This window comes from Liolophura sinensis, chromosome 6 (genome assembly GCF_032854445.1).
Source record: "Liolophura sinensis isolate JHLJ2023 chromosome 6, CUHK_Ljap_v2, whole genome shotgun sequence".
Lineage (NCBI taxonomy): Eukaryota > Metazoa > Mollusca > Polyplacophora > Chitonida > Chitonidae > Liolophura > Liolophura sinensis.
The window spans coordinates 66,027,518-66,269,929 of NC_088300.1; the positions used below are offsets into that span (position 1 = coordinate 66,027,518).

Genomic DNA, 242,412 nt, shown 5'->3' on the forward strand with positions numbered 1-242,412 from the left:
AACTTAAGGTACACTGTTCTTGCAGATTAGATCAGTGATGTGCGATCCAACCTTTAGGCATGTATTATACTTGCCTGGGTATTCCGGTGTGCGAGAAGTGTACACAGTACTGCGTTTACACTGAAAAAAAACATAGCTGTACCATACTGTGAAGTGTTGAAGTATTTTAAAAGTATTGTATAACAATAGCACTTTTCTAAAGGCAGAAGTCTTGCAATCAAGTGATTTTTTCTTCAATTACAAAATGGCTAACCAAAGATTTTTTTAATGTAATAATTATTTATTAATTACACTACATGCATGTATACGGTATGGGATTTGTTTTCAGGTTTGTTTAACTCAACATTGTTTATTTTGCAAAACTTAACTTGAGCCATTCCAAGTTGATGAGAACTTTTCATAGCTTTGTTTTAACTCCCCTACACGCAGAACTATAAGGTGAAGACCATTTGTACAAGGATATCGGATTAGATCCATGTTCATAAGGGTTTATAACATAATGTAATAGTGATGTTGGTCCCGAAAAGTTGGTCAACGAAAACATATTGCAACAGATGCCTTACAAAACATGGCGCTAAATTCCGCAAAGAATGAAAGCTGGCACAGTGTCATACTGTGTATGGAATGCCACGTTTCTGTCTCGAGAGTATAAGCCAACCAATCCAACATAACATTATGTCCACGATTTGTGTATCATTACGTATGTACACAAAAAATCTTATCGACCCAAGAAAACTGAAATTGATGAAGTTAACGTCAAGTTGAAGGAGAGTGGATGACACGTCTGTATAGAGCTCACCCATGTTTTTTAGCAGATGATGTACAATGACCTAGGAGTATGCAGCATTTTGAGGGTTCATCTCTACATGAACCTGTCTAGGATTCCAACCGCAAATCTCTCTCGAATCACGATCTGTCGTCCGATGATGAAATAATGACTTTATGTTAGAGGTTCCCTCTCTATCCCTGCTATAGTTTAGGACTTATTTTAAACCGTTTTCTTGTCTTTTCCCTGACACCAGAGTTTATTGTGATGGATAGTCATATATTGGGCAAGTGTGAATTTATATAAAACCGTCCACAGTTTTTACCTCGCGATGTAATGTATTACCTGTTTACAGCCGACGTAAAATAAATAAAATAAAGAACAAAAACACTTCCCCGTGATGATTTTATTGCAGTTACAGGCGATACCGATCTGGATGAAGAGAGAAAATAATTTTCTTTAGGATATTGTGTACTGTCACTGTATAATGCCTAAGTTTTCTTGAAATAAAAGTCTCAACCTTTGGCTGTTTCTCGCCTGTTTTGTTTATGTTTTTTTTTTGTTAAATAGAGACGAAAAGGTCACCAATTAATTTAAGAGACAGTTTTCCGCTTTCACAATATATATGACCTAGTGGAGGTATATTTTTCCCCTGCGGAGGCTTACGTTTCCTGCAAACTCATCAAATTAAATTTTCAGCGTAACAATTTATTTTAGCTTGGATCGCTGTTGCGAAATATCCAACCTACACTGTAGGTTTTTGGACGTGGAATAGACAAATTTTGCACACATAGACAGGAAGCATCGCAAACCAGAACATCGGTGTCTACAGAAGGGTTGCATCAAATCAAGATATGTTTTGAACAAGAATACTGTTTACCGTTTTTGTGTTATGACTGGTAGTAGAGGTAAAATAATGCGAGCAAAAACAATGCCATAATATATGAGCTTGTGTTATAACCGGTTATAAAGTCACAATAATGCGAGAAAAAGTTAGGATATGGATATATATATGGTATAATGTATGAGTTTGTTATGATTTGCATGTCAACATAATGTATAGGGGCTCTACTATGACCGGATGTCCAATCACAGTAATGCGAGCATAAAGCTGCCGCTTATGTTGTTATCAGAATGTCAACATAATGTATGTGAGTTGTCTTATGATCTGCATGTCAACATAATGTATAGGAGCTTGTGTTATGATAGGTTGTAGAGTCACTGTAATGCGAGGATAATGCTGGAGCTCGTGTTATTATGGGAATGTCAACAGAATGTATATGAACTTGTGTCGCTTGATCGGCATGTCAACATAACGGCGTATCTAGGAGCTTGTGTCATGTTCGGTTGTAGAGTCGCAGTAATGCGAGCATAATGTTGGCGCTTGTGTTATGATCGGCATATCGACATGGTGTATATAGGAGCTTGTTATGACCGGTTACATAGTCTCTGTAATGGGGGTGTAATGTTGAACCTTGTGCTAAGAACAGTTGTTCAGTCACACTAGTGGGAGCAAATTGTTGGAGCTTGTGTTACCATCGCTCATGCTGGCTTCCTCTCCGGCCGTACGTCGGTAGGTCTGCCAGCAGCCTGCGGATGGTGGTGTGTTTCCTTCGGGCTCTGCCCGGTTTCCTCCCACCATAATGCTGCCGCCACCGTCGTATAAGTGAAATATTCTTGAGTATGGCGTAAAACATCAATCAAAAATGTGTTACCATCGGCACATCGACATAATGTATAGGAGTGGTTGTGGAGTCACAAGAATGCCAGCAAATAAAGAGGGGCTGGCTGGATATACGTGTATGTGTATGGCATAATGTAGGAGGTAAATCGTAAAGCCTCTGTTCTGACGGGATGCCATGAGGACTGTGTCAATCCCAGGACTAGCTGATAAGGCGGCATCAGAGACAAAGCGCCCGCCGGACCGATGAAACCCGAGTACGTACCAGAGGTAGATGTCTATCAGACTTGTTGAGCACGGATCGTGCAGTGCCACTTAACCTATGACCCCGCTATTGACATTCTAGCTTCAGTTTTAATAAGTTGGGGGCCTAATCAAAAAAAAAAAAAAGAAAAAAAAAATATCAGATCCTTTCCAGAAATCTCGGTATATGGCTTTGTTGTTAGGCAAGAAAAAATATCACAACTGATATTGTTAAAATCAATCGTGTGAAAACACAGGCATTGCTTGTTGCTTGGTCACTAAAGCAAACTAATACGTTGAAATATTCATTTGAATTGAAAGTTATTTATTTATTATTTGATTGGTGTTTTACGCCGTACTCGCCGTACTCAAGAATATTTCACTTAAACTGAAGCTATGGTGGGTGGGAAACCTACGACCATGCGCAGGTTGCTGGCAGACCTTCTCACCTACGGCCGGAGAGGAATCCAGCATGAGCTGGACTTGAACTCACAGCGACCGCATTGGTGTGAGACTCCTGGGTCATTACGCTGCGCTAGCGCGCTAACCAACTGAGCCACGGAGGCCCCTTGAATTGAAAGATGGAATTATGGGACAATGTACTGGTAGACTGTGATTTGAAATCATCTCCGATCGTTTCACATGCAGAGCTTTTTGTTTATTTATTTATTTATTTATTTATTTATATATATATATATATATATATATATATATATATATATATATATATATATATATATATATATATATATATATATATATATATATATATATATTTATTTATTTATTTACGCAACACTTAATAAGTTTTTACGTACACGATGTGGATCAGTTTTGGGTTTTTAGGTTCCTAGCGAAAACCGCCGACCTTTGGCAAGTGACATTAAGATTAAGATTATGTTAATGACTACAAATCAGAAGGATAAGTTGAACGTGTCACAAATTTGGTACAACACAAGAATATAATGTACATAAGGCCTAAAACTGATCGACATCGTGTAAGTGAAAACTTATTAAGTGTTGAGTAAATAAGTAAAGAAACAAATAAAAAGCTCTGCATATGAAACGATCGGAGATTTTACAGGTCACTACATATGGCTTGTGAAACCCATGTAATTAAAATTCAGATATTTGGCTGATTGGCTGAAATATTTGGAGCGATTGTCATCTGAAGAATATATATATATATATATATATATATATATATATATATATATATATATATTCTTCAGATGACAATCGCTTCGCCTTTATATGCGTAGCTTGCTTCCACGGACCTGTGTCATCCGGTATTTTTTTCTTTGAAAAAAAAATACTGTATATGGCGTATTGAATATACACATCCTTCAAACAAGCAGAAAGCTATAACGATGATGCGTATGCAAAGTAAATAAACTGATTAATACAGATTTTCATTAAGCTTTTTGAAATTTGGGAATTTGCAGTGCTGTATTCATTACTGAATCGTCCATTTAGTACGGAGTTTAATATCTCATATCTCGATCACATACAGTTGTTGTTGAGCACTCGTAAAAGTGATTAAAATTTCCATGTGGTTAAATCTCAATGAAACAAGCAAAAATGCATGGTCTCCAAACAAACCCGTTTCCAAGGATATTAATGGTTCATCTAATAGTATATATGGGTTTCATCCCACCATAATGTTGGTCGACGTCGTATAAAAGTGAAGTTTTCTTGAGTTCGGCGTAAAATACCAATCAGATGAATAAATAATACCATATATATATAAGATCCTATATTGGCGTCTATACAATAAAGATCCGGAACATAATTACACATCCAGAAAGTTTGGCATTTCAAACTCCGTCCACATATCTGCATACATGTGTGTTAATTTGCTGTATATGCATTACAAGGAAATTATAGCTCCTGTAACTGTACTTGTATTGCGGTTGTATCTTTGACCTTGATCGTCGTTCACGCATGTGACTACAAACATGTGCTATAGTGCTCGAAAATTTTGAGGTTAATCTCATTGACCGTAAATACTGTGCTGAAATTTCCTTTGTATGGTGTGACAGGAAGTCTAGAAATCGTTGTCTTCAGTTCTTTTTTTACCCTCTTTTGTGACAAGAAAGGTCTTTGTCATCACCGCTGGAGTGGATTTCACATGCAGAGACTAAGTTAAAAAGAGAAGATAAACATTTTCATTCTTTTGCCCGGGAAATCAAACCGACATAGAGAATCGGGAGGAGATCGCATTTCCCGTCAGGAGGTATCACCGTATCACATCACGACTATTGACCTTGATGTTATCGCACCGTACATACGCCCATGTCTCTGTTGGGCATTGGGATGGTTAAAAATAGATTACACATATATGTTAAATTATATACATAGATTGAAAGTTACATGCATAATGCACAAAGTCGTCGACAAAAGTTGTACATCTACATATATACATCTCGATTCCAGTTGAGTGAGTGAGTGAGTGGGGTTTAACGTCGTACTTTTTCAGTCATATGACGACGAAGGGGTCCTTATGATGTATGTAATGTGCCTCAAAGTTGCATGACGGATATCCACCGCTTTCTTATGTAGTCCTGCTTCACTGAGATGACTACCGAAGGCAAGTTAGCTGCCCCGCCGGAGCCATTCTACTGATACGGGTCAACCAGTCGTTGCACTATTCCCTTCATGCTGAACGCCAAGCGAGGAAGAGAACGTCCTCTTTTAAAGTCTTAGGTGTGACCCTACCTTGACCATGGATCTAACCCCGCCCCCCCCCCCCCCCCGGAGCGGATGCTCTACCAACTGAACTATATGGCATGAAATATGATGTACTTATTTATAAATATACTCTCAAAAAATAATTTGTTAAATTTAACAGAAAATCTGTTGTGATGCTAGAATGTATTCCGTTATCGCAGCAAATTATTCTGTTAAATACCACACACATATTCTATTAATTCAACATAACGATTATCTTAGACTAACAGGATATTATGTTGAATATGACACAATATGACACAATATTGTGTTATAATAACAGCATACATTCTAACATCACTCAGATTTTCTGTTACATTTAACATATTAAGTTTTTGAGTATACAGTTGCGACAGTCACGAGAAAGCCTGAATAACCATGAACAATTTTTAAATCCTGAATTGTCATGAAAAAGTCATGATTCTTGAAAATGTATAATAAAAGTCATGAGTCTGCCTGCAACCTACGGATGGTCGTGGGTTTCCCCCACGCTCTGCCCAGTTTCGTCTTAACATAATGCTGGCCGCCGTCATACAAGTGGCATATTCTTGAGTACAGCGTAAAACATCAATCAAATAAATAAATAAATGAAAGTCATGAAGAAGTCATATTTTTTTCTGATATCTACATGTATTCGTGTGTACTGTATTAAGAATTAGAGTGACGTATCATATCCCCGCCCTTTTTTCTGTCTTACGAAGGAATATTTGCTCTACACAGCACTTTCGTTTTATGTATCACATTTTAGTCGATTAAATATTTTAAAATTATAATTAGGTACATGTTCTTATAACTGTCTGAAGGTCCTTTTTTACCTTACCAATACTTATTCTGTTTGTAAAAAATACATTATTGAAAAGTCTAATAAATATATAATGTGCACGTACAGAATTCGTGTTTTGATCGGGCAACTAGAAGGGGAGGTGGATTTTAACATTCGAAACTTTTTCTCAGGTTGTATCATGTTGTGTGATTAAGTCATAAAGATTGGCCTGATTCGGTCATGAAAAGTCATGAAAAAAGTCATAAATTTTTGATTTGAAATATCTGTGGCAACCCTGAAGATAGTGTCAAGCCATCATTGCTTCGCTCTCGGTGGCCCAGCGGTTTAAAGCGTTGTTCTATCACCATCACAGCCGGACCCTGACCAATTAGCTCGGGAGGGGCGCAGGATCAAATCCAGCCCTGGCTGCATGGTTCGGATACGGTATTCAGTCAGGAGGTTTGTGTGATAGAGGTTGTGGTTGTTTACTCCGGGCATTCCCGTATCGTCCGCGCCCATAAACATGATCGTGATGAATGAATAAATAAATAAATAAATAAATAACCTCAAGTATTTTGATTTATTTCGATATATATAAGCGATTCATTCCAAGTTTTTTGCTTGAGATGAAAAACGCGCACTGTTGTATGCATTATCTAATATGTTAACATTGATAAGGGAATTACCCATTGATTGCTGTTTTATATCTGGAAAAAATACACCGAGTTTACTTATGCAACAAATGGTTAAAGGAACAAATTGTCTTTTAGAGTTTACATCAATAGAAGAATAGGTAAGCAACCATGCGTGCAAATTATTTCTTTTTATGGTGAAATAACATCATGTAACCGAAATGTTTTTGTACCTATTCTAATCGTTACAAACAGCCATGTTGTCTGTGAATAGCGTCTTGATTGCCTTAGTGGAAAGTCCGCTTTCTTTTTACCAGGCCATAGAGCCTAATCATTTAAAATCCTATTAAATCAGTTGTGGATAATCGAATAGTGCAAGCTTGGCGCCAGACGTCTTATATTGGCCAATCTCTGGCTGGGGATTTTGAGCTGGGATAAGTAAATGTAAGAATAGATGGTCGAGGCTCTCCACACGTCTACAGAATAAACTGTCTGGGGCTTGACCCGGGACAACCCCCTCCCCCCCCCCCCCCCCCCTCAGTATACGAGGACGCTGGGGGTGAAGCGATCAGAACGGAGTTGTAAGGAAGCCTGTGTTGTGCTTACAACGTCTTGACTGCTGACCCGCGTATAATGACTACGACTGTAATAAACTTTACGTTGTAGATCAGCCAGCTTTTCAACAGAGTGCAGAGGCTTTTGTCGCAGCTCATCCACCTTGTCCAAACGTCGCACCATAACCTGTAACCAAACAAAACAACCAGGGTTTATGAGACGAAAAGGAACACGAACCATCCAACACCGTCGGCTTCGCTCCAGTAAACAGATCAGCACGTATATATATGGTTCTTTTGACGCAATGTTTAAATATTGAACTAACGAGCAATATCAGGTGTAATTTGGTGCATCGGTTTTAAAACCCAATAGTTCATCCACTCGAGGACAAATGGAACATATCTGGTTCCATTTGTCCTTCACGCCGTATCATCGCCATGTTCCATTGGCCTCTGCTGTTCCTTGACCAAGCTACCATTTTATGACATCTTCAGATAAAGGCGTTTTATGTAGAAATTCTACTTAAGTTTTGAAGAGAAATTCATAGGACTCCTTTTGCTACTACTACAAAAACAGTTTTACAGGTTACCATCCTTATTCAATATCGTGGTAAAAAAAACAACCAATTTAGTTTGGACTCAACTTATGGTGGATGAGTAAGTTTGGACATTTAACTACAAAACTTTTAGTCCATCACCATACATGAAGCAGTCGGAACAGTCAGGCAAACTGCAGAAATAAGCTAGGTCTAAGTTTATTTATTTATTTATTTGTTTTATGTCCTACTCAAGAATATTTCACTTATACGGCGGTGGCCAGCATTATGGTCGAAGGAAGCCGGGCAGAGCCCGGGCGAAACCCACGTCCATCCGCAGGTCTGAGTTACATACCTATTTACCTACATGTTGTTAAGCCTATCTGCGTATATAAAAAAAAAAAAAAAAAAAACAAAAAAAAAAAACAAACAAAAAAAAAACATAAAAAAGTTGTGCAAACTGCAGATTGACCCCAAATGTAGTTCGATTTTGTTTAGTGTGATAGATTTATATTACCACAAATGTTTAATATCTCGCTGTACCGGTAAAATGGTCATAACCGACAGTCGCGCAAACTGCAGAAATAACCCAAATGTAATTTGATTTCGTTTTGTGTGATAGATTTAACTGTTTAATATATCGCTGTAACGGTGAAATGGTCAAAACCGAGGGTCGCACAGTGTAGAAATAACCCAAATGTAATTTGATATCGTTGAGTCATACAGACAGTTAGTAAAGATGCTTAATCGGTTGGCTTGCATAAAATAATTAAAACAGTGGAGCACATTGGATAAATGACTCAGCTGTTGTTTTACGCAATATGTATATGACAAGCTGCAAACGTTGAGACCATGTATCTGTGTACATGAAACCATGAAAAAGCCTACAAACTATAGTAATGACATAAGCGTGGTTTGATTTCAGATAAGCAATGGTGAAGCTCGTTTGTCATTGGGAGTGGTAACGGATACGGCTTTTTGATCAATATTTGATACTTAGCTTTACGTCCAGAGTGTAGAACAGGTCAAACCTCGATAAGACCACGTTCTATATGAAACTACAATGACGTCATGTTTATCTGATCAAACAATTCGCAATTGACTTTTAAACTGAGAAATGGGATACCCGAAAATCTCAAATGCATCCACCGTTAAACTGTGTCTCAGTGGACAGAGGAAGTACAGAGAGACCAATATCACTTATTAGTGACGAAGCATCAGAATGACAATATGTTAGACAATAACGGCATCAGTTATCGGTACTTTGTCCGTTTTATGATTTATGCAGCTCTTTACAATAGCCCTTTTGACGTGCGTGCTGAGCGGTCCGGTCATGTGGACTCACTGCGAACCTAAAGATTCCTCATGAAATATTATCCTAGGAATTCATAGAAAATTTGTCAATTTGCATGGAGCACTTTCGGAGTAGTTTTGACTGATATTAATAGTAAAGATAGCCCTTCACGGCTTGTGCTTCTTTTTTCCCCCTTGTCGCTGCCTGATAAAATCGGTTTTATATATCAGGGCCTGTCACTTTGTTGGTTTTTTTTATCAGTGTAATTTACAGTGACCAATATGAACAACCGTCAAATGTTTAAATGCTCCCAGTTAACGTCTCATGGATCATGATTGGCGGTATTACGGTGGCCTGTTCGAGCCATTTTGAGGATGTTGTGCTGACAGGTTTTAGAGACGAGACAATTCGTACACCGCTGACTTCTAAACGATTGCAGTTGTTCCGACTCTGTAAGACACATCGTCATTATGAGCTTCTATTCATGTCTAAAAGGTGTCAACTAGAGTAACAAATAGCTCTTTGAAACACGACAAACTAATCGTGCGGCTGCCTGAAGATAGGCGAAGCTTTATGAGACCTGTGTTCCAGACAACCGTGACACCAATGGTTTCTATTAAAGATGAAACTGGACACCAATCCAGTTTCTGGGTCCAAACTTTTCTCGACGCCAATCGTTTGTGTTGAATGTGAACATTAACACCAGTCGCTTAGGTCTCACAGATAAATTTGTACACTAATGAATTAAATCAAAAATCATTCATCCAATGTTAGATCGAAATATTATTAAATTAAAATTGATCTGAACACTAACAATACAAGTCAGTCTTACCATGCTCATTATCACAAATTTAAATCCCATCATATTGGACATTATTTCCGTTTTCGCAGAATTACTGAGCGTCTCAAGGTAAAGTAATTTGAGTGGACATTCCTGTATTTATGCTCTTGGAAATGACACAATGTACATTCAATTATTCATCATTATTATTTCTGGTAGGAGAATTGTTTAGCGTTCGTGCTTCGAACAAATGTCGGGAAGACACAACAAGCGCGTGTAATTAAACAGATTGAATTACTGAATCATCATATACGAACACCCTCTTTGTCACTTCGTGAAAGCTGATTTTTACCTGAATTTTAACTAAAAGCCAGAGCAGAAAGGCATTAAATTCACACCCACCCCTCTTCGTATAATGTTCTATTGTGTTCATCACGAACGTACCAGAGAGACAAACATATCATTGATTCATACCCTTATGTAATATGTAAATCCAATAGAAATATTGCATGTAAGGCTAATATATGTTGCTTACTATAGCATGCATTAGTCATAGGACGTATTAATCAACTACTAGACCTCCGCGCTTTCCAAGAGTTCATGGCTAACAGGAAATGAGAGAATGGCCTCGAAGAGATTATTTGAATTCGGATATTTAAATAGGATGATCATTTATAAAATTCATACTTCGCACATAAATATAACACAGTTTGATCATATCGTTCCTGTATTTAGAGAATCTCAAGTAGAGACACTTATGTTTTTCTTCATATATCTTATCGTATTGCAATATAGTAAGAACATCAAATATTTTTTGTTGCAAGTGTTCATCGAATAAAAGGCATGCATACAAACACATGCCTCGCCCTCACGTTATCTGTTTCTCACAGTTCGGCGGGTTGTAACATCCAACCACATTCACAAGTTCGGCGGTTTGTGAGGGCTCCATATTAATGATGTACCACAGTTCGGGAATAGGCGAAGTGTAACGAAATACGTCTCGCAGCGATGTTACTTCCCATGTCATAACTGCGCATTTTGAACACATTACAATGATATCTACCCAAAGTTTTATTTTAAATAAGCTCCTAAGATTAAAACAAAAAAGTTGCCCTGTTAAATTAAAAAAAAAAATAAATGAAAATTATGTCCCTTATTAGCACTAACTATAGTCGGCCTGTCGATGTTTTTTTCGACATTTTTGGTCGAATAAAATTTCTCTGTCTGGTATTAGGTTTGACCATTCGTTCGCTCTGTTCGATTTTTCATTTTATCTCAATTTGTAATTTAAAAAAAAGCTCTGTATGTAATTTTGGTGATGTCAAGCTACAGACTCCCGCGTCATTTCGGTAAAAGGACCCATTTCCGAAAGCATCCTTCGGGGCACATCCTGTGAGGCAGTATTATCTCCGGTCGACTTCACATTAAAGAAAGGTTAAAAACTTATTTCACCAGAGGAAATGATATTGCAAAAAAAAGTCCTTGGAAAGAACAGGCGATAAAAAACATGGAATGAGTTGAAAGTGCATTACCTGAACCCAGTATAACTGAGTTAAATGGTGTCAGTTTCAAGGTATTTTCCGTTTTGATTAAATTGCAATGTGGTCAATTTTAAGATTTTTTTTTTCCTTTCCTTTTCGTGTGCGTCATTTTGTAAAAGTCACGAAACTCGCCACAGTAAAGTTTGGTCCTGTCCCCGGTTGAAAGCTGTTTGCACAGTGGGGACAGCTCGATGTTGTTATCTGGGAATGGTGCCCGTACGGAGAATTCTATATATTCTATACGGTTAGTTGTGGGGCTGGTACTGATAATGGCCCTGGCAAGCATGGCATCTCACTCTAGCCAGTTTAGAATGATTAGCGAGTACACATTCGAACCTGATAGCATTTTATTTACCACCTCAGTTTACAAACATTGATTACATTGATTGAGTTCATGTATTATTGATTTTATTTAATGTGTGTTTCTCCAAAGCAAATTGACATTACATAAACATTGATAGTCCATTAACATCTGCCATTCATACAGTCTGCATCCACGCTAACAGTTATCCTCCATTTCTGTTAGCAAAATCATATTATTACGTTGAGAAAATTATTTTCGTTAATACGCATAGATGAATTTATTTTAATAAATCACAAAGTGAGAAAGAAAGTTTTAGTAACTTGATGTGCTTAAGATAGACCAGCACCGTTACGTTGCTATCATTCTGAGATAAAAATTAATTTTTCGTTTATTTCTTACTACGTAAGGCTTGGTGCGATCGACGCTAGTTACCACTAAAACAAAGGCATTGCCCAATGTTGCCTCCTCATACCATACAATACTCTCACTCTCCTCATACCATACAGTCGTCTCACCTTCCTCCCCACACCATACAATCTTCCCCCTTTCTCCCCAGACCATACAATTCTCTCACTCTCCTCCTCACACCTTTCAATCCTCTCACTCTCCTCCCCATACTATAGTCATCTCACCTTCCTCCCCACACCATACAATCTCCCCCCAACTTTCTCCCTAGACCATACGATCCTCTTACTCTCTTCTCCACACCATACAATCCTCTCTCTCTCTTCCCCACACCATACAATCCTCTCTCTCTCCTCCCCACACCATACAATCCTCTCTCTCTCCTCCCCACACCATACAATCTTCTCCCTCCCCTCTCCAATCCATACAATCCCCTCAATCTCCTCCCCATACCACAATCCTCTCACTCTCCTCTCCAAACCATACAATCCCCTCAATCTCCTCCCCATACCACAATCCTCTCACTCTCCTCTCCAAACCATACAATCCCCTCAATCTCCTTCCCATACCACAATCTCCTCCCTCCCCTCTCCAATCCATACAATCCCCTCAATCTCCTTCCCATACCACAATCCTCTCGCTCTCCTCTCCAAACCATACAATCCCCTCAATCTCTTCCCCATACCACAATCCTCTCACTCTCCTCTCCAAACCATACAATCCCCTCAATCTCCTCCCCATACCACAATCCTCTCACCTTTCTCCCCATACCATACAATTCTCTCAACTAACTCCCCATATCACACAATTGTCTCACCTTCCTCCACATACAACACAATCCTCTCACCTTCATCGCCATACCATACAATCCTGTCACCTACCTTCCCGTATCGCACAATCCTCTCAGCTTCCTCCCAATACCATGGAATCCTCTGATTCCCCTGTACATATCATGCAATCCTGTCACTCTCCTCCCCATACCATGCAATCCTGTCACTCTCCTCCCCATACCATGCAATCATGTCACTCTCCTCCCCATACCATGCAATCCTGTCACTCTCCTCCCCATACCATGCAATCATGTCACTCTCCTCCCTATACCATACAACCCTGTCACTCTTCTCCCCATACCATACAATCCTGTCACTCTCCTCCACATATCATGCAATCCTGTCACTCTTCTACCCACACCATGCAATCCTATCACTCTCCTCCCCAAACCATGCAATCCTATCACTCTTCTACCCATACAATGCAATCCTGTCACTCTTCTCTATATACCATGCAGCCCTATCACCCTTCTGCCCATACCATATAATCCTGTCAACCTTCTCCCTATACCATGCAATCATGTCACTCTCCTCCCCATACCATGCAATCCTGTCACCCTTCTCCTCATACCATACAATCATGTCACTCTTCACTCGATACCATGCAATCATGTAACTCTTATCCCCATACAATGCAATCCTGTCACCCTTCTCCCCATGCCATACAATCCTGTCACTCTTCTCCCGATACCATGCAACCCTGTCGCTCTTCTCCCTATACCATGCAATCCTGTCACTCTTCTCCCCATACCATACAATCCTGTCACCCTTCTCATCATACCATACAATCCTGTCACTCTTGTTCCCATACCATGCAATCCTGTCACTCTCCTCCTCAAACCATACAATCCTGTCACTCTTCTCCCCATACCATACAATCCTGTCACTCTTCTCCCCATACCATACAACCCTGTCGCTCTTCTCCCTATACCATGCAATCCTGTCACTCTTCTCCCCATACCATGCAATCCTGTCACTCTCCTCCCCAAACCATACAATCCTGTCACTGCTCTCCCCATACCATACAATCCTGTCACTCTCCTCCCCATACCATGCAATCCTGTCACCCTTCTCCTATACCATGTAATCCCGTCACTCTTCTCCCCATACCATACAATCCTGTCACTCTCCTCCCCATACCATACAATCCTGTCAGTGTCCTCCCCATACCATACAATCCTGTCACTCTCCTCCCTAAACCATGCAATCCTATCACTCTTCTCCTATACCATGCAATCCTGTCACTCTTATTCCCATACCATACAATCCTGTCACTCTCCTCCCTATACCATGCAATCCTGTCACCCTTCTCCCCATACCATACAACCCTATCGCTCTTTTCCCCATACCATACAATCCTGTCACTCTTCTCTCCATACCATACAATCCTGTCACTGTCCTCCCCACACCATGCAATCCTGTCACTCTTCTCCCTATACCATGCAATCCTATCACTCTTCTACCCATACCATGCAATCATGTAACTCTTCTCCCTATACCACGCAATCCTGTCACCCTTCTCCCCATACCATACAGTCCTGTCACTCGTCTCCCCATACCATGCAATCCTTTCACTCTTCTCCTATACCATGCAATCCTGTCACTCTCCCCCCCTTCCATGCAATCTTGTCACTCTTTTCCCCATACCATACAATCTTCCTCCTCAACTATACAACCCTCCCACCTTCCTCTCAATACGATACAATCTTCTCATCTTCCTCCCCACACTATACAATCCTCTCACCTTCCTCTCAATATCATACAATCATCTCACCTTCCTCCCCATACTATACAACCCTCTCACCTTCCTCTCAATACCATACAATCATCTCACCTTCCTCCCCATACTATACAATCCTCTCACCTTCCTCTCAGTACCATAACAATCCTCTTACTTTCCTCGCCCATACCATACAATTCTCTCACCTTCCTCCCCACACTATACAACCATCTCACCTTCCTCCCCACACTATACAATCCTCTCACCTTCCTCTCAATATCATACAATCATCTCACCTTCCTCCCCATACTATACAACCCTCTCACCTTCCTCTCAATACCATACAATCATCTCACCTTCCTCCCCATACTATACAACCCTCTCACCTTCCTCTCAGTACCATAACAATCCTCTTACTTTCCTCGCCCATACCATACAATTCTCTCACCTTCCTCCCCACACTATACAACCATCTCACCTTCCTCTCAACACCATACAATCCTCTCACTTTCCTCACCCATACCATACAATCCTCTCACCTTCCTTCCCACACTATACAATCCTCGCACCTTCGTTCCTCTACTATACAATCCTCTCACCTTCCTCCCTCTACTATACAATGTTCTCACCTTCCTTCCTCTACTATATAATCCTCTCACCTTCCTCCCCATACTATACAACCCTCTTACAATCCTCCCACTTTCCTCACCTCTACCATTCTTTCCAGACCATTCAGACTCAACCTCCTCTTCACACCATACAGCCTCACCCTTCTCTCCCGACCATACAGCCTCAACCTCCTCTTTAGACCATACAGCTTCAACCACCTCTCCAGACCATAAAGCCTCACCCTTCTCTCCAGACCATACAGCCTCAACCTCCTCTCAGACCATACAGCCTCACCCTTCTCTCCCGACCATACAGCCTCAACCTCCTCTCCAGACCATACAGCCCCAACCTCCTCTCCAGACCATACAGCCTCAACCTCCTCTCCAGACCATGCAGCATCCTGCATCCTCACCAGAACATTTTACCTCATCCTTCTCTTCTGACCATACAGCCTCACCCTCTCTCCAGACGATACTGCCTCGCCTTTCTCTCCAGACCATACAGCCTCAACCTCCTCTCCAGACCATGCAGCATCCTCCATCCTCTCCAGAACATTTCACTTCATCCTTCTCTTCTGACCATACAGCCTCACCCTCTCTCCAGACGATACAGCCTCGCCCTCTTCTCCAGACCATACAGCCTCGCCCTCTTCTCCAGACCATGCAGCATCCTCCATCCTCACCAGAACATTTCACCTCATCCTTCTCTTCTGACCATACAGTCTCACCCTCTTTCCAGACGATACTACCTCGCCTTTCTCTCCAGACCATGCAGCCTCAACCTCCTCTCCAGACCATACAGCCCTCCATCCTCACCAGAACATTTCACCTCATCCTTATCTTCTGACCATATATCCTCACCCCTTTCTCTCCAGAACATGCAGCCTCATCCTCCTCTCCAGACGATACTGCCTCGCCTTTCTCTCCAGACCATACAGCCTCAACCTCCTCTCCAGACCATACAACCTCAACCTCCTTTCAAGACCATACAGCCCTCCATCCTCACCAGAACATTTCACCTCATCCTTATCTTCTGGCCATATCGCCTCACCCTTCTCTTCAGACCATACAGCCTAGCTTTTCTCCCACCTTCTCTACTATACAATGTTCTCACCTTCCTTCCTCTACTATACAATCCTCTCACCTTCCTCCCCACACTATACAACCCTCTTACAATCCTCTCACTTTCCTCACCCCTACCATACAATCCTCTAACCTTCCACATCGCCTCAACCTTCTTTCCAGACCATGCAGCCTCAACCTCCTCTTCACACCATACAGCCTCTTCTCTCCCGATTATACAGCCTCAACCTCCTCTCTAGACCATACAGCTTCAACCACCTCTCCAGACCATAAAGCCTCACCCTTCTCTCCAGACCATACAGCCTCGCCCTCTTCTCCAGACCATGCTGCATCCTCCATTCTCACCAGAACATTTCACCTCATCCTTCTCTTCTGACCATACAGCCTCACCCTCTCTCCAGACGATACTGCCTCGCCTTTCTCTCCAGACCATACAGCCTCAACCTCCTTTGAAGACCATACAGCCCTCCATCCTCACCAGAACATTTCACTTCATCCTTCTCTTCTGACCATATAGCCTCACCCTTCTCTTCAGACGATACAACTTAGCCTTTCTCTCCAAACCATACAGCCTCGCCCTCTTCTCCAGACCGTGCAGCCTCATCCTCCTCTCCAGACGATAATGCCTCGCCTTTTCTCCAGACCATGCAGCCTCATCCTCCTCTCTAGACGATACTGCCTCGCCTTTCTCTCCATACCAAACAGCCTCAACCTCCTCTCCAGACCATACCACCTCAACCTCCTTTCAAGACCATACAGCCCTCCATCCTCACCAGAACATTTCATCTCATCCTTATCTTCTGACCATATAGCCTCACCCTTCTCTTCAGACGATACAGCCTAGCCTTTCTCTCCAAACCATACAGCCTCGCCCTCTTCTCCAGACCATGCAGCATATTCCTCCTCTCCAGACCATGCAGCCTCATCCTCCTTAACAAACGATACTGCCTCGCACTCCTCTCCAGACCATGCAGCATATTCCTCTTCTCCAGACCTTGCAGCCTCATCCTCTTTTCCAGACCATACAGCCTCACCGTTCTGTTCTGACCTTACAGAATCGCCCTCCTCACCAGACCATACAGCCTCATCCTTTTCTCCAGGCCATAGGGCATCGCCCTCTTTTCTAGACGATACAGCTTTGCCCTTCTCAGCAGATGACGCTGCCCCACCCTTCTCCTCTGACCATACTCTGTATTGGGAAAAAAGAATAGCACCTATATATAGTTGACGTGCAGTTCGGTATGTATTTTTATGAATACATGCCGTACCCTCGCTGACTCAGTGACCTAAAGCGTTGTTATCACCGCAGCTGAAGGAGTGTGTGACCAGCGAGACCGCAGGCTCGATACCACCTCTCGCTCATTGGTTTGTGGTTTTTAGTCAGTAAGCTTATTAGGTACCTGGAGAAGTGAGGTAGTTTACTCCTGGAACTCCGTTTCTCACCAGTAAGGCTTTTAGCACCAATCAAACAAATAAAAAACTTGAATATTTGGGTAGTTTTCAAGACATGTGCGGGTGCGTTAGCGTAAGTATGATACTTCGCCCAAGATCATTAGCATTGGCATTTAGTTCTTGTTGTCCGCGAAATATTGTACAAAAGCAAATGAAAACACTTTTGGCATCCGTTGTTCACCTTACTTTTTCTTCTTTTTATGATTTTTTTTTCTTCTGGTATTTTCTGTGAGAGATTACTTTGGTATCTTACACTCTGTAACTCACACGGCGAGGAGAACGAGTTCTGCGTGTCGTTCTTAATAGTGAGATGAAATGACAGTTTAATAACTGTGAAGTAGACAAGCTCTAATAAAATTTTAATCAGGCAATGTCGTTGTAACAGGCTTTTGAGAACAGGTGAAACGTCGGCAGTAATATCACCATTTATCAGCACGTGTCTCTGATATTACGCCGAGCGTCAGTCACACCACTATAGCACCGACCAAAAGACATTTTACACCGAATTATTAAGTGATTACAACAATTAAAAGATTATCAAGTATAAATCTGGACATGGTTAAATCGTGGGTGATTAAGAGATTAACTGTCAGCTTTATCCATTCTCTTAAAAATGATAGCAGGAGACTTTTACTCTGAAGAGCCCGGTATCGCAGTCGCTAAACGCAAAACAATAGGTAATATGGAGCATTCATTCCTTTCTATTGTTAATTTTTGACAAGTGTGAACAAGGAAAAAACAGTATAGCTTGACAGGTGTGAAATAAAACAGCGCCAACTATTGACAGGTGTTTGTTTCTAATTAGTCCCGGTGAAGTGAGAGTTTTGAATATATGGAGAGGGATATAAATAAGCTGTGAAGTGGAACATAATCTCGGCTGGATGTCGCTTGCCAGAGACAAAGGACACTCAGCAAATTATCTTCATATAGGAGATGATATTGACGCTATAACAGTTTCAGCTTAAAGCGTCCCTGTCAGCTTTCCCGCAAGTGGTATTGTCCACCCGATGTGGTTAAATGCGAGTAGTTGAACACGGCCAGTTGTGCACACCTCACGCGTCTGCCACCTTATTGGAAAAGGTCAAAGAAAAAATGAAACTTTTCGGTTTGCCATATGCTGGAAATAAAGCCGACCATATCCTCGCAGGAATAAGACGTACACGTTGGCGTGAAATGAATCATTTGTTTATATCGATCTTTTGAAAACTTTCTAACGTTGTATGTCTTCAATGAAATCTAGCGCTTGCATATACACTGTAACAAATGGCATCTTCATTTATATTTACGTCAATTGCTTACTAATGTAAGAAGTTCCAGGTTGTTCTAAATTTCAGTATTAGGTATTGCTCTTCTTGTATATAACACTGATGTAGTGCTAAAAATTGGCTGGGTTTTGAACAAGCGACTTCAAAATAAGACACCACATTGCCAGAGCAATAACTGTCAGTCGAAACTCGGAGAGGTTTCGATTCAGGTTTCAGCACTAGAATATGTGCTATATCGAGAAAGTGTAATCCTAATAGCGATAATACTGTTACTTATTAAAAAAAGTCCACTTTCTAAATCACATCTACCAGTCTGATATGCTCAGCTTGACGTGAGATTTACCTTTGAGAACAAGGCAAATTTCATGAAATGTTAAACGTCCGTGAAAAATCGTACAATACCCACTTTTGGTGAATATATATGTTTTTTATGTACTTTTCCATTGAAGCAATCTTTATTGCAGATTTAATGTTCCCGTGTTTATGGGCTATAGACCTTAGGTCGATTCCACAGACACAATTCTGACTTACATCAAAATTTAAAACCTTTGCCACAAATCTTAGTATTTGGTAATGGAACTTGAATTTTTGACACATTTGTCTTAAAGTACCATTGATGAGGTGGTCAAACTTTTCATTTACAAGGCTCCAAAATGAATTCTAAAATTGTATTTCACGTTTTGACCTGAATCAAAATTAGCTTAGTGGGATAGGCCCCTGAGACCTATATAGTTCTAGTTACAGAAACACCAATAAAGGTGACCTTGTTTGAAACTAAAAATAGAAAACAATCTTTGCAATGATCAGTGATCAGGAATACATACAAGTAGCTTCATCAATTTTCGCAGATCTTGCTATAACGGTTGGACAACTTATATTGAGCTTGGATCCCATTTTAGGCCTATTACAAATTGGCCGAAGTCTTAGGTGAGACAGATGTGTATGGGTAAGCAAAGATTATTATTTTGTGGCACTTTTTGTCTGAAACCTGTTAAGAATAATTAAATTAACGTTAACAGTTTAACTCAGATCTTATAGGATTTAAATTTTAACACAGCACAGTAATGTCAGAACTTGAAATCTGTAAAGAGTCTTGGCAAAATGCTGAAAAATGACTTAAAATGTGCGAATAACGCTGCGTATTCTTCTGTATACTTCCTCTCTTTCATTAGCCTTTATACATCCCTCCTATTTTACAGTATCGCGATAGACACATATACTTATCCAGTGAGCGAATTGAGTCGCTTTATAATTAGTAACACTGGTAATAGCGTTCATTAGAGATGGGATTTTAAAGTTCATACTAGGGCTTTGTTGTTCAGGGCCCTGTTGTTCGAAAGTGTATTAGCCAATACTGGCATTAAGTCATATTTTATATTTAAATTTTCCCCCAATCTTTGCAGTTCTCCAAAGTCAAAGTATGTCATCAGCAGTTTTAGTTCATATTTAATATAATGTTACACTAGGCTATTTTTTAGGCTATGTGCAAAATAGAAGACTTGGCTTAAAGTCAAATCTGATATTAAATCTTACACCAGTTTTGAACATTGGTTGAAACAATTCCCAGTGGTTTAAAATTTGAGCCTGGTGTTAATTTTAGTCTCATTTGTTTTGTTTTAAAGAATAACGCTGAATAGTAGCAGAATTAAAATCTAGCTACTTCAACCAATCTGATTTTATAACCAGTCTGATTTTATAACCAGTTTGATTTTATAACCAGTCTGATTTTATAACCAGTCTGATTTTATAACTACATTTCTTTAAACCGTTATGGAAATTTTGATTGGATTAGGAACAGGGAAGCAAGGTTTGATAACTCGTACGAGTATATGCTATGAATTATTAAGTCAAGAACGGCTGGTTTCGGTAGCTGTACTAAGACACAGAACAGTTTATATAAACATGCATGTAAAGTGCTTGGAAGAGCACGCCCTAACTTTGAAAAACTTTGTTACCTTTATCTTTCAGCGTTTGTATATATGGCCATTATCAAATCTAAATGCATTAACAACTTATATTCACAAAAACAGAACACAGGCCTAATAGTGCTTGTATTGACGGTTGGTCTATAGGTTATACCCAAATTTATCCGCCATCAAAATATTAAATGTTTTCATGTAATTTTAGTATATAAATCAACTGACTATACACTTTTTATATAACAACAAAATTTCTAATACATCTGAAAGAATTTTAACCAATTAAATTTTAGGTGTAGGCCTAGAAGCTATTTATGGGCTCAAAGTTATTTCAGAAGAGTGACGGAGTTCTATATTTAAATGATAGTGATAATTTTCCCCGCGGAACAACGGGGATACCAAATAAGCAGAGAATAACCAAATATTTCCTACCTAATTCCAAGTCACTGAATTGGAAATTAGTCCGTAAAAATTAAATCACTGACGAAGAAAAAATCCACCATCAATTTGACAAGTTCTTTGAATGATTGAGCAAATTATTCACAGTTTCTTTTTAACTTCAGCAAAATTAATGAAACCGGAGAGGGGAATTGTAAGGTTGGTTCGGCAAAGATCCGGATCGCTTGTCGAAAAGATGAAGGCTTGATTCGGAGATAGTATTGTCCGAAATTATTTCTAAATTCAGTCCGTTTTAAGAGGCGTTCCGCGCAGATCGATTCCGGTTGGATCAAGTCTGGCACGCTGAGGACAGTAAAACCCTCTGCTGAGGAGAGCTGCTGGGGTTGCTGTAAAAACTACGACTGAAAACCGTTGCTGACACGGACTGATGATATTAACCGGCTTGTTAAGGGTTCCTGCAGACATAACCGTCCACCTCCCACTGTCCTACATGACAGCCATGGAGACTGGTATAAATAGGGTGATGCCCGTGAGATCTGACACCTGTGCAGTGCTTAGAAAGCTTAGTGCTTTCGTCATCCACAATTACTGCCAGTTTACACAACGCGCCATGACCTACTTCTCAGAAACAAGTAATCCGGCAATGCAATTCACAATCGTATTTAATTAATTACGACATTTTGTTTATAAGTATAGGTCTTCTGATATTATGTCCTAAAACATTGGTATTCTCTAACTATTTTTTATGATAGTCTGTTATTTTTTAAATTTTTGTAAGTATTATGACTGGTGATAATATCAGAACATATACACCTAGACTTGTGACTTTCCAAGAATTTCCTATGGTCGTCTGATTCTACATGCAAGCATTTTGACAAAAAACGGCGGGAAAACTGTAGTTTGATTTTAGCATGGATTTATATCCGTGTTTTGTCGTTCACGACTGTTGACTGATTCATTCTGACGTTATGCCCTGCAAATCATACTACTTTTGCCGGTTAGACCTTAATTTTTAAAAGTTGCTGCAGAAACTATGCATTTTTAATTAAACTAAATTTATAAGGTCTGGAAATACGTGGAAATTAGCTGCGTGTGTAGGCCTACAGTGTGGACAACCATTTTTCATCAGATATATGTATCGAAATTCAGACTTGGTACCAAAAAGATTCAGTGTAAATTATCTGCTTTGCATATGGGTATTCCCGTCAGCTACAACTGTGCGCAGAGTCTTGTCTGTAGAAATATATATCGTGTATATGTGCGAAGTACATTGTTTTTCTATTTTAGAAAACATCATACCACCACTTGTGATTTGCTCGCCGAAGCCTCCAACGTTGTCATTGCATGGATGTACATATAAAGATCGCTTTATATAGACCAGCATGGAATTAAAAATAAAAAAGACCTAGCTTAAATAACTGCCTAACTTCACACAAAGTTGTATATATGTATAGTCCGCGGAAAGACTGAGCTAGTAGCAATATTTATCCTGTAAGTTCAACTGTTGAGGTATATACCTCGCATTGCTTGACATTTTTAACAGGAAAATAACAGCAGGCTACCAAATCTTGGCGCCAAAATGTTACCCCGAAGTCAGCTGTCTCAAGGCATCTACCATAGAAAAAAGCAGTAATGTGTATATATATTCATGTTCACTTGTTAATGTGCACATAGAAGGACAAATAACTTGAAAAGCAGTAATAACGTAACATTACTCACAAAAGAATTACGCTGTGTTTACTGGCCCATATAGGTATATACAAACATTAAGAGGACATTTAAATTAAATAAAAGGTAAAATAAAATTACATATATTACAGAGGTGGAAAGACAAATTAACTAAGACAGTAATATAACGTTCACACCTGTAAAAAGTTATTCTGGTCACATCAGTCACACTATATACACATCTATAAGCATTCGGGGAAAGATAGCCCGCTCAAATTATCTTTAGATTATATCTACTATAAGTTGAATGGTATTATTTAATTCCAAATCAGCTTTCTCATTGTCTAAAAGTACAATTACTTAATCAATATATAGGCTCTGTACACAACAAGCAGCGCCACCCATGCCGTTTTGAATAAAAGCAATTTCCCGTTGATTTCGATTAAATATGTCTTGTGACACGGTTTTCGTTTTACCGATCTGTGAAGTGTGTATATGAGCCATATGAGCATATAAACAACGCTTGGAAGATAAATTTCTCAAATATAATTGTTCACTATACACTTATAAATTTTGAAACCGTATTACTTAGTGCCCTTTATGGTTGAATTGAGAAATCAGAAAAAAATAATAAGCTGTATATTTTGAATTGTATTTCACTTTTTTTTCATTTTTCTCTTTAAATAGTTGAACTTTTATTGAAAATCTAGACGTTTTCTTTCCAAATATAATTAGATATTATTGTGTAAGATGTAAAGAAGATGAGAGGCGTGTTTATTTGTTAACGTCTATATTAAAAAATTGGTAAAACTTGCATCGCGACAATATATAAGCAGTACGCGGCGCTACATGTGGCGGTTTTGCGAAACGTTCCTTGAAGACCACCGTTATGGCATGCGACTCTGTACGTCGTGCGCATGACACCCGCACAGAAGTAATGGTCTCCGTGTAGTGAAAACTTCTTCAATATGAATGGTGATCAAGAACACAATCATATAAATAAATACAGTTTTGTCTCCTCTTGGATTACTTTATACACATAATTATTATTATTAAAAATAATGCAATAAGTCAGTTTATGGTCATAATTATATGTGTATTGTGTTAAAGACACTCAATGGTATCCTAAACCCAAAAGACACTTTACCCAAAGTGAAGCAGCTGATTTTATTTTGAGCTCATTTTGAAATACCTGACGTATACATTTATGAATTTTATCTATGGCGCTCTAATTGTTGTTGTTTTTTTAACAGATAATGGAATCTGACAGCAACTTGCGTTTCTCGAAGAACTGGGAGTTTTGTCCCTTATTCTCAAAAATGCGCTTTCTTAAAGATGAAAAATTTGGGCAAATTTAGCCAATCAGTTCATATATGTATTCTAAATCTTACATCTACCAACAATATAAAAATATGGATTTCTTATATCATGTAATAAAAATATTTTTTTTCGTCCAAATTTAATCAACATAACTTTATCACAGATATATGTGGCCGAATTAAATGAATTCGCTTAACAAACACTCCATGGATATGTCGACGACATTTATTTACATCGTCTGTGTATCATTCTTTGATAAAGTGGTACATTCTCACGGTTTAGACTTCGACGAAATAGTTTGAATACCGGCACTGCTCTGCATGCACAGCACGGCACAAATGGCCGTCACGGTTCGCCATTATGATGATGTTTACCCCGGCCATAATCGTCGCTTCCAGCCATGTAATATTCTCTCTGCCGGAGAAAAGCATATTCTCTGCTAATTATGCACCGCCGCTGTTTAATAAGACCATTATCGTGTTTTTAACGGATGATGAGGAAAAAACTTGATATAGAGGTAAAGCCCTGTCCAAATTCCCAAACCAAGACTGGCACAAGGATGGGAAAAAGAGGTGAAGTTTGATTTGCATCAAACAAACGAAGCCAATTTGTGAGGTAATGTACAATACGTCAGCGTAATTGGAGGCGGATCTGTCATCGGGGACGCCGGGAACACAGCCTCTGTTCCTAGACCGCCCCAGCCACGAATCTCCATTCTTGTAATCTGTCTTCACCAGCGGAAACGACCAAATTCCGAATCGGAAGAAGGTTCGAATATGATAGTCCGTCCTCCACTCTCGGAACCATGGTGATCGGTTTCACATTACGAATTTGTCACTATTTTTTTCCCTCGCCCTGGTTGAATTCGCAATTTACGACCATGTCGGTGAGAGGGAAACAAGGAAAGGTCTGGTGCAAGACGAACAATATCGCCGAGTCTGTAATGAGAAAAAGTTCCATTACTACACATTATTAATTACGACATTTATTGAAGTTTTTTTCCCCGTCTCGATTCTCTAATAGAAAGCGATAGATAACTAAGAGTGGCAGCATGGTGTCCAATTCGCTCGGAAATGAGGAGGGCATTTAAGTACCTTCGTGATTTCCTCTCCCGCTGTGATCATACAGAATTAATTTATCATTTATCTCACATATTTCGGATACATTTTCATCACAGCCTCGGTAAGAAGGGATGTATGGTTTGGAATTACTGGTAAATGTGACCCTATTTACGAAAAGGTCGGCCCTTCATTTCTTTACTGATTAGATTCCGCCGTGAGTTCCGGAGGAGGTGTGGAAAACTGACAAATGTGCAGACGATAGAGCACGTGCTAGCACGTGACTACGTTCCAATCGCGTGAACTTTGACCGTCCGACTCGTGGTCATGTGATGACAGATCTGATCCAAGCGAAGGTGTTACACAGTATACAAAGAGACCAGCGATCCACGGCTATAAACGGATAAAGCGGCGAACGCCAATAACGAGGTCTACAACCGTGGGATAATGGTGCAGAATTCCTCGCAATGCATGTATTATTGTGAAGCGCAAGACTTTGATACATTTATCATCATCATCATATTGATAATACGTAGCAATTTTTAAGTCTCAAATATAACTTTAAAATGTCACGGCTAAGCATACATGTATGTATTTAGATGGTTTGAATTTTTAGTAGAATGTGCTATGTCATAATTGTCTAGTTGCATCTAAACAGTCTTTTGTCCCGAACTGGAATGAGGCTGCAAGTCACAGATATAACTTTAAAAAAAATGGTTTGGCCCGGTGTCAGTATCATGTGACTGGGTGGAGTGTCATGTCTGGTCCGTGTGATATTTCAGTTGAGGCAACACTTTGACGGCATGGACTATGCCACAAGAAAACACAGTATATGAACACATATCTAATGACTCCTCGTGGTCATATGACTGATAAATTAGGTACGACTTAAAACGCCAAGCATAGATACATACATATATACATACAAGCATACAGGCATACAAACACTACTGAGTTATAATACTAAGGTAGTAAACTTAAGACAGAATCCAACCAGGGGCTCGAAAAAAAAAATAAAGAAAAACAGAAGTGGAGCCATTGCATATATAGGCCCAATCAATATTCAATTCTTTCAACAAACGAAATAAGAAACAAACTGAAAGATATAAAAATGCAGCATAGAAGAAAAAGTTTATTTCTCCATTCCAGAAAATCGGTTCCTTTGTCATGGACTTCAGGAGGAAGGAAGACACATTAGAAGAACTCTCATGGTCTGATATACAAACATGGTTGAGAAGGTGGCAGTATTTGTGGAACGGCGTATGGTCTCTGCTTGTTGACTCCGTGGTAAATAATGTATTCAATCATAAATTTACAAAAACACTTACACAAGTGTAGAAATGAAGTGAACACGATGAATGCATTTGAATATTATTACTGAAATTTCATTTTGCACTCCATACCTGCAAACATGTATTATATTTATTTATTTATTTATTTATTGTCAGATATTTATGACCGTGGTCAAAAGTTATTCACTAAAACAACAAGGGAAAGGTTAAACACTGAGAAATCTCGATATTTTTCACCGAGTTCCTGGCCAAAGCCATGAGCTCGATTCGAACTCATAGACGCATTGGTCAACGATGACGTACAAGTTAAAATAAATGTATAATCTCACCATACAGATACATCTCACTGACATTACCCCTCCGCACAGGCTAGATTCTAACCCTTGATGTAGCTCACTGGCGAAAAATACGTTGTTTAATTTAGTGGATGTTAAATCAATGAACTTTTGGAAGGACAACCCACAATAGCACGACATCTGGTGTCAGTTTCATGAAGCATACTTAGCATTAAGTAGCTCTGAACTCAGTGCACTTTATATCTCTGCAACATACATCGTAATGGTAATTTAGGTCTTACTTAGCTAAGTGAACTTCGTGAAACGAACCTCTAGGTTTGAACTCACACCTGTACGGCGGCCATTCTTGCACGGTGAATATGCACCATTTATTAGAATTCGTTTATCTCCTTTAACTTATGCACATTAATTCCATCACATTTCAGCTGACAGCAAATCATTTTTATACCTTGTCTGTAACCGAAGATTTTAATATCATTTCGATTTAAGTTCTTTATTTGTAATTCTGATCAGACTATTTGTTTACATCCGCTCTAGGCTAATCCGTTGGCCACAGTTTTATTATTGCGTCCAGATGTACTTTTATTACATCTATCCATAAGGACAAACTTCCAGTATTTGTCTATGTAGGTATTTTTTGTAGTTTCTCGTAGTTTCTTTGAGCTCTTAAATATGTAAGCCACGCTGCGGATAGTAATTTGCTGCTGCTTAAGCATTTAAATGAGCAGTTAGAATAAATACCAAGCTGATGTAAATTGACAGGAGACCGTACATCACCGGTGACCATTTGCCAGCTATTACACTTGTCCTTGCTCTGGTTTTGCTCTTTATGTTGTCTTTATATCTCTTTATATATTACATTACACATGTATTCCTCAATTTGTATACCTACACTTATAAGGAAATCAAACTGTATTGTATTGTATTTATTTTTTATTGGTGTTTTAAGATGCAGCAGCATTATAATGTCTTAATTTACGTACCGATATAGATTTTTATTTAGTTTCTTTATTTACATGTATTCGATTGGGAATGGAGGTTACTTCATCCAGCTGTTTCACAATGGTTGGTGAAAAATATATATGGTCGTGTTCACGCGGAAGAGACTCAAATACAGAATCGACCGTCCAACCTTCCTTGAATCGAAAATTGCAACATCGTCAAACTTAACCTAAGTGATCAATGGTGAGGTCAGAAAACCCATACTTAATTGCTGGATAGTACATTTGACTGTTGGATTTCCATACTGCTATAACAAAGGATATTTAAAGGATGTGGAAAACGTGTTGAAACTACAAAAGAAGTCCACCTAAAATACAGTCTTGTCGCTTGTCTGATTACTCTGCCGTTAAAGTCTAATTCCAAAGTGTTAAGCTTCCGTCTATATCTCCGTTGTTGTCTATTATTTCATTTATTTTATTTCTTCACTATCTGTTTATTTTACTTTGCTGCATCGTGTAAACGTGCTACTGTTTTTCTGTTCATACACCAACAAAGCTTTCATCTATATCGGGAGTACCCTTTAGGTTGGGACTATTTCCAAGTTTTTTTCTCTGAAAGTTGTAGATTTCCACCTTTTTCAAATAGAACGTCAAACAATCAATCAATCTATATTAATAGATTGCCTGGAGCGGAGTAGTTCTTTGTTGAATCTTCAGATTAACCCCACAATGACGTCAAGTCGTTTTATAGATGGATGAAAACGGTGTAAACCATCCAACTTTAGCCACTCACTTGGGCACTGTCCCACGTGGTTTACAGACCTACAGTTACCAAAGTCTTACGCAGGAGTATCAGAGACCATAGGCCTGTTTCACAAAGCGAACGTAACGTTACGTGCACTTAACTTCCATGGCGTTGTAAGTAATACGTCGCCATGGAAGTTACGAGGACGTAGCGCTACGTGAGCTTTGTGAAACGGGCCCCAGACCCTGGGATCACCAAGCGATCGTTCAAACCCTTATAAAATTGTCCTTTCTTATGTAATAAACTCAAAATATTGCTTGGCAACGTAAGTTCTGGGTAAGTTATTGTACAACAAATTTCAGCGAAAATAACGGAAAGGAACATACCAAATTTAATGATTGGAGTTTTGACTTAAGTCTAAGAATTCTTTGCTACTGGGCTCAGGAGAATGTAGAAATTTCCTGTCCAAGGCCGGAACCCGTATCTCTTTCGCCTGCGTGAGCCTTACCACTAAACCATGCCCCCATCCCTTACTAATTTAGGGCCATTGTACTTCATGTATTAAACCACACATTCAATCAGATCACTACAACCAATCTAACATCATGTACATGGTTCGGAAGCGTTGTACGCCGGAACAGTAAAATAATGCTGCGTAGGTTGTAAAACACCAGTTAAATACCTTCAGCAAGCAAACACCGTACATGGTAAAGGTTAAATATGAATTAATGTTGCAAATGTTGTAAAACAGCGGTCAAATATATTTTACGAAGAAATTCTCACAAATAATTTAAACAAATTTTTAACATGAACGTGTCTTTCTGTTTGTATTTTCAAATATTTATAAATGTATTTGTATTTATAAATGAGTCTTTCATTCCTCTAGGATTGTTATATAGCAATATTGAAGTCACATTCGAGATGTGTATTTTATTAAATGGAAAAAGACCAGTCCAAAACGCCAGTTTGTCTCGCCTTACCAAGCGTTCATAAGACAGGTTGGTTACAAACAGGGCGACATTACCGAATTCTGATTGGCCCACAACCACTTGTTATCATACGGCTTCATGCCTTCAGGATCATGTGCGGGAAAGTTAATCAGTCAATCAATCATAATATTCCTTCGTGACGTACAGTGCATGCATGGTTATGTATTGGAACTTTTCAACAGCTTTACTGCCAAACTTCCCACTGAATGTTGATAAGGCGACCAAGTATAATGTTCGGTGAGACTATCGTGGAGGAAAGTTCAAAAGAAACTATATAATCTCGAACAAACATCTTGTCGCAAAAACAGACGGGACTTTCTTGAACAAGTGACCACTGTACACAGAAGTTACACACATTAACCGTACTCGAGAATATTTGAGTGGGAAAAACTGGAAAACTCAGAGCTGAAACATCCACTGGCATTTGATGCAGAGATTTTCACCTAGTTAGCGAACTCAATATCCTCTGCATGCTATACTGGAGGACAGCAACTGGTCTCAAATACGTTTAGTAAGACAAATTAAACGGCCATATAAGCGGTATCAAGTGCATAACATTATCTCCATTCCGAGACTAGAGGGTGACTGTTATACGACATTCGGGCAGTAAACGATAATTTTTCCAAATAACATACCACTACATCAAAAAGTCAAACGTAACTGATGCCTCAGTATTGTAATGAGAACAGTGCCTTTCTCAATCTGCCCGTGGCCACCCATTTTAAACAAAATTTCTTCCAAGTATTTCAAACGGGGTTTCTGAGTGAGAAATTCTTCCCGCCAAATCAGCCCAGGACTGTGCCTTTAAAGTAAAAGACTTGTGTAGATCATCACTGTGATATTAGCACAAATGCGTAAAACTAACGATGTATCACAAAAAAAAAGCAAAACGGGTGGAATGTTGAAACAACTGTCTTCATGTGCATCAGAAGATATCTCAAATTTCGACCATCTTTTTTACGATCTCTGGATACATTTTAGCAGAACGGAAGCTCATTCCAAAATATCTTGGCTTTACACAGTCACATTGATTTTCTATATTCTTTCTGGAGTTCCAAGAGCAAACCCTACCGAGTGACACACGGAATATACGACTTTAAACAGTAGTACATGTTATGGTAAACATACCATCATTTAAACACAGGACAATCAAGCTCGTCTTGTCCAAATCTGGGACATCCACGAGGTGGAAAACTCTAACAATCAGAAAAACAAGTCAAAGAAGTCGGAATGGTCTAGTTCGTGTGTTTTATGTACACGTACATCATGGAAGCTCCATGTTGGAGACAAACGTGGAACTATACTTTGCCGTAAACTGACAGATGACGGCATCTTTATATTTTCTTTGAGGTAATAGCTAGGACAAATAATACACAAAGCCATTTTTATTCTCTTACAAAACCAACTGTACAATGCATTTACACACCCTATCCTGTTGATTCGCTTTAAATAAAATACAGAACAATATTCACCGCCTTCATAAACAACCCAGAAAAACCCTGGATACCAATTTTTCGTTATACTTTTTCATTATAATACACAAACTAACCTCTGTTATTTGAAACCGTTTGAAAATGATTATTTGACAACTGAGCAGAGACAGGAGTACCTGTCGACAACAGGCCACTTCAGCTGTCTGAGATCAGCTTAAATCACCATTCACACATATCTCCAGCCAATCAAAATAACGATTGTCAACACATAAACAACAACTGAAATTCCCAAAAAAAAGTTACACACTCTCACACACGCACAAGACGGCAGATTTGAATCCAGCAGAAAATAAGTCATCGTACGACCCGCTGTATGACGTCACCAGTCGTGTCTATGACGTCATTAGTGTGGTCGGGTACCTCTAGAATCCAACTATGTGCCAAGACAGTTTGTTGAGTGATAACATTCACATCACCAGTCCCTGAATCGCAATATGCCCACACGTTGTACATCAAGTTTACAGTTTCTCGTTAATAATATATCCCAATATGGAGATTAAATGGGCGACAACAGTTTCTCCCCTTGTCGGCCTTTCACAAAGGTATCATACCATAACTGTCAACTGTATTCTGTCTTCGGATACAACTCCTTGTAAAACCAGAGTCTTCAACCATTAACATGGGCGATGCTAAATACACACCCTTCCCAATGGTAAGGGGACCCGGACGATTTTTGTTTTCATCTTGCCCGTTGGGATAGTTTATTTTCGTCCTTTTAACCCAACCTTTGGCCGACAGGAGTTTTCAACTGAGCACTGAGGTAAGTCAATGGTCTTACTTTGTCGTCTCTTTTCGGCGCTAGGAAGCGTGTCCCCGACAGTTCAGTGACATGCTCTGCCCGGCTTACAGAACAATGATTCTTCCATGGGTACCTGGAATGCACTATGCCTTTGCGGAACACCTGGTTCCGTTGCGAAGACAAGTCATTACTGATCGGCAGAGCGGGCACACAGTCTCACACACACGTCCGCGTGGTTCCGCTGTCAACAGTTCAGATCGCTGGATCACAGGACAAACTTTCCACGCTGTCAGGGGACGTACAACGTGTTCCCCTAGCTAACCATTCCATATATGACTAGGATATGGACGCAAACAGAAAGACAGACAGGGTAAATACAGCTGGATTATATACAGCTTCTCGTTATCCACACAGCCCGGATGTGCAGGCGGCGGTGAGGGAGGTGGTGATGTCTACAATGGACAGCCGCAGTCCCAACCTGAACACTGTCCGTGCAGCCCCGCAGGCCGTCCGTTCGCTGTCCAGACGCCGTCCACAATGGCGGGCCTCTGAAATCTTCAGAACAGAAGAAGTGGGAATTGGATTCCCCTAATAAACCACTATAGTTTGGACTGGACAAGTGGTAGTGATGTAGTTACACTACATGTTTGGTTTGCCTGGTTTTTGTGAAGTCAGAATTCCTCCAAACTGAGGTGAAAAAGACGGCTCGGTTAGCCGGCATGAATGTCTTGTATATGTTGGGACATGCCATCCATGCTGCCGTGAAGAGGAGGGCTTTGTGCCGTCATACCGTGGTGACCCATGCCTGCAGTCCCGTGGCCCATCATCATATGATGGGGATGGCCCGGTATTAACATGGTTTGTGAATGAACGGGTGGCCGAAGCTGGGACATCTGAGAGTAAGAACTGCTAACAGGCGGAGACCCGTACATATCTGGACCGTGCATTCCCATCCCAAGCATGTCGTAGCCTCGCTGTGTGGCGTCGGCCATGTGTGAATAGCCAGCCTTCATAGGATCGTACATGTCAGGACCGTGCATGCCTGGGGCACCTGTCAACCGCAAACAAACAACAATTATGTCAATTTGGATTATTTATTTACTTAGCTGATTGATGGTTTTAAGTTAGTTACGAATATTTCACTTCTCATATAGTTTTATGATTGGAGGAAACCCAAAGAAAACAAGAAAACAACAACATCTGGTCAGGCTCTATGTGACCGATTACTGACTACGTCACTTTGATGATGAACTAAATATATCCATAATGTAAGGAACGATTCTGCTTTGGATTTCTGGACGTCACATAGAGTTGTCCTGTATATGATGTTTTACTTCGCCTAGGTTATTCAACTAGGAGTGTATTTAAATCCAAACGTATATATCTATGTTGCCGACATAGAGTTTTTGATTTATAAACAGACAAAAAAATTCTACAAAAGGTTACTTTAGGCACAACAGCATTTAGGGAACTTTTGAATATTTCGGCTCTGTAGAGCATCCAGCTGGGGGTAATATACAGGTCTATCGATACACAAACAGTAGTTAACTCTGTGCTTCATTCCGGGAGGGGTTTTGCTTCGATTTTAAACCGTGCAAGAGGCATTGTTCAGGGCTTGACCCTTAAGAAGTCGATTTATCTCTGCGCAGAACGCGAGTTTCAATCTCTATAGAAACGGCTTTTCTGAAATCAGAATTTGATGAGACGCCATTCAGTCCTTGCTTCGACAGCATAATGCTTTAGTTCGATCCAGGCGCCTGAAAGCTTATAAATAACACATCAGTATGCGTAGAGGCGCAAACAAAAAAGCTTTCTGGCCACAAAGTTGGAACGATGGATTATCTCCTCTTGAGTTTGCTGTGACTTACCAGGGGGCCGCATGTGCATCTGCTGATTGTCAGTCATATAGGCCATTCCGGTTCCGTCCGGGCTGTAACCACCATGACCTGGACCTGAACAAAGACAAACATTACACATTTATCATTTACACCCTGAGCTGCTAACTCTTTGTTCAAAGACGCGTCATGTATGGTTTAATTTTTACGCATAACAACCCAAGATCAGGATAAAAACTATATGGCAGTACTCGCCCAGAACACGAAGTGATCGTACAATACCCCATTCGTTCTATGTTACCTGCTGCCTGCATCATTTGTTAAACTAATTCATGTATGTGCATTTACATAACCTTACACCGTTACGGTATTTTCGGTTTAAAACTGTATAAAACATATAAATGCCATCAGTGGTAAATGGTCCCATTCATTCATCCTGACAGATATTAAAAATTTATCTAAACTGCCCCCCCAAAAAAAACAAAACAAACAAAAAAGGAAAAAGAAAAAAAAAACAACAGCTGTACAAAATTCTTTCTGACCTATGGTGATATTTATTTGTCTGGGTTTTCATGATGTCAAGTCAGTAAATCAAGTTGTCACACACAGGCGGTGACCCAGAAAACAACAGTCATGAACGATCAGATCATGACGAGCTTTCGACACGAAACCGCTAAATTTGAAAAGGTAACTACCGCATACCACATGACTAGTTTACAGAAAGTCATAACTAATTATCACAGTGAACATCAGCCGACAAAACATGATCGCGAGAACAAACTAGTGGTGCTCGTGGATGACAAGTCATAGGGTTAGGTGAAGTACAACGGAGTTATCGGATCTGTATACCATAGATTTAGAGGTATTTGTAAATAACTAAGAGTTGTAACTGGAAGATTAAGAAATTTAATGTCAACTGAACGTGTGTCTTAAATCCAGCGGATGACATTATATTTTGCGTGGAGGCACGTTCTGTATAGATTCCTGACATCGTCAGCCCGGTTCTAACGCTTAAAATGACCAAACTTCATTGTTTTGATCACAGAAAAGACAGGTGGCAGACTCACTTGAGATAAAATATTTTGATGAATTGCAAATTCGGAGCGGTTTAATGTAGGGGTATGAAGGGAGGTCACACAGAAATCCCGTTACACGATTATTTTGCATTATCAGATATCTGAAGCAAATTACTGAAGGGTTATTTCATTTATTTATGGGAACATCAAATAAATTCCAACTATTTGTCAAGAAATATAAACATTACTATTTACTTCTGGAAATGTATGCAAATAAGTTCACAGAATATTCGTTTAGCAATGATAAATAAATATACTTGCCTGCACGATTTGATTGGTCAATCATAGGTTGAACTATCCTTCGTCTTGCATTAATGAACCTGAAAAGACACAAAACAGACCCAGTCGATTAAAATTTATACTAATTCAAAGCTGTACACATTTTCCGATAGCACCGCTATTTGGATAAGAGCTATGACATGGTGTAAGCACTTCGAAAAGAAAGGAAGATGTCAAAGAAACGAGAGATAATTTAAGTAAATGAATTGTTTTCATCTGGCTCCCTACACCTGCAATACAATTCACCTAAATCATGGCCATAGTGGTGGGCTGATCAATTTTTCTTCATTAAGACCAAGCTATGACACTTGGTCAGATCTCATCGATGGTAAGACCGTTCCTTCCGCCCTCATCAAACCGACACATTGATGAAGTCTAGATAGTTAAATCCATGTAGAGAGAGGCAATCACAGGGACGCAGTCTAACAGACATTTGGGGCCATGCCATCGAGCATGAATTTTCTATCTCGGATTTCCCAGGCAAGGGCATTCTTTAATCTTCAAGAGGTCACACATCTGCGGCGAGCAAGCAATGAGAGTGGGACTTATGACTTGGCGAATGAGCTCCCCAGAACTCTTTCATTGCGGCTCGATGGATTCTTAAATTTGACCGTCTCTAGTGGAAGGAATTGGAGACGGTCGGCTATCTTACAGCCCAAAGCCGCAACACCAAGTATCTAGACAAGACTATTTAGGCTTACTTCATTATTTAGCGTTTATTTAGAACCAAGGACCTCTAGTCTCTCCAGTCGACTCTTCAATTATCACCAGTCTTTAACTACTCATAACTAAGACATCAGTCCTGAGAACAATCCACCAAGCTACAACTCCCCCCCCCCCCCCCAATGAGTACCAGACTAATATTTGCCTTGTCATCGTTCAGAGAGAAACAGAGAGAGAGAGGGAGAATAGCTTTACCAAGGTGTCAATCCAATGATTAACTTCATTAAAACAATACAGTGGAAGGGGACGTCTTGCACAACTTCCAGTTTTCACTGAAAACACGACTCGTCTCGGATACCAGATAGCGGAACGTCATGCAGCGATCAACCCTCTGAGGTGACACAAGCTTTCAGTTTTCAATTACATCCCTCCACGAAGCGTTAAACCTCTTCTACAGACCAGTTGTCGATTACACAAGACGCCGCGCTTATGCGCCAAAACCATTCCTGAGAGACATCTTCAAGATAAACTGTCAGTCACATTTCAGTCCCAGTGATTTCACTGACCGTCTGTGAAAACGATAACCTAGATGACGGTTTGAACACGAAAGCCAGAAAAATCTACATCTACTTCAAAAAAAAAAGATTTCCCTAAAGATGGAATTTTGAATTTGTACAATCTATACTACATCTAAAATATTTTGGTGTAAAATTTAACCCTCCTTCTTCTCAACATAAACGCTGTTAAGTACCCAGATCGCAACAAAATACTTCAACGTCCCACAAAAAAAGATTTGCTGTTATAGATTTATGATACATCTATAAATAAGTACAGTAAAAAAACATTAGCGGCACACTTGTAGTATACCACTTATGTACTCTTTTATTAAGATTGCCAGGCAAACTATCCCATGCACTATCGGATTTTTGCCTTCAACAAGAAGTTTCAAAAACAAAGACCGACAAAGTAAAAACACCACGTCTCTCGAACATTCTGTTCCTAAATAATAAACTGTGTGCACACCGACTGTAGACAAAGACTGAGAGGTAGAAAAAAAAATAAAAACAAGAGTGAAAGACGGTTTCTAGTCGACTTGTCAGTTTAATTGTGGCAAAGCAGCACGGAAGGTTCCAAGGAATCCGATGCTGGGAAAGTTTGGCGAGTTATATTTGTCGGAGGTTTAGCGTTACATTTCAGTAACAAGACGAGATGTCAGAGAGTCTAGTGGGGATGATTAATTGTTGGGTACAGGGGTTTGGCGCCAGGCTGGTCTTGGGCCAGCCAGCTGCTCGCTCGGGTTGGTGCAACAACTGTTGGGCTCTCATTAACGGGCTAACCCCTCGACCCAAGACGTTGCGATCTGGGGCCCTCTTACTCTTACTAAGAGCCAGATAACTACCCAGGAACAAGATCTAGAAAACAGTCCAGAAATTAGAATAGGCTTTTTTCGGTGATTAATGCCCTGTGTTGAGTGAAAGAGATCCCTAGCTCGAAGGCCTACCCACCCAGACCATTCCATCTTGCAAATTACATCTTCATCTCACATTAGACGACATTACAAGATTAAGTTACAAGTTGATGATGTTGGAGAGTTTACCTTGAAGTTTCAGTAACAAGTTCATATCGCACCTCTTGGTCAAACTCGCTGTGTTTTAAACTCGTAACCACCATCGCCAGTCCTTCCAAAAGGAATGTGGCCCAACGCACATGGGCACTCATCAAAGTAAGGATCACTAAGGGGAAAGTTTTTGTGCACTAATTCTCCATCTAGTCCGACCATGATATACGATCCATTACGCCAGGAATTGTTCTACATTGTTATAGTAATCATCCCCAAATTGCTTTTATATACAGCCCTGTAAGCTAATCACTGTTGTAGCCTGCTTTCCAGGAACAGAATGCTTGTAATGAAGCTAATTCCAGACAAACAGCCAGTAATTAGACCATAAACATTAACACAGCCTTGTGGTTTGTTCATCTACCGTTCTAATGAACAGACAAAAACGATCGTCGACTGTATAATAAGCTGTGTGCTTCTAAAGAAACGGTTTCACAGCCACGAGACTAAGTTTTCCATAACCGTAACGCTGACAATGTTTATAACCAAAATTTACATGAAATACTGTTGTCTGTTTTTTTTTTACTTTGATTTCACAGCATGGAGCACATCTGTATTTCGATTCCAAAAATTTAGAGTAATAACAGCACACTGCATGTTAATAGAAGCTTTACATCATGAATCCCCGACCTCATGTCACTTGTCCTGTCTAGGTTTTACATATTTCAAACGCATCCACACTTCCGTGGTAACGTAAGTTCGACTGTAATTAATGGCTAGGTTCAACAAAAAAACAGCTTAAGACACACGTACGCTGTGGTATTTTTTCCTCAATCCTCCGATCGAATCGGCCAGACTAATGATCACAATACGTGGCAATAAAGAGCAACATTTAGGTGAATAATCCAAATGAAGGGGAAGCTAACTTTGTGCAGATGGCGAGGGGAACCCTCTATAGAATAGCGCCTGAGGGCACGGGCTTGGGGAGGGCAATTGTCAGCCAGGGAAAGGCCCTCCTCGCTGATGACATTAGGTTTTGTTTTAATGTTGGTAATGATGTTATGGAAGACCCTCACTTTTGCGCGGAGCCATTCTCTCCAATTATCCGGCCGATGCTATTTGGCACAGAATCCGATCAATAGCTACACGATTAGTGATGCAGAATTGGGGACGAATCCAGACTGGCAGGCTCCAGCGAACATAACAAATGGACAAAAGATACAATAAACAACATTTTTATTGACCATTATTGACCAATGATTTCAATTTTCTCCCCTTATTGTTTTCTGCCCTGACCTATCTTGGCTGATGGGGCATCTCCGTACTGGCTTCGATCCCATCGATATGGGAATCGCCACGATATTGCCAGTCCTACCATGGAGTTTTTCCTCCCAACTTCCCACACTAACGCCAATAATGATTGCCTTACAACCAAGCCGGTTTTACTAGCCATCGGTTGCTAAACGAGCACAGGTTTTATGTAGTTATGGTTGTACTTGCATAGATACACAGGTATCTCCCAATCCACGGGGTAATTATTCGTATGTGCAAGAGGTTTGTGTTTATTTAAGTGCGTTGTTCCAACCGCTCTGGAAATCCTGTGATCTCGGCCGGAAAACTGGTCAGATCAACTACTGAACGATCGAGGTCAAAGGCTGGAATCAGTGAGGAGTGAAGTCAGGAGTTTGACGATACCTGGTTAAGCCTCAATACACAATCATTATCCGATCATCCGTCAATTTACTTCACTCCGATCTTTTTAACATTTTCCTCCACGCTCTTCGCCCCGAGCTCCCACCAAGTTTTCGCGTCTATTCCTGGCTGTGGTTCTAATGAACTGAAGCCAGTGGCAAAGCATCCACTTTGTAGGAATTACGATGATTCAGTGTTCGGTAAATACACAACAATTTACCCATTAGCCTGACTTGGTTTAACGCGTGAAACCGGTAGAAGCCTAACAGGAGAGCTCGTCGGGGATCTTTATCTCTCTGTGTCTTCTTTACCGACAAACGCTGACATTCAGGAACAAAAACACGGCATAGCTCTGACGTGAACAAAGCAACTTCTGGCAATCAATCAGGATTTTCCGAAGTGCAACCACTCTCATTAGAAAGCGGGTACTAATCCTAAATATATGGTCACGCTCTCCTCGTCTCGGCGACCTTCCTTGGACTTCAGCGCTGCGCAAGCTCACGGTATAATTTAATCCTTTTCTTTGTTTAAATTATTGTTTATTTGGTGTGATGCAGGCGAGCAGCGTTATCCACCGCCGGCAAGAGCAGGGACAGGTGAATCGGGCATTCCAGTAATCTCTGAGGAGTTCGAGATTGTGGGAAAAGTGTTCATGTATGTAATTGGACTTTAGCGCAGGCCTGCATGGGCGCCAACACGTGTTTGATGCCAACTGCCATGAAAAATTCATCTATCGCCGACGGAAGGTCTCCTTTCGCAACGGATGTACCATGAAAGTTTCATAATGCCCAAAAAGGCAAAGCTGCCTGCTCGTTAACAGCGCTCAAGCCCATTAAACAAGATGAACGGATTACTGAATTTCGTTAAGTAACAACGCACTTGCACTTATCTAATAGATTCAACAATTGTTAATGTATAATCCAGCTTGCGGGCAGAAGCAGACTACTGGCCACAGAGGAGGTTGATGGATGAAGGAAAGAGGCTTGGTTATGAATAGGATAGCGACCCTGGGGGTAATTGCTGTTAATATTCTACGTTCTCCACCAGTGGTGCTCCAGTGGACAGGAAATGGGGTCGCATCTTATCATTAGACTAAGATAGGCCTGTCGAGCTCTTTCCATGCCCTGAGGTAACCATCGCAGAAGATGCTTCCTGTCTGAAAACCAGTATTTCGCCATGGATCCATAATTCATCCTCATCCAAAACAGTCACAAAAAAACTCCCCTCAATATTCCCTCATAACTCTACGCAGACTACTATTTCTGTCTACAGATAAAAGTTTCAGGTGGAAAAATATTGGGATGCTTCATAAATTTTAGATTGTCTCTTGAGTCATTCCTGTTCAGACAACGGCCCTAAGTTGTCTTGGATCAAAAATTCAGATCAAATTCCATCTACTTCCGCTAGGCAAACTTTTAGAGTAACAAAAAATATGACTTTTGTTTATCGATAAGCATTCCTTTTAAGACTGTCGCAAAAAAATTATTCACAAAGTCCAAATAATTTTCCCGCCAATTTATTTTTGAATGGTTTGCCAACCAATCAATCATTAAAACGTAAATATCGGATACCATTCATCAATTCATCCACTAGAAATAAGTTGCTTTTTTCACTGCCATTTTAGAGGCAAACTAAATATATGCAGTATTCCAAGTAAATGCGTCGATCGAAACGAAAATGCCTAATATCACTGATCTGAAACTTCGACTTGGGTAAATACAATAAAGATGGAGTCGGAATCTTGCCAACTGCTTCGTTTACACACTTATCCCCTGCTTGAGTCCCATCAGTGTTGGTCAACAATGCTGCCGCAACTCAATGCAACATTGCAACCTAAAGACCCCCGTCTCCCAAAGGCACTCCATCCGACTGACTGAGATCCGATAATCCTGACAGCCTAAGTATTTACCAGTGCTTTTTATCCCCTCTAAACATATCCTTATAACCATTCTTCCTCAAGCTTCTGTCATTTGTCGAGTCTCTCTAGGCTATGAGAGTCCCCAAGTGTGTGTTTTGTACATTAGTGTCATCAAAACCCCAAGCTAATAGTTTTCAACAAATTCAACCAAGTAGAACTGGGGATGGCTCTGATTATGTAGTCCAGCCAGCTCTCCTTTCTCGCTCCCCGGGCCTTAATGGCCCACACAGTTGGGGTACTGATGATTAATGGCAGATATAGGGAGCTCTGCGGGGGATAAGGGTGGCGCATTTGGAGCGACCTAGACGCTGCCCTAGGGGCAGTTTTATTTTGCTATCTACCAAACTGGCCCCCTTCCCCCTTATCTACGATGGGAGGACAACCAAGTGACAGATAATGACCAAAACTGCTACTTTCTGCAGACATACCATATATCACAAGGCCCAATGTTTTGCCATGAGTCCCCCAAGCATCAGATGTACATATCCCAAAGGTCAATGAATATGACCTCTGGCTCGGGACACTCACAAGAACGTGGCGAGAAAATAAAGGAACTGTCGCGATATGCTGAGACTAGTCTCCAGGCAATAGTTTAGTAAAGCACACTCGATAGCCGGTGTATGATACTCTCAACAAGTCTACCGTTCTGCTTCACTGAATGCCCCCCCCCCCCCCTCCCCCGGGTCAACTGGCCGCATGAAGAATCTATCTGAGGAATCTACCCTACATGCCATTCGTCTTGATGCGGACAACTTACAAAGTCGCCTAATCCAATAACGCCAGATTATCATACATAAGTCGCATGCTCTGTCGGCATCTGTCGTTAAAGGAAGATTACCTCCCTTTACACCTTCTTTGGCAGGCAGCACTGAGTTATGAGAAAGTGGATAACGGTAGTTCTCGCTAAAAATGTTAATTCTGTAGTGCAATTGTGTATTTCGTCAAATATTTTTCACAAATTTTTCGAACGATTTTAAAAAATTAACAGCATATTCGACTTTCGAGAGCAGTCGACCACAATCACGTATAATATGTTCACTGACCTCGGCTATACAGTTTTTGTTCATGACACCGTCAGCTGTTTCATGCTACATTTGAACGGAATATATTAGACTAGGGGTGTGCTTGTTTCAGACTGTTGCCTCTTAAAGGGCTCCAGTTTTGAATAATGCTGTGAGATACGGAGTCATAAATGATTCAATAGCTAGTATCAGTGGTAGACAAGGGAAATGCCTAACCGGGTGACAGCCGACTGGATGTTCGTGCTTAACACTGGTCGTATGAATATTTTCTCCCCTGATTGACAGTTAGGAGGCAAAAATCAACTACAACTTACACAGCTGAATGGATAATTCATTCTCTCTCAGTGGAAGCACTCCTCTGGAGAGAGATGCGGACAATGGAATGTGACATGCTCTGGTATCGAGTTCGGCCCCAATGGGACTCGTGCTGGCAACTAGTTGTGTATCCAACATCTTACCAGGACACTAATTCCCATATATCACACGGCTGCTCTAATCGCTGAACACAGGGATTACCAAGTCGAAGATAAAAAAAAAATAAATAAATATATATATATATATATATATATATATATATATATATATATATATATATATAGAATAGAATAGAATAGAATAGTAAAATAAAAAACACAACAAAAGTATCGTCCTAGACAGCTAGGGTTTTCTACAAGTCGGCTCTCGGCTTATTTAAACAAAGATAGCTTTGATTGACATTGTCAAGATTGATCTTTACAGTCAAATTTGTCACATTGCGATAGACCATTGAATGTTGGAAGTAAACACGATACCACTCAGGTGTAACTTTGTCCGTATTTTATTGGGTAAACTGCGATGCCTCGGCAATGCAATACATATACAAATGCAGACAACTTGGGCGAAAGTAAAATGCAGTCATGCTTTCATTAATCCACTTCATTTCTCAATAGAATGCGAAGGTTTGCTTTCATTATAAGCTGCTAAGCTTGTCGTAACCTGTGCCTGTAACACAACGGAAGACAGGTTCTGAGAGCTGTCATCGAGGCTTGCTTGAATAAACCTGAATTTCTATCAGGAGGCATAGCAGTCATAAAAGCCCTGAGCGGTTTAGTTGTGTTAATTGGTGATTTCCACGACGTTTCTTTACGACCAGCCCTGCCCAAGTGGTGTGGTCAGGGAGGGAATTTTGCGACCCAGTTTGTGAATGGCAACAATGTGGTACAAAGGTTATAAAGCTATCCTGGTAGACTCGAGATGATAAAACTGCCATAACCTGCCAAGTACTGATTTACAAGCCATCTTCAAATCTCCACAAATATTCAGTTCAGCGATGCCACGAGATTCGGACCCTTCCGAGGACACCTGATTTCAAGCAGCATGGCCTCTCAAGTTTCCCGAACAAATTCTCGCTATCCTTCTCCATTTTTACGACATAAACCAAGGGCTCTCCAGATAGGATAAAGGTGGGCATGCGGAGAGCTGACGCGTCCTCAACAAGGTATTTGTCAGATTTAACGTGCCATAAACTATCCGCAGAGCATGACTTACGGGAGTCAAAAATCGTACATATTAAAACGGTTATGCTAATACTAACTTTTACCGTGGGCTATTAACATTTTACGGTTTTAAAAATATCCGGGGTCCAAACGTTTGTGTAATCAGGTCTTGTGAGAGCAAGGGCTAGAAAAAAAGCTAACTATGTTATTCTCGCGAAAACCGCCATAGTCATGAAACATTAAAATTCCTTGGCGTTAAGTGAGGGCGATTTTTACCTGCTAAGTGTCGACACTAGAGATCTGTTAGCACGCCGATAGTCCGCCAGGTGAGCGGTCATGAATGGCAGCAGTATTTCTAGCGGAGACAAGAGTCATCCCATAAGCGAATCACGAACAGGTATATTTTGACATCCACCTCTTGAAGTTTCTGGAATGCCCCAAACCCTATGCTGTGTTGAAGGACTTCAGCTTGTTAATTACATAGATTATCAAATATAGATAAATCAGGAGTGGAGAAAAAGATCTGAGGAGAAAAACAAGACAAACAAACACATTATAGTCCGAGCTGACAGGTAACACCGTGTTTGTCTACGAAGGAAAAAAAGATCCTCATCACGAATCAGGACTAGTTGAATGTCACGTTTGGCCCCGAGGTGAATGGGGAGTAAAGGTCACGGAATCCCGATGGACAGGATTCAAAGGAATCTCATTCATCTCGCAGTGTTCACCAGTTCGCTCTTCTCTGGCTGAAATGGAGCCTGGGTAAAGTTGGTGAACGTCATGGAATTTAAAAACCAACTACAAAAACTAAAAATTAAATAAAAAGAAAAAAACCACCCCTTTTCGACAATCACAGCTCAAGGAAACCTCTTGCACAACTGCCCATAAGTCGATCTACCATCAGTGTTATAAAGGTATCTAGAATACTTTCCCCGTATGACGAAACCCCAGAGAGAAATTCACCGTACGACGTCTCTCGGCTCCATATGGTTAAAACGTGCAGTTAGCAATTAGTACTGGGTTGATTTCTCGCGCTCCTAACTTACAAGAATTAGCTATGATTTATAATCTTGTTACCGACTCACGGCAAGAATTATTTCGAAGTCAAGTCCTGAGATCTTTGACATGTTCGTAAGCACGTAACTCCAGAGTAAAAAAGTAGAGCGATATTTTCTTTGAAACCATGTAAGCTTGTCATTGGAATGAAAACGAGGCATTAATGTGAAGTTGTGAAGACACCACTGGAGTCCAGGACTTGACGAAGTTGCTGGAGCGCAACATACCGTAGAAAGAAACGTTTCACTCTTCAAACTAAGAAGGATAACGCAAAAGTGAATGTTATCACCCGGAGGGGTGTAATAAAGCGGAAGTTTGGTATTCAGACACCTGAAGTTCCAATAAACCTTTCACTCGCCGAGGACGACGAGATGCAGTCTTTACTTCCCGCAAATGCTATATAATCTGACAAGTCACGAGTGTTGAAGTCTTGATTCTTGTTATACAGTAAAGCAGCTAGACCGTCAAGATGTGTTTTTTCTCGCTGGCATCCATCACCCGAAACATGCCCCTCAAGATGTGGTTCATGTACACATGGAAGTCTCGACTCCAAGAGGTCAGCGCGCCGCTCAACATAGCTGGCTAATAAATTACCAGCTCTGGCAGGTTCTCTTCATTTAGTTACCATGGCAATGCAAATTAAAATTCTGATAAGGGATTGAAAACAACATTAAAATGTAATTTGAGATGAGTGCTGATAAGGTTGGGGAAATTATCAGGCCCAAAGAAGCTATAATCAATTTTGAAGCTATTTCCAGGGGTAGACGGTGTACTGTCGCTTCCGCCTAACAATACCATCAGGCCCCAACCCTTCCGACTTCGGGGTCAGAGGTGATTACCCATTACAGTGCCATAAAAAAACCTATAGGCGATTATCTACTAGAGTTTCACCGGCTGTAGCTCGTCAAAACAGCCTAATGGTGGGGAAATCTAGCACCACTTTACCAGCATACTGTCATCTGCTGCACTTCTTGTGTTGAGGGCTCCGCTATAACTTTGTCTTTTACCCCATGATAATCTGTAACACGTATACTAACAAGTACCACAAACGTGTTACATACACTTTTTTTATTTCTCGTATAGTTTAACCACGGGAGTGTTTCCTTGTGCATGCACTCTTCCGTTATGTGCCCTTTTCAGAGCACCGGTTCTCACAACATGGGTGTGTTTGTGAGGCAGATTCAGTGCCCCGACTGGGCCCCGGTTTTCCCGCAACGGGACAGGCGGCAAAGTAGCTGCTACTAGAAGCGAAACTCTACCACAATGATACACTGTGTATCATTAAAACTCCATTAACCGCTTGAATCTGGCAACATGCTGGCCCCTACAAGTTATTTCAACGGACCATTCCCACACGCTATTTAGCCGTGGCATCTGAAAACACAGATTTCCCAGAAAGCTTCCCCTTCCCTACTATTACTGCAATTTTTGATCAACAAAAGAGGATTTAGCCGTCTCACTCGGCCATCATCCGGTGTTTAATCATCCTGGATACAGAACTATTTGTATCCATGTACAACATACAATACGTTAGACAGTTGGCTATTCCAAACTGTTTACCGTTGGTAGAATTAGTGGCATATAAAGAGCCGTCAAGCCGGCTCCTGGCCTTAGCGTCTGGGGGCAGCTGTGTTCAGTATGAACTTCCTTATCGTGCACGCGAGTTAACCTGGATACAGCCACGTGCTTACAGCAAAGCCATAGTCATCACATCCTCATCCAAACGGTCTGGTGGTCATACTCAAGCTCTACCCAACGTAAACGCACTTTGCTTTTTTGCTTGTACATACACAATGTCTCAAGAACAACACGAGGACGGATCAGGGGTGCTGTCCTGTTTAGGCTTGGAACAAAATAGCCTCTTAAAAAGTAAGGGATATCATACAGCCATAATTGAACCTTAAAATTTACGTGGAAATGTTCGGCTACGTCGTACAGCCGTCGTAATTTCCTATTCTAATTTTCTCCTTTTTTTGAAATAGGACTTGCATGCCGAAGAGAGAAAAGGCCATCGTGCATCAGACGAGATAGACCGCCGCATCGCGGCCAACTCCTTATTTCGCTTCCTCTTGGCCCTGCCTATTGGCAGCAATTTCCCTTCATTTCAGGAAATTACTTTACTCCATGTTCCTAATCACTGAACAACTAATGAAATTCTGACCCCATCCACCAAGAATTAATAATTTTATATAAAGGATGGAAGCGTCCGTTACTACCCTACAGTTAAACACAGAAGAAGTTTCCTGGGGCTCGGAATCAACTACCGTATTTGAATTAAACCATATTATAACGTGCTCTCCTGGCGTAAAATGGCCAAAAAAGCGCATGGCGTTTGTGCATAAACACACATGGACGGTTACCCATGAGAAATGGCCGTGGGCATCTAAGCATATAGAAGTGCCTACAAGGTCTGCTGGCCCTGGCAGTGGTAATGGCTCAAAAGGAAATTAAATTTGCTCAATTACGCCGGGTTGGATTCGCGTACGAAGAGGCCATCCCCCTCGATTGCTGAAATTTTCTTAAGTTAATCAGATTGGAATTACGTTTAACTCTTTCTTTAAGGGCGGTAATACGTGAGAAACCTTGACCATGTGCACAAACCTATGTCCGGAAGAAAGCTGACTTACAACAAACAAAAAAAAAGAAAGAAAGAAAGAAAAGAAACAAAGACTGTGGACTTCTCTGGTTTACAACCACCCCCTACCCCTCCCCAATGTCGTAACCCAGAAGGATAGTGGCCAAATTAAATTCATGATACCTTCCGCATTGAGGTATAAGGCCATGAGGTATGGAGTTGTAAACCCTGATCAAATCGCTACACATGAGCAAGTAAGAAAATAGGCTTAAAATGGGAGATTAGCCCCGAGGATCGACAAACAAACACAGAGAGGAAGACACACGGACATAGAAAAGAGGCAACAGTCTCCCGGATCAACAGGGCAAAAAATAGAGAGAAAAAATATCAGACTGCAGCTTCCAGAGCCCCTGAGGCAAGAGGAAATTCGAGCTCAAAAGCTCTGGCATCCTTGGCCCCGCTGATTATTACGGAAAATTAATAAATACAAATCTCCCAAGCAAGAGTAAGCCTATTAGATACACCTCATTCAAATCCAGGGAACTGCTAAATCTGGTTTGGTTCTAATTAACCTGTACCTTTTGAGCTAGATAGCCCACACAAAGGCATCAGATAGCTTGTGAAAATGTCATTATGCCTGAACACTTTCTATTTCAATGAAAAGGGAAATGGCTATGATAAAGCCCCGGTATTATGTGCAATCTGCAGCGGCGGCGGTTAATACCTCTCTTAGCCAAGGGTAGAAAACTGCCATTCTTTTTTGTCTGATTTACACCGTCCAAGCAAACGGAGCCCACCGAGGGAAGCCATTGGAAGGGGTGTGGACTGGTTGTCGTCAGACAGACAGACTCCGTAGAAATACCGCAACAGCCTTTTTTCTCGGACCGATTTAAGACTGTAAGACCAATTTGGACACAGCAACACTTAGGATACAAATAGGAATCCCAAACGTCGACACAGTGTTAAGTGGAAGCTACTTGTACCACAAAAGAGCTACCTTAAGAGAATTCTATCGCTCGAAATGTCAGTGTTTTCAAAGTAAGCGAACTGACCATAAGAGTGCATAAACAAAATGTCATTATATAAGTTCTGTCGGAATGAAATGTAAGCCTTTCCTCGCGGCCCATACAAGAAGCATTAAGACATCCCTCTAGGTTACATACTGAGAGATAGTACAGTGCTACTACAGACATACTTTCTGAGCCTATTACGCCTGATGACGGAGATTGTAACCGGTATAATAGCAGTCTGCCACGATAAATCAGGTTATATCGGGCCATCTTTCATCTCTTTGTAGTGCTATCGTATATCAGTAGATGGCAAAGCTGTCCCCTGTTGTACACCTGTAGTGTTGAACTCAACACCTGGGTTGAGCACATCTCATACAGTTAAGACTTTACAGAGAAAACCAGGACAAAGGTTGTCCAAGGGGTCTGATAGAAGTTTTGCGTGCTTCAAGGTACTCAATCCATCGGCCTGCCTGACAAGTTACTTCTACATTGGTTTGTAACTAGCCCCCAAATTATAGCCTGCTCCAGCTGCGGATAATCAGCTGTACGACTCTGATGTATTGATTGTGCGCAAAGAAACAAAGTGCAAAATACACACTAATCTCGAAAGTATATAAACAGCTTGGGACATTCAATAGACATCCCCGTCTGGAGCAGAAATTAATCACATTCCAACTCCTCAGTGATTAAAAGTGATCAACACGCGACGTCTACGTTCACCACTTCCAAAACAAACAGAGAGCAGTAACACGGAACACATTTCACTGACTCGGCTGATTTGTAGATTGACACAGACACCTTGTTTTTCCTGAATCATCAACACGAGCTTGATAATCAGGAACCCAAGCCTGATTAATGCTGGGCATAAATTATTATTCTGGATTTTGAAAGCAGATCTAAAAAATACACTGGTCATGTTTGCGTCGGCGTTTTCATATATTTTGAGCAACGTCAGGTAATGTTCCTATAACTGGCGATTTCGTGATTCTTTCATTCTCGTTAATTTGTTTTTAATAAACCAAAACCATTGAATGCTCCGTTTATGTGCCCGCGGTAAATGACACATTACTGAGTGAAAGGTCTCTGTTGTACGAATAAGGGTAACCGTGTCCACGGAGTTACACTCCCCAGCAATGTATTTCACGTGGACACGACAATTACAAAACATGTAAGTGCCCTCACAAGTTCTGCCTCGAGAGATAAGGCTTCGAAGCGGTTTGATTCCGCTTGATGGGCTATTACTTTATTTCATGATCGGTAAGCAAGTCGTCATTATGGTTCTCTATCTAAGCTTCTGCTATTATCTTGTTTTGCTTGGATAGGAAGTCGGCAGGAGAGAAACCATGAAAGGGAAGCGAGCCTCCCAGATTACACGAACACAACGGCTCAGACAAGCGATCATTATGAAGACATTAAATTCAATAGAGCACATAGCATGTCTAGGCTTACTTTAACAGCCTTTTGATCTTGCACAGTCAACAGTACATCATTTTAATGTAAGTGGTCTCGGGTTTTATCAAATGGGCAAGATGAGCTTCTCGATTTTCAGAAAGTGGTACTTTCCTCTCGCGCGCGACACGCTGCGGGCTGAATCTAAGCTTGTGACACGTCAAGGTTTTCATAATTGCCCTTTCATGTATCCAGGACTTATCATACAATATCAATGTTAAGTACAAACACATTCACATCGTACAGGCCACTTTTTTTAATGGGCCGGGATACTTTATCGAGGACATGAGCTGAAGATTAATATACAAGAAGCTGATCAGAAATTCAGGGCAACGACCAGTATGACAAGAAATCAGTAGAGCTTGAACAAAGTCATCAGTTCTTCGGTATTAAAAGTTCATTCACAAGTGTAAACATGTCATTGAGGCTAATCTTTCTCTACACATCATCAATATCATCCTGACACCAACCAACGCTCTACCAAGAATACATCAACAGTGCATCAAAGGCAGTTGTCTTTTTTTTTTCATGTCGCGTCTTAACTTTGATGATGTCCTGTTTTGCTGTAACAATAGATTTATTGAAATGACATGATGTGTATTCAGTTTAATCACCTACCGTGAAGAACCTGTTTTATAACATGTATGCAGGATTGATGGGCAGGTGGGATGACTATGGCCTGTACTGTGACATGTAAAACCACAGCCCCCAGCTCAGCCTGATAATGTGCTACCTGCACTCAGAGCCGCTGACCTTAATTATTGACAGCCCACCTTAACTTCATACAGGTAAACCATTCATTGCCAGACAGCTTCTGTCAATAAAAATACCATAAACGAACAGATCAAGACTAAAAGTAGTCAGGCGGAATAGCGAGACCCCCCCCACCCGCCCATCTCACACCCCAACCACCACCACCTTCTACGATGATTTATAGAATCAAGAGACTAACCAGTCGTCCTCCCTTTCTTACTTTGTTGTCCCCTCATAACTGTCAAAATGGCACACAATGCACCGTAGATTACATAACGTCCTAACCACTACCGGACAAGCCAGTAGAGGACACTAGACAGGCGCTCATATCGTCCGCGAGTAAATCATTCACAAGCATATCACGTTCAGCTACGCTGACAAGCAAACCTTTGAAACGTCACCACACATTCACACAACTGGTAACAGCTATATCACTAACAGAAGGGACAGCACTGGCGATGGGGTGGATAAGAACAAAACAAAATGAGCTGAAACGTACATCATTTGAGATTTTTTTTCCCACAAAAACCAAGCTTGCCCGGAAAGGTGAGAATGTAAACCACTGTTTTATCGTGTTTCCATGCCAGTAGCCTCTGCTTTACACCCAAACCTCACGGTTCACGAGACGGGACCATCTCCACGGCCCAGCTCAAAGGACGTCGCATGGTCGAAGACACCCAAGGAGCGCCATTATAACAGCACACTGGCTATCTATACACCAAAAACTCGGGAGAGGCTGGGACTTATGGTTTTCGGAAATATTCTAGAATATTAGCCATTAGCCTGTCCACTGCAGTAAGATAGGATGAAATCAATCGTAAAATTGTAATTATCAGTCCCAGTGTCCATAAACACCGACCCATGATGATATGGTGAAACAGCCATTGTTTAGATCACTGGCTTCTGCACCAAGTCATTTTCAGCTAAATCTCATTAGAGCCTACAGCATTGTGGAGAGCTGACTCAACGCACAAAGACCCCACCACAAGCCTGGCTCCCACGAGACACTGTGGCCAGCTTTACTCCAATAACTACCAGGTTCCGTAAGAAAATCAAGAAATCTCCCGACTCTCCGCCAAAGCCCTTTTTTGTTGCCACCCGCTTATGAAAAGCTCCCGTTTATACAGCCAGCCATAATCTTCTGCATCTCGGGAGCCACATTAGCGCAGAGAAACACAACGCTCTGAGGAGGATCTTAATAGGGTCGGTCCAGTACTTGGTTAGCACTGCTCCGACTCTAAACGAGAGCCTTTAACAAAGCACAAATTGAGCTTAATGTTCCCATTCGGATCCGCCATACTGCCTGGTTTAGCCTAGGCTGAGACTGGGTGAAGGGGATGCAATTTCCTAAAGTTAGTCCAATAGAATCTGCTGACAATTATTCTGGATATAATTAAGTAATTCCAATTGCACCCCCTGAATACGGTGAGTCTGGAGATACCCGGTTACTTCGTCGTCTCCTTGGCTAATGAAAGATAATGATGATGATGAAGATAATGGTGATCAGGAGGTCATTATTGGATCTTATTGATTTGGTATTGGTCACTACCATGGTCATCTGGTTGGTGCACAACTCTATCTCAGCTCTCCATCCTAGGTTCCAGTGGAGTAAGTGAACCTTTTCAGCAGTGTCAGAATGTGATCAACCGTAGCGGCTGGAGCAAGAATCAAGCTAGGAGTCATCAGAGACCAGGAAACACACAGCCCACTCTAATCCAGTTTTCATACAAAATAGATTTGTTACTCAGTCATTTGAGGAGGGAGAGTCATCCTCGCTGGCACTCCTGGTGGCCAATGGCGAAGGTCAGGCCAGGACAAAGCTGGCTAGCTCCTGGTGCATTAGCGAACAAATTTCTGCTGAAAACCCCAAATCAGGTGAGAGGAGAGCTACCAAAATCAGCAGAAGTGATCGTTTAAAGAAACAATGACCAGGGGCCGTTTTGAAGTCATTTTACAGATTGCAATCAGGGAAATTTGTGAAAGAGGAATCCTTTGAAAGTAGCAGAACTCGATCACTTCAAATATGCAACGCAGTGTTTGTCGATACGAAGAGCGTTTTGAGTATTGTGCAATAGGTATGAAATACCCTAAGGTTAACCAATCAACATGGCAAGGGTTCAAAATTCTGTTGGTGTAACATGGCCGCCCGTCTCCGATGCGGCCCAGACAGAGACACACCATCAGAACACATGCCAACTACCTTCAGCCATGCAAAAGAAACATTAACCCTCCTTCAAATACTTGCCACGAGGCGGCAATTTTCTTTCTGATCTGAAAACAGTATCTACTGGCAAGAAACCCACCAGCTTAACAGGTCGTGCCTGCCAGAGATTATCTGATTCCAAGAAAGCCCATCAGTTTTCCATAATTGTCTCCTTGTTCTTACCCGGAGTTTATATCCATTTGTTCCCAATCCATGCCATGGTTTTCCAACCATGCAGGCATTAATAAACAAGTGGCCTCAGCCGCAATGTCCTTCTGTGCAAATGGCCGCAGCGAGGAAAGAAAATTCTTTGGTGAATGGCAAAGTTCACACAAATACAACCGGGAAGAAATTGTATGAAGGAGGGCTTCATCCTGATGTTCGCATGCATTAGGCACGGTGAAAACAGCAAAGACAATAGCCATGAGTTAGAGTCTGACTCATTTGAAAGCAGCCGTCGTCATTGATTATTGTTTTCTAGAGGACAATCAATAGAGCCTGCCAATGTACGCGGGAACATCAATATAAGCTGAGAGATAGGCGACCACACATGAACAGCTTTTGCTATGTACTTGACTTCAGCCATTGACACAGTGTTAACAAGTCAGATTCATTGATTAGCCAAGGGTGTCCGGGCCAGAGAAGGTGAGGAGGAGCAGACTGTAGGATATACCTGCGGCTATTGTCTCACCCAATAACCAGTCAAAACTCACGTCCTCCAACAGTATTCCAAACCTTACATTACCAACTGATATATTAAAGAACTAACAAACGTCCATCACAGCAAACAAAATTATACCTTGTCCACATAAAATCCCCAGAATGGGATAAGAAGTGTTGATGACTTTTTTAGGAACTGCTTTCTGCAGACTCTCTCTCGAGTCTGGGTAGTATTGAGGTCACTTTTACTTTCTGGTTCAAACGTTCCAAATAATGTTAAATGTCACACTACACTTCAAAATTGTTTTGACTCTTATGCAAATTCACCACGTGTTTATGGCAATAACATTGTGTTAGAGGTTATTGAACGCATCAACTATCTAAACTGTTAACGAATTATTACATATGTACTGAAGATATTCAATTTGAGGTAAATGCAAATGTTAAGTATTAACTGCAACAACTTCTATGCATGGATATATGATATAGAGCTCTAATGAATAAATTAATTACAGTATATTTTAATCTTTCATCGAAGAACACAACAATATGAAGCCTTTCCTGATCAAAGGTGACAGCTGAACTTAATATCCAAATCTAACGAAGAGAGAATAATCTATGCGAGCCCGTACACTAATGTATCCACTCTGTTAAGAGCCATATACATATTTCTTGATATGCACATATACTTTGCATTTGTCTGAAACACATGTGACCGGTTTTGTGCGGAATTTAAATGTGGTAATAAGATAGCTCTGGGTTATCAGACGTCTGTATGCTAAATATGCCAGAGGTCAAACTGGGAGGAGCCAGTGTTTATAGTAAATGGTTGAACCCCCAGACACCTAATTGTTCTAACAACACAGTACTCAAGCCTTGTTTACCCTAGGGCTCAGTTTCGGTCACTTCAGCCAAGTGTTTGTTTAATATTGACCAGCAAATGGGAGTATGGGATTCTAATAAGTGACCCTAGGGTCGGACTAATTTGGTTTATAGTGTGGTGGAAAATTCTCCGCCAACCCACCACATTTAAATAGAAGTGATTCACCCTACATACTTCCTTACCTCTTTGAGGGTTTGTGTTGAACATTTTTTTTCTTTTTTTGATAGTTAATCCTGCTGTTACTGACCAGGAGTAACCATTTCACTGGTTTATGAATGTCTCTTATGACACCTAGACTTAAAATAAATTTTCACTCAAGCAACTTTCTTAATGAATAAATAATTACCAACAACACAGAAGAATAGCCAATGCCTTAAGATTTAAGGTCTGTGGTTGTTAAACAAACATTTCAACGAAAGCCTGGGTTTTGAGACAGTTCTTCACAGTGCATACATTGAAAGACTAGTCAGTGTCCCAGGATAAAAATGGTAACGGAGCTTACTACACAAAATGAATTGCAGACCTTTACATACAGGAAACACTGCTGTTCATGAGGATTATTGGCTTTGGTTCCTCCTAGAGCACGCGTTCACTGTCCTAAGTAATAATATGACATTTAACAGTACTTCTGGACATCTCCTCACATGCTGACCTTTATTTTCAGCGCTCAGATGTTTTAACCACCTCACTGATTACCTATCTGCTTCATGTACCTCAACTGACATGTCGAATTCGGCTTATTAATGCAATAACCAACTAATGTACAACCTGACCATGACGTCTAATCGAGACATCTGGCCCAATGACAAGAAGAGACAGAAGGTAAACCCCGATCACAGCTGTCCAAGCTTCCCTCTAGCCACTGTGTATTTACTTTCCTACTATGTTACACACTTAGCTAGCTGGCTTCTGGTCAGTCTGTCCATCTTAGGAACATCAAGGCCAGAATTCACAGTCTATATCCTAGGTTGTTATTTCTCCTGGCTATTTTCTTGGACCATGTTTAACATGATATTAAATATTGATTGATGGTGATTTGGGGAGACTATTGGAGGCCAGAGATGACCGGTGGTCAGCCTGGGTTTGTATGTAGGCCACTCTCCTCACCCATGCTTCATCAATCTCTCACTAAGACAGACGTGATTTACACATCATTTACACGAACAACGACAGGTATATCACGTTAACATGTGTCACTTCCAGCATCTATGAAATCCACCAACCATCACAAGAACACATACATGTCACAGCGTTTCCCATAATAAGGACTGTCAAACGTATTTATCTTCACTCTGAGATATTCTCAATTATCGCCACTGATGCACATGTAAGTGGCAAGCCAAATCATCATTCAAAAATGTAAACATTCAAAAATTATACCCCCAAAAAGTTAAGATCTCCAATTGAGAAATTTAACTCTTATATTTTGGACTGATTTGAAAGACACAGAGAACTACCTGCTGAAATGCCATAAAATTTAATTCTCAAAATGTAACTTAATTTACTAATGAACTATACAGATTTGTTATTTCTTCAATATAAAGTTCTAAATGTACTAAGAATTGCATACCACCTCAAACACACTAATACATGTACCTTTGTCTCAAGTGGTTTTACTGTGCATCACCTATGCCAGAGAGCTTACAATCGGTGATATGGGTAAAATCCGTTTTTTCAACTTCTGCGACAAATATTGAAGATATTTATCAGAACTGATCAGTGTTTTGTTGCCTTCATGTTAACAAAGATAAATAGGTGAGCACCTGAGAGATTCACAGAGAAAATGAGAGAGCACTGTGCGAAGAGATTGATGGGCTAACCTTGATTAAGTGCTGAGATAATCCGACAACAGTTTCATCCCTGCCACTTTCTATTGTCAGTTTGACAGGTGGGAGGGGGTGCTCCAGTAATAACCCTCTTATCGTCACAAGCTCCTCACCATGATTCAATAGCCTCATACAAAGCACTGAATCCTCAAAACTCACACACTAAATATCATCGTATCAAATGCTTCTGTCCAAACCAAATGAAATTGAAATCTCCAATAAACAACTGGCTAAGGAGTGGAAATACTGTTAAATTGTTTTAAGCTTTTTTTTCCAGTGATTTTATTAGTTCATTTATATTTAGTATTTCTTTAGTATAATTTGTTATTATTATTACTTTTTTTTCTTAACACCTGGCTCTACAGTAGGGCACTTGAAGCTTTAACAGTTTACAGACCACACTACTGTGTGTGTATATCTGCCACCAGGGGACACTGGGCCTATCAGCAGGCACAAGTACTCAACAGACAAACCAAATGTTTTTACCCTCCCAAACAAGAAAAATGCTTTTGCAGAAGGACATTGCCAGCGATAACCCCTGACTGTGCAGTGTTTAGAAACTCTGATTAAACTCCAGGTCTGCTGCTCTGGGGAGTAGAGGGCTGCAATAACAGCCCCGTGCACAACCAGGCTATACCATGTCACACATCCGCTCTGTTTTTACAACGGATAACCAAATTCCATAACAAAGATAATACTGCTTCAGTCTCTCCTAAAACCTGTGGGGAGCCCCGATTAGAGTCAGGATGCTTCTGCCTTTTTCAATATTTTGATAACTCTTGTGCAACAAATATGCTGAGAGAAAGTGGAGATGGTAAAATAGGTTCCCTGGTGAATACATGTAGATGTATACGTGTACATGTATTTATGTTCCAGTAAATTCTAGTTGGCTTCAACTTTTCTCACAATCTCTCTGCAAAAAGTTTCTTTCTATGGATCTGGACCAATGGACCAATTCTTCATAGCTACTTTGACGTGGAAAAGATCCTGCAAAATGTATTGCTGACCTGATCACTTCTATTCCTACAGAAACTGGTAGATATTTCAATATTTTCATAGCAACAAATAAACTGAAAGAAAGTGAAGATGGCAAAAATGGCTCCCTGGTGAATACTTCTAGGTGTATATGTATGTTCTAGTGAATTCTTGTTTACATCAATTTTCTCCCACTGTAGACAATGTCTCCTGCAAAAAGTTTCAATGCATGGCCCAAGGCAGATTTTTCATAGGTATTTTGCCTGGGAAAAGATCCAGCTTCGTGTATTGCTAACCTGATCACTGTCCATTCCAACAGAAGCCGGCGGGTCACAAATTGAATACATGCTGGGCCTTTTTAGTTCCCTAATCGAAGCTAAAATGTCACAAAGATGGCCTGAAGAATCCTTCATGTGAGGGGAGGCATGAAGATCTTGTTAGCCCGAATATGATTCATTTAGATAGAGGCCGGGACTCTCTGTCTGAAATGAGCAATTAGTACTTTATTGCAGCCATCAAAGGTGGCTTGGCTCTCGCCTGGGTTAATATGAAATAATAGAGATAATGTATTTACTAGTTTACTACAAGCCTGTCCTACAGCCATTTCCTGGCCCTGTGTCAGATTCAGACAGCACCCTATGGATCAAGTTACTGGCAGAGGCGACTAAATTAGATCAACCAGCTACCCAGCCAGGGAAATTTGTTATGAAATCTGAGAGCAAGGGTTAGGAACCCAGTCCCAAACCTAGGCCATTACCATCTGTCCCAGAACTTTTTGTCCTCCTGTATTATCTGTCTTATCTGAGGAGTAGGGCCAATACAACACATCCATGCTTTCATGGTTGGTTCCGCTGATGCCAGGACGTCTCCATCAGTGTGAACAACACTATAGTAAGTGGCCACTGACTTATGCATTCACAGCATTGCAGCTGACAGTTCTTCATTGTCATTGCATTTACTCCTACAACAGAGGTTACCCTTTGGCAGCTGTATTAGTAGACATCAACGTTAAGGGTTACCAATAACATTAATCCTTCAACATCATCACTTTAACCATGCTAAATGCTAAAGTCCAGCAGATTCACCATTTCTACATTGACAGCTATATTTGTGAGTTTATATATGTCAGCAATAATTACCAGCATAATGACATCTCCTAAAACATAGGTGAAGACAGCAATCCTTCAATGACATCACGTTTGTTTTTATGTGATTCGTGACAGTACAGTATCCTAAACTTTACATGCTGTGAGAGATGTTTAAGCTTCTATTTTCCTACTTACTAGAAAGTATTATTTTCTGTGTACTTATTCATGTCAATTATTTTATTTTATTTATTTTGCCTGTTTGGGCAAAATGTGCATAGTGATAGATGATAGCTTTAACAGTGCTTACATGAGAGATCAGCAAATTCTCACCAGTTCTACTGGCCCGCTTAACTTGCTCCTAATTTCATAATTTGCTCATCTGCCCGAGTTTCCCACTGAATTGTTCTGCTCTCAGCACACTTGTCAAATTTTATTTCACTCCTGTAAAACCATTAAATCCACATTCGGAGGGTAAGTTTGATTGGATGTTGGTTTGTGAATTACTGACAAGTGAGGAGGAACAAAAGAGCTGTCAGCAGCGAATCTTTCTGAGCTGCAGAGAGTGGAGCTGTTCACACAAGGGTCCCTGACATCAAACATCATGCTGACATCTGCACAAAACTTCACAATGGTCAGTCCAAATGCAGAATATAATTGCATATTTGGGCTTAATCGCCTTTTTTATCTTTCCAATTTAAGCGAAAATGATTTTAAACAAAACGATTATAAATAGCACTGCTTTACAACATTTCTTTATTTTTTCTGTGTTAAACAGCTTTAACAAATTTTATTTAAACAGATCTACATTAGTTAAAACTATGTACATTTATCCCCCTGCACAGGATTCCTATAAGCAAACACCACCATATGTCTATTGGAAGTTTTTTGTTAAGTCAGGCAATGGTTATGTCCCTACCTGCATTCCAACAGGTCAAGTGCTATTCTCTATCTATTAGTGCTTTTCTGTCTACTTGAGCTTACAAAGTTTCCATTTCCTGTTACTTAATCTGCTTTTCAGGACAACTAAAAGAGATTAACACACAGATAAAAAGATGAATCTTCAGTAAATCTGTTCCATGAAAAAGGACAATCTAAGGAACGATCAAATAGCCTTTCCCTCCGAATCTGCAGCCTGTCTACCCATGGCCACTAAGAGAGTAGCCTTAGGGAAGGACTCATCCCTTTTGCCTGCCAATCACTTTCCCCTTTTGTAATGAACCCTTAACAGTTTCAGTCCCTTAAATCAGTTATATAATTTAGCCCCTGGCAGTTGGCTCAGTTCAGGGCTTTAAGTCCAGTTAACCAAATAAGCTATTGCTCAACACCTCAATGCTTTCCATTATTAGGCCCTTAGCTTCTTTGGCCAGTCCAATTGTCTGAAGACAAAGTACCAGAAACAACTGATTACAGCGGGGTATTCCCAGGTTAAAAAGTCTGAGGAAGACAATAGGATTTGGGATTCATCTGCTGATTACAAACCTAAACACCTCCCTAACACCTGTGGTGGTCAACAGACCTTTTCCACTTTCCAACATCCATCATTTCAACTCTCGGACTATATACCAAACTTTACCTATAGTAAAGGTATGACCAGCCAGAAAAAATAAAATGTAATAATGCAAAATGTAACAGTCCTTATGATTTGTGAAGAATGTATACCGTTTATGGCCAGAACTGAAATACATGTAGTTTATCTTGCATACATAGAAATTCCAACGTATTCACAGTTACCTACAAAATGAATTTACATCACACTTCTTGGGGACAGATTTATCAATTTATTTATTTATTTATTTGATTGGTGTTTTACGCTGTACTAAAGAATATTTCACTTACACGACGGTGGCCAGCATTATGGTGGGAGGAAACCAGGCAGAGACCGGGGGAAACCCATGACCATCCGCAGGTTGCTGGAAGACCTTCCCACGTACGGCCGGAGAGGAAGCCAGCATGAGCTGGACTTGAACTCACAGCGACCGCATTGGTGAGAGACTCCTGGGTCATTACGCTGCGCTAGCCGACTCAGCCACGGAGGCCCCCAGATTTATTAACTCAAATGAAATAACAGCCTGTAGTTCAGTTACAACTATATGCTGATCCATATTGCAATTTTAAAATATCCATGGTCTCATGTAAAAAAGAATATTTACATATTTAAATGACTTGCTCTTAACTTTTGGGGGTCAAAAAGGTCACAGGCTGGGGGAGGGGTATTGTGGGCGGTGACGGGGTGGGGGGGGGGAGCTAATGCCACAATCCTAAGCACTAATCAGACAGCAATCCCCTAGTCTTTTGTCCCAGAGAGTTGAAAAGACATAGCCTGAGGGAAGACCCCTTCCCTTTTGCCTGTCAATCATTTCCCCTGTTTGTAATGAATCTGTAACAGTAACAGTCCCTTAAATCAGTTATATAATACACCCTCAGGGCCAGCGCTTAGTTCAGGGCTTTAGTACATTTAAGCAAGCAAACTTATACTCTGGCAGATAAAGACTTCCTTTAGCTTCTCAGATGGGAATTATTTGTGGGAGCAAAAGAAATTACAAAATGCAACCCCATAACTGCTAATCAGTCTTCGTGTCAGCTTAATTGTTGTCTGGAGGAGACATATTTCTGTGGCCTCACTGTCAACGCTGGTTATGATAATAAGTTTGTGGGACATTGTGTTCTAAATCTAAACCCAATGGTGGAATCAGGGGGCAGAGAAAGTCAACGTCTTGCAGAATTGTTCAACTTTATTTGATTTATTTATTTATTTGATTGGTGTTTTTATGATTGGTGGTTTTATACTAAACAATATTTCACTTATACAACGGCAGCCAGCATTATAGTGGGAGGAAATCGAGCTCGGGGAAAACCCACCACCATCCACAGGTTGCTGTCAGACCTTCCCACTTACAGCCGGAGAGGAAGCCAGCATGAGCTGGACTTTGAATTCACAGTGACTGCATTGGTGAAAGGCTCCTGGGTCATTACATGTTCAACTTTAAGCTTGGTTTTAATGCCACAAACTAAGAAATGAGTGAACTACGTGTAAAAGGTCGCCAAAGCCATCTGACAACCACAAACAGACATTGTTTGCACTCTGATATTTTCTGTTCAGAACAATCTGGAACAACCAGCAATATTCTAATCAGCATGATTAGGGAATAAAGAGAGCAGTGCCCCATATATGCAAAACACAAGTCACATAAATATGGTTCTATGCGACGAACAAAACCATTCCTTTACTTGTGTATCAGACTACATGTAGACAGTATGGGGAAATCCTTTCACGAGATAATGCTGCACAAAAAGAAAAGATATCTTTTAGGATTATATAGTAGTATAGAGTGTTGAGAAGACTTGCAAACACAGCAACTGGAATACAGACTACAATCACGAGGTAAGAAAGAACCATTACGGCATTAAAGCTGTCCACATACAGGGATTAGTGAAGGTTATGCACCTAAAATGCTGTCTTTACAGATGTGTCCTGATGACCAAATGCTGTGTCCCTGGACATCTGCTGATAGCTAACAGAAGGGTTTTCACCCCGCTTAAGCGTGGGACAGTCATCTCACAGGACTGCTGCCAGTCACACCTTAAGACAAGGGTCATAATGACCACTTAACAATGAGATGTCAGCTCCACTAAGACAGTCCTTCCACCAAAATGGTGGCATTTCTCCTGCTGGCCTCTCATCCTGCAAGCTCAGTGATATATCAACATCAGCTCAGTGCCTCTAAATTGACCCCCGGAGACAGGGAGGTGTAAGGCTCTACAGCCATTTGCCACCATCCTCAGCAACATGTCTGTCTGGACCATCAGTGCTTATAGGAACAATTGGGCCCAAGTACCTCTTAACACTTCACTCCAGCAGCCAACAGCAGACAGGAAGCAGGCTCAGAAGACAATAAAACAATAAATAAATCAACCATTGAAGGTGGGCCCAGTTGATGGTTGCTTGTGTCATTTTGTGTGACAACTCTAACCCAGTTCCCCCCATCTTGCCAACTATTTAACTAGCAGTTAAAGTTCGCCTACATATTATCTCTACATCAACAAGCAGGCTATTTCAAGCAGTACACAAGCTTAATCTATCTTTAAACACCTGTCAACAAGTATACAGGCAAGTATCTAGATGTTAACACACCAATGAAACGTTTCAATCATTTGTCTTAAAAGAGATACCCAACTTTTGTTTCAAGAGATATTTTTTCATTCTAATTCCACAGTGGAAAAAGTTGCCAGAAATTACTGTGTCCAACGCACGCTCATGGAAACCATATATATATATACTGAATGGGCTTCAAGTCAAACTTCAGTATATCAAAAAAGACAAGACAAACTTGAGTATGTCTTTGTGCCAGCAAATGCACAAGTATCTTATGTTTATAACAGTGAGATATTTGCGAAAATGAAAACTGAATGTTCATGAAAAATAAAGCACATATGTAAAATGCATCAGTGATGAAAACACAGAATTCAACAAGTAAACAAACTTTTTGAGGTCACTGGTATTTCAAAGAGAAGTTGTGATTGTGTAATGTAGATAATCAAATGTAGCTATCCATGACCCTGGCAAAATGATGTGAACAACTGGAAAGATGGAAACAAAACATCAAAAGTACATACCAATTATTAACTTGTAAAATTGTAAGTCCCGTTTCTTGTGCTAACTGTTTCTTTTGTTCTTCGGTGGGGTATGGATGCTGAAAATAGAAAAAAGAAAAAGTTTGTACCTACCAGTTATTAACTTGTAATATAGTTAGTCCTGTCTCCTGAGCTAACTGTTTCTTTTGTTCTTCTGAAGGATAGGGATGCTGAAATAATAAAACACTGAGTGACAATGTCCAAAGCAGAGAGAGACAGAGATACAAAAATATCAACCCTCTGGCAAAACTGTTCAGAACATCTAACTCAAGTTTTACCTTGTATGCATATTTTTTCATCAAGATGAGATTTTGTTTTGGTCAAATCAACTATTTGTTCTGCAAGCAGGTCCCATATTTCTAGTCAGGTGTTGACCCGCAATGTACATGTACTGTACATATATATGTACTACACAGTATATATACAATTAATCCCCTCCCAAACAAAAAAACAAAACAAAACAAAACAAAAACAAACAAACGAACAAAAAGGCATAGCATCACCAAGTATTTCAATCACAGTACGATACACACAATAATGCTTCTGTTTACCAGAAGTGTAATATATTTCAAGGTAATCAAACAAAAATTTAAATTAACTCAATTCTTATTTGGTCACAGGAAAAAAAAAAACCCAGCCAAATGCCACAGACGGCTAAAAATTCTCCAATGGTAATTCTGTAGAGTGGGTAAAACAATCAATAAATAAGCCAATCAAATTGCCAGGTTCGGCTACCGTAGGAAAACTTCAGAAAACTCATTTAAAGCATTTCCGTAAGGAACATTATGAAAAGAGAACGGAAAAAATCTCATTTCTATTAGATGCTATTTGGAAGATTGCTACTTTGCTACCATCACAAAAGATTTCCCCTCAAAGACGATTGGGTGCTGGATACATATCTTAAAGGGATTTATACAATTTAGGAAGCTGCCAATGAAATCAAATTTACAGGATGTTCTGTTGGTACGAGAGGATGATTGAATGAGAGCCAATGGCTTAATCCACGAGACAAAAATTCACAGCCAAAGAAAACCTGAGCAACCCAACATAGAAAGACGTTCAAAGGCCATTCCTCAGAAACTGGAATCTGTGGACGATTTCAATGGTATCGCTAGAAGCGATGTCCGCAGTAAATCATTCAGAGATGAAATTATGCAAATGGTTTGTCAAAATTCCACATGCATTTAATAGAATGAAGCGTTGTGGCAGCATATAAACAGAAAAGAAGAGCGGTGAAGTGTGTAGAGGCAGGAGGCAAGGGAGCGGGAGCTTACTGGGGCTGTGACGGGGACAGGGCTGTAATCAGTGAGGACCAGCCATTTTTGGTTGGCCAAGCAGACCTGGGCAGATGAGATGGTGTGCTCTGACAATGACCTCATTTTCTCCAGCCAACTAAGTGGTAAACTCTGCTGGAATGGTGCTTCCTTCTGCAGCCCACCAGCCAGAAAACAAGGGCCTAGGGTGACTGGCGGGTGCTTCTCTCCTTGTGCTTTAGCTTCTCTCCTTGTGCTAGCAGGGTAAATAGTAAGGCTAATAAACAGAAACTAATTTGCTCTTCATCTCAGTGACTGTCTAGTGACACAATGGCCTCGTGTTAATGCCCACTTCCCCAGCAGGTTGCAAGAGTTACCAAGATTAGACAAATTAATAATAAATAATCCAAATGACAAAAAAAGTTCCACAGCAAAAACTTTGCTCTGCATGGACAAATACTTTGGCATCATGGTCGTAACAAATAGCATCCAGGCAAAAGTCCTAAGTTAACCCATCTCTACCAGCCACTAGGCTTAGAGTACATACAGTTTTGATTTCAAACTTTTTTACGTGCCCATTTCATATCATTTGATTTATTACAGAAATTGATCTTCTAAAATTGGGGAATTCATCAAGAGAAATATTACTGGAGACATCAATTTCTCAGCCTAAAAAAAAAAAAAAGACAAGGTACTCTGTACTTTAGAGGAGCACAAATTTTCTGATTTTTGCTACATTTCATCAAATGTTGTTTTATCTCTACTATTGTTTTTCATGCTTACGTTTCAAAATTTAAAGCTGTGTTTATCTACTCAGAAACAAGTAAACAAAATCAACAGATTAACATTGGTCTAGTGTGCTAGTTCATACACACTGCATGTAATTCAACATCAACATCAGATTTAGGAAATCTGTGCAACACACAATACCAGAAAACGTGTATAATGCTCAGAGGGGAACAGCTCCAGACAACGGGGCTCAAATGTCCCCTCTGAATAGGTTTTTGGTTATAGCAACTTTAAATTTTCTTCATTTATTATCAATCAAACAAAATGACAGGGGCTAAATGAACTATGTGAAAAGTTGTTCTTCCAAAGATGGGTGTCTATTTAAATGAAAATTACTTCATTCCTCAATGAAAATGAGCCCAGAGAAGATGAAGGTGTAATAAAAGTGAAGAAAGCTGTGAAAGGGATGTTGGTGGAGAGGTAGGTGAAGGGGGTGTTGTGAAGACTATCTGTGATGCTGTCACCTCCTGAGATTGATGGAGGACAGAGAGGGGACGAGCTCTGGCTCTCTATGAGGAAGTAATCAGCCTGGACCGACCCTGTACCACAGCCCCAGAAGCCTTACCAAGCTATAATAGATAAATTAATTGCTAAATGAGAGGGGTTTGCCATGACAGGTTACCAGTTGGCGTGGTTATTTCTGTACAAGAACTAAGCAGGACTTGAAGAACACTCCAGATGAAGAGAGAGAAGTTTCTGGAGATAGAGAGGGGAAGGGGGAAAAAAAAATACAACTACCTCGAATGAACTAGAGAGAGAGTTTGTGATAGAATCCGTGAAGACCCTCATCTAAAAGAAGGGCAAAAACGGATGAGTTGTCTGCTGAGAAAACTTGTAATCACAAGGCTCATCAAGCCCCTTGACAGCTGAAAAATTGCAAGAGATACCACATATAAGACATCTGTTGGATTATAATAGGCACCACAGCGTAGATTCAGCCGACTGGCACAGCTCAAATGATGATGTATTGGCCATACTTTGCCATCTTCAAACAGGGCCGGAGCGAAAAACTAGCTCCATACATGAGCTGCCCACAGAGAAGAAACCCTTCTGCAGAGAAAATTACTCCAATAAAGACGTCCCAAGACGAAATGATTTTTTCTTGTTTTATCTTGGTTCAGGTAATATTGATGATACATCACCTTAATGGCTAATTGACTGTTGGACAGGTGAGTTAAGCATGGTTGGTCAAATTAACTCAGGTGAGTTCATCTACAGCAGGCAAGATAGGGGCATCCTTCTGCTACAACTACCTGCTGTCATTAGGACAGCTCAGCCATGTACACATCTTTAATTATGATAAAAGGTGGTTTTGAATGGGTGTTTTATCATAAAAAACATGCTAAATTAGCAGTCTAATCAATAAAAAGTTCATACAGCTGGAACAGCAGTTTGAGATCAAACAGCAATGACATAACAAGCAGATGAATTATAAGCACTATTAACACCTGTTTCCTTGTCCACATTGAACTTGGCTACATGTATGCATGGTCTTTGTCTTTTGTCTAAGCTGCAGTCAAGAAGTTTTGTATCTATATGCATGTCTGACCACCTCAGTTTTACAATAATTCAGAAACTGTCCATGGGTGTTAGGGCTAAAGGAATGTCGATTGACTGTCCAGCTGTGAAAGGTCTAATCTCAAAAGTAACACAGCAGTTTAGGAGAGGACATAACAAATCACCGATTTGCATTCTGTCACTCGGCTTTTCAAGTCAGAAAAACAGATTTAATTGAAGGGAACACACCTTATTGTCCAGTATGGTTAAGTCTCTCGCCTTGGTGACCAAGCCACTTGTTTAAGTGGACATAAAATTCAGATAACAAAATAACAGAACAAACCAGCAAGTCAAATAAAGCCATCAGAATGTACTGTCACGGACTGAGCCTTTCAAACCCCATAGAGCAGCCACTGCCATTAGCTTCTTCGCACACGCCACGTTTTCTTCAGCCAGGTTCTTTTAATAGACTCTGGACACCTGGCCATTGAATGGCGAGTCACATCAACAACCATGCTGTCAATTTATGTCTCTATACCTAAGAGCACAAGCCACTTTACTACGTCACTAAGGTTACTTTGGTTAGAATGGCATTATATGTACTTGTTTCATTCTGATCAATTTGCATGACAACAACCAGACTTTGCACACATCCAGTTCCATGTCAAATGCTCACAAGTTCAATCCCAGATTCAAACAACCGCATGCCAAATCAGTGCTATAATCCCCCCCCCACCTCCTTGAAAATCTATTTTAATAGCTTAATTTTAATACAAAACTCATCACATCCAATGAAACAGGAGACTTTATTGGGCCTATACTGATATGCAGTCACAAAACCAAGCATTCTAATTGGGCTCATACAGAATACAAACCAAAAGATAAATAATTTGTGATGATGAAAAATCTCTGTCCGAGCAGTCATGTAAGACCCACTTTAGAACCTCCTGTTATTAGTTGAAAGCCATGAGTGAAGTGTCTTCACCAGGGCAGAATACACTGGCTCCTGGAAAGCTTTCACTAACTGCTTCTCTCAGCCATTACCTATTCTCTGTGGGCACAGTCGCCAGTGTTTTTAGAGGGCAACAAAATGTGAATTTCCCAGCAAAACACTTCAGAGGAAAGCAAACTAGCCGACCACGTCTCATCTGGATCACGGAGGCAGTGATTTGAAATTCTGGTCCCTTTTTCAGGGAGATTTGGTGAGCTATCTGGGAACCCCAAACCACTCAACGATCTTTGTGTCTGGTTCAGTGTCTGCTGAAGACACAAACCACCGCATCACATCAACAAATCACGGAGGAACAAAAAAAAAAAAGTGAGCCACCAAGATCAGCCTCAAATTGCGTTAATGACACCTACATTGGCTTATACTTTCACAGTCTCTGAACACTATTATCAAAATTCCCTACTGTAGCTGTAACAAGTGCCTTGCTACTTCTTTTTGTTTTTAAAAGTGCTATCAATAAGGGAGTAGTGGCCAAAATAAATTAGATCATATGCTTCTAGAATTCGAACAGAGCGTACTGTATATGCCTAAAGATTTGTGTGAACGCCTAAGTTCTTGGAGGCTAGCGTACAGGCGAGATTTAAACCAGACAGTCCTGTCAAAATCAAAAGTAAATCTCCACAGCGAACCATGTGCTCAACATTCTCCACCATGTGTTAGTTTTCGGACCCTCTACGCTACAGCAAAAGCTCCTGTGCCACCACCTGCAGCCATGGAGAATGCTTGCCATGATAAATGTCTTTGTGATATTTGAGTGTTTTGTCACGCAGTTTTTGTCACGGTGAAAATCTCTTTTTAGTTACTATACTGCTTCTGCTTTTATAATGCACAAGATCACCCTAACATCACTCCTAATTGTCTGCTTTCAACTCCCCACCAATGTTACAGTATCACCAAGGTCGCAGTTCCTTTATACTGAAATAAACACCACAAAGGCTGATGCGAAATAAATGTATTAACTTCATTCCTCAAGCGGGAGAGCTGAAATAATTACTTTAATCTAGACTGTTTTGGGGCAATTTATATGTAGGCCTACATCTAGTTGTATACTGGGCAGTTCTATATAACTTCAAAGGAAAGAATCTCTGTACATGTCGGCCTATGTATTCTGTAAGATGGGTCAGAAGTTGGGGTCACATGACAACCCTTAATGGACGCCCAATGTTACAGCACTGGGGAAAAGGTCACATTTTGCCACTTCACTAGCGACTAGTAAGGCCTAGTTGTACAAAATGACACCACGGAAGCTCTGCAGAAATATTCAGACTATCTGGGAAGCTGAAAATTACACAAATCCAATGGATACAAGATCGCTGACAGCGATTCAAAAATAGACATTTTCCTATGCAATAACGCTGTGAGGACCATTTATTTCACCCATGCTGTTTGTTACTCACGTGGTCTCTAGATTCCGATTCGTCTTACAGAATACATGTATACATGTAGGCCTTTTCTTCGCCCTCTTTTACTCAATCAACTTCACATTTTCCAGGTGTATTACTGCATGGTGTCCCAAAATAGTGAAGTGTTGAGCATTTGAAAAAAAAAATGTGTTCTGCGGTACTGCGTACTTGGAAATTCGGAAGAAACGTCCTCCCTCTCTTGGAAAGTTGGGAGTACCATACTCTCTATGACAAAAAAACTTATCTGTAGCACTGTCTGTAGACTTGTTACAAGACATTTCAGATGTTACCTTAAAGTCAGACAATAAAGCTCAGAAGCAGCTTTGATCCAAGCAGCCCTAGTGAAAGATGCAGGGGAGGCGTTTACAGGAGCTAACAATTGGGTTTTTCGTCAGTTCGGATTGGACTGGGATTTCTCAGCAGGTCCTTTACTCCTTGTCTCTAATTGCAGCAATTTGTCTCTTCCTGGCCTTACAGGCCAGCGATATCTTACTTAATCACATTCTCATGTTCTCCTCTATCTAACAACCCGTTTCTAAGGTGGCTGCGCAATTTGATTACTCTAAGTTTGCCCGGAGACAAATATTTTTTGTATCTGTAACACAAGGGATGCTCTTTTTGGTCAGATTTGGACAGGCACTATGTTAATCGACCTCAAGAAGTTTGCCCATTACGCCAGGTACCTTCCAAAACACCAATTAAACGGCTCGACTTAATGGCTTTTATTAGATCTGTCAACTAATTCACAGATGAATTGCCCTAAATAAATACGGGTTATTTTTACAAGTCAATGCTGTGCATTCCGGCTGTTTCAAAGGGCTCCGCTTTGCTAGTGTTCAGAGACGGTGCTAAATAAACATGGCTGCCGGCAGGGCCTGTGTTACTGCCTCGTGCTTCTCCCCCCTTTCAGGGCGACGAGCAAACACAGGCTGAAAAGGCCGTTCAGCAATCTAGCACCTGCACCAGTTGTCACAGATAATGGGCGAGCTTTACTGTATCAACATTATGTGGGGGTCTATGTTATTGTTACCTGCTCCTCTATCCCACCCCTTTATTCTTCACTTAGCACATTAGCGGCCATAATCCAGTCAATTGGCGGAAAATATTGACACTATTGCCTATCAGTGGACAAATTATTTACATACGCCCAACACAAATTAGGTTTGCATTTGTGCAACTTTCTAAGACAGTATTTGAATAGGCTGCTCACCAAAGACTCGCCACATACCACCCTGGCTGCCTTTTCACTGCTTAGTGCCTTAGAGCTGAAGGGTCTCACAGTCAGCAGTGACTTCTGCCATGACCACACATTGACTACTTAAGTGTCATTCATACGTATTCACACATTTATCTAGACAATAGATAAAAATGTCAGTAAAAATATTAAGTAAAGGATGTGACTGCTTTTATTTTATAGTAACACCTCACTCATGAGTATTACATTGTTGTTTTTTTTACTTCCACATGTTCAGTGGGGTTTCTTTTTTTAAATGTCATAATATCTCTTGATGTATATTTGGATACAAATGCTGGACATTCTAAAGTGCTGATATCATAAATAAATTTTTTAAGCTTCCCAACATTTCTTGATAAGAAAAAAAATTCATAAGTATTACACTGTTGTTTTCTTTACTTCCAGATGTTCAGTGGGGTTTCTTTTTTCAAATGTTGTGATATCTGTTGATGTATATTTGGACACAAATGCTGGACATTCTGCTGGTATCAAAGCTTTTAAGCTTTCCAACATTTCTTGAAAACGAAAAAAAAAATCTTTTTACATTATGTTTAGTCTATCATTCAACTTATTTGTTTGATTGGTGTTTTATGCCATACTAATTATGGTGGTGGGGGTGAGGGGGTGGGAATCAGTCACAGATTCATTCATAGAAGGGCCTTGTTTCTTTTTTTCTTGTTTAAGAGATTCCCCTGAAAATCTCCCTATAGCACCTTTGGGTATGAGAATCTTAAGATAAGCCATCAGGAGCACGAAAAGCAATAAATCATCCGACTTATACTTGACACTTTTAAAAAAAGCAAAATCCAGTGAGGAAGCCTATGAAGCCCAATCAGAAGAGTTCTTGGTGACATTTACTCAATCTGCAGGAAAGAACACTGCTGAAAGCCAGCAGCTGATTAAAAAGCTTTTCCAAATCACTTCTTCCAATCAAACTGCCAGGGCACCTGTAAGGTATCTGTTGATTCAATGTGCAATGAGCGACACTGTTACCCACGCAACGCCCCATCACAACAAGAGATGACAATGTGGGTAGCCCAACTGAGAACAGGTGATGAAGGCTCAGTGACTTAAGACACAAGAACTTTCAAACCTAGTGGAGTTTTTTTATAGTTCAGATTTCACCAAACCTTTCAAAAAAAAAAAGGATAGAAAAAGCTTTGTTTCAAAAAAGCTCCATTTTAAAACCTATTCATTGTCTGTATTTTGGGCTGGGACTGTCCTCATAATTTGTTAGCCTGGTCAACCTGGAGGTCTTCCTATCTCTTAGCTCAGTGTTTCCTCACCATCCTTATCTTGAATTCCACTTGGTCAAACTCTAATACCCTTCCCTGCTTTATCCTTTACCCCGATTACCATTTGTCTCCTATACATGAGACTTTAGGAGCTTCTCAGCAATTAAGCTGGCATTTGAGTTCATGGAAAGGCGGCGCACGTTAATACAGCCAGCAAATATTCCGTTTGTTTGTAAGCCTAGCTCTGTAACCAAATAGCAGACAGCCTCTAGGTCCAGCAGCCCACTGATTTAATTTTCCCTTCCCAGTGATAATGGCCTTAATTTCTTCCCCCAAACCTTGCATTTTGCAAATTGCCCTGAAATGGCAATTCAGCCAGATAAAGAAGAGAAGAAAAAAAAAATCAGACAGTGGATAAAGCGGCACATTACATTTGCCTAATCCAAGTTCTATTTTATTCTATTAGGAAAAGCTACCACTCCAATTTTATGCTTATCCAAGACTTCCCATCCCTGCACAGCAAACACAAAACCAATTTGGTAAGCCTCTAGTTCTCTCTTCCTCACACAAAATTAAATCTTCCTTTGCTCACCTTCTGGATTCAATTTCCTTTAGTATTTTCTTCTGTTTGTATTATAAAACATAATTACCTCACTTGGGGAAACTAAATGTCTTAGTTTTTCCTCAAACCTGTGAAAAATTGATGAGCATATTATCTGGCGCAAAGAGAGTGAGAGAGAGATATCACAGCTGTCTTGAACTGAAGGGAGATATGACAAAATGTGTCAGTGGTCACACCTCTGTGCCACCAGGCAAAGCCAGTGTACTGTTACTGCTTCATCAGTGTGAAGTATGAATATCCAAGGTTCAGCTCCAAACAATACTTAACAAAATGCAGTCGTCATTGCACATTTTTGCTATCAACGCCAGCATCCATTTTCAGAAGAAAATGATGATATCCATTGACAATTTTTGGTAATAAATCTTGTATAGTGTTCAAATGTTCCCATGGACACCTGACTTTAAAATCAAAACAATGTCCATAGAAAACGAAGAAAATTTTCAAAATATTTACAAAAATCATAAAAACACCAAAGAGGTTTGGCAAACAATATTACATTCCTTTCTCCAGCACTGATTTTCGTTGCTAATATCCGTTCCAGTTTTTGACAACTGTAATTTCGATGACAGGCCTAATGAAGAAATCTTCAGATTTTTACAGGTTTCCCGGTCTAGGGACCAAATTAGGATGTACACGTAGATTAGAACTGTGAATGGAAGATTGGATTAATAATTCCTCTGACAAGGGTTCTGATGAGGTGTCTATGTCACAGGTTGTTCAGGGTATGCAATGAGACACCCCAGTTTCTATCTGTCACCAGAGCAGCACTAGTAGGGTTTCACCTCCCTGATGTTTTACCTTAATTTGTGTCTTTTTTTGTTTTAGTCTGAGTGCAGTTTGCCCCTTACCTTTTTCACTTTTCCTTACACTCCTCCACATTTTTGGCCCCTCTTGGACTGTGCTAGGGGCTCCAAAATCGATAGTTCTACAGCAATGTCTGGTGCCCCAAGGGATGGCCTCACCCAGGGAGCACTGTCTCAATTAGAATAACCCTAATGCAGTAAGGGAACAAAGGGGAGTTTAAAAAGGGCTATTGTGGGAAGGGGAAAAGGGGCGATTGGGTCTCCAGGAGATACGGGTATCAGTATGACTTGGCCTGATGTCTTCCTATGTTAAAACTATCCCGGAGAACAGCGGGTAAACCAGGTTAACCTTTGCTGCCCTGGGAAATAGGTAATCGAGATTTGAGGGCTATGAATAGCCAGCCAAATGTGTCGCATATGGGAGGGTAAAATTCAATGAGAGTTTGTCGGGCCACCTGGGGATTTTTGCGGGCAAACTGTCAAAAGCATGCTTCAGCTAGAGTTTTTCCCATCACTAGGGTCATCACAGAATGCAAATTGTTTTAGCAATCATGGCTTTTGGAAGATTATGTATTGAGGCAAGCTCTGAGGCATAGGTGAGAAAAAGCCGGCAGACTTGGTGAAATCAGTCTGGACTAAATTCCCACAGCAGCCTCAGATACTCTAACAATTTGACGCTGATGCAGTCATGGTTGGAGGCCATGCTGACATGCTTTCGCTAAAAGTGACAGAAAATGCCAGCTCAGTTTTAATAAAAGCTTTCAAGAATCCACTGATCTGGGGAGGATAAGAGTCCATGCATGCTCATCCCTCCCTCTCCCTGTTCCTCCACCATTCTCTCCCCACTACTTCAATTACAACCATAGTAAAACACACCCAAAATAGTAAAGTTATAGTTCCATAAGGTAGGGTTACATGTATCTCTGAGCCAGTGAAAACAATAAGGTTAAAATTATCAATTCATGTACATATATTATACATGATAGAGTTATCGATATATATATATATATTTGTAAATAATGTGATTTTCAAGCTTTTTGCATGTTAATATTGTATTTCTCTAAGAAAATCCTTGGCACATTACTCCGTCTACATTAATACAGTTAATATAATGTCAATTTGCATTCCGTGATGATCCAATCATTGACGTCCAAAATTTGAATTTTCTATGCAAGAAGGATGAGGAACCAAATTAAACAGTGTTGGGAACCTCAAACCAATAAGTACATATCAGCTTGGAGCCTTGCTGAGTGTCTGCTCAAAAACTGCTGAAATTAAAATTCAGGTATGAAGCCCAGCAAGTAATCTTCTGTTAAACCATCGAGACAAAAATGGACTGTCAGTGATACAGATGTAAGTGTAGAAAATTAAGAAGCTGATAAAATGGTTACGATGCTAGCTTTAGGATTACAAGGGAACAGGCTTGGAGGGCTTTGTAAGATCCTGATTTGATGAATCGAGCCAAACTGTTCGCTTGTCAAGGTGTCCAGGCTTCTTGACAAGAAGTCCCAAAGAGATGGCTCAGCCTTGAAGATCAGAATGTAGGGAATGCTGGAAGATCAGCTCTGACTGACTGTGGTGTATAAAACTGAACCAATGCTGAAGTATTAGCCTGGTAAAAACCCTCCTCAGATAATACAGGAGTTTACCAGGCAAGATTGGCCTCTATCAGTGAAACTGTCAGAGACTTGTCTGTCAGAGTCAATCCAGCATTTACACACTACAGCTTCCAAATCTGGCAGACCAATAGCAGCGCAGAGATAAGCTAGACAACTGCCTCTCCCCACAGCAGGCTGAAATTTCAGCCTGTCATTCATATAGAACTATCTCATTAGCAGCTACCACAACAAGACTTTCCTCCCAAACATCATTTTTCATTTTCTCCCCTCATTTTTTCCCAAAACCCAACACTATTTTTGTCGCAGCTTCAAAGCTACACTAGTAATTGCACGTCTTGTTGAGCTGTTTTTTCATGCAAGTATCAACTTGCAGCAGTAAGATACACTTTGCTATGGCTTCCTTATTCCAAACCTTAACAATGTTTATCACGTCCACTTTGTGGTTAGTTTTTACCATCCCGAAAGTCTAGCACATAAACTCTTCCAGCTATTGTTATTTCAAAAATGCTACATTTCACCACAAGATAAAAACTAAATTTTACACTGAGCACTTTGTGATAAGATTGGAATTTGTGTTTCATTATTTTTTTTTTACATGTCATTTAAAACATTTTGTGAAAATTCACCGAAAAAAATTTACTGAAGGGCAAATGAAAACACTTTATTTCCACAAATACTATGATCTGTTTAAGAGTCATTAGGAGGTACTTTTACTGCTTACTTTCACTAGAATTACTACCCCCTTAACGTAAATATAATTTATGGAAAAGTACAATGTTCTGCTACCTGACTTTTGACATTTTTATATGCCACAAATTTTGGCCCCCACAAAAACATACATGACGATCTGTACACCAGCACCCAGAATTGGGCAGAGTCATTTACCCAAAAATGGATTCGGCTCAAATCAAGGTTGGCATTCAGCAGTGTCCTCCACAGATAAATTGGCAATATCAGATATTCACAGAGCGAGATTTGAGGCTGAGCCCTTCTTGACAGAATATGTAATCCGGCGATATCTGACAGGGATGGAACTGTCCCTCACAACTATACATGCTCGAGAGGGGATACAAGGGCGAAGTGAAAATTAATGGCCCCCCTTCTATGAGTCATGGGCAATAAGGGGCAGAGATTCAATAACTACCCTTTGAAATATCCCCATCTTGTCAAAGAGAAACTCTCATTTGCATATGAGAGATTGGACTCATCTCACAGAACCTTATGCATTCCTTTGCCATGGCAACTAAGACTTTTTGCACCAAAATTTTAAAAATATTGGATCTACGGACATGGCTTGTGGCTGAGATTGGGACCGTCCTCAGGGAATCTGGCAAGTTCCGCCAACTTAAGCTTCTCCTGGATAGACAAAAATGATATGGAAATGTTTAGATAGTTTTTTCCCCAGCCATCTGGATCCATTGAGAGTTGGGTATTGTGAACACCAATCCAACCCCTGACATCTCAATATGCCAGAGCTTTGATAGCGTAGCTATGCTGTCTTTTACTACCTCCTCTCATTTGACTCTTGGTTTTTTTTTAATTTTTCTTTTTTTGTACATTACACGATAACACACCAATATTCTTCTCCACAAAAAAAAGAGCGGGAAAACCATCACTAAAATCTATCCCAGCATAGTTGTTTTTCTAAAGGAGGAGGAGCGAACATATCCCCCAACGGGCTGATAATGGCTGCAGTAAAAGGCCAAAAATTTATTCAAACAGTGGCGATGAATCTCCAATTAGCAATAACTAACACTATTTCAAAATGTTCCAGAAAAAAAAAAATAACTGTGTTTGAGAATGTATATCTTCTAGATATACAACATCAAAAATTGTATTACCATTATCTATAATCTCTCTGTTATGCAGCAGCCAGTTGTGCTATCCATGCAAAGAAAATAAAAATATAAGAAAAGCTGAAAATAAAATTCTTCGTAATTACAAACATCCTGTTATACAATTTACCCTAAACGAATAAAAATCTAGTTCATATTAAAATATATTGAAAGAAAACAGTTGAAGTCAAACTCACTGTTAAATGTTGAAAAAGCCATGCTCTCATTATGTTGGTGGCTACTTTTGGAAAAATGCCCCGTTTTTTCTGTCGTTTTGGATTTCGTTCATCTGTATCTTCATCTGCTGTGCCTTCCCCAGAACCTACACTATTGTCCAAGCCATCGCCTGAAAAACATTAAAAAACATTGACAAATGGTTTGTGTACATAACAACAACAACAAAGCTGACAATCAATACACCTGTGCAGAAAACAAAAGACTCACCCTCACAACAAAAAATTCTCCAATAAAAATCACCTGAGATCTCCATGATATCATATCATATACCATATCAATAAATTTTTCCATACAATCTTGCACTTTTAATAATAATCCGGATTAATGTGCACAAATTAAGCAGATAATGAGAGAGAGCTGAAGGGTGTAAGTGATATTCAGTCCTGACACCTCTTGTACAGACAAAGCCCTTTGTGGCAGACAATAGCTCAGTGTTGCAGACCTGTAGTTCATAATTAGTCATTATCAGGTAGAGAGGAGGGGACGGGCATGTTAATCCCTGGTCACCCTAACAGACAAGGGTCGTGGTCCAATAACAGGATCAGGTTAAGGGGATCATGCAGAGACATGACAGTATCACTCCCTTCCTCTACCTGCGATTAGCTGGTTAATTAATAAGTACCTGTTAAATAGCTTACCTCGCCAATAAGCTTTAGAGGGTTAATTTTTAAAGGTCATAGAGTGTAGTCTGTGATTATGTAAAATTTTAGTGAGAATAGCTTACCAAATTTACAATGTACAGGTATCCAAAATGCAAATAATGTTTGGTGTTTGACAGTTTTCTTGATATAATTACAATTCATGATTCACTAATAAATGAGTTATCAACCATAGGCTACACATAGTTGTTGTGTGGTATATCACAAACTAGCTTCTAAATATCACTCAACAGAAGTGATCAAAATTTATAATTGATTGTGTTATTATTTTTCGATGGCTTGTGAGATGAATTGTTAGAGTTGCCAAGAGATGTGCAGGAAGTATATTCTGTACAACAGAGTCCAATGTAGCTCTGTGTGTCTGAAGATAGTAAATCAGACAATATTGGGATAGAGTGGAAATTAGAGAACAATGGCTCTGACAAGGGAAGATGTGAAAAGTCATCACATTAGACAGACAGACGAACAGACAGGCAGCGACAAGCTGTCAATGAGAACAGCTGAGGGGCATGATTTAGGGAGAGTCAGACACAAGATGACAGCCATACAGGTAGTCTCAATAAATCTCTATGGTATGGTGTCAGCTATGACAGTAGGGGTAGCCCTCATGCATGTTCCCTGTTCCCTCATGTCCTATCCATCACAAAACCCCTGCTCATGTCTGACAGACTTAACCTCAGAGCTTGGCCGCAGTTATCTCCCCTTCCAAGCTACAAGAACACTCTTTCAGACTGGTATACAGAACATCACAAATGCATGATCTGCTTATAACATGGGTGTACATTGTAGGCATGTTTTCTTCCCCTCTACCCTTCAGTCCTTTATCCTCTTCCTGCCTACTTGCTAGATGAAGTTTTAATTTTGTGGCAAGTCTGTGCAGTTGTTTTGATAAATGTGGCAGGAGCTGACAGCGCAGCACTGGTCCCAAAACCAGCGAGTTTTCTTCCATAGTTTATAGCTGGTAATTACAGTTCTACTGCTGAGTTTACTTATCAGGGATGGCAAGTATTTCTACAGAATCTGTTGTTTATGTGAAAACTGTAGCCCAAGCCAAATGATCGAGGGAGGGCAGAGAGAGAGAGAGAGAGAGAGACTGACACTAGGGTGTATGGAAAGCTATGACACCACCCCCACACACCACCCCCACACTCCACCACATAGGCCACATGCACATTAATATTTCCCCCATGTTTTTCTCTGCGGCTATAAGATTTGGTTACTCAGCCAAAGGAAACATCAGTTTTAATTGCTGACTGCTGCTCGTCATGCTTTAATAGACTGCAACAAACAAGACAGTGGTGTTTTCGCTGGCCCAGGTAGTCGTGTTCATGATCGGGCCCTAAACCGCCTTTCGTAAAGCCCTCGAACTGCCCCGGGCAAGACAAAAAATGGAGGTCACATGGATTGTGATGTTCCATTTGATAACTGTCTATACCTTAGGCACTCTTATGAACGGGCAAACAGAGGGGTTACTCGCTCGACTGGTTTTCAATGAAAAATGGTGGCCTGCGAATTAATAGGAATCCACTCCAATTGCCCAGAGCTTGAAAAGGGCCATACCATCAAAGTTAACAAAAAAATATATATAAAAAGGATTGTGAATCACAACTAATAGCGTAGCAATTTTTTTTTTACCTGCTTCTTTTCCTCATTACCTTCTGTTTGTATCGTTAGTGTCTAATGCATACCATTAAATAAATAACATTTAATAACGAGTGGCATCATTTTTCCCTTACTGATAATGAAATCATGAACACGGCAGGCAGTTAACTGATTCTCTTGGAGGAAATAATTATCTACCATTTAGCAGGTTAATTGGCTCTACACAAAATGTAGCTACATCTGGAGGAAATAATATGTGCCGATTTTCCTATTACTGACAACTCGATGTCCACTGACTATAACGTGATGGGCCTACTACTGGTTTCATCAAGCAGAAATGCCCTTGTGAACATTTTCAGGTTAAAATGTTTTATATGTTACATCAAGCGATGTTGCCCATGACAAGGGTCTCAGTTTTAACATCAAAAATGATCTCTAAAATTAAGAAAGAAAACACACACACACACACAAAAACAACAAAAATACAAAGAAAAGGTTTGCAGCTGGGTCAATTGTGTCAGCAACAATGATTGCTAATTAAATTTCAAATCACTACAGGGGATTGTGAACTGGTTTTGATGTGAAATAACACCAAAAAGTAATTTCAGTCACCACAGGTACATGCAGTTTACTTATATTCATGGGCACTGCATGATGTAGACGTACTCGTACTGTGAAGTTACAGATAAATATTTTTCTTGTGGTTAATCATGTCAAGACATTTTTGTGTGAATTCTATATAAGAGTCTAAAGATTTGCAAAATACATATGTACTACATGGCAGTATAGGTAACAAAAAATAGCAACACCAACAACAACAAAAAAATAAAAAAAAAATAAAAGTACTTTGTCTGCCTAGAACCTTTCAAAATTTCAATCAAATCAATCTACAGGGATCAAACATATACCTGCATATGGAAGTGCCTCCTAACACTTAGCACTTACAACTCATTCCCATTGAGAGTTTCTGTTGGTACAAGATTAACACACTTTGATGGCTTGAATATGGCCTATGCCAGTTCTTCACCCTGGAGAGTTGTAGGGGGGTGGCAGCTGTTTTGTCTGGGTACATTGTAAATAGCATTTTAATTTACTGTTTCCATTCAGCTGACCCTTGTGAATCACAGGTAGTTCAAATTACTTCAGAGTTACTCAGGCTGCAATAACTAAGATCCCATCGCCAGTTAATGTCCCCTCCCACAAAAAATACCCCGAAAATTAATTTTTCTATGTCAAAGGGCATGTGTAAATTCTGCACTACACAATCTGTGATTTATTATGCGACGGAAAGGCTATGTATACAAGTCTAGTCAGGGGGCCTCTATTCAGGCGTATAGTAGCCTCTTTATAAGACAGGTAGATATACCATGCAGCTTCTGTCATTAGGCAAAAAACCTGAAGCGTGAAGCAATCCCCAGGGGGTGGAGAAAACCCCTGCGCTGTCTTCAGGGGGAGAGAAAATAAGCAATGTTAGGCTGAGGTTCTTTTCAAAGGCTCTGTTTTTTCTGTGTAGGGACAAACTATTTCTTTGTGGTCATTGGCCCAGACCAGTAACATTCTACCCAGGCAGTCATGTGTTAACATTAAGCTACTATTCCCGCTATCTACAGTATTCAATGGATACCCAGTTTCATTCATCTACCCACAATAGATTTCCTATCTTCTCCAATAAATATATGCTTGTGTATATGGGTTAAGTTATACTCTAGAGCTAGAGGAACAACATGGGAGTGCTTGGCCTTCAATAGCACACAGCGCTATCCCTACATATACACAGACCTGATGTAATCCACTCCTTAATCCTACCTGGGACTAACACATTTTTTTTAGGAGGATCTGTTTGATGTTTAATTACATGAAGGTACATTTACTCAGCATTGGTGTATGCAACCAAGTGCATGGTTTGATACATGCATGTACATATACTTATACTTGTAATATCAGAGTTCTCTATAAAAATTAAGTGGGGTGGGGGGATTGTGAAAGTTTAAATCTGGTGTAAACATACTACTAGTTAAATCATACATCTTGATTATATATGTTTCTATTTCAGAATTTTATGCACCATTTCATAGTATACTTAAACAGAAATATGGACACAAATGTCCTAATAACACACTTTGACTGGTCACTTTCCTATGTGGGAATTTAAGTCAGAAATATTATGGAAAATATGTCCCATTACAAGCCTTAAAATTATAGTGGCCAGAACCCATGGTGATATTTACCATGATGAAAGTCAATTAGAAATTTGACAACAAGAAAATTTATTCTTTACATCGAAAGAGTTTGAGCAATCAAATCTTTATCAGGTATCACAGCAGCTTAGGATACTTCCTTGTTTATATGTACTAACATGCTCCAACTCTGTAGTTACCATTGTACAACCAGGAAGTCGCTGCGCCTTACAACATATAATTCACCCACAGATTATTACTGCTGACACATGATAAAGATCAGCATTATCTTCATTGTTTATGCAAGTCGATGTTTAAGAATAAATAGACATCAAGCCAAAGATTATGGTGGAGGTGATGAAGGTCTCCTGTTTTATAAAAATAAAAAAAAGCAATTTTTACAGATAAATTTTACAAACATCTAAACCCAAATGATAAATTCTAATAAACAATAAGGTACATATAATAATAACCCTTAAAACTTTTTTAAAAAATTTTAAAATTGCAAATTTTTGCTGAAGACAGGATTAAAACAATTTTTAACATGAAAAAAATTAACAAATGAACAGAATACCTATTTTGCCACATGTTCTTTTCATCAAGTCTGTTATCCTTCAAAATTGACTAAACAGCTATTTTAAAGCACTATGTATTTTGAAATCTAAGACAAGCCAGATTTATTAATGTTGAACACAAGAATAACTACCTGTATGTCAGACAACGCTAATGTTGTCTGTATTCAGGGGCACAAGTAAATGTAGAGAGGCTGTATGGATAAGACATGCGTATGTATTACTATTCATAATTCACACTAATGGCTGCTCTATGACTTATGATATCAACAAGCCTTCTCTTGTAATCCAATCATTTGAATACAACAACTTTACCTCATGCTTAAAGCTGAAGAAAAGTTCCTTTGATCTTCTAACGAACATGATAAAGAGTTTTTACCCTTGCAGGTATGTCATATTTAATGTAGCAGAGCAAAGGTTGACATAATAGACAGGGCAAACTAAATGCAGATGTCCACTGTAATATACTCTACTTTCTAATAATAGGCCAGTTAATGATTCTTTTTTACGAATGACAAGGGTTTTTATCAGAACAAAATTTAACGATGGTAAAGCGTTTTTAAATTCATTAATTTCCAGTAAATAAGAAAGTTACTTGATTAGAAATTAACTTCTCTCAAAACTATTTCAAAAAAAAAAAATTTTTTTTTTCTCCAGTGACTATTGCTATCGTGATCTAAGATCATATCAACACATAAATCTCAAAGACATATTTCACAAAATAATCACTCAAAATTTTCTATTTCTTATATCATATAACTATAAAAACAATATTGCAACATAATGGAGCATTTCTCTAAATGAACCTTGATATTTAATGTATGTCTTGGAGAGAAAATTAAGGCATACTGCAGCAAATCAATACCAGATGTAAATAAAGATCATTTCTTCCACTGTATTGGACTTAGAAAAAGGCAGTTACATAAAGAGTAGACATTACATGGATTTATTCTGTATATTGTTGTACGACTGATGTAGATCTAACCCACAGAAGGCACAGCTTAATTAAAGATTTTAACAGAAATGAACAAGCGATAGGATATACAGATGAAAGAGCTTGTTTTCCAGCCTCGGTACCACTTATGGCTTCTATACAATTATACTGTCATGCACTTTCTACATCACTGCCATTTTCCAACCAAAATATATATAAGAAGCCGTAACAAAAGCGATCAGCGTTAAGCATTTAACAAAAGTAACAATTCAGTTTATGCTGCGTCCGGGTTAGTGGTTAGAGAGACAACTACAATGTTTCCATTCATGACCAACTCCACAGCTTGGATGATGGTTTTGTTTTCTGCTCAGTCTGGATTGTCCACTGAGATAGCATTGTTGTGAGAGAGAGGGAGAGAGAGTAGACATCTGCAGCCTTAAGTCTGCCCCACAACTGATAAGATCTGAACTGGACTGCCATTACAGGCCTATAATGAGGGTATTAAACCAGAGCAAAGGCTAATAATGCTTGTTCCCTGTACTCTGACCCCTCACAATGTGCCCTAGCCCCTCTAGCCCCCTCCCCACCACCCCACAACCTCACCTTAAACATCTGTCTGAAGGTGTAGTGCCCCAACCCCCATCTAAAATCAAACTCAACATGTACACCCTTTTTGCCAACTTTTTGTCATTCAGAGAACAGTTTCTCTTGAGGTAATAATCGAGTGTTTAAACTAGCTAAATACAGCCTTGTGTCATACCAGACAGGGTTGTCTGAAAGGCTACAGAATACAGCAGCAAGGTTGAGACAAAAAGAGGATAATATGGCCGGAACAATTTCTCCCTTGGCAATTAGAAGCTGGTGGAGAGGGACCTTAACATTGTTCTGGAGCAGTTTTCTGGACATGCGAGGCCTTCCTGGTAATAAGATATCTGCCTGTTCACAAGATTTATTCTTCAAAACAGCTGACAGAAGATAATGCACACCAGGGTTTTCCACAGTATAATGTTACAGAATTCTTATGAGTTTTCCAGTCCAGCTGAGGGTCCCCATTTCCAAGAGTCCTTCACCTTGTTCCCAATCTTTAAGGAATCTTGGGAGAAAGGGAGGAGGGTGTGCTGGGCACAGCTTAGTGGGGTCACATTTGCCCCCCCAACGCTCTGCCACAATCCACCTGGCTGTGCATTCTAGCTCCCAAGGAAAAACCAGGGAGCTGTCGACTCCAATTGGGCAATTCATTTATCACTAAGTCCAGCCATAGCCCTTCTCGGAGGCCTGCCCAACTGCTAGTCTAACCTCCTCTCCAGTACGGTCAGCACAATTAAACAAGGCTAGGCCATCGCTAAGACACCCTGCTGTTACTAAATCTTTTTTAACCCACTCACAACCTTTTTTTCTTCTTTCTCCCCTTCTTCTCCCTGGCCACCACCATGAGAGCAAAGATGAGAAAATTAAAAAAAAGTAGATCTGAAAAGATTTTGCCAAGCAGCCAAGCTTGAATTGAAAATTGAATTTGCTGGGGTAAAGATGTTATCTGTGTGTCTCCTCAGTGTGCTTCCCTCCTGGGTCTTTACCCTGTATACTTGTAGGGGGAATCCCACAAAGACAAGTCCCTGCCCTGGCCTAACATACACCCACTTACATACACAACGTCTTAGGACGCTTTATAACTAAAACGGCCACAACAAGTTTAACAAGTTCTGGCTACTTTAGAAAGAAAAAAAAATACCCACATTATGTGATGAGTTTGAGTCATATCTGTTTTAAAAAAAACATACCCATTTTAGCGCGATAATATACCACTAATTCTTGTAAATGGATTAAATTAGGCGGGGCAATCAGTCGTGAAACTTTGAGATAACAGAAAATATGAAATCTCAAGATTGAGTGCAGCAGAAACAAGATCGTGAGCTGTGACAATTGGTTGGTATTAAAGACTGGGCCTCCAAGCAAAATGCAGTAAAAATCATATAATTTGAAAAATTTGCGAATTGGTCTGGAGCGGAAAGCCCTCCATATCCTCTTAGCTGACAGAACCATCTGTGGGCTGAAACCACATGAAAACAGCCTGGTCCACTCGGAAACCTGTCATTGTTCAGGGCCAATTCCCTGGGCAGGCCTGTTGTGACAGGCCAGTGGACCCAGCCACACTTCATGTGCTAAGATAGTAAACGCCACAAATTCTCTGCACACAAACACAATGGGGATGAGCAGGGGACAACAACAGGGGCCCATTGTCCTGCCACAGGATGAGTTTAACTACAGAGGGAGAATTCGGCTCTTCACTCGTAATTACCTTCCCCTGAGAAATCCTTGTCGCCCTGACACAGACTGCGAGCCACGCTCTCACAGCTAGAAACTACATCATCTGCACTCCTATGTAGCTCACATTTCAATGTTTCCTCTCACAGTAACTTGGTTTTCTACGACTTAGCTGGCTTCACAGTTATACATACAAAAGCTTGATAATTTTTGCCAACATCAAAACAGATTATTTCACACTAAACTAAAGTGGTAAAGTTTTTTGGGTATGAAAAGGGATTATTTTTTTTTTTCTTGCCCCAAAAGTTTCATCTGCTTTGTTCCACCAACAAGCCAACAGCTTGAGTAATCAGGGAAATCTAAAACTCATAAAACAAGTCTGAAGGATTTTTATCTGCTCATTTCAGAGAGAAATGTTTTATCAGAGATTCCCAAATGGACAGAAATATGTGTCATATCCACGGATAATTTAAAATTTGGAATAATTCTTCTATTAAGGTGCAGAAATTTACAATTCTGGATTTCCTAGCATCAATTTACCCTCAGTCAGCAAAATCCCACGAAGTAAGTTACAATTGGCAATAAAACAGAAATTCTGATTGTATCAGAACATTGGAGACGCTTTCAAAATTTGAATTTCAAATCAGGAAGAAGAATTGTTATTTGTACAATGGGAAGTGACAGTCAGCATGAGTATTGCAGCATAATCAAACTTGCTCGGCTATTGCTTGGCCAACAGAGTGTACTTACCAAACACAAGTGTGTGCAGCCCAGAAAACATCACCAGTACTCCAGTTCACAAAGGAGAAGGATTTAAGATGTGATCTGACTTACGATAACTAATGTAATACAAAAAATATTTTTTACTGTGAAAATTTTGAAGTAAATATTAAACTTAAACTCTAAATCAAAACACTGGCTTCATTGACGTGCTGTGGAAAAATCACAGATTGGAATATAAATTAACACATACAGTAATGTTCCTCTGGACAGGCATGAACTGCGCTGTTTCTCCTTTAATAGGTAAGCTTTATGAAATATATAAAATAAACTCATGTGTTTGTAGTGCAATGTGAAGTACCTAAGATAAAACCCAAGGGCTGCCCAGCAGCTATCAAACATTACAAATGTACCGACCTAAAGCAGTCTATGTACACTGTACAATCTGAACACTCTATTTTTAGGGTTCTTTGCTCCATAAATACATTCCTTCTTGAAAATATAATATGCAAACCACTGAAATAAAATATATGAATATATTATATTAAAGTTGGTGAACTGTCAGCACTCTTCTTTTTTTTGTAAAAAATATAACTAAAATTACATGTAGATGTATGGAGATGCAAACATAATCTGCCAAGGAAAGTATATATATATATATATATATATATATATATATATATATATATATATATCTATATATATGTGTGTGTGTAGGAATATATATATATATATATATATATATATATATATATATATATATATATAGGTAATGTTATACAATAGGTAATAGGTATGTATATACCTATATATATATATATGTACATGGTAATAAAGAACTAGTTAGCTCAAGTTAGCTTCCTTGTGGGAATACTTGAGTATAGGAGAATGAACCCAAGACTCAGGGTTAAAGTGCATTTTGCAATGAACAAAATGTAGGCTAGATGTAAGCAGGTCAAAATTAATCTAAATCGATAATGATAAAGTTATAAAGTTGTACACATACAATAGACTGTAAATCAATCAAGCTGTAAAATCATGTTACATTTCGCTGTGTATATTGTTACTGAAAATATGCTGACAAGAAGAGATGGATGTTTTAACGTCGAGCTCCTGTAAAAGATAAACTATTATTGTCAGTAAGGATAGCTAGTTAGTCAAGATTAGCCGTCATACAGAAAAAATGGTAGTGGGGTAAAAAGTGTGCGAGCAACCAGATGATGTATTTAGAAGTCTCCTAAACAGCAAGTTTGTAGAACCAGTGACGAATGATAGATGTCTTCATACATCAACCTAGCCTGGCTGGGGTAAAGTAATAAATGACATATCATATTGGATTTGAAAGGAAAACCTAGGTGTGATTAAAGGCAGCAACATGTTGACTAGCCAGTTTCTTCATCTCATTTGACCTGCATAATTTACTATGACATGTTCAATGAAAAAGAAAAAGAGGGGGAGACAGAGAGAGAGGGTGAGGGGTGTACGGGTTAACTTGCAAACAATACATCACTCATCTCAAATAGATCCCTGAACCTTTTTGATATCCTGACTTATAACAGTCTGGTGGAGTAACCTACAGGCATGTACATGTATAAGTACACCTCACTCTCACTTAGCTTTGGCCTAGGGTTGGCTTAATATACAACATTGCTTTCTGATATACCATGGATCGCAGACTGGATCATGCCACGCCCACTTACCAGGTTTATTAAATCTGGCCCCTGCCCCCTCCCCCTTGGGCTTTACACTCCTGGCAGCAGGGTTTTATCTGTCATCGGCGGTTAGATCTGTCATATAGCGGCCCATCAAGGACTCATCAGACTGTCTTCTCTATGACAGATATACCAGGCTGTCTACAGCTCCTGTCCTACACCCCTAATAACATCCATCATACCAACACAACGCTACAAATTCCACCCAACTTCTTGCACATCGGCTGCTTGTCAACCTGTCACATTTCTTCATTGGGGTCTTTCTTTTGTCACTACGTTTACGATTTGTTACAAACCTGCCAATTTTCATTTTTGAGCCAATACGTTTTTCCTCTGCTGATTTATCTAATTTTGATCGCAAATTAAATTTTCTCGATGCTTGCGCTGCGAGGAGATGAGACTAAAGTCACCTTTGTTGTGTCGACGTTTTTACAACTCCTGGTATCGGTGGACAGGTCAAGGATGTGGTGGAATTGTCTTTAATGTCGGCAGAGCGGTTTGTTTTCAGCAAATTGAAAACGTCCAGCGGAGAAGATGTATTAAATGCGGCTGAATGGAAGAGATAGGAATAATACAAATTGAATCTCCCCACATCCTTAATGAACCACAACAAACGACCTCTACTTTATTAAGTGATCTAAAGTGTTTTCACCTTTTTACTTTATTAGAGCGTCTCTGGAGAGCACGTAGGTCACCGTTAGTGTCAGGCATGATGGACAGCTGATCAACTCAACACTCACCCCACAATCTTTCAAATTTTCTTCATTTGCATAGTTGTCCTATCTCTAGTGAGCGCTGGCTAACTGCTTCTGGGAGAACAATAACTTTGAAAGCTCTGGTCAGAAAACAGACTTCACAGCTGTGGGTGGGTGCATGAGTGTGCCAGTGTATGATTGATAGATCATTAAACCCTGAGGCAAAGTAACACTTATAAAATTTGATTGTGCAGACAAAAGTTGATATCCATATTATCATGCACGAACCTTCAACCTCCCAGTCTCCTATCTTATCTTTGATAAAATAATAGGGATTAAGTCTCAAAATAGATGAGAATTACCAAAAAAACAGAGTATATATGTACATCTACTAAGCAGGTACACATTATAATGAAAATATTTAAATGCCTCTGCTGCTTTGTATTATACATTTAACATGTAATCTATGTAGTCTAAAAATCTGATTTTTTTATTTTTTTATTTTAAATTTTGGAAAAATATACAATTTCTGAGAAGAACCTATATATACCCTTGTGATAAAATAATCAACATGCATGCTCAGAACAGTTCAAATGTACATGAAAATATCAGAAGAATGTTGAAAACAAAACGTACCTTTATTGAGTCTGACTATGAACAGGCAGTAATGAACTGAAGTGTGATGTAGGAAATCTATCAATCCAATGCTTTCTACAGCTTATCACGAACAAGTTTTTTTCCTTCTTAAACTTACTCAAAAGCATGCAACTGTTCACCTATGTCTGATAAAAGAAGAAAGAAATTCTACATGTACAGTCTAAACAGAAAGATTTCAGGAAGACTGAGCTATGCTAGCTTGTGTTATGACATACTGACTGATACAGCAGCCTGCTGATTAAAGGCACATGTAGGTAGTAGGGTTGAACTGGCAGTAGACTACACCCCTGGGCTGTTTCTAGGTTTATCTCTTATGACATTGTGATGACAGGTTACTAAAACAGGGTCACAGGAGCACCCAAAGGCATTATACTACAGTACAGATCACAGCAGTTTTTCACATAAACAACAAACAGAAAAAAAAAAATCTTGACTGTATACTCATAAAAACAGATATGTCTTTTAACATTTTTTGAAACTGTATCACCCTCTTATCGAGTGGTATCAACTTTTTCAATTTTTCAAGAAAAAAAAAACAAACAGTGTTGCATTAGTGTTTAACAGGTTTTTTTTCATCATACCATTGCAAAAACAAACACTGGCTCTTTTTTTATTTCCTGTTTTCAGTGTAATACTTAGTGGTATTTTAAGATTATTCAGGAAATTAAAACGATAATATTAACAAGGGGGGGGCTTACTTTTTGGCCAACCAACCACTTTAAGTGAATTCATTTTTGTCTGCAAAGTCCTCCAGCTTTGTATGCAGCCATAAATATCAGTTCACCCAGAGCCTATCGAGTTTACCAGGAAATGCCGATGCTTTGAGGTCAGAGGTCAACCCAGCTGTCTGAAGCTATCAACACAAACTGGCTTACTCAGCTTGGTTTCCATTATGTAATTACCTCCTGAACAATATGTTTTAAAAAAAACTGTGTTAAATTTACAGATTTCCTGTACGATCTGATAAAAGCCGCTTATTTAATACACTGTAAATGTACAACTTTTTTTTTTGGTGTTATTTGAATGTCACTAGTGCTAAGTAACTAAGTGAGGTTATCAATTTAGATTTCAAGCTCAGGCATATTTGTCAGAAACTAGTACATGGTTAATATTCCCAAACAATGAAAGACACTTCAATGACCCAAAAACGTGTTGGTGAATAGTCACCATCTTGGTAAAAAGTTAAGTGAATTATTTAAGAACAGCTGCTGGTCTCACAGAGTTGAAAAAAAGTCTACATGTAAAGTTTGCAGAAAGCAGTGCACTATGTTACTTCATACTTCAAGCCTAAAATTTAGTCAGGCAAAATGTATGTGGTTCAAGCTTTGTTTTGCTGGTGGTGAAATTATTTAATTCATGAGAAACCTACATTTTTCAGCTGAATCCATATTTACATTCAACATTATGAATCATATTTAATGGATTTGGGTTATCCATCTGCCAGTTGCTATAAGCTAATTATCACAATGTTAAAACTGTGCAGGCCTCAGCCTGGTTACATAACATATTTAAGATAATACATAGCCTAGAGGCTTGAGTTTGCTCCCTTGAAATAGAAAATTGCTTTAACCCTGAGTGAAGTGGGAGAGCTAACTTCACAGCTCTGACCAAATGGATCAAATCAGCCATGAAATATTACAATTAAATAATAGAGCGCAATAAATTTACCCATTTATCCCATATTCATGCAATAATGTTCAAGTTTTGACCTTAACTTTAGTATTTCTCCCACACAATGCACAATTCATACACAGGCTGGTTTACTTCCCTCCGAAACCTGACCAGCATCATGTGCATGAAAAATTCATGAGTATGGTTTTAAACACCAATAAAATAAATAAATAAATAAATAAATAAATAAATAAAAGCAATTATTTTAAGTGTAAGATAAAGGTATATCTTGTTTATACATTGTCCGGTATTACTTCCATCTCTAGTAGAATTGTCTACTTTTCATTTTCTTAAACTGCTTTTTTCTTTTTGTTTTCTTTTCAGTTCATCCAAAGCCAACCTTAAGAGGTGGGAGTAAGTGAAAAGATGCCAGGAGTGATCTATAAACAATAAACTGTGGCTTGTTAAAAGGCTTGTCAAGAAGGGGATCTAACAATCATGGAAAATAAACATTATCCACCAGAGAGCTAAAATCTGGGGGAAATTAATTACTTTCAGTCCACATTTTATGTCTGATCGCTTCCAGTAAATCCCAGTTTAGTGTCGCTTCATTAAAGCTGTAGTAAAACTGGCTATTGATGGAAAGCACAGGAGAGAAGAAGCCTACATCTCCAATCCCCTCAGTCAGAGACCTGAATGGTCGGCTAGGCCAGGACGAGGGAGGGAGCCCCACGCAGCACGCACACTACCAATGGGGTAATGGACCCAGGGAAATCCTCCCAACTGTCTGTCACCTCCAGAAGAAGAGGCAAGGGAGGTGGGGATTAACAGAGGGCTTTTACACCACCTCCAAGGCAAGGAGCACAGGAGCTCAGGAACACGGACTCATCTCAGTGGTGACCAGTTAACAGTAAATAGTTGTAAACACCTTTCGGATACATTTTGGCAATAGCCAGTATCATGGGTAAATCCGAGCAGACAAATAAACAAGGCAGTCTGAGGTTTGAGGCCTAGAACCATTGCCAGCTGTCATCACACATGGGTAGCATTCCGCAATAATTCTGACTGCTGCTACTAAAAACAACCACTGTAGCGCTGTTATTTTATCATTAAATACAGAGGGCAGCGAAAATTCCCACTAAATGGCAAAATAAGTGATTGGGTGACGGGCCTTTATTTTTTCAGGTGTGCACCACCATACAGTAAAGCCCCAGAACTAAGTGCTACATAAATTTCTCAGTTTCTATAGCAAACAGGCACACAGTCGACCTACTAGTTTCCATACTTAGCCCTGTGTGTTTTGCATTACCCTTATCAGTCTAAATGAAACCATACACTGGGGTCAGGCAACTGAAACAGTATGGAGTCTTCTGAAGAACTTTTTTTTCCCCCTTCCCTCTGTGATCTCGTTTAACACTGATATTTTCACTGGTACCTCCGAACACAAAACCTGCAGTAACGGGGCCCATCCCATGCTCTGCACGGCTTACTGTGTTGTCTACACACATATGGCCATGTTTATTTGGCATAACGTAAAGCCCGAGTTAACAGAAAAAAGGGCTGAAAAGCCCATGTAGCATAAGGTAGCTCTCTTTAAATAAACATCTCAGAGGGCTATCTGCCCAGGGAGATGGTGAGGCAGTCTGCTGGATCAGGGGGATAGAGGAAGAGATGGTAGTATCTTATGACTACTACCGTCATCTGTTCAAGCACAGCATCAGATACAGTATCTTCTCAGTCATGGCCTGCCCCTTTCTATTTTGGAGCGTCTCTCGGCACATATTTCTGACAGTTTCTGCCATTGAGATAGCCCCAGCTTGCTCGGAACAATGCCAGCAAAACATGGCAAAGCGGCCAACCAACCAACCATCATGAGTCTACAGGGAGAAACAGGGAGTGGTAGGTAAATCCTACTGGGGGGAAAAATTCAACAAAAGTTTTGATTACTGCAAGGATAACAACAGGGAAAACATTGACAACTTGCAATAATTAATAGTAGGCTATGCCTAATGAGCAAATGATGAAGGTAATTAGTCACTGCTAGACATGGTTGATTGAAGGAACAATGGTTGATATAGGTTTTCTTACTAGGTTCATTACACTGATCAAAGGCAGCTCTGGCAAACAAGCTGGCAGTAACCCTAGCCCGAACCTAGTGGCAGCAAACCTATGTCAGAAGACACAAGAATCGCGTTCAGCTGTTTTCAACTTATATTACTCATCCATTATTATCTCTGCCTCTCCTCTCACTATGGGTCTGCTTTTTCTACCAACGGGATAAGGTTTCTTCTCTGGAATTTACTTAGTCCTCCACTTCTGTGTACTTTTTAAGCCAGGGAGCAAAAAATAAATATTGCCATTTCTTTTTACTGCCTATGTTTGTTATTTTTTTTTCTGTCTGCGTTTTTTACTGTTTTTTATTCTTATTTTTTTTACCTATGGCCTCATTTTGTCAGCACCATGAAAAAGATCTTTCCTCTTGACTTTCATTGTATTAAATTATGTAGAGTACCATTTCTCTTTGATTTTTTTTCCCCACAGTATAGTGGCACTTACATGTATTGTAGGTGCCTGATATGGTAACCATTGATGCAAACCATTGATTACAAGAACACCATTTCATCAGAGTTTACAATTACAGTAAACGATATTACAGCAGCTGAACAGAAAATCCAGAGCAAAACTAGAAAGAAAGCCTTGTAGACACAGGGTAAGGTATTGTTAAATGACATGGTGTATCTGTGATTTCACAACACTAAGGATGGTAATATGGGCCACAGTCTACTGGGAGAGTTTCCTAATTTTCTACAGGATGCCTGTCATGATTGAGCTGCATTGGAGGAGTGAAGATGAGGCTTAGGGGAATACATCTCATCTTTTTCTGGGCAGATTCCACTAGTTGATGCAACAAGGGTTTCGTCCTGACTACAGAAACTGAGAAACTGCCAGGAAACAGTTAACACTTCAGGTAAAAAAATAACTACGGTTTACTTTGATATTATAGCAGCCACATTTCTGCACAAGAATTTCACAGAATTCATGCATCAAAGTTTAAGTCCTGATTCTTATTTAATAATTTTTCCTGTTTAAAATGTCGCAACTAAAAGAAAACTTTGAAATACTTCCATGAAGACAAGCGAATTAATAGCTTGACATGACTCCAATTTAAGTTTTCCAAGAAAACTTTAAAATATTTAAAATGAGGACATAAATTAAAAACTTGACACAGTCATTTTCCAGTAACCAGTTCTTTTTTTTTTTTTTAAATAAAGCATGAAACAAGTTTCCTATATTTACTTTATCAACATCTTCAGTTATGGTAATTTACTGCTTCAAATCCATAACATTTGCAAAGGTCACCACAACCAAGTTGCCATGTCTTTTGTCTTAACTACTTCCTGATGTACATGTACTGATTAGTAATGAGGGATAGTATTCTGGTTGCTGACAGGGGTCATTATGAGTAGAAGCTAGGGTTAGGGGCTGACTAGTCTAACCCAGCATTCTGTTAAAGATTTGTACACTCACAGGTTAGTCTCAAGACAAGAGCATGAAATTAACTGGCCTCTTAAACATATGCTCTTGTACTCTGGCTAACAGGAAATGAGTTTTGGAGGCTCACACTACACAGGGGTCAGTGTGAAATCATTCAGTTTCTCCAATGACCATCAGCTGTTTTGCCCACTGACTAGATCACAGTGTGGCCAGAGGCTACCCTGACCAGTGGCAACGTGTTCCAGATTGCAGCCTCCAGTGCCAACAGCTGACCACAGAGTCTCAACAACATCCTCCTGCTTAATGGAATTCCCAACACCAAGGCCATTAATTTGAAATCTACACCATGCTTATCATGCTTTGACTTTGGCCAATAACATTTTCTCTGGGAACTCATTGGGATGGAAGGTTTCATCAAGAGATACACAGAATGTCCAGAATTTTGTCACACTGTATTATACACTGTATGAACCAGCCTCGGAAACAATTGTGACACATGCTGAACTACATTAACTTGAATGAATGACTCTCAAGGAAATTAAGAATGAAGAAACCACAGAAATTATTGTGAACCCATGAACCCATGAACACTTTCTCAAAATGCATACATCTTCTTCACAGGAAGTAGTGCTACAATCTGTTCCCTTTCACATAAAAATTTACCATATCTGAATGAAAAGAATAGCCCATCATGTATGTAGAAATTGTATCAAAGTATTATTAGTGCCAGTTCCTGGGATTATTATCTACATGTACAAAGTCATAAATCAAAAACTATAAATGGAATCAATAAGATATATACATATATATATATAGCCAAAAAAGCAAGGCCTTTCAGTAAAGTCATCGCTTTCATTTTTTGGATGATAAGTTATTTGTGGAATGCCTAAAATTGCATGTATTTAGTATAACTTTACAGCACTGCATAAATGTGAAATTAGCGCAGCTAACGAATATACATTGTAATTCCCTGCACAGACTGCAGGAAAAGATAAGGCAAACTTTTAGCACATATATCTGCTGTACACTTTCTCATGTAAATTTGCAACAATTCTCTTAACACAGTTGCCTATTTATTTACCATGCACAAATTAGCCATGTCTTTCTATGCTTCAGAATTGAAAACAGCTTTGTCTTTAGAAAGCGGACATCCTTGAGTAACAATTGCCAAGCAGCCACAATATTTGTCTCCTTGTCGTTGTTGTTATGGTATTTCCAATTACACAGTCTAGTGGCTAATACAACGGGGAGATCAGCTCAGCCATTATCCACTCAATACATACAGAATGGTCTTCCTGACTACGCATTTCGCCAAATTGTGAACACCTCCTACAAAAGCCCACACTGGCTTTTTGCCCCTTTCTTCCCGTGCCACAGACTGGTCTTTGTGCTACACATTTGCTCACAGAAATTGCTTTTTGCATCATTTTGTGAGAGGGAAAGTCCAAGCTAAGTGGCCTTTTAGAGAAAACAGCTGCAGAGAATCTCTCAATGGGAGATAATGGCTCTGCTACACACAGGGCTATAGATAAGTTTAGATGAATAAGGACAGAGGGTGACTACTGGCCAGCCATTTGCACAATGGTCAAGGTTTGGAGCTTCTGGACAGCCCCAATCCAGGGGGGTTTCCCGTCACTAAAACACCCTGGCCCAGGGAGCAGAATGAAAGCCAGGTAATGCTTAACTACTAAAAGGACTGATAAAGGCTGGAAAAGGGGATTATTGGCCTGCCTGAAAAGATCACTGTATGAGACTAATCAATGCCTGCTCTACAAGTCATCAATCACAGGGGGGACTCAATGCTCAACTGTCACCTTGGCTCTAGATATATTAATATTCCCGCTGTACAGTGCCACGATTGGAGCAGTTGCCGGGATAGCCCAGGGACAAAACAGGCTAGAGTACTACCATTGACCATTGTACTATACTTATCTGATAAGCATATCTGTTTCATTTAACACAAATCATAGATTTTACACACAGTGTTTACATGGTCAGAGATCCATGGCGGTGATTACACATGCAAATGTCAACAATACCCAATGAGAGAGAATTTGGTAGAGGAATACTGTCACCAGAGTATGCTGATGTAAAAACAGAAATCACCAGTGATAATTTAATAACAGCTGACAGTCTGGAGGACTCGTACAATGAGTGGTAAGACCAACTACTGAGTCCCCCAGTTATTACTCATACCATTACTGCATGTGTAAATACATCTGACTGGATATGCTACTAATATCACACAGTAGAACACTAATGGCCAATCTCTTACAGTATGACAACAGGCATATTCCTTTCACAACCCACAATCAAGCATTCATGTAATTGAGGCAGTTTCAAATGCAACCCCACCAAATATACCCTTATTCTGAATTAACATTTAGAATGTTACCTTTCACATTTGAAAGTTAAAAACGCATTTAAGTACATTCTTGAAAACTTTGGAGATATGCTCAGCTGTTAAAATTTTTGTTTTCCTCATACAAACAAAAGTTCAACTTAAAAATATCTGAAACCGCCTTTAATATGCTATAGAAAGTTCAAAAGAGAGAGAGAAAACAAATGCTGTTCTAACCAACACAGGCAATTTTTCAAGTGAAAACTTAGGTACTCTACAGCTGAAAGTAATAAAGATTACTCCAGAAAATAAACAAAGGCCCTGTGGTTAAGTTTGTCCAAGCACTCAAGCCTCTAGGAAGATCAAACGAGTTGAAAAAAAAATCACAACTTGCTTAACGAAGAGAGAAAGTTTCCACATGCATGTAACTGGATAGGCAATGAATAGCCTACAACTAGAAAGGTGCAGATGTAACTTTCTTCAATGTTACCAAGACAGGAGTCAAATGTTGACTGTAAAACAAGTCAACACTATGTGATATCTTGATTTCAGAATTTATCATACAGGACACTTTTCATAATTTTTCAAACCTTTGCTATGTTCTAAACAGCATTAAATGTCAAAGATTTCATTTCCAATGAACTATATTCATCAACTGGAAATTTAAATGCGTTCGAGATTTGTGGTAAATTGCAGGCTTACAAGTACCTGTAATACCCGCCATACAACATGATTACAGTGAGGAGAACCCAACAGAACTTCTACTTAGCTGTACTTAACTTTACAACGCTGAAGTACAAACCTGCGATCAATTACAAAACTTTATAAATACACGAAGTTTGAACATGCACATACATCATGTGTGAAGAATTAATGTATTATATTCAAATGCCTACCATTTGTGTGGGTAAATGTATTTCTCAATGTTTAGGCAGTTATTAGAGTATCGTTACACCTCACACCTGTACCCTTATACTAATCTTATCTAGCCTGGTGACCGGATCTTTGCCCTACCCTTCAAATCAATATTTTAAATGCCATGCTTCCGGCAATAAGAACTACCAACCTCCAAATACTTGTTTACACCTGGTCTTATTTAAGTAGTTCATATTTCCTGACCTATTTTCATCTGACCTAAACGTAATCTTTGTCATTTGTACTTGTGTACATATATTTATGAAATACATGCTTCTTCAAGGAACCTTTAATTTGTTCTTACCAGTTGGCAGTTATTTATACTACTATTTGGTATCAGATGGTCAAGCTATTGCTGATGGTGGAGCGCAGAATATGTCAGATGATATGTATATATTACACAAGCTACATGTATATATTTTTTACACCTGACCTTATTTTTGTGGATCACATTACCTGACCTATTTTCATGTGATTTGATTTTAACCTTTGTTACATATTTGTTTACATCACCAATAAAAAAACATTTTCCCTTCTAAATTACATGTATTCATTTTTTCGCCTCTGATCTTTGAGACTTGTCATGACTTATTCGTGATTATTTACACTCTTTTCAGCCCCATGACAATCCTGATGGCTGAAGATGAATATGGTCATCACTCAGCTGGTGTTGTTGCTAAGTCAGAAAACATGCATGAACATACACAAGCCATACATATATATGTATGTATATTTCATTTATGTCTATGTACAGACATCAAACCTAATTTCACTGAATACCAGAAGTCTATGTTTCGATAATTGCAACACACTGGCTCAGAGAGCAGTTAGATGTGTAGAATCTCTTGTTCAGAGGCTTGTCAGTAAGCTGTCTCTGTATAGTACCACTCTAACCTCTGGGATGTTGAATCTGTGACAATGTTAAGGCCGGCAGAATGGTGCTTGATCTGTAACATCAATACTGTATGCCCTTCTCTAATCTCATAACTCCCTATCTGTTTCCCCAATTGACCTCCATCTCCAAATGTAAGTAAATAAGCAAATGATCAAAATTGGCCCTAAGTCCAAGGCCCATTTCACAAATTGAATTAATCCCTCTATACTTGCCAATATAAAACAGGACGGGCACGGCAGGAAAAACTTAGCGCCAGCCTAGCAAGCATTGTGTATTGCGACAGGCTCTAGGTGGCAGAATCAATAGCGCACGCTACGATCGGAATACGAGCGCCTAGATGAATGAGTGACTCAATTGAGGCAGAATGGGGCAGCCATCTCTGTCCTCACTCTCGGTGTGGGATATTTTTTGTATGGTGCCTGTTCTAAGCACAACACTGGGCCGTGGCATTCTTCTAGCATAGTGCTCAAGGAATGCCTTACCCAAGAGGTCATTACCATATGCAGTTAACCCGGCTGGTAATTGGCGTTAGGGGGGAAGGGAGGGGATATTCCAGGCAGGAAAGAAGAAGTGTATAGAGCTCATTCAATAGCGCCAATCAATGTAGCATGAATTTTTACTTTCCCCCCTCACCTAGACTCCCTCTTATTTCTACCGCTATCAATATGTTCAGGAATATGGCAGCCAAGGATGTATATTCACACAGAAATTGCTGAGCGTCACTGGCAGGTTTTTAACATCTAAGCATCGGGAATCGGAAGTGGAAAACCGCTACCTAGGTATAGGTGTGTACTGAATTCGTCAGGAATGCTGAATGTAATGAATAGCACCGTACACAACAGAACCACTTGTCACATCTTGCCGCTGAGTTGCTAGACTTGCATGAAGAAAGCGATCTGACATACTGTATGTAAACAGATCAAAACTCGAGTGCCTTGACAGTACAGTGTTTTAAACAAAACAGAATCGGACAATGTGCAAATCTTAATCAGTTTGCTTCCACGAAACCGATGATTTTGAAACACAAAATTGATGAACAGTCAATTCTTAGGACTCTACAGAGTAGTTTTAAACCACCCTGACCTAAGATAAAAAAAAAAAAAAAATAAAAAGATAAAAAAAAAAATTGCAGCCCTGTCTAAGCTGATGGAATGAGTGCTGCCGTTGGGAGCCATGTGTTGGCGAGACAAAATCAATTTGTGTGAAGAACAGTATGCGTTTGCGTGTAAGCAAAAATCCATTTCTCCCACAGCAAGGTGCCCAAATATCAACAAAAAGAAAGGAGGCCTTGATCAATACATGGGGAGAGGAGACCATGATTGACAGCAACCCAGCTTAATCAAACAGCTCAAAAATTTCAAATCAGTTGCCGACAAATTTATATTGATGACTGTAAATCCTCCACAATTGTGGTATGACTGTGAGAATCAAAATCTGAAGGTGTAAAGTAAATCCAAGTGTAAATCATTTGACAAGACGTAAAGAAGTTAGTCTAAGACCCATTAAATCAAGTAAGAAAGTCAAAAACGAAGACAATAGGAGGACATTGATTGTTTTCTCAAGGAGCAGCTATCAATATAGTCAGAGCTTGGAATTATGGCGGATTAAGCCTGAGACTAATGTGGTAAATTGAGATCTGCCAATACCGTCTTTGTGAAGGCTGCCTTTACCATGAAAGCAAATGTGCAAGTCCATGTTATGATCTCATGAAAAACAATGCAAATGAATTCTTTTAAGCCCATGACAACCAACATCAGGAAAAATAAACACAACAACATATTGATTAAACATTCAGGTAAGAATGGAAGGAAAAAAAAGTGTCTTTAAGAAAAGTTACACATGAACAAGACAGAAAGAAAACCAAATCACTTGGCATTCTCCTACACCACAGATATATGCAAATGAGGAGAGTACAGTTCAGATTTGCAGATGACAAAAAAAAAATCACATTCAGAATGCCTGCATACCTGGTTTTACGCTGATCAGTCTAAAGATTCGAGCGGATAAAGTAATGCTACTTAAATATCATGAGAAAGAGAGAGAGAAAAAATTGTCCACAAGAATGATGAAGTGACAATTTTACAAGATACTTTGGGAGAGCCTCTTGGAGTGTGGATATCAATTTGTCTGGTCTGTTTTAATATGTTAATGGCTGCAGAATCTTGAGGGTGGGTTAATGGACAATCTTAAGTGTGTGTGTCCAAGTAGCAGGTGTGGTATAGGATCATGACCATACCACAAGTTATCAACTTCCCAATAGAGGGACAGCTCCTCCGCCTCCCCTGTCATAACCTAGCCACAGCTTGATTAGCTGCAGAAACCCAAGACAGTCACAACACTGGTCATTTTTCAGAAATTACGAAACTAGCCACCTGCCCACAGTGTATAGTTACAGGCAAATTGGTTGTTTTCCCTGCGTCTACCTTGGTATCTGCTGTCACCCATGTTTTCTTTACAGATACTCACTAGTATACAGCAACATTACACAACGGGTACTTCTCAGTTCGGATTTTTAATGAGAACTTTTGGAGAGCGAGGGATTCACGAGTTCGTCTGCATGATTGAGAGATGACTTGTATCTAGCTATGCATAGCACAATACTACCTGTGTCAGAACACAAACACAATCACGGACTTACTTTTAGAGAAGAAACAAAAATGGTCACATACCTGGAGTTGATACAGACACCTCCAGCCAGTCTAGATTATTAAAAAGATGAAGAAAAAAGTATTTACTTTCCTGGTCGTTATCTTAAAACAGACAGGCAGACAGACAAACACATACACACACATAGAAAATGACTTTCTAGACAAACAGGACTCAAGCAATGTGGTCAAACTGATGAAATCTATCTATATATCTCAACATGACAAGTATTTCAATTCAGTTCTTACTGCATGTCAATGCATAACATTTCTACCCCACAATAATTAGTGACCACCCCATACCCCTTTATCCAATGTACTAAAGGCACTAGTATGCACTAACAAAAATATTTTTTAAAAAAGCAAAAATTAAATAAATAAATAAAAGATACATGAGGTGAAGTTATGTTCACAGCATGCATGAGGCTTCGAATTAACTCCATGACAATGCTGATAAATTTATATGTGCATCAGACAAAATAAAATAACGATGAGGAAAAACTTGAGAGTTTTCAATCCAGGCCATGAGCATTTGGTCAGGATTGCTGGCAACCATAACTAACAATCTTCACTCCAACAGCATTACTGGCAAGTGGTAATAAAATACCGCTAGTTATTGGATGACATATCGCGTTTGTATGATTTACAGCGCTCCAGCTCGTAACATTAGTCAAGCAGATGTCCCTCCAAGTGCTACTGAAAACATTTCGTAACACACTATCTCAGCATGCCGTGTTCTTGAGGTGTAAGAATCCATTATACATTGCATGCCAATTTACACGCTCCTGCCTCCATTTAACACATTGTTTCACTTGCCCTGTCAGAACCCATACAAATTTATGGAAAATGCAAATTATTCCCGCGACTAGCACACAAGTACATAGAGCTTAAGTAAAACTTAAAATGCGCATCGGAAAAGAGCGGCAAAAGAAAACAGCGCCAAAAAAAAGTGCACAAATCTGATTTGTGGTGTAACAATAAAACAGGTGTCTTTCCAGCCTTTGGTGTCAGTTGGTTTTAAATTCTGTAAAATTCCACTTATTCCCCACTTCCACCACTCAAATGGTTCGTATGGGGAAAAGAACCAGAAAAAATAGCACTGTGAAAATGTCATTGGCTATTCATGAAGACAGTCCTCTGGGGAGCCATGTGCCACCATTCGCCAAGTCGTAAAAGTCTGGGTTTGGGAGAGGAAAGCCTTCCCAGTTTAGCCATTGCCATGCAGTAGCCATCTTGTTCTAAATCAATTTTATCATGAGACTGACCACTGGAAAAAAGGCAACATCTTGAGAAATGAAAATACTGAGGTCGTTCCTTTTTTTGTGTGTGTGTGAACATCTCCTGCCAGCTTTAGTCTGGGAAAGCACCAAGCTAGGGGAAAACGATCTCATAAAAGTTTCATATTTGCCCTACAAAACATTATTGCATGTCCTTAATAGTTCGTAAAGTGTTTCCTGAGCAAGGCCTCTACAACACTACAGCTCTCTGTGCAAATATTCCGTGCCGGCATGTCTACGGAACTGAGCGTAGTCAGCACGCAAACTGCCACAATTGCCATAGCAGTATATTACACAGACAGTGCCAACAACCCCAGCTCAACAACACAGACAAGAGTCACACCTAAACTCAAACTTTTTTTCTTCTGGGCCGACCCAAGAGTGACAATTAGATTGTACCATTATAAAATGACCTGGAGCCAATGAATATTTGTGGTGTTTCTTGACCTGAGATAGGTGTAAAGTTGATTTTCAAATGTACAGTATAAATTGTAGCTCATCAATTCCTGAGGAATCATGTTGAGAACTTTGTAAACATTAATCTCATCTGATAAACTCCTCTATAGTTTAATGTAGTAACATGTAAATATATATATATATATATAATATACCTATTCAACAGGGACAAAACCCGGAGGAATGCGTTTTTTTGTTGGTTTTTACTCTCCCAACACACAATTACCTTTCATAATAAAGCTATCTATCTTATCTGCTTGCTAACCATGTTTAATAGCATGAATCACAAATATAATCCTCGAAAGCACTGAAGTCAGAAGATATGAAGAAAATGTGATGTCTGACACCTCAATAATAGAGGTGCCACTCTGGTTTTCCAGCTTCGACACTGGAGTGAAATACCCGTGTGCGAAGAAGGGAAAACCTCACCTGGCCTTCCTGAACAGGTTCACAGCACTGTAAGTAATCCCTGGTTTCTACATGAATGCTTAATTGCCCAACACCCGATTAAGTATGCATAATGAACATTAATCAAATTGAGCGTTATAAAAATTTTTATGAAGATTTTATCGAGGTAATTTGCCTACAACTCTGCATAAACCGCAACTTTTTTTTAGTTTTATGATAGCAACCTTTACGCTTCAAAATGCACCTACCAGTAATGTTGTTGACACTTGATTAAAAAAAAAATGTAGAGTTACATCGCTCATGTATCGCATAAAAAATCTCCACAGGTGCTACTAAAATATTGTTTGGGTCTTTTAACAAAATTTTACCATGAAAAGACACACAAAATTTCACGCCAATGGTGGGTATCAGACAAACAGCTGAGGAGAAGACCAAAAGTTCCTTCAGAAGCCAAACAAGAACCTCTGGGGCACTTTGTCTACACATGAATGAGCTTTATAGGCACCTCCGTCCGCTGTGATTGTGTCATAAACATCGGAAAATCAGTGATGGGTAGGTCTTTTGCCTGTGCCATCTCTAGCCACAGATATGATTTATTTGAAGAAGATCTGGGGACCATGTTTAGAGTACCAAGGCCTATGCCAGCCAAGATCGGTCCAAGCACAGTTAAGATAAGACCTGGTTACAGGGAACACCTCCCTATATCCCTGTAACATGTATGTGCCCCCACCAATCCTTTTACTTTTTCTCCAGGAACAATTTAGCCCTTATCAAGGTCTTCATCTGGTTTGGGCCTTCCGAGAATCTTGGCCACTTCATCAGATAACCCACAGTCTTACGATGCTGTAAAATTACTTTGCAGTCCCACAGGGTTGCGGACTTGGTGTGCATTTCGGACCAGTAATTACGCACTCTTGTACTGGTAAAATCAAGCTTCTAAATCCCACACTCTACCACAATCTATTGCAACAAATCTATTTTTCATTAACTTCCAGCCAGGGCACAGCCACTGTCCCCCATGCCACGAATCCGTAATGTATTTTTGATGGAACCAAGCCTCCTATTTTTTCCCCATCTTTCTTCGAGAACAAAAAACAACAATGCCAAATATATTCTTCTAGTCTAAGCTACCTCACGTTTCAACCCCACAACTATCTACATGTGCTTAGAAGAAAAAGGAATGGGCCTAGAGAAAAAAGCTATAATAGAATGAAAACTTGGACAGACGGTTGTTCAATTTTTTAAGGTCCCCTCCTGAGATAGAAGTTTTCAATCCGTGTCTCTAGTGAGCGCACCCCATCAGCATTTTCAAAATTGTTTTCTCCAATCCTCCCTGGCTATCTCGCTTTACTGCTCACACACCAGATATTTTCATCCCCACAGAGTCTGGCAAAGGCAAATTTAATCAAAGCTTTGTATTTTGTGCCTGTTACCATCATAAAGCTATGAATCCTTGCGGGAGCCTTTGTCTTAATTACCTTCTCTTAAACTTCCCATGTTTGTTTAATGAACATGCAGCCAAGTCCAGCCCCAAATGGGTTACTGCTAAATAACAATTTTGAAATGTGCTTTTAGGGTCGTAAGACCAATTTCTATGACAGAAAGTAATCCATTTACTTAAGGATGCTGTTGGTCTTCGTTTGAAAAAACCTTTCATGTTTCTTTATTACATACAATCTGGTTTGAGAAATGCCAAAGTCAACTGAAGCTTTTACATAACAAGGGGGCATAACTTTGGAATGATACATAATTTGTGTGAATACACAGAATGACAAACCATTATTCAAATATCATCATTATCATTATTCTGGGTATCATCACTATTCAAAGACAACTGATTTCCTCAATAATTAATACTGCCTACACATTTCAGCCTTTTAACTTGTGATACTGGACAAAAACTTCAAGTTAGTAATGAAAGTGAAAGTGAAACCCTTGGGGAAACAAAAGACAATAAAGGCTTTACCTTTAGTAGATTTTTGAATAACTGGGTTAACATAATGCTGATCTTGATGTTGCAGACATAAACTCAGGATGGTTGCATTTGTTATGACGGCAAATAATGCACCAAAAACAGAGAAGTTCCAGATCATAACTGTGTTAAATTGACACCAAGGTGGGCCTTGTTCAACTGATGGATCAGTTCTAATAACATATCATGTTACAATAATATTTGTTTTGTATAATATTCCTTGTTCAAAATAAACAACTATCAGCAGCTAAGCATACAGACTGTATTAGCCTTCCTGCAAATACAGTGTAAATAGTCCGCCCTGGGTATCATGGTGCAACCTATTATAAACTTAACTGTAGAAAAATTTGCACATAAGATGATTTTGATTTAACATTTTTTACATCCTGTTCATTTTCGACCTCAGTCTACTTATGGGAATATAATATACCCTAACGAAAACCCAAACAGACTTTATAATTGTTTATACCTTTGAACAAAAAATGCTGGCCACACTAACCAGTACTGACTAGACTGTTATTCCTGCTGACAAATGATACAGGCGCTCTTAATGCAAAGAGATATTATTAATTATTTCTGGCAAATACAATTTGAATTTGGGGTATATTTTTGTACTGCATGGCCTTTGGTGTTCAGGTCCAAAGATGAGCGGATCACGAGTTTTACACTAATTCCAGTGCAGATGACCTCAACTATTTGACCTAGATAAATATTATCTAGATTATCTATGTTAGCGCTGGACATCGAAACAAACCAGGGCTGTCATGAAAGTATTTCTAGACCCACAGAATGGTCTGTTCACACATGGTGTTAATATGACTGGGGAAAAAAACAAAGCCCTACTAAACTATGATAAAAATGAAAATGTTAGATGACAAACATAGCTGTATCATAACTCTTTTGTTATGGAACATGCACAGGAAACAGCTACAAGGCATATACATTTGAGTGAAAGCAGACAGAAGACTGAATTTCCCAGCAACACTGATTATAACAGAAATATTGAACAGAAATGTTAATAACTTACCTGCTTCACTACCATTGTCTACATTTTGTGAGGAGTTTGTATTGGATTGACTAGTGGGTATGGGGGTATCCCCTGATCGTGAAGACTGGGTATCCTCCTGCTGATTGAAACTCAAACTTTGTGAGGGAGGTCTCTGTAAGATAAATGACCAAATGAAAATTATACATATATGATACATGTACTGTTAAGTCAACTATCCCTTCACCAATGAAAGTACAACGAGCAGGTTCAATTCCACCTCTTGCTCTTGTTTTGTGAGGTTAAATATTCTTGAGTGTGATATGAAAATAACAATTAAAGTACAAGAACACATGTATACGAGTGTAGTGATACAATATTTAACACCAGATACATTCCTAAGAAACAATCTCATGGAAATCAACTTTTTCTAACATAAAATATGTCAACTTAATAAACAGATTACTGTACTCTGAAACTATCATTGGAAGACTAGAATCTGTGGTTATTTCATAGGAAAACATTGTAATGTTTTCACACAGGCATGGATACTTTTGCTTCAAATACTGTCCTTTGTCATAAAACTACTGCATGATTTCCCTAAAACCTTTAATAAATGTTTCCATTTATGACAACAATTAAACAGTTTCTTGTGTGACACTCTTGTAAGATGACATTGTTCACATAACTGTTACACACTGAAAAATGTTATAGGAGACCCAACATGTACGCAATCCACAAGGCGGTAATTAACCTTCACACTAAACATATCACCGGCAGATTTTCTCTGTAGATGAAACTATCGGAGGTGCCTGCTTTTATTCTAGTTATTTCCTCAATTGTAATGTAGAATAATATGGGTACATTCCCAGCACACAGCATGTGTGGATGATCGGGGTCATCAAGTGGTACTGATGGAAGCATGTTAGCGTACCTGGCATGATGTCATGAGAACCCTGCGCACTTAGTTAACACATAGTAATACGAGTTGCATAACGTTATGAGATAAGTCCTGTGTATTGCCTTTTGTAGTGGTCATGTTATGACAGATGCCAGCCTAAATTGGCCAGCGAATATCTATATGGCCTAGTTAGAGATCATTTTCCTACAATAACTGTCAGGGATATGTCTAAACAAAACATCAAATGTGACAGTCATTTACATCCTAAATCTGGGTCATCCCTCCCCAGTGTACAGCCTAAACAATCAACTGCTCCCACAGCCACATACAAAACCCTGTCTTCTGCAAGATAATGTCTCCAACATAAACAGTTCAGTATGTAATAAAGAAAGATCTTAGCAAATTATATTGATCCAACCCACAATGAACCTATCACCAGAAGTGCAAAGTATGTTTTTTTTTTTTCCAATGTCAATGCCTGATGAACGTGAAATGCACATGGATTATTTTCACTTCAAAACACAGCGCATGAAGTGAATGTGGTAGTTCAATCAATGTGACATAATGAAACATCTTAATCAGCTATACACGAAAAAGACATTGTGTAACTCCAATATTAGCAGTCAAATATTCTACACATGCGTCTGTATATTTATTTTATTATATTTTTTTGTCCCTAGTCAAATGATCTGATTGACACTGGCCACAGGTGAGTAGAGATCAAAGTGTGTGATTAACGTGGTGTTAGCCCAGGTGAACATATATATACACACCTGCCAGAAACACTGATAACATCACCTCCCTCACATCAGCAAAAAAAAAAAAAAAAACCTTAAAAGGCTACTATGAATGTAACAGGCACATGTACTATGTAACAGACTCAGTAATGAGACATTGTTACAACCGGCAGATGTAATATATGCTCAGCTATGTTACAGGCAACATATACAGGTAGAAATTAAGTGTAAAATCCAGGTGGTACTCAAAAGACATAAAAAGATCTCAAATATCTTTTAATTCATGCATGTCTTATTTGTTTTTGGTCTAGTATCATCACAATCAATAATAGGCCCTACTATTACAATTATGCTTTAATTTGGTCATATCCATCATATTTTTCATTTCATGATTTTTAGTGCTCTCTTTTACCAATTTATTAATCTGTCTAAAATTCCAGTTTAAATGTATGTAAAGTTCATGCTGAATTTCATACAGTTATTTCAAATTCCATATGATTTACAAATTTAAATCTCATTTATTCTGAAACAGAAATAAAGCATACAATTGTTCAAAAGTGGGTGATACCCTTCATCAAGATATGAGTTTACAAAGGTTTTTATCATTTTAATACCTAATCTAAATTCAACTAATTATAAACATATCAATGTAATTTAAATCCACACAAAATTTACCTATAATCAAAATTGTAACATTAATTATACATATTACTGAATATATACATGTGTGTGTATATATATAATTTCTTCTGTCTTATCAAAATGCCAATCCATCTATTTGTTTTTATGAAGAGATGCTTTGCTAAATGGCTAAATTGGATTAGAACTTGAAATAGTTCTGACTTAATTGTATTATCAACGCAAACAGTCATTATTACATGGTGTTACAATATAAGCACAGTTTAAATGAAATAGGAGGATGGCATAGCAAAGTGGCAGTAAGTATTCAGATTATTTCTTCACGCAGTTTCACATATTAAGATAACTGCTTCACACAGCTTCAAGGAGAAGCCTAACACTTATCATGCATACTCTGCTCTGAAACAAAATTTACATTCTCGCTCTTATCCACTGCATTCACAATCTGCAGAAACTTGATGCTACAACTTCACAAAATATTTGCTTGACAAAAAGAATTAAAATAGCCTGAAATATGCTCGACAGTCGAGTGGAAATGACACTGGTGACATACCGCAAAGAAAATTCAAACTGACATTTAAGATCAATAGCAGGTAGTTTTTACCTGTCCTTGTCACTAATATATTCACTAGAGCATTCAAGCAGGTAAATCTGCTATTAGCCAATTGGCTAGACATTGACATAACAATAACTACTTAATATTTTTACCTCCGAGACAATGAACTTATCATCAAAATACCCTTATGATAATTCCCACTGTAACCTTAGATTTACATGATTTTTTTTCTGATGTTTTTTTTTTAATTGAGGGGGGTTGGGGGTTGACAGATAAAAATAATTCTGATTAATTTTAAATCTGACAGACCTTGTGTTGTAGTTGTATCCTTTCTTTGTGTTGTGACAGACTCGAGGTAACTTCATATCAGTTAACTAGTGACAGAAAGAGGGGTATTTATCACATAATGATAATATAATGCAGGTACATATTCTATTGTACCCCACAAAGAAATTATGTGAGAAACTTTACTGCTTCACAACTTCATTCAGCGATACAGTACATGACTGGCAGGTTTCAAAAGAAAGAAATATAAAGGTGACTAGATTCAGCTTTCCTGAAGGTGTGACTTTCGCGTTGGTAATGTTTAACGCTGTTGGATAATGTGCCAACAGGGGTAACGAGGCAGGGGGGGGATTATTTCAAACGGATGGAACATTCCATTGGCTAGGGTCACCCTGGGGTATGTGGGTATTATTGGTACACAGTTGCCGGTGCAGGGATCTTCAGTAAACATGCAGGGAGAGATTGTGCTGGAGCACAGATGCATCCCTTCACACCCCTCTGTGACATATCCACTTCACACAATGCTCTCATTTCACATAATTTACTGTACACAAACAAACGGTAATGTAGGTGTAAAAACGAGGGCAAAGTCGAGTCGCTTTATTCCTATAGCCGTCATAAATCACGGATTGAACAAAAGTTGTACTCTATCCCAACATGCACCCAATAAGAAGAAAGCCATGATGCATGAAGAAATAAAAGACGTTACAAGCCGGCTGAGGTCAACATAAAGCTTGGGTGACATGTTGAGATCTAAGCCAACAATGATCTCGCCCATACATCATGACGCACCACCTTCTCAACCTTTAACCCATGTTGCTTAGATCTTACATCTTTACATATTGTTGGAAAATGATTTTGAGCATGTAGTATATTTTTTGAATATTTTTATTTACACCTATAAATGCACCTATAATTTCATCAAAGGTTTCACCAACTAATATATATAACCCTGATTAGAAGGGTTCTTAAGTGTTGTACAATCATATTCAGCTTCATGATTTATCGTTAATTTAACATAAAATTTCATGTGATCTTTCATAAACTTCATACAGGACGATAATTTCAAAATTTACTTTATATGATCTTCTACAAAGACAACCAATAAAATCCACAGTAACATCAAAACTTTTAAAAATACTAAAGCATACATTATATCTAAACTTGTGCATTCATATCAACCTATCTTGAAAAGTACACCACAACCTTTGAATTTTCTCACCCAAACAATTTTAAGATGAATCTTCATCATACATTGATATCTAAAAAACATAAACTTTGCCCTAAATACATGCACTGTATTTCTCAACAATTAATTTGGAATTATGTGGAATAAAACATGACACCAGCAAAATACAGGTTATGTTACAAAAATATGGAACACAATAATGGATTATTTCTGTCCACATCCATATTCTCTTTGAAAAAAAGGAAAAACCACATAATTTATTATACAAATAATATTTAAACTATTTATCAATTCTATTTCTAAATCTGGGAACAATTATAACATTTAATAACAGTAAATCATTCCTATGACATGTAATTATAATTAATTCATTTATCTATTTTTTTCTACTACTTACACACAACATATTTATAAACCCAGTACATATACTGTGCATTAGATAATAATTAAAAATTTTAGACCAGTTGATTTCTTTTTCAATAATTTTAATAAACGGTTTCCAGGTTCAAATGTATAAACCGTGAAATATTTTTTCTATTACATCTTAAAACATTGAATTTAATGAAAATGGTTCAAGCTTTTGAAATATATATTTGCATACACTGTTAGTTTTTACATAAAGTTTAGGATACTGTATTGTATAACATACAAGGAAAACAATTTTCTGTTAAATGGAACTATTTTATGATCCAACTAACCATAAATGTTAATGTTTGTTTCCCTAGTTTGCATAGCATATTATTCTGATTTGTTGTTCAGTGATGAGACAGACACTGGGATGAAAAAGAGGAAACTATTCATCATACTCATAATTTTGACATTTTTAGCATTTCTGACCTGAACTCTGAACATTTTTCTGATGCATTTTTTGTATAAATAAAGAAGAATTCCTCCAAAAAAGGAAAAATCTCACGTCTGTCTGTTTTTCTTTCAAATAAAACATTAACTTCTCATAACAGTAACCCATAAAATACCGTTTCACAGTTTTGCCAGAATAATGCTATTAAATTCATATATATATGTTTATACATTTTTTATGCTAAAGATCACTGTGAAAAATAAACACTTCCATCCCATGAGATTAACGTTTTTCAGAAGTAAGCGTTAAATGTCAAATCTACCCTTACAACATTCATAAGAAAATCCTGGCAGTGAAAGACACTGTGAATACAATAATTGATCTTATTCCATCAGTAATTTCCTGCAGGCAGTGATCTAGCTAGCTGAAGAGCCATGATCCCACAGATCCCATGGACTAGGGGCTTTCTCACAGAAATAGATCACAAGTTTCAACGTCTTGCAGAAGCCATTTCTCCACATTTGTAAATACTGGCCCGGTTTTCTCCTTTCAATGGCCCATTTGACCCAAATGCCCCAGAGTTCACTGTGACTCCGGACTCCGATCCAATCGAGGCGACGCAATTTCCATAACAGAGACAGTGAAAGCTGTTAAGGGTATTATCACATTGTCAATGTCTGTTTTGCTCAAACCCCCTCTAGTGACATTCAAAACGCCAATATAGGCTTTTTCTGCATGCAAAAGGAGCATTTTGAGGATATGGCCAGTCCCCCAATGCACCATGGGCTGGGCAGATATTTAGCCTCCATCTCCAATACCCAATTCCTGTCTGATAAAGCGCATTTTGGATTGCCATTAAAACTTAATGAATCATCATTGTCATGAAGATTATTCATCCCCCGCCATAATCTGATAAGTCTGTGTTTTCCGTGCATGCTGGATGGTGAATATTCACCAATGACATCTTGGAGTGACTGTTTATGCGGTGGAGCTCTGGGGGACTTAACGCTGACCAGTTAGCCCCGAGTGCTCTTTACCTGACAGCCCCCTGACTTTAGTCTCTCACACGCAGCCAGGATAAGTCGGCGAAAATTATGATTTATGTGGATATAATCTATTCTATGGCACATTACATGCAGACAATGTGTGGGACAGACACACACGATCAATAGCATAGCTGTACTAGGTGCCACCACACATGTACAAAGGCAACAAGAATATTATACCAAAAAAAATATCTTCAAAAACAAACCTCATTTTAGTTTATGTTTGGGTATTTTCCTATTTCTTTTTTTTTTCGGTTTTCCTTATTTTTTATTAATACAACTACACTTATTCCGTTTCTATCACTTCAGATTAAAAATAAATCATCAGCTGTAGACATAATAATATATTACAAAATTTTTCAGTTAATTTAATACAATTATTTTAAGCATACATTCTAGCAACTTATATATGTAAATTTAAAACATAAAGTTAGGCAACATGAACAAAGACGTTCACTTATTTCAACAGAAATTCAAATTGGTTGAGCAGTGTGATTTTAACATTCTTAACTTGTCTTGCACTAATTGGTTTGTAAACACATTTACATTTTCATGCATACAGCCAAATTAACAACCTTTGATAATGATTAAATGGGTAAATTGATCTGCACAAAATACACACGAAAACTACCAATGTAATATCCTTGCTGCTGAAAATCTAAGTGGAATATTTGCCCAACCCTGTAGAGCCTACAGATCATGGTAAATTGGGATGCTTGTATTGAGTGATCATTAAAGTTCTAATAAAGCCAGCCACACTCGGTCACTGATATAGCCATGTGTTGCAGGGGACCCATTTTCCCTTCCTTGATTAAGTGGCTTTTAATCTTTACAACAAACATGGGACTGTAATTCAAAACCAAGGCACATATCAGTATGTTTGCAAAACTGTATACAAATACAGACATGGCGTATAAAATGCTCAGCTCTGGCACAGGCCTGGGTGGGGACAAAAAAAAAATGTACACCTGTGCACCTAGAGTAAGGGAGGGGCAGGGGCACTTGAGACAGCCAGGTAAGGGTGCCTGATTGAGGGAGGAGAAGCCAGTGGCCTCACCTGGATTAATCACAGGTAAGTTTGAGCCTTGACTTGGCTCTCCAGGTGAGCTAGGTTATCTTCGTCTGGCCATCTCCCCTGACCTTACTCTATCGCTATCAGTTTCTAGTATATTTATCCCTGTCCTCAACTTTTCATTTATATCTGGGTTACTGTATGCCAAGTACACAGTTCCTCTGAGTAAGCAAACGTATCACTAAAACCATAATCCAGTTTTTCAGCATATACCTTGCCATAAATACATATCTCTATAAAGAAGAAACAAAATAATTCCCATGCGAAACCCAAGTACCCCCTTCTTTCAGACATGAAAAATATTTGAACTTTTTATGCAAACATTTCGAAATCTTTGATTGCACATTCCAGGAATAGCATGCAGTCGCTAAGGCTGAAGTAGGCCAAGAATAGCGTCCAATACTTCCTTATCAAAATTCTACATTGGAAGCCATTTTTCCCAGGTAACCCAATCAATACTAGAAGCCACCTGATTGCTTGGTGTGTTATGCTACCCTCCAGCTTATGAAGTATTACACACAGCTAGTGTGAACAATGCTACATCTATGGCAGTGTCAATACTTGCATAAAGTTTGTATGGTGTTCCTGGTACATTAATAAAATTATGATTACAATTAAAAATTCAAATTATGGTGATCATTTCATATCATTATATTAAATGAATACGTTGACATTCACTGACAAGCTTTCACAGCCAGCTACAATCCAGGTACTGGTTACATGTTCACAACAAGTCAATAAACAACTTAATGATAACTGTAGTGTAGCACCAAAATTGTTATATTATCATCATTTATATAGTGTTCCTGAAGAATATATCAGATAATTCATGATGTACACACATGCAGCAGTGCATTGCTGAAATTTTAGATCTTCAAACACCTGTCAATTTTGATACTTACAAATAAGTTTAATCTCTGTCTTAAATTCCGCTTCTTAATTCATTTTTGATGCATATTTTATGCGTAAATTGCGTTTTGGAGGGACATCAGTCGATCTAAAATATTACAATCACAAGTTCTACGTAGATCAGCCATTAAAGTACCAGCTTACATCATCGAACAAAATGGATTAAAATGCGATAAAATCCGGCCACTTTCGCCGAGAAGACGAAAAGGCCATCTTAAAAGCTAACAACAATCGCGGATTTGTGTCACTTTAAAATTGTGGGGTGTGGAGCTGGCGACGCTATAAGGATTAGTGTGGTCGTTTTCTCTGATGTTCAGTCCCCTTTGTGTCCAGTAATGGATTGATTTCAGACACAAAAGAAGGTAAATTTGCTTGTTCTATTGAGATCCCGGGCAAACAATGCCTAATAGTTAAATCAGCGAACAAAACGTTTGGCTCTAGGCGCTTGGCTGTCCACTCTTCAACCATGCCCCCATTTTTAACTTCGTACCTTTTGCACCTCCGAGACAGGAGAAGGACAAAAAGACGGAGCTGGAGGCGATGGTCTTAGCCTGAACGTCAGCTGTCTATCAGCTGGTCTGGGTAAGGCACAACTCCGTGAGTCCTGAAGAGAACAGGCGCAATTAGGTCTGCACAATACACTCACATTAACCCTCACAATGTAAGTGGATTTGCTTGTTGTAGAAGAGACGACAAGGACTACAGATCTGAGATATCCAAGTCGTGCGAGCACAGGAAATATTTCATGGACAGCTTATGAAATTTGCCGCTCGTCGCGCAGGCTTGCTATGGCCGTGGAGACGAACGAATGATCCATTTCCTCGCCCTTCGAAATGCTCCATAATGCTCCTAATCACTTTGAATCATATCTAGACCTTTAAATTTATGCAGCATTCCTACCTTTTAGCTGTCTCAGCATTGATTTATTCGGTAAATTATCCAAAGCAAGTTCAGATAGGCCTACATTAAAAGTGTATATACAGCCAACCTGTCTTTCGAACCCACACAGGCAAGAAAACTTGTTTTCAGCTGTATAAAAGTAACAGGTTTCTGATCACGGCAAATAGCCTTGATGACAAATTAAGCATTTTTATGCATGTGTTCATATATCGGTATTTTAAGTTTCAGTTGGTTGACTGCCCGGTTTGAACCATCAGTTAGAATGAATAAAGCAACGATGTTTTCAAATTAAAAAATCAAACGCTCCACGTGTTTATGTATGACAATTCGGAAGAATAATAGTCTTCAAAACTTTCTTTGCCGATTTGTCTGAATGATGGAAACATAATCAGTTTCCAATAATCAACTAACACAAAGCCAAGTTATATTCTTCCGGTTGGTCTACGTACATGTGTAATATTAGTAGGGTTTGCATGGACACGTTACACAGGTGAAATATTGGTTCCAACTATTAGCATAATTGCCTTACCCTTGCCTAAAAGGAATAGTCCTTGCAATGGATAAGGATTCAGAAAAAAAGTATAACAACATTGATTGTATAACTCAGTATATTAACTGATCAATGGCAAGCTCGAAGGTGACCTGCGCTCAAACGCGTATGATGACACGTGGCTTCAAAAGTATAATTGTTCCACTGCAGTCATGTCTTCTTTTCATATGCATTTCGTGGTTTTAAAAAATCCGTGCTTGGTTTTGTTTATATTTGAAAGTCGTAAGTCATCAATGCTAATCTGGTGGTTGTATTTTTTTTTCTCCCAGCCACGACCCTTGGCAGCCAGAGGAGCAGCCTGTCAACACATGCTCTATTCACCGGGCGTGAAGACTTTAGCCAAAGTAAACAAAATTATTCCGCTCATCAGGCCTAATTATTATTGATATGTGAACGTGAACCTGTGATCATATATCACAATGGGGTCAATTTGTGAAAAAAAATCCCTCTAAAGGGCTGAGCGTCCTTTCCACTTGCGGTAAATTGATGATGTGTCGGTTTGACAGTGTACTCGGTGAAGATGACGAGGCAGTGACAGTTTTTATGTCATACAGGGATGTGTAGCCATATAAGCGGGTTGGAAAAGCCTTCGCTGTTACGTGTTGACACACTGCCGCTAACGATATTTCTAAAACGAAAGTGTTTTTTTTTTTCTCCTTCTTCTTTCAAACAGTCCATTCTACGATCACAAGACAAGTTACAAAACTTTGATCCCTGAATAATACAGAGCACAAAACAGAATACACTGACTTGAATGAACATCGATTTTTCTCTACAACCTCAAATAAGCTGTGCGGTAGAGGAAAAAGCGAGCGACGAAACATACACATATTAACCTTCTCTCATGCTATTTAAAACCCGGAGCTGGCAATCTCTGGAAACCCTCGCCATTTTCCCGTCTGACCACGGCATGGCTACAGGGGAAGAGAAGAGGAGCCCGGGGGTGAGCGGTTTTAGACAGGACAAGACGACCATGAGCGTTGAGCGGCGCGCGAGGAAAGCCAATCCCTTTATCAACAAACAAATTCACTAGGAATAACCATGTGGAAATTAGCCAGTTTGCTGGATGTACTGTTTTATAGAGCTGAAACACAGAGGTCATATTCTACCGCAAAAACATGCCAAAGCCTTTCCATGTTCTATAGGCTATTGACGTCTCTGCCTGCATATGTCTGTAGATACATTGGGATCCACCGCGTACGTTGCTGGGGTATATAAGCCTACATGCATGCGCACTTCATAATATAATATGTTTGTGTCTGACAAATCCAATTATTGCACACTTGTTCCAACATTATGAATCAATTGACGTTTTGACAATAGTACTGTAGAGCATGATGCGGGTTTTCGCGTTTCCCTGTGGTCCATTTCGACAATATAGTGTCGTATGCCTGTACAGCACAACATACAGGCGGTACACTATGTAAGCGAGGAGGACAGACATTCACAGCATTAACACAGCCGATACTATGACCGACAAAGCTAACTGTGAAGCCACAACCGAGAAAAGACGTGCCCCTTGGTGAAGATTCTGTGAAAAATCGGCTTTAAAATGCACGGAAAATAAACCCCGGCGCGTTTTATTCGCCGGTCGTGCCTGATCGTGGCCTATTATACTTGAAGTCCTCGCAACCTAATCGCTAATCGCTACTCTATTTTGTCGGAGGCACTGGAGCCTACTAATGATATTTTCTCAGCAAACTAACCTACAGCTTACATGGTTACGCCGTATTTAGCTAGAGCCGGAGTCGCTCAAACGTTTCTCGGACGTCACAAAAGGCAGTAGGAAAGGCGCTATACCTAAACCCAATGAAAGTGGTTCCAGCCTCAATCAAAGCGGGACCCAGCAGCAAGCCAAGCCACCGGAGAGTCCTTTTCAAAATGATCACATTTGCTGCACGTTATTAGATTTTCGCATTCGTCCAATTGAGGTATTAAACTTCTAACTGCTTAACATCGGGGCAGAATTCTGTTCAAAATGCAACTGAGTTATCCGTGTATAACGTTTCGTTTGAGCGGGTGGTTAACGACTGAGGGCCTTACTGCTGCAAGGTTTGAGGGGGAGGGTAGAGGGGTAGGGTCAGGAGAGAGACCGAAAAGGACAATGGTCCCTGGTGATCAACACAACCGTGTGACGACGACCAGAATGGTCAGCCATCCCGCAGCTGTTTCAATGTCCCAATCAAGTCATAATGCTTCCGCCAAAAATATTTCCCAACAAATAATACGGCGATGAGTGTCGTTGCATCAGCGGTAATTCACCGCAGCAACTGACCAAAGCTGTGACGAGTATCAGATTCGACGACTGCGAGTATTGACTTTAAAGAAGATAAATCAATCGTAAAGATTTCCACTGTTGTAGATCGGTTTCCTAATTAATTTACTTTGCTAGGCGTTACACTGCGCTGGCTGTGTAATTCGTGGTCTGTCGTTAAATCTTATCATTCTCTCCTTGTATACAGGCTCGATCTAAGTGATAGTTTGTCTGCTCGTTACCCTGTTTCCGGACTGACTTCTAGCATTACGTGAGAATTCTCGGGCCACGTTGACAAGGAGCTCTATATACGCTCCCGCCTGTGGATCCGATCACGGGTAAAGTGCGCTGCAGCCCCGTAACGGCACCACGCCGAGCTAAAGTAGGGAAATATGGGAATCAACGCAGATTACCAAATTGACATTCTCGGCCTTCCATCGCAAAACATTTGACTAGCTGGACGTCAAACATTTGGCAGTGACAGTTACAGTGGTTGCTAGTCAAGACCAGACGCAGCCCCCTTTTGAGGAAACCCACCCCCCATGGTGTCCTTATTTCCTTTAGCCGGCATCACTTTCCCCGCAACTCTCGCCGTTATACAAAAGCAAGACCAGAGCTAATTTCGTTCATTGTGGACATGTTCAATATATTCACTTCCGAAAAAAAATTATTTAAACATATTTGGTGGCGTCTTTGACGCAAGTGCTTTGAATTATTCCCTTAACCTTGTGATGCTCAAAGCTAAGGGTCATTTTTTCCTCGTATCTCAAAATTCCTATTGTTTGCAGCAGCAATTAATTCATTAATAACAGCAATCAGGCTTTGAATCAGCTGAAGAACGTTGACTTATTTCTGTCTCCTCTGTCTGTTAATCTTTTAAAGTGTAAATTTACCTTACATGCGCCAACTGCAGATTTATATTATGAGACTATTTAGAACATTCCACTTTCACAGTTTTCTGTTCACGTGACTCTTATGAGCAAGTATTATGCGATGGCCGACTTATCCAAATCTCTTAATTTTTATATCTATGCATTACAGTTTCCTTTTTTCCTCCACGAGTTCACGCGGGGTCGAACAGTATCTAATGGCATAAAAATCCTCAGAATTTTTTACTAGCTCCATTTGCGAGATACCACTGGTACATGCTGTACAAGTGGTTTTCTGTTGGGCTTGACAATAGACAGAGCACATGTGCATAGGGTTTTACGACTTAGCACAATCATCTGCCTCATGATCGCTTTTCACATAAAACTTTTCACTGACATGATAGTCGCCGGGTAATTTATCCCGTCCCCAAACACCGACGCTTTTTGGTGACTACCAAGGTCTAGTCAAGGTGTCATGAAGTCACGCCTCTTGGTCAATGGCTTTAAAATGACCACTGATCGTTAGGGGCTTAATTCCCTCCTGTTCATTTCACAGCTTCCGTGCAGACTTTTGGGTGACCGTATAGGGGCGGGGGGGAGTCGTCGCAAGTCTTGATCAGGCTTTGGTCTGATAGTACATCTAAACCAATCGGCAGAAGGCAAATAAGGTGGATGATTCCGCTCTCTCACGGTAGGGGTCAGTTAACGCCCTGACACACGGCCCCCAGTCACGACTGGATCTCAGCCCCGTCCCCCTCCACCCGAAATGAATACAGCCGTTCATGCGAAAAACCCTTAGCTTAAGGCTATGTCCCGTGCCTTTTGACAGCCGATGCAAAAGACCGGGATTTTCAGGACGGTGGCCAAAAAGAAAGGAATCTATACAAGAGATTTAAAGTCACAAACGTGGTGGATGTCGTTGGACCCCGTCTGCCAAATCTGCAGCCATTTTCACGGACTATTTTCATCCTTGATTATCACAGCAGGGCGGCTACGGGCTGGGGATGAAGTTGACGCCAGATTTACAGATAACAGCCGACTCTTACACAACACAAAGTCGGAAAACACACTCTCTAATTAATTTAACTACGCCTCAAAGCAATTGCTAAACCCCCCATCTATACACTTAACTACTATTTAAAAATGTGTCACCGGCGACGGATTCTCAAATGTCTCTACTGACATATTGTTTACACTTTTGAACTCAACGCAAACTTTTAGAAGCATTAGCCCGTCTGCTCTCTCTCCCAAAACTTGTGCCAAAAATCGCCCCTTGCAAAAAAAAAAAAAAAAAAAAACTACCAACGCGTGTTACAGGAAGCTTCGACATTGCTTAGACAGCATATATAGTGATGACGATGTTTCAAGTTGTACGATATAAGGGGGGCATGGGGACAGACTGAGGGCTGGGTGGGGTTGGGGATTGTAAGCTTGATAGTGGGTTGGTATGTATGGCTAGTCCCTCAGACCCTAATCACCTACAGAGTAAGACAGACTTGGAATGACACAAATTACAGGGTTGCGCGTTCCTTTTAGCAGCCAAGGGACCGTCTATTGTACTAAGGGGACGGAACACGGCGCTTAGAAGAGCTACTTTATACAAAAAGGCAACTCGACCGGGCCTCAGGCTCGAAGAATAGCGTAATTGTCTGCAATACTATTAAATAGAGTGTTTGATAAGAAAGCACCTTCCGTCAATGGACTAGCAAAAACTTTTTTCACAAATTTCTCCTCCAGCCGGCTCTAATACAGCGATTGCATTCAGTGTCGCCTATACTTTCGATACAAAGACGAAGAGAAAAGCCTTGCCCAAAGAGACATCATTATGCCACGTATTAGACCATGAATTTAGGGCGATAGAAAACAGTTTTGTCTGAACAAGTTTTGCTGTTATTAAGCCTTTTTGTCCACTGCCCGATGACCTTATACTATGATGAAAAATGGTTTCTTTAAAAAGCATATCGAATAACAATAACGATTTCACCCTTACACCCCATCTCGTATAACTGACCAGAATTCCTATGATTCCAAATTCAACTTGTCTTTTAGCCGCCACAAATCTATATTTCATAAGAATATACCTGATAAAGCGGAGGACACAGTATCCGATCTCAATAGAGAAGATTTTGTTCTGGGTGTAAGTACAGTGATAACCCTTTAAAATGACTTCTATACAAAGGCCAAAGCTACCCAGAGTATCTTCAGCATTGCATTAGTGTTAGCACAGAACTACTTCCTGAGCGTTCCTCACTAAATCTTCCCCTTGAGAGACACATCCAAGTCCATTTTACAACCCTCAGTCGCCTGTGTCGGCATTACTTTCAATTAAAATAATGTCTTAATGATCAGCCCGTCGCCTTACTATAGTCCTGGAAGAATCCAATGCACTGGCTAGTCGCCAAAGTCTCTTTATCATTTCAAGTCATGCCACGAGATACACACCCACTGTTTCAAAAAAAAATCCTAGAAAAAAATAAATAACGCGAAAAGTTAAAAGCTAAAACCTTCCTTTATACACACTATGTCACGTTTTCTCCGAATATCTTTTTAATTGTGTTTTGTTCTGACTATAATTCCACTGGGCATAAAGTAGCAATATATATATATATATATATATATATATATATATATATATATATATATATATATATATCGCTACTTTGTGGAAGTTCTACATTCACATCAACGTAGAAACTTGTCTTTGTGACCGTCTAGTCTTAACCTTGTCCGTAACTAAAGAGCCTACAGTCCAGCCGCTGTCAATAAAACTGTATAGTTAATTACTGGTGTGCCTTTGACATTTACTATAGTGCACCCACCTCGCGTTGAGCGATGGATTAGACTGCAAAGAAGACTGGACACTATGTTATACAACTATACTGGCCCTAATTGGAATAAAGACAGAGGGGGTGAAGTTGGTCTTACCTGATCGGTGGCATCCGAGGGGTCGGGCGGCGTACCGTCCAGGCTAGTTTTGCCGGGCGTTCCCGTACTCCCTTCCCTGTCATCGATGACTAAATCTATAGGCATTTTGCCTTTCAAACAACTAATATACCGATGGCAGAAATTGTCACACAGTTCGTGCACCTGCAAAAATACAAACATACAACGGTTTGTTAATATCTGCCGGCACCAACCCATGAGAATAACACCATAAGTACAGAAATGTAGACAGAAGGTGAGACAACATTAGAGAAAGCGACATGCCAGTTTCACGCGGTTGGCAGCTCATGAAAGTAACATACGTTCCTACATATTCCGAAACTTCCCATTATGTTCATCGCTGCCAGTTGACATATCGTAAAAAATATTTTATTTTTTCAAAATGTGTGACATGCAAAAGATTTATCTTCATCAATAATTTTTAAAAAGTGATCAAAACCTCTAAATTTGAAACCGTTAAACTCACAAAATTTGACCGCATAAAGGCAAAAATTGTAACATAAAATTATTTGTGCATCTCGGTCAGTATTGGGGTACTATATCCAAAACTATACAGTCTGGTCAAAATTATCTTCTATATGCGACTCATAAGGAATAAATCTGCAATGTTAATCTATGGGTACAATGGTCTGAATGAACATTATACCATATGAATTATATAAGTGTTGAAACTCAATACATCGCGTTATAAAGAATAAGGGACAAATTGCACTAACTTCCACATTTCATTCAGCTCTTGATCTTTCAGCTTTAATTTCGCATTTTCCGCCCGAGTTCACAAAGTTCGAATTGAAGTTCATATCGGGTAGCAGTTATAGCTCAATGAGTACAACCTATGCTATCTGCACCCCTTTTTACAGCTAAGCTCAAAATTGTCCGACTGAAACTCTAACCTACTTTTGAATGGGCCGGCTTAAACGCCTTGGCGCTATTGAATTATTTCTGAGAGTTTTAATATACCATTCTTATATTTTCTAGCAGTCGTCCACACAACGAGGCATCGGGGAAAATTAAGGAGACTTAGAATGAAAAGAAACATCTGCCATATTCTAACTATGGCAAAAGCCAGTTGGCCGCAAAATACGCTTAGCCTGTGAGGAGACCGACAAATTCAATTTAGTTTCGAAATCTAAATTCAACGTTAAAAAAAAACGTTCATTTTGAATCACCTTCAAGTTAAAAATTGAAGCCAAATGCTGTTCTGAATTAAGCTCTGACGAGCAGACAAGGAAAAGAAATACTGCATAAAAATTCGATAAAATCTGGCGTATATAAACTATCTAGCACTTCAGGCATAATGCGGAAAATTGACTTATGTACGCTAAATTAAATGTGGATAAATAAATACAATTTTAACTTAATTCAATTAACATACAACACTATCGCGATATAAAGGGGACTGCAAGATGTTATACTAGCCTATATTTCCGTTTTATTTCAAGTGTAATTAGTTCTTATAAAACATACAGAGTTTCCAAATAAACAGTCATAATGATACCTATAAAAACAATGTTGTCATTTATTTTTTTTTTAAATCAAGATTCGGATTTAAGAAGAACTGATAAACTCACCTTTTCCAATTCCAATAGATGGAACCGTAAGACTTGAATAGCCTGTATCATCTGAAGAGAGAGAAAGGTGGTCTATAAATCAAACATCAGAGCTATTACACAGGCGATCGCTTACACAATATAACACAACGTATGGGGAACATGGCATCCACTCAGCACTCAGTCAAATTATCTCAGACTTCACATGAAACTATCATGTCAGTAGTAATAATATACGTAATTCGCAAAATCAATGAATCTCAATAGAATTCGTAGCAGTTCATCGTTGTTTTTTTTATTTTTTACATTTTTTAAATTATTTATTCAAGGCATTGCGCATGTAATTGTTCATGTGAAAAAATTATGACAAGTGTGCTAGGGACGGAGCGAGGCAGATGCAACCTATCACAGCTCTGGCGCGCTTTTGAAATCATCTCTGTATATCGTGAAAGAAACATTTTGGGCCTCGGCTTTATTCACAAATCAAGAGTTTTTAGTTCTAACACGATTTTCAGAAGTCATCACGTGTACATATATCATAAACCCAAAACAATTGATACTCATGATATTTGTAGATTTAAAATTTCTCACCCAGTTTATATCAGTTAAATATCTCGTGAAAGAAATGATTTTTATCGAAATAAAAATATTTATTAAACAAATGGATGTCTTGGAATTTTTTTTTTGCCTGCCAAGTATTTATGTCAGCATTCTGGGAGTGTGACTGTCGACATCTGAATCCACCTCTAACCTTCAGCAAAATTTATTATGCCAAATCACGATATAGTACAACTGATGCGTTCAAATGCACGTCGCTATTTCCACACATGCAACACTGTTTTCGGTTAAGAATAATGCCTGTCTTAGAAACCTTATAATAAGTAAAACTCCCAGCAATATAAAACTACGCAAACTGGAAATTTCGCTTTTTTTAAGCATTTTAATTTCGGCTCCTTACAGTTAAGTTGCCTTTTCATATCTAACATACCAAAACTACTGTCCAACACATACCCAGTTTCCTATTTCATTTAGTTTAGGATAGAGGCTCTACACTGTGGATTAATTAATGATAACTAACTGGACTTACCCGTAAGAGGCATTATTAACGAGCATTTATATACACAAACGTTTATCACAAACCACTACAGAAATACTTAAAATCAGCCTATAAAAAAAATTGTAAGACATGAACAACATACCAAACTATCCAATTCGTGGTTAGCCGAAAATAAAGGCTTGTCCGATCGTGCCTGAGGGAAGAAAAATATCAAACAGGAAAAAAAAAGTGGTCTTGCTCGAACATTTATAGATTTCGTAGAATATTATTTTTCTTGCTTGAGTTCTGGCACCAAAAACTAATTACTGGTGTCAAGAAAACCCGGCTTTTTCCAGTATTTCTTCCAGTGCCCGTTTTACGTGCGTGCTCCCCGTTATAATTTCATAAAGAAAACCTGAATCAGCCCGACGTCCCTAATACAGGCTGGGCTAAATGTCTCCCAGAGCGAACATTCAGGGGAAAGATGTGGCTTCCGAAAGAGAGTCGGCAGAATTTTCTATCCGGGCTGTTTTTCTCCCCATAGGTTCTTCCTCAATGCCATTGTCGATTTTATGACTTGTGTCATTATGGCCGCATGAGCTATTAGATTAGCGTGTCGTTAAAGGCGGACAATGCAAAGTAATAATTACATAAGTAACTGGTCTAATCTAGCGGCTGTCTCAAACACCTCGGCGAAATGGCTCTAATGTACAGAGAATACAGAGCACGGATAAGGACCGGCCAGTAATTTCGTCCAGTTCTGCCAGGCTGCTTAGGGCTCTAATCCAGTTAGACACGAAGCAAGGGGATTGTCACCGTCAAATTAAACGCTTGCTGTTTTCCTATAATTGACACTGACCTACAGCGTTATATCTATTGTTACAGCCAATAAAATTAAAACCCAGTGGCATCATTTCAAAAAATTCAGAGAAAATATATATCGAATTATATTATTATTTTCAGCAATATTTTTCGATGGTAAAATATTTATTTATTTGTTTTTTAATTTCAAAATACAACTACAAGGAAAATTTTCAATGGATCCTAGAAATGTGTGTCCCTAAAACAGACCGTGGATCTCCTTTTGGTATGATACATGACCAGCCCGGAAACAATGTTAAGTATTCAGCCCAAACGGAGGTCAGTTATGACTGATAAACGACCATACCAAGATAATGATATATAGGCCATAAAACTTGCAGAGATAAATAAATATATATATATTATGTAGCGTAGTGAAAACAAGCGTTAACACATACTAGTACTTGCTTGGAAAAAACGGCTATGTCTTCATTGAAAGATTCAGACGAACAAACGTCTCCCCCGGCCACACCCGGCTCCCGTGGGGTGCATGTCGCCAATTCACATTTCTCAAATATTAAAGCTAGAAGCGGAAACAGTGGGTGCCTGTGGATAGAGAAAGAGAAGGGAGAAATATTTACGAACATGGCGGCCATATTGGTCTCGGTTAGATTCATGCACGCTATATTGAGGCGACTGACGGCTGTAAGAGACCCGGGACCATAACATTGCCCGGGGAATGGACGGCCTGTGACGGGCGGGGGAACGGCATGAGAAGCCACAGCCGTTCTCCTCGCTCATCCCGAGGCAGACAAAATTAGAATTACAGGTCTGCCGAATAAATAAACAACATATATAGATAAGTCGATTACACAACCGTCAAATCTCGTTAAATGTTCTGTGTTTTAAATTACGCTTTAACATGGGAAAGGACCAACATTCAACTGCCACGTGAGACTACAACCCTGTAGTGGTAAAGGCCGATTTGTACACGACCGTTTGTGGAGAAGGGACAAGGGCCGACAGCGACACATCATCGGGACATTTACACACGATAACCCTTTATAAAGTATGTATATAAAGGCCGTGTGTGTACATGTGTATGTATGTAGGTAGGTAGGTAGGTAGGTACGGGTACCGGTATACAGATAGATTCATATGTGGTGTTTGCGTGTATGACGACTCACCCGTAAACTGAGTCCTTATCCCTTTTTAGCTGGCTGTCCTGTGATGAGGAATTCATAACTGCCGGCATATTGCTCGGGGACGTATAAGGCGGGTACTGATGGATACTAGAATGGTTTAGGGTGCTATGTCCCAAGCCCGGGTGGCTAGCTACACTACCCCGGTGAGGGTCGTACATCCCCGTGTGATTGTCCATACTCCCGTAGTGAGGGAGGTCATTCTCATACTGCAACAGAACAAGTATACCAGTCATTCATTCCACACGGCTTACAGTGCTATATTACCAACAACAACTCCCCCTTCATCATTTCTCTGTAAATATTATTGATGGTAAAAGACACGAACAGCCATAAATTTGGGTCTGAACAAGAGGATTGTCTTGCCTTCCAGTCTGTCCCCGCCGGCCGATGCTACCCCAGCCCCGTGGGGTGACGGGATTGTAGAAATATGTGAAGAGAAACTTACCCGTTGAGCCATGGACCCTCACGTAAGACAGGCTCCGGCCGCCTCCAATTGCGTAAGTTTTTGTTGCTGTGCCCTGCTGCGTACGTGCACTTGGTATAAACAAACCCCCTGTCCCTGTCAAAGAAGTAGAAAAACTGTCAAACGGGGTAAAACCTCCATCTAGCCTGCCGTCATCACAAGCTCAGTTTAACAAGTAAGCTGTCGGTGCTCATGGCTCCTTCCACTAAATCTGTCAATCACCAGTCCGTTACTATAGAACGCTATAACAAATGACCTGTCAAACTGGGCCGGCCGCGGGCGATCTGACTTCCAACCAGCGGGGGCCTTCAAGTGCCCTGATCCATTCGGATTGTGCCGTAATCAGTTTTTCAAAACAGGGATTCCCAGAGCAAAACGATACAAGTTTACAGCATCGAAAAAATTCCTCGGCTGCGCACAAGTGAAGATATACCCTCCTATTCATACATCATTTCCAATAAGCTCGACAAATTATGCATGCGTGTAGAGAGGCTGGGCCAAGGCTTTGATGGAGCGACTTAACCCAAGCCTCTCGTTTTTCATGAAGACGAATCAGAGCCTGTCATCGGGCTGGGGTCTCGTAACGGGACAAATCATACATCTGACCCCCAGACGAGAACTTCTGAACAATATTAGCAGAAGGTGGTGTTTATAAAGACAGAGTCAGAGAGAAATATTTTACTTAAAGGTGGGACGACTCTTTTTAAAACTGAACGGTGTACGTTTTGGCCCTTTCCAAAGCAACGCATCATCTGGTGTCTGACATCTACTTAACTTTGATAGCCCGGTCCCTGTAGCGGGGGAATAGTTCCCAGGAAAACCCGCGTGACAAGGAAAATATGTTGGTACTTCTAAAACCATCATGCTAATGTTTTCAACCCCTAGGGGTACAACGAACTCGGAAGTATGTCTTGAGCACTTCAAACGTATCTCGCCGAAGTACTGTTTATCTAGATTGCTGGGCATAATAGTTTTCCGACTTCCTTGCACATTTCGGGGATCAGACCCCCTCTTTAGGTTACTGACGATAATATCGCGGACTTGATACTCCCTGTACACGATAGATGTATGGGGAAGGGAGTCGAGTGGAAAATAAACTAGGCGCCTTGGACTTATAACGTTACTGGTTTGCCCGGAGAGATAAGACTTTCAGAGGCCACATGGCATGGAATGCTATTGCCTGCTAATTCCTTCCCCGGAATTAGGCGTAAACTTTCAGTGGAGAGTTTTCAAAAAAAAAACAAAATGCAGAAAAGAAATTACCATAGACTAAAAAGGTCGAGGTGTTGAAAACGCTGACCGTCAGTCAGACGTGCAGGTACGACCTCGCTACTCCCATGTGTTCGCTGTCAGAAACTATCCAACTACCAGTCAATGCATCCGAGTATAAGCCTATATGGAGTGGGTGTCTGTGCAGATCGTCAAAACCTCCAAAATACTTGATCTCTGACGCTGTAATGTCTCCTCAAAAAGCAGATAAACGATTAAGCTATCGTGGCTATTTCGTATCGCGAACCCTTCAGCTCCTGTTCGCACCATTGCCCATGAATAAACTGCGGTTTCGAAATGGAATCGTCCGACCTCCCCTAGCCCCGCCACCGCAATAGATCATACTCTCAGCTAATCAGGTTTAAAGCAGCGAGCTGGGTCGGACATATTAATGAGATAGCGCGCAAATTCAAGTCACCTTAAGGGGGTTTAAGAAGCAAAATCCTCCCCTGAAGCGACATTTTCCACTGATTGTAGTCACTGGTCCTACAAAACTCCCTCATGCGTCCAGAGAGGTTAGAGGTTTTAAATAAAATCAAATGTTTAGGCCGCTTCGAATAGACAACTTAACCAATTTTACCACTGAAAAGAAACGGCGCCCCGTTCTTAGAATATAGGGCCATACATACACCCATCCTCTTGAGAAGACATCGTGGCGTTCAGGCTTGCTTAAAAAGGACAGGAACAAGGCGTTTAGCGGGTAAATAGTGGACTTAATGTGGTTAAAAATCAGTAGTACAAATAATAGCCACCTATGAAAACTGCACTTAACGTTATAAGACGATACAGTTTGTTCATCGGGTGTGCAGATAACTGCAACAGTACAGTAAATTGTTGTACTACAGTTTTGTTGTGTTTGTGCCTAGTTAGAGTTATACAGATGCTTATCAGCCTGTTTTGTGAATTAAAAATATACACATTGTACAAATAACCTTTATATATTTATAGAAATCTTTGTATATGCCGACAAGATCTTATACAGGCGTGCCATGATGTGAGAGGAAATGCCGAACGTTGTTTCAGAACGCCAACGATTTTTTTTTTTTTTACGTATTTTAATTTTAAAACTAAACGATGGTTAAAACACACATCATAGCAAAACAGTTTATCGGAATATAAAATCTGCATGTAATTTCGCATGGCTACAAGGGTAGGATATGTCGCCAATGCTCTATGGAAAACGCCATCCAGTTATATACCATTCATAATACTGGTTGTATTTAATATTTTCATCAATTACATGTATAAACAGAATCGGGCTATATTTACATGAATGGAACTCACGTGTATCATCACCACTAAACAAGAGGAAAAGAGAACTACAGATTCCTATCAACACGCTGATTATTATGTACTTATGAAATATTTACTGAGAAAACGTCAATGACGCACTCTTCACGTGTGTTCTTCACGCGCAGTCTTTACATGCAATGTTATCACCCACTCTTAGCATGCATTGTTCTCACACACTCTTCACATGCAATCTTCTCACGCACTCTTCACATGTATTTAAATATCCACACAAATACCGACGACTAGCAAAAGTACAATTTGGGAGATACAAAAACACTAGGAATCAGGTGAAGCATATTTGCCGATTATCAAATAAAAGAACATTAACAAAATATAGAAGATAATAACCTAGCTAATATAATAACATAACACAGAATTCTCCACACGAAAATAAACCCAGTTATTTCTTTCTCTCATTTTAAAATATAGCTTTAGTATAATATGCTTTAACAACGTGCTATCGCTTAAAATGTATAATAAATTCACTCAGTATCAACGTCCATTACGAAATATCAGCCACACGGACTAAGTTAGCTGGAACGGTTACTTTCTGAAGACCCAGTTTATCCTAAGTCGTCTGCAAGCATTCATTTATCGTTTCGGCTTTATAGGAGTTGCTTTCAACTCAGCTAACATATTTTGGCCGGTATTAAGATTAAACCGGACTTTTCAGCCCTAGATAAGCGATAGAAAATTGTTTTTCTCTAGGCGACTTTTGACATGGACATTTCCCGCTTGTCGAAGAGACCCAAAATGAAGTTCTGGTGATTTTTATCAAGACAAAGTGCCGAGTGGAGAGTAAAAGGCCGGCGTTAAGTGGGAAGACAATGGGGGGAGTGGGGGAAGTAGTCGTGCCGATCGTATTTGGCTGGAAGGGACCTACAAGTGCGGCTTCTTCTGCAGCGGCGGCAAGAAACTGACGATCCGCAAGAGTCGCAACCCGTGTGTACCAGACAAGACAACTGGAAATCAGCCAGTTTCTTCTATATTCGGTCGTTTTTCAGGGCTTTATCTCTGTGAGTTTCCAAGCTCTCGCAACGGACGGACGTCACCCTCAGGCCAGACGTGTGTCTTTTCCGCTAGCATCCTTGGGAAGTCAGGGAGATGCCGGGTCGCCCGAAGCAAACGACACAAAGCAGTCACTCTGGCCGATAATGCTTCTATAGTGTTCGGCGTATGCTTAATTATACTCTAATCTACCCACCAAGGCCTTCTTTAAACGCCACGTTGTTTATATTAACGCAAAACGCGCTCTGCTTCATTGCCTAAGTTTTTCCGGGAGAGAATCAAAATTACTCACTCTAACAAACGTCTCGGTAAATCGGTCTCTGTCACAATTGTTTTCAAGAAATCCCCGAGTTATTAAAATAAAACTGTGCCAAAAACACGAATTACCGTAACCGATCCCCAACACAAGCAAATCCCCTCAACTGTTTACGGGTTGGATTGAAATCGCCTGGCATGCGGCAGATAGTAAACTACCAATAGCGTATAAATGAGATATATTTATATGTATGTATACACACACAACCGAAGACAACTGTACACTTTGCGGATACAAAAAGTGATGAATGAACAAATCGCACGGTATAACATCTATAACACCATATAGGGCCTGTACACAGTATTAGAAATAAAACAACAGTTAGACCGAAGTCTGTTGTGGGAAGAAATCAGCGAGAAGCTCAGTCGACACAGGCGGTCGTTTAATATCAATACTGGAGAGTCAGACTGAATTTAATGCGAAGTTGATGTTGACAGAGGGATGGATATTAAAGTGCAATGGTTTCTCCTCTACGATGGCTAACAAGAATGCGGATGAAACTGACAGGAGACCTCGCACGTTTCTCTTCACCTTCCCATATAACAACGTGCATCAGGCAGATATTTCGCAGCATGGGTTGTTACAGAGAAAATGATGACAATTAATAAAGGATGCGCATCCAGATTTCGCTGACCTTCACAGTGTCGGGCAATAAAATGGTAGAGAAACCGCTTGAATAATTGGCTAAGTCGGCTGATGTGGCTGGATTAAGCGTCCTACGTACGGTACGGGACTGACTTGGCGCCTCGCCGTCTCCGAGTGACCTATGAGAAGTGGGTAGACAACCCGGACACCATCGCCCGCTCTCCCAGCTTCTGTGTGAAAGTTTGCACCTACAGCCGGTGTTTTGCTTCCACCCCAACCAGCATAACGACGACCGCATACCCCGGTCTCCTCAGTCCAGTCTCATGTTGAGTTTGATGGCTTTAATTGACAGTTATACGATATTTACTATGCATAAATACCCAGCCCATCGCTGCCTTGACTTGACATAAAATCTGTACTCAAAACCTGTGCGCCGTTAGCGTTTACACCTTGCCGTTTTAAAACAACTCACTCGGCAATGTGCTTAGGCTGTGAAATAAAGATTTGTCGGTGACATAATGGGCACTAAAGATAACTAAAGAAATAATATATATATATATATATATATATATATATATATATATATATATATATATATATATGAATGTTTTAAACATAGTCAAGAAGAAATGGGGCATTGAGAAAATATTTTTTCAAAACTATAAATAAATAAATAAATAAAAAAAGAAATGAGTAAGGAAATGATTAAAAAATTAATTAATATATAACAAATAAATGAAAATGTCATTGAAATTGGAAAGCCAAGATATTTCAGCAAATTGAGGTGAACATAAGAGGAGTATATATGTTTAAGGAATCCCCAGTCTGCGAGCGAGAGATACCGCCCGGTGGTATGCAAGGGAGCTAACTGGTGTGGCTTTGCACAAGGGCTCTCCTTCGACAACTGGGCAGCAGAATCTCTAAGACGATAATGTTGTGTTCATGGGGAAAACAAGAAAAATGATAGGTTTCTAACATACCACATTTTGTACAGGTTAAACATTTCGTGTCATTTCTTGACATTTTCGGATAAACGGGAGTTCTAATGAATTCGTAGACGCCAAGATATTCACCACTTCATGGCCGTAGCCCGTTTTTTTCGTAAAGCAATTTTTCGGTTATAACAATATAGCATTAGCTGTACAACATTCCAGACGGGCTTTGAAACAATCCAGTAAATATTAACATTTATGTTTTAAATGAAACACACATTTCCTTGTAACAAGTTTAGTATATGAAGAGGTCTCTTTCCTGGTAATTGTGGACCGGTAAAAATTATCTTTCCTGTCTGCTCTACTTTCTAAATCAGCTGAATTTCCATTTGTTCAGCTAATTAGAATGCTAAACTTGTCAGACGTTTTATCAGCAGATATAATGACATGATTAATCAGGAAATGTTATAACAATTACAACAATTTCACCATCCACAGTTAACCTTCTCACCAGAATTGCAACACGCTCGTTATCCATGTGATATTCTAACAAGTACAGGTTAAACAATTCCAATACATACACAGCTTTTAAGCTAAAAAAAAAAATCCCCAAGCTTGTGTGTGCGTGCACAGAATGCATATAAACTGAACGTCAAATTTCTCCATTCGTTTAATTTGAACGCTAGCTGACATGTATTACCTTGTTCGATAATTTATTATTGTCCTGATATAGAAGAAAAAAACATTCGTCCACAGTATGCCATAATTTACATACAGCAAATAAAACAGACGGTTTAATGACTGAGATGTATGAAGAAATTCCTAACGGAACTGTAAAACATGTCACAGAGCGAACTGTACTACACAATATTTATTAATCAAACTTTGACGGAACAATTGCCAGAAGAGCCATATTTATTAGTTTAGTCGAGTATAAGCAGGATTACAGTTTTGTTTTAGAGTACAATACAGTTCCGTGCGCTTGCTACACGTCGCATCCACGTAGTATCGTTTTATTGCGGTCTGATCCATTTCAGCTATCGACAAGGTGCTAGATGTTGGTTTCTTCAAGTGTCATGTCTGAGAGACTAAATTGACACCTCACAGGTGTTAATTAAAAGAATATGTCAATTTTTTCCATCGATTTCCTTTTGGAACTAAAACGATATTAGAACATTTGTGACGTGTTAGTGTCTTTTATTGTAAACTTGTATTCAGGAGATTTTTTAAACAACACTGTATCCTTTGCAGTGGAAACCCTGACACATTAAGTGAATTCAGACTGTTTATACATTAAATATAGTTGTCTTTTTACCACTAACAGTTGATGTCTTACTTTAGGAAATATAAAGGTTATCAGACCTGCGTATACAAATTTTACTCTCATTTAAAAGAAATATATATTTTGTATATCAGTCACTGGGGCAACTCAACATTGTCCTTCACACACACACAAATAAACACAACGCCAAGTCTATCGTTTCATTCACGTTTGTAAGTATATTTATGAATACCAAGATGTCACGAGTTCTTTCAAGGAGAATATATACCCATGGAAGACAATCAAATACTTTTAAATAACAATAGAAACACACTGTGTGCAATTTTGTATACACCAGTACTTGTGTTGCTGTGCTATAGAGGCGTACACATAATACTAACTTCTGGTAGATACAGTATACATTTGTCCGTCAATAATCTGCGGATGGTCGTGCGTAAAACACTAATCAAATAAATAATTAAAAATATATATTACCACATACACATCAGTCAGCAAAACAACAAATAAACATTACGTTGTGTACCACTTGCGGTGTATAGTTTTGCATGCATTGTGTGCATGTTATACATTGAACACAAGCTATACACAATCATTATAAACTATATGTACCATTGCAAATTTGCAAACGGTTACCTTTTGAAGCCCTAAGCATGTATAAGTGTCATATATGTTTGCAATTCAAACAGTTGAGCCATGTATGCACTTTCCCCAAACTAAAATGTCAATATCGGTAAGATACACACAAAGAACACTTGTGTTGAAATCTAACACAACAACTTGCATTGTTCTAATCCAAACACAGAACGTTTTACCCCAACACAAACATGTGTAAAATAAATGTGAAGCACACAAACTTGAGCGGAACCAAAAATTGGGCAGTTTACGTAACACAACAAAAACTTGTGCATTTTACAAGTTTTGTGCATAACGCCCAACACATCTTGTGTTAAATTCTTTCAATACAAGGCCTTATGTTGTTAATTCAACAGAAGATATGACACCAAAATTTTAATGGAGAGAACACAAGTTTGTTTTCTTGTGTGTATCGATGAAGACTGTATTATATCGATATATCTTGTATCATAGACTGTCCACAATACTGTCAAAGTACACTGTGAATGTTACGTCGAGACAGCACAGACGAACGGAACGATAGACATTTATACAGTACACATACTATACAGTGCAAGCAAGTTTATTCGCGCTATTCTTGACAAATTTGCATTCGCCAAAAAGAAGTCTGCACTTAACACTTTCTAAAATACGTCAGTGTAAGGTTCATGTTGGGGATATCAACATAATACCAGATATGGAGCTTGGTACATAGATATAAACATAGCCATGTAATCTATCTTTAGAATGCATATCTGTTTCGCTGCAAACATGACTGGTTAGGGGAAACGCCCAGATGGATTTCTCGTGTCAGATGGCAAACAATATAGTGTCAGCAATCAGAAAATTTGATGTTGATTTTTTTCACCAATATTATGATAAACTAAAACTTAATATCCTTTTTGTGTGATATCCAAACGCCATGTGGAGTGTACACAACAGAGCAGCCCATATGTCAGATATCTGCCAATGGTTGGTGGTTTTATCCGCTTGCTCCGGATTCCTCCACCTATAGAACCTAACCCAGTGTCATGTATAAAATGAAAAAGTCTTGATCACGAGGTTAAACCAATCAAACCATATGTCATATCTATCCCCTGTTCTTGTGCAAGATGCCACGTTTGTACAGCTTGGCATATTCCAAGAGGATTGATTTTATAGATTTGGCTTGATCAATGTCTACATTTGTATTACAACAGTTTACAGTTTACAGTTTTAAAGGTCTGTTTTAGAACTATGCAGGAGATTCTTTTCACGATGAAAGAGAAACATATTTAAGTCCATGCATGTCACGATATACTCAAATATACCTAAAATACATATGCACGATGACAAGGAATCGTAACTATACGTTGCCTATCTTTAACACTGAACGTTTATCTTACACTCACTGCGTAGTTTCCTCGGCCATGAATATTTTTAAAACGCATACAAATGGATAAATTAAAACCGACGACAATCTCATAATTTTACATAACACACATCCTATAAACAAAAGATGGGGTTGCATTTATTCACGCCTATCTATACCCATGCAGTATATATTAATACGCGCAGTACAAACTTACCTTGTATTAATGTACATATTTTTATTCATGACTCTTCATAATGCTTGTATAGATGCTTCCATGGTTAGCTGGTGGATTTCATCCTCGGACCCTACACATATCGGGATTGTCCTACTCAGGTAGGACTATCCTATACTAGGGGAGGGTTTGGTGCTGGTGGGGTTGGGAGAGGGGAGGGGGTGGCTCATATATTGACAAGGGCAATGGAGACTAATACATGAATAGAACAACTCCTTCATACAACACTAACTCAAAGATCTAACTAACCCATATAAATATATATCTTCATCAGAGCGATTGTTTCTCTGTTATTCGCTTCTTAAAACGGCCGCAGAGTTCCGCAATTTAGCCAGGCTTGTTTTGTGACCGGCGGGTCGTTTATACATGCATATACATACATATGTGCCCGTACACTTTATCCTGTAATCTTGTATAGGATTTGCGAATTATAATAACATAAAGTTAATTATCTTTCTAATTCGTTTACAGCTTAGACGTATAAGTTGGTGACGCTAGTTAGTCATGGATAGATGAACTTGTACAATATTACCATTTGTTACAGAATAAAACCCGCATAATTAGAAACGCGCGAAGAAAAAACGTCTCGGGCAAAGTGAGAGATTGCGTGTTTAATACGGTAGTTCACTCAGCCGTACGTTATAAGAGCACGGCTGACTTGTACCTTCTCTGATGTACACATAACAACATTTAGAGCAGGTACAGGCAGTATATACACACTTCCCTGATCACCTCTATGAACACTTTGAACCTTTCATAACACATTATCAGTCTACACAAACTTACAGGCATCGCTTTACATCCACGCCAACGTGATGTTCTTGCTTGCTCGAATGGCAGAAGGCAACCATACATATACATAGAACGCTAATTGCTGGAAAACAGCTCTGTATACGATTTTCTCTGCTTGGTCATGTTTAAATGCTTTAAAACACAGAGGGAAAAAAAGTAAGCCACTGTTGCAGCCCAAAGAGCTATATAACTCAGCAGAGGAAATTGAATTTTTCAACAACTGTGAAGAATGTAATAATTGATACAAAGCCTGCTTCATTATGACGTTTTCCTTGTGTTTTTTGGCCCGGCACACAGATGCGGCTACGCTTTCCAAAAGAGGTCCCTATTGAGATGAACCGAAACAGCAATCGACATTTGACAAGCAGCTGTCGCTCGTCAAATACAGCGAGATCTACAAATGGGCTGTATGTAACCCTAACGTTTTTTTTTTTTTTAATTCTTAAGCTATAGAGGTGAGAACCAGCTTTCGTAATATTTCAAAGTTTCCACAAATTACATTTACCCGACAGAACGGTATTGTTTTGAATCTTACTAATTAATAAAATTTAAAAACCCAGCCCACCTGAAAGCTTATCTGCCGGAGGTAATAATGTAACTCACCTCTCTGCATGATACCCCGGTAAATTCTAATAATGCCGCTTGTCTTTTGCAGGTAAAGGCCTGAATTTATTTATCTATACAGAATCTGTTAAACTGTTCTAGAGAAGAGTGAAAAATAAGCAAGTGAGAAATAATCTACAATGGTGAACAAATAAAGTTTGACAACAGAAAAAAAGACCAAGATAGGACCAAAAAAATGAGTTCATTTGATCACAGAAAATAATTATAATGACAATTTAAACTTTCCTGCAAATACTTGCAGATATTTTAATCAATCTGCTTTGCCGTCATCTCCGATGCAAGCTTATACCTATATACTCGGCAACAGCGGTCTGAATCCTAAATCTCGGTAATACATTTGTTATATAGCGATTTTTGCCGTCAGATTTATATAAACTTGAATAATTACGTGATTAGTACATATAAAGAGGCTAAACATTAGGGTGAGCCTATGTGCATTATCAAAACCACACCAAATCGAACATGACAAAAAGTTGGAAACATTCACATCTTTCCTCAGCTTTATACCAACCACCAAGGCCTTGGGGGTACATTTTGTAAAGTCAAGCCAGCGTTTTCATAAATGGCAAGGTTTCCCAATCGTTAATATATGGAATAGCAAACACTGAGCGCACAGTACATGGGCAGTACCCTAACTGAATGTTCATCGATATATATATAATTCCCTCATCATAAATTAATCCATCCAAATTTTAGCGATTCTTTCTCGCATGCAGTTTTCATTATAATATGTTCTGATGACTGTTTTGTCACTCTTCGAGATGAACATTTGTTTTGCCCCTCCTTTGTGGAAATGTAAACAGGCGAGTCATAACTTTTTCGGTAAAAAATATGGTTTTGTCGTGCATTCTTTTCATTAAATACTATATATCATATAATCGGTTACATTATACGTACATTGTCAGTGCATATCTTGTAAATGCACACTGATAGACAATAATTATTATTTATATATATATATATTCCATTTTTGTCCTATTAAATATTTATCAAAGTCCACTTCTTAGATGCAGTTTCACTAATATAAGTTTTATGAATATTTTCGCCAGTCCGATTAAGTATTTTTCGTCAACTTAATTAATGAAAAGTTTCTCGGACATTTTTGTCGATCTGCTGCACAGGGTGTTTTATCAGTGCTTTTAACATTTTCCCCGTTCTCCGTTTAGCATAGCTCTTTAGACATTCCAGTGGATTTATAAAGTTCCGTCCTTTTGCTATGCACGCATATGCCATTTCATCAAGATCTGAATATATTTAATTGATATAGCTTTACTTTGTTCCGCCCAAGATCATTACTTCTTTTGAATGCTGTACTGTTTCATGACTATATATATGTTTACATCTGTGAATTATGATAGTTTCACCAGGACGCAGCATTCAAGTAAACTGCATGCTTCGTTATTGGTGTTATTAACAGATAAAAAGCCAGCATATGAACGCCAATGGATTGTGCAGATTTGCAGCATATATATGGTGATAAACAACCGCTGATAGTATAAACAAGACAGTCCATGCAAATGGTATATAAATACTATACAACTAACATTACATTAAAGTTGGTACAACAAAAGTTGACGTTTATCGTTCTTTGTTGGTGGAAATAATTTAAAACCCTTTCAGAACAGATGAAACAAGTACAAAACTGTTCAAAGTCTATCAAACTACATATATGTAAAGATCCCTCAAGTATAAAATTACAAATGTAAGTATAGACATATTTATTTTTCTAAGGGTCTAAAAATTACGTTGTTGCAGTGATGACGCCGCTTGTACTATATATATCCCTGTATTTTGTGATAGAAAGATGCATATATATTCGACATAATATTGTACAGCGCATTACCTTATTAGTTCACATGTTGAAATAGAATTTTTGTGAGCACAGGCATGATGTAATCGATCCTTTATAAAATGTATTCACAGGGTGAAGTGTAAGTGAGAGGGGAGTTAACTGATCGACCTCAGGTGGTTTTACATCCGGCTCTGTACATGCGTGTTCAGCTGTCTCGAGTTAATTTGACTGTAAATATATGAAAACATATCACTCTCTTTATCCAAATCAGTCGCCACGAACAGCTGAAAACTCAACTGCAAACAACTACTCAAAAACTCAATTAACGAATCGTCCTGGCATTCATTGTTATCACTGTCATATAAACATACATGAGCCATGTTCATTTACAGGTGTACTGAAATATATATATATATGTGATATCATTATATGTACATTTCAGACGAACCTCATATACCACAGACTTTCTGTTCGGCTAATACTTAAAACAGAATTAAAATCGGGGACTTTCTGTTCAATGCCCTCGAAATATTCAACTACAGGTCAATACTGAAAACAGATTTCACCTTAGAGACTTTCTGTTCAACACATCTGAAAACTTTTCCAATTGGCTAATTCTTAAAAACTGACATCTTATCAGAGACTATCTGTTCAATACTGACGAAACCTTACCAACATAGGCCAATCACACTAAAGACTTTCTGTTCAGTACCGGACGAAATGTTTACATAGGTCATTATATTTCAAACTGAAATTAAGGACGTTCTGTTCAAACCCAATAAACGAAATCTGGGCCAGTACTTCATACTGACGTCAGATCAGAGACTTTCTGTTTAAACCCAATGAACGATATCTGGGCCAGTACTTCATACTGACGTCAGATCAGAGAATTTCTGTTTAAACCCAATAAACGATATCTGGGCCAGTACCTCATAATGACGTCGGATCAGAGACTTTCTGTTTAAACCCAATAAACGATCTCTGGGCCAGTACTTCATACTGACGTCAGATCAGAGACTTTCTGTTTAAACCCAATAAACGATATCTGGGTCAGTACTTCATAATGACGTCGGATCAGAGACTTTCTGTTTAAACCCAATAAACGATCTCTGGGCCAGTAATTCATACTGACGTCAGATCAGAGACTTTCTGTTTAAACCCAGTAAACGATATCTGGGTCAGTACTTCATAATGACGTCGGATCAGAGACTTCCTGTTTAAACCCATTAAACGATATCTGGGCCAGTACTTCATACTGACGTTAGATCAGAGACTTTCTGTTTAAAACGGATGATACATTTACCTGTAGGATAATACATATACAGTATCCTACAGACTTTAATTCTAGTATCGATCAAATGTCAACTTGGCCTTAGATTATTCAAACTAACTTTATAACAGTGACTTTTTGTCTAGTACAGCTTTATAAGTCAAAGCGACTTCACATCGCCTTTTCGGTTCAAAGAAAAAGACTTACAGCATGGAGAGTAAACCCAGATTGGTCATATCCAGTGTGATAGTTGGCAAACAGTTACACGTAACCGGTGAAATACGGCCTCACGGTCAGTTACCTCACTCTGGGTTTTACTCTAAATTTCATGTAAATGCTAGCAAAAATAGTAGCAACTTATTGTCCCCCGCCCCAGCACAATGGCTTGACAAACTGATTTTATATAGTCTTTTAGTGCAATGAAACTGAGTTTTATAATTTATAATTTTTAATGACTCGACAGTTTTGTACAATATCGACGAAACCTTTGCCTACATAGTTTGATGCACAAGGAAGGTTTTCGGCCAGCATCTATACATTTTTACAAGTATAGCTTTACGCTTTTCAAACTTCATGCCAGTGACTTTTGATTCAATAACTATGACTTTTTACTTCAGTCTATCGCTTCACATCAGAGACTTTTGGACTCATCACATTATAAAAACGACTTCGAAGCTTTATTTTTTAACTGACTTCAATATCATAGCTTTTCGACCTAGTATTTGAAACTTTTCTCTAGTTTCACACTGTTCAAACCGATGACTTCGTAACAGAAACCTTCGACCCAGTTTGGATGACTTCAACTGTTTAATAGGAGTGACTTTTTATCCATTATGAATGAAATCCAAATACTCCTAAAGGTTTTGTTCTATGTCTATTTGTATATCCATTCCTTATACATCGTTCATTGACCATGCACCTTTAAAACTAGCAAAACATTTTTCACGAACTTTGCGACATAAATGTCATATGATCATATAACGTATACCATATATCATATATTGTTATAGTAATATCTGTGAAAATAAATATTCAAAATCATTCGTTCTTACCATAACCATTTCACAAAACAAGTGAAATATTTAATAAAATGTTTATGGCTATGATTATTATTTATTTATTTTATGGGGATTTAACGACGTCCTCATGTCTGTTTGCCTTTTATGTTGGCAATCAAATTTATCTACCTGTCCTAAAGTTATATAATACACTTCAGGTAAATACTTCTAGGAGCAAAAGTTAAGCCATAAAATTTGCAACACGTAAATTTTGCAGGCGCCAGAGGCAAATGTTTTACTGTACACTTTACGCTGTCTACTGCCAGACGGGTGTAAAGTTTATCAAAGTGACAGGACATTTTCAATAAGCTGTACAAGGCGCACACCATTCGTTACGGAATACAAGGCCAGATTTTTGTAAAAAGATCAACAGCATTGGTCCTTGGGAAGGCTATACGGAGGTTGTTTATACATGTACTTTTCTCTTTGAAAAAAATAAAATAAAAATGATATAATTAAAGAGGTACATCATACACCCAACTATCTCGTTTGATAGTTTATCTGTCTTTCTCCTGCGTCATAAAACCAAGATGTGGTGCATATTATTATATATACAGAATTCAGAGTGCATAAAATTACCTATCCCTGGCGAATGCCTGCACTCTAATTAGCTTGATTGAAAGGTTTGTTTAAATTTTTATAAGATTTTTTTAAATTTATGGACACTTTTACTGTCCTAATACTTACAGGATGGGATACTTCTTGTGAGAAAAATTTGTAAATTACTGGGAATCCAGTCAAGGTTGTTGATAAATTGAGGCCGATTATCGCTTAGCTGTCATCTTTCTCTCGAAGAATGGATATGGAGAGAGCGCATCAGGTATGAACTGATTGCTCTTCACAGTCCCCACGTCCGTACAGGCTCAGTCCTTTCGAGACTCCCTGAAGGACAACTTGAAGGGACAATGCAATTTTATGGGGTTTCACCTCGTAAAAAGCAACCGTTCAGGTCGCCAGTAACAAACGCCTCCACGTTTACAGTGGATGGCAGTAAAGCCGAGTGACCGCATGCCTTGGCTGAAGCCATGTGGAGTTGTCAAGGCGGCTAAATGATCACTGTAGGCACTAGAATGTAGGTGCTAGCAGCGACAGTGCCTATTAATCATGCTTTACTCGAATCATTTAACATGTACACCTATGGACAAAAACGACTGAGTCCCCGTCGCGTGTAGTTATAGAGGACGCTCGATCACAGCAGGTGCCCGTATGTGGATCCCATAGATCGTGTTCAGAGAACAGCTAGACACCAAGCAACCTGGACGCGCGAGGTCTTTTTCCTGTCACTCTGGCCAAGTAAGCAAAACCAGACAAAGCCTTCTGCAAATTTATCAAAGTAGAAATAAACTTCCAAACGTCGATGGCTTGAGGTAAAAGCCATAATATTTTTTCCTTAATTTACATCCGACAGCTAAAGCAGCATGACTTATGTCAACAGATGTGCTCGGTTCAAAATATAAAACTTCAGTTTCCCAGGAAAATAACGCTTAAAGTATTAAGTTGTTAAAGACTTTTCTTCCGGAATAAAACAGCTTAACTTCTTCACTCAGGACCAAAATTTCAAATAAATTGAAAAAAACACAATGAACTCCAAAATAAACATTTATCAGTATGACATTAAAACGTAAATGTCTGTGTGGAGTTGCAAACATTCTCTTACGTAGTACATACGCCGAATTAAATTGTAATCTCATTTGAAAGGCAGAAATAAGCGCGCATTGTCCATTTTCAGCCTATTCTTACGGGCCTGTTTGCCTATTGTGTACAGTTTTCTAGTTTCGATTACAATGGAGTTGACAAATCCCACTAATTTAACTTCGACTTTCAGACAAAATCATATAAATCAGTAGCAGGCTGTTTGGATTGATATCACGAAGGTATGAAATTATTGTTGGTGCTATAAAGCGCATGCGCCGTTAAGCACTTGGTACATGCAGTTAGAATTATTCACCTGCGCAACCCGCGGAGTGAGTCGTGTATTAAATTGATGCTTATACATCCCCTTGATCTCAGTTTAACGGAAATTGAGTTATAAAATTAATACCGCTTAAAAAAAAAGTGTAGTAAAATTTTCCATTGTGTACTTTTCGTGTTTTTCTTCGAATTTTCAGTCACCCTGAGAACAGTACGAAAAGTAATCCAAAATTCTCAATACATGTATGACGCGTCCAATCGAGGGAAGGTTTAGTTTCGGTTTCATCACCGTCATCTAACGTTTTTGCACCGAGAAAACTGGTCAAAATTGTCGACTATGATGTATCGTTGTCGATTTTGCTCCACCTCGTTCTTAGGAAAAAGTAATCCCTTCCAGTGGATAAAGAAAGTTCAACACTGACTCAGTTACATTTAACACTCACCATCAAAACTATGTTGATTTTTGGTTTGCCATATGTCAATATTCCGTTCCATGTGACCTTATCATAACCAATATCTCTGAGAAACCGTGTATCTGTGGTTTGCTTGGTGCTGACAGACAATTACTGTGACTGATACCAGTGGGCAAGCAGTCACATACCGTTAGAGACTGTCAGGTCGCATCGAATGCATTACATGCGGTAGTCGCATTTCTTATACCACAAGATCACTTAAACGGCTTATTCCCTCTACTTCAAGGCAAATAAACAACAGCAGATTAAACTAATTTCCTCTATTGAAGACCCAGTATGCTAATATTATTAATGAAATAAAAATTTTCACTTCTCATGTTGTTGTCATTGTCGCAGGCTTTAATGTGCCTTCGTCTCCATTATCAAATTATACATTCGTCAATTATAACAATGATTGCCATTCAGAACGATTTATATGTATTTCACTCATCAGGCTCCTTTTTATTTCGGAAATATCATCTATATGAAGCTTTTATGAGTAGTTTCAATCAAACGCAACTGCGGTACCTGAATTTGTATTCGGCCTCCAGGCCTCCCTCACAGACTATGAGATTGAAATTGCAATTCGATGCCATGTCTATATAGAATATCGACTGTCACCCTGCATCATTGATTTATTTATTTATTTAATTCGTGTATATGCCATATTCAAGAATATTTCACTTTTACATTGGCGGCAAGCATTATGGTCGAAGGAAACCGGGCTAATCTGAGGGTAAACGCACGACCGTCCAAAGATTGCTCATTGGCTTTCCATGTACTGCTGGAGAGGAAGCCGGCATGAGCAGGACAAGAACTCACAGCGACCTCATTAGTGGGAAAATCTGAGTAATTGTGCTGCGCCAGTACCCTAACCACTAGGTCCGGCTTTAATTTCCAATTTATATAAATTGTTTCTAACATATTCATATTTGAGTTGGAAATTGCTATGGAAATGGACTTATCGACTTGGAACGCCCCTTTATGATTACGCCTGGTATAGGAATGTCGGATTTGACGACTTGATTTCAAATAAGTGTACCATATATTATATGTATTATATTATGCTCAAAACACAAATGCATGCAACTGTTAAGTACAACGTTAAACCCCAAGCATTCTTTCATTCATTCATTCCAAATGCATGCACATGTACTTATACATGTACTATATCGTGTACCGTGTGTTTATAAGTATTAGGACATGTATCTGTGTGGTATTAAACCTCGCCCGTGTTATACACGCATTTAATCTACAATAAAAGCCGCAGAAATGGAAGTCAACGAGATGCCGAAGTAGCTCGACCAATGTACAAGTTTATACACAAAACAAAAAGAACAACGCATGCATTAAACGTTCCAGGCATATTTCCAAGCTACGGTAGCATATTTGATATCCATTATAGAACTATACAATACATAACTTACAATACTTATTATATCAACTGTAAAAACATTGTATTACAAAATAATACATGATGCCCAATGTAAAATCGTACAAAACTTTTTCAGTGTGACAAAGTTACAATTCTTAATGTCAACCATACAGACTTACTAAACTGTATAGGCTATGTTATTTGAAAACACTCTGTAGCAAATCTAGAAACATACAATGCTTGATATCTGGTGTCAGAACTCATATACTTTGTATCGAACGCACACATTTCACGATGCATGATATTTTAGTGTAGAAACAACTGTAGTTGGCATGAAATCTAGAAACATGATAACAATAATTGAAACCAATTTAAAAACTCCTAATACTTTGTATGAAATGTAAAACCTTTCAGTACTCGGTATCCAGTGAAGAAACGGTTGTTTACCCTTGATAATTCAGGTTCTGGCGGCACCAAAATCACACTATCATTTTATAACAGACTTTTTCACTCAATCGTTTTGGTAGTAGCTATGCAGTAATTCAAATATAACTATTATTTCAAGCCATCCTATACATGGTTATCTCCTTGCAAGTAAAAGTCATCTGTCATCATCGTTAACGTTTTGTTGCAATCGCTCGGCTATACCTTTCCCCAGAATCTACACTCACACAAAATTTTAAACAAACAACGGGGTTTTTTTTGTAACAGTTATTACTCTCGTGCCGCCACTGATGTCATGCCATGACTGCTGTTTGTGCCATAATCATTTCTATTGTTCTGTTAAATTTTCAATTTTCTTGCAAAATTAAGTGATACTTTCGCTTCATCATTATTTTTCTGTTTAGACGACTGCTAATTTCGCACCATCATTCCAGCTGGGTTACTTCACGTATACCTTCAAGTTCATGCTTGTGTCATCAGCTTGATAACATTATACCTACCAGTAACACCAAAAACAAGTCCCAAGACCCTTTAAAACACACCCTGGAACACCAGTTTCCCAAAGTAACATAGGGTTATAATACGTGTAAGATATACAAGTAGTAGGCCTGTATAAGTATTAAATAAAGCTGGTACCATAATAAAGGTAGGAGCAGTTATCATCAGTTTCATAGATGCATAGGCACGAAAGGCTATTTTCTAGACAAGGACATCTACTTCAAATTTCCAACGCCTAGTCCGTGAATAATTGCTCCAGGAGGCACTCTGAAGGTGCAAACCTCCGAAAAAGTTCAACGTAGGCCTACGAATTCCTCGACTACAGCGCGCCGCATAGGGACAACAATTTAATCCTATGTCCACAGGAATGCCCTAACGTAAAGCGGCCGAAATCAGCCTGCGACGGAGATCTAAGCTACTTATTAAAAAAGAATTCAAATGTACTTCATGTGAATGTTCATTGAGATCATACAGATCTACATAACTCCACAAAAATCTTTCAGACGTTTAACCGAAGTCTTGGTCTCGCCAAAACCAATCCGTCCTTCACACATTAGTCAGTACATTGGTTGTAAAGTAACGGAAACTTCAGTGGTCTATCCTGGATCAACCTTTTTTTTAATTAAAACGTGGGGATTTGAATCATCACACGATCTAACACTTACAAACTGGATTATATAATATACGTACACCACCCCCCCCCCCAAAAAAAACTTGTGATTTTTGAGCACAAACTTGTGTTCTTTCCAGCAAAAATCTGTCAAATTTCAACAACTCTTGTTTTTTTAATTGAACAGAAAATGCGTTGGATGTTACAAACACAAAAGTTTTTGTTGTATTACATAAATTACCTTATTTTGATTCAACATAAGTGGCCGTAAGTGGGAAGGTCTGCCAGCAACCTGCGGATGGTCGTGGGTTTCCCCCGGGCTGTGCCCGGTTTCCACCCACCATAATGCTTGCCGCCGTCGTATAAGTGAAATATTCTTGAGTACGGCGTAAAAACACCATTCAAATAAATAAATAAATAAATCAACACAAGTTTGTGGTTTATTATTTTGTTTAACAACAAACTTCAAATTCATTTAACACATATTTGTGTTTCCATTGAATGAAAATGACACAAGTTGTTATGTTAGGCTTGAAAAACAAGTGTTTTGTGTATGTGTGTGTGTGTGTGTGTGTGTGTGTGTGTGTGTGTGAGTAATTGTAGACCGCATAACAGGAGACAATGTGTCTTGTTGTCCACAGAAGTTTATTTTACGATCCGTATAAACTAATTATCTATTTTGACATCAAGGGGAGGCAACACAAGGTGAACAACATAGGTGGCGCGCATAATTGTATTGGACTTTCTTATTATATATCTGTATCAGAGAATTTCGCTCCTGTGACCAATGATATAATTAATTTCTCGCATTCACACTGATAATTTTTAGTCTTTACTGTGAAAAATACCACGACTGCGACCGACGAACAGACGATTTTCATGAGTTTAGGGACAACCAGTCACAAATAAGTGCTTTTTCCTCATCTTTTGACGACCTAAATGACGCTCGTGTCATTTATTGTTGACTGAAGCTTTAACACAGATTGTCCATGTTTAGTACCTTTGACTACTCCATCGGCGGACGGCTCTTAATTTATGATCCCATCGTCTCATTTGAACGTGTTGATCGTATTCTGGGTATAAACCGAAAATATCAAAACGGTATTTAGGTAAACATCTCGGGTGATGTACTGAATATTTTCATTAAATCATTCAGTATGGTCACAATCTCCATCTGTACTGACAATATCGTAGGGATACGCAAACAACAGGCCTTTTCCAGAAAGGTGTAGGCCCATATTGCTAATGCGTAAGCCATCTGTCAATACATTGTCGATGTTAAGAAATATTTAAGATATGGCATTTCCTTCACTACAGATAGGGTCCAGCCTTACAAGTTAAACCAGAATTTACCAAACCTTTATGCCCATCTATGTAGCCATACACCCACATACAGATGAAGGAATTATTTAACAGTTTCATTATTTAATAGTTTTACGTTACAGAGTATCGCAGATTTGCAGATCTCGGTCTATGTCAAAACTACTCAAAAGTTTTTTTTCTGCAGAACGAAAATTGGTTGCATGTTAAATGGAGAGGGAGAATAGACCCCCCATAAAACAGTCAGACATAGAGTAGTCTGTAATTAAAACTTAAATGTGACAGGTCTACGTTTAAAATTATAGCTGGAATACAACGACCTTACCCTTCAATGCTTTATAACCAATCAATATTCAGGCCTAAGAAAGTATATAATAAGCCAACCAAAACGGGCTTGAAGCATTCTTCAGCCCATCTCACTGACAATTGAGGGCATGTTGCATTGGAATTTGTGGTATTCCAGAAAAGCTCATCTGGATTTCGATCAAATAAATAGAGAACTTCTTGTTATGAATTCCTGGGTTCTTCTCGCCCATCTGTCCCTGTCAAATATCATTCTTTTATATAACTCAAACAGAAAGTTATACTAGGTAGAAACTGCATTTAATATATTTCTCTCCCGAGTGTATAAATTATAAAAGATTTCAAAGGATTTTTTAAAGATCACTCACTGAGACTTTATTTGCAATTTGTCCATGGTAGTTCAATGTGCATGGTTTAGTTTGTGGATTTATGGACACTTGATTTGACTAACAGTACCACGGTAGGGTAATCATCCAATCAAAAGCTGTAAAACCCCTCAAATATAGCACAGCTGGTTGTATTAATAGAGTTAAGGATCGTAAATTCCCTGAAGTAAACAAACTACGTGTGCTTGACCAAATTAGAATGAGCAAAGTCCGACTGCCATTGTTAGACTAGCATTCTTCTTCACCTTGGCTATGTCTTTAAGTCAAGATTTATTGTACCATCTAGAAATCGGTCGTGTTATTTGCTTTACTTTGAATCAACCCTCATAAATCAAAAACACATTACAGTTTTGCTGATTTGCGAGCAATATTGAGACATTTTCACTGAGAAATAAAACATACATTTATCGATTGTAACGGAAAGGAGGATAGACGTGCCATCTCTCCAAAAAACTTTTGGTAGGTTTACCACATCACCAATGAAAAACACGCACTGCTTTCAGAACTATTTAGCCCAGGGCTTATTTTACCATAGGAATGCAAAAAGTTATACCAATAACAGTAAGCCGTTGTTTAGTTTACCTTGGCGAGTAGATCAAATCAAGAATATATTCACCGAAGTCAGTTGTGAAATTCAGAGTATCCCTTTAAAAATTCAACTTCATATAATGTTTAAGATAGAAAAGCATATAACACAGGTTTCGTTCAGATTTAAACGCTTTTAAACAGGTAGGTCACCATAATTATTCAAAGCTATACAACAGAACATAAACATTCGCTTACAAATGCTGCAGTTCTTCGAAGGAAAAAAATTTCCATAGTTTGTTAAGTTTTCTAGTTCTGGAAAATATATAGACCGAAAATATACTTTAAGACTCAGGAGTTGTACCAAGCTATCTACGCTTGTTGCCACAACAGACTGTTACGTAGCCCTATGACAAGACCAAGACAATGTACATGAGGTGGATCAGATTCGACCTATAGTCTGCACTTATTTCCATACAGGCATAATTATCCCCGGTTAGGGCTGGTCACGCCGGGACCTACGACAACTAAGGTGGCTCTGAAAACTCAGATTTGATTCTGAGCTCGAAAAGTCCGAACACGGACTGGAGACGTTTGTCAGCATGCAGTGATTGAACAGGGTTAATCGTTGGAGGTGAGACTGGGAGATGACAACAGCGCATGAGAATCCATTGATCAGTTTGAATGTCCGACTCTCTGTCGACACTTCTTAACTATTAATTCTGAATAAGGAAGCGTCTTGACATTGATCACAATATATAAGCTGCATCCAGCGGCTACTGATTGTGACAAAGGAGAAACCAAGTGGGCAAAATTGAGGCAAAATCTGACAATAAGCCAGCCTTCCCTCGGTTCGAGATGGTGGAAGAAATAATAAATGCTTTATTTTCGCAGCTATTCTGAATAATAAATGAGCAGAGTTTAAGGTTACCCGAGGTTACAGCTCGAAGACCAGACGGGTAACAGGCAGGAACGTATACATCTACAACAGAGTCTGATTAACGGATTCCTCCCAATTCTACATAGCATTGGTGGGGGCGAGTCATGGCTATATAATGGCTAAATGTACTTGCCTTTAAGTCGCTAGGACAAACGTGGCACGGGTTCAAACCTGGCCTTGGAGATCCCCCCGCTTTCTTTGTGTGCAGCCTTGGGGACAATTAATAAACGGTTGAAGACTCTACAGTATTTCCTTTTTCGCAGTCTAACGTTCGTTGAAGCCATTTGTCTTCTACCAATATGGTGTGGATACCTGTCAAACGTGGGAAACTTCGTCAACAATTTACCACAGGTCGACGGTTTAACCCGGACCTTGAGGCTTCATCCACCCATATAAAACTGACCTCCCTCGTATAAGTGAAAATTCTTAAGTATATAGCGTTGAACAAATGAAAATAAATAAATGTAACACTGGCGAAGCTGATAGTTTAGAGAAACATGTAAAAGGCCAAGGCCTGGAGATGTTCAGCTTTCTACAGCAACACTGCTACACCACACTAAGTAAACATTGGCTCAGTTTTGTCTGATGTTGCCTATAAATTACGACGAGATACACACAGATGACGCGAGCATCTGACGATACAGTTTGCTAAACACACGACGTTTGTTAAAGATGGATAAGCGAGCGGTCAAATAAAAGCTATTTTACGAAAAAAAAAACCGTCATGATATGAGATGAAAAAAACCGCATCTTACACTGACTAATATCTCTTTGCATTTGTTGGTATATGTTGCCTTTGGATAAAGTCAGTTTGCATTTTGCTTAGAACCATTTTCCACATTTATACCGTAGTTTTACCATGACTCTGAGCCCCTGAATTGTTGACCGATGCCACAATGAATACAGCCTTAGCTTAGTGAAGTTTCTTGTCGAGGACTCCAGACTTTAAACCCATACGTATCAAATGTTCTGTGCCAAGCTCGGCAGTCATGCATATATGAAACTTTATCGATACAGTTCCAAAGTATAAGAAATTGTTCCATTACAGTTAACATTGTAAAAATGTGCATATACCACAAGAAGTCAAAAAATTATTTACCAAAATGTATGTTTATCACGTTATATTATCAGGTCATCATTTGCATGGCGCCACTGAAAACGAACTGTAACACTGAACGCAATACACTACAGTGTATATTACAGTGGGGTGGTATTGCTAAATTTATTGTAGCAGAAAAAAATAAAATGTCCACGCTTTCGGAAACTTTTTCTACCATTTTCACGACATGTGTAGTTCGGTACTTCTGCGACTCACCTTCCTATTGTCTCAATTTGCTCTGCAGACTTCACCCACCTTTTGGAGTCATGTTGTGAGTTTGCATGCGAAGCATTGAATGCTTTTCTTTCTTTACCTTTAACAATATAAGACTCACTGTATGTTTGCTTTCTCTAATAGCAGTATATTTAGTAGGCATAATATCGTTGTGATTTGCCTTGAAAATGGAATAAGAAGTTTCAATGCAAAAAGCTGTGACATTACAATAATAGCATACAACGTTTTCTTCGTTATTTGTGTAACACACTACTAAGGTACAGGACAGAAATTCCAGCACACGTGGAGCACTCCTCCAGTTATGTTACTTCCTACAGTGAAGCTATCTGTAGAGTAATCTCTCATAAATATACTGACAGGGGGCACTTGAAACAGTAGCTCGATGAGAAAGAGTTGCGATATCGCGAAAGCAGGCTATTCTAAGGTCTTGAGCAAACATACAGGACCCATCACTGTATAACAGTACAAAAACTGTTACAGAATCCAATGTATGGCGTTGTATTTGCGGTAACATTAGACTTGCACGGGAATCTCGCAGACGTGACATGTTGTGACAGGATTATGGCCGGTGGTTGTCAGAGTTTAACCCTCTGGCTGTACGTCTGCATTGTTTGATTACAAGGTATTGCCAGGATGAGGACACGTGGAGACTGCAGATTCGGCAAAGATCCTCTCAGACAAGTGTTTTAAGACAAAATGATCTTTGTCGCGACAAAAATGTTCGATTTTCTGGCTATTGTGTGAGGGATTTCGCGTTGGGATTTCGCAAGAAGCGTCCGCGAGTCTCCAGAGACAACGTCTTGGCAATCCTTGCGGAGCACTAATAAATGTCCACAGAAATTACCATTTAGTTTTGGAAACCTTGTGAAATGACCGGAAGTGATGTATGGTCATCTAATAGGCAGCCTGTTGGTCACTCGTGTGTTTCTTTCGCATCAGTGTCAATTTCCCGCTAGGTCAATAAATTTGCACAAAAAGCCAATCGCCTACTCATTTGGAGGTTCCTCAAGAATGTATTCTGCTACCAAGCAGGCTACTGCTTAGTCGTTGTTCGTATACGTGAACTAGTGAAGAACCTGAGTATGAGGGTCAAGTCATATGCGTGCTTCAATTTATAAAGGAAGGGTCCCAGAAAACATCTGTACAGTCGTTAATCAGATAACTTTTGCGGCATAAGGGTATATCTAAAATCTTGACCACGACTAGAAAACGGCGCCTTGGAGTCTGGTAATCATTCTCTAAAAATTGAGCAGAGACAATAAATTCTGGGATAAGATATACTATCACGCAGGCCTGTATGGATATTTTCACTATCAGCAATATGAACGTTACGGCTTTGTACCAACTTACTCAGCCTTATTAGATTCCGATGTTGGCTTATACACTGGCAAGGAATCAACAATAGCAGTAACGAAATCTCTTGTCTTCTCCGACTAGACTTTTTTCATTTGCCTTGTGTTTAGCTGATATTATTATAATACAATCAAGTCGCTCAGCAAGATGAGTTTCCATTTCCCAATATTAAAAACGCAACTGATTATAGGTAAAAAAAAAACATCCATAAAATAAAAGTGTCTGGGGAACACTAATAAATATATGAATATAACGCCATTATCATTAATTGTGTAGCGTAGGGCCTCCGTCACCACCGACGCGTTGATTATATTGTGGCTTGAAATGAAATAATTACATGCATCATAATTTTGCTGTCTCATTATTTATTAATATCATATTCAACAGAATACGGCCATGCTCATTCAAGTCCTTTCCATCGTTATCTGTTATTACCGAAACTTTTGTTGTTAAAACAGGCTAATTCGTAAAAGTCTTTTATTAGTTTCATCATAATTCTATAAGATATTTCTGAAAGTCTCCTGAGAATGAGTTAATTAGATTTTTCGGTTTCCAAATGTTGATGAAACAAATATAATAATAAAACTGCTCGTTCTCATTAAATGCTTTGGGTTCTAGCGGGAGGGGATACAAAAACCTAACGGACTTTACGATCTTTCAATGATTCCATGATCTAGATGCGTCTCTTTCTTGAGGTGGGGGATAGGGGAGGGGCGAGGTAACGAATATGAAATCAGATCAAGACACGTTCTTGACAATATATACCCCAGCGAAACTTTAAAAACTATATCTTAAAGTTATATATTTCCACTTCATCAACAAATTGTGTAATATAAAGCTAATGCGTGTTTTTTCTTCCCAAGTTGCGTCACTCTTGACAATAAACACCAGAATAAAATGTAAAGAGATATGTTAATGTTTACTTCCGTGTGAGTTAGCATAAAGGTTCGTCAGTTCATTGGATATGTTCTTTTTCATAAACTAATGATATGGTGGTGTTCGGGAACAGAATAATAAGCATAGAGCGCTTCCATTCAGTTTACCTTATGCGTCTGTACAGCGTCTGTAATCTACCAGCTTAGTGCTCTATTAACGGTCAGTATTAGTGTCCCTTCTGGCAGGTCTAGGACGACATGAGCGGGCAATAAATCACCAGCGACAAGTTACCAAAAACACTATCAACAAAAATCCATAACCGACTCCGCCCATTTTCACCTGAGATGACCCGGTCAAGGTGTGATCTAACCTGACAAGGTGAGGGGCGGGGAAGCAGAGCGGGGCAAGGGGAGCGATATCGGGATGACAGCGACAGACCGTAAACAATGTCCAGCTAGGGAACTGACCGCTGATCAGCTGGTAAAGCTGACAGCCTCAAATCACCGGTGGCCAGCCAGTGCGTCCATCATACCTGACACAACCATGACAGTTTACACGTTCGAGAGGAAATTAATGTCGGTGGAGATGAAGGAGTCTCACCACTGCTCATTGACTGTTTTACTACCGTCCGTACAAATGTGCCAGACCCATGCACACGTGGGTTCTAAGTGTCGTAGTGAACTAGGTCTTGACCTCCAACACAGTAATTTATATAAACAAGACAAAGGCGTTTTTCATAACATTATGATATAAATTGTAGGATCTACAGAAATTATCAATTATCTGATTTCGACTTTCTTACTTGTTATTCATGAATACAATTACACTTCATCTGTACAGATGAAATTGTATTTTAGTACGTATAAAAATTTGATAAAAAGCATATCAATAAAACCTGTTTTTAACATGCGATTTCAATCTGTTTGTACTGCATGCATCTTTGTACAGTTACATGGAGTTTGTTATATTATTTACCTATTATTTGTGTATTTGTTTCCATTAAAACTTTTTCACACAACTGCATATCAAAGATACTGATCTAACTCAACAACCGTTCTTTAAATTCACCATCTGAAAGGATTATGACTAACGGATATTTTTGATATACGATGGTCAATTGGCTGGGTAAAGCCGGTTAACATAATGGAGGTTTATAGGTGGCAGTTATAGTCATGAATATTTATTTATTTATTTATTTGATTGATCCATGAATATAATTATTGTTAGCATTTTACTGATTTATCACTTTATACCTTATTGCGGTAAAAATTAAATTCAACTTAAATGACGTATCTAAAAATCATTAACGTATGCTCATTACTAGATGATTGTTCATGCCAATATCTTTAAAAGTTTTAACCTTACGTAGGAAAATAATTTCGCAAGTGGAAATAGCTATAAGCTATTAAACAATTTTAAAGTTACACATCAGCATGTACCAACAAGAATTAGACAAAATCATAAGACTTTAGCAATGGTTCAGAATGGTTTGCATCATTTTTTCACACTTCGTGATGTTCTAACTAATGCGATAAAAGTTTAACGATATTTAAGTACTAACGAGGAAAAACTAGAACAACATAAAAAATGGCCCTCTCTACATCCAGCTTATTACTACCTCAACAGTCGCCCATGGTAATAATTTGTACTGCTCCTCAATGTAAAAGAGGGTTTGTTGTAGTTTGTTTTAAATTGTTAGAACACAACCAGGATAAACCCTTCTAACGTCCGAACGTCCGTTTTTATACTAGGTGACAATCGGAAATTACGGGATCGATAATATACACTTTTTCACAAGACAATATGATGTTTAAATAAGACAGAAAAAAAAATAAACCGACATATGATTTTACCTGTCCATGAATGTTATAACGACAACAGTTTCCAAGACTGAAAAACGTAATAACACAGTATGACCAGGATTGAAACCTAAGTAAAAAAATCGGCCGGATAAAAAAAAAAGAGATGAAGCAAACATGTTCAAATTATATTTCTGTTAAATGTTGATGTTGTTGAATGTTTACGGTGAACTCTAACCAGGCGGGTAAAGACGTGGACAGAGTAGAAGATGTGTGTAGAGATAAAGAGGGTAGGGGCGCAGGAGTGGGCCATATCTCTGTACAAGCAGACCACTGACAGCTTTCACCCTACAGCAGTTCAAAGTCAGTGGATAGTGGTCAAAGATAAGTGTAGCGAAGTTCGTACAAATAAAACATCAATTTCTCGGCTTCTCCTCCACAGCTCGACGACTTAATCAGACAGGGCACGGGATTGACAAGAAACAAGACGCAGACAGGGTGTATTTATACGATGAAAGTCACCCGCAATATACTTACTTCCCAACAGGCCCGTTTGTCTTCTCGCCTTGGTATGATGGGTGTTTGCCGCGTTACCCCGTGGTTAGCCCCTATACCTATGGTGGAGACCCAGAGGTGGACGATGTATCATGGAGCTACTGAACTACAGCGTAAACAGCCATCCTGTCGGGTCACCGTTAAACACAAGCAGTACACAGACAGTAACACAAGGCGTCGATAATATTGCTGCCTTCTTAGAGGCAGCTCGCACTCTTTCGTCTAAGCCTCTTCCACAGAGTTGATGGTACAAGAGTTGTAACACAGCGGAACTGAGAACATGTACGACGGACGGACAGCCGTATGTACGTCTTTGCTGGTCGTTGGTTCCCGAGACGTGGCTTAAGCGTACTCATCTACCTACATGTTACTCGCTCATTAGGCTGGTAGCGTAGATATGTCGGTGAGCTGTGCAGACGCAGGGGCGAGCAGATAATGCTGCTATACGCTGTTAGATTCTCTGTACAAATCCACAGGCGAATGGCCAGAGACTTTCAACAAGCAGGAATACTTCAAGTTCCTCCTGGCTTTTTATCAAACCCAATGCTTTCAGACTTAACCTGACTGCGAAGATAACTTTCCACGTGCAGTTTGAAAGTAAGACCTACACTCCGTTCTCTTATACAAAGAATTTTTTAAAGATTAGACTTTCTGTTCCACTCTTGCTATTGGAAGGGTAGAGGGCGTTATGTACATAAAACACCGGTTGATTTAACAACTGGACGTAGTATTTGTGGCTTCCATGGCGTACAGAGCGCATATGTTCTCGTCCTGTTAGGGTAGCAGAGCAATTCTGTGACTGAGATAGGTTGGTTGTTAAGGGTGAGATACCATCGGCGTGCCAACCCCTTGGGAACAACTATACACCCATGATGATGGTCTAATTCGTGTGGGGGGGAAACGGCTCGAACCAGACACTGGGTCTTCTCACCTCACGGTGTACATTTCCTCTGCTAAACCGCTTTACATTTTAAAAGGGCAACGGATCGAATGATCTCAAGCGCGATCTCAGAAGTTTTTATAAACTCTCTCCCCTACCGGAGTGTTCCCGGGTAGACGAATGAAATGACTTATCTCCGATAAGAGAAATTCAATCTTTTTCGCGCCTACAGAAGTTGGCAATCTTCCCTAGGCTAAAAGGGCTATTAAACTTCTACACTTCTTCTCTTAGCGGTCAAGGTCACTGATCTTCGTTCGGTACCTAGGAGAGACGCCCGCGCCCGCTTTTTACCAGTCGTTCTATCATGAACCCGCTTGTCACTATTTGACAGATCCTCAGAAAACTATTATGAACCTCGGACGGTAAATTTTCCCGACGTTCTTCTGTCATTCAGACGGGGGTTAGAGGCTATATACACACGAACGTAATGTGCTCAGTATGAACTCACGGGTCAGACGATTCAGAACTGGTCACCTTACCTGATCATAAGACCTGAATGGCTTACATCGAAGGTCTTCATTTACCCATGTAACTTTGGATTGTTTAAAGGGTCTTTTTAGCATGGGTAAAACATGTACAGGAGATTAAGTGCTTTTGTTCTAGAAGATATGGCTATTTTAGTCCCCGCCATCCATAAATATCTGTCAACTAGTCAAGCGCTACTTCGACAAAGTTTGAAAGACCGAGAGACGGAGGTTGTCTATACACAACGGCTTGCACACTTGACTGACTTCTAGGAGACTTCCAGCTTAGCGAGACGGAATTTTTTGGCCGCCTGCGGTCATTTCACCTCTCTATCTCTTATTTCTCCTTCCAGCTGGGCAGATTATAATTCTAAAGACAGATTAGACGTATTTGTTTTTTTTGTTTTTTTTTTTTTTTTATAATTTTATTATCTTTCATAATAATCCATTTCACGACAGAAAGCACAACTGACAATCCTGCTGGCAGGCGTTTTCAATCTTGACAGCACAACACTCAGGTCGTAGCATGAAACTTCCGAAAAACTAAAAAATGTTCTGTTACTCAAGATTTTATTTTTTAAGCTGTTTTTCACTGAAAAAGGATCTCAGTTATATAGTTAAGCTACTGTTAAATTTTGTTTGAAGTCGTTGAGGTGTTGAATGTTGGAAAAAAAACACCCTAACACTAAAGTGTTTTTAAGTCCCCTTAGAATGAAAACACAAGTAGAGATCAAGGCATGTTAAGCTTCACATCCGGTTCTGGCAGGTTTCTTCGTCTTTCCGTAACATGTTGTCTAATGTTGTAAAACAAATATTTTATCATTTTAAGTCATTTTTGTAATCTTCTCTTTCCACAAAACTGTCAAGATACTAAGTGGTTGGTTTAAGTGTGTTGACAAATATATATACTGTCTTCAAATCTAAATTTAAGTTTCCATGCTTTATTCCTTGTGAAGGTGTCATAGATCCGCATTGTGCTCAAGAATATTTCACTTATACAACGGAGGCAAGCATTATGGTGGGAGGAAACCGGGTAGAGCCCGGGGGAAACCCACGGCCATCTGCAGGTTGTTGGCAGACCTTCCCACTTACGACCTATATCGATAAAAATAAAAGATATTACTGCAGATTCAAAACGCTTACGTGTCGAACTAATATGGACTGAGATGTTTTGGTGGAACTGAATGCAATATACGAATGTTACCCTTGATAAGCATGCCTTGTTTTATGTGAATTGTTTTAATATGTTAATTGTGATGACAACACAGCATTTTGAGTAATTCTAGACCAGTGACGTCTAAGAAATTGCAAATTAACGTCACTGCATTTTCTTTACCTAATTCTGCTTAAGCCATAGTGCTAAGGGGGCACGCAAGTTGCTACCATTCATGAACTGACAGGAACAGTCAGAATAAAACCCTGACAGGTAAATTGACAAGAGGCCGTCTTTCACGGATTACGATTGACCATTTGCCAGCTGTCACACTGTCGTAGCCGTTCCGCATAGTTTTACTCTCTAAGTTGTACGTCTTTAATTATATTCATATTATGACTCTTGGCCTTTATAACTGATAACAGTTTTCAACAAGACGAGAGACAACGCCTATAATTTACCATTTAAAATTATGAATCCTGTTTTTTTAAAAAGTATATGAATATGTGATCACGTGACATTTCATCTTCAAAATTGTGAGAGAAACTCAGGATTCAACGTATAGTTGACAACCTAGGCGCAGTAACAGGAATTTGCATTGCAATCGCCAATCATAATGAACGTTCAAGGCCAATAATCAAAAAACAATTAATGGTATGCCAATTTGACGTTTGACCCGCATCTATTTAACTGGTTCGAGACGTATGTTCAGGATTAGATACGAATTAATACCTTGACTTATATTAAGTCGGGTATATTAAGTTTTAATACATTATTAGGGTTTTCAGATTGTACATGGAGAATGGGATAATATATAGAAACGTTAGTTTAATTGGGAAAGTTATGAAAAAATGGGGTAATGGAAAATAATACCCTAAAATTCTAACAGTGCTTGCAAAAGAAGCCAAATTTTGATTTGAACCAAAAAAAAAAAAAAAAGAAAAACACTTTTTAGTATTAAAGGCTTCCTAAATATCTAAATATAGAACATGAAACAAGTGATGTTTTGGAAGATCTGAATGGTGTGAATGTCACGATGCTGTTTTGGCATGCCTTTATATAAGGTAATTCTTTCTCTTTATAACTGGTAAGATTTTCCAATAAGAGATGAGAAAACACCTATAAACTACAAATTAAAATTCCGAATACAATTTTTCCAAAGTGTGTGAACACGTGTATAGTGCGAAATTCTGTCTTCAACATTGTGAGAGAAACTGAAGATCAGGATTCAATGTAGTTGGCAATTTAATCGTCGTATAACAGGAATCAGTTTAGTAATTGCCACCTTTAGGACATAAAGTTGTGCCAGTTTTCAACTCTCCGAACAGCATTTCAAGCCACAGTTTCCTTGCTCCTCGTAACGTTTCTATATAGGGCCTACGGTTTGATCACATGTATTTTTATCTCTTTACACGACATGCATTTCGATGGTATTTGAAATCACTGCGTTTATTTAAAGCATGTTTATCTATATTTAATTTAGTAAAAACGTCAACCATAAGAATAATCCTGCAACATGGTGTGTTCGTACCAATTCTGATGCTATAATTATTTGGATTTTAATTATTTTTAACCATTTCATCGGGTAAGCATCTTTCATCTGTGATCTAATTAATGAAATGAAGTTTCGCGCAATGCAACTTTTTTTTTTAGCGTGTATGGCGTGATTTCTCACTGGAACTCCTGACATGAGGCAAAAAGATGGCCATCTCCAAATGCCAAGGCTGCCGTCTCACAATATTCATCAAGGTCCATCCTATTTAAGGATAGTTGTCTCACTAGGCAAATGCCTACATTGTAATAACTACTAACGTTCAAGATGTTTAAGGTGTGTTAAGTTTTTAAATACATGGATAGATTTCATAAGTACATGGATTTATTTTTAAATACTCACATTTATTGTATAAATGTTTTCATTTATGTAGTAAATTGGATGGGTTAATTGCTTAAATGGAGTGATTTAAAGTTATCAGATATATATGATCAACATTATACAGTGATCTTATCATTGGATAAACATGTTTAAGTATGTTACAATTATACATTGAGCAGGTTTATTGTCTGTTGCAAAGAGGTGTTTATCACGCGTTTAAATGTTAAACATCGTTTTTTTTTTAGTGTATATTGGTTAGTGAACGGTGAAAGGGTTGATGAAATTATCGCTACAGTCACCCCATACATTTTTGGTCACTTGAGATCTTTTTTTCAGCAAATTAAAAAGTTCTGGTTTCATAACACTCAATCACAGCACAGACAAGAAGCACGGGAGAAAACGTAGATTGTCGAAAATGTGAAGTAGTCACTACATAACTTAGACCTGACTATCTCTTGGACTGGGGGTGGGGGGGGGGGGGCTGGTAGTCACGTCACTTCGCGTCGAAGGAAGCCAAGATAAACAGGATAACGGTCACAGAGAGAATACCTGGGTAATTTGTAAAGAATGTCCATCAAATCGAGTCCAACGCTCTGTTGGTCATTGGACTTACCTTTAACGGTTGAGTATTTCTTAGACTCAAATAGTAAATTCGTTTGACTATATAAAGTGGGTCGAATAGTGTTTTTTTTAACTATTATTCGCTGTGCCATTTTACTGGGTTTTCTTTTTTTTCCTCGATGTATGCAGCATTTTATGTTAACCTTATTATGTCTAATGGAATCGTGTTGCACTCTTGGAAATTCTAGTAACAGCTTTCATGGTGGGGTGTAGTATAACACTACGCACGTGCTTTCACCGATTAGTGCCTGTCGGCAATTTTAGGCGGCTGCATAATTATGACGCAGCCATAATTTTTTGAAATGATAAATATATTAAACGCGCTTTATCGTTTAATTGTATCGCATGTCACCTGAAATATCCCACAGTATTGGAATCCCACAGACAGAAACAGCTGGCGACGTTGGCGATAGCCACACACACAATGTAGTTTATAATTTCATGGTTAAATACGTGTATTGTTTCGTTAGAGGCTTGTACTATATAATGATCTGTAATAAAAAGTAGATTATCGGATTTTAGACAAGTCCACTTGTATATAGCTTCTCTTGGTATGTATGCCTTACTGTCTCATATACAGTTGTTACTTTGCCTGTGTATTCCCTGCGATGAAAGAACCCTTATCTGTTCTTAAAAAACGATAATCCATTGACTAAAGCCAATTTCAGTTCATTTGAAAAGTACATGTCATTAGAAATTTCGATCGGAATTTCCTTTTTCATGGATGCGGGTATAAGCATAGCATTTAATCACGTGGGATCCGTTCTGAAAAGCTGTTGCAACGCTGTGTCAGGCGAAATTACCAGGGCGACATCGTTATGAATTCGTTAGCAGCATTTGGTGTATCAGTATTTACAGTATGCACAGGACCATATTCTTTATAATTGCCAGATATGTATTATTGTGTCATTCTGTTAGCACGTTATGAGATGGTCTGTTATACCTTAAAAGGTTTTTATGTACGTATGTATGCTTAGGTTTTTACGTCGTGAACAATTTTGCAGTCATATGACGACGAACAGTCATTCAGTGTGTTTGTGTAAATACTGTGTTTTCTTGTGGCAGAGCGAGTCTATGCCGCAAAAGTGCTGCCACCAATGATGTATCATGCCGAATTAAAACGCCACACGTCACCCCTCCTCGTCACATTATACTGACACCGAGCCAACCCCTCATTGCTGAGCGCCAAGCCAGGCAGCAAGCAGTACCATTTTTAGTCTTTGATAGAATTAAATTCTTTGGTATGACTCGACCTGGATGTGATCTCACTGCTCCAACCACCAGGCCACAGAAGCGGTCCACGACAAAAATGTATTCAGCATCAGGGATTTTCCGTAATGTCTTTACGGTAATAACAATTGTGTTCAGTCCGATAACTCTTTCGTAATGTTAGTAATGTCGTGACGATTGCAACTCTTCTACGGCGGCTTCAGCATGAAGCTGCCGTTTCCCTAATGCCTTTTCAGCCACGGCTCTTCTGGTGCATCTTCAGCATGAGAGCTTCTCCGTAATGTCCTCACGGCGACAACTTTTATTTAGCAGCTTCACCATGACATCTTTTCCGAAATGTCTACTTGACAACAACTATTCTATAGATACTTTGACACGAACGCTTTTTCCGCACTGTCTATTCGGCAACACCTCTTCTATAGTGGCATCAGCTCTAAACCTTCTCTGCCCACTCTTTTCGACCTCAACGAGCAGCTCTTAGATCTTGAACATTCCGTGCTATCATTTCCCAAGGACTTGTCCAAGCAGCTTTTATATCGCTCCAGTCATCTAAGTATGGTGTATTTTGTATCAGTTATGATGATATTCTCAGGCTGTGCTTTTGAACGATACACGACTTTGATACTGATTCCACTCATTCGACCACCATTGAAAACCGTTGATTGCTTCACTTTGCATCAATCCGTCTTAATTTCATCCTGAATAGACTTTAATTAAAGTTTTTTAATTGGTGCTTTGTGTTGAACATTGCTGTGGGAACTGATCTTTCGAATATGGCCCAAGAACAACGATTTCGATATTCGAATTCTGTTCTATATGTGGCGATATCTAAAGGAGGTAATATATACAACACATGCTTCCATGGTTGAAACTCTTTACAGATGTGGTTTTGAACTCCTTGTTGTCACTTTTCATGGGGCCTTATTGCCAGAAGACGAAGTTTATACCATTTGTTGATGACCTCATGTCTTTCAAAATATGTTCAGTGTGTATAGCACGTGGAAAAGCTTGCATAAACTTGACAAAAGCCAGTGGTTTAAACCCAATGCACCGCCATCGTGTTAGTCATAATTTTGTATGGCGTTAAACAATAAATAAATGCAAATTAGAAATGTGCGAAAAGCTCTCCATGCGAAAGTGTTGTTTTGAGCAATCCAGCTCTAATCTGGACCTTGGATTATGCCGGGAAGGTTGCCAGCTACCTGGTGAAGTGCGTCAACACTGTCCGCTTTCCCTCTCTGCATCAGTAAACCTGATTACCAGCATGTAAGAAATATGGTATTAAGCATCAATGAAATAAATTAATTAATCAATTCGGCATTTAAATAATAAAAATACATGGTATAAAAGTTCATGGTAAATACTTCAACATAAATTTATGTATCCAGCAATTTATTCGTAATCATTATGAAATCTCAAAATCAGGAATGATTTCAGAAAACGCATCTATATTCAACCATAAAATTGAATTTAACTCTTCGAGATTGTTATATTCATATTTCTACTAACCTTTCGACATTTGAACTATATACTAATTTATAAATATATCTCCTATTTTAACTTCTCATGTAGCTCAGGTGTTCCAGCCAGATTTGCATTAACAATTTGTAACGGTATCCCTTGCCAATGATACTAATTACTTATTAATATCTGCTATTCATATATACATTGACGGTTTTTCTGGCGTTTTCTTGGATCGAAGCAGCAAATGTAATTGTGTGTTTCTGCGGTATTTACCAGATAATTAACCATGTACAACTCCAGTTGAACAACTCCGATTACAAACTTAAACGGTAAATGTAAAAGACGCCCTATCTGCATGATATGCAGCCAGTGATATGTATAAGATTAGATTCAAGACGATATGAGGAAATTGATTCCGTTTATAGCTCGATCCAGGACTTGAGTAATATTACATCGAAAAATGCCATATACCCTTCTGTATACATACAGAATAGCGTGTGTCTGTCATTGTAGCATCATCAATCATCTTTCAGCGGACAACTGTAGTCTATATGGATTAAGTTCAATTTTCAATCATTTCTGCGATTTTCTATAAGCTGCCTCTGTACGAATCCGACGTCGTCTCTATTACCCAAGAGGTCCGATGGATGCGTGGTGAATATTAAATCAGGCTTGCGGCAACTGACGCTTAACTAAATCGTGCACAAACAGAATTAGAGGTCCTTCAATATTTGTCTGTTTACATAAAAATCGGTCATTCGTTTATCGATCGGATAATATTTATGTAAACATGCAATCATAAATAGGCAGAGAACACCCACCCAGAGCGTCTCTCGGCTCGTAAGCTCCGGAGTCTCCAAGGAAACAAATACTATTGACATCCCCTCCAAAAGCCTGTATCAAATTTCAAGATGGCCGAACTAATTATGCAAATTGACCTCTGAAAAATCTTCTGTATACAATGTCCAACACAACGAATTCCGTAAATTAAATGAATAGCACAATAAGAACGTGTGTCTAGTGAGGTGAGATTAAACAAAACATAGTTTTAACGTATAAAATTATACCTTGTTTAAAATTCTGTCAAAAAACACAAGATGATTTTGACGGCCTGCATGAAAATAAGGAAGCTGTTTAAATATTAACAAAATTTGGGAGACACAAAATCGTTGAGGCAATTATAGCTGATCTAACAAACCTTTGAGCGGGTTCTTATAAAATTCCACGTTGTCGAAAATAGGGAACTAAATATTAAATATGCAAGTCTAGCGTATACACAGAAGACACGTATGGTTGTCCACCAAACAGCTAAATTATTAGATCCATATACATGCTGAGTAATTAACATATGTCTAAGAAATATGTACATGTAGATAAAACTGTTTTGCCCGGAGTACATGAGGTCATGGTCAATGTATGGCACTACATCTGACATTTGCCGTAAGACATCTGAATTATATTTACTCTGACTTATGAATTACAAATTTATGGGTTTTAAAGTGACAAGATGCAAAATTATCCAATGACATCTGTGAGGTAAATATTATTGTTATTTCGTTGAAGACCGAATGTCCAGTATAACGTCCTACAAAACTTGTAACATTTAGTGTACACTGCTCGTCGCCAGTCCAATTTTATTTTACTCATCGCACGTCGACAGAGGGCATTAACGCCAATTTCATTTTACACCGCAAAAGTTCATCCAACTGTATTTTCACCTCGCATCTTCATTGCTCATTTTCGTTTGTTTCAGTCAAATTGTTTGTTTCACGTATTGTCAATATTAAGTTAATTCAAATGTGCCTATAATGATTTCAGGAAATTACCAAATATCTCTATATACTGGAGGAATAGTTCTTATATGCTTTCATAAATTTATGAATTGAAATCAAGTAATGTAATTTGTCCTGCTAAATTTTACGTCAAAGACAACCGTTTCACTTAGGCCTCGAAATATCACAGATTTAATACTCACATAACTCGAAATAGTGCCGGTATATGAATTTAATTATATCATTTAAGTTCTTCTAAGGCGTTTCATCGTATAGTCCGTCTTTTGGCTGCTGATAAAAAGACGAAAAAGCACGGAACACTGATCTTAGGCTCTTTTATGTAGTATAAAGTTATGTTTATGTGTTATTTCTACTGCTAATTAAAAAAAATAAACGGTGACAATAAATTCAACGAATTCAGTGTTTGATTGTTAGTATATTTAATAAATAAAACATCTGTGTGCTTAGGGTTAGTGTCTAGGAAATATGTTTGACACGGCTGCATACACCCGTTTATTAATCGGCGTATGTGCATTTTCTTTGTCATTTGACACCTAGTTCTAATTTGCAGCTGACAAAAACCCGTTTAAAGTGTATTCTGAAGTACAACTTGCCTAAGGGACAGGGGTTTACCCCTTAACCCCAAACTTCAAAATTAAAAGGAGTACCCTAAAGCTTCAATTTGTACCATTTGTATGAGAGACGCACTGTATAACTCTCTGTTAAAACTTTTTCGCACACTTGAATTTTTCTTATTCATAGACTAAAGTCAGTGATAGGCCATACATACAGTTATATAGTTTTATTCAGTCGTTTGATATAACATCCGTATTGTATTATCGTCACATCCCATTGACTGAAATGACGATGGGTTTGACTGGATTAGTTATACATCAACAACTATACATACAACTTTAAACATATTTAATGATCTCTTAACTATCATATTTAGTGTGTGTACTTGTGTGTGCGTGCTTGTGTGAGGGAAATGTTTTTGCAAAACGTATTTGGCTGAAAATACTATTTGACTTGATCTATACATTTTGTTATATGGTACATAGTTATGCCTGGCCCTCAAAGGCTCCGCGTGGGCAATAATTTATGTGACGGTTTAACTCTTGTCAGCGCGTTGTTCAGCGCGCCTCCGTCCCTGCATATGCCCGTGACGCTAAACGCTCTACTGATTTGCTACACATGTAACAGGTTGTCACTTTTAATTACGAGAACACGTAATCACCCATCTAATTATCTCAACTGCATTACACGACTTGAAGATAGCAAAAGAAAAATTCCGTGAGAACCAGTAGTCGGTAGACAATGCACTTTATCTCCTATCATATACAATATATTGTTCGTCAATCCAGCACGTTTTGTTCATTGTCAAACTCCAACTGACAAAAGCCAAGGCGTTGCTTTAGCCAATTCTATTCTTCAGTTTTTGTACACTGTAGAGCAAACACCAATCTAATTTTTTCTATCATTTCCACTCGGTCTAGCGTATAGTTATTTAGATGTAGGAGAAGTGAAGCACCCTGTCCCACAGGATGATTTATTTCAACAACTCTTATGTATGTGTATCATTCGCTACAATCGCTTTATTTAACATCAGCAGGAACTAAACTGCTAAATTTTGTTCTGTATAAAAGTAATAAATAAACGTGTACTCTAACTGATATATATATATCGTATAGCATTTCTCATAAGCAAATGTATTAATTCGCAGTTCTAAAACAGTAACACATTCATTAATTCACATGAGACACTAAGTATATTTAAGTAAAGTGTTTATTCCGGTCAATAAATATTAAAATTACATAAGATATGAAATATTTCAGCTATTGTCCCAAAGCGCTTATCACATTATTTAACACAATTTATATAGCTGTTTAACACATATTATATTACAAAAACCTAAATTTCAAACGTTTCAGATCATATGCAAGTGCGAAGATGTGTTAATTATGCAGGTAATGTGAAGGTTTCTTCTCTGAAAATTCACATGAACGTTTTCTAATTTTTATTTGCTTTAAAACGTTATGTAGTTGGTAACACCTTATAGCCGCAAATAACAAACAGTATTACTCCAATCACTGTCTCATTGTCATGAAGGACCCTGCGCTTTGTTGTCGTATATATAGCCACCGGTCACATCTTTAAACGTTGACTCATTTAAAAGCAAAAATGTTTGGCGCACATTTAAAACGCATCTATTCTTGTGCACGTTATTTCCAGGCGGTAATATGTTTTCAACTCACTTAGCAGCACTATGCTCAATTTGTCTTTGTCTATAAAGCCATCAGATGTTGTTCTAAATCATATTTCAACTGTTCCAGCTTTATCGCTATGCTCAGCTATATATTATGTTTACACGAGGTGGAGTTAATGGGCTCGTATGTCCAAATTGTCGCCATGAAGATAACATCGACACTGGTTGACAAATTTGGCAAACAGTACACAGTTATACAGGGAAGATCGCTACTCAAAAAAACACACACTCAAGCTGTAGCCACCACTCCTGATGTCAAAGCAAAAAGCCAAATGTGGATAGCTTGAAATATGCGTTTAGAACCAGCAAACCTTAATATTTCATGTTTAATTTTGTTAAAATGACGAAATTCCTTTCAAAGTAAAACTTTCAGCGGTGTCAGGCTAAAATATATCACGGTTGTTTTCAAAGGAAAACCCTATCTCACAATGCATCGCGAAGAGCAAATACTCGCGCATGCATGTACGCATGAGAAAAATGTTGCACATTTTCGAGAAAACTGGATCCACTGATATCATCCATCGTGTATAAGCATGAATTTTTCAACATTCTCACTTTCATTTTAACAATATTTTCTGCAGACAGTCCATAGATTCTATTGGTGAGTTAATACTTGGTACATTCCGATGTGTGAAATCATTCCGTGGAGTTCAATCTTCATTCATTTAAAGAATGAAGATTTGAAAGTTTTGCTGAAATTCAGTCCGAATTAGGAAGAGCAATGTAAGGACATGATATTTTAGCGTGTAATTTTATTTACGTAAATGTTATAAACATATTATCACAGGTTTTTTTTTATATCTATTAACATTTACATACATAACAATACGAATTTAAATGTCATTAAGTTCTTATGATGCTTTTCTTATTTCGGGCATAATATATGAAAAACTTGCAAATCTTTTCTTTGTGAGAAAATTACAAGATGAGAACTGGCCTCATCGAAATGTTTGTAAAACATGGATCGCAGTTTACAGATCTCGTCTATACAAAGTTAACTGCTTATACGAAGAAAGAGAAGGATTTCGCATGATATGAAATGAAAAATTTATAACTGAGATTATTGTAAGTTATTATAAGTTCACGCTTAGGTCTATACATAAATTAACAAATAATCAGATGATATTGAACTCCTCGTAGTGTTTTCCACATTTTTATTTACAACTTGATGGTACTACTGAAAATTATTAATTCACAGAATCTAATACCTGAACAGGTATGATGCCAGTCTTCAAAGTAATTATTTCACTGCATTTTAAAGCAGTTTTTTTTTTAATTTTTACCTCTATTTATTATTAATTTCTTACTTTCAAATTCTGAGCTGTTAGTTTCATGTTTCATCCTATGAATTTTATGACAAATTATATACGCTAAGATAATCCGCAACAAATGTTTATTTAAATGCCAAACAGTTCTCATTCTTTTAGATTATTAAAGCTTACTTTTTCCAATTACGTAAATTTTGTTACGCGCGTATCATTTAATATTATCCTTATATAAAGAGCCTGGCGGGTAAAAAAGGAGTAATTAAATAGATTTCAATCAACAGAAAATCCCTTATCTCGATCATTCGTCATGTTGTTCGTGTTGAATCTTGGACTGTTATTTAATTGTCAGCATAGTGTCTAATTCCTGACCTTAATTAATCTCTTTCAAAAACTTCCAGATACCCCTTTTTTTAACAAATCTCTTGGGTTATTTAACTGATCGGCAAATCACCTCCTACCTCCAAACATGAAGCAACGACACCATATAGTCGGAAGCAACGAGGTAAGCTATATATAGCTTAGTGTAAATATATCGGAAAATTCAGTCAACGTCGAGAACAGTGGGTTGACATCGACCATAACGGAACGATGAGTTTACCTAGAGCATATCGGAACAATGAGTTGACATCCACCATAACAGAACAATGAGTTGACATGGATCATTACGGAACAATGAGTTGACACCGTACATAACGGAACAATGGGATGACATCTAGCATAAAGGAACTGAGTTGATATCGAGCAAAACGGATCAATGAGTTGACATTGACCATAACGAAAAAATGAGTTGACATCAGACATAACGGAACAATGATTTGACATGAAGCTTAACGAAACTGACTAGATATCGAGCAAAACGGAACAATGAGTTGACATCGGACATAAGAGAACAATGATTTGACATAGAGCTTAATGGAAATCGACCATAACGAAAAGGTGAGTTGACAACGCCCGTATCAAAACGAGTAGATAACGAGCAAAACGAAAGAAAAACTTTTCATAACTTTTCATGTATTGATATCGCTAAATTTCTTATTTATAGCGACAAAGCATTTATTGAAATCGGTAAGTTATTTATTGGTGTCGTTAAATTATTTATTTTTCAGAGTTATGTAGGTAACTTACACTAACATGGAAACACGTCTGACTGACATGGAACGGTTTACACTGCGGCCATTGTTCTGCATCTTGCCAGTGGAGATGACAGTACGCTGTCTGAGGGAAATATACCACGATTCGAGAGGATGGACAGAGAGTGTGATTGTATACAACAACGCCGTCATTGACCTTGATCTGGATAGAGGCCTCCACAAAAATCAGGGACCACCGAGGGACTGCATGAATTACAGAGATAGCGGATGAAGATAATAATTGTGATGAGTATCACGACTGGATTCTAATTACTGTCTCATCCCAGGGCACTTCCGCATTCTGTCTTTACAGCCTTTGAACGTGACTCTTCGTTGATGGCCTGCCAAATTGCCCCATTCATTTTCCCGCCATTCTCTTAATCATTTGTTACAATTAATCATAAAAATTGCCGGATAAATAAGTTGGCAAGTTTTTTTTCCTTTGAATCATTAAAAGTGTTAATCAAAACACCAGTATAGTTGAATCTTACATCATGATAGATGGAGGATTGATGAGTTTTTTGTGTAGGAACGATGAGCAAAGCGAGCGCTTAACTCTTTATTCCACACTGTATGCAAATATACTGATACGATGTACATGTACACAAACAGCGAGTGTCATGTGGTTAAATTAACCCAAAACAACGTACCTCTTTTCCTTTTTTACAAATATTGATAGCTTAATAATTTGTGTTTAATAATTATTACACTAAAATTTCGGTGGTCTTAAACATCGCCGCGACAAGGCAAATTCGGTTGACATTATTTGTCAATGAGCATCTTTAACATTTGTTAACGATCTTTACAGATCTTGCCCTTCAATTTTTGTTTCGATTTTATTTATTGCATAGTCATTCATAATTAACTCATAATGTTTTATGCATGTATTTTTCCATACTAAAGGTTTTATCTATTGTTTTCTTCCATATAATTACTGCTTTATATATTTATTCTTATTACGCTTTATAGCACCAACGGAGAAAAATTCATTTTCTTACATAATTCATTTTAATTACAAAATTTGATACACAGCCTACATTAAATAGATAATAACATGTTGCTCTTAACGCTTTGATTCACATAGTTGTATATACTGCAAGCAGTGAATATTTCTGTGACCTTAATTTAAGCAATTAAACTTTACTCGTAATGAAATATAACAGTAGACAAATGGCCGTATTTCTTAGACACATTGCCGTAAACAGTTTCTAATTTTTTTTGGCATTTTTTTTTTCATTTTAAAACCTAGAATGTATAACAATGTGAAGTAAAACTGGGATAAAATGTACATGAGTGTAGCGTTTTGTCTCCGCATTTGCAGTACTCGCGTCCTCCGAACAATGGACACGTTGTTGTTACCAGCTCTCTCGGAGTTGTGTAAATGCCAGCTCTGTGGAGACTGTGTGGATATTTTAGGCAAAACTCGCATGAAAAAGAAGTAAACGTGATCAAGAGAGGCCGTGCTTTGTGGAATGGTTGAGACCAGGTGCTGTCAATTTGGCTTGTCTCAATGGCACGCGCAGAATCTGTCAACAGCCTGACTTTCATCTTGTAGCCGGCTATTTTAAGGGGGTTCCAAAAAGTGTGCATTCACTTGAAAGACATGAAACGACAATAAATTGATAAAATTAAAAATTCCCTATTCTTTTTTAAGCGTCAGTTTACTTCGTGATTCTCTTTGTTGTCCATAAACCACATCGTTGTCAAAACCAGTTTTAGTGCTTTGACTATGCTCCCGTAAACTCTATCCACAGTACTAACCTTACGCGAAGATACCTGTCGTGTAGTCGTCTGACTTCATCACAGACAATATACTATGGTAGAAAAAAGCGGTAAATATTGAAGGAGAAACTTTCTTTGTCAGACATGTTGATAGATTCGGCTTTTCGTGGTTTTGTCAAATCAATCAAATTAGACATATAAATCTTTTGTTCTTTGTCTTTCTGAAGGGCTATATGGCAAAAAAACTACTCGAAGATTTAGGCGAGGAAACACCTTTCCATTCAAAAGAAACAAACCCAGGTGAAATATTTCATTCAAGAATCATTTGACAAAAAAATTGATCCACACTGTTAAAGTAATGACGGATCACATTGTCTATGCATCAACCACATTCTACTCTTTGTGCTAGAATTTCTTTCCCTTTTTTTGTCATCACTGTGGATGAAAAAAGCATTTCATCCGGTATTACGGACTTGTAATCGTTTCGGATCAGAGTGTAGAAACATAATGAAATACAACAGGCGGAAGCACGCGCGACAACCGTGTCCATCCAGATGAGACGCGCGCACAGGTGTCTTTCATATATTACCACATTATTACATGGTACATTTGAGACATTCAGTATGCTCTAGGTGTAAATAACACGGCCACTATGGTAAACAACTCATGCGCACTAAGATAACAACCGTGATTACATTTCACTACACCACAGATCCATAATAATGGTTATAAATGTGATAATTAGATTTGCATGATACAGCGATGTTATTTATGTATCAATAAACTTAAAAAATATAAAAAAAATTATTTGACATATATAAATGGGTGTCAGAATGTTGTAATCAACAGTTTTGTTTTGGCAGGCTGTCATATTCATGTTTTCGTTGTGGAAAGGTCCATATAAGTCAATAATCGAAGTTATTATACAGCTATACGTTTAGTATTGAAAACAAGACAATATTGTTTAACGAAATTATGGCGAGATCGTGAATATATGTGTTTTTATTGAAATGTAAAATACGAAAAAAAAAATGCCTGGCTTATAGTGAATGTCTATATTGTTGAACATTTCTAGGTTTGACATGAGATAAACAGCAGGTTTTTATGGACATCATGAATGAAATTGATTCTATACACATAACCTATGAAAAAAGATGTTCAAATCTGCATGTGATTACACGACTAGTTGGAGCGATTAATGTAATTTGGTTGAGGGGTTGTATTGTGACAGCTAATTTACATGCACTTGTTGAGAGAATTGTCATTTGCTCAATAAATTTAGAAGTCCCTTTGCACAGCTTTTCTCTGCTCTGAACTGAAGCGAAGAGGCCAGTCAGCGGCTGAATCAGCAGGTAAATGTATGTATGATAAACGATGTGAGCAAATCCAGTCTCTAACAACTCCCCCTGGTGACAGTCGATTTATAATAAGCGGCTTGTTTATACCTTAGCCCCTGATGATCCATCATGGGCTGTTTGAATTTGAACAGTTAAGTGAATGCGCTGAAGACAACTGGCTTACATATGCACGCTGTTATACAGATGTATGCATGCCTTTTTACAAACGTCGTATGGTGTGCGTCAAGGGGAGACACTGTCTCTCACACTGTTTGTACTTGTTTTTATCTCATGCGTCCTTGTATAATGATTTACCTCAGTCGTAAATTTAAATGATTATAACGACCAGAATCATTCGGTTTCAATACTACTGGTAAAGTAGCTAGTTTTAATATAAAACGGACGTAAACATACATTATTTGTATATAAACAGGGGAACGTTTTAATTAAATTCATGTACTTGTATATTTCGAACATGACATGCGTATTTCAGGCAGCTTAAAATATAAGTACACTAGCCAGCTGCTGCTGATTAATTTAATGTTGTTGTATTTTGAATAGTATTAACACTCAATCAATCATCTGGGAAGCTTTATGAATGTCTAATAACTGTTTGTACTGTGAATATGTTCATCAATCAACTTTTCGTTCATATGTCGTGTACAGATGCATTAAGTACAGGTCTAATGAAAAGGTTGTAGACTTTAACCTACACCAGGGTGTATTTTTCCTCAATGTATGCACATTTGTATTTATTAACGTTCATTCAAAGTCTGTTTTATATATATATATATATATATATATATATATATATATATATATATATATATATATATATATATATATATATATATATATATATATATATATAAAGCCTTGCTTTTGCTGCATAAACTTAATCAAAAATGGACATAGATATGAAAAAATGAGTTTAATATTGAACACCTTTGCGTCACACAAATTGATGATTTTTTTAAATGATGCACGTCTCATAAACCGTACTTGTTTATGTTATTTTAGAATATGCAAACGTACAAAGTGGTACTGATGTCGTTATTGTTAATATGTATGGGGTATCGAGTACAGAGAGTCTGCTTTTTACGATCAGCTGATAACTTAGGAGCTGTCGGGTCACCCTCCCCCTCAGATAACCCTGTAGCTTCACTGCTAACCTTAACCTGACCCCTGAGGCACGTGCACTGACCAAGGTGTAAGTACTTCATTTGGATTTACCTACATCAGTGGTGATACACGATCGGCACTAATCCCTACCATAGACAAACGAGCCGGCGTCACGGTGGTAAGTGGACGGTGTTCAGCCAAGCAGAGGAGACGAAACCTTGGACGGCTTTAAAGGCGAAGATCCGCTCTCGATGAATATTAATATAAACACAGAGAAACTTACGGTCTCGTACGATTCAAAAGGCTACCACTTGGACGTCCAAGAGGTTCGCCTAGGTACACAAGACCATAGCTTAAGCAGCGCCGTGGTTAATACGAAAGATCAACAGGTATTGGCTTACTAAGGCTATACAGGTGTGTTTCCAGTTTCCCTGGTCAGTGCGGTGTCCTCGTTGAGGCTACACGGCCGGCAACAAGTGACGCGCTCATCAACCCCAGTCCACACCCACAACACAGAAACGGTCAATACACAGCAGTCTTTATACGCCATGTTTTCCAATGATTTCTGACAAGCTGTATCAAATGATGGACCGTTGAACACTGTCCGTAAAAAGTTCCATTTATTATTTTTTAAAAATTTCAACCTAGTATAACGCATTTGAAACTTTTTCTAACCATATACTGAAGCTAGTGATGTCACTTCAGGTTTTTGCCTTTTTACACACATACATTACTAGATTTCATCATTCAAAATGCATATACAGATAGATATATAAATGCATTCGCTGCATGGAAGGTAAACCAAACTATTTCGAGCAAAATACTACTTTACTTTTGATTATGTCAAATGAGCTGACTAAAAAAGAAATGATTGTTGTGTTTTTTGTGTGTGTGTGTGTGTCTTTTTTGACGGTGGCTTTTGATGGTGGCACAAAATCAGGTTGGTTTAGATCAGTTTTAACTCATTCCAAGTGCTAACGTCTTTCGCTATGATGAACAAGAAAACATTTTTCTTCTAAGTGGTCAAAGATTGTCTCGTCAAGACATGGCTGCAATAAATTCTACTGAAATGGAGATTCATAGATTGTCCAAATATTTGGAGTGTAGATAAAAGTTTCTCCAGCTGAACAACGCAAGTGATTCCGCGCCATTATCTGAGGAGTCTGTCTTTATTATAGCGCGCATGCGTGTTCAGTCAGATTATTTTGTTGAGGCCAAGATGTAGATAAGAGAGTTCTAACAAAGTAGAAGTAACTGAAGTAAATCAAGCGACGAACAACTCCCACTTTGCTTCAGCATTATGTATTTTAGGCTGACACGTCACTTTGTTACTATGCAATAGAAGACGCATACATATGCCATAGTAAGTCATTTCGATCAGAGATGCCCAAGAGAACAACAGCAGAGAAGGGGAAAAAACGCCCATTTAATGCGCTCATAGGGACTGAGGAAATGTTGATATACTGTTGTTTATACAATTTTCTGTCAGCTGTCGGTCTCCCTCAACAAGTGACATGTTTCTGAGAAAAATCGACAAAAATATATGTATCGGACTCAAAGTGTGACAAAACTAAATGACATGTGGAGAAGTGTAAAGATTGGACAAAAAGCTTTAATAAACTTCTACTTTCCTCGGCACCGCCTCGCTTGATACACTTCCTGAAACAAGGTTTCTTTTGAAGACAAAGTGAAATGCGTACATACATACATAAACCCCAAATAAGGAGGAAATATTTTTAGCTAATATCTTTTGCCTCAGTGAGTAACACTGAGAATCTGCCTGATTCATGGAAGTTTCTCTCTGCTCATTTATCAAAATCGGTAGTCCCATGTTAACATAAGCATACAGATGCAACGATTTTATTGTCTGTGTCAGGGCGTCTTGTGTGGCAGTAATAATGCCACTTATTTAAATCTCGTCCTTGACATGTATTCTCAAAATTTATTTATTGCTGGCATTTGTATAGGTTGACCCGTTTCTCTTCCATACAAACAGAACCAAAATTCTTCATGGCGTTAAATTTATAGAAGAAAAAGGTACATATTGATAGAAAGCATTCAGAAACAAACCATAGTGGGACCTGCATTGTGTTGCATTTATAATGATAAAAGATTTAATCAATTTGTTAAGGATATATAGACATGGGCCTGGTGAAATTATAATACTTATCTACAGGTGTTTTGGAAAATTATTATTATTATGGGTGAGATAAACTCTAACTATCGATATCTCTTGTTAACATCTACGCATTGACCTGTGACCTGACCCGGGACATATATATAAGCAACTATTGCATAAAGAGGTGGTGGACCCCCTTGGGAGTGGACTGTGGGAACGGCCCGAGTGCTGGTCCTTGACACTAAGGAACGGCTCGAACAGTGGTATTGTGAGGTGGGAAAGCTTTGTAAAACAATGAGTGCGTGGCACAGATTACAGCCTCGGTTCGACCCAAAGCTAATGATAAGGTGTATTGTCCCAGCACCCCTCTTACAATCTATCTCTTTTGACGCCCGCTTTTGGGGTGGTGTTATTTATTGGCCTGCCCCAAGGCGATGGTCTGGGCATTCCCTCTTACACTGCAGACGACTGACTGAAGGGTGGAGCCTGGAGGCGCGCGCGGGCGGTCGGGCTAAGAATCCCTCGCCAAACTCCGTCATTTAACCTGATAATATGTTACCGGAAAAGCGCTGTGATAAATATACCCAATTTTAGAGCATGCGCTTGATAATTCGCCTCTCCAAGCTGAGCCGTTAGCCAGTTCGCGGTGAACACGATCATTGCCATTGTACCTTTATGACAATAGAAACGCAACGCGCCAATCAGGCAAATGGTTACACCAGGCTCGAATTACACCTTGGGACTCGGTTCTATTATTCCCATTCAGGGCAAGCTTTTGCTGCTCTTTTCCCTGTTCCAGAAACTAAAAACGTAAACAATAGCCTATAAACACAATGTATAACTTTCCGAAAGGCAATTTGTTGTTGTGTTTGAATCGGGCGGTGTTCTTGGGTTGATTTTTGTTAACTAGGACTTATCGTATCAATCCTGCAAATACTGTAGCTCTACCCGGCTACAATAGTCCTTATCGAGTTATTCGCACCGATTTACCCCTAATATTGCCCGTGTATATGTGGTAAGGACATAGTGACTTCGGTCGGACTGTCTTAGAAAAAAACCTCCTTCATTCCAGAGTGCTGTAGATGTCACCATCGAGACGACTTATACCATCTCCACAATCACCGATCAACCGGACTGTATACGAATAGGGCCTTTAGATCTCTGTTTGCCCAGCTCAAACACAACTGATTATTCGACATTCTGTGTCCACACGGCAAAGTTTACAAATACAACTCGTGCGTCCCTCCCGCCAAGCCAGAAACGCTGGTATGGCGTCGAGGGCTCGTTCAACGGCTCGAGTTATCCAAGAAACGAAAAGTGGTCTGGTAGCGAAGAGGAGACGAGTGTAATTTAAAACTTTCATATTAAGACGGACTGCCCTCGACGTGTTCCCCTGTAGACGAAGAGCGATCCATTTCGCCGATAATTCTCCTGACATTGATAGATTGTGGGTGATTCTAATTCCCGTGTGTGCCGGGCTCCGAGCTGATCCTGTCGGCCAGGCAAGCGCATTAAATCGAGGGAGAAAACTGGACAAAAAATATAGTCGGAAGGTGGACACTTCATCGGCTGGAGATCATTTACATGATGCGTATAATTTCACTGCAAGATTGTTGCCGTTCTCTGGAAGAGGGGCGGTATTGTTAGATAGAAGTACAGGTACAAAACAAACAAGGTGTTACAGAGTTATATGCTGTGGTTCCCCATGCACGTCCCAAGAAGATTTGAGACACCATTGTCTACTATAATAGTACATGCATGCGTGGATGGTTAAAACTAAAAAAAAAAAATAAAGGACTATTTTAAGTGTAGTGATTACCTTGTCACATTTGTATTAATAAACGCACGCGGCGTTGTTAGGGCGGTCTCAGCACGCCATAAAGTGACTGAAATAAACATATAGTTCGCGCAGCCCTCACCAATCTTGTCAGTATCCCCACTCCCTCTGCAGACAGATAACACTAGCCTTCAACTGCGCTACATGTCACGGTGATTTCAAAGAAAAAAGGGTCTTCCTGTACCACAGGGTATTGTGAGCCAGCCTCTTGCTGGTTGATGCTCGCTATCAAATGGCGTACTAAATCATTGACGCTGCCACCTGAGATATAAACCAGCCGATATTTCACTGAAGTTGTCTTTTAAACCTCTTTCGTGTTATGTTTGAGCAGATTTTGCAATTTAGTTGTTGAGTCTTTATGTGTGGTATTACGCAATGGCATCTCTGAGCATATACGTCGGGTGTATATTCCCTTAAGCCGTCGAATTGGTCATCCCAGTGCTTTTACCGGTTGAATTTTATCCTGATGAAGGCTGATTTTCCATAATGTCTTGGGTTTTACTTGGTTCAGATTGCCCCACGGAACTTCAACAGTCCGTTCGAATGTCCCTCGACGGCAGAGAGGCGACTTGCCGAGAGATCAACGCTAGTTCACGGTAAGCCTTCACCAAAGCTAGCTCAAATCTCCACTGGATTACCGCCCCATTAACTGGTCAGGCTAGCATGAAAGCATTTAGGAGGAGAAAAAAAACACGTATGCAATATGACCGCAAGTTTTAATTACAATTAATTGATTTTCCTGTTATTACCCGGAGTATATGGTCGCTGTAATCCGACGCATCCGTCCCTTAAGCAGAACACACCACTTGCTTTCCGTGTATCATCTATATTTCATAACCATATTTTCCGATCCTCAGATACGTATCACGGGTCGGTTCCACGCCACTTGGGTGCTCGCCCATGCGCAATAGATAACAATTACAAGGCCTTAAGGTAGAAATGTAAAACCGCCAACTTTAAGCATGTTATACAGACCTATACACACTTACTACTTCAACATCATTACACCATTGCTCATTTCCACCCCATGAGACGTATACTTTATTACTAAGCGGCCATGGATTTAAATGACTTAGATGAGACTAGGTCGTTTAAACACATGGTGCACAGCGGCAAAATATTTATTCTTATTTATTCTATTTATTCAGTGAGCCACGTAATAACGCTATCAATCATAGCAGTAACGATATTATAACTTATATGGAAACGTCTTATAGAATGAACAGGAATTGTTATTCATTTAAGCTCATTGTGTTATTCCGGCCTTCACTTTTAAATGCTTCTCAAACAAGACACGGAGGCCAGGTTTGAAGCGTGGCTGTCGCCGCCATTCGCCGGCTATTTAACAAACCTCCTGATTTAACGCCGCAACCAAACTTGCGAAAGTTGAACTCAAACAGCTGAAGCAGTTAGTCAAGGGGCTTATATATGACTCCTCCGACACGCCGACGCCATATACGACTGAGCCAGAGCGCGTTTTCCCTCTCACATGCAGTATTGGAGTAAACGGAGCGTATGTAACATGTAGAGTCAATCGTCATAATTCATTTTCATTGGATGAGAAACTAATTTCTTCTGAAACCGTTCATCAGACAGTAACTTCCCACGTGGTATGCGGTCTCCCCGGCTTAATCCGGTTTCCTCTATCCATAAAACTGCCCGCCATAGTGTTTTACAAGGAAAACACAAGAAGTTCATAAACAATAATGAAATAAATAAATCAAATCTTCTGACAATTTCATTCATGACAAAGAGACAAAATCGGTATTGTAACCTTAACACTGCTTGCATTCTGTCATGTAATTCCAAGTTGATGCGCCCCCCCCCCCCCCATAACAACAACACCACCGCCACATAAATCCTTTGTCAATCTCTCTCTCACCCAACAAATAAACTATACTTATAATCAGGCAAGGACCTACAATACATCCCAAGAACACATTATCTTGGACATGCCTTGGAGCTATGCAAACATTATAAGATTATGCTTCCCAATATTTACCTAGTTCATTTAACAATACGTGTACAGCTATGAATCTTGCATTTGTACCTTTATGACCTCGGTTAATATGTCTGATTTGTGATTCATTTATATTTTGGAAAAACTAAACATTTAAAAATTAAAGATGTTTTGATAAATATTTATCTCCAGCTGTTTTGTTGATATTTCTTTTCTATTCTCTCTCTCTCTCTCTCTCTCTCTCTCTCTCTCTCTCTCTCTCTCTCTCTCTCTCTCTCTCTCTCTCTCTCTCCTCCTCCTCCTCCTCCTCCTCCTCCTCCTCCTCCTCCTCCTCCTCCTCCTCCTCCTCCTCCTCCTCCTGAAAGTCTGGTCTGGTAAATTTTGTTGATTACTTACACAATTGACGGATCGGTTTACACGTGTTAATCTGTCAAGTGTGGTACTACCACGATCTACCTACACCAATTTATACCTGTCTTGTCCAAGATCTCATATTTAAATTAAAATTGGTTTTAATTAAACGGATGCTAGTCTTCAGACCACAGGCCAGATATTGCGGGTAGCATAATTAAATCGTGTACGCATGATTCCTTGATGTACACATGATGGATTTGAACCTCTGACGTTTTGATAAATTATCTGAATTACTCCAGTTATTCACCTGTATACCGTTACATTATCCATGATTAAAGCTATTCTAGTCTTACCACTTTGATTATTTCCGTTATCACCCCCTAAAGTGCCTTAACGCAAACCAATGGCAATTTGAATTGATAGCTTTGACCCTGTTATAATTTACAATCTTTAATATACATATTAGTTACTCTAGTAGAACCGTTGTATACCGTTATATCATACATTATCAAAATTATTCTAGTTATATCAGCTTGATGATTTCTGCTATCACACCTGAATTCCCTCAAACACAAACCGATGGCATTTTGAATTGATAGCTTTGACTTTATTGTTAGAGCACTATTTACAATGTTACAATCGTTATTTTATTTCAGTGGTTCCCTTGTATATTGTTACGCCATTCATTTGTCTAATTATTCTAGTGACAACAATTTGGGTATCTCTCCTATGACACCTGATTTCTCCCAAACGCAAACCGATGGTTTTTAACTTCACAGCTTTTGGGTAACTTTGACATTATTCATCAATTTCATGGCTTTGACATAATTGTTAGAGGTTAAATATACATATGGTCAGTCTTGTTATCGAGATTTTTGGTTAGCATGATGTTTTTGTCGATGAGTTGTGGGGAGGTGAAAGAAAAGAAAGACTAACTTTTACTGCATGTTGTGAAATAACGGTCGACTTAAGTTTCATACTTTAGAAGGCAGAGCTTATTCTATAGGTACTACATATATCTAAAGGAAATGGTATGCATATAAATGCATTGTAGACCAGATTGTAGGATGTCAACCCAGTCGAAAAACCGTGTATATATACACGAAAAGGTTTGATCCAGTGCGCTCTGGAGCCAACCCACATGCATTGGCTTAATGATTTCAAATGCAATTAAGATAATGCTGTTAACACCCTGTGGCAGTTCTGATAGGCTCGAGGTGGGGGGAGGGGTTGGGGTCTGTGATCAGTTGTCAGATCCACGGCTGATAAGTGTCATCGATGGGGGATTTACCTGCAGCTCCTACTTCATACCTAGCCGATTTGATGGCCACTTTACGACTCAGGGGAATAACAAAGCAGAGGTTATGGCACCCGGTTGTATTGGCAGCCGATTGGTTTTAATGTGCCCGCGATTTGATGATGCGAGGACACGTCGTTTAAATACACCACACGACGTAAATATCCCGCAGTTTGTGCAGCCTCTCGCGATGGTTGATATACTTGTTCCAGGAAGTTTACAAGGCAAATGAACGGGCTTCGCTATATACAGGTAATGGTGGATAAAATAAAGCGTTTGGAAAAGACCATCTGGCAGATTGGACCAATCAAGTCCCTGTTTATATGATCACGTCTGGTTCAGATTTATAATGTTGTTTTATTTTATCAATATATTGCATAAAACTCAGAGCAGTGATGTCATTTTTAATAATCATTGCAAAAAAATTGTTATTATTCGGTTCGCCTTGGAGATTGCATGCATATTAAACTATGGTACAAATTGTTGGCTTCAGAAAAAATATAATTTGGACTCGGTGGAAACACCATGGAAATGTTTTCAAAGGTGTAGATCAATTTTACCCTGTGGTTGCAATTCCTTAATTGTACCCTATATGAACAGTTTCAAAGCAACCCTTTGTTTAACAACTCGGAACTTCTCTTTGAACAGAACAAGTTCTAAAACTGAAAACGACAAAGCAACAAGGATAAACAACAGCCAGTTCATAATTATTTCAGTCAGTGGAGAATCGTTCATAGTTCCCGCTGCACGAAAGAATCTAGAGCGTTGAAAGGCATGCAGTTTAACGGGTTGTGTAAACAAGAAGCCATGGAGGTTCTGTATGTTCGCGACCATGTTGGAATGTATAGAAGAACTATGAAGTACGTACGATTGGAAACGGGTTCTCTGTAGGTCTATGGAAGATTATGGGAAGAAACAACTGGAACTGTGCAAGAAGCTGAATAAAACCACCGTGAATTGGTTTTGAGCTATTATATTATATATATGTCTCTATGGTTAAGAGCTTTTGTCATGAGAGGAGGCTGTCCAGATTTTTACACCTGTAAGGGGCGCCGCCAATAATTTATTTATTTATTTATTTGATTGGTGTTTTACGCCGTACTCAAGAATATTTCACTTATACGACGGCGGCCAACATTATGGTGGAGGAAACCGGGCAGAGCCCGGATGAAACCCACGACCATCAGCGGGTTGCTGCCAGACCTTTCCACTTACGGCGCCGCCAATAAGAATATATCTATACTGTCACGAATATTGTCTCTGTACGACGAACATGCAAAAAGCGTAGAGATAATAATAAACATCTTCAGCATGTCGAAATGCCAACTGCTTAATTGTCATCTTTAGAATGTGCCGAAATGGTTGAGGGTCGAAAGTTTGTACACATGCCATAATGCTGGTCAAAGGATTGTACTCATGATTATGCCAATACGTCACTGTTCGAAATGTTGTGGGCATGCCAAATAACGCTGGCCAACAGGTGAAGAGCATGGCCGAAATATTGCTGGCCGATAGGTCATGAGCATGTCAAAATATCGCCGGCCGACAGATCATGTCAAAATATAGCCGGCCGAAAGGCCATGTGCATGCCAAAATATCGCTGACCAATAGGTCAGGTGAATGCCAAAATATCGCTGGCTGACAGGTCATGCGCATGCCAAAATATCGCTGGCCGAATGGTCATGTGGATGCCAAAACATTGCTGGCTGAAAGATTATGTGCATGCCGCCAAAAGATCGTTGGCCGAAAGGTCATGCGCATGTCAAAATATCGCTGGTCGAAACGGTGTTTCCATGCCAAAATGCATGTCGCATGATTGTTACACACACCCTGTAAATTCGGTTCTGATACGCCTCACGTCTTGAATTTGAGGTTTACTTCATTCCACTTATTTGTTTATTTAACGAATATACCACTTGTGAATACTACTGACGACAAGGTTTACCAAATATTGGATCAGAAGAATGTCGCAAACAAGTTTGTAACCTCCGATTTCTAACTAGCCATAAAAGGTAATTACGAGAAATAGCACACCGGTAAATCTGCCTGTATTGTACATAGTGCAGGCTCGTGATCATTATGAGACTTTGTAAATTGCGTTGGGCTGTTTTTGTATTATTAAATTGTCACCGGCTAAACAGCTGGTGTATATATGGGTTTCAATTTCATTTGCTCTGTTTATGTAATGAATCGGCAGATTCGCGTGCTACATGAAGCGGATTACCCATAACGCCCTTGGCCATGTTCCACAAAACCGTCGTAGGTTAAGTTGATTGTAACTATCATGGTAACACATGTTACATACATATGTACACAGCCAACTTAGCTTTGCGGAACAGCTATAAGGCCCAGGTTTTGACAGGAGTAAAACGTTGAGTATATAGGTAACCAATTTCCTTGTCTTTATCACCCTTATTTATTGGAAAATAAACTATAAAAATGGAGCAAGTATCAGTTCAGAGATCAATGAAAACTGTACCTTTATATATGAGCCCACAATACACTTAAACTCGTGAAGTACGAAAATTAGAAAACAAAACAAGTAAGGATATTTTCAGATACACTTTTCAATGGCCTTTATGGTGATCTTCATTTCAACCTGTAACTGACTGTCGAATAGAGAGGAATGACGTACAACAGGATTTTAATGATATAGATGTTAAGAATATATATCTCCTTAACAAGGTAACTTTTTACACGGATACACGGATTGTCTACAACGATAAGGTCGAGTATACACCTGTTAACACATACAGCTCACGACAACCAGCCCTTTTTTGTAGTGTACTTCCGGTTGCTATTTCTCAACGGTTGACTGAGCTGATGAAATGAGCCGAAAGACTTCCTCCATGGTGTTAATTCTCCGCCAATTAGCTGTAGAGAGCACGAAAGACAGAAACATGGAAGCAATCATTTACAGATCTTTGAAGAGATTGTCTGTTGTCAACAGACCTACTTTAGTATGCCCTGAGCTGTTATACAAAAACACCATTTGTAATTAGACAAGACATATTCAGAGTTTGAGAGCATGTAACTTACACGTTAGGAACAATGGCGTGCCTGCATTTACTTTACTATTTGAAGGTACTACTGACTGATATATATTTTTTCCAACGGCTCAGTACAAGGCTGAGATGGTTTTGACGTATCCATACCTCTGTCAAAACAAGGTATTAAGTATACACTTCTTTGAAAGACACCATCATAGGGTCATACACAGATGATCCCTCATATCGTCCTCAGCTTCGTGGAAATCTGCTTAAAACATTAGGAAGCTGTAAAGTGAGCTGGAGAGAGTAATGTGAGATTTTTTGTGTGTATGCAGTATACCCAAAAAGAGTACAGTTATCATAAGAAAATATTGTTGTAAATGCTGTTCTTGTTGCGAAGCTATTCTCAGAATGGCATTTAGTTAGCCTAGTTTTGCGTTGGGTGGCTTTAGATCGAAATGTAACACACAGGCATTAAGTTTGTATAATGTTATTGTAAATGCAAGGAATTCATATTTTAACTACGACTTGAATTGTAAGAGTGCACGAGGAGCTGGTATCTTTTAACTCTCAAATAGTGTTATTCTGTAATTTAACTGAGAGATTTATTGCAGTTTTTTTAATACATATGGTAAGAATACAGAAGGTTTTTGGAATTTGGAAGGATATTTAGTCCGAAATGAAAGGTTGAAATTTAGCCGTTGAAATAGGAATGTACACTTCTGTGCAACATAGCAATTATTATTTCTGTTGACAGTTTTAAGAAGATAAATAATTTGTAGGCCACCATACCCAGTCGTATTGTGGGTATTATATATATATATATATATATATATATATATATATATATATATATATATATATATATATATATATATATATATATATATACTTGCAAGGTGATAATATGTAATTGAGTCCGGTTGCGCTGTGTTGTAATATACAGCAGCGCGAAGACGCTTATTCCGTTTTCAAGCTACCAAAAATTGCCATGTAATAAGAAAATGTGTCATTCAACAGGAATATGATAGAATATTTTGCCGTTATAAATAATCCTGATGTTACATGCATCCACCTGATGTATAAATTTAAAAAAGAAATATAAAATGAAAAATTGTCTGATAGGTAGTATCATTAAACCAAGGATGTGGACTGCTTCTGTTCACTGTTCAAGTGAATGTCTAAAACTGTGTTCCTTTCACTCATTTTTTTTTTTCGATGAGAAAAACTAAGCCTGGATGTATTTATTTGATCTTGTTTTTCTATGTCCACACTCAACATGGGTTGAGAAATCCGGAGTAATCCGGAGTCAACCACCGCACTTCGACATATACATGGCAACCCTTCTGACTGAAAGCTAAATACGATCCTGGGGACTTCATGGGTTGTGATTCTATTCCATTCTAACAAGGGATAAACTCAAAAAGCCAGGAAAAGACCACCTTCAGTATTCTTTTTTAAAATGTAGAATCGTGTTGATTATACAATTGTATAAATGAGAACGAATAAGGTAATATAGTTTGGCTAGTAACGAGGTTCCATGGTGGGTTTTGTACGATTTTCACGTGAATTTGATTGGGGTGTATTTCGAATTTTGCAGTCAAACATGTTTCTATACATTTTGACTGCATGAATAAATAACGATCAGAGCTTGTCATTATCAGAAGATGTCCTTGTGATTGATTATTTGAAAGTATTGAGTATTAATAGCTCATTGTGGTTCATTTTATGGAGCACACCCTGTAGCTTTTAGAAAAGTATATAATGTTTTATTTTTCATTCGTGTGCATTCAGTGAGCGGCCACAGAAAACACCAAATTCTAGTTTTGAGAAGTCCAGTTAACTGTTGTCTGCCTGCATAGTCTTCCCACTATACAGATGAAGAGATACTGTTTGTTTACATTATACTGTGACGGATCCAAATCCAAACTGAGGGGTTATTACCTTGTTTTTATAACCTTATGTTGTTCAGGCTAAAACAGTTTCTGTTGGCAGACTTTATTAAATTCAAATATTGCTAACAGCATCGTTAGATTCTAAAACATGATATGATGGACGAGGGAGCGTGTCGCTGGGGTATGTTGTCTACCGAGGATTGGAGCTTTTACGACTACGACAGCGCCGCCAGAAACAAAAGCGGATTTCAGTATAATCCACCGCATAATTACGTATCTCATTAAGGCGATGGTTAGCAAGGGCGGCTGCAATACAGCTGCATCGCCACGTGCGTCCCCTCCAAAATCCCGTTATACCCATATAGAGTTGCTCACCACTCTGTCGTCAACGGCTTCAATATACCACCATTATTGAGGAACAAATTTGAACTCTTGTTCCTCTAGTTTCCTTTAATTTCTTTCTCTTGGGAGAGGTTTTCCCTTACTTGCCTTCTTACCCAGGTGTTGGTAAAGGGACTTCTCCGGGATTGATTGCAATGGACAAGGAAGAGCAGATGTACTTAGGGAAATACAAGATTTGCTGCTGGCATTCCCGGTCTTCTGAGTCTGCCTGTCTCACCTGCACGTAGAGCATCTAACAGCATCTGGATACAACACGGCGTATGGTGTTTTATACCTAATTCCACTGAAACCAGTGCATGTATAGCTGTACCAGAATGCACCAAGGTGCACGACTGCTTTACTTATTATGTATATGTAAGGTAATCGAGTTTTTGCATATATATAGGTTTTGTTGTATATATGAAATTATATCTAGAATATTCAGATAATAGAAAATGACAGAATATATGAAATGAATTATATGTGCGTTATGAAAATAATACATAACCTGGTTGATCTTTCGTGATAGTGTTACATGAAGGTTTAGCGCAACAGTGTTAGACCTTTAAGCCATTGGGAGCTCAGTCCGTTGTACTCTATGTAGGTTACTACTTGAACATACACTGGGTGTGTAATATTACGGACGGTGACTTGGTCTATGATTAGTCAGGCGGGAAAGTAAATCTGAACAGACTGAAGGTTACATATATTCTGGCGAAGTCTGATAGTAGATTACACAATTTGTCACACATATCAAGGTCTCGAGATATCCAAAATGTACGTAATCAGAGCGCCACAAATTATACCCACCAGTTCACCTTAGTACAAACTCTGTTTTGCTGTTCATATTTGTGCCCACACCGAAGACCTAAAAGTTGTAACTTCCTCGCTTGTCGTTCAACATTAAGAGGATAGGGCAACGGCTGGTTGACCATATCAGTATAATGGCTCGAGCAAGTCGTCTCAGTGAAGCAGCACTAGATAAAAGAGCGGTGGAAATCCGTCCGGCAACAAAGAGGCACATTAAATACACTCTAAGGACTCCGTCGTTAAGTACCAAGTTAAACCCCAAGTATTCAGTCACTCACTCTCTCACTGAGTGCCTTTATGACGCCACTCTGCCTTTTCTCATACGGGCAACATTTGGTGTATTTGAAACGAAGGCGAAGGACGAAGTTGTCCACAGCCCTTTGTTCCAGACAATAGCGTAACGTCACAGCAAATGCTTAAGTGCATGTAACCAGTACTGTAGGTATAAATCCAATTAACACTTCGGTGTGTCGTGTGATTTAGACGAGAAAAGGCGGGGGCTCTCGCAAACTATATCGCGGCTAAAAGACGTGAATTTACGGTAGATATCAACTCGTGCAATTCATCCAACAGACAGATCTATATTCAATCTAACAACTACCCTAAATTTTACCTATATTAGTTAGCGAGAGACCCCACCTTGTCTCGCCTAAGGTTTATTCGCGTGAAAGCGCGAGACCTCTGAAATGCCGATTCTTCTCATTACTTGCTATGTGTACGACAACTTTGGAGACTATGAAAATAGCGAAAATTCCTTCTGTGAGCCTGGGATTCAACGAAAACCTCCGGTGTCCGATTGAGTATCTGACCCTTTCCCGTTAACTGCACGGCCGGTGTCATATACTTGAAAATAGTGCACAGTACATGTGTTATTAGCCGAGTCAGTTTGAAAGCGATGTTCCACACGATCTGCTCAATGTCTGTCCATTACAAGTCTCTAAAACAATGACTTGTAACTTGGCTGTACAGGCATCCATTTCAGGCAACGATCACATTCAGTTGTCATATATAAAATTGATAGATGATTTAATTTTATAACCTTAACCTTTTAACCTTGGATATGCATATGTAATGCACATCATGCGTTATGCTTGAAATTTAGAGAAACTGCATGTAATAATATTCATTGAAGGCGAATAAATGGTTTATGTGCCAAATAGCTTTTTATTTCCCCCCAAAATTTAAGACATTGCCTATATATATATATGTCTCACAGGCTTATTCACGAAAGACACTAGAAAGCAAACTCGTTTTTTATTACTGTAACAATTTTAAACGACCTCCTTTCATCAAATAATCCGCGTTTGTCAGGTACCTGCATGACGAAAGCCGTGGTGCAAGTTTCCCATGGACCTGGGCCCAGTTGTTCAAAGACTTACAATACCAGATTTAACATTAAGCCAAGTCTTCGATTTTGTACATAGCCCAAATGTAATAGTGTAAAATTTTATCAGATATGAACTAAATCAGCTGCTGTTGTACTTGGATTCTGGACAACTGTATTGGTTTCTGAATCTGGCGAAAATCTTAAATCTAAAATTTGACTTAATACCATTATTAGGTGATACACTTTCCCCAAAAAATGGTCCCTGACCCTATCGTATAAGTTTGTTATTTTTTTATTTGACGCAGTACTCCAGAATATATCAGCACGATGTAAGTGGTATAATAAAATGAACAAATCCATTCACCTTTTCGTTACTGTGTCTAGGGCTACTTCTGACTTGTAACTTATCAGTTGAACTACGATTACTAGCAAAAAGTTATACCTTTCAACCGTAGCTTGTAATTTATACGTGAGTCACTACAACACATCGGTAGGTTTACACCTGTGGTTCACCGTTAAAGGCAGCTAATCAAGTTTTCTGCATGAAAATATCAAATACTTTTTGATTACGAATCTTTTAATTAACCCATACAACGATTCTTGTGCCGTTGTACCTCTCAATATTCAATGCGAAAACACAAAAGAAACTGCTATGGTTAGGTTCCTTCGATTATGTCATGCAAGGGTGGTAGGCATTAAGTGTAAGTATTTAAGCGGAAGATTAGCACATTCCTAACCGGTAATGACATGGATAAATCAAGGAAATTTTAAACTTAGTTCATTACCTCATTGTTATGAGCAGAGAGGTATTTATAAAAATTGGGTAGAAAAAAAACTGAACGAAAGTGACCAGGGCAATTTGGAGAAAATTACCCTTTGTGAAGAAAAGAAGATTTATAGAAACTGAAAAAAAAATTGTGGCATGTTTTTTTCCATGCTATTGTGTATTAATTTTTCTGGAAGGGGAGAGGAGGAGATTAGGGTGGATTTATATCCATCAGCTCTTGGTGCCATATATACAGCTGTATGACAAATGATCAGTGGCATATATAAATAATGCCAAATATCACTACGTGCGCGTGCTCGGTCGTGTGGAAATACACACAAACACAGCAGCCGAATATATCATCTCGACCAGACGCAGCATCGTCAAAAATAATTTGAACTCTTTAACAAGTTAAGTGCAGTGATCAATCTCCTACATTTGGGAGGCTGTGTCAGTGACAGTCTCGTCCTAATGAACTCACACATCGCCGTGTCTTTGTTCTCCCCTTATACATATATATCTCTGTCTGGGTGGCTGATCCGTCATATTTCATCCCGCACAATTTCATCATTGTCTTTACGGCCGAACTCGTACTTTTCCGTCTCTATAGCTTATCGTCAATCCCCGTAACGGATTCGCTCATTGACGGAAATTCTTTTGGCACTAGTGCCAAATGACTGTCACACCCCACACAGTTTAGTGACGGAGCGTGCTGTATCTGTATGGACGGTACAAGTACTTTGTTTTTGCTTTTGCACTACAGATTATTTCACATTTGCCAGGATTTTTACTAAATGTAACAAATCTCCGAACATCGAAAGTGGGATTGCAGGATGTTTTTGTTTACTTCCCGAAATACATACAGTCCAGGGTAAATGATGCATCTGCTTGGCGCTGCTCATACATATGTACAACCATCTTAGAGTAACCCATACTGCTTTTTCCATTGGCAGTTTGGAATTTTACATCGATGCTGTGAGGATTTGGATTATACACACAATATTCTGCACTGATATTTTATATTTTTATATTTTTCGTTATTTTGTAATTAATGTCAATTATGCTTTCAAAACATAATGTTCATGCGTCGACTTGAAGAATATCAATGTACCTGCAAGTGTCCTGTTTTAGTTTTGTAAAGCAGGAAAACTATTTATTATTATTATTATTATTATTATTATTATTATTATTATTATTATTATTATCTCAACCGTGAAAAACATACACGTTTTACCTCGGTGCAGATATTGCATTATACCAATATAGCATGTCGATTCAACAAAGATTAGTTTGTACCCCTACATGGATCATCAACTTGTAATTATCTGATATCATGTCCACGAGATAACATGCGAGAATTACAATTCCATATGCTAGATATAAATGACTTCATAATTACAGGGTGTGTTATTAACTTCAATATCATATAATGGTGATATGAAATAAATGTTGTTTGTTTTAAATTGGAATTTGTAGACTCTTGATTAGTAGATAAAAACGTGCTCAGTAGACCAGAAATTACTTGTATACTCGTTATGCCTCTGAAATATTTATGTCTTTTTTTTATTATTATTAAAATTCAGGTTTAAGATCATAAGTTTGTTTAAGTTATGCATTGTATTAATTAAATTTAAATTATGCTGCTGTTAAGATAAATTTTTCATTAAGTTTGGTTAAACTGTTTGACACTTATTTTATTAAGTGTTCCGTAAGCACATGTATCGTATAAGGTGCTAAAAGTAAGTACCTATATGGCATACACAAAACTTTTTCATTTTCTCCTTTAAGCCTCACCACACAGCGACGACTCTCTGTCCAATGCAGTCTGTGATATTGCAAAGTTTGGGTCTAATACACAGATATGACAGCCCTTCAGTTTTTTGTTCAAAACAGCGTTAAACATACGAAATAAAAAAAAAAACATTGATGCGTCTTTTCCAACACGTGGAAATCATCAACCAATGAGGAAGTCCGTGTCATTTTCAAACGAAGTGCTGTTTGTGTTTGTATATTACCCTATCGCTGAGTGGCTGGTTCAATACGCTTGTTGCATCTTGTCGCGGATGCTTGTGGAAGAGAAAAAGGAGTCGTGTACCATTGACACAGTACCACACCTCTTAACTCGTATACCGTAGAAAACTTTGAACCAGGCATATCTGTCTACAAAAAGCACACGATAAAATGATTATAATTCCACGAATGTTTTGTGCTGTACAATTTAACGATTTCCGGACTTGTCTTGGCGTTTCATTACAATGGATATTTTGTGTCTGCCGTTGAGCGCGTCTGGGGGAACATAGGTTCTTATAAAGTTTCACATCTGGTGGTTTTTATCAGCCGTCTTGTAGTATGTAGTCAGCCGTCATATACAATTACTTCATGTTTTCTTTCATTACTGATCCAAACCAAGCGTGACCGGGTTTCCATGAAAAAATAAAGGCGCATCAACATCATGACCAAAACAGACGAAAAAAAGGCGAGGGCAGCGCAAAGCAGGCCGCCTGTAACCAATGTACATTAATCAGGAACACATTAAGGCCCAGAGCAATAAATATTGCGCTGAAAATTATTTCAATTAATCCTTTCTTTTCGAGTTATGCATCATTTTCTTGTCACAACTGCTCCACCCACCAGGTACTTTGCCTTAAGTTAGCGAAGCTGTTCTCTACATTACGCAGATCTATTAATAATACAGCTGCTGTTAGTTTAGACAGTTTAAAAACAAAGATGAAAGATATAACCCTGAAATGAGTAAATAATATACATTAGAGATAAGATTAGCCTCCCTTGTTTTTTATTTTCGATATTAACAGACGAATCTGAGGCACCTGTTGGAATTTTGTCTCATTATTTTATAGATGTTTCATTAAGTATATATATATAAGTTCTTACATGCATGAAATAAATGAAAATAGATAAATGTTGACCTGTTCAGCAAACGTCAAAGAGAATAAGAATGTTGTATGGGAAAGTTTTGAAAGGTATGCTTTTGAAATGTTTGCACACCAAAATTAACATGAATCTGGGAGAAATCGCCTTTCTTCATAATGTAAACCTACATGTAATCCCACATCTGCGAATTTACAATTCAGCTTGGTGTATCAGCTATTCGTGATATACTTTTGCTTAGGAGAATATTAGTGCCAACTGGATATGTTATAACCCATTCCTTATTCATACCATACAACACCACCGGGATTTGAGAGCCTTCTGGAGAATATGATTGGGTAATACTTATAGACCGTTCTGTTTGGATATTTCAATTTATTCTTACCAAATTGTTGCCTTCTTCCGGAGATATGAAACAGAATATTGACCTGGAATACCATTTCAACTGTATACTCCTCCTGGAATTCGAATAGGGGTAAGATTTTGATACTGGATCACGTTTCCGTTGGGTAGCTCTGGGGGCACTGTTTCTTCTCTGCAACCTTACTATATAAGGATATACATATATCACACGTAGCAAGAAGAACAGCAATTTCAGTGCTGAGAATATCCGTTTAGATCATGAACAATTATAGTTCAGATATAGGGTGTTCGATATCGCAGAAAGACATTCTATGTTCAAATTCTATGTAGCATGACGCACAGAGCACATGTAAATCTTTTAAACATCATATTTAAGTTTCGATTGGTTCCGTGTAGTAACGATGGCGATGCCACTAATCGCACGGTCATGAATACATATAAGGAAATGCCGCAGATACTAGTCCATCGCGACCATCTGATAATATGTCATTTTCTAAAAACCTTATTATAGTATTAACCAAAAATTGTGGATAAGTTTTCTTTGATGCAGTCATAGTTTGATAAACCATTTAACCGTTAATAACTCGGCGGCTTAGACTGTCTTCCTCTCATGCCCTGGATGCATGTTCGATTCCGGCTCTCGCTGAGGTACCTGAGAGTGGTTTAAGCTGCGAATACTCACTAAATAGTATTGGTGAAAAATACGGAGTTAAACACCATTCAAATAAATATGGGAAAACAAGAATCCTTATCCTGAATTTTGCGTTTTATACCGCATAGCTAAGATCGTACAATGGCTGTTCGCCTTTTGTTCGTCTACTACTCTCCTACATGTAGGTGTAAAAGTGTTTCATTCTTTACTGGGCAAATCGTATAGTAGGTTAACCTGCAGGGAAGCAAACGTTCTATGAGTCCTTTGGCTCAGATTAAGCATAAAAATACTAAGATATAAATGATAATTTGGCCGCATTTTGCTCTGATGTGCATGTCGTCGATTCAGTGTATGTCTCAAGATATAGGGAAATTCCTATTTTCCTATGTAGAGGGCTCCTAATATGCTAGGCACAGGAATTAACGTCAGTGCAGTGTGATTCACTCGCACTGAACGCACCAACAGTATAGATGATAGGCCTATTCGAATGACCGTGGTTGGGATTCATAACACACCAAGCATGTCTAACGTGAACTGAAATGAAAAAAAATGAAAATAAAAGCCATGAAATCTATGCATGTAAAAATAAGAAAACAACATCGTTTCCTGGCTGGGTTCGGTGCTGATAGGTTTCAGTTCTCAACAAGAACGGCTTAATTTATAACAGCTCGCGCGACGACACGAATTCAGGATAATCACGCGTAATCTCTCGAAACTTTGTTGCGAAAGTGAGGCTGTGATTTAGTATGATTGACAGGTGTGCGGTTTCAGAGTTCTATGTTCTGATGTCACGCGTGACGTTAATCGTTTCCTCGTGAGTAACGTCATGGTTTTCCAGTCGAGGAACACCGGCTCGTGTAACGTCCCCATATCTTCCGCTATACTCCCTTATACCGCACAGCTTATGCTCCATAGAATTGTCACATTTGATCCGCACGTCTAATAGGAACTGAATATTTATAGCCCATTCTTTTGTCATTCTATACTCAATTACGAAATGCAATGCAAACATCGGCGCCCGATTTTGTGTAGCAGTGTAAGCAATAGTAAATGGTCTTGAAAATTGCAAAATCGATTCTTACAACTATTGTCTTTGTTATTTGTGTTATGTGGGGTATGGATTACAGGGGATTAGTTACAATGATAGCACACCTAGATCATGCCTCAGCGCCATCACTTATACATGACTAAAAAAAATACCCGTCTTTCTCATAATGAACCCCCACCCACGTGGCCATTCATTTTCCAGTACAAAAAGTCACAGTGGCCATTGGATTGTCTTGTTACATACAAATACTTATTTTCCCTCAGCAACCTGAATTTCACTTTTTTATGTGTAATAGATTTAGCGATTAAGGCACTTAATGGTAGGTCTTATAATTTGCTATCTTCGATGCATTGTTTTTGGCCGAGTCTAGCTATATTACAATGTTTGTATTCTTGGAATTAAGCCTGTCTTCTCAATCCTTCCATCGAACAAATCAGATGGAGAAAAAAGATAATGTGACCTTTATGGGATGGGACTAATTTCAAACCAGACGTCTGACGGTTTTGGTCTGCCCGGTCAAAAACGTCTTCTTATCTGAAAGTAGACAAACAGAAATGTGCATCTTCATCGGCACTGACAATATCTTGGCACATTTTCCCTATGTTTCGTCAATTTTTTATCCCGCTTCTGTCACACTGGTAAAAGTTTGCGGTCTTTTTGTCGCCAATGCTCAATATAGTCCAGGCATTTTAACGACAGGCACATTTCTTCATCGTCTAGCCACGGTACAAGAATAAATACACTCAATTAGGTAGATAAATGTTTTGAAATATCTATACCTTTGGCCTGAGAGCTTCCACACAAGTTAAGGGGTCGCGGAGGTCAATCGGCTGCAACACGATATGGAATCGTACGTGCACAGTTTGTCATATTTTTGTTGTCTTATGTAAAACAATATCTATAATCAGACTCTTGTCTTTAATTGTTCTCAGTCTACGTGATTACTTTATCAAGATGGTCAAATGATTTGACGTTTCGCTGATCTGATAAGCATGGTTGTAGAAAGGCTGATCATAAATGATATATTGTAATGAGCAAATGAGGAAACAGTCGTGGATGATGGGTTATACCAATGGTTACGTCTCGTCCCCTTATATCAAGTTTTCAAGGAATGTCTAGTGTGGTGAGCCTTACAAGTTGTCGGTGTAGGCAGTAAGGGGACAAAGCTCTGTGTGACCATGAACAATAACATAGGTAAATGAGAAACATATGTTCTTGCTCCACTTCGACATGCGTAACCACAAAGTTCTTCAGATCAATGTCCAATATCAAGCAATGGCCTCGCTGGCCAAGTGACAAACATAACGTACAAATGGCTAAGGTCACATGGTTAGGCATGTAGTTGGTTATAGTGCAGTGACGTTTTTCGAGTGGATTATTTTAACCGATTATATACATTCTCTGGAAGTTAAATAAACAATAACCGTTTTGTTATCGGTTTATATAGCAAACGAAACATAAATGGAATGTGCACCTCGTGGTGGCCCCTATTGTTGCCTTCTTGATAAACTGCTCAGCCTTGGTCTAGCGTCGTTGATGTATGGGCTGCGAAGTCACGTCAGGTGAAAATGGCGGTAAATCAACTGTTGGTGACTTGATCAGACAGGGGCGGATGGATATGGATTGGTCACGAGATGCTACGATTTTCCAAATCATGAACGGATGCTATTAGCAGCAGATGTATCAAAATCAGTGGCGTTCCACCTGCTTGGCTGACTTCAACCTTGGATTCACTTGAATTACAACACCGGTGACGTCAGCATTTCCGGATTCGCACCCTTCCTTCTGTTATAGGACTCACGCTTCGCAGCGGAAGGGAAAATATTTCGACTTGAGAAAATGTCCGGTTGCCGTTTTTCGTATTTCTCATCTGCCTCCATACGAAATTAAAATGCGATAAATTACCAACGTGAGGAAACGCTCTTGTACAGAAGCATGCAATAGCACTTTACAAGATTTATTGCAAAATAATTTGGCGTCCATTTGTACGGCTGACAGAAAAAAGCAGAAGACTACGTGTTAGAGACAGATATCAAGTAACAGTAAAACGACTTCTAGGGGTTTTTTGTCTGGCATATAGATTTTGAATAGAAAAGATATTAACATGGATAGTTTCTGGATATTTTAGGAAACTCTTGTGCGTGGGGAGGGTGAGGGTGGTGGTGATGGTGTGGAGTTCTCTTTTTTTTCTGAAGTACGATGTAAAAGACATCTCAATATTGATACTTATTCACAACAGCGAGTTGTTGAGAAGGCCAACTTATCCATTCGGATTTCTTTGCCCTGACTAAGCCGAGTGTGTGTGCTGCTGCTCCGTGAGGGCAGTATACAGTGAGCTACATGCCCCGTTTCCCTCTCTCCTACCCCTCGATCACTCCGATAAGCCTCACCAACACCGCCTGGTTTAATATCAGGGTTCTGGGGATATGTGATATAAACAAAAGGTCAAGGCTAAAGTAAACCGTTCTGGGGAGTAGCCCGCTGAAACCCGGGAAGATTTGGTAGGAATTTAATGTTTTTGACGGGTATCATTTCACCGCCCAAACCAGCAAAATAAGTCGTTAAAAGGGCGACGTTGAGTCCGTAAGATCAACTCTACAGTAAGCGATATCTGCTGTGTTCCTATCTAAAACTACGGCTTGGACGCGTGTGTAAATGGCCGACCGTATTACTGGACTACGTTCTCTGGGTGTTACGTTCCTACTTCCCCAGGAAAAAACATTGGCCTCCTCAGTATCATGGGAGCGGATGGGCGAGGCGACCACAAGGCGGAGTCTGGGAAAACCTGCAAACTTTTGACGGCGATAAGGTTTAATTGTTTTCGACAGAAGCCGTGTGCGCTTCGCCATGACCGGTTCTGATTTCAGTGGTAGTATAGAGTCTCCAAACGCTCTTAAAATGAGATAGCCTCGACTAGGTGGTAATGAAGATTATTTCTGATTATATAGAGCAGGCTAAGGAGATAAATCACGCCCCGATCCTCGGACCGTCGACAGAAGACATGATGAATTCATCTGACAAGTTGTTAGCCGTAAGCAGACGACACCTGATGTCCTCCTATGACGTCATTCTCCCCGATGTGCTCTGCTTCTCAAATGACGGTGACGGTGTGGACAGGAACATCGGTGCATTTTCTTAAGAAAATAAAATGAACGGTGTTTTCGCACAGGCGCAATGATGGATTGGTGATTGTCTGTAGGCATCACAGGTTACAAGATACATGTCTCGCATTCGCCCTACTTCTGAGGTCAATGGGAATTGGAAGCAAGCAGATGCTGTGTTCTTTCCATGCATTTTTTGCCATCTTCATCAATGTGTGTACGGTTCCTGTGCAATGAACACATGCTTGTGCCAGTGCATTACAGCTATTGCTCAGTTTCATACTCATTAAGTTTAATACATGAGGCAGCTTTTGATTACGGTGACGGGGGTTGGGGGTGAGGGGAAGAAGACACCCTGGGCTAACATTTACGGCCGCGTAGTGTTAAATATCTTCTGTTGTCAATCAAAAGCATAGCGGCAGAAGTAGGTCGTTATAGGGCTCAAAACCCCTAATATAACATTCCAGTTTTTATTTTGTTAGTAAAGACTGTCATGGGGCGCTCATATGGAGACTTTTACGACCGCTCGTATAGCAGGAGCGTCTATCACTCAGTGGTATGATTCCTCAACCGCCACAGCTCGCGAATTAAGATTTCAAAATGGCGTCAGCTGAGATTCCATTCTTCCCTGGTGATTCCTCCTACAGGCGTCCTTGAATCTTGAGAACGGTAATGAGGGTTGTGGGAGGAGAGGGGGGAAGGAAGGGGTGGATGCTGTGTACAAAGCCTGTGGACATTTGTTCTTAGCACATAGCAGTGTTGGTCTTGTTTTCTTATAGTGATTTATTTGTTTATTTATTTTATTTACGCCGTACATTATCGTGGGAGGAAACCGACGACCATCCGCAGCTTGCTGGAGGACCTTCCCACCGAACTGACACAGTTTCCCAAGGGAAGCCAGCGTGAGCTGGATTTGAACTTAAAGCGACAGGTGAATGGGTCATTACGGCGCGCTGGCACGTTAGCTACCTCGGCCACGGAGGCCTTCTTAAAATGACAATATATATATAAGCAACTGGAGTCTTGAAGGTTGCTGGGTGCCCTGTTGTCCCTATATGACCTACGGCTACTCCATCAGAGTCAGTTGGCTCACCTGTACAGGTAAATGATCGACTGTGATATTCAGGCAGATTAATTCTTCTACAGAGACGGGTCAGGGGTCAGGCGACCTCGCTGGTGCTTGTCACCCATGGTTGATCCTTCACAATAAAAGGTGTGTGACTAAACTTTCTGCCTCGGGTAAACTGATTATTGCATTAGCTTAAGGAATGCTAATTTCCACGACGACATCATAAACTATAACAAATGTGGCACATGAATTGCTCATCTGTGAGTGAAATCATGTACGCATTCACTGGTATTGTGTTGTATTGTAATTTTCACATGAGTATAATGATAAAACATTTCCAGAATATAATTAAGGCTAAAATATATCTGCAAATATTCAAGTTTGATGGCCTGATTAAGTCGTTATTTTTAATTTGTTTTTCAGGAGCAAAGTGGTAGTTTTTGATAAGGAATTTGATCGCGAGTTTTCGGAAGTCAGCCGTCACTTTGACGCACTTTTCCAGTCATATAGGGCCAGCGGTCAGTTACCATTCTCTCGTTGCTCTCTTGGTTGAATTCACTTTTTCATTCGTTTTTTGCCCTTGTCTTCTACCTGTCACCCTCCATGCGCACTAATCTGAGGGGTCATTGTGGGCAGGTGAATTATCATTGCGGTCTAGACTGTCCCCCGGCACTCCCATTTCCTGTCAGCTAAGCTTTGGCGGCCATGCCTCATGGTTGAAGCTCTGTTTATCTTTTCCCTGATCTTGCTTTGCCCAACTTCGACGGATAACGCTTTTCAACTTTGAAATTGAAATTAAATTGTTTCCGCCGCGAAACGCCTACAGTGGTTCGATCGGTGTTGACAACAAACCTGTTATTAGTGTCAGGTGGGACAGCTGACCCTTGTCCTACCAAACGCATCCCACAAAATCAGGGATCGATATCGGAGAATAGTTCTTAGATATAATCTATGATTGGAGACAACCATAGATGTCTCAGTTATCTCAGTTTCCCATCTGATATGAGTGACCTATAAGTTGAGTATAGCTCTGCCATTGATACCAGCGTTTCCCCCTCCCGAAACCATGCATGGGCCAAGATGTGCATGTCGTTTAACATATACGCACGCTCCTTGACTTCAAGCGGATTAATATTATCTACGTCTGAATCTTAATCGGTTGTCTTACAGCAGGCTGTATTTGTATGACTGGGTCTAACACCCGTGATGATACGGTTAAGGTAAAAGCTGTTAAATGCACCGTTCAGGATTTGTCTGTAGCGTGGCGGGTTTGTTTTGTTTCGGTTACCCCCAGGCTGTGTATGTGCACCGCTTATTAAATCAAAACTTTATCTTGTTTGTCACTTGTAGAGCTAGGTACGTTTCATCCTCACTGAGTATTTGTCTAGCCACCGTCTGAAACCTACAGTCTAATATGCCTGTAGTTCTATCACCCAGGCAATAAATACCCAAGATTTTGAGACAGTGTAGGGTGGGAGGGTTGGCGTGGGCTGAAATAAAACTTCTCAAGAGTGAAGTTCAGAAGCCAGTCTTTGCTCTTTAGCCAGTAAAATTACAGAAAGTGAAATAGTGAGGGTGTATAATGGGATTTTACATTATTATATATTTTTTCCCAGACGTAATGTTATAGTCTGCAGTACAAGGTCATATTTCTATATAATATTGTATACTCGTCAGAAATATACATCAATACTGCAGTGTAGTTCATTTAACTTCACTGAACAGCCATATAGCTGAATACTATAAGAAACTGTGAAGTTTTCTTTGGGTCTGAACATCTTAAAATCCATTACGTCTCGCTATGAAATACGAATGCCATTCTGGATCGCCTGTCAGGCTGGAGAGCGAATGAGTATGGACCAGATCTACGAGCAAGCGGTCAAACATTTCGGCTTTCCCTGCCACCACGTAATCCCCAAAGTATAGTTTATTGTGTCGTATTTTTAGTTTTCTTTCACCACTTGTCCAGATAAAGCCTGGTTTACATTTTTTACCTGGCGACCAAACAAAATTTATTTATCCAAGTTCAATTACTTCAAAGGCTTCATTTGGCCTTTTTAACATCGTCTTGTAAAATAATTCAGTGGAATCAAGGATCAGTTGTCGGCGAGACGGATTTACCGTGGTGTATGGGGCTGAAAGAAAACATAGAGCAGACGGGCGAGGTCAGTCATTTGGAATTAAGTACAACTTATAAGGTTACCTATTATCTCAGTACGTGTAATTGGAAATCCCGGAAGGTTGTACGCTGTTCCATACCATAGAACGACCTTGGAGATTTATGGACAAAAACTGTGTAATGCTCATTCTTTCGCTGAAAACTGTGCCTAAAATTTACAAACAATCTATTGATGAAACTATTGTTGTTGTTGTTTTTTTTGTTTTGTTTTTTTTTTTGTTTTCTTTTTGCTTTTTTGTGTGCCTTAAGTTCTTATGCATTATTAGATGTATATGATTTCTGTTTGGCATGAATTGTTTAAAATGGTCGTAATATTCATCAGTATTAGATTCGAGATAAAGCTGAAATTATGTAGCTTGCACGATGCGAGATGTACGTGTGGAGCAAGGCGCTCGTCAAACGAATGCGGCTGGATAAATGACAGGCACAATGCAAAGGTCGATATTTATAGCACAAGGAAGAAAGAAGTAGAGACGATCACTTCTAAAGCGACACATTGTCCTGATTAGTGTTAAGTTTCATCATGTCATGATATACGAAATGCCACCATGCCCCAACATAAAGTACATGCATATTAAAACAGGCATAAATAGACATTAATTATGTCTATCGGGCGTGTGTACATATTTAAGATGACGGTAAGCTATAAAACACCTCTTCATGACGTTTTTGTCAGAGATCAACAGTTATTTTGCTATCAGAATTTTTTTGATTCACGACGTGCTCGGAATACATCGAACACGACGATAATCGTTGTCGTGTCTCCACTTTTCATTCCCTTTTCTCATCTAGTGTATTTTTATTTATCTTCTCCATCCCACCCACGTCAAACGTTTTCCCTATCCCCCTCGTTCGTTTCTTGTTATTTTTTTCATTCCTGTATTTTCATACTACCCTAGGATGAATGGAGATCGTCATAAAAACGTGAAATGTATCTGTCGAAACAGAAAAAAAAACATCAGAATGCAGAAATGGGGAAGTAGTGCATAGATATTAAATCATATGTTACATTAACTGTACTCTAAAATTAATTACACTTAGCCATTATCAACAAATTTCCGGAGATTACCCTGTTTTTATCCACGTCATATTTGCTAATTGAAAAGTCTTGTTTATCTGTTCGGTGGTATTGTAATCCAGCTCTTCTCTTTGGCGTGACCAGCCATGATTGCTTTTCGTAACTCCGGCTCAAGAGAGTACCCTCTGGCAATAAACTGCACACAGAGTTTTGCCAATATTTATACATCATTTACAACATCCTCATGTAGCCTGGATTTCAAATTGAAAATAATATTTTTAAACGACTTATCTCGTCAAATATCCACACACACACAGTCGGAGATGTTTCTCCAATGTTGATTGCGGTTGATGTTACACGGTGTATTACTCAATTCTCTATACGCCATCATCCGTCCCAGTCATTCAAGCGATCAATCAATCTGTCACGTGATCGCGGCCCTAGTCCTCTGGCCCTAAGGCTCTGTTTTCTCGGTGTCCCAACGGCTGGATTCTTATCTGTAAATAAGCCGATATGTTCTGCCAGATTATGGCAGACTATCCAATCTCATTAATATTGTTATAATTATTCTAAATCCCTTGTAGATATTCCACTTACTATTAACGTCCAATGGCCCTGACTGCTGTGGCTAAATGCGTTATGTTGTACATCCGAGAATAGTTCGCACGCTATTCATTTCTCCCCCAAAAGTATTTAGGTTATAGGGTGCGATACTTCGTTCCGTTACTGCAGCACACTGAAGGCACTCCCACTCACAACACGGATCTTATATGTATCAAAGCTAATTTAACTTAATATACAGTATTTTGCAAGTTTGCTCTGTTTTCTCTTCCAGACTTACCGTGCTTCTAACGGGCAGTGTCGATCATGTACGTTGATATAGAGCTGTCTTAATATAATGGGAAATATTTTGCATCGCCATGTCTTTTAATATGCTTACAGATCCTGACACTCTGGTATTGGATTACAGCATTGTGCAGGTAAATTATCCCAAACCGTTTGATTTTGTTGTCTAATTCTTGTTGCAATTCATTGCTCTGTAGTGTGATTTCGTCCAGTGTCAGGTCATCTTTCAGATCATGTATTGTTGCCAGGAGGTTTGTGTCACAACCCTTAATGAGATTCAGTTTGAGCAGGGTAAATATTACATACAGACCCGCGCGTGTAATGGTTAACTACATTAGCTTAATGAAATCAAGCGAGAGAGGTTGTGAGCGGACGTTTGCCCTGGGGCAACTGGAAGATCGTTTCACGGCGCATGGGTGAAATTTCAAAGCCTGCCACTTTGATATTACACAAACGCCATAAAGGAATATTCCATTTGTACAACAGGACAGAGTAAACTTGAAACTTGCGCATGTGTTTTAAGTAGGCCAATACGTCTGAACGGTGAAATGTTGTCTGGATCTAATTGCTGATGCTGTGATAAGCTTGTAGATTGTCCATATACTTCTGAAAGACGCAGACCAATACGCAGGTTAGGTACACTGTACACGTATAAGGCTTCATATGATAATGTTATGCAGTATTCATGCTGATTCTGTTAACATCGATCCTTAGCAAAGAGAAACAAGATAAACTTGCTGTATAAAACAACAATAAATGGAACAGAAGGCTGTATATTATCGCACATAAATCGAGAGTCATAAGCTGTCTTAATTATAAGTGCGCCTGCGCCGGAGGCCATTAACATATAAACAGTTCATGAATATCTATGAGATTTACCTACCGGCGGCAACTTACTGCGATGTGGACAAGCTGTCGATTGGGACAGTTTCTCTTGATGACAGCACAAAAAAAAAATAAACTCGTGAGAAATGGCACAGAACGAATGAAATATTAATAGTCTCCACAGGTTATACGGGAAAGCGAATGAGAGGTGACAAATAAGCTGTGTGTACCGCACACAGGCTGATCGGCAGAGTCTGGCAATGCGAGGCTTACATCTCTCGCCGATCTGTCGTGCAAGATGCCGGGCCCCGCAGCCGAGGCTGATTGACACTCCGACGCCCTCCGCATTCAATATCCTCTACAATCTCTGCCGCTTTCGTTCGCGCTTCTTTTTATTCCGCTCAATTATGACCGTTTGTTTTTAGGCGTTAGACACTGTTTCTTATCCCACCACCTGCATCTAACAGCGTTGTTTGGCAGAGGAATAAAATATTCATTTCCTTCTCTCCCAGTAATCGTTTAATTTTTCATACGACAAGCACGCGATTTCCGGCGCGGGAAGGGCTCTTTGATCGGAATTCGAGGATCAGATCATCCTGTTAAATCTTTTCCCTTTCTTCTCCGATTAGATGAATACAACCACGATCTTCACAATAACCAGTCTCAACATTTCAAGGCAATCTTTCTTCATGTGTATAATCCCCGAGGTGTGAAAACGTGCTCTCTTCAATAAAGCAATCTTACAGAGGACATCTTATGTGAGTTCCAATCCCGCACGGCAATCGCTTAAAATCCTTTTCACATTCGTAAACTGGTATAAAACCAATAATTCACAGTTCTCAAGATCCTCATAAGGCTTAGGTTTTGATGACAGGAGAAACATTAATGGTATGGTATATAACAGGGCTTTCCCAAGAAAGCAAGCAGTATATACCTATATCAAGAAAAATGCAGACTAAAAATAGAGGCAGTTAAACAAACCTTTCACATGTTGAAAAGACTTGGCAAATCCTGACTTCATGCATGGTCTACCAGTGGTATACAAATGTCGAACTTCACGAGTCGTAAAAGTCACCACGGAATGGGATCGCCGTGAACGACCGATCTGTGACATATGTCTTTTTGGCATCTATCTTTGTTCAGGACACAGAGTCACTTTCAGCATAATTTCGATTGTATCCATGCAGTGTCCTCTCGGCTTTCAAAGTGGCTAATCTCAGTGTAGACAAGTTTATACCGCTGCCTTACCTTAGACGCGATGCCGACATCACACAGTTATCTGCTCACATGAATCTCATGGTCTTGCATGGTGACAATGAACTGGTCAACGTCACAAATGGAAAATATAGTGGAAAATATAGTGGGTGCATTTACTGACAGCCAAAATTCGGTGGTTTAACACGACACTCCAGTTTCATGCACCCATGAAAATGGCAGACACCAAAGGCCTATGTAGTCCATGGGCCAAGGCCCAAAATTTCACATATTGGTACTACCCAGAGTGGCCAAATCTAATTGCTGTTTTTAAGTTGGTAAATGTCTTTAGTTCATGGTTTTGATATGATAGCCCTGGCAGATGGGTAGCTTTGTAAAAGTTATGCCCCCTTTAATAAACTTTCTTATTGTTCAGTGTACTAAAGCATATATTGCCAACAGTCATACAATAGCAGCGCTATTTGAACCCCCCATAAACTCAGGAACAGAGTGTCTACCTGTAGGACGTTTTGATGTTAAATCTGTCAAGCAAAGTACTTTTTTAGTTAGAAAGAGTACGTTCCATGTAAGAAGAGTTTTTCATTGTACGTTTTCTCCTACAGTCCGTTTCTGTTCTTCTCCTGCATTACTCTTGGAAGATTAAACGAATGATTATGGATTAACAGCGCTATCTTCCGAGGAAGAAAATTCACACAATTTCATCTCTAAAGGATGAATATCTTGAGATCTATCAAACAAGGTTGTGGGTATAGCGCTCTGAAAACAGTTGTTGTATCCCTAGAAATTCTATAAGTGATAGTTACACTTTATTCACCAGCACCTTTGGATAGAATAGTCAAGCCTTTGTGTCATGGTGAAAATGCTATTGAACTAGCGATCGTGTTACCTTTGAAGTTTGTCCGTGTTCAAGTCCTGTTGCCTGATGTCCATCGCTCGTTGTAGAACGTTCCAAGAACCTTATCTCCTCGCGATATCAAGGCTTCAGAATCATCTTCAAAACAATGAATGATGCCTGGCTGCTCCATTTACATAGCAGTCTCTTCATCAACGAATGATATGTCCATTAAGAAATACTTTGCTTTAGGGTCTATTCAGTTAATGCATTTATGGCTCTATACAAGTATGCCTGTGCATTTTAATGTGGTAGTTAAAAACAGACTGCATTCTTCAAGTGGCAAAAACTTATGTGACATCAGTGTTCACAATATCGTCAGAAAAGGTCACTCAAGTATCCACCGTTTTAAAGGCATTTTACTAGGTTGTAAAAATTTGACTACAAAATGTATTTTGTCTGGCATACACTTCATAATATTTTTTTTTCCTTTTTTTTTTAGTCCTACTTCAAAGTAGACATTTACACTCTGCAAAGAGTAATACAGAATAATTTAGCCCTTAATCTTAGTATTTGCCGGAACTTTCAGTTATCAGTATTCTTGATGGAAGTCAAAAAATCTGATCAAAGGTTTGCTCTGACATTGTAGTTTTCAGACATGTAGATCACAGGTAAGGAAATGACACGAACGTTTACTTACCTAAGCTAGTCTACCTTAACTCACCGTAATAATGGATGTAAATAAAAGTTCACATCTGGGCATATGAACTGTTATCAACCCAGGTGAAAACATTCCAAATCGTACATGTAAATGTACAAGTCACTGAACATTCACCTAAAAGCGTCGACTGCTAAATTTTCTTTGCTTCATAAACAATCCATACCACCCTTTTAAATTTGTCTTACTATATTAATAAATGAGAGTCCGCGATATATTGACATTTCTCTTGATTTTTGTACTTTGCACAACGCCTTACAAGGTGATTTTTCATTTTATCAAAAAATGTGTGATAAAGCTACCATAACAGAAAGGCCATCATGTCTTAATTTACTTCTACTGACCCTGTAAACATGTTAATACGAACTAGGTTTGGCCACCTCAGGTGGTACCAATATCATGTTTGGCCCATGGACTAATTTAAAGGAGAAGAAAATGTAAATATCAATCAAATACCACTGAAAAAGTATGCATTTCCTCACATAAAAAAATTCTAATATGTACCTCAATTTGATAAATTATAAATAAAGTCAGGGCCAAAATCCCCTGTGGGCGACTCCATTTTGCCTAAGAACTAGTCCTGAAGTCTTCTGTGTTATGAGGAGAAATGCTGTCGGAAACCGCCGAAATGCAGTTCGTACATTTCTGATAGAACTCTTCTTCCCAAAAGGTAGGGAACAGTACAGCTCGTTTACCCCTTGACGATCGGGAAACCGGAATGTTGGATGTAGGTTCCCAGTTTACACGAACAAGTCGGCACTTTTAAGGACTGCCATTGGCTGAGAGGCAACACACTCTCAGCATAAATTATAGAATGTTAAAGATGGAGGACGTGATGGACTCAGCGATTTATGCCAGCTTTGTCGTTTTCAGACTTTACGTCTATGGCGAGGAAAAATCGCAAAATTATGCAGCAGGCATCACCAGATAGAAAAAGATGTGCTCTTTTCAGCCTATAGTGTCATTTTTTTTAAGTTCTCTTCTACTTCTAAGTGAAAAGGTCTTGGTATGGTGTTTATTAGCAATCAAATACTAGGATACAAATAAATAAACACTTTTTTGACATCGGGCAGAACTGGTAAACTTTGAGTATCCTTCCAAAATGCTTCTCATTCTAATCACGAAAAGATCATTCTTACTAATTTTATGGTTTTAAAACCACTTCCATCGATTATGAACGTCACATATTAAGTTTTACTCTTTCGTCTCGCCAAACCCTATCGAGTCAGTCGATACTTCAGAGGTGGGTTCCCTAAACCATTCTTGGACAGGATATTTTCAAGATGGTCTGTTTCCATTGTTGTCTGACCCTCGTGCTGTCTCATGTGCATGAAGTTCGATGGAGGCCCGCTTGCCTTATACCGATATGACATACGTTACTTTGGGGTAATTAGTGTATTACGTGTACAATTCTTGAGTATACGTTAAACAATAAGTCAATTAAAACATGTATATACAACAACAGCATTTACATGAACGTTTAAGATAAAACCCTAACTGAGGTAAACTGACAAGAGTTTACGTGTTTTCGATTACGTGTCACCGCAAGGATGTGGCACCAGGTGTACCTAATACAGAAATCATGGCAGGTAGATTATATAAAATACGAAAATATATTTGATACACCACACATAACGGTAAATCTCGGTCACTTGACCTTTGACTAACTGATGTTTTATTCTTACGGTTGATGATAAACCTATAGTATCAACGGTAGGCCGGAATGGATACATGCCAGTAGGTAAAAGTAGTAAGCAAAAAGTGTTAATGAAATAAAACATAGCACATCACCTTCAACTACACGAGTGTCGTATAGCATATAATGACGAAATCTGCATGGTTACTTAAAAAGAATGTTTCAGATAATTAAATTTTGTAAGGTTAATTAATAGCTAACCGTAGTAGGTTAATAAAAATATTTATTCCAATGTAAAGAAAAGCACGCCACAGTTTTCAGTGATGGCAGAGAGACGCGAGAGATGTTCTATAGGCACATGAATTTAATCCAAATATAGGGTACCATGCAAGTATTTCAGTTGTCTTGAATCAAAGCTTGTATCAGTTCATGCGTTAACAAGCATGGTGATTTTATTCAAGGCGTCAAATACATGTACGGCATTGTATATCTTTGGATGGTCATCAACGAATAATACCTGACAGGAAAACAAAATTTACACCGTTTTCTTTGCTTTCAGCCACTTCATTCTACATGAATAGTAGAGCATCTTTTCGTTTTGAAACTTTGAAAGTAGTATACATTTATTCTTAATGCTCGCATAAATGTTTCCTGTCTGTTTATTCTAAAATTTTCCCAATCACTGTACACGGATTTCTTGTCGTTTTCCATAGCTGCCATGTACATCGGTGTGGGAATGGCGTGTCTGGACTACCATAACCTCCATGCTTATACCACAACATGTCCTCCTGACATGTAGGCTCAGGGAGCCGAATTTGGAGCGGATGGAAGCCGTATCTGGCCCCAGTGAGGTAATAACCAGCTTGAAGAAGAACTACAATGCCGAAGTTTGTCATCTGATACAGTGAAGCCTATAACTCATGATTTCAAGTCAGCTCCTTTGATTAAGAACAGGTAGCACCCCGGCAAGGAAATTTCGCATTTTGCTCTGAGTATATTAACTGTCAAGATTTAAGTGTAGGGGGGGAGGGGGGGGGGGGATAGCAACATCATGGACGCAACGTCTGCCTCCATGACCGGATGTAGTTTCTTCATCATTTCCCGGAGGTAGGTCAATTACTGGTTATAATAAATGGGCCCGCTTTCTCTCTCCACCACTCTTCGACAGGTATTGGGTGACGCCAGGCCTGTAATTTACCGACAAAACCGCAAAAGCTTCCCTAGCTTGTGCAACAGTTCCTCGTCTTCGGAAGTCGACTTGTGCCTCGTGCACGTGCCATGACATCACCATCCTCCTCCATGACTTTTGCAGCACGTGATGTATGAAGATTGTCGTCTGCAAAAGTGGAATCATTATTATTACGCTTTATTTTACATTATATTTTTTCACTTTTTTTCTTTAATGCAAAATCCTGGATATTGTTAAAGCCCCTAGCTGTGTTTCATAGAAAACGTCATTAATAAATGGTGGCTGGCAAAATACAAAGCATGATGGATAGGTTCTAAAAGAAATCATGTTTAATGATGACATTTGCTCTTCCAGACAGATAAATGTCTAAGATCTGCGTCAAGGGAGAGGGGAACGTTATATGGCTGGGTCAGAGGGGCAGGAGTGCTGCCAAAATGCGGCCACCATTACAGGACGTTGAAGGAAGACAACAGACTCGGGCTGTATCGAATTTCCTAACTAAATAGCTTTTTCTGTGTAATTTTGAAGAGGAAAAATTGTCCGTGTTATTATACGTTTGCTCATAAAGTCTAAGGGTTTCATGTCAATCCCATTTTACAACGCGGCGCGGACGTAATGACTGTATAGGAGGGCGCGATGAGATTGTGTTTCGTTGCATTTGTACATAGTCGATCAAGCACCGGTTGAAAGTAGTTATACGGGAACATAAATAGCTTGCTAGTAAACTGAAATAATAAATAGCCGCGTACCTGTAGGTAATTCTCACCGCCCTTCTGTCCACTTGTCAGAGAAGGCGGTATTTTGGATAGATAATCGTCAAACCAGACAAAGCAGTAAAAGCTTGGTACAATCCCACAAACATTCCTACCTTTCCTATGAAAACTCGAAGTGGTAATATAACACGGACATCGAGTGGCGCTCTCCTCTAATCTTTATGAGCAGTATACCTTGTTGTATAGTGGCTCGGCCTAAGAACACATTACTTGGAGACCATTGAACTCGAAAAAATTAACCCGCGTAACAACAAACAAGTTTACATTTTCTTGACGTGCGTGGAATTAAAAACAAGCCTTCGTTTACTAGAAGTCACGATGCGTTAGGCCAAAGAGAAACAAACAGTCCTTACCCCCAAAGCTGTTTAACACACGAAATAACCTTATATTACAATATTACATGTAGTTTTATCCAGCACCATCTGTGAATGATTGGAGAATTGCGCTCAGGTCTCAAGGTAATATAACTAAGTATAGCAAACTAAAAGTTTCCGAAAGTTTTATAGTGATATAAAACAGAGTGAGTCTGTTTTATAGTGAGTCTGAACAGAGGTCCGAACGTAAAGCCCGAAAAGCACATATGTGTATGTACATTTCGCTCTAAATGGTTATGGAATTTCCTTCGGGCCAACTGTTTCATCCAGACTATATCTGAAAGAATCTTTTTACTGGATAATCACCTTCTTGGTTTGTCATTTACTCTCGACAAGTGCACTGCATAAAGTGGACCATTTTGGTATTGGTTGTTGGTTTTAGGTTTATGTATAATATTTTTAACCGTGTAACGCAATATTGTTTCCCTCCACATAAAAATTATCCATTATCCCAATAGTTGTGGTTGGGAATGTATGACGATGATTTGGATTTGCTAAATTGTGTGGAATAAAATTATGTTTTCATTTAGTGTGTAAACTGGTCTTACCTTATAGCTGTGTAGATCTTGTGTTATTTTTGCACATTATATAAGGATTGGTTCTTAATGGCCCTGTAAAACGACAACGGACTTTGGTGCAGGATTCTTATATTTATTTATTTTATTTATTTTTAAGTGCAGCAAGGTACAGCGTAACTACACATGGACTGACACGGAGTTGTTTGTCTACCATAAAGCGTAACCTTACACTGGGCCAATCAGTGTCAAGTTAACAAGGTGAATGCGGTGATTTACCGGACTACATTTCATTGTCCAAAATCGCAACACGCTGACGCACTATTCGTCTAGCTTTCAGATCGAGTCTGTTTGTTGACAGTACGCTGTTATTATCACATGTTATGCACTTGCTCGGGTTTCGTGGATTTTTCACGAGTGAGATATTTGCTTGGCGACATTAAAGGTTCTGTGCAATAATCCGTCAAATATAAATCAGTTGGCGGCCACTGCTTATGTTTCTTTTGATTTAAGAGTCGATTGTGACGGATCTGCCAAATAACGCAATTGTGACAGAAAACCAAATGTGAGTTTTACGAGATTGAATTTCACATATATCACCTATCAGTCAGCCGTGCGATCCCACACACTTCGGCGCGGTTAACAAAATGGCACTAAGGTATACATGTAGCTGGCATGTAACCTCGTGTTACATAAGTTGCTAAACCACCCCACTCCCTCTCCCACCTGATAATAAAGCTAACGTGCTACAAGCATCGTCTGCTTGCAGCCATGGTCGATTAGTTGAAACACAATCGAATTATTCGATTGATTTTTTCACTTATACGATGGTGGCCATTTCTATAGGTGGAGGAAACCAGGATCCCCAAGGAGGGGGTGGTCATACATGCAACTTGACGAACTTTCCCCACGTGTGACATATACAGACATGAGCACCATATCGGTGTAAGGCAAGTTGTCTTGAACGAACGCGGCTAGACTGCGCAAATTGAACGGTCCAGTTCTCTGTCTTATGCCTAATTTGAACCCACAACCTATACATAGCGACTGAAATGAGTCTTAACCACTCGGCCATTCTATTGATTTTATGACCAAATGATTAATTTGGGAGATATATGGGTAGAAGGATAGAAGTAAAAATGACTTCACAGACTACCTGGCAGTGTACATGACAAATCGCCAGATTTACAAAGCCACAGTTCATCCATGTAGCGGAGGCTGTATTCGAACCTTCCGCTAAAGCAGCATTCATTTGGCTCGACAGCACTTGTGCTTTAAGATGGGTAATATTTATTTATTTATTTATTTGATTGGTGTTTTACGCCGTACTCAAGAATATTTCACTTATACGACAGCGGCCAGCATTATGGTGGGAGGAAACCGGGCACAGCCCGGGCGAAACCCACGACCATCCGCAGGTTGCTGGCAGACCTTCCCACTTACGGCCGGAGAGGAAGCCAGCATGAGCTGGACTTGAGCTCACAGCAACCGCATTGGTGAGAAGCTTCTGGGTCATTACGTCGCGCTAGCGCGCTAACAAACTGAGCCACGGAGGCCCCCAATTTGAGTAATAAATCGAATTTCTAGGGCACTTCGATATGACCAGTGGGCCGGTAAGATATTGGGTATATATAAATTTAAGAAAAAGGCAATGGGGTTCACTAGTTACATCAAAACATCATGATAAAACAAGTATTGATAAATAAGACGCTTTTATCATAACTTCATTTTTAATTGTCCAGTTAAAATGTCAAGAAATAATTTTTAATTGTCCGGTGAAAATGTCAAGACATAATTTTTAATTGTCCAGTGAAAATGTCAAGACATAATTTTAATTGGCCGTAAGTGGGAAGGTCTTTCAGCAACCTGCGAATGGTCGTGGGTTTCCTTCGGCTTCCGACCGGTTTCCTCCCACCATAATGATGGCCGCCGTCGTATAAGTAAAATATTCTTGAATACGGCGTAAAACACCAATCAAATAAATAAATAAATAAATAATTTTTAATTGTCCAGTGAAAATGGCAAGACATAATTTTTAATTGTCCAGTGAAAATGTCAGGACATAATTTTTAATTGTCCAGTTAAAATGTCAGTCTTTTGAAATTTCAAAAGTGTCAGATACATCATATGTTATTCACATGCAACTGCTTCAATATTATCTACATGGGGATATAACCTAACTGGGAACAATTAGTTTTCACAAAGATAATATTTAATACACAAACTTGGTTACTATTTACGGAAGCGTTGTTGAGTGCCATTTTTAGTCATCATGCAAGCAACTTAGCTGAAAAATGACTTTTTATTTTTATAATTTTTGTTTTACACTGTACTCAAGAATATTTCACCGCTATACGACGGCGGCCAGCCTGATGGTGGAAGGAAACCGGGCAGAGCCCGAGGGAAACCCGCAGCACTGCTGAAATGCCCAAAGTATTAAACTTGTTTTCATGCACTAACAATTCCAGTTAGTCTGTAAAGTGCTTTCGTCTTTGTTTTGTTCATATAAAAAATGATAGGTACGTAGGCGTTTTGATTGTGAAATGATACTATTCTTCTCCCTAACATGCACATATTGTTACTTTAGATAAATCAGACATGTCTGTCATTGCTAGTTAGTTTACCTACATACAGCCATTTATTATGGGGAGTACTTCGTCATGATGTCAAATTCTCATCGAACAACTGTTATTTATTGGTAAATAATCACCCCCAAACACACAATAAATCAGACTTATTGCATTTAGACGAAGTCAGTATATAGACTTGTTCGTCTGAGAGTTTTTCCCCCAATTTGGTCGATGTTGTTGTCCAAATTGGACGACCATGAATTACGTAAATGTCAGTAAAACCAAATCAAGAAAAGACGTACACCATTGCATGGCCATCCCTGTGCCAATCCAGCCAGCAACTTTACAACATTATAGTAATTAGTCGTCATTAGAATGTGATCAATAGTTTTCTTGCCTTTCTACTTTTCTACTTAAACATTAAGCCTGATGTGTTTATATCATTGGTCTACATTAGCCTGAAAAATTCCTCAAAGACGGCTGGCGTCTCGGGACAATTTCCGCTGAATGGAAGCCAGCCATTCGGGCGCAGTAAAACACATATATACAATTTAGAGGACGAATACAATAAGCAGATTCGTTCTTGGCTTGGATAGCTGTAGGCGATCAGAACTCCTCCGCTCACAGGATCTTCCTCATGGCTCAGCAAAGACTCCCTGTTCAGTGTCTGCAGCCGTATACCACAGCTCCCGATCCCAGAGCCATCCTGGAATCAAATTTAGTGGAAAACGAGTTCGTCCTGAAAATGACGATTTGGCGTGTTTTGGAGGCTGTGTCGGGTAATCAACAACATTAGTCTCTTTAAACAAGCCACTTTTTCAGGCGTCTCCCTCGTAATTAATGTCTTGCCCAGAACATGTCGTGCTAAAACGTTTTGTTCTTTCCTTTCGTGCGGCTCGAGCCGCAACTCTTGCCCGAAATAACCAGATGTCGCCGATTCTAAGTGGGGTTTCTTCGAACCGCCCTCCGGCAAATTTTGAGTGAAATTGTCCTCAATATGCCCTGTATCGCAGTGCCGGCACGAGATCCTCAAATCTTCTTCCTTCATTAGACTGTAACATGCAAGTCAGACGTGTGATTGATGCGATGAGCAGTTTTCAAGATTCGATAGGCAATTTTAATACAATTTCCCGTGAAGCAGTTACATTCAGTGTCTGGAGTAGAGCTTGTTTCACCTATTTCTCCTGTCGTTGGAAAACGAATTCTGATGTCGGTCCCCTCAAATGATATCCTATTAAAGAGAGAATACCTCTTTAGAAATAATGATTTCCCAGCAGTTTTTCTTTTTCTAGAATAACGTTGACAATCTGAATGGACCGAAAGGATGCTTTAGCCAAGCGCAGTTCCGAATGTATTTCGTTTGGGGGCTGGTCTTACGGCTATTAAGAGCTTACTGACAGCCCTAGCCTTTGGACGTGAAGTGTCGCAACACCTTCGGGGAACCGCGCAAGTATCAGTCCCGTTCCCAGTCATTTTCATAAATCTGTCAGCCTGACGTAAGCACAAGCGATGCTTCCGGGCCCCAGACATCCAAGATGGTCAGATGCTTTCAAGCACTCAGGTCGCAGATAGATAGTTAGTTCCTACTCATAAATCAACCACATTTAAAAACGTCGAAAAGAAGGTTTCCTTTACACTCACAGGCTCTCTGGGTACTGTTTTTTCATTGCACATTTAACCAAAGTCTGAAATTAAGCAATGATTAAAGAGAATCTGTCTAGCACGAAGATGGAGGGAAAGTATTAAGAGAAAAGCCACCTAAAGAGAAAGGCCTTGCATAAACAGACCACTGCGGGTCCAGATTTCGTGTCATCGATGGAAGCTTGTCAAAAAGGCTTTTTGAACTATTTTTGTTAATGATGATTTATTAATTCTTTCTCTGGCTCTAATGAGGAGTAGTATAAGGCTGCTTGGAGAAACTCGGCTCGGGATTCTCATGAAAAGCGGAAATTACCTTCCCATCTGACCGGGCTCAGTCTGCACAGGGTTTTCATTACCTAAGGCAAGCACATGCCATCTTCATACTTCTCCAATTATCTCCTGTCTTTTATAATGTCTTTCTGGGCTCAAACTCCATAAAAGGCCATTTTCTTACATGATTTACCGATATTGGTTTATCATTTCAGTAAGGACAGACAGCGCTGGTTGAGATCGACATCAAAGGCTATAGACTCTCTGTAGGACCATACTGTCATTGTGTACGGTGGTATATGACCAGACTAATTTAACAAACACATACAAAGGGCATGGACGGAAACAAAGGGCACAAAAATATGCTTTATTTTATTTATTACAGCTTATTATACATACAAATATACGAGTGTAATGTGCAAGTACTTCTGACTTCGTGAAGTACTGTATTCTGAAGTCAGACGTGTAAATGGAATTTTTTCCAAATTAAGTAAACTGTTTATATAACTACTTGTATGTTTAAGTATTTGTGTATTTTTCTCTTTCCCATTAATCAATTCTTTGGTTAGAGCATTTCTCCAAAATATTATCCATATTTTCCTTACGTACATGTATATTAGCTTCAAAGGTATTTACTTAGTGTATTTGTCGAATCCACCTTCCAAAACATAGGCTTTGGCATACATATTTTTTGTATTTATTTGCGTGGGATTTCACATCGCTGTCAAAATTATTTCATTATTTTATCATGATGTCTACTTATGGCAGGCTGGATTTCATCCCTCTGAAATAACACACCGAAAAGACATCGCGTCTAGCTATACTGAAACGAGGAATTAACCATTTTTACAGAGTCAAAATTTAGGCATGACCAGATCAGAGATTGAATTAGGATCTTCTGATTGGGTCATGTCTAGATGTTATACTACTACTTTCAGGCTATTACCTGGCGCTCTTACCGATCTACATTTGGAGACGAGCTATAGCGGGAACTTTAGTCGAACGTAAGTGGAACTACACAATGATTCCACGAGTATGTTGTAGAGGAATCTCTTGGGAGAGACTCTGCGAAGACGACCAGCGAGGACAGCCTGGTTTTGCATCACCTTAGTGCGACAAAGTACAAAGTAGATGATAGTTCTGTTCACGTCACAAAGTAAATGATAGTTCTGTTCACGTCACAAAGTAGATGATAGTTCTGTTCACGTCACAAAGTAAATGATAGTTCTGTTCACGTCAAAAAGTAGATGATAGTTCCATTCATGTCACAAAGTAGATGATAGTTGTGGTCACTGTTGTTGTTTATACATTAGCGGATTGTCCTTAACTGTCTCCTGATTCGAGGATTCCTCTAACAGTTGATTTCTCCAATCGCACTGTTGACTGAAGGATTAGCTCAATCATTGTTTAGCCAGTTTACTGATTCTCGGGTATGTCTTCACGGTTGATTAGCCTGTATATCGGTTTGAGTATACGTCCCTATACTCCATCATATGGTCTGTTGACTGGTTCAAGGTTTGGTTGACATAGTTGATCTGTCCATAGGTTCATGAAATATGTTGAATGCGTAAACTTACTTGTTAACAAGTCAGCTCTCTGGCAGATAGCCTGTTATAATTATTGATAAATATTTACTGCATTTTGAACACGAAGAAAGTTCTCCAAATTGCGTGGTATAACACATTAACCTGGAAATAAATGAATAAATTCCTTTGTTTCATACGTTTGGTTTTGCCTGTTTGGTTCCCCAAACGATTCATATACTTACCGACAGATAAGCAGTTCTCATACGAATACAACTATGTACCAAGCCTGAAGAAAGGAATATATGTACCAGTGATTAGATGGTTGAATTGACTGACTGGCTAGTTAAGCAGTTACTTAGACTGGCTATGTCCTGAACGATTAGCTGATTGGTTGTGAAGATGAATTGATTGGTGTATATGGGGTTCCAGATGTTCAAAATGTTTCAAAATCATCCATCATATTTTGCCTATCATTTCTAAGCACTACATTCTTCCCGATTTTCGGACAGAGAGCAGGAGTATAAGACGAGGAGGCCTAGAAGGTTTAGCGCACAGGAGTTTGCTGGACATTACAAGGAGACCTGGAAGGTTTAGCGCACAGGAGTTTGCTAGACATTGCAAGGAGAACTAACAGGTTTAGTGCATAGTAGTTTGCTAGACATTACAAGGAGACCTAGATGGTTTAGCGCACAGGAGTTTGCTAGACATTACAAGGACGCCTGTAGTTTAGCGCACAGTAGTTTGCTAGACATTACCAGGAGAACTAAAAGGTTTAGTGCATAGTAGTTTGATAGACATTACAAGGAGACCTAGAAGGTTTAGCGCACAATAGTTTGCTAGACATGACAAGGAGACCTAGAAGGCTTAGCTCATAGGAGTTTGCTAGACATTACAAGGACGCCTAGAAGGTTTAGCGCACAGTAGTTTGCTTAACATTACAAACATGAGACCTGGAGGGTTTAGTCGTCAGGAATTCGCAAGACACTGCTACACCTCAAGAGACCTAGAAGGTTTGCACGCTGGAGTTCACCAGACAAACATTCGCGGCTTGGATTTAAATACAGCAATTATAACACAACCCGCTTGAGAAATCAAGAATATTCTTCAGAATGTGAGGAGTAACTGAGAGATGCAAACATGCAGGAAGAATTTAGGATCGACTTTTGTTATGCCAATCACTATTAAGACTGTCTAGAAACAATAAAAAAAAAACTTTGGGGCTATGGAAGAAGGGCTGATTGCCATGACTACAATCCCAAAAAAGCAAGATGCATCGTGACAAAGAGTTGTACTAAAACTGCCATGGCCCGGTGTCTTCGGTGCTTTTGTATATGAATTCAAAACAAAACACCATATTCTTCACCCAGGCACACCTGAAGGACACAGCATAGGTAAGGGCTCAGGTTTCCACAGGCGCTTCCCTTGATGAAAGATTGCAATGGTGATTCTTGCTCAAACGACATCAATCCCGGCGGAACTGTGAGTTTGTTGGAACACATTTTGCTCTTTAAATTTACGAGAGATACTTAATTTGAGCCCGGGCATCAAAAATTTAACTAAGTCTGAATTATGACGGTTTGACTCCGGGCCCGCCATCCAATAAAACCGAGTTCCGACTTGCCGGTAGAGCCTCTTAAATCAGGGTCCCTTAACGGCCTCAAACCACGCGAGATCTCCGCCTGAGTTATTCCTTTAGGGGTCTGCCACTTAGCACAAAAACAAACTTTGGTCGGTGAGAGGAAGATTCTAGACCACTGATGAATTATAGAGAGACCGGGCCGATGGAAGATGGCGAGTTCAATAAAACAAAACAGCACATGTTGGTGGAACTGAAGTCTGGATGGTTAGATACTCCAGAACGATGCTTGTGTTGTCTGGCAGGTTTTAGAAGTATATCTTTTTATTCTGTGGTATACATTTTTTTGAGGGTCAGATTGGAGATGCCTTGAGTACTTAATAACTCCTTGTTCATGCATATCTGTGGAATCATGCTTGAAAAGTCAATGTTTGGTTGGTAAAGCTGTTGGTTTCAACGACATATTCGTAATTGTTTTCAAAACAACAAAGGTAAAATTACAGTGATCTGTAATGCACTTGATGGCTGACTGGTTGGATGGATGTTTTGCCACTTCATTGGATGGAGTGAGGAACTCAAAAAACTCCTTCCTGTCTGTAACAAAATGGTTCAAAGCAATGTACTCGTTTGTTCTTTCTTGAAGTATGTGACACGTTTCGATGTATGTGCCTGTGCTCGTATGTGGTATGCAAGAGTCTCAGTAGAAAACGGTACATTTTTACTGCAATTTGGACTTCGATGTGAAGTAATCTGTCAAATACCTCATTCTGGCTAAATAATATAGGCTAACTGAAAATCAGCATCACTGATGGAAGGAAGAAAGATAAGCAGCACAGACATGAAAAGTACGGTACAAACAAAGAACGGACATGAGGTGAAGTGACAATTTTTCAAGAAAGCAATGTGGACATGACAAAAACTACAAGACTGGGAAAAAAGATACAAAAGGACATTCCAACGTTTCACTCGATAAAATAACACGTAGACTGTCTCTTTTTTGTAACCTGCGGATGGTCAATGGCTTCCCTCAGGCTCTGGCCGGTTTCCTATGCCGTCGTATAAGTGAAACATTCTTGAATACCGCAAAGTTTCCATTACCAAGGAAATGATATCATTCGACCAAGAGCCTTCTTTTTGCGGTGTAGGTTACACTGTTAACTGCGAGACAGTTTCTTTGTTAGATTAATTGGTTATAAGATGGCTACCACAAACCATGAATATAGATTTCTTTAAGAACAATCCACTTCGCCAAAAATTGGGCCGGATCAGGCCAACAGATCTGAAGGCCCCAGAGACTACATACTGATCAGTATGGCTCTGCATGTAAGTGCAAGGCACCAATCACTTGTCAGTCCAAGGGTACCCCACAAGTAAAGGTTTCTTCACCGATAATATCGTCCAGTGCTTTTTGGTCGTCATCCAAGAACGTACATGAATCAGTGTGCATTATCTTCAATAGATGACGTTGAAATTCTACACTGTTTAAGCTGGCTATATATGGTAGAAAACGCCCTAACCCGAACATCTTACTTAGATGAAGACTGACGACAACGTGTGCAGATTTAGACTAGCACTTCTGCGGAATCAAAATAAATATGTAATGCTTTTGACATGATATTCGCCTGTATTAATTACATAGCTAATGATGCACAATGTACAATGGCGTCAAAACAGAGCTGGTTAAGTAATTGAAGTCATTTATTACAGATCATCACCCCTATCATGCACGAAAAAGCGCATGAAATTACGATTTCACTGAGCCTATATTCCCTCTGTTTATGTATGGGTTTCAGTAAATAAAAGCTATGGAGTGGGTCGAGCTCTTAGAGGATAAAGGTGCATGCTTTTTTTCTTTTCTTTCTTTTTTCGTTTTTTTTTTTTTTTTTTGTATCGTGGCAACTCACGAGATGTGGGTTCAAAACCGGCCATGGATAGGGAATTTGTAGATTTCGAGCTCTAACAGCTTGTGCGTAGCCGAACGTTCGCTGAAGACCACATGGTTTTCCACCAATATGGTGAGCTTGTATAGGTGAAAATTTCAACAATCAAATAGATACGTAAAATTATAAATACATTGGAATTTGGAATTGTATATATTTTAATTAATAGATACTTTGCAAACAATAAGAGGACATAATTATAAGGGTACCTTATGTATTTAGAAAAATGCCATGCAAAGATTAGAACATATATAACGAAGATCTCGGCGATTTTCTGATAATAAACTCATATAGGAAAATTAACTTCTACTTCATACGCGTAGTGGGTTACAACCCCATATGGTGTAATTTGGGTTGAATACAAACACTGACCAGCCAGATATTTATTAATTGGCTGATTGATTGATTGATTGATTGATTGTTAACTGACTGACTGACTGTTTGATTGATCGGTTGACTGGATTAACGAGATCTATTGGGATGAGATGGACAGGCCACTTTAAATGCATACAGTCTAAATGAACCTTGCAGGATTTTCGATAAGCTAATAACCAAATTGTGTGTAAAACAAACGGGTTGCCCACAAAACAAATACAAGAGTGAGATTTACGACGAGCTCCTTCCTCGTCCTATATAAGTCTTTCCCTCATTTTCTCGTTCGCTCTCGTGTGATATGGCCTCAGACTCAAAGTCCTGAGCAAACCTCAATGTTTTCTCCAGAGCGCGTCCTTGCTCTCCGCCAAAAGACCCTCGGCGATAAATCAAAAGAATGAAAGATTAAAGAGAAAGTTTCATTATAGCAGAGGCGATTGTGAGTAGTGTAAACACGAGAGCACTACCTGACAAAGTCAATCCAATATGGGAATAAAATATATTTCCCACCACACGACTGTTGTAATGTTCACAAAAGACATTGGTTTTTGATTTACAACGCGTCGTGTACAGTGGTTTGTGTCTAATGGCTGGAGTGGCCTATCACTGGGTGTCCTGACAGCAATACATGGAGTGTCCCGAGTCCATAGCCTCAATCCTAACACCTGAGAAGTATAACCCCCCCTTATTACAACACCACCTCCACCGTGCGCCACCTCACGCCTACCTCAGCAAACTAACTCCTACCTCAGCACACTAATCCTTACCTCGCGGCTTTCTGACCTTTTCAAATGCCGCATTGTTATGATATTTCATTGAGTGAACAATTTCAATAGAGAAACTATCTTTGACAAATTTTCTATTTCACATGCACAATATTTGAGAGTTTTTTTTGTTTCAATGTTTTTTTTTTCTTTCGGCATGTGTTTCCATCAAACGGTTTGGTTGTGCAGAGGGGTTGTATTACTTGTTTGTCATCTGATACAACAACAGAAAACATTTTAACTTTTGCTCCGTTGTGAAACTCACGGTGATAAAATCTCTTTGATTCTCGATTCATAATGAGAGTCTAATTAAATCTCAAATGCTATCTCTTTTATCAATTAATGTACATTGACAAAGGCACAATTTAAATAGGTAAAAAGATCTTGCGTAAATATAGTAACATCAAAGCAAAACCATACAGTTGTCTTAATAAGATATCTATATACAATGAAGTCAGTCCCCGGGATACGCACTCGCATATTGCTATAGCTTGCTGGCTGTACAGGATGTAAGGGTTGAGAAAGGCCTACCTTATTTATCATCTACCGTTGTCATGCTCTCAAATTAGTGATGGCTGACACAATGCGAACTTAACACATCAATACCTGCTGTGTGTTTAATAACAATGATTACCCAATAATAAAGTCACACAAAATGTCACCAGGGTTATATACCTACTGCCTCGAACTAGTGTATTAACGGAGAATTTACTTATATCTGAGATCAAACAGCAAATATGCACTTTTAATCAAGTTTTTCGTGCTCTGCAAAAACCGTTTATATATATATATATATATATATATATATATATATATATATATATATATATATATATATATATATATATATATATATATATATATAATAGATGATAGTCTTAATATCATATGCAATCATTTTTGTTTTAATCTTCTTCTTCTTCTTCTTCTTCATGGAAAATCATTATTAAGGATATCTGTGTGAAACGATTTTTATTTCACATTCTTACAAAACTAAGTAATTCGATGTCTTAGACACTATACCATCAAATGTCAGCACATACCACTGCAGTGAGCGTTTTTTTTTTTCTTTTTTTTTTACTAAGAATCAACACAAATTTATATAAACAACAGAGTTGGGAAACAGTTGGTAGCTTCCAATTATGGCTCACCAAAAACGTTATACTGTAATGCCAAGGTTTCATTTCTTTTTTCACATCTGGCTAACACACGACAACAGGGAAGGCATTTCCGTGATAATATTAATACGACTGCATGACATGAAAATAATTTATTTCTGCATGGCTGATACCAAGTAACATTTATCAAACTGAATCATCCAAGTAAACAGAAAAATACACGATGTGTAATCCAACTGCACGTTTACGTTAAATATATTTTGAGACATTTTAAAAAGAAATAATTCCGATGAAATCAAATTTATTAATTTTTATATATGGTTAAAGTAAGAAAATATTATACGGAAACATACTTTTATTGAATTTCGGGGAAAAAATGATTATTAAAACAACAAATATGAGTATGTCAGTTTTGCACTTCATCATTGATAGTCCATATTCCTTGTCGATTTAGTACGTATGTTATTGTAAAAGCCCACCTGATACGAATTTGAAATTAACTCATACAATTGGCCTTCACACATTTTAAAAATGATTTTTCGTGACATATTGTTACGACAGGCGGAGATCAGCTTTGTGTGGTTAGTTTTACCGTGAATTGTATCAAGATTGACGGATGTATATTTTGGAATAAATATACATGGCGGACAGGTTGTCGATACACGATGAAATACACAAGTGTGTCAATCATAAAAGTATTGTTTCCTATATCACTACATTACGAAATGGTCAGCCAATATATTCAGTCAGTATATTTTAACAAATGAACATTAAGCGAATTCGAGATTTTGAGACGATGAAAAAGCTTAATTCTTAAAGGTGGTCGTGTCAAACACCTATGCTGTAAGCCGACGATCTAGCTATATATTGATTTCTGAAAAAAATAAAAGCCATCAAAAATATAAAATTCAGCATCCGATACATGATCAGAATTTAAAATAACTGGATGTAATTTAAAACCAGATATTTACATTAACACAATTGACATAAATAACATCTCTTGCTAAAGAAACAAGCTTTCCTCGTCATTCTACATCAAGTCTTCTCACTTCAAATGAATGCAGCCGTCATGTTTGATACTGAATTGACATTTAAGTAATTTACACTATTCACACGATAACTGAAGTGGAAACATCAAACAAACTGGGGATAAAAATGAAAAACACACAAAAAAAATAACCAACGCCGTGTAAACAATGACTATTCCTTAACACTGTTCTGTATAATTCTTCTTTCTGCTCAGGACAGTATATATACATATACACTCCCGGCTCTTATTTGTAAATATAGGTACACCTTGTCACGATTATAGATATATAGCCCTAATTGTTTTTTCACCCCGTCGTGTACAGGTATACATTCCACAATCCCCCCAGGTCACGTGTTTCTGGACATGTCATTCACGGTCTAAGTTTTTTGCCTATTTCCACACGATTTTCCAATCTTGAACACTAGCACGATATATAAATGTGACCCCCCCCCCCCCCCCCACACACACACCCCTCTCTTATATTCACATCGAAACTACTCGGCACATAATGAATTGCAGGTACCACACATAGTTAAATTAGACCGTGAGTTAATATGGACTGTTTTTATACCATGTAATGTATATCGAAAATCATTTTCTCTATGCTCGTGAAAGACTGGTGTTTTATAATAAACAAAATGGTATCAAATTTTAAGACGTAGAACGCCCAGTGAGCCCAGGAGGAGATGAGGATATTAATTTGATCTCATTTTGATCAAACACGCATTAATATAATTATCGAAGTGCCCTAAGAAAACCGTATTTAATATGACCCTAATTCAGTTTTACATTAAAATACATACTGAAGTTGCGTTATCACTGTCGCATCGGGAAGACATGATATTTATACTACACTGTGTAAAAACAGTTTTCTCACGTCAATCCATTCTCTGACGACTGGCATCAAAGGTGTTCAGTTTTAAAATAGCAGAAATAAATATGTTTATCCAATGAAAATGTGGAAAATAAGAAACCTTTTCCGTATATATATATATATATATATATATATATATATATATATATATATATATATATATATATATAGGTGTGTGCGTGTGTGTGTAATGCACTGAACTTCAAAGATCAAAATACGCATTTATTATTTCGCCGGTCTCGTGAAATTTCATTCAGTCCATAATGTTTAATTAACTTTGAACAATTTGATTGCGTATGACACACTAGTCTTTAAGGATTTATGGGGCATGTTCCGTTGGCATTAAACCCTTAATTCCTCGGACAACTTTTGCAATATTTAACGCAAAGCGACCACGATTTCTACCCTAGAGAAATCCTACGTTTATAAATAGATGATTATCTCCGGTCCATCGCATACAAAACACCCCAGACCCTCACGTGCAAAATTCATCCCAATGGCACGATTCGTCAGCTCAGGAACACGTGCGAAAGTGACAGCGGTCGGGACGCTGCGCGAGCTGTCGTCATGACAACGGCCGGATGCCAACGAGCGTGGAATGTGACTTGTTTCGCGAGCTCATCCGTCATGCGGGCAGGTGATGACGGCGTCTTATCGCGAAGTTCCCTCCTTTCCAGCCTTGCCCCTTCGCTTATCGACTCCTAATCAGTGGCGTTGGGGGTAGTTTGAAAACTGTTTGTTTACATATCCATGTGGATGTGCCGACAAAAGCACATGGGGTTCAGGTGTGGTTCCTTTACGGCCGTCTGTAGTTAACGTCATCTCGACAAACAGCTAAAAAGTTGTAAACATGTTGTGTGCGTGAGAAGGCCATTTATGTTTAAACCAACGGTCCAAATATTCTGTGATGGGAATAGTGCAGCCCGAAGTAGAAAAGTTCTGTTATAGTTCTTCAAAGGACAAAGCATTTGGCTCTTCGATATATCGAGCTTCATCCAGCGCGGTAAACAATTTAGCCAAGTGTCAGATTGGAGATTCCAAACCTTACTAAAACGAGTGCTCAGAAATGTGTTTGTTGGACAACGAGTTATGGTTTGTATGCGGGATGGTGGTATACTGGAATTGACTGGGTGCGTCAAGTAGACGATTGACCAGTCGTACCGGCTATTGTCCGATCACACATGCAAGCTGAGTCAAGACTAAGGCACTTGCCATTCACTTTAACCGATTGGGGCATAGGTCAGTGGTTGTTTACTCTCACAAATCAGCCCTGTGTCTGTCAACCATCGACTTATTGTGCTCTCTTTGCCCTATTAATGACTATGGAATGCGGGGTTACGAGTACGGGCGAACGCAAGGCATCGCAAAGGCAGAAAATTCATAATTATATCTGTCAACAAGGCTAGGGCAATGGCTAAGTTTAATTACTTAGATTGGGGATCTTTTTGGAGCGGGGTGCTCGTTGTAGTGGTCATTACCACGACCAGAGTCGGCAAGCGTCCATCAAAAGTCTCATCAGCCTGCATAATAGCACAAACTACAAACCGCTGATAAATGGTAGCTCGTCCGACCTGACCGACGTGGTCGGGCGCGAAATGACAAAGGCAGAGCCACCATTATCTGGCGTTGTCCTAGCCCTCTACACTGATGAATTTCTCGGATGGCCAATTTCAGCCACAATAAATCTTCGAAGAAGGCCACTATCTTGGAATCCCAGAATAAATGGTTCTCGGACGTAACAGAGCAGAAAAGCGGACGTCCCTATGCCATTGTGAGTGCCAAATTCCCTCTTGCACACACAGTCTCCTCTTGTTTTAAATATGGTAACTGGGTTAAACAGAAATTCCAGTGAAAAAAAAGCTCCCCTGAGATATTTCAGAAATGTCCTAAAACTACAGCCGATAATCTGCTAAAGTTCTCTTTTCTGTCTGAAGCGATAGCTCAGAGAAACTTTTCCAAATAGCTGATTGTTATCACATCTTGCTAGACCAGGTTAATCTGACAGACAAACAGCAAAACATGAAATAAAGTGGTTAATCTCTCGTCTCGCCTAATATAAGTCGCCGTTATTTATTTAAACGCGCAAACTGTGAAGTTTTGGGGCATGGAAGACCCTAACAACCTTAGCTTGCTTGCCTGTGATACTTTTTCGGGGAAACGCACTGTCCATGCATGGATGCAGGAAAATAATTACTCATTGAATAACAAAACTTGGAAATTGTTGGGTTATAAACCCGACAGAATTTAACCTGGCATAAAAGAAAAATCAGACACGAAAAATGTTAAATTTACTATAGCAAAATATGCGAGAGAAATGGGTTACCATATGAGTGTGAGTATGTGTGGAGATACACGGCATTATGTAATTATCAACAATATTTCCTTGGCCCTTCGGATCAATGTATTAAAATATAAATTATTAAAAAATGTAAGATTTTCGAACAGTAAATATCCTGTTGTTTTAACGAACTGAACAAGAAATTATCCTCTCCATCACCGTAGTGGATTTGTAACCGTTTTACAGAAACCAGTATATCAAATATTTCAAAGAAATACATTAAACTCACGCTTACACTGCTAAAATAAAATATATTAATTATATATTCTATAATCATGATTCAATTGTAATATTTTGTGTAATGTTTTTCTGCTTCTTATAATGTTTAGCGATATCGTTAATGCTCAGATTTTTCCTCATTGCGCGCGACTTAACATCACTTAAGATCACTAACATTTTTATATTCTCTGTTGAACATTTAAATTAAAACATATATATTGGTGAATTGTGATCAGTATACCGTTATCCGAGAATAATTCATGCTGATATCCACATGTCAGTGTAGGATCTAATAACGATAACCTAAATTAACTACATTTTAAAATTGTCCCAGTATGGCATGAATGAAATACAGCACGACTAATTTCGGAACAAAATGTTGGACAATACATTTACGAAGACATCTAATAGACTTTTACGAAGAACATAAGCCTTTTAAATATTTCAACAAACAAAACACCTGTGATCAAGAAATTATGAAAATCAGCGCATAGGAGAAGCCGGCGTGAAAACTTACCGCTGAGCTCTGAGGTATACAGGCAGGAAGCTCGACGTCCGCCATTACGTAATCTCTATCCAAAGTTCCGGCCGCTCTAGGAGCAGATTTGGAAGCAATGATAAACTCGTCATCGTCACGCCATTCAGTCCGGATAATAAATTCTTGATATTACTAAACGCACAGGAAGCGATATCTGCGTGTTTAGACGGAAGATTGACTGATGACAGTTTTTTTCCTCTGTTGATATTGTATCCCTCATCATTTGTCATTATGTTTTATTCAGAAGAAGGCCACCGTTCGTGTTGTAGTTGTCGTAGGGATTTTGACAGTTTCTCTCGTGAGCGTTCATCATCCCTAAGCTAAGCCCATATCCAGCGTCTGCTCTTGTTAGTTTGTGTGTTTTTTTTACCCTCAACTCGGCACACAGTGAGAAAATACGCACTTCAGACAATTGATTGATAAAGGACAAATTTATGGTTTCCGAACTCTTTATAAACATCATCACTTATGTGATCAATGTTAATTATGTATAGTTTTACGACAAATGAAATGCCCATGATGGTACAGTTTTTGATGAAATGTTATCTACAACACTTGCCCTTGATAAACTGGCAGAGCTAGGTTATCCCGTGGCCCACAATAGCAGAGAGTGCGTTGTAAGGGAGATAACCCATGCTAAACCAATTTGTATAATATTCAGTTATGGTAAATATATCAATTCAACCAAAAACGCTAGCATTTTCAGAATATTGGAGAAAGGGAATCACATTTAAAAAGCCGACTATAGATACTAAGTTTTGAATCAATGTTTTTAAAGTCATTCCATGCGATTTTTAAAATATAATAAATATCAACACATTCTTCATTTTATTCGTTTAATATACAACTATGTCATGTACACGTCTGGTAGCTAAAACGACCAGATTTTTTGAACATCTTTAAAATAAACTTTACCCTGTAACAGATAACACTTTACAGGTCGTAACTCACTTAAGCATATTTGCCCTGACTATTACCAGATGCATTTATGTGTTTTCAATCCAGAAGAGTTCTCTACTGGGCGCAATCGGGCGGATCTTGGGGCCTGGCTCGGAAATAACTGCGATGCTTTATGGTGATCATAAATATCCAAATGGTTAGGAAAAAGGAGATTTTCATTGGCGGAAACACACTTGCCGGGACAGAAAAAACAGCTTGAAATGTGTGAAATTGTGAGGAAAAAGCGGAAAATGCTGTGAAACACGAACATTGTTAATGAACTCTAGTACAGAGTCTATGCGTAAATCATAGTGGGCTATGGCCTAGCCTTTCCCCAGAGGTCCACAATGTTTTCTTTCACTGCCTGAACTGGTGAACCTTCACGACAACAACTCATTGCCAGCCTCACCTGGGAACCCAAAAACACTGTTTCTATCTGTTTAAATCAAAACGCTTAATTTTGAGTCACAACCCCCTTGGGACTGCCATGTTAATTTGCGGGCTGTTTCTTACGAGCAATTCCGACCCTGGAGAATTACTGTTCAAAACTGATTTCGGACCGTCCACAACGCATGTTCCTTCACGTAATTTACCAGACTTTCAGCCACGATCCAATGAACATCGCGTTAAATACCGTTATTTATGTGTACCATGCATGATGATTGTCTAGAGAACCACACACAATCGAAGAAAAAAAAAAAACACACCGTCTGATTTAAGTCGGTTATGGAATGATATTACCTGATAAAAACCAACAAGATTTGGTTTCTATAGTTACATGTACAAGCCTTTGTCTTGTCATAAAGGCAAACTTGTGAATATAAATTGCCTGGGTATATGGATTTTTGTATGTATTTATTTGAGTTGTGGTTAACGCCGCATTGGAGACATTTCCCAAAATACGAGACAGGGGTCACGTGCATGAGTAGTTTAAACCATGAGGGACTCCACAGCGTCTCAGGGCGAAATCTCTTGAACATGATGGCCAAAACAGCGATCTCAGAAAATGACAGCCCTCGTTTGTTCTGTTCTACCTTGGAACTTAAGGTGAAATACGTGTATTACTCTGGGTGCACATTTTCCAGATGCTAAATTTTTAATATCGAAAACTCCTATAGCTACATTACTGTAAAAGATTCTGTCATAATTCAAAGCACAAGAACTTTTTTCCTGGTAAAGTTACACAAATGCGGTTAGAATGTGTTTGTGGATTTTTATTAGAGAGACAAACAATATCTCTTCGCCTGACCCTCCTCAAACCATTAAAACGCTGTTTATCATCAAAGCGCGAAGCAAATCACTCTGATATCATTTCAGCCAATAAAAAGGGAATGTTTTTAGTGAGTGGGTAATCATGAGCAAAGACAAAGGACTGGTGTGAGAGTAGGACAAAAATTGAAGGAAAACAGACCACTGTTTTGTCAGATTCTCGCCGTATAAAACGCACGTGATTATTCCCGCCGTTGGCAGTTGTTCTCGGATCTCTCTAGCATTTTTTGTCCCACAACACTATCAATATGACCCCGTGACGCTTGCGCGCGTTTGTCATAAGGAAAAAAAGCAGAGACTATAGGCTTCAAGTGTTCTTCTTTGTCGTTCAGCGTCTTGCTCGGTTCTGGTTTTCATCCCACTCAACCTGTAACATGTGGTTACTCGATAAACTGTTTCCCAACACAGTTTAAACACTCCACACCAGCTTTTTGTTCAAACATGCATTTCGCCCAGCAATAAACGGACCATAAAAAGGAAAATGTAACAGTACACTGTGTGGAAGAGAGTCTGTTTTTGTAGAAAGACTCTCCAGTAGCATATGGCTCGTGCACTAGCTCCCCCTGTAGGGTGCGCGTGCAGTGCAGCCTCTGACCTTGACCTCTGACCTTTTCCCGTATAGGGATCGGTATCTAAAGGTTTACCTCAACACGACGGACCTGAGTCAAAGTGGCCGTAAGAACAGATGGGGAATCTGTCCGCAGTTTAAAGCACAATATGCCGCAGACTAAATGAACTGCTGCTGAAAACGCAAGGGACTTGCGTTTGTTTATCGCACATCTCATTATTAAATAACCTTCGTTCAATTCTTCAACATTGTTGTAAAATTAAGCGAAGTATGTGTTGCGATGAAGCTGGAAACTAATCCGTCAAAGCTTTTAGAAGGATCTGTATTTTTTCTTGACCATGTAATAATTATTACATAGGCAGATTTCGTGTCTGTGTAGCTTATAACATGACAAAGACGTTGGATACCTACAGATATCTGTCTACATGGCAGTCTCTACACCTAGCAGAAAATCAGTCCAATTTATTAAATGATACTTCCCACTCAGCCTATATAAAGGGTAATTAGAGTTATTAACTGTTTGTACACGTTGATAAAGTACTATAGCTATAATACATGGAGGATACTGCACACTGATGAATGAACAAACAGTCAAAATGAAGTCCAAAATTTCAATTCACTTTAAAATTCTTATGACAAGGTAAAAAAATTGTTGACAACGTAAATCCTGGGTATGTTATTGTGAACCGAATTTCAGTTAAATGACGGACAGGAAAATGCAAGTGTAATCACTGAAATTTTGACTTAAGTCTAAGATTGCTTTCTGGTATCTGGGTCATAAATGTTCTTTACGGGAAATTATCATTATTTTATTTACTTTTCACAAAATTAAAAATATAACATTTTGTTTTTTATTTATAACAGCACTTTTATCTGATTAACATATGATAATGACAGGGCAAAAGGTCTATTCTTATCCATGTGATAAAAGTGTGTTGGCAACATGCAAGGTGATAGCAAAGGGTCATAGCAAGAGCGTGATAACAAAAGTTTGATAGAAAAAGTGTGAAAATAAACCCGTTAAATCAAATTTGATATACCGACAGCACATTGGGAAATTTTTACACTATACAAGAAGGAAATTCCAATATTTCAGCTTTATTAACATGAAATAAAAATTCATAAAACTATGCATATCATAATACACAACGTTATGTGTACATCTACGTTCAGAAACTGCTTAGACACTCAATCCAAAGTTTATCAGAGGCCAAAACAGATACTAAAAGCCTGCTGTGATTTGTTTAAACGAAATTTTCTTACGTTGTATTTTCATTTTACCGCTTTCAAGTGTTTTCATGATTAAAAGAAGGAAGACGTGTGATTCATTTATCGCCGGTTTGAACCGGTTTGTCCGATAACCTGGTCGTAAATGAGCAAGTTCCTTCTTTAAACGTGTTGAGTAAGGACACGCAATGGGCTGCGTAGCCCAGAATAAGCACTCCACCAACCATCTGCTTGAAATTCCAAACACACTCGAGACGATTGCCCGCGCGGCTAACCAGACCTAATGAGAGTTTTCTCAAAACTTTCTCTCTTAATTTTCAAACATCCCATAAAAGTTCTATTTCGATTAGATGCGGGGAAATCAAGTGTCTCTGTTTAATTGTCAGAGATTGAGGGGCATTATGAAACTCGGAAATCGTAACTACAATGAGGAAATGTACTTTCGAGTGACATCGGAAATAGTCGGCCATTTGATTGGCGGATTGACATACGATCTTTAAAGATCGGAAACTGGTATCCTTCTGACGTCACGCAAATATTGCTGAATCCAAGAAACCTGGCTCTAAATGTTGCACAATCAGGAATTTCCCTGCCAAAGTCTGCGCACGATTCGCAATCACTGGTGAAAATTCGAAAAAGAAAGGAAGGCCCTTAAAGATAAGAGCGGCAAGAATTACAGGTCTAAGTGGAAGCTGACCAGAGTAATCACCGCTTTCCGTTACATCGTCTCCCGCCCATCTTATAACTGACGCCATTACCGACTCTCAGCCTCCGATGTCAGCATTCTTCATTATACTAAGCAAGCTTACTTTCATCTACTCAAGCGTCATTAAGCACTCCATCTATGCGGGAAAATTCGCATATACAGACCGAATACAAACAGCGAATAGCGTCTCCCAAAAGACCGAGGGAAAATCTGAAGAAATGTCAGCGTCTGTTAAAGTCGAGGAAAACATTCAACTTTTAAACACAACTTTTGTGATCTGAGAGGCGCATTTTTTTACGATTTAATAACTTCTGTTTTCACAAGAGGGCACCCTCTCTGACAGTCTAATGGCGCATTGGTAAAGCTTCTTTTGTTTGACCCAAGAAGGATTTTTGAAAGGTTTCGTGAATTGTACAGAAAAACGTCCATAAGAGTAGAGGAATATAGCGACTGCTGGGGGAGTGGGGAGGGTAAGGCAAGCAATGATCCGAACAGAATATTCTACGAGCTTAAAAGTCATCGATCAACTTTTTTTCTTTCAAGATTCAGGAAAAAGGTTTTGCCATTTTCTCCATTCCTCCTGAGATGGCTTGATTGAGATGTCAAACTTCCTAAGACGACCGGAAGCGCAGGGCGGATCGTGACATGAAACACGTGACCTCCATGCAATGCCCACGTGACACCCAAGTATTTCAGTGGCGCTTTCAGGTAGGCATGGTAAGCCGAGGTATGACGTCCTCGGGGAACTGTTTTTCATTATGGATGTGACAGCACAAGAAGTAAAATCTGAAGATATGAAGATGGTGGCTCTAAGTGATTTGCACCCCGAATTTTCATCAGCTAGGACAGAAAGCTGAAGTGACGTGAAGCCGGTCCCCGAGGGGTAGTAGAGCTAGGGCCCGTGGGAGGGGAAATCGGGGATAGACTTGACAGGACATTACATCCGGTACCAAATATACACACGGTTCCATCTCTACAGCACACAACCTGCTTCTCTTATGTGACGCGCATTGGCCACAGCCTCCACGATCCTGACATGATCAGCGAGCAGTAAACTAAACTAAATCTTCTCATGTTGATGCTTCAAGGTGACAATGAGCTGTCAGTCAAATGACCCAACAAAGGCTTTCACCTCCGAAGAGGCGAGAACATTAAAACTTTCTTGTCGTGTTTTGTGTAATCTCCATGATTTCACTCAGCTTTCTGATTGATATTAAATCCTCTTTCAGTGACAACTGACGTATATGTTTTTTTTTTCTCTCTTTTTTTTATAACCGGCATTCGAACTTGGGTATCTTACAAAATCCCAGCACGACACCAGTTGAGAATTGCGCAAACAACTTGTAAAGACAAGAATGGAGAAACTGACGAGTTAATTACAATATAAATCATTCAAATACAGCCAGCTTTAGGCCTTTGAACATCTATACTGATACCTTTGTAATCAAAGGATCTGTGGGATTTTCAAACATTTAAAGGTCAATAAAAAGGTTTCAATTTTTTAAATCTGCCTGTTAATTGAAATCATGTCCTATATTCGCATATACTTACAGGTGTAAAACCCCAGTGAATATTAACTTAACTGTTCAAGCGAACCACATTTTAAAACTTATGCTCTGTTTTAACTAGCCACTTTCTGGAAATATTTCTGCCTGATTCCGTTCAAACTATATGAAACATTGTATTTAACGGCATTTTCATTATTTTGGACAGATTCCGCTCACATGAAAGCTACATGAAATGATGTATACTTTGCGTGCACGCATTGCTTTTTTCACGTTTTGTATAAATCCGTTCAAGCCATACATACAATGTTGAGTTTTAAACTGGTACGTTGTTCCATATACCTTCTGCCTTCATTCCATTGGCGTCACATAAAATACGATGTTAATTTACTTTAAATGTTGTCTTTTATTGTGCTGCTTTGTTTGTTACTTTTGCCTAATAATGCTCACGCTACATTTGCTAAAGATGCTTAAGGCTACAAATTGAATTAAGCATGAGCAGACAGAATAGAACCTAGAGTGAGGTAACAGTTCAAGTGTCCATGCTTCGCCTGTATAGATGGCTTGGCGCCACGATAGTTTCCACATTAACTTCCGTTTCTTCAATAATTTTCAGTTATTGTTTTATCCGTGCCTTCCGCATCAGTTCTATGTCTATCAGATCAAAGTTGGTAGTTACCACAGTCATAAAACCTAGATAGATTCATACTTGTACAATAACTGTACAAACTGGATGCTTTTGACGTTCTTGCTGGTCGTCGAAACCATACCAATCTTTCATTCTCTTCCAGAATTCTCGTACCTAAAATTGATCTACTTTCACTTTCCTTATTTATATTTCATTATGTAGCACAAACAGAAACATGCCTACGTAACAGACGAGTGGTGGACGCAACGTTTTGCAAAAGTCTCATTGAGTTCCAAACTTACCAATATATTCGAAACGGCCTGTTTGTAACTGGAAGTTAATAGCTGCGAATATACCTCCCTGTCAAGTGAAGCGGAGTAGTACCAAGGACAAGAATAACAAGAATACAAAAAAAATGTTTTAAAAATATATCAAAACCTCATGAACCTTATTGTAGGGGCTTTAATAAGAGCATCTTCAATTGATCAAACGATGCAAGTGTACATTTTTTTTTCTTTCGCAATACTGATTCTTTATGATTTAACGTTGGAAATCCTGGGTTGTGATAGGAAAACGGCACGTGTTAAAATCTGCAGCAAGCTCTCGTGATCTTAACCTATTTGTTCAGAATGGCTGTGCCTTTTTCTAGGAGACTGGTCGTGGGTTATTCGTCGAGCTGGGGTCTCTGGCGCGCTGTTGTGATTCTTCCCCGCCCCAAACCTTGTTAACGAGACGCAGGGAATTACCGGCTGTCGGACGGACTGACGAAACCCATGTATCACCCCCGTCCCGCCCTACCCAGCTCAGTGATTTGTCATAGTCCTCATTAGATTTAATAACAACTCCTGCAAGTTTTATGTTGCTTTTTCGATCTGCGTGTCATTATGGAGACGTCTTGTTACCCGTTGACACGGCCTTGTGTCATTTTCTTTTTCCCTGAACGTAATATACGACAAAATTCCCTCAGACGGAGTTCAAACGTCTGGACGTCCGAAGTGAGTGACCACGTCGACCTCCCATTAGCCCCGTGATGGTTCGCGCTTTGATAGATCATTATACCTTATCCTAGGTATTTGTAATTTTACGACCCTAAAATAGAGCATGATTTTCACATTTTTATAAAAGAGAGTTTGCTGCATGTTCTAAAACTGAAAAGGGTAAAGGCTGAAGGTGGAATTGAACCTTTAATCTGCTTCTTTTCAATGTTTTGCCTGTCATTTAGTGACATACACTTCCAGCCCTATCATGGATATGCTGCAATGGTCATGAATGGTGAGACTTTCTAAGGAGGTCTGTGTCATTCATTTGGTCTATATTGTATTCGTACTTTTACCCAGTTTATGTTATAAAGATCGAATTAAAGATAAATACATTACAAAACTTCCGTTGTTCTTGAATTGCAAATTCTAGAAACTAGTGATAAGCATTTAAGCCCAGTTGGTTTTGCACAATTGACCTCGGAGGCAGGTACCAACTCGCCATAGCGTATATAGACTTAAACCATTCCATGAAGATTCCTGTCAATGTCTCTGTTCCAAGGCAAGTATCATTGCAAGGTGCTTTTAATGACAAAGAGCGGTGCATATGCCAGTAACTTATACAGAACATATAGTCCTTGCTATTTATCTCGTCCACAATCGTCTAAGTATACAGCAGCAGCGATCACTGAAATTGTGACCACATGGCTCACATATACAGCTGCCCGACATGTTTCAAACAAAATATATAAATAACTGAAAGAGTATGTTTTAAGTTGAAGTAAATGAAAAAGGCCATGCTTCAGAGACAAAAATGTCTGTTGAGGAACAGAGCCTCTGCTACATTCCCGATTCACCCCACAAGTTTGTTGTCCACCGTTCGATAAATGTCCAACACAGCTAAATTATGATATATATTTAATAGACTTCCTTCATATTTTCAATTTTGTTCTACAAGACCAAACATTCTGCAGCGTCATTTGTGACGTCATGATTGGCCGACATTTCAACACAGGCGTGCATATTATTGGCATGTACTAATGAAGTCATACGTCGGACCTGTGCCCTATGTCATTCAAAATAAATAAATAAGGAAACTCGTTGTAGAACAGACGTTCTGACGATCAGACATGCATCATGTCTTGCTACATTATAATGTAATACTTTAGAATTCTTGTCCAAACATCTAAAACCTTGATTTTGCTCATTACAAAGCCCCACCCCCACCAAAATCCCACCTCCCATTCCACGCTGCATATGCCTACAATGTGTTCTAAGATGCCTTGTCACATGTGAGAGCTCAAAGCAAACACAGAATTCGGAATATTCTTTTAAAGCCGCTTTCAGTAAAGCACGGCTCAAATAAGATACTCTGGAGGGGGAAGTCGGCCAATTTAAGGCCCCACATGACGCTGATAAAAATCCCTTATGGCATTGATGAATGGTGCTATTCTCGCTATCTATTGATAATTACACGACACGCAAACAGAAACCGGTGAAGTGATTTTAGCCCTCGTTTGTCGAAACACTCTCAAATTACATATTTCTACAAATCTCTCTCAGCCTGCCTGTCAATGGCGCTGACAGATTATCGCGAATCGATCAAAATTCCCGGTTTCAATTTCGTCGAAGGTGTCAAAATCGCCAATTAATTACGGATTCAGTCCCACTTTCTGGGCCAGCTTTTCTAACTTTTCCCTTTCATCCAGCCAGACGCGTTGTGAATTAACTCCAAATAATTAGATCAACCCTGCCTGGCCAATATTTTCCTTGTTAGTACAGAGGGACAAACGAAGACTGCAACACTGGTGGTGAAGAATGTTGAAGTGTCGTTATCCCAGCTTTTACCTCACCTTGGGCCCATAGACATTCACAAGTAACACTCCCATTTGGCCGTTACCCGGGGAAAGACTTCAGGTTAACGTATAGGGTAATTGTAATATCAGCCGTGCATGTGGTAAAGGGGTTTGAAGCGGCTATTAGGCTACTAATTACATGTACAATGAGATGTGCAATACATAATACGAAAAAATCATATACACAACATTTTAACCATGGCACATTGGTTGTAGTTTAATTGTATATACTGAACACGTAGTAGGTGATTGTAAGGTGACGAAATATGTCGGAAACTGAAGCAAATACGTAAATCAAATAAACTGCTGGACCAAATGTATTCATGCATAGAAAAAGTATCCCGTATATATAAAGTTGAAAAACCATGTCGTTTTTGCCTTTTTAACCATATGTGCATGCGGTACCAATATCGTGACATGGCATCCCATGACCACGTATGAATTTCATATTAAAAGTTGGTTTATCAAGCGCATCAGACCTAAATTGCCACAGCCATTTTCTGTTTTCACCACTCGTCTGAAATAACTAAGGTTAATTATACGTTGTTATTTTCTTTTAACTATAGATTTACTTATTCAAAATTGCTAAGCTTACCCAGGATTCCAGCTGCCTCCTCAATAAAATGTCTTAAATATAGTTATGATTTAGAGTTTTGCATTTTTCTCAACTTAAACGTTGGGAGTAAGGTATGCTTCTTTTGATAACCAATAACGAACAATTCTGTTGGTTGCACCAAGTTCCAAGATGATTGGGAGATTCAACGTCCGAATCCAGACCCAGATGGATCCACTGCACCTTTGTATCCTGAGGTTTGGCAGTAAAGATTTATATTCAACCGTCATTCATCAAAACCTCCCCGAAAGGCAGTCCATGACCAGACCTTGTAGATAAGCAAATACTTTCGCGCAGGAACCATTAGCCTTATAAGGGCTGCAAAGACCGAATTCAGACTTATGGCAAGAAATGTTAATATTAAAATGATGCCCGCATATGCGTTAACTTCGACTTATTTCTTTTTAATGTGAAACTCTCATTCCTGACGTGTATTTAAGTGGCTCACCAGAAGTATCTATATTATTTCTATCCCTATTAATTTTCTTCACTATAAATCCATTGACCAATATCCACGTTTATTTATTTATTTATTTATTTGATTGTTGTTTTACGCCGTGACCATACACAGGCTGCTGGGAGACCTTTACGACCGATGAGGAAGCCAGTATGAGTTGCACTAGAACTCACAGCAACTGCATTGGTGAGATGTTTGGGGGTCAATGTGCAATGTTAATACGCTAACCACAAGGCCATGGAGGACCCCAAAATAACGTTTATAACTGTAACAGGCTGAAGATAGTGGGCAGATCAAGCAGCTGTTAGGCAATTAGAATCCATACGGGCTCTATACGAAATTGCAAACTTTCAGTTCGAAATCAGGCCATGTATTTTGTCTACAATACAGCTTATTTTTGCACGGATGTTTGCTTGCCGACGTATGTAATCCTTGGGGCTTGAATACCAGAGATACCAGGAGGAAGTTTTCATTATAACAATTCTGAAAAAAAGAAAAATTCAAAAGAAATGTAATCAGTAAATGAAAAAAATATTTTTTCCAGAAAAAGTACCAAAAAGAGTGAACGCTTTTGCTTTCTAGTGCAGAAAATAACTGTAGGATTATCGACTTTGAACGACCCTTTATGATTTACAGCATAGGAAAGACTTTCCAGCTTTCATTGTTTGAAGTTGGAAAATAAAAAAAAAAGAATTAAAATATGTGGACATTCGTGTTCGAACACAAGAAATATATGAAAGTGCAGCATAAAATTAGCAGTATTAAGATTACCGTCGTATACAGTCAGTATGAATGGATCTCGCCGGCAATGAGTCGCGTCGTGCTTTTCGAGACTGTCATGGTAGCTAGTTGTTCAAGGGTCCAAGCGTGATATGGTGTAATTTAACTTACATTCAGCATTCATTCCGGGTAATTAGAGCTCCAAACGGTTAGGTCTGGAGTGATTTGTGGTAAGCGATACGACTTGGTTTTGAGGGGGTGGCATGATGGAAGTCCAACAGGTCACTGAAGACTCTACCTAAAGTGTATGAATCATTTTCACACGAACTCTTCAATCGTACTGAAATCTAGCAGTATAACTGAAGCGACCCTCCAAGTGCAGGTTAGATCATAATGACGACACAATTACCTCCGGATGACAGTTGTGTACCAAACCTGCACGACCTTGACATTCGATACGCCCGTAATTTAGCCAATCGTTTCGGTTGGCTAACTGCAGGTGCGGGACTAATGACAGCATGGCGCAGCTATCTTAGTAGAGTGAGATAGCGTTAACATCTCGAATTCGCCATTACAAGCCAAGCGGTCAAAATCCATGCCCTTCAAATAAGTTCCTTTTGTAAGCCTAAAGCGGCATTTAAGCCTCAGCCATTCGGAAAAGCAAATTGCCGAAAGAAATGGCAAAATGATGAGTTCGGCTTGACTTTGGCCCGAACCTTTTGGCGCCCGTGGAGTTCAACACGATGACTCTGCTTGTTAGTACCAATGGCGAGACGTTAGAGAGTTGGTTACGGGAGGTAACCGCGTTACCGAATAGCCTTGATTAATCGACGGCAATCAAAGGTTAGCTTAACTAACGATAAAATAAGTTCATCGAAACATCAGCAGGCGTTTGGAGAGAGTCATAAAATATGACACGCGAGTGTAAGATGAATTGTTGGGCTGAGCGATGTACGCTGCAAGACCATTCATCAAAACATTACCTAAAGCTTCCAAACCATTTAGCACAGTGATTTTCTTGAGGGGAAAATGGAGAAGCTAGTCAGGCATATGCCAGACTGGAGGAGCTATTAGGCATCTGTCACAGCCTATAGGAATTACGAGAAGTTGATATCCTTACTAAACTACATGTGTAGCTTATGGCTTTTTAAATGAGCTGTACAAGTGGTCGCTATTGCAGGGAGAAGGTGGCTTGTTTTTAGATGTCATTTAAGGTCAATCCAACTCGACTTGCGCACTGAAGAACTCTCGCCCTGTAATTTCACTTGTGTTAATCTCCCATTCCGTGTGCAGCCGGGTGCAAGATCAGACCAAAGCCATACTATTAGGGTCACTACTGAGGCGGCAAAAGCATTGTTCGGGTCATCCGATGAGATTGTTTCCAAAGCTCTTAGTTCTCTCTAGATACGTTTATACATTCACTGTGGAGGGTCCAATCAAGTATTCCTTCAGATTTAGTATGTGGATTTTAATCCTTGTGTCAACATTCAAATATCTCAACGTTCACAACAATATGTATGACTAAGCACCAAATAAACTAGGTTATTCACAACACTATGTATGACTAAGCACCAAATAAACTAGGTTATTCACAACACTATGTATGACTAAGCACCAAATAAACTGGGTTCTTCATAACACTATGTATGACTAAGCACCAAATAAACTAGGTTATTCACAACACTATGTATGACTAAGCACCAAATAAACTGGGTTCTTCATAACACTATGTATCACCAAGCACCAAATAAACTAGGTTATTCACAATACTATGTATGACTAAGCACCAAATAAACTGGGTTCTTCATAACACTATGTATCACCAAGCACCAAATAAACTAGGTTATTCACAATACTATGTATGACTAAGCACCAAATAAACTGGGTTCTTCATAACACTATGTATGACTAAGCACCAAATAAACTAGGTTATTCACAATACTATGTATGACTAAGCACCAAATAAACTGGGTTCTTCATAACACTATGTATCACCAAGCACCAAATAAACTAGGTTCTTCACAACAATATGTATGAGTAAGCCCCAAGTAGACTACGTCCTTTACAGCAATATGTATGACTAACCCCCAAATAAACTAGGTGCTTCAATTCTTCAAGCTCGCCACGATATGGCTGGAAAATTACCGATGTGGCGGAATGATAAGCCATAACCATTTGTTCATTCAATTCTTCAAGCAGCGATGGTTTAAACCAAGTCTTTCACCCTGCAAACGTTCTTACGTTGACCCAATGTTTTTCTCCAAATTCTGACTTGGTAAAGGGCTTTTTCGACTGTATACAGGGCGGTTGTTTGCCGAAAATTTTTTTGCCTCAGTTCAGCATGCCTGAAAATCTTGCAATATTTTTCGTTTGTTTAAAGGCTTACCCTTTCATAAATCTTGTTTTCCTGGTCATTATCATTATTGAAGTTTTCTAACATTTCTAGTTTAATTACACGGCTCTTCACTCTACAATGAATACGCCTTGATTTTTGGAGATTTTTGTTCCACATCTATAATTTTGATTTCACTGGCCAGTCCTGGACGTTTCCGCTAAAATAATTGTTTTTCTGGACGTTTTCTCATATATCTGGTCCTCTACAAATTTTCTCTTATATCTGGTTCGCTGCAAATTTTCTCCTATATCGGGTTCGCTGCAAATTTTTTCCTATACCGGTATACCTTGTCTCCTACAGGTATCTAGCAATTTTACCAGAGAAACCGTTTTGCCACTACGCCCTTAGTTTTGAGGGAGTACAGTCATCTTCACACGCAGTTTGTCCAAATGATTAGTTTCTTTCTTGTTTTCTTTCAAAACTTATTTCCTGTGGTGCACTTCAGTTTAGTGGTTTCCTTCGTGTGCTCTCTATATACGTTCTGACATTTTCATGATAAGTTCGTTGTAATGCAGCCATATATAGCTGTGACACACAGTAACCCATTCGTGTGTACCAGAAATCAGGCACTTAATATCAAATAAATTAATACACTCGTACGTCCCGCAAAAAACGATTTATAGCGATACGTACTTTAGTAAACATGTACAATATGGCCTCCAACCAGTCGCAGATTGTACAGGAAGGCGTTCCACGCACGCGTCAACAAACTCCCTATTGGCATCCAACCGGCGAGACGTTTTATAAACATGCTTAATACATTTACTGATTGAATTAGTGAGCGTTGTACACATACACTGAGCAACGCGCCTTCTCGCCATAACCAGTGATGACAGAAAGTTATGTCTGCAACACCATGGATCCGCTCTTCAGCACAGTTCGCCTATTTTTATCCTTGTCGCTTTCGATAGGAAAGTATAGGGACGGACATAAACGGGTAATGTTTATGTACGACAAAATAGTGGAAATAAATCGAATGTGTCTGCGTTTTTGACACGGGTATTAACAGAAGAGTGTTGACATGAGGGGGCAAAGTCCGTCCATCACTCCCTTCTCCACAGACAAACCCGTCATCAAAAACTTGCCGGAGTCTTCTTTCTTCTTTTTACATCTATATACGCGTTTCGGATAATGTTTTCCTTACAGTCGGTGTATTTGTTCGATGGTGGCTTTGTACGATAAAACTGCTGTTGATGTGATCAGCAGTTTTACTAAAGACGTCCTACTGTTTACCCGGTGCCAGCACAGTCCTACCTCTGGGGTCGACCTAGCAAGCTCAAGTGTTCGGGTTATAACCATGCTCTCTATAGTTCGGGAGCTCTCTGCTGCTTGTTTGTACGTAAACGAAGCCTGAGTTTGCGTAATTCCTTTCCTCCCAGATGTCTGCCTAAGTATGATTGATTAGGGCCTGGAATGTTTTTGGCAAGAGGAT

The 242,412-nt window shown here is 39.1% G+C and overlaps 1 protein-coding gene across 2 annotated transcripts; it reads right to left on the minus strand.

The window, feature by feature from the left end:
• Positions 1–30,943: 30,943 nt before the first annotated feature.
• On the minus strand, positions 30,944–155,984 carry LOC135469303 (homeobox protein Meis1-like). 2 transcript variants are annotated; one of them, XM_064747922.1, is made up of 14 exons: positions 154,987–155,984; positions 125,888–126,001; positions 125,425–125,648; positions 124,696–124,843; positions 123,600–123,650; positions 122,422–122,472; positions 120,833–120,994; positions 105,244–105,376; positions 100,128–100,157; positions 76,172–76,320; positions 62,658–62,734; positions 35,220–35,278; positions 33,916–33,999; positions 30,944–33,098 (listed from the first exon to the last, which is right to left on the minus strand). In XM_064747922.1, the coding sequence occupies exons 2-14, from the start codon at positions 125,897–125,899 to the stop codon at positions 32,758–32,760; spliced, it is 1,521 nt and encodes a 506-aa protein (XP_064603992.1). In that variant the 5' UTR covers positions 125,900–126,001; positions 154,987–155,984; the 3' UTR covers positions 30,944–32,757. The 2 variants fall into 2 exon arrangements, with proteins under 2 accessions (XP_064603992.1, XP_064603993.1); XM_064747923.1 differs by lacking the exon at positions 100,128–100,157 and having other exon boundaries at positions 30,949–33,098; positions 154,987–155,983.
• Between the last annotated feature and the right edge of the window lie 86,428 nt (positions 155,985–242,412).

Bases quoted from the DNA above. Each gene is read 5' to 3' on its own strand.
- LOC135469303 (XM_064747922.1), bottom strand. The intron at 124,844-125,424 runs GTGAGTCGTCAT...CTCTATCCACAG, and splicing joins GATAAGGACTCAGTTTACGG to GCACCCACTGTTTCCGCTTC. The intron at 100,158-105,243 runs GTAAGTTATTAA...TTAATAATCTAG, and splicing joins AGACAATGGTAGTGAAGCAG to ACTGGCTGGAGGTGTCTGTA.